The sequence below is a fragment of the Poecilia reticulata genome, chromosome 21, assembly GCF_904066995.2.
Source record: "Poecilia reticulata chromosome 21, P_reticulata-male-v2, whole genome shotgun sequence".
Lineage (NCBI taxonomy): Eukaryota > Metazoa > Chordata > Actinopteri > Cyprinodontiformes > Poeciliidae > Poecilia > Poecilia reticulata.
The window spans coordinates 25,256,218-25,544,575 of record NC_088850.1 but is presented as its reverse complement, the minus strand read 5'-3'; the positions used below and the strand labels follow the sequence as shown (position 1 = coordinate 25,544,575).

At 39.7% G+C, this 288,358-nt stretch overlaps 1 protein-coding gene and 1 long non-coding RNA gene across 10 annotated transcripts; both read right to left on the bottom strand.

Annotated features, from left to right (window-relative positions):
- Positions 1–61,387: 61,387 nt before the first annotated feature.
- epha7 (eph receptor A7) lies at positions 61,388–267,713 on the bottom strand. Of its 9 annotated transcripts, none has more exons than XM_017302237.2 (17): positions 267,448–267,710; positions 265,847–265,911; positions 264,656–265,325; positions 240,161–240,316; positions 199,045–199,380; positions 124,139–124,263; positions 121,596–121,764; positions 108,154–108,298; positions 106,293–106,348; positions 99,445–99,570; positions 98,800–98,985; positions 97,683–97,744; positions 97,259–97,468; positions 90,789–90,938; positions 72,446–72,639; positions 71,648–71,803; positions 61,388–66,552 (listed from the first exon to the last, which is right to left on the bottom strand). In XM_017302237.2, the coding sequence occupies exons 1-17, from the start codon at positions 267,593–267,595 to the stop codon at positions 66,438–66,440; spliced, it is 3,069 nt and encodes a 1,022-aa protein (XP_017157726.2). In that variant the 5' UTR covers positions 267,596–267,710; the 3' UTR covers positions 61,388–66,437. The 9 variants fall into 9 exon arrangements, with proteins under 9 accessions (XP_017157726.2, XP_017157727.2, XP_008396817.2 ...); XM_017302238.2 differs by having other exon boundaries at positions 99,445–99,558; XM_008398595.3 differs by having other exon boundaries at positions 99,445–99,558; positions 108,190–108,298.
- LOC145549697 (uncharacterized) lies at positions 131,253–136,472 on the bottom strand. The gene is made up of 2 exons (XR_014085544.1): positions 135,187–136,472; positions 131,253–135,066 (listed from the first exon to the last, which is right to left on the bottom strand). It is a non-coding gene; the product is annotated as an uncharacterized LOC145549697 (long non-coding RNA).
- Positions 267,714–288,358: the final 20,645 nt, after the last annotated feature.

Sequence of the window (288,358 nt, the reverse complement as noted above, 5' to 3'; positions counted from 1 at the left end):
TGTGCTCGTCACAGATTCTCCATCACAAACACCATGTTCAGGCATAAGGGCGCCCATATGTGCACTTGGCACCAGGACGCCCTAGGCTGCAGTTCGATGATTGACTTTGTCATCGTCTCATCGGATTTGCGGCCGTATGTCTTGGACACTCGGGTGAAGAGAGGTGCGGAGCTTTCCACTGACCACTACCTGGTGGTGAGTTGGCTCCGGTGGTGGGGGAGGAAGCCAGTCAGACCTGGCAGGCCCAAACATGTAGTGAGGGTCTGCTGGGAACGTCTGGCAGAGTCCCCTGTGAGACGGAGCTTCAACTCTCATCTCCGGCAGAACTTCGAGCATGTCCCGGGGTAGGTGGGGGACATTGAGTCTGAGTGGACCATGTTCCATACCTCCATTGCCGAGGCGGCCTATCGGAGCTGCGGCCACAAGGTTGTTGGTGGCTGTCACGGCGGCAACCCTCGAACCCGTTGGTGGACACCTTCGGTGAGGGATGCTGTCAAGCTGAAGAAGGAGTCCTATCGGGCCTTTTTGGCCTGTGGGACTCCAGAAGCAGCTGATGGGTACCGGCGGGCAAAACGGCATGCGGCTCGGGTTGTCGCTGAGGCAAAAACTCGGGCATGGGAGGAGTTTGGAGAGGCCATGGAGACAGACTTCCGTACGGCTTCGAGGCGATTCTGGTCCACCATCCGGCGTCTTAGGAGGGGGAAGCAGTGCAGCACCAACACTGTTTATAGTGGGGATCGTGCGCTGCTGACCTCAATTCGGGACGTTGTGGGCCGGTGGGCGGAATACTTCGAAGACCTCCTCAATCCCACCAACATGCCTTCTGTTGAGGAAGCTGAGCCTGGGGACTCTGGTTTGGGCTGTCCAATCTCTGGGGACGAGGTCGCCGAGGTGGTCAAAAAGCTCCTCGGTGGCAGGGCTCCGGGGGTGGATGAGATCCGCCCGGAGTTCCTTAAGGCTCTGGATGTTGCAGGGTTGTGTTGGCTCACGCGACTCTGTAATATCGCATGGACATCGGGGGCAGTTCCCCTGGATTGGCAGACTGGGGTGGTGGTCCCCCTGTTTAAAAAGGGGGACCGGAGGGTGTGCTCCAATTACAGGGAGGTCACACTCTTAAGCCTCCCTGGTAAGGTCTATTCAGGGGTCCTGGAGAGCAGGGTCCGTCGGATAGTCGAACCTCGGATTCAGGAAGAGCAGTGTGGTTTTCGTCCTGGTCGTGGAACACTGGACCAGTTCTACACCCTCAGCAGGGTCCTGGAGGGTGCATGGGAGTTCGCCCAACCAGTCTACATGTGTTTTGTGGACTTGGAGATTGCGTTCGACCGTGTCCCTCGGGAGGCCTTGTGGGGGGTACTCCGGGAGTATGGGGTACCGGGCCCTTTGATACCGGCCGTCAGGTCCCTGTATGACCGGTGTCAGAGTCTGGTCTGCATTGCCGGCAGTAAGTCGGGCTCGTTTCCGGTGAGAGTTGGACTCCGCCAAGGCTGCCCTTTGTCACCGATTCTGTTCATTACTTTTATGGACAGAATTTCTAGGTGCAGCCGAAGTGTTGAGGGGATCCGTTTTGGTGGCCTTAGGATCGCATCTCTGCTTTTTGCGGATGATGTGGTCCTGTTGGCTTCATCGGAACGTGATCTGCAGCTCTCACTGGAGCGGTTCGTGGCCGAGTGTGAAGCGGCCGGGATGAGGCTCAGTGCCTCCAAATCCGAGGCCATGGTCTTGAGCCAGAAAAGGGTTGAGTGCCTTCTCCTTTTAACATATTTCAACAAAACCCCCATCATATACTTGATCAATTTACACACAATAATTACAGTACAAGTTTAAATTCCCACTTTGGAACCACAAAGCTCATTAGAAAAGACTTCCCACTGCATAATACTGCCACATGTCTTGCTGAATCAGTGTTGGTTCATGTTCACAGTTCACCAACCAAACATTATCAAGTAAGGTCACACCAACATGAGGCACTGTTTAAAAACATGTGTAGGTTATTTAAATAAATTCAAAAATACTTTATCTCAAATATCTCTAAGTAGGGTTAGGGTTAGGGTTAGAAAGCCAAGCAGAGAGGTGTAGAAGTTGAGGATATAATCCTAACCCATTATGGTGGACCTTTCGCTCCCTAACAATGTTTTAACTTCCTTCTTCAGAAACTGAAATGAATAAATTTTTCATTGAAAAGTGGTTTATTTAAATCATGTTTTTAATGGCTGTCATTTTTAAACCTATCATTGCCATCTCATTGGCGCAAGGGAAATTTTGCATGAGTTCTTGGTTTTGCTCTTTATATCATATTTTATAGTCAAATTCACAGAGTATCTATGTCAGAGGTTACACTAGAATTTTTTGTTGTCCATCATTTTGACAGAATTTTTAAAAAAATCTGCCATGTACTATTTTTACCCATCAAATTACAATCATATTGACATGAGCTATTCATCTGCATTTTTTTATCCGGTTTAGTTCATATTCACCTAGAACTGTGAATCCAGATCCTATCACACATAAAGCAGATGAATACATCACTGACTGTGGCCCCGATAACTTAGAATAAATTAAACGAGCCCACTTAAATTACAAGCACTTCACCTGCTTAGGTCTCAATGCACAATGCCTGTAGCCCAGGGTATTCTGGGTAAGTATAACCAAAACAAACGCAGGAGTCTGGCACTAGTGGGAGAAATGATTTGTGGTCACTAAAGAGAAATCTGACAATTAAAATCTGCCACTCTATTTTTGTTTACATTTCACAAAGAAGGAAGTTGTGCTGATCTTCTTCAGAGGTTTTTATGTCATTTATTTCAGTGGTTCTTGTTGCAGCGCCACCACAGGTGAGGGGTTAAACAGGCTTCTCAAAGGGTTTGACAAAATGCAACATGTGAGCGAACCACACCAGCTGAAAATGGCACATTTGTAATTTGGTCTCCAACTGAACCAAGTCCACCAGACTATCAGGCGTGAAAACATCCTTAGTTGAGGCACTGCATTTTTCCTTGTAAATAAAGCTTATTTTACATGTTGTATAGAAAAGTTCAGTGCTGTTACAGTTGAGTCCTCTGTGGTTCTCCAGGTTTTTAGGGAGGCTCAAAGGAATATAAAAGTAGCAGGTAGTCTCTGCATACATCCAGTAACAGTCCACAGAGGTTCCTAAAGATCCAGCAGTGTAATTAGCGTGTCCTCAGCTTAGTGGGTTAATGTGGTTTTATTGCCACAGTGAAACTAATAGTGTTGTGATGACTCCACACCTGCCACAGGCAACTGTGAGGAGAAAGGAAAAAAATCCACTGTGAAGTCCCACACTGGACCCAGAGCTGTCCATGGGCAAGAGTCAAACTGACAAGATAAAGCCTCTGACCGGGACACACTGCTGTGGGTTGACAACAGAAATTACAACTATTTAAAGAAATGCTTGCTTCTACCCCTTCTTTTACCCCTGTCTTCTTGTCTTTATTCCCTTTTCAGCCCATTCCTGCTTTCAGTTGTATTTCAGTTTAGAAAATCCAGATTAGAAGAGCTCACATTACAGCTTGGTGTGTGCGTGTGTTTGTTGTGTGTGCGTGCGTGCGTGTGTGTGTCTGTGCTGATTTTCTCTCATAAACATCATTTGCAGCCCTTTCTTTCAAGGCTGACAACTTTTCCCTCAACCACCCTCCATAAATTCTCCAATTATTGATCATTTCATTACCCTAAACACTTTTCATTAGGCTTATGTCCTATTGTTTAAAATAATCCTAACTAGCAGCAGCAAAGTAATGCTAGAAATGAAGGTTAGCTTAATTTTACTCCAGGCTCTCACAGTGAGGGTTTAAAGGCTTGCTTTCGGGTTCTGTTCTTCCACATAACACTGCACACTCAATTTAGCTCATACTTTGGTAAAAAAAAATAATAAAAAAATAAACGTACTTTTACTTCTCAAAGGGCTGGGTTCTAGAAAGCATTTATTGCTAAAGCTTTATTGCATAACATTTTACCAAACTGCAGTCACACAGTTTGTTTGGTCACAAACTGTGACCAAACAAACTACAATTTAATAATTTTGCAAATCATTAAATTGCAAAATTATTGAATTTTGCAATTTAATAATTGCAAAAAAATTGCAATTTTATGCAATTGTCTCTAATTGCATAAAATAATTTGGTAACAGTTTATTTGAAGGGGTGTGCATAAGACTGATATGACTTTCATAAACATGACATAACACCTTTCATAAACATAAAGGAGTCTTTATGAATGTTTATGACAGTTGTCATGAAGTGTCATTTGGTAAATAATGACACTTTTAATGCAAAGTTGCTCTAAAAGTCCATTAAAAGTGCCAACTTTGCAAGATTTTGTAAATGACAATTAAATGCAAAGTTGGCATTTTTAATGGACTTTCAATGCAACTTTTAGAACAACTTTGCATTAAGTGTCATTATTTACCGAATGACACTTCATGACAAGTGTCATAAACATTCATAAAGACTTCTTTATGTTTATGACAGATGTTATGTCATGTTATTGACAGTGTCATGTCAGTGTTATGCACACCCCTTCAAATAAAGTGTTACCAATAATTTTGTATTCTCCAGACCTTGGAGCACAATCTGTGCAAAAACAAAAAAGCATTTGAATATTACTAAACAGCTTTCAAACTAAACAATATGCTTTACTGACATCTTGCAATTGTGCAGACATCAAGTTTGTAATAGTTCAGAGATTGTTACATAAAATATGGAGAGGGTGTTAAATAAGAGTGCTATATACACAACAGCCATGCTTTCTTTAACAAAAGTTTTCTTTAATAAATTTTGTGTTGAAGATAAAACATGGAAATAAGTGCAAGAAATGCCTTTCCATCGGTGTAGGCTACATGATAAGGTGCAAATTAATAGATTTCCCAGAAGCTAGTGTTATGCAGCCTAAAGAAGCCATCTGCAGGTCATCAAACAACGCTAGCACCAAGTAACTGTTTTTCTTCAAAGCAGTCGTGGGGTGATTTCCAGAAATAAATCTGTGATTGCATCAGTGAATCCAACTATCTCCTAAGAGCTGAACATTGATGTCTTTGGTTGCGTATGTGGGATGAGACAAATCCTAGCAGGATTAACTTTAAGCCAATGTTTTCCTTCTAGATGCACTGACATTTTCAACTTTACGCACAGGGTACAGGAAACAATTGCTGAACTTTTGTTTTTTTTAATTATTAACTTTGCTTCTTTGTATAATCATTACTAATGTAAAAAAATTGTCTTTGGTGTAAAGTACTTGAAGGCCTTCTTGCTATCACCGCAATCTTTAACACTAAAGGTCTTCTGTCAGATTTAAGGACTCTGTCTAAATTACTGCGGAACATAAATATTATGTGCACTGACAAAAAACAAGTTGGTAAAACTGAAACAAATTTTATATGTTGGTTGTTTGCATTTCAGTTGTTGTTTCCATCCTTCCATCCTCTTCCACTTCCCCACCTAATGCTTCCACTCACCAACAATATTCACAATCTTCCTTTGGTGTCAATCTAACTCCTCTGGTCCTTCTCCTGTACTTACCACCACCCCCAATTACTTGACTAGCACATTCTGAGAAATTGTGTAAAAAAAGTAAATTTCCTTTTCCATCCTTGCATCCTTAGTGCTATCTGTATGCATTAAAAAAACAAACCAAAACATGACACACTGACACATCTTAGCTTGACACTAAGGTGTCACACTTGTATCTCCATACCTGCCAAGTGCCTCTGTCCTTAAGCAGCTCTAGAGTGACAGTGCATCCAGTGCTTCTCCAGGAGTGCAGCACCAGAACCCATGGGAGGTCAACTATACTTGGTGGTATTGCTCAATTTCACACGACGACTTTGGTTCCTTAAGGCGTTTTTCCACTAGCCCACCTCTATCCGGTTTGGTCCTGGTCTGCCTTGACCAGATTCATTTTCCATTAGCAGATCCAGCGCGGCTCAGCCCAGCTGATCTCGGAGCCTCGTACCTACTTCAGGGGTAGAATTAGCAGTACAGAGCAGGGTACAGAATCAATTTGATTGACAGCTGACCGAATTCATTGATTGGCTCGTGATTTACGTCACTGAAAAATAAAAACAACTTTTATCATTTATCATTGAGTTTAATTAGGAGAAAGTCAAGGAGCACATGTTTTGCAGCAGAATGACCGTGAATTAGCCAAGCTGCTAGCAACTCATCTCTCTGAAATGGGACAGTATCAAAGAAGAAACGCTGCAGTTGTGGTCAACTTTCTGCTACACTGTAAAAAAAGGCAGTCAATTTACGGTAACAAACGGTAAAATCCCAACAGTTTTTGACTGTCATATCCAAAAACATTATATTACCATAGAAATTACATGGAACTACCGTAAAATGAACCTACAAAGAAAGTCAGTAAATTTACGGTAGAAAATTGTGAAACACCAACAGTTACTGACCGTAATATCCAAAACATTTTGTTACCGTATAAAATACATGGAATTATCATAACTCAATAAACATATATCCTAAGTAATCTTGGCAGTCATTAATGTAGAAAATACAGAAATATATTGTAAAAATATAAGTAATTGTAAAGTTCATAGAAAAATATTGTAATATTGTCAGCAGTTAATTACCCTAAACTTAACAGTACTAATCAGCCAAAATTACAAATTTTGCTGATATTTATATCTTCAATGTAAAACCATAAACACGACTGCAAAAGTAATTTTTACAAACAGAATGCTGGTGTGATATTTTGGTTTCTTTTTTATTAATACCTTTAATACGCCAAACTGAAATCTCAGCAGTAGACCAGGCATCGATCTGGCAACCCACCGATTGCAAAGCAAACTCCTACAGCCAACGCCACCATCATTTATGAGAATATTTGATTAAATGATGCATTTGAGATTAATTTTATGCCGACCATAGATTTCATACATTAAGAGAACTGTATGTTAGCATCTCTTGCTTGGATGAAGCTGAAGTTGGTTTGCAATTGCTGCTTCCAATTTGGGAAATGGCTAAAGGGCAATTCCACCTAATTTTTCACTACCATCAGTATCTTTAATTTACTCTAGCTAAAAAACTACAACACCTAGACTCTTCAAATCTGGACTAGATTATTCTCAACTCATATCAGAATATTTAAAACCAAGTGTGGGATTTGTGAAACCTTTATCTGATTTGTGAAATTTCAATAAAGAACAATTCTAGTGTTATCCAAAATCATAAAAGTTGTGAAGTCGCCCTTGATTGAAGTTTCATAAATCCCACACTTGGTTTTAAATATTGTGCTATTAGTAGAGAGTAGTCTAGAGAGTTTTTCATTTTGTTATGTGATAAATAGCAGGGTTTACAGTAAATGGATAATGTTATTTGTCATGTAAACAAATAATTATCTAGTTTGTATTGCTGCTTGATCCTTCAGCATCAGCAGCAAGTTTCTTTTAACTCTGTTCCTGTAGTTGAGTGTGGCTCAGGAAACTGTGGTGTCCTGAACTCAACACAGTAAAGTCACAGTGCGCTAGCTAAGGCTGCTAACTAGCAGGCGCTAGCTCAGGGTGCTGAGAGCCCAGTAGGCCTGGTCCTTGTCAGGATGCGGCTGCTGTCTTTGAAATCAAGCTTCTGCTATGTTTGCGTGTTCAGGAGGAGGAGAAGGAGAAGGAAACACATTTCTGCATCACAGGTGAGCTCCTTTCACGGTTTTAACTGAAGTTAGATAACTTTAACCAACTGATAAAGAAATGTGTCATTTCTGAGCCCTGCTGTTCATGTACATGCACTGCAGCTAGATATTTTTACTATATGGAACATTTAATTTTCTCAGATGCATCACTTCCATGAATGTTTCTGTAGGAACGACTGCATAGATTATATTTCTGGTCTACTGTAGACAGCATGTGATTAAAGTTATTGTTAATTCCAAAAGCAACTTTTTCCAAGTTTGGTTCAGTAATTCATTTGAATTACTTTGAGTGTGAAATGTTCATGCATGCAAGTTAAATCTGTGAAGATCACGTTAGCTTTTGTTTCAATACTTGGAAGTATAAAGCTTGGCATCAGACTCAGAGCTAATATTTAATATTTTCCTTTGACCTCTTGACTCTCACCTCCAAAATACTTGCATTAAGTCACTGGGTCCATGACAGTTGAAGGATTTTAAGATAAGTGAATTTAAATATTAATATTTTACAGTTTTTCTCAGTTTGGGTGCATTTCTCAGAACAGAATTGAAATTCTTAAAGCTACCTGTTCAATCTTCAAATTACTGTGTCACTTCTGCACATCAAAAAATGAGTTTCTCATTCATTTTGCAAGTTTTGCTTTTGTACCTCATGGAGCTGATTATGTGCACTTCTCTGCTTTTCCCACGTTGTAATTTGCTTTAATCGTGTTGATCAAAATATGTTAAACGTGTCTGTGTTGAATTCTCAACTTCCAAAACAGCATAAGTTCATTGTGTAAGTCTTAACATGCGTAAGTCTTAAAGTTGTCATAATGTCAATCATATTTTAATTAATTTATATTCGGTTCTTTTCTAAATCTGTCCTGAATTGGTAAATTGCTCCCAAGTGAGTCTTGAGTTTCTCTAACAGATCAATTTATGAACCATTAGCTCATCCAACGATCAACCAGTTTTCTGAAACAGATTGAAGGTGCATCTTGTGAACCATCAGTTGGCAACAATATGGTCTATATAGCCAGAACACAACACAATGTTATATTTCTGAGAACTGATGAACAAATATCTGGACAGAGTGAACAGCCAGAGAGAAGAAGAGGAGTGAGGATGAGGAGGAAACAGTTGGGAGGGAAGCAGAAGAGTCAGAAGAGGCTGAGGACATCTGCCAGTTTCCATCAGTCCAACATCAGGATATGACTGCAACCCACAACATGATGCTGATGGAGGTTCTCCCACCCTACTGTTCATTCCTTAACCCCACTGAGAAACCTTTGTCAGCATGACGATGGAAATTAAAATGTAATGTAATTTCTACAGCACTGTACAGTTTTCCATGAGGAGATTGTTCTATGGTTCCTTTTCTACTTTTCTTGTTCTCTGCATTTTTGTCTTTTTCTTTCTGAATCACCATAAATCAATAAATTACAGCAAAAGCGTAAATGTGAATTTTGTAGTCTCTTCCCATGACTAATCAATTTGGCCGTCTTATTATACATAGAGAAACTATAACTTATTATTTTGAGTCACTGATATGTTAACTGACAGAATTTTGAGAGCTGAACTAAGGATTTTTCCAGCAAACAAATGCTATTTTTGCTGTTTCTACAAATTGTTTTGAGAAATGCGCTTACCGTTTTGTAAATGTCAACAATGACTTGAGAAATGCACCAAAAGTGACTGAGAAAAACTAACATAGCATAAATGGTCTCAGGTGTATCCATTTGTTTGCCTGTATGAAAAGTGTACACATTTACAGCTTTGTTTCTGCTAGCTTGCAGGAATTGTAACTTGCATAAATGTTTGAAGACAACTTATTGGCCTTCATGAGACTCAGATAAATGGTGAGTATCTATTTCATAAATTGTCTAAAACAGCTATATTTGTTTTTGTTTGTGTATTTTGTCAGGTTGCAGAGAGGATCACACCTGTCGTCAACAAACAAACAAATAAAGGAACTACTGAATTTTCGGTCAGAAATGATCACACCGCCTGGTTGAAGTCTCCATATGCAAGTCAACAAAGGTGAAACAAACATTTAAGCGAATGGTGCATTTATATGATGTTCATGTAGTGCATCTTTCTAACTTTTGCTTTGTTTGTTTTCCAGCAGAGAGGAAACACCCGATTGACAACATGTGAGTCTCAATCTCAACCTGTGACTGGGAAGACTACAACCATCCTGAGCAAAGTCTGAACTCAGTGACTTGTGACTCTCAACTCAGAACAAGAATCCTTTTATCACCAGTTTTTTCTTCTACGATAGGTCATCTCTTATGGACACATGCTGTTTTTTTGTTTGTTTTGTTTTCCAGATCTCAGTAATATTGTGAGGAAACTGGACAGAAAATAGAATCGGTTCTATTTTTAACTGAATTTTTAAATAGAATTTGTTTCTTTAAGTGGATTACTCAGAATCTGTATTTTTGTTTAATTTGAATTTATTTTCTTTATAACTTTCTGTATAGAAATGCTGACAAGTTAGACTTCCTTGTGTGTTGTACTATAATTTTCATGGTAAAATTCTGGTAAGAACAGTGACCAGTAATTTACCATAAGGTTTTGGGGTTTTTTTACAATAAAATGTCAATATATCATACAATCTGGCCATGTTTTTCACTTATGTAGATATTATGCCTCAGGCAGTATGACTGTATTTACTATGGCAAAACCACATTTAAATTTTTTATTTAACATATTTTAGGAAATATGGTATTTTACCGTATTTGGGAAATACGGTAAAATACTGGCAGTTTTGGTTGCCAGAATTTTACTGTATTTTTAAAATACAGTAAAATACTGCATTTTAAAAATACGGTAATACTGGCAGTTTCACAAGTTTATCGTTTATTGAAGTTCAGAAACTACAGCGGCTGTAAAGCGCCACAGCAAAGGTAAACAAAGGTAAAACAATACGAACAGGTGATCAGCTCAAAACCACTCGCACCTTTTTACTGTCTATTGCTGTCTGTCATTTAAGCACACCCGTTGCCATGGCAACCACTTGCGCTCCGCAAGCCAAGCAGAGATTACTTTAAAAACATAACATTCAGTTGTTACAATATTAGGTTTTCAGGCTCTATATTTATTTTGCGATTATTAATAAGCGTTCCGCAAAGACAGCCGTGGTTGATTAGTTAATTTTAAACTCCTGCTCTGCTCGTTATTTTGATATGGAACCGAAACGCACAGAATTGCGCAACACCTTGTTGAAACAATAAATACTGAGATTATTTTTGTTGGGTCATTAATTTGAACATGTTTTATTGATTTTATTCATTTATTTGTTTTTTTTGTTCTTTAATAAAGTTACAAACTTTTTGATAATTGAGCCAGAAGAGGACGTGCTGGTCTCAGCGTCCTGGTGGCGTTCAGTTTGTCTCCTAATGCCGAGATCGACTCAAAACCTTGAGCGATCGACGTATTGCACCGCTGCTCTAGTAAAGCACGAAGAGTTCAGAAACAATATGAAATGGGGTGGAGAGGAAGCGATTTATTAACTGATTAAGTCGTGTTTTACATTGCTCTTGGAAAAACTAATCAGTCACAGTTGCACAGTGAACCCACTTATTTTTTTACAGCAGATAGCCGTTCCCCTCTCTTGCAGGTACTGTGTACCCCAGCTAAATCTTTTAGGGGTATGCAGTACCTGATCATACCTGCCTACTTTCACTCCTGTGTATAGCTATTGGTATAATTCTCTAAATCCATAAGGTTCCACATTTTAAAAAATATTACCAGAATGTAATTATATGTAGCGAAATAATCAGCTGATCTGAGCCTTTATCACTATGTTTTTGCCAGCAATGAATTTTGATAAAACAAATGAAATATCTGGGTTTATTTTGGTCCACCAGAATCAGAACCTCGAGATTCTCCATTACTCAGTATCATCTGTAAACATCAGCAGAGAGTTGACCGCAGCTGGTCACACTCACATCCTGCCCACAATATTGAGGAACAGCATGCATAAAAGAAAAGCTCACTACCTGTGGTAGAACTGAACTGCATATTAACTGGTTAGAGTGCGACGTGCCAGTGGAAAAGCCCCTGTACCAACCAGTGAGTTAGTACAGGGGCAGTGGTGGAGAAAGTACTCAAAAAATTTACTTAAGTAAAAGTACAAATACACAGACAAAAATGTACTCAAGTAAAAGTAAAACTACCACATTAACATTTGTACTTAAGTACAAGTAAAAAAGTACTGTCTTTTAAAAATACTTAAGTATTAAAAGCAGTGGTCCCCAAACTACTAAACTACAACCCGCGGGCCGGATACGGCCCGCCGCCACATTTGGTCCGGCCCCCTGAACAATACCAGAGAGCATTCAGATTTTTTTTCATATATTGTATTTTCCGGTTTATATGTGGATTTTTCTCCAACCACCAGGGGGCTCTTTAGCAGGAAGTGTGTCCTATAAACTGTGGGTGTTTTTGTTTTGCATGGCGCATTGCTGCCCTCTGTTGGAATTTTAGGAAACTGCTTGACTTTTATGTTATTTAATCAGTACGGTTGTTTGCTAGCAGTAGAGCAGATGAAAACACGTATTTGTTATGAACGCCGCATTCCAGGTTTCCCTCAATGAAGTATATACTAGTCAGTCCCAGTGACTGTTTCACTAATGGTTTTTGGCCATGTGCTTTCTGGGTAAAAATCAATCGAGAAACCCCCCGAACAGTTTCAACCTTCAAACCCCCCGCCCCCATCAACAATTTCCGGCAGCGCAGGTGATAAACGTGTAACACTTATTCTGTTACAAACTGACTCCGGCCTCCACTAGAGAAGGGAAAAGTTATGTGACCCTCACAGTAAAAAGTTTGGGGACCACTGATTAAAAGCAAAAGTACTTGCTGAATGCATTACCTAATCCCTAATACAATATCATTAAGTGAACCGATTGTATTTAATTTTAATACATTAGAAATGTGCCATTTTATTAAACAATGTCACAGATAAAGCATGTTTTTATTGCATTTACTCTGTAACATAGTTTAGACTTAGATATGTGATTCTATGCATCATAATTTCAGGGATGGAAACATCTGGTCTCCTGTCCTAAAATAGCATGAACTTCACTTTTTTTGCCACTAGTGGCATTTATTTTTAAAGAAATCCAACAGAAAGGGGATGGAAAGAAGGTGGGTGGGGGAGGACATGCAACTGAGGAGCCACGTAGCAGAGTTGTAGTCAAGACCACCTACACAAGACCAGCAACGTGACACAAAAAAATTAAGTTTTACCTATCAAAATTGCTTCTCAAATTGATCTGAAAGATCCACATTCCCATAAAACACCTAGATATTAAATACTTAGAGCTGAAATAAATTGAATCAGTAAAGATCCGTCCAAAAGAATCAGATCGTTCCTGAATGTCATTTCAATGCAGACTTTGGTCACAGCGTTGTCCCATATTTGCGACACCTCAGTCAAAACCTCCACACAATAATTCAGCGCATGAGTGACAACTTTTTTTCATCGCGGATGCAACGTGTGTCTTAGTCAGTACAGCTAGCTTAGCTAGCATCACGTCCACAGATCTTACCTTTCTTTAAGCTTTCCTTCGAAGTGATGCTAAAAGTTGGACGAAGTCCCACCGTCTGTGAAAGCGAAGCGCTGCTTATTTTACATGTCGCCATATCTTATGATTTATGCAGCGCTATTATATTACTGACGATTAGATGGACATCTCCTCCCGCTCAGAGGAAACCACTGCGCATGTCTGGAACTCCGTGTGCGAGTAAAGGGGGAGGTGATGGGTGACAACAGACACTAAGTCACGTTATTGCTCTAATTTTACGGCGCCACCTTAAGACCCTGAACTTCACACTTTAACGGACAAAAAGCGCAACGCGACTTGGATGTAACGAGTAACGCGACACTTTTGTAGAAAGGTAGAGAAGTAGAAAGTACAGATACTGTAAAATGTATTGGAGTAAAAGTAGAAAATACCCTTTGTAGTAGACTTAATAGTCTACTACACGAAAATTGTACTTAAGTACAGTAACGAACGTTACTTCCCACCACTGTACAGGGTTTAGTTGGATAATCCAAGTTCCAAAAGACAGATTAGTCTCTGGAAATCAACATATCCAAGTCCCGGCATTTCGGTTCACACTGCGATAAATGAAACCCAACCAACTTACTTGGAAAAATGACAAATAGCTGACAGTTGCTTACACACAATATTTTTTGATTGAGTCCAGTTGACAAACGTAGGGTGTGGCTCAGGAAGAAGAACAGTTTTCCAACAGCAGAATAAGGGTTTGGTCACCTCTTTCCCTACCAAGAATTAAAGTGTCCTGGATGAGGTACTGAATAACTGAACACCATTTTACCTCTTATCCATTGTTCATTAGTCCTGCCTTGTAATATAAAAGTTCTATAAAAGGTGGCAGAATTATGTTTTCCATGCCACTTTGTAGCACAATCAAGTAAATATGTTAGCTTCATTTGTTATAAAAAAAATACTATGTAAAACAAATACGACTAACTGATTTAAATTGGGCCTCTGTTGCTTTAAAATTTTCTGCTCTTTCTGAGCTCTTTCTGATGACTTCCACCTTCAGGAAGTCATCACAACATTCCTCCTCTATTAATCCTTTAACAATGTTTCTTACCAAAGTTTCACTGAGATTTAGATCATAAAATGAGCTCTGCAGATGTGCAGTTCCAGCAGGTGTTTGCCAATTGCTGTTGGCTAGTCTGAAGGAGTTGAGTGGGAGCGCCGCAGTGGAGGGCTGTTCAGTGAGGCTGAAGCTCGGACGCTTGGAAACTGCGGTTCTGAGGTGGAGCTGTGTCTGTCCACCACAAGTATTCTGCACAGCTGAATGGTTGCCATGGGAGATTCAAGGTATGTTTTTGAGCATTACATCATTATAACATGATGTAAAGTTCAAAAATAGTGATTTTATGTAACACTGCCCTTTTAAATCTGTTATTTAAAGAAATTAGCAGAGCTTTAAACAAAAATACCTGAACTTAAGGAACAGTGAAAAAAGTCAGACACTGGTTTGGTTTAATGTAGTTTTCCTTGAATTCCATCCATTTAAGTTAGTTGTCAGATTACTTTTAAACCCATTTTAGTCAGTCTAAATAAGCGTTGTCTGACCAATTGCTCACCAGCTGCATGATAGTTAGTTCGACACAGCTCCAAAGCAACAGGACTTTTCAGCACAAAAAGTTTGTCTTGCCAAAATGTAATCAGTTTGGAATTTATTTAATCCCTTGATTCATATGGTGAATAGTAATATATCTCTTCCTTAATCATAGTGTTTCCAGCAGAGTTTAATAGCAACCTATTCCTGCCCCCCCCCAACATCTCTGCCTGTGTGCACAGAAAAGCCTTTCATTCCCTGTCACATCACTCTGACAACAGTGTAAAATGCATGGCACATCTAAGCACAGCCCAACAGTCCCACACAGTGTTAGTTCAGCCCCAACAATAATCCACCTCAGATCCTCCTAATTCTGTTAAAACAACAGATCAGGGCAGCCACGTCTGACGGGAAGATTTCAGCAGCTTATCCTCCACCTTTCCAGCCATAGATGAAATGCACACAATATATGCCTTTTTGGGAGAACGGGTCTGTCAAGTTTGCAATTCTTCACACATTCTGATTGTCTTAAGTCTCAATGTGGTAATTCTTATGTCCTTTCACATCATATTCAGTAAATCTGATTCAAATATACATAAAGAATATTCACATAGCACAGCTGTATAGCTTTTGGTGTCAGTTCCATTTGTGAAAGTCTTAATTTGGCATCCAGCGCCTATCATGAAACATTGTTCACAATTATGTGGTTTATGTGGACGGACTATGTTAGCTCTTCTGACATATAAAAAAAGAGTTAAATAAATTCACACTAATGTGAATAATTTATGGTATGTATTTGATATGTATTGATGACTTTGATGGTGGTACTCCTCAAAATGTTGTTACTGGTTTGTTCCCTGTCTCAGAGGAGGAGCCTGGCCCCACAAGTTCACCACACCAGTTCTGAGGATGACTCTCCACAACGTCTTCATGGTGTAATAAATGCTGTTTTTCTTTAAGAACAGCAAAAACCACGAAGTGCTTAATCAACATGTCTTGATATGAAAATAATTGGACAGATTGTATTCCTTTTGTTAATCTGCCACCTCTTTTCATACATTTTATTACTGTTAGCTTTTGAAGGCCTTGCCATGGACTGGTGACCTGTCCAACATAAACCCCACCTCTCACCCGATGACTGCTGGGAATGGGCACCAGCCCCCCTCACCACCCTGCAAGTATGATCGATGGTTGGATGGATGGAAAGTAGTTTGTTCCCCTTCAGTCTCTCACTGGTAAACCACACTTCATAATTAATGCCAGCATCAACTAATTAACTATAGAGCGTATAAGTGAAGCATATAATGTACAAAGAAGAATAGCAGAGTGGTAAAGAACATTGATGAGTAGCTAACAAGTTTACAGCATCAGTTTACTTATGAGTCTGGATTCAAATATGCTAAATTATGCTAAGATTTAATATGCTTACTATATTTATTTTGGTTGGTTTGGTTAAGTGCTAAGTGTGTGTTTTCTTTCATGCATAAATAAATAAAAGCATTTCTTGAAAAAATGCACAAGCTATTTTTTTATACATTCCGATTGTAGTAATTAGTCATTTATTTCACTAATTTATTTCAGTGAAGTCATTTATCTTACTGTACTTATATAATGCGTCATGATGTAGGTTTTGGTGATGGAGGACCCAATAGCAGTGAGGCAGAAATGGCGAGAAGTATTGAAGATTTAATGAAAAAGATATTAGCAAAAAAGCTCACAAAAATCACAAGGAGCAAGAGCAGAACAAAAAATACAGGAATTCAGGAGTAGGGAAGTGATGGGTAAATAACCAACCAGGACTGAAAGCAGGAGATGTGTTTAAATACTGTCAGCAATGAAGCAATGAACCGGGACTGATTAGCTAACTGGCTACAGGTGTGAGGGGAGAGTGCAGAAGTCTGAAGAGAGAGAGAACTAGGAAAGAAGGAGCATAAAAAAGTTTGAATAACTTAAGACAGGACTGAACTAAGGTAAAACAAAAGGCTGATCTATCAAAATAAGAAACTAAGGGAAACAATAATAATGGAAGTAGAATCAAACAATCAAAGCACCAAACTATGGAGGACCAAAACTGACATAATAATAAATAAAAGAATAAATATATATCGGACATAAATGAATAAAATAATAAATATATAAATAAAAGAATAAATATATATCCAACATAATAATAAATAAAAGAATCAATATAAAAATAAAAGTAGAAATATATAAATAAAAGAATAAATATGTATCCAACATAATAATAAATTAAAGAATAAATATATAAATAAAAGAATAAATATATATTTCCATTTGCTGTATTTATTTCAGTATTGTTTTCTGTATTTATTTCTGTATTTATTTCTCTATTTCTGTATTATTTCCTCGCTGTATTTCTGCTTCGTCGATATGCTAATGAGGTGGGCTGGCTTCTACGTCCAGCTCTTCTACTATTGGTCAATAAACAGGAAAGAGAACGATCCGTGTGCAGATCGATTGTGAATGCCTGCGCTGTGATCCTCTTCGGAGAGCCTTATAGACCCTTTTCACAAGACGTCAAACATCTGTTTAACATCCTAACATCCACTATCTATACATAATCTAAACTGGACAAATTCCTCGCTGACTGATACCAGTTTGACTACGAAGTTACGTGTTTTGGTTTTTTTTCTAGCTGTTAGTTGATATGCTAGGATAGCAATAGTAATTTGTTAGCTGGCTAACATTACGTAGCCTTTCTGTTTTGGAAATAAAACGTATTTAGGCGCTAATCTTAATCACATATTTATAGTATAGACTGGGGTTACCACCCCTCATGTAAAATGCATGATCGCATTAAACACTCCTCATTTACACTAGTTTCACCACCCGCTCAGTAGCGACATTACCTGCAGCCACAAGTCCAAAACTTAACAGTTATGCCAAACACCCGCTACTCCACCACGTCCTGAGAAGTTAAACTCCTGCTACGATCAAGACATGAGGAGGAAGACGCTGTTTTAGATATAGATAGATAGATAGATAGATAGATAGATAGATAGATAGATAGATAGATAGATAGATAGATAGATAGATAGATAGATAGATAGATAGATAGATAGATAGATATTAACATTTCATTGGAGAAATTTGATTATCTCTCTCTCATAGACTTGGCAATAGAAAATTGATAACATAGGAATAATAACTTTATATCCCTTTTAACAGGTTACACTTGATTCTGCTGTGGTGCCTGTGGAAACGAAGTTTGTGCTCAGGTGGGAAAACCCTGTGGATAGTATATTATTGTCTCTGTCATCCACCAGTTCACTGCAGACTGGCATCCGCCAAGGACCCAACATGGATGTCTTCGTAAGTTGTAAACCCTGAGTACATACTGTAGAAATAACATGTATGTCTTTTGTAAATACATTTTCTCTATCAATGACTTAAATTATTAACTGTGGTAATTATGTCTGCTCTTCCTGAATCCGAGGTTCGACTATCCAACGGACCCTCCTCTCCAGGACCCCTGAATAGACCTTACCAGGGAGGCTTAAGAGTGTGACCCCCCTGTAATTGGAGCACACCCTCCGGTCCCCCTTTTTAAACAGGGGGACCACCACCCCAGTCTGCCAATCCAGGGGAACTACCCCCGATATCCATGCGATATTGCAGAGTCGTGTAAGCCAACACAACCCTGCAACATCCAGAGCCTTAAGGAACTCCGGGCGGATCTCATCCACCCCGGGGGCCCTGCCACCGAAGGGCTTTTTGACCACCTCGGCGACCTCGTCCCTAGAGATTGGAGAGCCCAACCCAGAGTCCCCAGGCTCAGCTTCCTCAACAGAAGGCATGTTGGTGGGATTGAGGAGGTCTTCAAAGTATTCCGCCCACCGGCCCACAACGTCCCGAGTTGAGATCAGCAGACTCAATCTCGCCTGGAACGTGTCCAAAGTTCTGCCGGAGATGAGAGTTGAAGCTCCATCTCACAGGGGACTCCGCCAGACGTTCCCAGCAGACCCTCACTACACGTTTGGGCCTGCCAGGTCTGACCGGCTTCCTCCCCAACCACCGGAGCCAACTCGTCACCAGGTAGTGGTCAGTGGACAGCTCCGCACCTCTCTTCACCCGAGTGTCCAAGACATACGGCCGCAAATCCGATGAGACGATGACAAAGTAAATCATCGAACTGTGGCCTAGGGCGTCCTGGTGCCAAGTGCACATATGAACGCCCTTATGCCTGAACATGGTGTTCGTGATGGAAAATCCGTGACGAGCACAGAAGTCCAACAACAGAACACCAGACGGGGGGGCTGTTCCTCCCAACCACGCCTCTCTAGGTCTCACTGTCATTGCCCACGTGATCGTTGAAGTCCCCCAGTAGAACAAGGGAATCCCCAGGAGGGGCACTCTCCAGTACCCCCTCTAAGGACTCCAAGAAGGGTGGGTAATCGGAACTGCCGTTTGGCCCGTAAGCACAGACAACAGTCAGAACCTGTCCCCAGACCCGTAGGCGGAGGGAGGCTACCCTCTCGTTCACCGGGGTGAACCCCAACGTACAGGCGCCCAGATGGGGGGCAAAGCCCCAGACAGCATAGCTCCTAGGATCATTGGGACACTCAAACCCCTCCACCACAATAAGGTGACAGCCCAATCAGTTGAAAATTAATAGATGACAGTGAATAGAAGAGTAGTAAACCTCATAAGTAGGCTGTAGCCAATCTGCTGTCTGCTTGAAGGTCATTTTTACTTTCCATGCTTCTTTTCTTAATGTATGTATCTGCAGTCTTTACAGTCATTAACTCCATTCCTCTCTCTGCTTTTCTTTTCTGTAGAACGTGTACCTAGTGTCGGTGTTTCAGTGTTTTCAGACTCTGTTCTGTACTCTCAACTTCCAGCTATTCAATGCAGATGGCTATTAATCCTAAAGTCATAGCTTTCCTTCCATTAAGACAGTCATTCCTTCCCTCTGTCATCCATTTTTCTTTTCCAGGATTAAGGACAACATCAAAGGTTTGGTGCAATCTGATTGTTTCAGTGGAATCTCCAGACAGCCACAAACCTTATGTCTTTGTTCCACAATAGCAGCTTTAATTTTAGGATTTCCTCTCCTCCACATACTTTGTTGCCAGATGTTTAAAATTTACAAAAAGAAGCAATTTAAATGTAAAAGTTGCACATATGTAGATTACTCAAGAGAAGCTATTTACAATAGTTTTTTTTTTACAGAACTCTACACAACATCAATTCATTTATTTATAGATACATTTAGGTATTAATTACAGAATAGATACACAAAGATTTCATTTCTAACAGCTGCTAGCAGTAGTGAGTGTTCATCCAAGAAGTGTGACTTGCAGGAGCAGGGAGGCTCTGTACTGGTTTGTCCTTTTAAATCAAGAGGCCCATGATACTTTGACTAGGCAGCAGATGTCCCACAGCTGATTGACTGAACCTGCCATGGACAGAGGAACAAGACCATCCCAGATATGGTAGGTTGTTAGGTCGGCTACTGTTGAGAAAGATGGACAACAAAACAAATGGAGAAATTATGAATCACATCAGAATATGTAAATTATTTGGCAGATGGTGCTTAAATCAATATTTAAAATGCTTTTCCAAACAACAGTGTTGGAAGATGTAAGTGATTTTAGTGAAACTTAACAACACATCACTGAAAGGAAGCGGTGTACGTGTATGTTTCCTAACTCTGGCTAAAGCTGCTGCTAGCTGGTTTACTCTCCGATCGGAGGCTGTTTATTTTACAGAGTTAGAGAATGGTGAATTGACAATGAGTAATAACAGCTATCTAACACTTAAATGCTGTTATTAACCTTACCTTTTATTATGTCCTTAAGAGAATGAGTATTCATGAATTTTTCAGTCAGGTTTCCCGAGGACTGTTGAGGGAAAGGCAGGCATTCACAATCGATCTGCACACGGATCATTCTCTTTCCTGTTTATTGACCAATAGTAGAAGAGCTGGACGTAGAAGCCAGCCCACCTCATTAGCATACCGACGAAGCAGAAATACAGCGAGGAAATAATACAGAAATAAATAGAGAAATAAATACAGAAAACTATACAGAAATAAATACAGCAAATGGAAATATATATTTATTCTTTTATTTATATATTTCTACTTTTATTTTTATATTGATTCTTTTATTTATTATTATGTCAGTTTTGGTCCTCCATAGTTTGGTGCTTTGATTGTTTGATTCTACTTCCATTATTATTGTTTCCCTTAGTTTCTTATTTTGATAGATCAGCCTTTTGTTTTACCTTAGTTCAGTCCTGTCTTAAGTTATTCAAACTTTTTTATGCTCCTTCTTTCCTAGTTCTCTCTCTCTTCAGACTTCTGCACTCTCCCCTCACACCTGTAGCCAGTTAGCTAATCAGTCCCGGTTCATTGCTTCATTGCTGACAGTATTTAAACACATCTCCTGCTTTCAGTCCTGGTTGGTTATTTACCCATCACTTCCCTACTCCTGAATTCCTGTATTTTTTGTTCTGCTCTTGCTCCTTGTGATTTTTGTGAGCTTTTTTGCTAATATCTTTTTCATTAAATCTTCAATACTTCTCGCCATTTCTGCCTCACTGCTATTGGGTCCTCCATCACCAAAACCTACATCATGACGCATTATATAAGTACAGTAAGATAAATGACTTCACTGAAATAAATTAGTGAAATAAATGACTAATTACTACAATCGGAATGTATAAAAAAATAGCTTGTGCATTTTTTCAAGAAATGCTTTTATTTATTTATGCATGAAAGAAAACACACACTTAGCACTTAACCAAACCAACCAAAATAAATATAGTAAGCATATTAAATCTTAGCATAATTTAGCATATTTGAATCCAGACTCAAAAGTAAACTGATGCTGTAAACTTGTTAGCTACTCATCAATGTTCTTTACCTCGTCAAACATCTGTAAATGTTCTTTACCTCATTCGTCGGTATTGGCATACCGACGAAGCAGAAATACAGCGAGAAAATAATACAGAAATAAATACAGAAATAAATACAGAAAACAATACTGAAATAAATACAGCAAATGGAAATATATATTTATTCTTTTATTTATATATTTCTACTTTTATTTTTATATTGATTCTTTAATTTATTATTATGTTGGATATATATTTATTCTTTTATTTATATATTTCTACTTTTATTTTTATATTGATTTATTTATTATTATGTTGGATATATATTTATTCTTTTATTTATATATTTATTCTTTTATTTATTTACGTCCGATATATATTTATTTATGTCAGTTTTGGTCCTCCATACCAAACAACCCAAAATCCTGACAGTGATTTTGGCTGCTTTGTGGAAGTGGCACAGATTGGAGATGTTTTTAGGGGTGAAAAGATCAGAAGTGGGCCATTGAGACTGCAGTGAAAAGTTGGATATATGGGCAAAAAAAAGTAGATTTTTGTTGCATTTGCCTGATGTGTAAACATAGCCACAGGGAAAGAAATGTAATTATAATCCACACCTTCACTAGAAACAGCTTGTCAATCATCTGAGGTAAATGTTTACTATGTCAAAACTTATTCAACAAACAAGTTTCCATCTCCCCTTTATCACATTAAAGAATTTTTTGGAAATCCTTAAAGCTACCTCAAGCGAGTGTAAACATTGTTGCAAGGAAGTTGTTTACACTCCTTGGAAGTATCTAATGTGATACTTCCAAATTTGCATAAAAAACATTGATGGAAATCTGACTTCGCTCAGCTAGAGTAAAGGTCCAACTGGATGCTATGATTTCCAACCATTCAAAAAGCACAGTGGAACATATGCCCTTTGAACCTTCAGGCCCTTTTAACACTGGTTTGAAGATGACAGGTGTGACAAGGGCCTGAAATACTCCCTTTCTCTCTCACACACATCCACGAATACGCTCTCATGCTTGTCTGAGTCACATTTAGGAAATCAGCCCTGCTTGACCTGCAGATGCCCTGTCGGTTTAACAGATTGCCTTCTTATTTTGACTCAAAGCCCATCGCATCCCGGCTCATCTCCTTTGATGGAAGCATTGTCCGCATTCAGCCAGGAATGATCCCACATCTTGAATCCTTTCCATGCCGCTTCCATCATGCAATGCCTTCATAAGCTGGAGCTTCGGAGCTTAATGGCTCCTTGTAGAACATTGTGGTCAGCCGAGGAATCGGGCAATTTATCTGGATTTGTTTGAAAATCCAGCACTTTTCAGAAGCCTTTTTTTCATCTGACAGTCAAATTAGCTCTGCCAGTGGGCCTTTCAGTCTCTAATCTCCTTTTACTTTACTATCATTTGATGTATTGGTTTATTTGTGAAGACACATTAAAAGAAAATTAGCATTTATTTTTAGAACAAACTATGTCCTGTGAAGAACATGAAGGGGAACAAATGAGTTCCTTTAACAATCTCTCCAGAAACCCTCTGGCATAGTGGCCTTCTTGTATTTGAGTTCAAGCTTTAGATGAAACAGCTTTGCCTTCTTAGTGTGACTCAAAGAAGTTGTATGTTGGAGTGCAGAAGTTCTGCATGCAGCTCCAGGCTGCAAACTGAAAAAAACTAATCAGTTGGTTTACTTGACAAACATCTGTTTTTTGCTTGTTTTCTTTCCCTGCATAGACCTCCTCCATGCAGGATGTGTGGATACATTTATACTCTGGTGAGACTATTTTACCAGATAAAAAGACATTGATTAAAAAGAGCACAATGTATTATTATCCAATCTGACATGGAAGCAACGACGTCTCCACTTGCTTACTGCAGGAACTGTCATTGGATTTAATACGCTTGAAAACTCTCCGAGTCAATATTGAGGCAAACCTACGCAGCGGAGCGAAAGGTAGAGTGCTTTAGAAAGTCGGCTTCAGACTAGACGAAAGGCAGAAATAGCAGCGAGATCAGTAACTTGCATTGCTGCATGCTGTGCTGCATGCTGATTGGGCTGCCGGTATTGTATTTTCATAAAAAATGGATTGGCCTTACACAGGCCAGCAGGCAGACTATCTCTGATAATCATCCTCCTCCCTGCCTTAACAGGCACTTTTCTGGGTTGCTGGCGTTGCCATATTCAGCTTTGTTAAACAGCTAATTTCATCAGAGCTCCCCAAGAAAACTTGGACTTTAACCTCCCTTTTAGCTGTAAATCTTTAACAGCTTAGTTCACACCACTGTGATAAAAAGCCATATTACTCAAACGATAACATTTCTTTGTTTTTCATTTTGTTAAAAGTACACAAATCTCTCCCTCTAAACGAGGGTCAGTGGCAGACAAACTCTGGAGAGTTTTTCAATACTCCACCAACAGCAAGTTAGGCTTCTGATATAGATTTATAGAGTACTCTTAGCAGTTGTGATTACGAATACATAAAAGATAAAATATTTGAATTTGTGGCTGCACGTTGATAAAAATGTTAAAAAAGTGAAAGCAATGGAGTACTTTAGCAAGCCAATGTATCTCTCAGTTAAGCAGCTGCTCAATGACCTCTCTTCACCTTGGATTATATGTCTTGTTATTACGCAATAGTCAGCCACACCCCTACCTCCTCTCAGACTGACTACTGACCAGCTCTCCACCTAACGGGTCCGAGAAGCCTCTAACTCAGTGTTTCTCAACCTTTTTTGGGCCAGCACCCCCCCAGCCTATATCCAGGTCCCTCACCCACCAAAGAATTTGTGGGCTACTTTGCACTGACCATTATTTTATCATTAATATTACTATCACTATTGTAGATGTTTTGATTTTTATGCTTGTTTCTGTATTTATCATCAAAAATAATACATATAATAATATAAAAATAATACAGGCGTCTATGAAAAATGCAATGAACATTCAAGTTAAAATCAGTAGGCCTAACAGCAGCCAATCAGAGTGGAAACAATATTCTTATTCTTTGCCATTTTCTAGTTGTTAAATATTCCACAAAATGACCAGATAAAAGATGTTCAACATGCCAGTTTAAACTTTGAACTATTTGCAAAATGACTGAGCTCTGCAACATTAAAACATGGATAGAACTGTAACTACATTAATCATAACTCTTCTTTTCTTCAGTGTTTGTCATTTTGGTGGTGCAGCTCTGTGCTGCCTTCAGGAGAATGGGACATCAGAGTATCATCCATAAAACTTCACCCACATGGCATTTATTGTACAAACCAGAGCTTTCAGTGGAAAAACTAAAGTTCCTTTTAATGCCATATAAATATGAGACAGAAACATGGATCATATCTTTATATCAACCTGTCTATTGATTATAGATTAATAGTTTTACTGGACAGAAATTACAAAGAACAAATCTGATTCTTAATCAAATCCTAATGAGTCAAATTGAAAGTGTCATGGAGTCATCAGCCTCATGACATTAACACTAACATGAAAAATAATATTGAAGAAATAAATATATCAAATATAATAAAATACATAAATAAGTGATCAGTTATTTACTGTTATGGTCTGTAAGATATATTTATTCTCAGTACTAGATGTGGTCTCAACAAACCCATGACATTTCAACAATATTATTTTACCTTTTATGTGGAAATGGTGTCTGTTTATTCTTGCCATTCTGTCCTCTGTCTTAATTATTGTTTGAAAGGTCTTGCCATACCAGTCTATTCCTCTATATTTCCTTTAGTTTCTTAGTTTATTCTTGAATTTTGTTCTTCATTCATTTCCGTTTAGTTTCCTTTGATTAGTATTATCCTCTCTTGGTTTATTGCTATGTCCACTTTAGTTTCTTTCCTGTTGCTACATTTATTTGATGTTTATTTGACGCTCACCATCAGTAATTTTTACTCATCACCTGCTGCTCCGTCTAATCGTCATGTGTTTCACATTGTGTGGATTTTTTCACTGTTCTGTTTTTATGCCATAATTCACATCTAGTTCGTTGCTCCGTTTTATGTCCCGCTTCTCCTGTTTCAGAGTTTTGCGCAATGTGCGCGTCTTTTCTTTTTTTAAGCCCCTAAGGTACAGGGCGGTCAGGAAGCGTATCGATGAGGAAAAGGCAGACTGACATAAACCTTTTAAAACAAGGGAAACAATTTCTGCATTCTAATTATTGAAAGTTTAAAGTGCTGTGTTGTTCTATCACCCCGTTTCATACCGAACCACTTACAGCACCGGTGTTAACGCTATAAAATGAACGCTCTCTATCGTGGTATCACCCATGGAGGGATTGTTTTATTTCTTTATTTAAATGGGTTCATTTTTCAGAGGGATACACAGTGAGGGTATCGTGATTTTAGCTGCCAGTAGCAGGAGAACGGAGCTGCGCCAAGAAGCTAACAGAAGCTAACAAACACTGAATAGAAGAAGAGCTGCCATCGATACAGTTGCAGCCAAGCATGATTTAATGTTACACAATACAGTTTTACCAAGTTGCTCCAAGTCTAAAATGGTATTGTTGTGCTTTTAAGGTGTAAAGTTTACCTTCAACTAAAGGCCTCCCAAAGGAATCCCAGTGCCCCCCTTTTGTAAAAATGTCAGCCAGCGCCCCCTGCCGTCCTCTGAACGCCCCCTGGGGGGCGGTACCGCCCATGTTTAGAACCGCTACTCTAGTCCCTATACTGTGTCAGCGATCTACAAGAGAGGCCTTGGGATGCAGTTCCACTTGTCCCCAGATGCTGAGTTGGTCTTGGTCGCAGAAACGTAATTATCCATGGTCAGGGATCTGTCTTGTCCTGGCAGAATCCTTTTTAGAATAAATCCAAAGTCAAACTGGTGAGTAAGGCAGGTGTCGAATCAGAACCCGGGTTGTGGGTAAACGGATCTCGTTTCAAAAGTATAGCCCCTATCTGATTCTGCATCTTTGTGTGGTCTTGACTCGAATACTGAGGAATGAAGGACGCCGCTTCTTCTCTCGCATGTATTTTTATACCCTCTGTAACTCAGTTGTGCGCCCAACTGCGGCTTACACAATTCTCTATACTTCTGCATTTCGGTTGTGGATGCACTAGCTGCTTGCACAATTTTCCTTGCACCATTTTCTTTGAAATCAAGCATCTTGGTTAACCGTTGACTTCTTCTCCACTAGAGTTCTTATCTGTACTCAACATCTGGTGCTCCGTGCGTTTCACAATACCACTTCCTGTTTCCTCCGTGCTCATTCAGCCTCTGGTTGCACCACAGTATGAGACTTTTCCATCTAACTTGAATAAGAATATTCATTATGATTTTTTCCATTTACCTCTTAAATCAAGTTCGCATAATTCATCACATTATTTAGTAGATCATTTTTAAAATAAGGATTACATCAGTTTTAATCACATCAAATCATAATACAGAATTACTTATTGCTTCTGGATTTCTGTTACCATAAAGATTATATAAGTTTCAATCAACATTAAATCATAATTCAAGATTACTTGTTGCCTGTTTGTTACTCTCCAGTAGTAAGCCCACCTACGTCTCACAACTCCTCGGACTCACTACTGCCCAGTTCTCTGTCTAACAGGTCCGGAAAATCCCCAAACTTGGGTCTTACCCTAGAGGCAGTTTATGGAGGATTATCTAGTTAAACTGGGGACGGAAAGGACTCGTCTAGCTCTAACTACCTTCAATCCAGAAGTTACGACCCTTTTCAGTTGAGGAACAATCAGCTGAGTAGCCCTCACAGCTGCATAACCCCTACAACCACTCCTGTTAACGGTAGCTCCTCTCCTAAAATAACGGCACTTGTTAACGGCTAGATTGGGTTTAGTGACTTAGATTTAAATCTCAGGGTCAGTATTCTAACACTCACCAGAGGAAAACACAAAGCCACCACATCTCTAGAATCATGTATGTTAACTTTACTATATTCAGGAGAACCAACAATAATTAAGACTGACACAATTAAACTCCATCCATCCATCCATCCATCCATCCAATTTCTTCCGCTTATCCGGGGTCGGGTCACGGGGGCAGCAGCTTCAGAAGGGAGGCCCAGACTTCCCTCTCCCCAGCCACTTCTTCCAGCTCCCCGGGGGAATCCCAAGGCATTCCCAGGCCAGCCGAGAGACATAGTCCCTCCAGCTTGTCCTGGGTCTTCCCCGAGGCCTCCTCCCGGTGGGACGTGCCCGGAACACCTCACCAGGGAGGCGTCCAGGAGGCATCCTTACCAGATGCCAGAGCCACCTCAACTAGCTCCTCTCGACATGGAGGAGCAGCGGCTCTACTCTGAGTCCGAGCTTCTCACTAGGGTGAGAAGCTCGGTCATCCGGGAGAGCCCAGCCACCCTGCGGAGGAAGCCCATTTCGGCCGCTTGTACCTGTGATCTCGTTCTTTCGGTCATGACCCAAAGCTCATGACCATAGATGAGGGTGGGAACGTAGATCGACCGGTAAATCGAGAGCGTCGCTTTTTGGCTCAGCTCCCTCTTCACCACAACGGACCGGTACAGCGCCCGCTTCCCGGCAGAGGCTGCCCCAATCCGCCTGTCAATCTCCCGCTCCCTTCTTCCCTCACTCGTGAACAAGATCCCCAGATACTTAAACTCCTCCACTTGAGGCAGGACCCGGAGAAGGCACTCTACCCTTTTCCGGCTCAAGACCATGGCCTCGGATTTGGAGGCACTGAGCCTCATCCCAGCTGCTTCACACTCGGCTGCGAACCGCTCCAGTGAGAGCTGCAGATCACGTTCCGATGAAGCCAACAGGACCACATCATCCGCAAAAAGCAGAGATGCGATCCTAAGGCCACCAAAACGGATCCCCTCAACACCTCGGCTGCGCCTAGAAATTCTGTCCATAAAAGTAATGAACAGAATCGGTGACAAAGGGCAGCCTTGGCGGAGTCCCACTCTCACCGGAAATGAGCCCGACTTACTGCCGGCAATGCGGACCAGACTCTGACACCGGTCATACAGGGACCTGACGGCCCGTATCAAAGGGCCCGGTACCCCATACTCCCGGAGTACCTCCCACAGGGCCTCCCGAGGGACACGGTCGAACGCCTTCTCCAAGTCCACAAAACACATGTTGACTGGCTGGTCCAGTGTTCCACGACCAGGACGAAAACCACACTGCTCTTCCTGAATCCGAGATTCGACTATCCAACGGACCCTCCTTTCCAGGACCCCTGAATAGACCTTACCAGGGAGGCTTAAGAGTGTGACCCCCCTGTAATTGGAGCACACCCTCCGGTCCCCCTTTTTAAACCGGGGGACCACCACTCCAGTCTGCCAATCCAGGGGAACTGCCCCCGATGTCCATGCGATATTGCAGAGTCGTGCAAGCCAACACAACCCTGCAACATCCAGAGCCTTAAGGAACTCCGGGCGGATCTCATCCACCCCCGGGGCCCTGCCACCGAGGAGCTTTTTGACCACCTCGACGACCTCGTCCCCAGAGATTGGAGAGCCCAACCCAGAGTCCCCAGGCTCAGCTTCCTCAACAGAAGGCATGTTGGTGGGATTGAGGAGGTCTTCGAAGTATTCCGCCCACCGGCCCACAACGTCCCGAATTGAGGTCAGCAGCGCACGATCCCCACTATAAACAGTGTTGGTGCTGCACTGCTTCCCCCTCCTAAGACGCCGGATGGTGGACCAGAATCGCCTCGAAGCCGTACGGAAGTCTGTCTCCATGGCCTCTCCAAATTCCTCCCGCGCCCGAGTTTTTGCCTCAGCGACAACCCGAGCCGCATGCCGTTTCGCCCGCCGGTGCCCATCAGCTGCTTCTGGAGTCCCACAGGCCAAAAAGGCCCAGTAGGACTCCTTCTTCAGCTTGACAGCATCCCTCACCGAAGGTGTCCACCAACGGGTTCGAGGGTTGCCGCCGCGACAGGCACCAAGAACCTTGTGGCCGCAGCACCGATAGGCCGCCTCGGCAATGGAGGTATGGAACATGGTCCACTCAGACTCAATGTCCCCGACCTCCCCCGGAACGTGTTCGAAGTTCTCCCGGAGATGAGAGTTGAAGCTCCGTCTCACAGGGGACTCCGCCAGACGTTCCCAGCAGACCCTCACTACACGTTTGGGCCTGCCAGGTCTGACCGGCTTCCTCCCCCACCACCGGAGCCAACTCGTCACCAGGTAGTGGTCAGTGGACAGCTCCGCACCTCTCTTCACCTGAGTGTCCAAGACATACGGCCGCAAATCCGATGAGAAAGTCAATCATCGAACTGCAGCCTAGTGCGTCCTGGTGCCAAGTGCACATATGGGCGCCCTTCTGCCTGAAATTGGTGTTCGTGATGGAGAATCTGTGACGAGCACAGAAGTCCAACAACAGAACACCACTTGGGTTCAGATCGGGGGGGCTGTTCCTCACAACCACGCCTCTCTAGGTCTCACTGTCATTGCCCACGTGAGCGTTGAAGTCCCCCAGTAGAACAAGGGAGTCCCCAGGAAGGGCACTCTCCAGTACCCCCTCTAAGGACTCCAAGAAGGGTGGGTAATCTGAACTGCCGTTTGGCCCGTAAGCACAAACAACAGTCAGAACCCGTCCCCCCACCCGTAGGCGGAGGGAGGCTACCCTCTCGTTCAGCGGGGTGAACCCCAACATACAGGTGCCCAAATGGGGGGCAACAAGTATGCCCACTCCAGCCGGCGCCTCATCGTGGGCAACTCCAGATTGGAAGTACGTCCAGCCCCTCTCAAGGAGACTGGTTCCAGAACCAGAGCCATGTGTCGAGGTGAGGCCGACTATTTGTAGCCGGAACCTCTCAGCCTCGCACACTAGCTCCGGTTCCTTCCCCACCAGAGAGGTGACGTTCCACGTCCCAAGAGCCAGCTTCTGCAGCCGAGGATCAGACCGCCAGGGTCCCCTCCCTCGGCTGCCACCAATAGCACAATTAAACTCACTGTCCACAATTCTCATTGATATTTTAGAATATAATTTTATTAAGCAAACATTAGCAGGGGCATATGACAAGCAGGTTAATTCCCCAAAGATTATGAAATAGGTAAGAATATAATAAAATCAATTTAAAATCAATCACATCCTGTCCTCATTCCTATCCCTAACCTGTGTCACCAAGTCTACTGAGCGAGGCTTTTTGGGGAATCAGGTCAACTCATACCCGATGGTTCTTGGTCTCGGCAGCTGTAATCTTTAGATTTCCTTGGTCAAAGTCTTTGTCCAGCCGGAGCAAAGTCCTCTTTCGGAAGAGAAGCGGAGCAGAACTGTTCGTTGTCCTTCTAATGTGCAGAATCTTTGTCATTAAATGACCTCCGTCTCTTCTCCAAGTCGGCTGCAGTAGAGTGGAGAGTGTTGGGTAGAGGCAGAGGAGTTGGTCGGATCAGGAACCAGGGTCGGGGGCTGGTGGAACTCGACCCTTCTTGGCGGTGTGAAGTCTTTGAGCTTCCCTTGGTCCCGGGGTGTGGTCCTCTGCTGGTCTTTAGCCTGCGTCCTCTTGTTGGCTCCTCTTCTGCGCCGCGGACGAAGAACCCCTTTCCTCCCCTGTCGTCTAGTTTTTATGCGCTCTCAACCCAGGGCGGTCTACGGGGCAGGGCTGCGTGACTTCAGAACCGTCCCACTGCGTGTGGAAAGTCCCAACCTTCCCCAACTCCCCTATAACTCACTTATGCCTCATTACAGCAACTTTCCGGTACTTCCCTTTTTTCCACTGGCCATCTGTAATCCATAATCAATTTTCCCCTGGCCATCTGTTTCTGCCGCACCCTCGTCCTGCTCAGTGTACTTATCGCAACACTGTTTATTCTGTTTCTCCATTCTTAAGTCTTTCTTTCATCACAAAACACAATCAATGTGTTACTTTATCAACGTATTACTTCAGTATGTTTCTTCCTCACTCATTATCTCTAATCTTTAATAATCAATTATCATTATACAACAATCAAGTTGTTACTGTTAACTCAAAAGTACAAACCTAAATTTCCATAATGCATTATAACATTTAACTGATCAAAAATACAGAACATATATTTTGATTATACATTACAGACATTCCTTCTTTGATATGTGTATTATTATTTTATACTTCTTACTCTTAATCATCATTAAATTAATATACAAGATTTACTGTTATTTCTCAGGCCTTTATTCCGTTTTCTGCGTGCACCTGGACAGATCTCACATTCTCATACCAGTTTTCACGACATGCCTCTGGATTTTTGTGGTCTGTTTTCTGTGTGTCCTGGAAAGATTTCAATCAGTCCCAACAAGGTTTCACGACAGTCTCCATCTGACCCTATCCTCCACTCACTGATACCCATCCGCTACATCCGGTGTGGTCTTCCTTTCTCCCTCCTTAAGGCCTGCTCCGGATTCTACACATCCATCCATCCATTTTCTTCCGCTTATCCGGGGTCGGGTCACGGGGGCAGCAAGCAGCTTCAGAAGGGAGGCCCAGACTTCCCTCCCCAGCCACTTCTTCCAGCTCCTCTGGGGGAATCCCAAGGCGTTCCCAGGCCAGCCAAGAGACATAGTCCCTCTAGCAAGTTCTGGGACCCAGCTGGGAAGTCCTACCGGGAGGCCTCCTCCCGGTGGGACGTGCCCGGAACACCTCACCAGGGAGGCGTCCAGGAGGCATCCTGACCAGATGCCCGAGTCACCTCAAATGGCTCCTCTTGACGTGGAGGAGCAGCGGCTCTACTCTGAGACCCTCCCGGATGACCGAGCTTCTCACCCTATCTCTAAGGGAGAGCCCAGCCACATTTAGAGTGAATTAACTAAAATAAACAGAATGATAATCAGACTAAAATAGTTTATTTGTTTACATGAGATCATTTTTTAGCTGTGACTGACTACCACAGAGAGAAAGTGGTGTATAGGTACACTTACTCTGTAGATATGGCATGCAGTCACTCTGGAAACTTGGTTTGATTTTATTTTCATCATGTAAGCTATGTTTTTAGAGTATAGATGTTAAATGGTAAATGTTAAATGGCCCTCAAAGTGTTTCCCAAACAATGACACACTGAAGGGGACTAGCTACTGGATAGCAGCCACAGCTGCAAGAGGAGAGGCCGCTATGCAGTCGGCCAACAATCATTGGCCGACAGCAATGATTGTTGGCCAACAATCAGCAGGTGCCTACTTCTGGTGCCTGCTTCACCAGCAGACAAGGGGCGTGAAGTATCTTGCCCAAGGACACAACGGAGGCGGATAGAGTGGGAATGGAACCAGCAACACACCAAATGAGGGACAAATCCCTACCACCGTCACCACATCATTGAATTATGTGTTTTCTAGTTGCACTTAGAAGTAGCTCCTATAATGAGCTCAGCAGATGTGCAGTTCGACCAGTTATTTGCTAATTACTGCTGGCTAGTCTAAAGGAGCTAAGTAAGGGAGTTGTGGGGGTGAGTGTTCAGTGTGGCAGAAGCTTGGAAACTGCAACTACAAGGGTTCGCAAACCCTTGGAGTTGCAAACCCAAGGATGTGCAGCTGAATGGTTGCCACAGTAGATTAACAATATGTTTCTCAAACTTTTCAGGCCGAAGGCCACTTAACCCATTTAACACTCACGGACCACCTGACTTGAAATTGTCCCCACAATAACACATCTTAATAAATACAATCTGAAATGAAACTATAAGTCTCTTCACTCACTTACAGTTGTTTTCTTTGTTCATACTACTGAGAAGAGTGATGCTGTTTTGTAAATGTGACTGGCCACAACAAAGCCATGAGAATGTCTCCTCGGGAATTTTGAGTCATTTACAGATTCAGCTTCCAATTAACATAGAACTAAAAAAACGAAGTTATTTATTCCAAGTGTTGTGTGGATTAATAACATTTAGGGCTGTTTGTAATTTAAAAGCACAGTAACAGAAAAATAGATGAGTTGCTGTAGAAGAAAGAAAAAAATCATTTTCTGCACCATCAAATATAAAAATAATCCACCCTTTTCTAGCAATTGTTTTTATTTATCGCATTTAATTAATTTAATAATTTTTAATTAAATAACAGTAACCGTTGACATGTAAGCATTATAAGCAAGTAAAGTCGTAAAAACAAAGAACAGTTCCTAAAGCTCATTGCATAGAGCCGTTCAAATGAATCGAATCGCCATTGGATGACACATCAACACTCAGCAGGTATGACTTGGCTTCCTCCAACCAAAGAAGTAGTCCTGGCGTTTGTTTTCTTTCCACTGGTATTGTCAGCTTTTCTTTTGAGTGACCCAGTTTTAAGCCACGTATCCATTAGTATTTTTATCACAATCCTTTAGTAAACTAACTGTACATGTCGCACATTGAGTTCATGTCACGGAAAAGAAATGGTTGTTAACATGCAGTCAGTGATGACATAGTTACTTTGAAAAAGTAACTTTAATCGGATTACTGACTACTCCTTGAAAAAAGGAAAGTAGTTAAATTACTGACTACTTGATTTGGAAAGTAAGTTACATTAAAAGTAACTTTTTTTAGTTACTTTCAGCAGCTGCTAACAACAACACTCTGCCACCTGTGAAAATTGCATTGAGCTTTGCTAATACTTAATTGCAAGTTATTTTATAATGGTAACATCAACGGAAGGAAGAAATAAAGGGGAGATTGTTTAATGGTTACAACAGTACAAAAAAGACGTTAATAATTTGTGTGTTTTTGTGTATTCCACTATTGTCTGGAAAACTGTAAGAAGCCCCCCACCCCTCTCCCCAGCCTCCAGTTTCTGTGTTCCGGCCCTGTGTTTACTGTAGGAGCGCAGCACACAGAGCTCCTCCTGCAGCTCCACAATTCAGATGGCTGCCGCACAGATTTGTGACACTTACCTTAATATTAATAATTATAATGGCGTTTAGTTGCACAACTTTACAAACACGTTCATTCATGGCTGTTTTCACGTTTATTACGCTGTTCATATTAGTCTCGGTGTTCGCAGTTTTCTGGAGCTCAACGCAAAGCTCCACGTTATTCACAGGTAATATATTAACTTGACATTAACAAAGACACAGTGGGACGAGTCATCCGGGAAATGATGGACCAGGAGAGCCTGACTAAAAGTACCTTAATGACAGACAAATTCTGGGATTTATTATGAGCCTCTGTTTATTTCCAAGCCCAAATGAGCAACTTCACGTTCAAAAGCAAGCCCAAAACGGCGCAACCCATGACTCATTAAATTTGCAAACAACTTTTAAAAAGAAACAAGCCCAAAGCCGCTTGTAATAATCGGACTTGGCGACAGAAACTCAAAATAGTTTGTGTTTTTCCACCAACAAAATGCGCATTTCCCTCCATTGATTTAATTTCTGTCGCTGCTGATAATGTCGCATTGAAACAGCGATCATTTGACAAGACGCATAGAGCAAATACAATTAAATTCCAAAAGAAGATAGTAACACAAAGTGATTTCGATAAGTAACTGTAGTTTGACTACTGGATTTGAAATAGCAACGCGTTAGGTTACTTGTTACAAAAAAAAATGGTCTGACGTCAGTAACGCGTTACTGACATCACTGCATGCAGTACATGCGGATCCTTAGGAGAGCATGCGGACAACAAGTGGTCTGGGACCACAGGATAATGTTAAGAAAATAAATTTAAAATAAGTTAGTTTTAGAATTTATCATGACTTGATTGAAATACCCTAATTATAGTTTTAAAATTTATAACTTATTCTGGCCTATTGACCTTTATTTTACTTGTACTTAAAGTAGATTGTTTGTCAAGATCTCTGATCTGCTCTTTGTCTGTCTGGAAACAATCACTAAGTAGGAAGTTCCAGCTTTTCACACTGATTTGTTAAAGCCATAAACCACCATGAATTCAGAGAGTCTGCTTCCACCTTATTTAACAAAAGGAGAAACTGGTGTTTGATCTTGTGACAAATCGCAGGGACTTTCTAAATTCAAAAAGGGCGACGATCGAGGAGCACGGGCCTCGGTTGGTGTCAACAGAGTTGCTGGGGCCTTAGAGGGTGGCGCCGGAACCTTTTAGGGCCAGCAGAGGGCTCAAAGGGGCCAGGAGGTGGGAACTCGGAAAAACCACTAGGAGGCGGGGACTCGGAAAGACCACTAGGAGACAACGAGGAGTAACGGGAAACACTCTGGGACAGCGAGGAGTTGACCTAAAAAAATACTCTGTCCTTAGAGATAGGAAAGAATTAAACATGCACTGTAAAGCATGCACAATTCCCAGAAAATGAAACAAATATTTTGTTTCATTGATTCATTTTTTCATATTGAGGAAATAATACTGAGTAAAACATTATCTGTCCTTGAGCATTAAATTGAGACAATAGGACAATATATTTACAATTTTTCTTCTGAATCAAATTACATAAAATATTGTAGGACAATCTGCAATCATATGAGCTTTAATGTTGTCAGTCAGCAAGAATCTTAATTTCCAATTAAAGCTGCAATACCCATACATTGCCAGCAACTCTGTGACTCTGTGACGCAGCATTGACAAAATATGTCCAAGACAGATGAAGAACAGAACTTAATTTGCTTTTTAAATGGTCAATAATTGACTTGCAATGAATAATAATTTACTAGCAATTAAATTATTCAAAACTGGCATCAATGAAAAGTGTTTAATTTCTACATAAGTCATGTAGCTCTTCAGCCTACAAAAAAGTGATGATTTTGTGCCGGAACCTTTCTTTTTGAGCTAGGTGATGTCTACTTTCAGACCTCCAAAGAATCTACGGAAACACTCGCTAGCAAGCATATGATGTAGACATTATTTGGATTTATTCTCAATAAAAAAAATCCCTGCAGAGAAGACTATCTTCTATCTATCTTAGATAGGCCACCCTGGACAAGATGTTGAAAAATAATCATAGCACTCTGACCAGCATTCATCTGCAAAACAGTGTTAGAATTCATATGTGAAGCAGCATTTGGTCAGAAAGGTCAATCAGTCATAAATTGCCCCTCACCTTGCAATAGTTATGATAATGCAAGCAATGACAGTTGTAATTGCATCCATTCTTCACCTCTTCTGAAGCACAGATCAGGACTCTTTCTTAGTCTCACATTCAATCTATTGTCCTTTACTCTTTGTGTGTTAAATTATACAACTAGAAAACTCCTGAAGAGTTTTCTAGTTGTAGAAAACTCTACAGGCCAAAGTGTGCCTGGAACCCAGCATTCTGATGCTGACAATTAGCAACAATGCTAAGGTGAACTTAAATGTAGTCAATAGCATGTGGAGAATCATTGTTGTGTTCTCTAACATGGTGTCAAAGTTCATTTTGCTAACAATAGTGTATAAACAAAAATTAGCCCAAATAAGGTTAGCTTAAATGCTGTCAGCAGCATGTGGGGCAGCACCATATTGATGTACATTGGCTGAATCCATTCAGTACAATAAACATAGCAAATAAACCAAATTTAGCTAAAATGCTTATTTTAAGTATAAAGCTTATGGTAGCATGAGGGTTATCATTACTTATTATTTGTAATAATAACCATAACTAATAGTACCGGTAACAGGATAAGTGATACTACCCCTGTATTTACTTAATATAGGATCAATACCAAAATATTCAATATAGCACACTTCTAAGATCACCTGAGAGCGGCTGATGGCTGGATTACCTGGAGTGTTTGCAAGTGCATGTTGTGTTTTTGACATGCAAAAGCCAAAAAAAACAACTTAAACAAAAATAGTAAGCTTATTTTGGGCTATGTTGCATAGACAAAATAGACCAAAGTAAATCAATTTACATTATTAACTGATATAGGGAAGTTTTTCTTTCCTATATAACAGAATGTCCTTTCTGAGTTAGAAGTCTTTGCTTCATGCATCTCCTTTGTCCTTTATCGTTTATGCAGATGTGCTCTGCAGCTGACAGCTGCATCACTTGTTAAAATAGAATAAGAAGTTGCAAATAAACACAATGAGGTTACGATTCCATTTGAATGATTGTGAAGGTTAAATCAGTAATCAGTAAATCTGCAATAATAACCACTACTGTGAATTAGGACAAAGGAAAACATTTGTCCTTGACTCAAAACCAAACAAGGCTTCCAAAGCTTTGGAAATTAAAGTATAAGTTTGTAATAGAAATAGAAAAGATTTCTTGTATATGTGGGGGACCAGTTGTTGGGGACTTTAGAACAAAGGGACCATCGCTTAAATTAAAATATGTGATTCTCTTTCCTATAAATATTTTGTTTTGTAATTAAAAGCACTGTGTTTCATTGTCCATTTTAAGCTGTGTATTCATTTGCATGGTGGTAGCTAACACTTTGGCTGAGAGTGAATGAGTTTAGAAAGGGATCAGTTCAACAGGCACTTAGGGTCCTAAGTATCTTTATGTTCTACTGAACACAGCAGCCTTCTCCAGGATTGCTCAGTAGAACATAGCAGCCATCAGTGTGATTCAGGCCGGCCTTATGAATGTTGTTTGTATTTTCAGGTAAGCTAGCTGTAACCCGTAATTAGTCAATTAGTCAGACTTTTATTTTTACGGGCCCACTTCCTGTTTTGCCCCCAAACTCTTCAACTTATTTAAAGCCCCGCCTCCAGCGCAGTTTAAAACACCACCTGTTCCACTGTGATTGTGGCTGACTGGCTGTTGGCATCTTGCTGATCATCTCTCCTTGGAAAATTCACCCAAATCTCTGAAACTGATTTGAACTATTGGTGAGTTTGCTTGTTTGATAGCAGTTTTGTTCAGCATTAAAGTTTTGCTCGATTGCTCATTGGAGCATTGTTTTATTAGAACTGTGGCAGTTGTTACCTGGGCTGTCACCAGGATTCACAGCTGATCGCAGTCTAGCATTCTCTGCTGAAAGGTAATTGCTAGTTTTGTGTAAGATTTCATTACTTTTGTAATGAAATTGATTGAAAATAGGATGTAGTTACATTTAAATTGATATTGCGCAGTATATTTATTTTCTTTTTCCTCACACTGCTTGAGTATTTTGAGTTAATTTATTTTCTCTTGATTGATATTTTGAAAGTGAACTTTGATTTCAACTTTAACCTTAAATGGATTAGTTTGAAATATGATTATTCTTTTTGTTTATTTAAATTATGGTTAAGTTAACCTGACTGAAATGTTTAGTTTAATTATTGAATTTGATATTTATTGTATTTGTGTGTTTGCACATACTTATTGTTGATAAACCGCCTAATGTTTTTTTTTTTTGGCCTTTTAGGTCGGGTTTTTTTTGATGGATCAGATTCTCAGATCATCTTCGGAGCAACGGATGGCGAGCTAAGGACAAGAACTTTGATCTTTTGAATTTATTTATTTTGAATTAATTTGACCCTCATTGTGTATTTGTAATTGGTTGTTGTTGTTTTTTTCCCCCCTATCATCAATACAAAAAACACCAAAACTAAAACAGTGATTGTCTTCATTCACACCTCAGGCTCCTTCAAGAACCATCTTCTGATGCTGCTTTTGTAGCCGCAGTTAGCTGCGTAGCCCATAACTGTTACATAGCCAAGTGAAAAAAGTATATATTTTTGTATATTTCAAACATACTCATGTTTGCATAAGTACATTTTAAGTATACTAAGTGTACTACATATAAATATATACAAAGTATACTAACAGCATGCTTGTTCCAATTTTGACATTATGACTTTAAACACACTTAAATATAATTGTACCACAATGCACTTTTAAGAAATATATGAAATTAAAGTATACATTAAGTGAACAAAATATATATTACAATATGCTTTTAAATATACCTTGTGTATATTTTAAAATATATGCTCAAATAGAATTTTTTAAAATTCACTTAAAGCTTACTTTAAAGTACAGTAAATTATTAAATATACTGAAATTTCAGTACGTTTTAAATTACATCTCAGTGTATACTTTAGGCTGATGAAGTATGTCTTTTTATGCTTTAATAATTTTTTACTATTTTGTTAAAATGGTAAATAAAAAAACATTGACTTTTTAGTGACAAAGGTTCCACGACGAAAACAATACTTGTCCTTAATACTAAATGTTGCAGGTATCTTCATTTCTCTCCAAATATGATCTGTTGTTTTCAGTTTTTTAACTAGAACACGGAAGCTGCCTTTACCTTATAGACCCTTTTCACAGTGACGTCAGACAATGGCCGCCATAACTCGAAACGGTGTATCTTTACTTTCGGTGTGATTTTGCCTCGGGAAACCTGACTGAAAAATTCACGGATACTCATTATCTTAAGGATATAATAAAAGGTAAGATTAATAATAACAGCATTAAAGTGTTAGATAACCATCATTACTCATTGTCAAGCCATCATTCTCTGTGTATAAAATAAACAGCCTCCGATCGGACAGTAAACCAGCTAGCAGCAGCTTTCAGTGCTGTAATGTTTTAACGTTACAGCACTGAAAGCTGCTGCTAGGTTCACTTTCTGTATTAACTGTAATAAAACAGTATTTACATGTTAGCCTTCATCAGTCATTGTCAATTGACCATTCTCCAACTGTATTCAAAGGAACCAGCCTCCGATCGGAGAGTAAACCAGCTAGCAGCAGCTTTAACCAGAGTTAGGAAACGTACACCGCTGCCTTTCAGTGATGTGTTGTTAAAAGTTTCACTAAAATCACTTACATCTTCCAACACTGTTGTTTGGAAAAGCATTTTAAATATTGATTTAAGCACCATCTGCCAAATAATTTACATATTCTGATGTGATTCATAATTTCTCCTTGTTTTGTTGTCCATCTTTCTCAATATAAACAAACTACATTGGCTTAAGAAAGTTATTTTATCAATGTTATTGTGATTTTTATGATCGATAGGGAAAGTCTGTTTAAGTAGCTCAAGAGTCAACAACCACACTCTTATTCATTGTGTACTATGTCTTATTTGCAAGCATTCTCCTAAAGCAGGTTTGAATGTAATCTACCCCAGCATGGTCATTAGATGAACATGTAGAATATGCATCATTGATGGTGAGTAGAAAGGCTTATTCAAATTTAGAGTGAAGCATTAAAGGGCAACCTGCTCTCCAGTCAATTCCCCACAGCTACTATTTTACTATATTTGCTCAGTTTTCAACTATAGTTCTGCTCTCACTGACCAGAAGAATTGTGCTTCACAGCAGTTGTGTCTATAATAAAGACGAGGCAAAGTGAACATTTCTGCTCCAATATCTGATTGAAGTTCAGACAGTGGGGAACACTTTTGCTTTATTTTTCTGTCAAGTTTTCCATTAGACCCACGGGGTGGACACCACACTAGGATCAATACAGGTCCAATTAAGGATCCCCATTGGGTTCAGCCACCAAGCATCGACCCAACCAATCCAGCTGGGGAAGAGAGATCCTGACAGCTGCAGAGGGCCATTCCTCTCCAATGAGCAGCGTCTTCTAAAGGGGGATCTTTCTATCATTTGTTTGGTTATTATTTGGCATTACTGGATGCTGTTTATCAGCTGTGTTTTTTAAACTCGGGCCTTCTGTGAGAGAACAGCTGTTTGTCACTGAGACCGTGCCGTCACCATCAGAGTTGTAGTAAATTGGGCCTGATTTGAGAAGCAGCAGAATCAAATCTGCAAATGTGTGCAAAGTAAATCAGCCGAGGGATAGATGTTAACTTTTGCTGTTTGTCTTTGTAATTTTTTAAATCTGCAGGTTTCACACTAGAAGTGTAGCCTGGAGATTACTTGCAAACCATTATGCAAAAAGTGTAGACGCTGCGTAAATACTCATCTGTTGTTTTGTCACTCTACTCTGACCTAACCCTTTGGGATCCTGCAACTATTCATTCTCCATGAATAATGTGGCCCATCTCGTGTCAGATGGAAAGATAATGGTGTCACATTACAAGCCTCATATCTACCGCTCAGCACAATTTACAATAGGCCATACTGTGATTTCTCCTCCACTTCAGGCCTTAAAATGCTTGCACAGAGAATAGATTTTCAAAAAGGTAAAATTTGATCTCACACATATTCACTTTTGTTTTCCTCTAAGAGAAGGAATGCTGCTGATTAATCCTGATTAGACAGATTTTGTTGACTTCTTGCAGCCCTGCTGATAATGTGCTTTACAATGAGATTTACTGGTTGTTTGACTTGAGTTTTGCTCTTGTTTGTAATTTTGCATGTTGATCAAAACTTTTGCATTCAAACTAAAGACATTAATATTCATTGTAGTACAGTGCATGCACTGCCTTTAATGCATGCACTAAATACCATAAAGAAACGTTTTTTTACGGTTTTAAAAAATGTCGGTTATTTTGAAAACCGTAATTTGTCATGATGGGTTTTACTGATTTAACCCACATGCAAGAACACCACAGGAAAATGGTGAAAAAATACAAATGTTTATTGCAAGAAACAAATTTGTCTGGGGCAATTCGGGTCCAGGGACTGAATGGCAGGATATAGCTCATTGACTTGTGTGAGTTAATGGCGTTGGATTGGTAAAGTTGGTCCAGGGGTTCCTTGGTCTCTTGGGATTCTCTTTCGGGTTGGTCTGAAGATCAGAGGGAGTGACTGAGTGGTAGACTGAGTGAGTTGGCGTGGCGGCGGACGGGTAGGCTGACACTAGAAGGCGGCAGAGCCAGTCAGAGTTCTGGGATTGGTGGCAGATGGCAACTGATTCAGGTGAGTCTGGAAACTCTGGTATCGACGGGGTAACTTCTTGTGACGTCTCGAGGGAAGGATGGGAACTAGCACCAGGTCCAAAGTCAGGTACTCCTGAGAAAAACAGAGGCAACAAAAGGCATTACTTTCAGATCACTGGGAAATAAGTCAACAAAACTCAGAGGGGCTAAGTGGTACCATCACTGGTGTTGACCATCACTGGACAACACCAGTGTACTGGCGTTCCAAGTACTGGCGTTCCACCCTTCTTAAGCAGCAGGTAACGAGGTGATTGATCTCTGGTGTGAGGATGACGTCATGAAAGTATAGCCCGCTGCCCAGCTGCCTCCAGGACTCCATCTAGCGGTGAGTAACCAAACAGCAGCCCAAAGAAAACCATAAGAACCCCCAGAACCTAACATAGGAATTTAAGTTTTTTTTGTAAAATGCTCTGAAATGTGTTGTCATTGGCACAATGTGAAAAAAACTGAATTTAATTAAAATATTTTAAATTCTTTTAATTACATTTTTATTTCTTTATGCAATCAGGTTTTTAATAATGTGTTGCTTCAAAATGCAGACATGAACATTTTAAAAGTAAGAAAACACCCCTGCCTTTGTCTCACAAGATCCTGTTTTTTCTTGTGAAGTTGTTCACCTTGTGAATTGGATAAGTTTAAACACAGGACAGGCATGTGAGAAAAAAAAATGTGAGAAAAATCGGACATATTTCAGTTATTTAAGAAATTCCAAATCTCTGGAAAATAAAATGATTTTCCAGAGCATTTGGTGGACATCCATTTGAGTCCACCAAATAAACTACCTACATTTATTAAATTTTCATCTGGTGTGGTTTTTGTTTGACACTGTACTTTCAAACACAAAAACGCCTTGAAAAACCTGTCTCAGCTATGCCTGTGGTGGAGGTGCACCAACCACCACTGAAGGAAACCACACAAAAAACCTTTGAAGACAGGATCGCAATTTTCTTCTACATGAAATGTGAACAGAAAAAGAGTGGCATCTCTTGTCTTTGACAAATGTGCCAAACACTCTTTGGCACATTGGGCCCAGCACCAGCAATTTATCCCACTATGCACAGTACTTGTGTTTGGAGTGGTCTCCAATTCATCCAACGGTCAATATTGTGGAAGTCTTGTGGTTCATTGAGATTCAACTTTGAGATGCAAAATTTTAAGTGAGGCTTCCATGTTTTTCTTTACAGAATTTATCTGGACAATAAACACATGAGAAAAAGAAAAGTAAACAAACATAAGTAAAAGTATCTAGCCTGGTAAAAACCAGTTTCTTGTCCTTGTCTATTTGCTTCCTCCATCAGGTCTGGGTTTTCGTCTGTTGGGAAATGACAGCTTCCTGAAGGCATGGACTACAATGTTGTAGTCAAGACCGCCTAACCCGAGACCAAGTCAAGGCCAAGACCAGAGTGTATCAAATCCAAGACAAGACCAAGACTTAGGGTCCGAGATCAAATCGAGACCAAGATCAGCACCCCGCACTACATGACACAATAAAATGTGAAATATGATCAAAATTGCTTCTCAAAATGTATCTGAAAGATCCACATTCTCATAAAAACAGCTAGACATGTAATGCTTAGAGCTGAAATAAATTCCAATTATCAATTCAAACTCTTCTTTGTTTTGCTGTGCCACAATTTGTAGAGGTCTCATGTCACCCCTAACAAGATAACACCGTGGGTGTTATCTTGTTACACCCAGGGTGTAACAATAGAGTTGCTATCTCTATGAGCAACTGCTCATAGAGCCATGACAATGCTCTGACAGTAAACAACGCTCAATTATGAACACTGTCCAAGGAGCAACAAGCAAGAAATAACCAAGGAGCGCACTGTGACTGTTGTCATGCTGTCTTCTGCTGCATGACAAAAATTTATTTTTCATGACGAAAATAATCAAGGAGCAATGAGCATGCGCTCTGTTATTTTACGTTCTTGTATTTTATTTATTTTGATTAAATATATATTTTTAATAAAATATAATAATAGCTACTGCAGTGTGCGCGGAGCATTACAAAAAACAAAGAACAGTTCTCAGTGAGACTCCAGTCCTATTGTTCTTAGTAAAGAGCCGTCCAGAAGACTTGGATCGTGAATGTCACAGACTTCACAGAATGTTGCAGACTTTGGTCACAGTGCCTTAACCCATGTGTGGAGTCAACACCGCCACACAATAAGCACAGTACTTCCACCAGTGACGTGCGGTCAGGGGAGGCAGGTGAGGGAGAGCCTCACCCGTCATCATGGGAAAAAAAATATCATTTATAAAGATATTTTCACCTTGTGGTTTGTACTATAAAGTACCTATTTTTCATTTAATTTAACCAAAACTGATGATTTTTTTCTTTGAAATCGCTGAATTTTCGCATTCAAATGCTTGGAAGCAAAGCAGATGAGGCAGCAGTGAGTTGTGCCTCACCTGGGATTGCGCAACCTTTCGCTAACTGCACTGGTTGCTACTCTATGAGAGCATTCTCCTCCTGTCTGTACGTCGCTAATAAAATGGTTAAAAATATTTAAGGATTTTACATAATTTAGCTTATGTATTTAATGTACTGTGTTTTTATTGTCACCAACTGTGTATGTAATGTGTTTCATGTGCTAAGGACCGATCAGAAACGGCAGAGAACAGATTCAAGGTGCCTCATCGCTGGGGGCGCTCATGAACCCAGACATTGTGACTCCACAACTACAGAGTAAGAGACAGTAACAGCGATCTAGCCATACAGTAACTGCGCTGATACAGAGAGCGAGGAAGACGTGGTTTTGAGTTGTATTTTAACAGTTTCTCCCTTTGCTGTTAAGCACAGCACCAAATTAATAATATCTACATGTCTAAGTTTGATTGAGATAATGGAACTATTCTTTGGCGGCGGCGCGGCTAAGCATCACATGTTAAAGAATAGTCTTTTTGCCCTCCAGCATTGTACACATGCGTGAAATTTCCTTATGTAAACAATAACGTGTAGGGGGTCTATATTTGTAAATCCGATTATAATTAAGTCGGTGCCTCACCAGCAATGAACCTCACCGCACGTCACTGACTTCCACATAGCTTACTTTTCTTTGAGCTTCTTTGCAAAGTGATGCTAAAAGTTGGACGTAGTTCTGACCATCTCTGAAAGTAAAGCGCTGATGAATTCACATGTGGTCATATGCTTTCTTATGATTTATGTAGGGAAATTTATTATCGAAAATTATACAGAGATCTTCTTCCGCTCCGAAACACTGCGCATGTCTTGGAATGCCGCATGCGAGTTAAAGGGGGAGGCGATGAATGACAGCAGTCACAAAAAAAATTAATTAGTAAATCGCAATATTGCTTGGATTTGAATTGATATGTTTTGCATCCTGTGAAAACAAGGATGTTGACAAATAAACTGGACAATATGCTGGCAATTTAGTGACATTTCCACAGTTGTGGTTTTGACTGGTCTTGAAATAAAATCCTGAGTCCACAATGTCCAAGACCGAGACCAAATGCAGCCATTTGCCCATGCAATGCGCCAGTACTAAAACTCTGAGGTGTGAGACGTTTAACTGAAGTCCTACAAGGGGTGCGGGTTTTAATGTTTTTATCTTTTTTAACCTTTTTTCTTTTTCTTTAAAAAAAAATATTTTTGTCTTTCTGTTTATTCACTGTCACATGCTGTTTTTATTTTAATTATGTAAAGCACTTTGAAATGCCTTGCTGCTGAAATGTGCTATATAAATAAAATTTTGATTGATTGATTGATTGATTGATTCAACCCTATCAAGATTACTGAAAATTGCCTGCACTGTAAACAGTAATTCTCCACTGTGAAGAAAGAAGTGCCGATCTGAACGAGGCAGCTGTTAATGTTCAGACCAACATGAACTGAATGGCTTCCTTCACTTCCTCCACTACCATTGATAAAACTATAGACAGACTAGTTATCGTTCACAAGTTCTCCATCTGATTGCTGATTGACTCTGTAGAAATTCTACTATAGGGAATCAAAGTGAATGGGAGAAAACCCAGACATAACTGTAAGCGAGATTTGAATTGAGTGCAATTGCACAAGAAGGCAGTGGTCAGGCTAAAAAGTATCCTGCTGATACACTGATGAAGAAACCGTTTCAGTCAATATATACTGTTGTTAAATGGAATAAAGTGATAATTTTTACAGGGCACTGCTTGGGAAGGAGCAGGAGCAATTGAATGCTTATATCTTACTGAACCCATCACATATACAACCCAGTATACACAGTCCAGAAAATTCATAAATATTTATGCCCATGGGCACCAAAGACTGGATCAGTCTGGGCCCTCACAATATCAAATTGTGGTCAATTATGTTGTTTTTAAATTAGGCCTAGAAGTGAAGAAAATACACGAGTAACAGTTATACTGCATGAAACCTTTTCTATTATTTTTCTGTCATCCCTCACCCCTTATCCCAAACACATAATGGATTGTCCACCATTATGTGTACCATTTTGACTTTGAATTCTAGTGGAGTTGAAAATATCTTGTGCTCTACAGACAGAGAGAAGAACAGAATGAATGAATGAATGAAGAACATCTTCAATCTGCCCCTCTGAATCAACTGGCCTCCATCATGGTTTTTCTTAAAGTTCTCGACCTGTCATTAGTACATGTCTGAGTCTATCACATTTTTTATGTGATGCATGTTTTTATGAAGCAGGCTTATAAAAGCTTGAAAGAGAACCTTGGTTCCCCTCAGTAAGCAGCCAGCTAACAGCAGCAGCCGCTTGGCTGCCTTTGAAGTAGCCATTGTTCTGCCAAATCCATCAACCTTTCCCACAGAGGCATTTGCCAGTCTGTGAAACTGATCATCTACCTTAGGGATTGCGGGACATATAAAGGGAGCCATATTTTACTGTCCCCTTTAATACTTAATGTGGTGAGGTGCCACAGGCCTGGTTATAAAAAGGAATCCATGAATATAAGAGCCTGGGGCCACTCTCAATCAGCCAAAAACATCTTGAGTAACTCTCAGTCCAGAGATTTGCTTTGACACATTGTTCACATAGAAAGAAACAGCTGGGTAATTTATTTTCTTTGAGAAAGGCTATTTAGTTGCATTACAAACATTTTACAAAATACTTATTTGATTTGTGACAACAAACTATAACAAACAGATTAGCTTATTTTTCTGAAAGGTTGCCTCCCCAAATAAATGTGTTCTCAAATTATTGTCCAGAACTGTGAACTTCCATAACAATCGTCCAGACTTCAAATCTGTTTTAGGAATGTGATTTGAAATATGTCTTTGGGAATTACAATGAATTGGTTTAGATTTATTGAACAGTCTTGGATACATCTGAAATACCATCTTATATTGCTGAGCAAAAGTATCCATAAGCCTTTAATTATGTTACTGGTCAGACAGATTGTGGTGAGATGAGCTAACTTTTATTTTCAAATCCTACCAAAACCTAAATAATATTCAAAGTAAAAATGTATCCAACATTGTAGTAATCAGATTTTGTCTTTGTATTTTTTGTTATTTGTTTGTTTTGCAAAACAATTTAACGTGTGAAATAAAATATTTTTAGATCTAAAAGTCTAAAAGGTTTTCTGTGCATTTGTGATCACGACTGCAGGTCTTTAATTGTTTGTCTCCTCCAGCTTTGGACATCTTAAAACTGAAAATTCTTCCCAAAATTCTCAGTTAGTCTTTTCACAGATCCTCAATGGTATTTTGGTCTAGACTCCCACTGGGCTATTGTAACCACAGGCGTGGTATAGGGGGAAAGTGATAACAATTCTAGGGGCCCTGACCAACCGGGGGCCCTCCACAATTTAATTACTTTTTGTTCATAGAAATAAAATTTAAAAAATTGGGGCCCTCTCAGTTACAAAATGAATCATTTTGTATTTTCAAAGATTGTTTTTAGAAGTAAAAATTTAATGTTCCCACTCCCAGATCAAAAAACACACATCCATATTTTCCCTGAACCCCCCTATCTGCGTTAAATGGTTCGTTCCTGCTTCAAGCGCTTCAGAGTCAGTGACGCTGTTAGCAGCAGACAGTAGGAAACAAGAACGATTGTGGCAGTTACTATGCTGCTAAGAAAAGTTATAAAATCGGGTTTTCAAAAAAAAAGAGGGAAGAGAGAAAAAGGAAAGAGTGTTAATTTATAGCCCAGTTTTTCTCCAAGAGAGGTGAGTAGACTGTGTGAGATTATCAACCATTCAGCATAGTTAGCTTAGCTACAGACTACTGTTTGCCTCCATTTCACTAGCATTTAATGAATTAAGGAAAGAAATTACCAACATATTCATATATTGAATTTGTCCCTTGTACCTTTTACTACTTAACAGGTGAGTCAGTCAGCAGTAGCTCTAACCCACGTCCCTCCTGACCCGTCCTCTCCTGAGTGAAATTAAAGCTGCAGTATGTCACTTTTATATAACAGTGATTCTTGAGAATAGGGACAAAACAGGTCCCATGGATAAAGCACAAAATTTTAATAAAATATGCACAAAATATTATTTTTTCAAATATCTGACTAAACTAACCTGGGTCATGTGAGCACAACAATGTATATTTTCCAGGTATTTGCTGAATATTTTTTCATTTTATACATTGTAATCGGTGGATGATGCCTGTAAAAGCCCTTGTCCAGGAGCAGAACTCAATACATTATAATAGCTTAAAACAATTAAATAAATACTAAAATTATATATTATGACAATTAAGTATAAGTAGTCATCTAAATAATTATGAAAGTATCAATAAATTGAATTAAAAATATTTTTTATATATTTTCCAACTCCATTGAAATTTGTCCCTAGTTTTTGTCAACACAGTCAGAAATGAAAAGAATGTTAAAAAAATCGGGCATTATTGGGGGGCACCAGAACTTCTGAGGACCCCATGACCACTTCCTTTCTCTTCCTTTGCTAAGAGGGCTAGTTAGTTCTGGTTAGCATATCTTATTCTTTAGTTTTTTCTTCTTTTTATTGCTAAGTTTTTTGTCACAACCATGATGTGTCAACACCATAACTGACAATTTACAAAACTTTTATGAAATTTTGTGAAATAAAAGCTTAATTTTGGTATAATGTAAAAATTTCATGGACCTGATGATAGTTCATCAGATCCATGAAATTTTTACATGGCCTTCAGAATTGCATCATATAAATTGAGATAGTTTGGCTTTTTGTCAACTCCGTCAGATGTCAACTCCATCAGTTTTTGTGACTCTTTCAGTGAAATTGATGTCAAATCTCACTTAAATGTGCAATGAATTCATTTTAATGTAATTTTACATAAATTGCATTACTTCACATGTATCAAGTTTTTCTTTTTACTTACTAGTTTGTCACCACCTTCAGTTCTGTGTCAACTCCGTCATGCAGTGTCAACTCTGTCAGATGGACCTTTTGTAGTTTTTTGTTTTAAATATTTATTTCGTTTTTTTGAGAAGCATCTGTCTGCAAAATGAGTAAAACTATCACCAATAGGGTCATTAAAAATTAATTTTTATTTATTTTTGTCAGATGGTGATGACAGCGTTCTAGGTCGGGTCAATTAAAAATTTAATTTTTTGAAAAAAATTTGCAACTGGGAGCCTGTATCTTAGCATCTTTCCATTTTCAAAACAGTATTTGTCATATTTGTATTTTTGTATTCAGGAGGCCCAAGATTCCTGGCGGCGCCCCTGATTGTAACTAAACCAGGAATGTCCAAAGTCAGAACGCAAGGGTCTGCATGCTTTAGATGTGGTCCTGGTTGGACATTCTAGATGTTTTAATCATTACCAGGATTCTGCAGAACATGATGACCTCCGGAAGAGGTCAACTACCATGAGAGTCAGCTGGTGAGAAGCGGGAAAACATCGTAAACATGCAGGAATTTCAGGGAATTGAGCTGTCGGATTCTGCCACTGTAACAACATTTGCTGGACGATAAAATGTCCCAGAAATAATTGTAATAAACTGATATTGTTTTTTTGAGACCATTGTTGACTAATAAATCACTAATAATACTATTATAAATGCAAGTACACACTCTCAAAGATAAAAAGAATAAATTATAAAAAACATTTTACACTGGATATTTTAAATATCCAACGTATGTAAATGAAACAATGACTAAAATTGATTATGAAATCTCTGAAATCAAAATTGCATTTTATAAAAATCGTTCAATTTAGACCAAGATCTGTCATAAACCCTGTATACTTTTCCTCTCTTTTCAGAATTTTCTACTACTTTTTTGTCCTGTTATTTAGTAGGCCATTGAAAAACATAGAAGTTTCAGATTGTACACCAGCAAAATGCGAAAAACACACACAATAAAAGTCAGCCCTTTATTGTGTGAAGGTTTGCACAGTGTGTGACAAAATGTAAATTGTGCATTAAGTCAGTAACTTAAAAAAAACCCTCAACTTAGCATCTTAAGTTTTTATTTTCCACAGATGTCAGGGTTTTTTGGGGGAAAAAAACGGTAACACTTTATTTGAAGGGGTGTGCATAAGACTGATATGACACTGTCAGAAACACGACATAACACCTGTCATGAACATAATGAAGTCTTTATGAATGTTTATGACAGTTGTGAAGTGTCAGCCGGTAAATATGACACTTTTAATGCAAAGTTGCTCAAAAAGTTGCATTAAAATTCCATTAAAAATACCAACTTTGCATTAAATTGTCATAATTTACAAAATGATGCAAAGTTGGCGCTTTTAATGAAATTTATGACAACTGTCATAAATCTTATGCACACCCCTTTAAATAAAGTGTTACTAAAATAACTAACAAAAAAGTTTTCCAAACTGTGAATAAAGTAAGACTGAAGCAGAATTACCAGAACATTTAGTGAAAGGTCACCCAGTGTACCAGATGTAATTATATGTGAATACTTTTACAAGGTTCCTTAGATTGTTTTAAACAAACAAAAAAATCACTTGTGAAATGAGGCTATAAATTAAATGAAAGAGCAAAAGGTCTCGTAGGATTATGGACATGCGACTACATGTCCTTAATTCTTTACTGGCTCATTAATCACTATTCATCTCTCTAAAAATATATTTGCTATTAATGTGATATACTATTTGAAGTGGAAATAGAGCGTTGTGTGAAAAGCATATTCTGTTATTATAGTAATAAAATAACTATTAAGAATTGAACCTGTTTGTTACAGAACCCCGTGTGTTCTGTCAGTATAATGTGCTCTATTATGTACGTATCATGTACGTTTCCAACAGCTGTTGAAATGAGAACATTTCACCCAATTCAGTGATGATGAATGAGCTCTGTGATGAACTGATTATTGCTTATTTCCTGATGGAGGATGAAGAGGATCCATCCTCCATGAGCTGTAGCTCATTATTCTCTGAGATGTTTTCAAAGTGTTGCTCTTCAGATGCCATTGGAACTGTCACTGAGGATTCTTAATCACCTCTGCTAAAAACCATTTATCCTGATTTGTCAATAAGTTGCACTTCAGACAGGTGCAAGTCCTCTATGCTAAAAATATGGTGTTTACACCTCTAATGTAGGAGAAACAATACTTGATACAGATCATGTAGCTCAAATCTGATACTTGGAGCTTGTTTTGCTTTCTATTCAATCAGCATTTAAAAAAGCTAAACTTTTTTTGCTGGTTGAACAACAGTACACAAACATGACTTACATCATGTACCTGAACTAAGATGTTTGTTTTTTTTCTGACACCTGACCCTTTGTATACTGCTGAAAGAGTGGCAAGAAGAAAGCCATTTCTCTAAGATATCCATAAAAAGTCTTGTTTAAAGTTTGCCACACGCCACCTGGGAGACACACCAAACATGTGGAAGAAGGTGCTGTGGTCAGACGAAACAAAAATCTAACTTTTTGGATGCAAAACGATATATTTGGTGTAAAAGCAACACAGATCATCATCCTGAACACACCATCCCCACCGGCAAACAGCATCATGGTTTGGTCCTGCTTTTCTTCAGCAGGAACAGGGAAGATGGTTAAAATTGATGGGAAGATGGACGGAGCCAAATACATCACCATTCTGGAAGAAAACCTGTTGGAGTCTGCATAAGACCTGAGACTGGGACGGAGATTTATCTTCCAACAAGACAATGATAAAGTAAAATCTACAATGGAATTGTTCACAAATAAACATATCGAGGTGTTAGAATGGCCAAGTCAAAGTCCAGACCTGAATCCAATCGAGAATCTGTGGAAAGAGCTGAAAACTGCTGTTCACAAGCGCTCTCCATCCAACCTCACTGAGCTCCAGCTGTTTTGCAAGGAAGAATGGGCAAGAATTTCAGCCTCTCCATGTGCAAAACTGATAGAGACAAAACCAAGTGACTTGCAGCTGTAATCGCAGCAAAAGGTGGCGCTACAAAGTGTTAACGCAAGGGGGCCAAATAATATTGTACGCCCCACTTTGCAGTTTTTATTTGTTCTCGACGTGGAGGAGCAGCGGCTCTACTCGGATCCCTACCGGATGACCGAGCTTCTCACCCTATCTCTAAGGCCACTCTGCGGAGGAAACCCATTTCGGCCATTTGTATCCGCGATCTCATGACCATAGATGAGGGTGGGAACGTAGATCGACCGGTAAATCAAGAGCTTCGCTTTATGACTCAGCTCTCTCTTCACCACGACGGACCGGTACAGCACCCGTTTCACGGCGGACGCTGCCCCAATCCACCAGTTGACCTCCTGCTCCCTTCTTCCCTCTTTTGTGAACAAGATCTCCAGATACTTAAACTCCTCCACTTGAGGCAGGACGTCTCACTGTCTGTGGAAAGTCCCAACCTTCCCCAACTGTCCTATGACTCATTCATACCTCATTGCCACATCCCCGGTACTTTCCGTGTTTTCCGTTGACCATCTGTTTCTGATTCTGCCGCGCCCTCGCTCAGGAATGACTCCTTTTTGTCTTACAAAACATAATCAATGTTTTACTTTGTCGACATTTTACTTCAGTATGTTTCTTCCTCACTCATTATTTTTAATCTTTAATAACAACCAAGTTGTTCAAACCAAACAATCAAGTTGTTCAAACCTTAATTCTATAATGTGTTATAACATTCAGCTGATTAAAAGTACAGAACATATATTTTTGATTATACATTACAGACATTTCTTCATTGGCATGTGTATTATTATTTTAAACTTGTTACAAACCATAATCATCATTAAATCATTATACAAGGTTTACTGTTATTTCTCAGGCCTTTATTCCGTTTTCTGCGTGTACCTGGACAGATCTCACATGCTTATACCAGGTTTCACGACACCATCACTGACTGTGGGTACTTGACACTGGACTTCTGGCCTTCTGGCATTTTCTTCTCCCCAGTCTTCCTCCAGATTCTGGCACCTTGATTCCGAATGACATGCAAAATTTGCTTTCATCCGAAAAAAGTACTTTGGACCACTGAGCAACAGTCCAGTGCTGCTTCTCTGTAGCCCCGGTCAGACGCTTCTGACGTTTCTGGTTCAAAAGTGGCTTGACCTTTGACCTGGGGAATGCAGCACCAATAGCCCATTTCCTGCACATGCCTGTGCACGGTGGCTCTGGATGTTTCTACTCCAGACTCAGTCCACTGCTTCCTCAGGTCCCCCAAGGTCTGGAATCAGCCCTTCTCCACCATCAATTCCTCAGGGTCCGGTCACCTCTTCTCGTTGTGCAGCGTTTTCTGCCACACTTTTTCCTTCCCACTGAGGTGCCTTGATACATACAACACTCTGGTACAGCCTGTTTGTTCAGAAGTTTCTTTCTTTGTCTCACCTCTTGCTTGAGTGTCAATGATGGCCTTCTGGACAGCAGTCAGGTCAGCAGTCTTACCCATGATTGTGATTTTGAACCAGGCTGGGAGTTTTTAAAAGCCTCAGGAATCTTTTGCAGGTGTTTAGAACCTTTTCATGATGTGCTAATTTTTTGAGACAGGGATTTTGGGTTTTCATGAGCTGTATGCCAAAATCATCAGTATTAAAACAATAAAAGTCCTGAAATATTTCAGTTGGTGTGCAATGAATCTAAAATATACGACAGTTTAATTTTTATCATTACATTATGGAAAATAAAAAACTTTATCACAATATGCTAAATTTTTGAGAAGGACCTGTATATATATATATATATATATATATATATATATATATATATATATATATATATATATATATATTATACAGCCACGGTGGTACATCCCATGTAGGGGCTTGTCCTCCCCTGATGGTACCCCCAGCACCTCATCTTCTGTTCCCCATTGTCTGAGACATTCACTGAGCACATTGTTTGTTGAGGCGATATATATACCTACCTATCTATCTATCATGTAGATAGATAGATAAAAGACTAACCTGTGAACAATCTACCTATAGATTGTTCACAGGTTAGTCTTTTATGCGGCTGTCTGAAATCTATCATGTATGAAGTTCATCCATTATCCTTTTTTAGATAATAGATATCAATCTAACCAGCAAAGACTGATATTCTCTTCATGTGGGCTAATTTTTTTGATGAAGTACAATCTCTTTTTGTAAGATACACAACACTTTTGCAGAAACCACCTCAATTTTTCTCTAAGACAGGAGAGACAGATTTTGCATAAAGAGTCTGGTTTCTTGCATCTGTAAATATCCCCTAATATTTCCCCAAAAGATACACCTGAATGTTGAAAAACAAAGCTTTTGTTTTCTAAATGGGTCGTGATCCATTTTTCTTGTGGAGTCCAACAGGTAAGCCATTTGTCAAGTATGTGCTTTCCTTTTTTAATCAATTTGCAGTTTAAAACCATTCATCTCCAAATCCCTGTTTGACTGCTTTATTAGATGCAAAATGTCAGATAGTATAATAAATGTGAAGCAAGGCTCTTAATTATTGCAGAATCGCCAAACACAAATGATTTCTTCCCTGAAATCATTTTCAGGGAAGAAATCCCTGAATCCCTTGCCATATTCCTGTTTTTTTTTTTTTTTTTTTGCTGTAGCATCAAAATTGCAACATATTGAGGACATTTAAATGAAGAAATGTTTTCTCTGATAATGATTCAATATGTTATGCAACACAAGGCAATAAGAATAAAATCAACTGGAATCTAATTTGTTAGTGGCTGCAAATAGATTAATGCTCCTGCTTTTCTTTTTCAAATAAGACAAATTCAATTGAACAACAATAAAGGAGTGTGTCGTATTGAGAGGGCTATTTCTATTTTTGCTTCTGCATTTTCTCCATGTGTTAGCCAAGCAAAACATGGCTAAAACTGGTCAGAAAGCCAGCTGGACCTCTATTTAAATCTCATCATTATTGCAGTCAGCAAGAAATTCTCTTTCTTCAGCTCTGATTCTTGGCCTCATGCCCTTCATCTAGTGCAGATGAGAAGTGTGAAAGCATCATGGTGGAATGAGGTTATCAAAATGTCCAGGTGAAGCTTCTGAGCTGGGAATGAAAAGATTTGAGCCAAGTTGGTGCATAGCTTAGAGGCAGAGGGCATCTCATGGTGCCAGCCAACAACTGGTTCCATTCACCCCAGGCTTCCTCAAAGCCTGTTCAACCAATCATGTTCAAAAACGGTTGAGGGTCAAAATGAATGATGCTTTAGTGAGGTCATAGAAATACTTTTGGTGATTGTGGTTCAAAAAAGTTACATTTATAAGTTACCAGGCATCTGAACTAGTGGCAGATCATTAAAGTAAGGCTGGATCTGTCTATTTATCATTATCTATTTTATTCAATAAATTAAATGTGTTCCTTGTAATATCAAACCACTTAAACATGCTAGGCCAAGGCTCGTTTTCTGTGATGTAATCCTTTTTATTTTAAAAAATCTTTTTATCAAACAAGTACAGAAGAAAATAGACAGAGATGAAGTTATTAGCACAAATATTCTAGAACACATATCTAAGTAGAAAAATATGAACCAATCAGTCCAGCTCATTTATTTTAAAATGAGCTGGACTGGGATTTCAGTGTTTGGTAATGGATTGAACTGGTATTAGTAGTGATGCACTAGCATTAAGTCGAAATATATACATTAGTCATTAATGAAACTCACACATGTAAAATATCTGGGTATGATTTTGCTGCATGTCTGTTCAATAAATAAATAACTGAACAGTGTGTTTAGAACCTTTAGATTTCTGCTTTTCTTAGAAAACTTCAAGAGAAACATCAAAATCATTTCTTCAACAGGTTGCCAGATGACGCAGATAAACAAATATCAGAGCTGTTTCACATTTTATTGAGATTAGATCATAAAAGCTACAAACAGACTTGATCACATTTCATAGATCTGCCTGAAGAAAATCACCTTTAGTTGAGTTCTGAACGACTTCAATACATTCTCATGGTTTTTTTTAATATTCCTAATAATTTTGGAGGGGATGTCAGACATAAATAATAATCAGCAGTGTGAGAGAGGGGAAGTGAAGACATGGAGCTAATCCTCATCTGTCAATGATTTATATGTATTTTGCTCAGAATATTTTAAAAATATTCATGATTAATGTGATTCCATTTGAGTCTTTCTGCAGCATTCCAAGAAATCCAGGTGTTCATCTCTCAAAGGCAGCATGTAACTCAAATGGCCTTCCATGCAAAATACTCTCAACTCTCTGATGATGGGCTTAAACAAGTTTTCTTCAAAATGCCTCGAGCATAAAATCAGCCAAGTCATGTGGAATTAGGTTATACAGAAAAACAACGTTGATGCTTGCCGTCTTTACAGCTCTCAGGAAAAGCCCCGACACTCAGCAGCAGGGAAGGAAGGATTCTGAAAACATAGACATTACCACTGAGCTTCTCTATGTTATAGTTTATACTAGAATTTTTTTTCAGTTCAAGATAAGCAAAGATTACTGATGTACAGATCAGATGGAGATGTTCAGTCATGTAATATTAATTCCTTCTCTAGTGCTCATATTTATAAACAGTTTCTCAATTGATAATAGTTTAAAAGTCTCTATAGTCTACATTAATACAGGCAAATCTCAGTAAACTAGAACATAATTAAGTGAGCTGATTTCAGTCTCTTCATTCAAAAGTGAAACGTAGATTGTTCCACACCAGGAGGTATATTCCAAGTACTTATCTGTATTTATATTGATGATTATCACTAACTCATTATAGTATATTATAGTTTTATGGACTGACCTAAAAGTTGTCCAGCAGGCAGGCTGGTGCCCATTGAACAAAGAGGTGGGGTACAGCCTGGTTGGTCACCAGTGCAGGAAACACAATCATGTTCAAAAACCATGAAGACACACACACGCCCACGACGTTAAGAGCAATTAAGGATGTTTTCACACCTGATGGTCCAGTAGTCTCAGTTCAATTGGGAACCAAAATTGCAACATTTGTATCATTTTCAGCTGCTCTCGTTCTCTTTCTCACTGCACTAACAGACCAAGCCCTTTGAAAAACCAGTTCCCCTCCTTGTCTGTGGTGGCGCTGCACCACAAACCATAGAAGGAAATGACACAAAAACCTCTGTAGGAGACACTGAGTGCAACTTACTTCCTTCTTCACGGAATGTAAACTAAAATGGAGTGGCATCAAATTTTTGCAGTTGTATGATTTCTCTTTTGACTTTGGCTAAAGACGACAAGACATTCCCACTGCTACACTCTTGTGTTTGTTTTGGTTGTTTGCCCAGAATGCCTTGCACCATCATGAAGTTCCTGTTTTTGGAGCGGTCTGTGGTTTGCTTGCGTTCACATATTCATTCGAATTGCACCAGAGTTTATTTCCAACCAAACCGAAACCTACAATTTTATGCAGACCAGTGTTCATGTTTTTGGTCTGCATCAGATTTTGATTCCACATTCACACTTCCCCAAGTGAAATTGACTTTCTAGACAAATAGCCTAGAGTTTGATTAAAGTGAACTAATCAGAGCTGGTGTGGATGCACCCTTGGAGACACCAAATATCCAACAGTCGTGCTTTTGAACCTTGGGAGGAAGCAAGTACCTGGAGAGAACCCACGCCAGCCTGTATTCCTAGATACTAATGGAAAATGTATTGGAAAGAAGATACATAGCAGAAACACGTACACAAACAACAAGAAAGACAAAGCCTTGAAGGGACCTTAAAAGTAATCTGTGTACTACAAGAAGCCACAAACATATCAAGGACCTGGCCTGCAACGGTCACCTTTCCTGAAGTAAACCACTCTGGAAAAAAGGCAATATCAGAAATATCTTAGTAGGTCTAAGAAGAAGGAGGACTTGAGTCTGGTGGAAGAGTGGAGAAGCACAAAATCTTCTTTGCTTGAGGCCATTCAGTGATGATCTGTAGTGTCATGCCACCTGCTGGTGTTGGTCCACTGGGCTTTATCAAGTTTAAACTCAGCACAGACATTTATCAGGAAATGTTCATTTCATGCCTTTCTGCTGACAAGCTTTATGAAGAAAATTTCATTTTCCAGCAGGACATGGTACCTACTCACACTGCCAGAAGTCCTACTACCTGGTTTAATAGCTGTGGTAGCACTGGGCTTTCTTCACCCAAAGCCCTTAGATAAAGTGAGGGTTGTTGCCATGAGGAAGATGAGAGACACCAGAGTGAACAGTGCTGAAACCTTTCAAGCATTGTCTCCATTAAAGCTCAGCAGAACCACAGGCTGATCCCCTCCACGCCATGCCACAGTAATTTATTTAGAAAGTCCCTCCACTGGGTGCATCTACTGTAAAATAAATGGACATACTGCTCAGGAGTTGGACATTTCTATAAATAAATGTAATCATCAAAACAAACGAACATGTTGATTATGCTGTAATTTAGCTGTAGCTGTGGAGACGTCCCACTGTGTGGAAATGAGCAGCTTTTTTTCCAAACTGTCAGGATGATTTTACTCTGCTTCGGTAACCCTGAGGAGGCCACTGATGGTGCTCAACACACAGGTGGACGTTTGCTGCATTGTGTGGGGCATGAACATTATGCAGAAAAATCACATTACAAAAAAAATGCTCTCCATTCTATTCATATTTTATGTTTATAATTGAAATTTGAAGATTGGATCCATCACCTTTTTTGGATGAAGCCTCTGATCTGAACTTCAGATCAGAGGCTTCAGCGAACAATAGATCAGTCGAGGGTTCACACACTTCACTCACATCTTCTGCCAAATATTGGCTGAGATTTATTTATTTTTTCTCAAGGACATTCAGATGCTTCCCCCCTCTGCATGTTGCGTTCAGGGCTTTCAGCTGCCAAACCGCTGCAACATACCCAGCTTTCAGCTCATCGCTCTTTGGATGTCTCTTTGTAGGAGAAAAAAAATGGTATTTCATGCTGGTCAAAATCAACTTTATATTGTGCCTTTCATATAAATACACTTTAGAAATAAATGTTCTGCTTTTCAAAATGATTTTCAAAAATGGCACTCAAAGCTCAATTTTTTATGTTTTGCTGTTATGGGTACTCCCCTCTGCCTTTCTCCTTAGTATTTTAAATAACATTGATAATTTTGGAATTTTTATCAACACAAAAGCTACAGCATGATCTGTGAATAACTCCTGAAGTTTTCTAACAGAAGAAACTGTGCGAAGGAGCAAACTGGTGAAGAAAGTGAATCATGTATGAGGAAGATAGAGCTTCAATGAAATGCTAAAATTACAAATTCATCTTCAGATGAAGATATGAAGATTGAGATATTTACTATATTTACTCCATTTTAAAAAATCTTGTTACTCCTGCAAATGATCAAAACACTAAAGCTGGGGTAGATTGTGCAGTTAATGAAAAAACAAAATCTCATGAAACTTGAGCCTTGGCTTCACATAGACAGCTGAGCAGACTTGGAAGCAGCATAGAGAGCCACTAATGGACACCCCACAAAATATACTGGAACTGTGATCAAATGAAATCCTTTTAATCTCTGCTGAGGAATTGACGTTTATGGCTGATTTAAATGGAGGGAGTTTATAGGATGGCCAGAAGAGATCTTACTGTCTCATCAAGTAAGCAGGAAAAGACAACTCAACAGTTCAGTACAACCCCCCCACCCACCCCCCCTCCACCCCTCTCCCTCCCGATCCCCCAAAGTAACAGACTCTTATCGGAAAGGGGTCCACACCATCATGACGGACATCAAAACAACCAATTGGCTCCTGTAAAGTTAGAGGAAAAACAGACAGTATCCTAAAGTCACTTTTATTCAGTTGATTTCATGGTATAATTGGCCATGGGGTGCTGATCGGCAAACAATGTTTGTCATTTTTTTTTCATTAGCAAAGAAGACGATCATGGATAACAGTCGTTAATCTTAAGGGCAGGCAGCCCCCCAGGTGTGCAGCCAAGACTTTTTACAAGGTAAGAAGATTAAGGTTCATATACTGCACTTCATAATCTTTAGTAACCATGGAGAAAATGCCGCACTGTCATATATTCTTCTTCTACAACAAGAAGTTGTAGAATAGAATCACAGTAAATATCCAATAATCAAAGTGATTTTAGGCTCCGCCAATTAACGTGGGCCCAATCTCACAGACTTTACTAAATCTATTTTTAAATAATGTAAGTGATGCACATGGTTTTAGTAGGAAAGGGGGACTGGGGTCTTTATCAGATTCTGCCTATGTCCCCATATTACCATGGGACAGCCCTGCATGAAGAGCTAGACCTGCTCCACCTGCTGCGCATCTCTCTGCTGGATGTTCACCTCCAGCCCAGATCCCATCAGCAGCGGTGCAAATTCGCCTGGTAGTTTAGGTTAAAGTGAAGCAAAGAAAAGACAATGAGCAGATGATACCAGGGCTTTCAGGTGAGCCGCAGTGACTGGGAATTTAGTCCAGCACTGGGGCAGAATGATAGAATAAAGCCCAGAGTGCTAACAACATGGAGACTGAGGCACTGAGAATCAGTTCAGTCATTATTAGACTGAGGGCAGCCAGACTCATTTATTTTGCAAAGCTGTTAATTTTAGCTAAATATTCTTGTTGAGGGGCACAAGATTAAATAAGACAAAACTCAAAAAAGGGCACTTGGGGCATCAACGACAAAAGGGGCAGGAGCTCTGGCCTCTCAGCTCTCTCCCTCTGTAAGGCCTGACTGGACCCCCAGAAGGCATTCTGCTTCTCATAAAAACGGGTGAGGTTTGCTGAATGGTGGGGTACAGAATGCCCTGGGGAATCCCCAGGATCATAGAACTTCTCAAATAATTAAAATATAAGAAAAAAACATTTGATCTTAAAGTTCAATAAGAAAAATGAGACGACGAAAGAAAATAAACACAAAACCGTCTAATTACATATTTATAAATGAATCACAAAGGACACAAGGCATTTCTGTAGAGAATGTATTATATTTCCAAAAATATATGTACAGTCTATTACAAAGATTACAAAGCAAAAAGAATTGTCTATGTAACAAGAAAGTATCTAATTTAAATCATCTCACATTTCCGCTGTTAGGGAAAATACTTTTTGACCAGTGAATATTCTCAATACTTTCATCACAAAAAAATAAATATAAATCAAAATTTGCATCACTGTACAAGAAACTGAAGGCAACATGAAAACAAAGTCTAGATTAAAAATGAACATCCTATCAGCTGTCTTTGGTCCTAAATGGAAAACAAAATATGTTCAACTGAAATCTTGTGAATGACAATAATTCATCTGTGATATACAAAAATATAGTGCATTTTCCATGTAATCAGAGCTCTCTACTAAGTAAAAGCCGTAAAAAAAACCCCAATATAAATAAAATGTACACCTTTTACAGTTCAAACGTAGTCAAAGATCCCCTCAGAGCTCTGCTCTTTCTGACACAATCGACAGTGTGGCTGTCTTTGGAATTATCCACTTCCTCCCCAAAAAGGTAATGTCCAGCTGCTTGACATCTTGATTTGAAAAAATAAGTTTATACTCTGTCATTTCTGATTTCAACCACTACTCCATTACCTGTGAGTTTCAGCTGGTTTTTGTCTTTTTGTACATTATACTTAAAAAAAGTGCTGAAATAACCTTTTTCACATCAAAACCTTTTTATCCAGAGCTAAGTGACCTGAATTACTGCATGCCAATAAAATAAGCAGAAACTGGTTTGTAAAAGTTGCAGGTGATTCGTTCACTGAATCAGTTGTAACCTGGTGGTAATCTCAATTTGGCTTCAACTGCTGCCTCCCAAGCCCAGAAAAGAAGAACAAAGGCTTTCCACCAATGGGAGTGAGGCATCTTAGAGTCAGGTTAGAAAATCACACCATGAAGTAAAGAGCTGGGTGAGAGAAAGGGGCTGTCGTCTGTAAACTGGGGAGTTTTGTGCTGACTGAATGACTTCATGCTGTATTCAATTCAAAGGCCTGGCCGAAACCCAACTGCTGAGCTCTGCTGTATAGATGAAAGAAGGGAGTGTGTGACAAGGAGTTCTGGTCAGGGCTAATTCCTGGTGTCTCTTCACCAAGGGTGAAGCCCACAGTGAAAAAAACCTACTAAACCTACTATAAGTCAGCAACTGCTGTCTATCTTGAAGTAGAAAAAAAAGAATCAGATGCATATCTTATTCCATGTTCATTTTAAAAATAAACTGGGTCAGTTTATTTCAGTTAGTCAAATGTGTGTGCTTAAAAAATAACTTTCACACAAAATCAACTTTTAATACAAATGAAAACAAAGTATTGTGTTAAAAATGACAATCAGCTAATTTCAAACATCAGAAACTAATCACCTACTGAAAGCATCAGAAAGAAAGAATTTAAGGAGATTGAATCTGAATGTGTTTTGTTGCATTTACATTTGATCTATTTGTTCAATTTGCATGTAGTGGCTGATACTGCTGCGTATTACTTTTACCATTAAACCAGAGTGGGCAAAACACAAAGGGCCAGACTCCATCCTCAGTAGCAAATTCTTAGTTAGCATGTTTGGAAAGGCTGGACTGCTGCGTGATGAAGAGGACAGAACAAGGTCAATAGCAAATTTGCCTTAAGATGAAAGTGACATTGAGAGTGACAACAAAGAAAGACTGAGGAAATCTGTATGAGGATGTCACTGAAGAAGATGACTTTAGTGGCTTTAATGTACAGGAGGAAGATGAAGATAGCACTCAATGATCATATCACATGCACGTTTGGGAAAAAGCCTTTACCTGCTTGTATTACTGGTAGATAATTCAATAAAAGTAAAAAAATTAATAAAATAAAAATAAAAAATTTGATTCTTTCATGTCAATTGATCTTAAAATGCTCAATGAGAAGGATAGCACTGATCATGCTGCAAACCATTTTTTCCATTTCTTGTGTTTAGGAACTGGGTCCATCTCCCATTTTCCTGCATCAGGAAGATGTGAATGAAGCACAGAAATGCCACAGAGCTTGGACAGCTTGTAAGACTCAAGCTTCTGTTTCACTAAAAATCTAGTTTCTCTATGTCAGGGGTCCCCAAACTTTTTCCTGTGAGGGCCACATAACTTTTCCCTTCTCTGCTGGGGGCCGGAGTCAGTTTGTAACAGAAAAAGTGTGACGATTGAAGGAGTGCCTAGATGTAAAAATGTATTGTTTTCCAGAAAGCACAACCAAATAACATTCTCTGGGTTCTTCATAGAAGAAATCCAGGAAATACCACTATTTATTAAATAAATACCGTATTTTCCAGACTATAGGCCACAACCCCTTAAGTTTTTTTAAAAAAAAAAAAACAGTAAACACACATACAGTATAAGCCACAGATTTCTCTGTCGCTCCAGGTTTTCCACAGCGATGGGTTATGACCCAAAGTTTGAGTCATAACTGATCAATTGAATATCACATTTATTATGGATGAAAAAGAAAAAGTTGCCAAGTTTAGATTTAACTGAACTGATTACAGTAGTTTCCAAACAGTAACTAACAGTAAAAGTGCTGATCCTTCGTGTTGCTACTAGCATGTGCTAAATGAAAATAGGCGCCTTCTTCTTCTTCTTCTTCTTTAGATTTCAACAGCAGCTTGCATCCATTATTGTTGCACTACTGCCATCTACTGGATCCTAATATCTATACCTCAAATTCTCATAATGATCCCAGTATTATTTAAAAAAACGAAAAATCTTCTTTTTCCCCTCAATGCTATTTAACTGATCAACAACATTCTCAAATTTCAATTCCCTATTAAAACCTAATTCAGTTTTAATGGCCGCTTTCTTCTTTTATTTCCAATTTTGACTTCCAATGATTCACTTCCTGCTAAAGAGCCCCCTGGTGGTTGAAGGAAAATCCACATATAAGCCACTTGGTTCAAAGCTCAAGAGAAAAGTAGCAGCTTATAGTCCGGAAAATATGGTATATGAAAACAAATCTAAATGCTTTCAGGTATTGTTCAGGGGGCCGGACCAAGGGCCGTAGTTTGGGGACCACTACTCTATGTCCTGGAGGTGAAACATTCAGGAATACATTAATACAATATTAGGTTATGGCAGCAGTGAAATAAATTGCAATGATTGCAAACCCCATATTATGACAGCTGAATAAATACATCTTTATATCAAAGAAAATTGCATTAAGCCACATTCAGTTAACAAGATTTTTTTTTTTCGTTTTTGAAGTAGCGACAGATGGCACCAAAGAGGTTGATCAGCCTTAAAACACATCGTTCACCCCCACATGCCTCTGCTTCTGCTCTGTTTTCCACACAAAGTCACACGGAAAGAAAGAGGAGCATATTTCAATGCATGTTCCGTCACATCCACGCCTTTGAGGGAAGAGCGGCGGAGACGCATAAATAAACAAGAGGAGCTGCGCAGCTGCCTGCGGAGCCAGGACGGAAGGATTTACCAGCAAGGCCTGCGTCTGACGAAGACTTCATCCTTTGGTCCTGGGTTTTTTTCAGACACCAACCCCGAAGGATCTCTTTGATTTCTGGGTGGTGCAATGTGTCGGAGGATGATGTTAGCATGGCTAATTTGCACCTTTTCAGAGTTTCAAATGGTGCCACTTTCATCTTTACGACAACTCAGCTTCACATTTCCATGCTGTGTTAGATTTTCATCAAATGTTTACCATATATCATAAAGGCAAAACACAACATGATTATTTCATTTGATGACTTGGCATGGCACGTTTCTGAGCGCGCTCCAAAGCATTTTAGGTCATAGAGGTACATTCTTTCTCCTTTCTGGGGCGACATATTCTTTCCAAAGGGTTTGTCAGCACACAGTAGCACACTTTTCATACATAGCACCATAAAGGATCTCTGTTGAAGACTGCTTCTCCCTGGTAATTATTGCTCTTTTAGTCAATCTCTTCCTGACGGAATCTGTCATTCCTGGTAATAGTCTGAGTTTGTGCACACCAGATCTAGTCACAGATAAGAAGACATCAAACCACAAGAAATAAAAAGTGACAAAAACCCTCTAAAGGAGCCACAGATAGCATTGCCATTAAAGTACCTAAAACATTGTAAATACTAAATCTAAATATGTTTTAAGGCAGTATGACATCTCCTCTGTTCCGGGATCCAACCTTAAACACCATCCAATTTGCAGGAGAAAACTATGTGCAAGATTTTAGGCAGAATGATCGCAGAACTACAGAGTGGTTGCAAATTGAATACAATCTTTGAACTGTGCTCGCAGATTTTCATCAGTTCTAAGACTTTGTGTCCTGTTGTGAATTCTATGACAAATAGATATTGCTACTCTGATATAAAAACCATGTGACTAGAGGAAAGGTTTGCCTTTATTGTGCAAACGTCTTCAAAGGTTTGAAGATTGCGACATACCCCATTTCCTGGGCTGCAAACAAGCATGTTGGGATGCAATAAGGATGTTAAAAACAAGTTAAAGGAAAGACAAAAACTGCAACCAGCTCAGTCCTGCACGACTCAGCACAAACAGTACCTTGAAATCTGCAACGCAAAGCTCCATCGGCATCTGGATAAGAGTTACCCTGTTGTCACATCCAAGGACAAGGAGGAAAACGAGACCTGTGGATGCCACAGTACTTCCTTGTGGCAAGCACACAGAAAATAAAGACTGTAGAAAAAGGAACCAAAGCAAGTTTTTTTTTATTTGTAAAGGAAATTCACATCTATGGTGTGCCCTTAATTTCATCATAAAACTCCTTTCCGACTCACCCCTTGATATGTGGTTGAGTTCTTAAGCGTGTCTACAAATAAGAAAGAAAAACAAGTTATCTCATACAGGTAGTTGATTTTTGTCGCTGCTTTTTGCCCTTTCCTCTCTTTAGTGCCCTTTGAAGAAACAGACCTCATTCCTTCGCTGAGGAACAAAGAAATGATTTCCCTCCAGAAGCAGTAGGAGTCAGACACAGCAGATATCCGTGTACTTTGACCAGGCGCTGCTCCAGATTAGTCCTGCCTTAGTGTTTTTACCCTGACAGAGGCGTCCCGTCGCAGCGTGTCACACCTGGACTCCTGTACCATGAAGGTGCAGCATCTGGGCTCTCATAGTCTGTATGCTGCTCATGATCTTTTTTTGGTGGCCCACTAGTGTGATTCCTAAGCTCATCACATCCCTGCAAGACAACACATCCATCACTGTACAAATGGAGCCAGTTATGGACTCAAACCTCTTTTCAATGAGCAGATTTTTACATTATACACAGCTGAGAAAATAAGTTCTCAGCATGTCAACTACTGAAAATTTCCACCAGAAGCTGGAAAGAATTCATGAAAACCAAACAGTCCATACATTATGTATGATGAAGTACAATTACACACTGAGCAGGTATACATGAAGAAAATAGGCCATAGAAAGTTAAATCCATCACCATTTATAAAGTAAGCAGTGCCAGTTAAAACCAGCTAGTTTAGTTTAAATTAGTTTCTCATTGTAAAGATATATCACACCAGAAACATCTCATGATGGGTGAAAACAAAGGGCTCTATCAGGACCTTGTACTATACGGAAAATGTTGTAAAAGTTTGCTGGATGATACAAGTTGTTGCAATAAGCCGTAATATTGTTGTTTTGAGACAATTTGCAAGAAACATAATGGTTATGGCACAATAATGCAAGAACACATTCTCAAAGATCAGTAAACATTAGTTTCGAATGAACATCTAACACTGGAACTGGAAGACAATTGAAATATCCAAAATAAAAAAATAAAACAAAAACAACGAAAAAATAAATTACAAATCTCTGTAAACAAAATTGCCCTTCAAAAGGAGAAAAAGAAATAAATGATGCAAATTGATCTCATTTTAATTGATCAGGCAATTGATTTATTGCTTATTATTGACAGGCCTGTTCAATACTTTTCCCCAATCTAGGTATATGTTTTATCTGAAGGCTCATCTGATCAAACCAATGGCACAAACAAGTTCTTTTGTCTTTTGTTGGGAAAAGCAATGACATTAATGGAGTGACCTGATTTAGCTCTAAAAATAGATGTACATGGGCAATCCAGTGTTTGCATGCTTATGAAGATGGCTTTTGATAAATGATACAAGACAAAAGCGTAACGGAAGGAGTCAGGGAACTGCCTCATGTTTAGAAGGGAATTTTTGCTGTATTCTTTTAGCCCTAAAATGAGAGAAGGCTTTAGATGAATTGTTTTTAAAAGACACTAGTTCTCTGTAGCATATGAAGTTAGAGCTCATGTATAGTGTTAAACTAATAAGCAGAGCAAACTAGCAGGCAGGGCAGGAAAATAACAGCTTCTGTGGATGTATAAATCCATGCTGATAAAAGAGATGTGAATGAAGCTGTTGTTGAAAAATGAGCTCAGCTCCTCTGGGTGGAACCGAAACACGCAGAACCCTTCTTGAGCATATAAACTCTGCATTGTGAAAATGGAAAAAATAACATTAGGATGACAAAGACAAGCATGTGAAAATCTGAATAAGACCTGTTATTACAATAGCTCTGGTAAGAAAACAGACAGCATAACAGAGGCATTCTCTGCAACCTAGTTTTAGGAAGTCATTTTTATCTACTGAAATTTTTATGCTATTATGATCCATCAAATATCTTTCTTCTGTTTCCATCAAAATGTTTAGCATGATACATGATACATCTGCAGCATATCCAAAAAGCCCAACGAAAATGCCTTTGGAACAATCCTGGAACATTTGGTTGATAGACTGAATTAATGCTTTGCGGTACTGACTCACTAATAACAACTTCATCTAATGCCATTCTATGCAGATGCTTGATTTGTTCACCTAATTTAGGACTGTTGCAATAAATCAATTTTTTGCATGATAAATTAAAATGAGGTTGTGTTCCACTTGCATGCTTGTTTGTTTTTGTCAAGTTTCTCTCATTTTCTAACAAAGAGACTGGATGAAAAATATCTTCAGCTTGCAGAAAAAGCATAACGGGCTCAACACACACGGCGACGCGGTTCTGTCCGTTACCCCTGGAACTTGTGCGATGAGGCGACAATCGCTTGTGCTTTTCTTGCTATTGACTGAAGAAATTTGTTCATGAGAAATGATATGAACAAAATAAAGTTTCAAAAAATGTTTAGCTTTTGCGACAGTAGTCGCCGAACATGACAGCTGCAGACTGTGATCACTTTGAATTCAGACTGAATGGCTGTGGTGAACCACTTAAAGCGTGTAGAATTTGTTGTAAAACAATAGCAACTAAACATGTTTCTGTCTCATGTTTCAAGTGTCTAAAATGTAGTCATCTGATTTAAGTTTCAAAAATAAAATAAACAGAAACACTACAATTCCATCTGACTGACAATCCATACTCACTTGTTTACTAGACAAGCAAATTACAAAAAGGACATCACAAAATTGTGCTCACTAAAACTCCTTTTGCACTTAAGACAATTTGCTTAATTATTAAAGAGATGCTAAAATCAGCATTTCAAAAACTGTTGCAAACGTTTGACACCCAGTAAAAAGTAGTAAGTTTACACTTTTTTCACAAACGTCCTGCCTGTTTAAGTATTGCCTGTCTTTCCTGTCTGAGCCCAATGATTATATTTTGAAGGTCAGGTTTGTTTACAAAGACTTTTAATCAATTTTATTTGTTTTTGATTTATTTATTTTGAATAATTAAAATGTCTTCTAGTTCTAGTGTTAAATGATCTTTAGCACTTTGAATGGCCTTGTTGCTGAAAATGTGCTATATAAATAAAATTACCTTACCTTTAGAAATTAGTATTGATCTTTGAGAGGGCATATCTGCATTATTATGCCATTAACATTGTATTAATTAATAATATTATGTTTCATCCCAATCATTTATGGGACAATATCTCGCCCAGCAAAGTCATGGTGACATTCCTAACCTCATTATTCTAAATGCTTGAAGTATTGTTAACCACATGGCAGTCCAACATTTTCTCTGATTAATTAGGTAGTTTTTATTATAATTAGGTAGTTTTTAATTTTTTATCACTAGGGGGCACTTATTAGAGGCATGTACTTTCATGCCAATATGGTCATGAGATCATCAGGAATTAGGAAAAAGGCATCTGTCATGACAAAAAAGACTATGCTGTGACTCTGTGGCACACTAAATTTCAAACCCTCCATACCAACATTAATGCATTATTCAACATAAGGGATTGATGATGCATTATTGATAAACTAAATCATTTCTAACTATTACAACATGTTTTAACGTTTTCAGCCATGCCCATATACATGGCTGAATGTATGAGAGCAGCTTTAGATCATGATGACGTCACACTTTACATTGTGACCATTGTAAAGTGGCGGTCACTTTACAATGATAAAGTGACCATTGTAACCATTGTGAAATATGATTTCAGCTATTTGCATGTTTGTTTCTTCATTTCCATGTGTCTCTGTATTTCAATCACCCATGGTAATGACTGCTACAGGATTTTCTTTGTTCAGTGGAATAAAAAAATAAATAAATAAATAAAAAAACTCCCACCCCAATCATGAGACTTTCTAGTTTATGGCAGAATTTCTCAGTTCTTTATGTAAGATTGGAACCAGCTGACTACTAGACCAGAGAGGCCTACCCAACTCTCCAGTCGTTTCACAGTCACTGAACACTTTGACCAGGGCAATCTTAGGGGGCGTTTACACGACAACGATCCAACAAAAACGGCACTTTTGTTCCGTTTTTGTTGGATCGTTTACACGATAACGTTCTGATTACGATCTGTGTTTACACAGTAACGGTGCACATCGAAAACGTGTAATGCTCTTGCTGCGCCTAGTTGGAGCTAAGTTCTTTGAAACTTTGAAAGTGCGCATGTGTTTAAAAAAAAGTTGTACTTGAAGGCATGTGGATTTCCGTGAGAGAACACGCATTGTGTGCGTCTGATTAGGGCGCATGCAGTTGGAAAAAGTGGGATAACTTTGCCGAAAAACCTTGTTTGAGCTTTCACGGTGTCTGTAGCGGCCCGGACTGGAAGCTGTTTATTGTTTTTACCTTGGAATGGCCAACAGTCTGTTATTCCTATATCAATTTGATAAAATAGGAGTTCCCGCACGTCCCATATCCGTGTCCTCTGTTACCTTTTTCAGCAGTTAAAACAGTTTTATCCGTCGCTAACAAGTCGTAACCTGTTTTTCCGAGCCACCTTCAAACGCAACATGAACGCTGAGACGCTTGCGCTGGGTGGCAGTGAGGCAGCGAAGGAGACCTGCTGCTGCTGCTGCGCAGGTGTGTTAGAATCATGGCAGCAAACCAGCAAAACGTAAATAACTTGGCACAGTTTTTCCCCCCGAACTAACCGACTGAGTTGAGTAAAGCTGTTGGATGCAGGGGATGATAGCTAAAAGATGACTGGCTAATATCAATACAGCATGTTAAGCTTGTTAACAAGTAGCCTGTAGGCTGCTGGTGTTGTTGTCTATGTTCAGCTACGTAGACTCATTTTGCCCCCCAAAATAAGTCGGTGCCCCTCCTGTTAAACTCGTCTGGAGCCGGGCTGGTCCTGGTCCGTAGTTCTCTAGATAAGAGCGCTGAACAAGCAGCCTGTATTTTGCCACCTGGGCGGTGCGGCGGTGAAGAGACGCTGACGGAACCGTATCTGATGGGGAAACAGTAACACCAGCATTGTGAGTAGTTTCTTCTTCTTCTGTGGATTGTAGGAAGCAGCTATGTTTTGCGTCATACTATGCATGAGCTGGTCTGGAACCCGTTTTCAATCTGTGCCGTTGTTAGAGAAAACATTCGGTGGTTTCGTGTAAATGCACACTACAAACGCAACAAAACTCTTCCGTTTTCCCCCAAAATCGTTGTCGTGTAAACGGGGCCTTAGTACTCTGGTAACCATGGAAACCAGACTGGTTATAGTTAGGCAGATATTTAACTGTTGAAACAGCTTTTTCAATATGTTTTTCTGATGAATGGGAGGTTGGACATCAGCCTGTAATTCTGATGTAGTGATGTGTCCAGATTGTTCTTTTTTGTCAGTGGTTTGAACACCTGAGTTTACAATATGAATCAGATCAGACACAATGACAGACAGGACTTTCTTCAGGAAAGTTGTGGGAATCATATCAAGACAGCAGAAACTTGAGCTTAATTGATTTATAATTTCTTCTAGGCTTTTATACTTAAGTAGTTAAGTAGTTGAATTGAAATTCTCACTATATATATGGAGATGAAAAATAGTGAAGTGTTTTAATGCCTTTTCACGATGCTTCATATCTACTTACTCTATTGACATCCTGGCTACAGACTCCAAGGAACTGTAGCCGGCTGCAGTGAAGTTGTCTCTGTATCGCTCCATCTTGATGGCTTCCAGCCACTCTCCTACTGAGCGAAAAGTGGTGAAGTCTGGTGTGCTCTGATCTAAGAGGGGGCTAATTGGTCTGCAAGATGAGCACAGAGAGACGTTTATGTCTAATGTGGAAAGGAAGTGTTCCGCTGACATCATAATCAAGCAGGAGGTGAAACAAAGCAGCAACCAACGGCATCCAGCAGGGCAGTAAATTGGGAAAAGCAGGGAAAAAATGTGTTGCATGGAGGCTTCGATCCAAATAAAACTCATAAGTAGATGAACAATGTCAGCTTCTACTTTAAAAAAAGATTTTTATCATTATCTTTTCAATTTAAATAGACTGGGGAATACATCTCCTGCAGTATCCATATAATAAAAGGCTTTTTAACCAGTTGTAACCTCTAATTTCACCTTAGCAGTCTGATTGCAAATAGAATTCATCTGACCAGGAATTATTTTCTGTTAGAGTGAGGGCTGGCACTCCCACTGCTCTCCAAAGTACTAGGAACTCATTATAGAGATTGATTTAAAAGCCCTCTTATTGACCATAAAGCCATATAGAGGCTGCTATTCCAATCGATTCTCCAGGAATTATTTTCTGTCTTTGAACAAGAGAGGCTAAATCATCCATGGGACACTTTAGATCATCTATTAGTGCACTGAAATAAAAGTAGAAATTCTTTATTGCAGGGGATCACCTTTAAAAGGAGTTATTTAAGGTTCTATTCCTTACCTTGTACATGTGCCCACTGGGGTTTTCAAGGTGTTAGGGTTGCGGATCATTTTATCCAAGATGCCAACAATCTGATCAAACTTTGGACGCTCGGCTCTGTCTTTCTGCCAGCAGTCCAGCATTAGCTGGTGCAAGCCTGGAGGGCAGTCCATGGGCGCTGGGAGTCGGTAGCCTTCATCTATTGCCTTTATGACCTTAGGAGCAAACAAAACAGGACTGTGAGCATTTCATGTCTATACTAACCCTGGAATATATATATGTGATTTTCACATGAAAGTCAGGAAAACCTCAGGGAATTATTCTGATATGGAATTTTTATCATCACTGTACAAATCCTCCAAACCCATTAAACACACAAGATTAGCATCAACACATACTGTACATACGTTGTAATTTAACTCATGACCCTTCCAATCACAGCTTAATAAATGCAGTGCCTATAATTAATATGTGTCAGGAGATAAATACCAGTTTAATAGATTCACAGTAGAATTTCTGTTAAAACAAACACAAAGCAGGGCATATCTATGAATTCTCAGAGCAATGTCCCAAGGTTTTCAAAATGTTTTAGAACTAAGAATCCAAAAACTGTAAGTACAAATTTATATTCACCCCCATAATTTGGATATGCCTAATATAAATTGGTCATAGAAATAAAACTAGGTTAACCAATTGCCTGAAGGCTAACTAGAAAACTAGAATTTTTCTGTGTGTAAATAAGGTGCAGTCACACCAGGCCTGTTTAGTCTGTTTTACATGAACTCTAGTTCCTTTTCCTAGAAAGTCTGGTTTGTTTGGGAAGGTGTGAATGTGCAATCAACCTCTGATGAGGTTAAAAAGACAACTTAGCTCTCAGTTTAATTTAAATGAACTCTGGTGTGGTTAGAATACATGTGAATGCCAAGTAGAACAGAGACCACTCCAAAAACAGGAAGAGGACTACAGTATAGGCATTCTAGGTAAATACAGAAAAACAAACATGTGAGTCCAATGCTAGCAGGAGAAATGACTTGTGGCTTTTTGCCAAAGACTAAAGAAAAATTCTACAACCGCTAAAATCTTACACCACTCCATTTTTGTTTACATTTCATGAAGAAGGAAGTTGTGCTCACAGTGTCTTCTTCAGAGGTTTCTGCATCGTTTATTTCAGTGGTTCTTGATGCAGCACCACCACAGGTGAGAGGGGGAACAGGTGGCTCAAAGATTTTAGTCCATTTGATACAGTGCAATGAACACAGTGCACCCACACCAGCTGAAAAATGTTGCAGTTTTGGTCTCTAAAATTGCAGTAGCCAGTAATAATAGTAAATAGTATTAATGGTCCTACACAAAGAAGCAAAAGGAAAACAAGAAAAGGCCCAGTCCAAGACAAAAAAATAAATCAAACTTTATCACCATATTTAGTCTATTTATCAGTGAAGGCCATTTTGTCTACTATATTCCAATGTAAATTAATAAAGCCCAGTTAAGTAATACCCTTTAATATTTTAAAAAGGTACAGTCCGATTCAGTACATTTAGTTTTTTTTTTTAGTTTTTCTTATACAGCTCCAATTACCAGCACAAGATAAATGACATATATATATATATATATATTTTTTTTTTTTTTTTCGAGAGGGACCTGGTCAGAAGTCTGCAATACACAGCAACCTGGTTACAAAATAAAACTAATATAATGAATCTATGTATAATATGAACTTTATTTTGCAAATTAATTAGTTGAAAATTAGTCTGATGACTTTGTAGCTATTCAGATTAAACACAATGTTTTTCCATCTTGTTGTTGCCTGTCCAGCAGTGGAGGCAACAGAATATTGAACAAGGACACTGAAAATTTACACACCAAAGGATTAAACTCTGGGGGCTCCGACGACTATCTCTTGCCCAAACCACCATCAGAACCATGGTCAGGGAAAATGATCAGGGGTTAGTCTGTGATACGGTCACATGACTGTCCCCATCATTTAAGATGGTGCTGTACCAAGATACACTGTCAGGTGGAGCATGAAATGAGGCAGAAAGGGCTTCCTGTAGTGGGCAAAGCTTTTGGTTAATCTAAGACACCCTGAAATACTGCTGCCTTGTTTCAGGGTGTAAACATGTGTGGTATGTTGGTACGGATTCACCTTTAAGATGAGTGGTGGGCGGCACCAACGTAGCCTTTAAAGCCAGGGGTGTGGGGTGTGCGCTCACATACAATTGTTTTGAGCAATGGAGACGGCGTTGTGGGAGCTTCTGTGATCCTGTCCTTCCTCAAGCATCAAATAATGGTCTTCAGGATTGTGGTTGACAATTCAGCTTCCCTTAGAAGCTGAATTGTCCTGGGGCCAAGATCTCAGGTGGCATTGCTGGTTGAAATATTTAAAATGTAATAGTAGACCGTGTGGCTATTGCCACACATGCATGCTTCTTATCTTAGAATGATGGAGTTAATCTATCATGTTTAATAAACACATACATTTTCTGTGTGTGCAGTATTTAAGAACATTTGGAATGGGACACATCAAGAAAAGAATAAGTCCTGAAGCAAGAGGCAAAGAGCATTTCATTACATATTCCAAACCTCATAAAGCACTTGGAAATTTTTCCTTTGTTAATGTAATTATGCTTGTACTGTCACCTCGCAGTTTCTGCACCTCATTATTATTCAGTCAAGGAAATGAGCAACACCATATAATGAATAAAAAAACTTTGATTTTATGGTTAAGACAGCTTATAAAAAATATTCTACTCAGGCATTTTTCCAACATCAGAAATGTTCCTTTTCCCGCAACTGACCCTGAAAATGTTACGGAGTCCATGCTTTTATTCTCAAAGTCTCCTCTGACAGAGCACAGTTGGAAAACAGTTTATTGAGCAGAAAACAGCAACAAGGCTCCAAAGCAACTCTTAGGGAGGTGGAATCATGTTACAAAAATCCCTGTTGTTCTTTACTGACTCACTAAGAGCTTCAGACACTTTGGAGTATTCTGCCACCGCACAAGTAAACAGATGGGTTTTGTGATCTGAAGATAGTTTGGTGTGAAATATTCTAATCCACCCTAGAACTAAAGCAAAAAACCTGGTAAAGATTCTGGACGGTAAGAGTGTCGTCATACACGGTTTCATGTACCAACGACTGAGACGCCACGCAGAGAGGAAGCCTAAAAGCAACATACAATGCCAGATTACAATTTGTAAATTTACTCAGAGACAAAGACCTTCTTTCAGAATAACGCCTGTGATTTGATAGAAGTAAACTTGAAGTGTTTGAACAATGACTATTGAGGAAAATATCATGCTATAGAAATGTTTATGAACTTCTGAATTTGAGGAAAGTTTTAATATTTTGGTATTTATCAAATAGAAATAATTTTTATAATTCTGTTTTTTTGTTTGTTTTATTGGCTTTAGTGGCCTGTGGGTAATGAGAGAAAGGGAAGACATGCAGCAAGGGTCACTAGTCTGGGAATAGAACCTGCGACAGCCACGTCAAGGGCTAAGGCCTCCAAATGTAGATTGTGCTTAACCCCTGCACCACCACAGCACACCCTAATTTTTGTAATTCTAAGTCCTGACCTGACAGAAAACATTTATTCTGACCAGTCCTATCTGTCTCAAACTCTATGTATTTCTTACATCATCTATTGAAATATAAATATATAAAATAGAGTTTAAGTTTGTGAATTCGATTACTGAAATAAACCTTTTGCAAATGTATCCCAACTTATTTAGAGACATGTATTTTATGCTGTTAGCACAGTGTATGTAGCAGACACTAGCTGTTATATGGCAGAGGCTTTTGACATGTTTGTGCATCTATTCATCAGATATTCTCATCAGAACCGTTTTCAGGGAGAATGAAGGAAAAAGGTGCCAATGAGCAGAAAGCATAGAGGGAGTATCCAAACAATGTTGTTCTTGAATCCCCACAGGATGTTTGCCGACATCTTTGTAAAGCACAAAAAAACAAATTCTGACATTGATGCCTGTCAAATAGTAGAGCCATCTTGTTTAGCATTTCTAACAACCGAATCAGCAGTCTCCTGCTGGGGAATGCTGGAGAATCTTAATCATGCTCAGCTATGGTGCTGTGGGTGCTAAACACTGGAAGCTGTACAGGAAAGGCCAGACTCACTTTCGCTCCACAATCAATCAAAATGTGTCAAGTGTCCGAGAGTGAAGAACAGCTTCAAGTGGTCTGGAGCGGTTGGACTCTCTCGGCAGGAGTTGGCAGGGAAGAAGGCAACAGCACTCACAGAGCTGCTGGTGAGTCAATCATTATGGCAATTTGTGACTTCTGCAGAAGGAAGTTTTGTTCTGAAGGAAGTAAATGTGCTCTACAGTAGGAAAAGAATGATAAAAAAGAAAATAATAAATCATGATATTCTGTCTTTTAAATTAAGTTGTGTTGTTTTACATCCCTGCATGGAGCCCTGAAGCCTCACAGTATTGAGTTTTACCGGGTCAGCAGAAAGACGGGAGACGGTTCTGGCAACTTTACAGTCTGTACTGAATGCATTCCTAAGCCTTTTACTTATTTGGATTTCTTGCAGTACTGGGAGCAGGGAAGTGAAGTCTTTTCTTTTACTCAATTGTGGTTTTGGTTTTCTTTTAACTTGTTTTAAAACCACAGTAATAATTTTGTGTTTTATTACTTTTGGGGATGCAGCGACAATCTGATGTTGCTGACACAAGTTCAGGGTTTGTTCATGTGAAGTATTTGGTGAAGCCTTTTTTGTCTCACATCCATCCATCCATCCATCCATCCATCCATCCATCCATCCATCCATCCATCCATCCATCCATCCATCCATCCATCCATCCATCCATCCATCCATCCATCCATCCATCCATCCATCCATCCATCCATCCATCCATCCATCCATCCATCCATCCATCCATCCATCCATCCATCCATCCATCCATCCATCCATCCATCCATCCATCACCTTACACTCTTCAGGAGGGGTGCTGGTGCCTTTCTCCAGCGAGACATTTCGGGCGAGAGGGAGGCGGGGTCGCACTGAACAGGTCGCCAGTTCATTGCAGGGCAACACGTCTCAAATACATAAAAATGCAATATAGCTAATAACCCTTAACAAGTTTTGAGAAACATAGAAAGAAATGATTTTGGAAACATTTCACCAAATTTAGTTTTATTTTTCTTGCTGTGGCAGGAGTTTAGAAAGTAACTCAAATATTGTTCAGATTTTCTGCTAATGTTTCTAGTCTTCATGTGAAATGCGAAGATTATTTTATTTTAAAGAACTTAAACAGCTTAGAAAAGTTTACTTCTTTAGCTTCTAAAAATTATTTAATAACTTTATTCTAGTATGGTTATTTCATAATCACAGGTGAAGGTGAAATTCCTCTTATGTGTATCTGCCTTCTGTTTCTATAAGCCATGGTCAATAGAAATATCACAACACAATGTTTATTTTTGTTCCTGTGGGATAAATTATGTTGGAAAGGTGTTTTGCTTTGGTAGCTAATTGTAACCAGTTGCATTTTTCAAGTTTCTGATTTCCAGTTTCAATTAACATTCCATTCATCTCCAAGGTGTCCAGCCATAGCTGTTGAACTGTTTGCATCCAATCAGATGTAGCTTACCTGGTGGTTATGTAGCTGCCTTAACCCCTTGCTTGTTGCGTTACTTATAAGTTATTAGCAATAAATACAACATTATTTGTGTTTCTGCTGCAAAACTGATTCTTAAATCAGACTATTCTATCTTTCATAATGGCACAGTAGTTTGTGTGTTATGTTGTAAATGTGCCCTTATTGGACAGTTTCTTAATAGATTATTCAGATTTATTAGGCTGTTGTGTCCTGAATGCATTAAGGAGCGTTGTCATAGACCAGCAGCAATAATAGAGTTATTTTGCTGGAAGAATACATTATTAGAATACGTTATATAAGCTGCACACAGACTACTTTTCATTGTGTCAAAGTGTCACTCTGTCAGTGTTGTCCCATGAAAAGATATACTTAAATATCTGCAGAAATGTGAGGAGGTGTACTCACTTTTGTGATACACTGTACATTTAATCACTGAGGGACAGCAGAGGATATTTCTTCTCTTCTATTCCCATTCAGGGTTAATTGAGCAAAACTCCAACTGTGTATGGTGAGAAAGTGGTTCCAGTATAATCCTGGGTATGCGTAGAATATGAATTAGCAGGCTAAAACTGTACACACATGACACCTGAGTTGATCAAGCATGGTTTTTGCTTTAAGTGATGATGAGTAATGTAGTTATGCTTAATGACCATTAATAACTCAATAATAGAACACAACCTGTCTTCCCACTTAACTCAAGTATAAACTTACTGAGCTCACTTACTATTTAAAACGCAGCTCAAGGTTAAATTAAATTACATTTAATTAACTTACATTTTTTTAGCAAAACAAGTTGGACATGATCAGAGGCCTTCACTTCAGAGCATCTTCCCAGTATTTAAAAAATGAAGATTAATTAAAAGTGGAGCAGTTGATATTCTCACCTGTGTTAATGTGCATTTGTACTTTTAGAGAACCTTTTCATTTGTTGAATTGAGAATTGTTATTTAATTACATAACAATGCAGGCCCAGAAGTCATGGACACTTTTCACACAAAGCATTATGGGTCATATGAACAAGGCACATGCTAATAATTTGCAAGTGCTCCTGATGATAAACTTACTTTATCTCTCATGTAAACTGGCGTGGTTTATATGAGAGATACATTTGATTTATAAAATTTTATTATTATTATTAATAATAATAATAATAATAATAATAATAATAATAATAATAATAAGTGTGTGAAGCGGCCGGGATGAGGCTCAGTGCCTCCAAATCCGAGGCCATGGTCTTGAGCCGGAAAAGGGTAGAGTGCCTTCTCCGGGTCAGGGGGGTCGTCCTGCTTCAAGTGGAGGAGTTTAAGTATCTGGGGATCTTGTTCACGAATGAGGAAAGAAGGGAGCGGGAGATCGACAGATGGATTGGGGCAGCGTCTGCCGTGAAGCGGGCGCTGTACCGGTCCGTCATGGTGAAGAGAGAGCTGAGCCAAAAAGCGAAGCTCTCAATTTACCAGTCGATCTACGTTCCCACCCTCATCTATGGTCATGAGCTTTGGGTCATGACCGAAAGAACGAGATCACGGGTACAAGCGGCCGAAATGGCTTTCCTGCGCAGGGTGCCTGGACTCTCCTTTAGAGATAGGGTGAGAAGCTCGGTCATCCGGGAGGGACTCAGAGTAGAGCCGCTGCTCCTCCACGTCGAGAGGAGCCAGTTGAGGCTCGGGCATCTGGTCAGGATGCCTCCTGGACACCTCCCTGGTGAGGTGTTCCGGGCACGTCCCACCGGGAGGAGGCCTCGGGGAAGACCCAGGACATGCTGGAGGGACTATGTCTCTCGGCTGGCCTGGGAACGCCTTGGGATTCCCCCGGAGGAGCTGGAAGAAGTGGCTGGGGAGAGGGAAGTCTGGGCCTCCCTTCTGAAGCTGCTGCCCCCGCGACCCGACCCCGGATAAGCGGAAGAAAATGGATGGATGGATTAATGCCACACTATAAAGTTGCTTTGTCTGGATTATTGAAGATTTACTATCCTTGTAAACCAAATGCTCAAAGTAGCTGACATAGTTATGAAATATGATGTAAACGGTTCGGCAGTAGCACAGTCCTCAACTTTCCAACACACAGAGGTAATCAGACATTACACAACATGACTGTTTCAAAGTGTAGACCCAACACATATATATATATATATATATATATATATATATATATATATATATATATATATATATATATATATATATGGTTTACCCCAGTGTATTAGAAGCCTGGCGGTCCGCTATGCTTTACTAGCCCCACCGCCAGGCTAAGCGGCCTGGTGGTGGGCCAGGCCGCCGCCAGGGGCCTTTTAAAGATTTTAAAAATCTTTAAAATCTTGTTAAAGATTTTTTTTTAATTTTAAAAATAAAGATTTTTTAAAAAAATAAAGATTTAAAAAAAAAATCTTTATTTTTTTAAAATGCAGTGGTAAGGTTGTTTCTTTTGCTCTTAGCATTTCACTAGCAGAGCAGATTTATTCCTAAAGGATAGGTTTATAATATAGGTTTATAGTTTTTGCATTTAAACCCGACAGCGTGCGGACTAATCACACAGCTAACGCTTCTGCGCTTTGCCTCGCGCGCTGCCGCTGCTTTACCTCAGCGGGATCGCGCGCGTGCCTCCTTTCACTCAAACTGGACACAAGCTGACCTGTATGGATATTTACATAAACCTTCTGTGAGGAATTATGATCCTTTGGGGAACTCTAGGTAAGAGTTTAAAACTCGCAGCGTGAGCCCTGGTTGAACAGCAGGAATAAGTTGTAGCAAATTCAGAGGTACCGTTGTGGAGTGGTGAGAATGATTTATCTTTTTGAACGAACAATTATATGCGGCTTTTACATCTCAACACCACCGTGTGGCTCTGTGTCTGTCTTCCCTGTAAAGTTTATGTCTGTGGTCCCGGTTGACCGGACCGTCTGTGGATAACGAGCAGCGCTAACCTCATCATGCAGGTTCAGCTCGGTGAGGAGCTTCCACGCTCTTCGGAGTCAAGCATCACGCTGATTTTATATTATTGTATTATTATTTTTAGCATTATTTTTCCGGTTACACAATGCATCAAACCATATTAAATGCGTCGTCTACTTGGAGTTAATACGGGCGGCCGCACAGAGATCATGAACAAACTCGTCCCATAAACTCGACCAACCAGAACAGTCTCTGTGACGATTAAAAACTCAACAGACATGAAATGGAAGAGCTACTAAAGCCACATTAGCAGCATTGAATTAAATCTCCTGTTTGTTGCGCATCTCTGCGTAGAGCAGCAGATTTACAGGGCCTGTCCAAGGCTGCATGAGGCCTGGAGCAGAATTTGATTTAGGGGCCCCTCTTGCTGCTAAAAATATCAGCACCTCTAACAGCTTCTGTGTTAGAGTAGTTTAATTGGCCAGCCTAAAAAGCAATAAGTTATAATCGCAGTTTACTAATTTGTATTTGTAAATTCAAAGATTAAACTTGTTGGGTACCAGGCTGGTGGGTCTGCTGGTTTCTATTCCAGATCATCCACCAGAGGGCGCTGGATGACAGCAGGGTCCTGGAGGGCGTGCCAACAGGTCCTAACCAGACGCACCTGTTGGGTATTGTCATCTTCTGGTGGAGTATATGAGCAACTGGCTACCTGCACATCTTTGCCAGAGTGTTTTGCCTGAACTGGTACACTGAGCCACCTAGAAACCGCATTGTGCACTCTTGTTGATCTTGAACAGATTGTTATCTCTGAACTCACCTGTGTGATCCTTCCTTCCAGGACGCTTGACTAAACCTCCGGAAGATCCCGAGTCTTCCCCCCCTTCTTTCGGAGGAATCCTCTCGAGGCTCCTTGGTAGCCAGCACTCCTGCTCCTCCTTGCCGACTAGGAACACCTGTCCGCCCGCCGAAACGCCGTCTCTCTGCCCAGCATCACCCTCGAACAACTCACCGCCTGGTTTTTCCCCCCTTCTCGGGTCTAGTCCCGACCTCCACAAGTAAGAGCTTCCGTTCCCGTTCTATTGGGTTTATTCTCCCCTCCTCGTCTCGAACTCACCTCATCTCTCTCCTTCAGTGAGCGGTTGCTCCCGGACCCCCCCCCTCGTGAAGAAGACCCGCTCTGATTGCCAGTGGAACTGCGTTTGTTTGATTAACAATAAACCCTTTGTTCTTTACACCAGTCTCTCCCTGTGAGCGTTTCTGCATGTGGGCTAAGAATATTAAACCCGACATGACAGAACACTCTGGCCAAACGGATGTCCCAGCAGAAACAATCCGGAGAGCTCTACATGACCAAAAACCGCTAATTCAGAACCGTGAGGCTGCACTTCAGGAGCTGGGTAATCGGCAGACAGAGACTAATAACCGCTTGGCTGAGCTAACCAGTTTTCTCCGCAGTCACTTTCCCCAGACCTTCACTTCAGAATCCGCACCAAGACCCTCGCAGTCTCCAGATCCAGCCTCCGGGGTCCAAGTCCAAATCCAGTCCACGTCTTCCGACTGTCAGCTGCCAAATCCATCCAGGTTTGACGGAGACCCTCGAAAATGCAGAGGGTTTTTGATGCAATGTAATATTCAATTCAATCACTCACCTCATAGATTCGTCCTAGATTCTGCCAAAATATCTTATATTATTGCACATCTATCTGACCGCGCCCTAGACTGGGCTGAAGCCAAGTTTTCTTCCTCCCCCGAGTACGGCTGCTCATTTGCTGAATTCTTAACCGAGTTTAAACAGGCTTTCAATCAAGAGACCGATAAGTCCCTGAGTTCCCGAGCGCTGTTGAAGATGAAACAAGGGCAGAGATCTGTAGTTGATTTTTCAATTGATTTCCGCATCCAAGCCGCTGCCTCGGGTTGGAACACCCCAGCGCTAAAGAGTGCATATTTGGATGCTTTAAATGATTCCCTAAAGGACAAACTGGCTACTTTAGACGAGCCCGGTTCCCTCGAGGACTTAATTAAACTGTCCATAAGAATTGATAACCGTATTCGTGCTCGGGCTAAAGAAAGAAGCAGTCGAAGCGCAGTACCCCGATCACTTCCCGTTCCCTGCTATTCAGTGCCAGCAGAGAGAGAGCAAGGTCCTTCTGATCCAGAACCCATGCAGATTGGCCAAGCTAGATTGACTCCTGAGGAGAGACAGCGGAGAATGCGGGCCAAGCTCTGTCTATACTGCGGAGAAGCAGGGCACTTTGTGGCCGACTGCCCCATACTGTTAAAAGCCAGGGTCCGCCAGTAACTACGAGGGAACTGGCGGACCATCAAAGTAGATCGGACTCACCTCGTTTATTGTTGCCCGCAACCATTCAGTTTCAAGACCACACTATGACTCTGTCGGCGCTGTTAGATTCCGGCTGTGAACGGAATTTACTGGATATTAATCTTGTTCAGCAAATGGCAATAGAAACGGTTCCCCTACGCACTCCTCTTCGTGTTTCCGCCCTCGACGGGAAAGCTCTGCCTCAGATAACCCACCAGACAAGACCCCTCCAGTTAACAGTTTCTGGCAATCATTCTGAATCCATTTCCTTTTACGTTTTTCCCGCGGCGAGCTCACCTTTAGTTTTAGGGTTCGAATGGTTACAACAACATACTCCAAATATAAACTGGTCCGACAGACACATCGATTCCTGGTCAGTTCTGTGCCATTCTACTTGTCTCCGCTCAGCCGTTCCTCCAGGTCCTTCCCCTGCAAACGGCGATGAGGCGGATCCTCCTGATATTTCCGGAGTTCCTGCTGATTATCACGATCTGGCGCAGGTCTTCAGTAAGTCCAAAGCCGCGTCCCTACCTCCTCACAGACCATACGACTGTGATATTGATCTCCTGCCTGGGGCTCCGTTGCCCAATAGTCGACTTTATAGTATTTCTAGACCTGAGCGGGAAACTATGGAGAGGTACATAAAGGAATCCTCAGCAGCGGGCATAATCCGACCTTCATCTTCGCCTCTGGGTGCCGGTTTTTTCTTTGTCAGTAAAAAAGATGGTTCTCTGAGACCCTGTATAGACTACAGGGGATTAAACCAGATAACCATTAAAAATAAGTATCCCTTACCTTTACTCTCCTCTGTTTTTGAACCCCTCCATGGGGCTACCATCTTCACCAAGTTGGACCTAAGGAACGCCTATCATTTGCTCCGAATTAGAAAGGGCGATGAATGGAAGACGGCATTCAAAACCCCCTTAGGCCATTTTGAGTATTTGGTAATGCCTTTTGGCTTGAGTAACGCCCCAGCCTTTTTCCAGGCCCTAGTAAATGGTGTCCTGAGAGATTACCTAAATGTCTTTGTGTTTGTCTACTTAGATGACATCCTGATCTACTCCAAGAACTTGCCGGAGCACAAGAATCATGTCCGCCAGGTTCTCCAACGCCTTTTGGAGAACAAACTGTTTGTTAAAGCGGAGAAGTGCGAGTTCCACCAACAATCAGTCACCTTTCTGGGCTATGTCCTCGAGGGCGGACAGGTGAGGCCATCTGATGAGAAGATCAGAGCAGTCCTGGAATGGCCCACCCCTGAGAACCGTCAGCAATTACAAAGGTTTCTCTGCTTTGCCAATTTCTACCGGCGGTTTATTCGAAACTACAGCCAAACCGCTCAACCGTTAACTGCCCTGACCTCCACCAAGGCTCTGTTTAGCTAGTCCCCGGAAGCAGAGGCAGCCTTCACACAGTTAAAGACCCTGTTCGCTAATGCCCCCATTCTCATACAACCAGATCCCACCAAGCAGTTCATCCTTGAGGTAGATGCCTCTGAGTTGGGGGTGGGAGTGGTTTTATCACAGTTCACAGTGACCGATCACAAGACCCATCCTCGTGCATTTTTCTCCCGTAGACTTTCCCCTGCTGAGAAAAATTATGATGTTGGGGATAGGGAGTTACTAGCCATTAAACTAGCATTGGAAGAATGGAGACACTGGTTGGAGGGCGCTGAACATCCCATCTTGGTTTGGACTGATCATAAGAATTTATCCTACCTCAAGTCAGCTAAGAGACTTAATCCTCGTCAGTCCCGATGGTCGCTGTTCTTCTCTCGTTTTAACCTGTGTATTTCCTATCGTCCAGGATCCAGAAATATTAAGCCCGACGCACTCTCCAGGTTGTACTCGCCAGCCGATTCAGAGAAACAGCCAGCCCCCATTCTGCCGTCTACCTGCTCTGTGGCCGTGGTTACCTGGGAGATCGAGGATTTAGTGAAGCAAGCCCAGCAAACGGAACCTGACCCAGGCACTGGCCCAGACAACAGGATATACGTTCCCACCTCTATTCGAGCATGCTTGATCACCTGGATACACACCTCTACATTTTCTGGCCATCCAGGTATCAGCAGGACCGTAGCCCTGATTAATCGACGTTTCTGGTGGCCGTCCATTCAGAAAGATGTCAGGGAGTACGTGCTAGCCTGTCCAACCTGCGCTAGAAATAAAGCATCCCATCAGCCCCCATCAGGTCTCCTGCAACCACTACCCACACCCACACGCCCCTGGTCCCATATCGCCATCGACTTTGTGACAGGCTTGCCAGTCTCTAAAGGTATGACCACTATATTAACCATAATCGACCGTTTTTCTAAAGCCTGCCACCTGATTCCTCTGAGAAGACTTCCTTCAGCCTTTCAGACAGCACAGTTACTTGTGAAACACGTTTTCAGACTACATGGGATTCCACAGGAGATCCTCTCGGATCGAGGACCACAGTTTTCCTCACAGGTCTGGAGGCATTTTTGCTCGGCCCTTGGGGCCAAGAGTTCCCTAACCTCAGGTTATCATCCTCAGTCTAACGGCCAGGTTGAACGTATGAATCAAGAGTTGGAGGCCACTCTTAGATGTCTCACGTCATCCAGCCCGACTAATTGGGGCCCCTACTTACCTTGGGTTGAATACGCGCACAACTCTCACCTCTCTTCTGCTACAGGTCTGTCTCCATTTGAAGCATCGTTGGGCTACCAGCCTCCACTGTTCCCAGCTGATGAGAGGGAGATTGCCGTCCCCTCCGTGCGACACCATATCCGCCGTTGTAAGACCTTCTGGGACAGAACGGTTTCCGCCCTCGACCGGACAGCTGAATTGAATCGTCGCTGGGCCGACCGCAAGAGGCGACCTGCCCCCTCTTTTGTTCCAGGCCAAAAGGTGTGGCTATCGACTAAAGACATCTCATTAAAGTCTGTGCCTAGAAAACTGTCTCCCCGTTACATTGGTCCCTATGAGATTGAGAAGCTGGTCGGTCCATCTGCCGTCCGTCTGCGTCTCCCCCCCCTTTTCCGTGTCCACCCCACCTTTCATGTTTCCCAAGTCAAACCGGTCCACTCTAGTCCCTTGTGCCCCCCCGCTGATCCTCCCCCTCCTCGTGTTATTGGGGGCCACCCTGCCTACACGGTCCGCCGGATTGTGGATTCCCGCCGGCGAGGGCGAGGTTGGCAGTACCTAGTGGACTGGGAGGGGTATGGCCCTGAGGACCGCATGTGGGTGCCTGGCTCTTTTATTTTGGATCCTTCCCTCATTAAGGACTTCCGCTCCTCCCCACCTTCTACATCTTCTGGACCGCCGGGTGGCGGTCGTTGAGGGGGGGGTACTGTTGGGTACCAGGCTGGTGGGTCTGCTGGTTTCTATTCCAGATCATCCACCAGAGGGCGCTGGATGACAGCAGGGTCGTGGAGGGCGTGCCAACAGGTCCTAACTAGACGCACCTGTTGGGTATTGTCATCTTCTGGTGGAGTATATGAGCAACTGGCTACCTGCACATCTTCGCCAGAGTGTTTTGCCTGAACTGGTACACTGAGCCACCTAGAAACCGCATTGTGCACTCTTGTTGATCTTGAACAGATTGTTATCTGTGATGAGGCAAGAGAACTGCCTACCTCACCTCGAATCTGTTCTCTGCCGTTTCTGATCGGTCCTCCGCACACAAAACCCGTCACACACACAGTTGGTGACAATAAAAACACAGTACATTAAATACATAAGCTAAATTATGGAAAATCAGTTCATACATTAAATGTTTTTAACCATTTTATTGGCGACGTACAGACAGGAGGAGCATGCTCTCATAGAATGGCAACCGGTGCAGTTAGCGAGAGGTTGATCAATCCCAGGTGAGGCTCACTGCTGCCTCACCGGCTTCGCTTCTAACCATTTGAATGGGAAAATGCGAAAATTCAGCGATTTTGAAGAAAAATAACATCCGATTTGGTTAAATTAAATGAAAAATAGGTAATTTATAGTAAAAACCACAGGGTGAAAATATCTTTATAAATGATTTTATTATTATATTTTATTATTATATATTATCTTTCCATGAGCCTCACCTGCCTCCCCTGACCGCACGTCACTGATATATATATGGGGGTTGTAGTGATACAATAACTTCACGATACAATACAATATACAACATTCTGGTCACAATACGGTATGTATCATGATATTTGTTGAGCGATACAATTCACTACGATTTTCTGAACGATTTTAGAAGGACAGAGTGATTTTAGTGACATTTTGTGTTCCATAGACTTGAATTTAGTTAACAAAAAACTGATTTTCAGTTAACTAACTACACCAACTACACAATACCCGACTGATTGGACAGTCTAACAGTCTGCAGCTGGACAAAATTAATCAAAGATGCAGTGAGAGAATTGGTTTTTGTCATTTAAGTCATGTGGATTTGACATAAAACTCAAAAGTTTAAACGGTAATCCAGGAGCAGAGTGGGGAGATTATCAGCCTCTGTAGACTCTCAATATGCTAATGATTGCACTTATGTTTTTTCTTTTGGAGTCGATCACCACGGGGTGAGGCGGAGCCACGACTTTAGCAGTTAGAAGAAAGCAGCTTACAGCCACAGCTAACTCCGGGAGCCAAGGTAAGAAAAGCCTTTTCCCCCATAGTCCAAAAGACTGCATTTGTGGCTGCATTTTGCAGCCACAAATGGCTGCAAAATGTAAAATGTAAAAATGCAGCCACAAATGCAGTCTTTTGGACTATGGGGGAAAAGGCCTTTCTACCTTGGCTCCCGGAGTTAGCCGTGGCTGTAAGCTGTTTACTACTAGCTGCTAAAGTAGTGGCTCCGCCTCACCCCGTAATGATCGACTCTCTGCAGCTACGCAGCGCCGCTATTCCCCTGCTTGGATCTCTGAGTAGCTGCCTCTCAGACTGCCAGGATCTCATCGTACTCTCAGTCTCTGATACTCTTTGTCTGTTGCTAATAAGAATGATCGATCAGCCATTGTTACCATGGAAATCCTCACTGCGCCGCGGATTCCGGCTGCGGGTTTTTCCTCTTCGTCTTCCTGCTCAAATCACAGAGCCGCTGCTGCTGCGCGCCCGCTTCGGATGTTATCATGTTCATTCTTCAGGTAATCCTTTATATACAGAACAGAAAACGCTAAGCTAAAAACCAATTATGAAGTGAATGCTACCAGTCGAAATTTGCATTAATTTCGTGATGTCACTCCTTTCAGCTGCTCCGTTCCACTTCTCTTTTCACTGTTACTTGCGCAACTTTACTTCGTTTCTCAGCAACAAAATATAGTCCATCGTTATTTATTGAAGATTTTACATTTCGTTTTGTACGTTTGGAAGCTGATTCCTTCTTACATAATCGGAAAAGCCGGGGAATGGCGGCGCTTTTGACATTTCTCTGACATTCGGAAAAATATGGTTTATTTATTTTAGCATAACTCCGGTTATACTTGGGCTATTAACACAATTTAAAAACTGGTGTGTAGTTTATAATGTGCACTTTAAGATCAAGTTGAAAGTGAGACTAAGGGAGGCGGAGTCTTGCTGCTACGCCGTAACAAACTAGACATTAAAAAGACCTATAAGTCTATGGACCCCTATGGTTTAACGGTTTGATACTCGTGGATGAAAAATCAATACTTTCCGAGGGCGGAAAATATCGATATATATCGCCAAATCGATTTATTTATACAGCCCTTATATATATATATATATATATATATATATATATATATATATATATATAATACACACATTTCTACATTGAGCTCCTAAAATCACATCCTCAATTTTCTGTCCATGAAATAAAACAGCATTCACAGCATTCATGGTAGCTGCTTCATTCTGGTAGTATTTATAGTCCTTCACAGACATTTAAATCAAAAGCATGCTGCATGACAAGTGTTTTCCACCTTTGTTATTTATATTAATAACGCAGCCAAATTCATGTTCTCATTTTAATAGATGCTTCCCTTCAGGCAAGCGTGATTGCAGCGAGACTTCTTGAACTAATTAAGCCCAAGGTTACCGTCCCTGCCGAGCAGCTCCCACGAGGGCCTTGTTAGACAGCTTTAAAAGCGCTCAACAAACCGGATTTTTCTCTGTGATTCTCCACGTTAATGGGAGGACTTCATTATGAATAATTATGCATAGATCTGAGGGAGTTCCACATTCTTCCATTCCTGGCACATTTCAATCTTAGACTTCTCAGCTGGGCCTATGAATGCTTGTATCAACATTGGTTTGTGATTAATTTTACTTTCTGTTTTCTGTATTTTATTTGACAAGAGAACACAAACTGGAGCCTAATTTTAAAGAGCAAGGAAAAGAGAACATGATTTATAAAAGTTTTAAAAGTGTTCACAGATTAAACTCTGAAAAGTGAGGCACGCATTAGCATTCAGCTGCTCCGAGTCAATACAGCAGTATCAGCTGCAGGTCTTTTGAAGTATGCCTCTACCAGCTTTGCATATCTACAGCCTGAAGTTTTTGCCAATTTTCCTTTGCAAAATAAGTCAAGCTCAGACAGAGTGGCTGCAGAGGATCTGTCAGTGTCACGCTTTAAGCAGATTCTCAAATAAAGGACTTTGGGAAATAGTGACATATCTGTATGTTTGCTGGAAAACTGTTCAGCAGTCTTTTTTACATTCTCTTCCAGGGCTGTCCTGTATGTCGCTCCAAGACGTCCAATTTTCACAAAGTCCCCTGTTGGAAATGCACTTCCACAGTATGATGCTGCCACCACTGTGTGATCATGTGGACGGTGTGCTCTGTCTGGAGGGATGAGCCAAGCAGCTCTGTGTAGGAACTTGTTTCATTCACTTATGTTTGCAATGTCATTGTTTTCTAGAAAGGGTTGGAGTCTATGTGGGTGGGTGAACTGAGAGCCTGGCAGGACCCCGTATTATAACATTACTACCTAACCATACGTTGTTCTAGAACTGCAACCCAATATAACAGAACTTCTTTCCCTGGGGGAAGAAACTCTCATTCATCAGACTTTTGTTTTTCTGTTTTTGTCTTTGTTGGCTCTATGTGCTCTCATCTAACCTTTCAACCAGAGTTCAGGCAGTTTTACTGGACTTCCTGTGGACGAGGCCTGGCTTACATTGCTATGCACACAATGTGAACGAACTGGAAAGAATTCTGGTGTTTCACCTTTTGGTTTAAAGTAATCAGGTGTTCCTTTTATGTCTGATCACAATAAAGCAAAATATATAATCAAGGATCTAATGCTCAGGCTAAAATTTACATTTTGAAATCTAAAAAAAATAAAAACCTGAAAATTGATTCAGTTCTGTAATTAAAATCAGTCTCCATTTGGTCAAAATTTTCATTTAGAACCTTTTTCCTCTGTAAAAAATGTAAAAGATAAAATGAGCTACTGACATCTTATTTATAGTTCAAAACAAGTGTCTCCACGTCTAAAATAAATCCTAACAGCACTTTGAGAGTTTTAAAATTCTTATGCCCTTTTGTTATGAGGTGATCCATAAACAGAATATGATGTTTACAGCCAGTAAACATGTTAGCTGTTTACTGGCTGTAGTTACTCACATCTTGATTGGACATGTCCCAGTACGGCCGCTCCCCGTAGGACATGACCTCCCACATGACGATGCCGTAACTCCACGCGTCGCTCGCAGAGGTAAATTTACGATACTGGATGGCTTCTGGTGCTGTCCACCGGACGGGAATCTTACCTCCCTGTTCGGTAAAACACATGCAATCAGCTGAGGTAGAAATTAAACTCATGACATCCTACAGTTTCCCCTAAAGCATCAATTAAAGAAAGAGTTTATATATATATATATATATATATATATATATATATATATATATATATAGTTTATATAGAATTATAGAATTATACATTGAGCCAGAACAAATCTGTACAAACTTTAAGTCAGAGAAAGGTACAAGCATATATTCCTTAAAAAGGCTTCATGGATTGTAAAAGCTACATAAGCTACATTTCATGCATATATTGGGGAAAACCCCCCAGGTTAATGTTGCTGTTTAGTCATTAAAAGCCTTAACAACATATTTCCCACTATGTTTGACCAGTTATATGACATAATTAGCTACTTAAAAATCCAGCTGTATTTAGTAATGCTTTAATCATTGCATAATTATTGCAGAATTTTTTCCTCTTATGTTAGATGTTAACCCTATTACACATCTCTGACAGAGATGTTAATGAACATCTCTCATTACAGCTCAAGGTCTCATTCATAAAAAAAGGACCAGAAAGATGTTTGTCTTTCTCCAGGGAAATAACATTTATCAACCAAGACCTTTAAATGCAGCATCTTATCTCCAGAAATGTTGTGAATTATTAATATTCTTCTCACCATTTAATCAAAAAATGCTTTGTTTTACTGAATTTGCTCACAAATAAAACAACTACTATTTAACAGCAAGTCGTCTTTAGTAATGTCAGTACGCCCGTTGGTGGTGGGGAGAGACGCAGGCAGACCCAGGATGTAGATGAAATGATGGTTTTAATGAATAATAAACAGCTCAGGAGACAGTCCAAGACAGGCAGCACGGCAGGAGACAAGTGCACAACTTAAATGCCGGTAGCAACTGACTAACAGGACTACATGCGAGCGAACTCAAACCAGAACTTGGCAGTTCCACTGGAGAGTCTAGACAACAAGCAACTGACGTAGACAGCAATGAACATTAGACAAATGTAAGACAAGGACCCGACAAAGAACACTGACAACAGGTGAGACTAAATACACACGGGGTAATCAAGGGAACGAGACACACCTGGGAGACAATCAACGGGGAAGACACGGAGACACAGGAAGCAAACTGAAAACTAAAAACTCCAAAAATAAACACACAGGAACACGATCATGACAAGTAATGTCAGAGGACTGAGGACACATTGAAAAATAACAGAAAGCCTAGAAAAAAGGTTGAACAAGCGGAGATAGGTAATTCATATTTTATTATGCTCTATTACTATAATAAGTAAAGCAATGACAGAAAACAAATTCATGAAGATAATCTACTCAAATAAATTCTGAAGGGATTTTACATTCAGTACAGGAAGTCATAAGTATTTACAGCAGCGTGTTATAATTTTTTACTGGCAGTTCTACAATTTCTTTCATTCTCAGGAAAAGGTAAAGTTTTTTATCCTGCAGTAAAAAAAACTGAAGTCAAATTTTTACTTTTAGGATAATTGATCAATCATGATTAATATATAAATAAATAAACATATTAGCGCACATTAGCACATAACTGTTATCAGCAACTAATAAATAAAGTCCATCATTGTGGAATTTAATTAATCTGAGACATGAAGACCAACAGAATATTAGAGAACAACCAGGCAAGGAGCATAAATCCCATCTCATTATTGGGGAGGACCATAAACGGGGAAATATTTTGAGAGCAATTTTGGGAGGGTCGGCAAAGTTACAGTAAAATGTAACATAAAATGTGGTTTAATTTTTTTTTGTGTGTTCAAGCTGCACCATCAAAAATAACTAGTAAGTAGCGAATGACAAAAGTGTTTTTCTCAGCAAACAACCTGTTGAGACCCATAGAAGTCAAACTAAAGGCCCCAACATACTCGGGCGCACTGCAGAGGTCCGCTCGAATTCAAAGCAGATGTCCGCTGGACATGTCCGTGCAAGAATAGATTTTTATGACAGCGTACACGTACTCGGTGTCGCACATTAAACTACCTGGTGGAAACAGTGTTCACATCAAACTAGTTTTCATGTGACACCAGTCTGATAAGGTTGAGAATAAGCGTTATATGAGTTCATATTGTTTTAAAGCTGACGCCAACATGACATGAGTCAACATAAAGTTGTCAGAGGGACGTGATAGACATGTAAGCAAAAATGCTTAACAGCAACAGGCTTTATATAGTCACGCAAATATTGTCATAGTGAATTATGCAGAATTATAAGAACAAAAAAGAAGACATCATCCCAGACTTCATCAGCAGCGGAGCAGAGAGGTGATCCAATAAGTTCAGTGTGACTTTTTTTTTTTTTTTCGAACAACCGCAAGGATAAGATGATCGGGTATGTGCTCATTTTCGATTGCAGCACAAATTAATATACTGTACAAAGCTCATTGAATGGATCCCTGATTACTAAAGGCAGCGCAGCCTCCTGCTGCTCCTCTGGCAGCAGTAGGATACAGCGCTGCTCCGGGCAGCAGTTCACTGTCTTTGCCGGATGAACCGACATGTGATTGCCATTCTCTGTCCCACACTGAGGTGAGTTAAGGCTTCCCAGATGGAGAAGAAACAGAGCTAGGTGCCCAAATAGTTCATCAAACTTGCTAGTTCCCATTAGGACAGTGTAAAGTAAAGGAATTTTTCACAAGAGAATTTTAAATAATCAGTACACTCGAGTATGAAGACCCAACCGACCGCGGACAGTACACGCAGTTCATGGAATGCCCACAGTACACCCGAGTATGTAGGGGCAGATTCAAATGTTGCTTAGATATGAATTTGGTTCAGTGTCAAAGATCTAATCTCTGCTACACACAAGCCTCCATGGGACCCTAAGCGAAATTTGGTTTTGGGGCCCTCTAGTTCTAACAATGTGGACTGGCTGCAATCAACAGTCCGATCATTAGATCATTCACACTCCTGCTATAAACTTATTGCATCTCTGGCAGTGCTGTTTACATTATATACATGTATAATAGGATACATTTTTTTCTCCAACCGATTTATCAAAAATAAATCAGTTTATTTTCGATAAAATAAATATTGAAAATAAATGGTCGCCGATTTCCTTAATTTTGGGGGATGGTCATTGGCCAATACTTACAGGTGAAGCTCATCTTATCTCCTGATCTTATCTCCATCAGCAAAGGTTTATAAATCAGCCTCTGTCCTCTTCAGCTCTGCAGTGAGAGGTTTGACTGACAGACCAACCAGGTCATGTGTGCATGTTTGCAGTTAACAATATTCACCCCACTGTTGCCAACTCACCGTCTTTCTTGTTATATTTAACAACATTTCAGACAAAAAAAAATGATATCAGCCAAAATCAAAATGGGCAGGTCAGGCTTTTTAAAGATCGGTAACCAGGTATCGGCCAGAAAACTGCAATCGGTGCAGCCCTACACACATATTCATGACATTCTTTGATTAAATAAATTTCTCTTACTCGTAACTCATAGAATAGATCATCGATGTAGCAGCTATGTAGCCTGACGTCAAAACATTTTGCTAGACAATATCAAACATTGAGAAGTTTTAATTATTGTTGTTATCAAACACGGCATTTTGAAGCCAAAAATACCTCAGAAATATGCAAACCCAACCATGAGAATCAACTCATTTAGAGTTAAAACTGAGCTTCACACAAACACCAAGACCCAACCATAAATGTTTGGCTGTTGAACTGGACCGTTCAAGGTCGCTATCAAGCTAATTTTCTATTAGCAGCTCCACTAATCTTTCTGATAAACATTACATTACCAAGCCACATTAAAACAAACCTTTATCTTGGCTTTTTTCTATTCTTCCTCTTTTTTCTCCCTCCCTGAAGAAAAAGTTCTTTTTTGAAACATTGATTTGCTAACTTAACTTCTGACGGGAGCTTTGGGCGTTTGGATGCTCTGCATGGCAACTCATATTACCGGCGAAGCGTGCAGTACCTACCGCGGCCGACCGGGGGCCCCAAAGAGCTATTTTTATTTTCTTTTTATCAATAAAATAATCATTTCTACATACATTATCAAATATATATTATTGTAAAAACAAATCACTTCATAGTGAAATTATGTGTTTTTGATATTATAATGACAAAAATGATTACAAAAAAGAAAAAATCAGCTCTACTGGCCCCAGGGCCTCTAAGCGGCTGCTTAGTTTGCTTCGCCTTGGGCCGGCCCTGGCTACACCTTTACAAAAACTTAAGGCTCTAAATAAAAACAAGTTTTAATAAGTAACTCCACTTAATAAAATTCCTCATAAATATTAATTTATTGCAGTGAGAGAATTATATGGACACCCTTCTGTCAAATTTTAATTGGAGTTTGATGGATTAAAGGATATTAAACCCCCCACCCTCACATCCGGTAACCGGAAATTCTCCCCATCTAGTGACTGGATGCCCCCCTCTTTGAATTAGCCAATAGAAACAGAATCATTTACTTGTAAGTGAATAAATAAATATACTATATTCTAAACCATGTTGAATTAGATTATCAATATTTTAACTACCTCTAGTTTTAAACAGAATATCTTACTGATGCACAGCGTTCAGCAGAGTGACCCCTGCCCACCAGAGAAAACATTTGTGCTTGTGTGTCTGTCCTCAAGGATAAGAAACCCACAGGATACGTCTGACATTCCTTCAGACAATACTTCTTGAGGATGCTGAAAAGCTTACGGTGCATTATTTGGTGTTAGGCAATAGAATAAGTGCTGAATCATGATCTTTAACAGGACATGAGAAAACCTATAGCAAGGAAGCAGGACTGACCTCTGCCCTGCACAGCAAAGCATTTGTGGGTGTGTCCCTGCGTAAGAGCGGGTAAATGCTCACCCACACGTTGCCAGTGCAGATCATTTTTGTTCGAGTTGAAAAATAATTTGAGTGGATATTTATATTTTTTCCTCCAAAAGCCAATCAGCCATCAATATCGATGGCCACTGAAAGCCTGAGCCTGAGTCTCAAGCTTTCAACATTCAAATTCATTTTTGTTTGTAAAATAACAAGCACATTAAAGTTTAATCGTGGAGTTTTTCATTTTGTTTTCAATGCAAAAATATTGTCAGCTGTCTGGCTGGTTATCTGTCTCACTCACAAATCTCTTTCCTGCACAATTTGTGGAACAAGCAGCAAATATAATCTGCACCTTTTGGCTTCAGACCCACAGCATCCAGAGAGCGCAGCTGCGCCGTAACGTCATGATGCGCTGGAACCATTGGGTTGTCCTGCTTCTCTGAATTGGCATTGCTGGAGGATATTTGACATCTATTTTTTTTTTTTTTAATGTTCCAAATATTTGACTAGTCGTGATTTTGTCATATCTATCCATCCTCTGCATAATTGTTTCGTGTGTAGTTAGCTGAGCACAAGGGCGCCCGCAGTTGTACGGCAGTAGGCACGTAAAAAAAGAAAACAATAATTTTTGGATTACTTTATCATCCAACTCTCTTGACTATTAACAATATTGAGGAGAAAAAAAGATCTTTTGTGTCAAACATAGCGGACCTCTGTGTGAGTTTGTGGGGGTGGGCACGCATAAGCCTAAATGTTATCGGCCAATTTACTTATGTTATTTGGCGGCTTGATGCTTTTTCTGTAAGCTAAAAATGAATGAGTGGAGTTTGATCCTTCCCATAGATCTTGGCAGGTCGCCGATTTATGTTTTTTTTTTTGGTTTGGCGAACTGAAGACCTGACGGGTCACCCGCTTGGATAACCCCCTAATGGTGCGTTCGCACTAAACGCGTTACGCGCTTTAAAAAACCCTCTGACGAGGCAATTTCCGGTAATCTTCATGCAGTGGAGTTTGGCCATTACACATATTAAGGTCAAGCATTAGTGATTGGTTAAAACGAAATCCAATCTTCATCCAAACTTCCACAAAGTCCACACCTCCAGCAAGCAATTGTTTCTCAATAACCGAGGGTCCAGGCCCTTTGTAGGAAGCACATTGTAGAACAAGATGATGGTTTTTACCGGGCAAAACTGCAAATGTACTTTAAATTTAAATAACTTTAATTTTATTTTTGATCACTGTGTTTTAGTATTCCATTCATCTAAACATTCACTCTCATTGAATATATGAAGAAACAACATTCTGATTTAAAAGTTCCTGACCATACATTATAAGTGAATAAATACACTTCTGATTAACGTCTTTTTGAACAGTTTATAAAGTGAAGTTGGCTTTACAGAGCCAGAGTCTACCTGGACATGCTCATCTTACTCTGCTCTATTTTCATGCACCAGCAGCAACTTGATTAGAGAATTCAGACAAGGCGCTTGGTAGGGAGAGCGAGCACTTTAATTGACTCACAGTTGTTGTGTAGACAGCCTCGGGATCGTCCTCTATCACCCTTGACAGGCCAAAGTCTGAGACTTTACATACGAGATTGCTGTTGACGAGGATGTTCCGCGCAGCCAGGTCTCGATGGACATAGCCCATATCAGCCAGATATCTCATTCCCGCTGCTATGCCCCGCAGCATTCCCACCAATTGGATGACTGTGAACTGACCGTCGTGCTTCTGTGACGCATAGAGAAACACAAGCAGGTCAGCCATCTTCACTGACCAGAGGGGAGAATTTAGGTTGCAAGGCTGCAGAAGCTTTAGTACAAGATTTATGATATTTATGCAGAGCCCCGATCCCACAGCAGACTCCCTGCTCTCTGGGACACTTTGGTAAAGTGCAGAAAAAAGTTGGGAAAGATGGTGCGCTGACTTCGGAGGTGATACTCACCCTGAGGAAAGCATCTAATGAGCCATTCTCCATGTACTCGATGATGATCATGACCGGTTTTCCTGAAAAAAAAGATGGGAAAAAAACAAACAGGAAGAGCAGATGATTAATGAATACCTAATTTCTATTTTGCTTTCATAATACTTCACAAAACAATGGTTGAGCCAAAACTGATTCCCAGTTATTTATAGCTGTGTTTCATTTGCTTTTAATTAAAAGTTACCATCTGCTCCCGTTATTAGAGTCTTTAAATGAGAAAATGTTACAGAGGATGTGCAGCTAATTTAGCCAGCTGGTCAAAATCTTAGAGTCAACAGCTTATTGAAAACTGCATCAGACTTTTCATCCCATGATCAAAGGACCTAGAGAGCAGAACTGCAAGAGTTAAAAAGTAGTGAGTAGGCCCACTGTTCATGTTGATCCATTCACAAATATGCAGCTTAATTCTTTAAGCTTAATTGTGAGAACTCCCATGAGGTTGATGTAAGTATTGCTGGACTTCTTCATAAAAGAAGTCCAGGTTTTTAAGACTCTCCTGCCAGCCATCCATAAATATCTTTGGTGTGATTTATGCTGCATACCATTTACCTTTGAAGTTTGACGTCACACCTGAGGTAACAGTGGTCCAATTAACATACCTAGACACTGTAATAAACATCTTTTTTAAGCTTTGCTTAAAACACCACTTGTAAGGACATGTAGCATGACTACCAGTTTGTGCTGCACTCTCAAGTGTGCGGTGGCTGCCCTGATGAAGAAGAAACAGGACTGGGCACCCAAATCACTCAAACTAGCCTGTTTCCATTTGGATTGAGGAAAACTAAGGAATTTGTCACAATAAATATTAACAGACCTCCCGTTGGGTCTTCGGATAGGCAAATGGCATTCCCAGGGGTCAACCATATTTACATTTTGTCCCAACTCTCCTTGATCCCCTCTAGTTATAAATTGTTAACATTTGGGTGGTCAACCTCAGCAGTGACTTACTTACAAAACTATTTGTGCTGTTCCTTTGCTTTGTTTATTCCTTTTTTTAATTTAAGCTCAATTTACAACCTGGTTATGATCCAAAAGCATCAAATGTGAATACTTCTCCAAATCAGTGACATATTCCCACCTCTTGTCACCACTCCCTCCAGATGGACCACATTGGGATGGTCAAACTGCCCCATAATGCTGGCCTCACACAGGAAGTCCCGCCTCTGCTTTTCTGTGTAGCCCACTTTCAGTGTTTTGATGGCGACCGACACGTCCCGCTTTCCAGGCAGCTTCAGTCGACCACTGCACACCTCCCCGAACTCTCCTGCGAGGGTTGAAATCAGTCATGAGTGAAGGGGCCCAGTAGGTAGAAAAAGGAGAGAAAAACCTCACACACTTCACAATGACAAATTTATTAGTGTATTTTGAGATAAAGCAGCTGTGCAGTGCCAGAATACAAATTGCAGTACAACACCTTGTTATACTCGGGGGAGTGTAACCAAGACCTATAATAAGACATGCTAGAGATGCATAGATACTGTCATTGACCGCCTCGGTAAAACCCATGTGGCAGCAATTTCTCACCTGCAGTTATCTTTGCGACTGCCTCTGCCAGACGCAGACCACACATTAATTGCAATGAACTTTTTTCCCTCCTTGCAATTGCTCTATCAATATAAGATGCATGAAGCTGTGTCCCCATTCAAGGTGTAAATATTTGCCTGTCAGCATGATGTATGAGAGCACGTAGGAAGTAAACGGGAAGAGCTGAGGATGGGCTCACCTGCTCCAATAACTCGTTCGATTTTTATGCAGGAGGCATCCAACTCCTTGGCAAACTGATGGACAGCTCTGTTCGGGTCCTCGTAGGTTTCAGGGTCAATGTAGGTTTTGGTGCCTGGAAATTTAACTGTAGAAAGGTAAGAGGATTACTGTTATGATTAAAAATGCACACTGCGCGCCAGCAGGCACTTGAGAGGCAAACGATTACAGAGGCCAGGGATCCAGAGGGAGCAGCTGAACCGTTAGATGCTGGTGTCAAAATGCCTGAGAACCCTGCACAGAGTGGGAAGCTAAGATTTTTGGAACCTGTGCTTGGTGCCTTTTATCAGATTGTCGGTTGCCTTTCACCTAAAGCAGCTGAGAGAGCCTCACAGTTTCTAACAGATATGTTGTAAAATATGTTATTGTTCAATGAGATGAGTCGGTAAAAAGTTTTTTTTATATATATATAACACCAATGCTTTTGAATATTTTAGGATCTCTCAAATTCTTATGCTTTAAAACTGTTCTTATTTTGACTTGTATTGGTTGATTTTCCTTCCTCTAAATGTTTTACAGACCAACCCCTGTATTTCTACTGTTCCCTAAAGAGAAGCAACCTTCTGGCTTCAGATCTTTGGGTCTTTTTATGTGAAATTTATAGGCATGTGCCATGTAAGTTATTTTTGTACTTCTGTCAGAACACTGTGTGGTGAAAAGGTATTTGCCCCCCTAAAAATTTCTCCAGTTTTTTGCTTTTTAGTCACATTTAAATATATCAGATCATCAGACCAAATTTAGTAGATAAAGACAACCTGAGTTAATAAAAAAATAAGTTTTGAAGTGATTATTGTAATTCTTAACAAGAAAAAAACTGCTTGTGAATTGCCAGTAAGCCATAACTAATGATTAGTCTTTTACTACCTTTTTTCCTGTTTTAGCTGCATTGGAGGGTTTTTCAGCATCTTTGGTGTCATGTCACTTCATCTCTATCTGATCATCATTCCAAACGTTTCATTTTAAGCCACTCAGAGAGAAACGCAAGCTGAGCTTAACATCACAAGCTGATGGCTGAACATTCATTGTTCCATCAATTGCGACAAGTCATCCAGGATTAGGCAACAGGAAACAGGTACAACTGATAGATGGTGAAAAGCTAGTTGCGCTAACCCCGAAGCACTAATCATAAATGTTGCATTAGTTCCACCAATAAGGTAGCAGATGCTAGTAAGGCGCAAACTTCAATCCAAATTATATCTGGATTATGGATTCCAAATTATATCTTGAAAAAGTACAACCATCGAGCACCAGTTTTATTCATGTAATTTACATGTTCTATGATGCCCTAACATACTATATTTATGTTTCTATCTTGTTCTCTACAGCCTGTCTTATTGTCCACCTAAATGTTTCTTGTTTGAAATAAAGTTTTTTATATTGCATACTATATTGCAATATAAATATACTATGCCAATATTAATGTCATTCTTATGACATTAATATTGCAGTCTTGATCCCATTTTTTTTTATGTTTTGGAAAAAATTACTATGGGTCCATCTTTCTATACTTTGACTTACAGATGACATAAACAATTACACACTGTAAAAAAAATGATGAGTGAGATTTTAAATGTGTATAAAGCTAGAAGAGGCCACATTGTTTTATTTTATTTGAATGATTTCTAAGGCAGGGGATTTATGATTTTCCAAGAAAAGACGACAAAAAAGGAGAAAAACCCCTATAGGAAAAAGTCATGAATATCCATGGAAGTGTGTTGGACAATGAGGGAAAGGTCATACCAATGGGGGATTATTTTACATAGTGGTGCAATTAAAAATTAAATTACCTTTTAATGGATTAAAAAGTCTCATTAGATTTTATGTACTTTAAAACTGGCATGTAAAATGAAAGCCAATAAATCCAATATAAAAGCTTTACTATAAAATACAGAACTGAGCAGAAAAAAACATTGCAGCAGAACTCAACAGAACAGCTGGAGAGACAGAGTGGATAGTGGTAAGATATCTTGGTCAATTCACTCGTGTAAATACAACAAATCCATTGTGCTCTGGGGAGAGGACGCTGTGGCAGCTGAGATTTCCCTCCACTTGCTACCATAATTGCTTCGTCCATCCAAGATGTCAGTGGATCTGATAGTACATGTCTTATCACAAGTTCCTCACTTGTACACGGCAGACAAATTGGGTCTTCATGTTGGATCTGGCTTCTGTCACCCTGACAGCCTCTCGTCATTCAGCACTGCACGACAGATGCTTCCATTAAACTCTACCCAGATAGCACACAATGATAAATCAACGTTGAAAAATAGTTCGAATCGTTGATTTTTGGTCGAAGTCGACAAATGACGGTGAATCAACCATCAAACAATCATCCAATCAAACCGTTGAAACTGTCATTGAATCAATGTTGTTTTGTGGTTGAAATCTGATGACTAAAATGCCCAGGTCTGATTAATAGTTGATTTTTAGTTGAAGTCGACAAAGGATGGTGGATCAACTATAAAACACACTCTAAAAAGAAAATATTTGAACCAACTTAATTGAATTGCTTCTGTAGGTAACAAGCAATTCAATTAAGTTTATCCAACTGAATTTATAAAATGTATCCAACTTAAGTTTAACCAATTCAATATATTATAATCATCCAACTCAATTTGTCCCTCACAGGAGGGAGCTGGAATTGAACCGTCAACCTATCACAAGATAGCTGCTCTACCCACAGAGCCACGGTGGCTTAGTAGGGAACCTGTCCCTAGTTAGCTTGAGTCATGGTGTCAGACGAGGGAACTTTATTTCAAGTAAAGTCAAAGGGAATCTAGTGTGTTTCAGCACTGGTCCTCCAAGCCCTGCAAGTTTTAGGCATTTCCCTAATTCGGCACACATGATTTTAATTGATGTCTGATTAACAGGGTTTTGCTGAAATGAAAACATGCAGGTCAGTTTGCCTTGAGGACAAGGTTTGGGGAAGAACTCGTGATCTAAATGTTCAATCAATGTAAGCTGTTTTTCACACCCCTCTACGCACACACCCCTTTCCCCCCACCACTCACCCCTCACCAAGCCCATCTACCCCTCAATCTCCTCCCCTCCTCCTTGGACTCCGGGTGAAACAATTTTAATTTTAGGTGAGGGTTTTAAATGTTCACATTTTATTTTGTTAAAGATTTCTTTGGCTCTAGGGGCTGCACAGTGGCGCAGTTGGTAGAGCTGTTGCCTTGCAGCAAGAAGGTTCTGGGTTCGATTCCTGGTCCCGGTCTTTCTGCATGGAGTTTCCATGTTCTCCCTGTGCACGCATGGGTTTTCTCTGGGTACTCTGGTTTCCTCCCACAGTCCAAAAACATGACTGTCAGGTTAATTGGCCTCTCCAAATTGCCCCTAGGTGTGAGTGTGTGCATGCATGGTTGTGTGTCTCTGTGTTGCCTGGCAACTTGTCCAGGGTGTACCCCGCCTCTCGCCCGGCACACTAGCTGGAGATAGGCACCAGCAACCCTCTTGACCCCACCAAGGGACAAGGGTGCAAGAAAATGGATGGATGGATTTCTTTGGCTCTAGTGGCCTTTATTTGATAGTTAATTGACAAGAAAGGGGGTAATGAGAAAGGGGGGAAGACATGCAGCAAGGGTTGCCAAGGAATCGAACCTGCAACAGCTGCGTCAGGGACTGGGGCATGGGTGGGCAACTCCAGGCCTCGAGGGCCGGTCTCCTGCAACTTTTAGATGTTTCTCTACTTCAACACACCTGAGTCAAATAATAAGGTCATTAGCAGAACTCTGGAGAACCTGACTGCACTGAGGAGGTAATTCAGCTATTGGATCCAGGTGTGTTCTACCAGGGAGACATCTAAGAGTTGCAGGACACCGGCCCTCGAGGACCAGGATTGCCCACCCCTGGACTAAGGCCTCCATGTGTGCAATCTGTGCAGTTTGTTGCACCCCTCATCACCTTCTCATCTCCCCCTACTCCCTCCCAAAACTCCCCCCACCCACCTGCTCCCCCCAACCTTCCCCTCTTTACCCCCTCTCATCCCTTCTTCCCTCCCCCCATCCTTGAGCTCTGGGTCAGAATATTTTATTACTAAGTGGGGGTTAATCATGTTTCAAATAACGCACTACATGTTGAGAACATTTGGTTGTGATTCCTTTATGTACATTTTCTTACTTGTCTGTAAATATTATTACTGACTGTGCACAATGTGTTGACATAAAAACATCTACAAGTCTCTACTAGGAGTTGTACAGTCTGACTCCCCCTTTTTACACTAGTGGTTTGTCCCAACCAAACAGCCATTTTGCTCCTGGTTTGTTTGCAACCAGCTTCTGAATTGAATTCTCCTCTGAGCAGTTTTATGGTAAGTTTTTCAATATTACTTTGATCTTAAATGTGTTTATTAAAAAATAAGGGCATTGTTTTGTGCCTATACTAATCCTGGTTATTTTGGGACAAAACAGATATTTTTAATAATTGAGGTCATGTCTAATTTTGTATTATTTTCATCCTGCCCACCACTCCAGGCCTAAGTATGAAATCCTGCGAGATTTTGTGAGATTTGAGTTTTTAAAATAGGGCGGGGCCTATTGTTTGATCTGGGAGAGCATGTGGTGGACAAAGAAGTGAAAGGCTGGCTGCTCCAGGTGAGCTCTAAATTGTTGTGATAGTACATCACTTGTTTTTCATTTTTTTATTATGATGTGCTTAGGGACGTGCTTAGATGTGCCTCTGTTCCAGAACAACTGAGTTAGATGATTGCATGACCGTCTGCAGCCATCAAGAAGTGCAGAAGGTTGTTAATCATCCACAGATTAAATCCAGGTGAGGCAGGAAGGAAACACTTAAAACATGTAAGGCAGGTGAAACACTGAACTAAACCTGCTAATGACTGATTCAGTCTGTTGATTCTTGGATTGGTAACTGGTTAAATTGAACTGGACTATTATTACTTGTGTGGGATCTTTATCAGCATATGGACATTTTTGAATGAATTTAATAAACTTATTTCAAAATATTTGTAGTTTATTGAAGATTAAACCAGCTATTTGATGGAAGTTTATTCTGTATAAATTATAAATAATTTTTCCAACTACAGTATAAATCACCTTTTGCTCTATTCATCTGTCTCTGGTGTGTTAAATAAACCCTGATCCTCCCTGAGTTTTATCTTTAGGTTTTCTGATAAAAGCCTTTATTTTAAATATTGATTCCCTCATTTTAACATGAGTGCAGCATCATAAATCCTACACTAGACTGCAGCTTGATAGGTAAATGTAGTTGTATACGTAAACATTAAGATGAATATTAATGAACATTTAAGATAAATATTAACAGTGACTATACATGGGGAACTATATGGTTTGTATTTGTCCTCAGACCTGTAACCAGTACACTGTCTAATCTTTCAATGTCTTTCAGAACTTTTCAAATGTTTATCATATTTCTAACCGGCACCTTCCTCACTTTTATTTTTGTGTTTTTCAGCTGTTGCTCCGCAGTTTGACCAAAAGCTGACTCTTGAGGACTGCAGTAAAACTGTCAAGAAGTGACTTCATTACACACCAGAATGAGAGGAAGACATCACAAGGAATCAAAGTGACGCCAACCAGAGTCAAACTGGGGTTACCACAACTTGTACTGTTTCCCTGGTTCATACAGTACAAAGCTTAACCTCATGGACTCTGTTCTTCTGTAGACAATAGACTGTTATTCTGACAGTCAAAAAGGAGTCAAATATGTTTAAGATCTGTCCCTCTTTTCTTAAATAAAATGTTATATCAAACCTATGTTGTCATTTTTAAACTTTTGTACACAGTTTACCCATGATCTGCCAATAATATAGTGTTTAACACCAGTGAAGAAACTTTTAGTGGCATGTTATGATGTAGACCTATCAGACCTAAAAATATACATAAATCTTTAGCTTTCATTCAATATGAAATCAACCCAAATCTGCATGTAGATCCTCATTCAGATGAATGTTGAATCAACATTGATTCCTGACTGATTCAATGTAGAATCAACACAAATATGCATGTAAATTGACATACAAATGATGGTTGGATCAACATTGATATCATGTCAGATATGGTTGAAACCCTAACGTTGATTCAACATTCAAGTCACCGACCACTTTCACTGTTGTTTCAATGTCAGCGTTCAACGTTGATTCAATGTTTCTGGCTGACATTGATTTAATGTTGTTTCAATCATTCTGTGCTATCTGGGTATCCACTTCAACTTTGTGTTTTCTCACAGATTTTTATTTTTATTTTTTTATAGCAGGTGGGACTTTGCAGAAACCGAGCTGCGTTTGTCATATATTTAACAGCGGCTAGCCTGGGCTCAGCGGCATGGGCTTTACGCTTTGTGACACTCCTGACCCTCTGTTTCTAAATCAGCAGCTAGCCAATAGCGCGGATCATTATGGCTCCACTCGGAGAAGCTGTCTGCAACTGCATCTCTGGGGGCATCATTAGGGGTGGCGCATCAGTTAAAAACCTACCACGGCAAAGTATGCGCAGATGAGAAACTCTGTCACCCGTAAAACCACCAGACACATCTTGAAGAACTTCCCGTTACATCCTGGTCCACCTTTTCCTCCCTCAGCGGCAGCTGTCACAGTCTTGCGTCTGTGGTGTTCTGACTTCTTCATCTCCAGCATGGATTTAAGCCAATCAGTAGCAGAGGCTGGCTTGATAGATCCCAGCAGTGCCTCAAATCAAATGAGCTGGGATAATGGTCATGATGGGGGGTGCTAATGAGTTTTAATGTGTTCTTCCTGCTTAGTCTTGAGCAGCGTGTGTCTGTACAAACTAAACATACATTGTGTATTTTGGGCAGATGAATACAAGCACTTACACTGAAAGTAGAGCTCCTCATCCCCCTCCTGATCGGCTTTGCTGTACCCACAGTGCCTGTGGGAGGGAAGGGTGGAGAAAAAGAGAATGGTGGAATCAACATGGAGAAATTAATATCCTAAATTGCAAAAATTTTAATGCGTCAACTAATGCTTTGTAAGACAAATCTGTGAAGATACCCAGTTGAGCAGTAGGAACTGCAAAGCCAACTGCATGGATTAGGGAAAGTAGCTCAGCTACATAATCACACTGGACATGCAGTTTAAAACCAGTTTAACATGTAGTGTGTTGTTATTCTATAATCTGAAAGAACTGAAAGTCCCCCCAGCATGTGACATACAAATTTAAGAAAGCACAGTCAAACAAACCATGAGCAATAAACTTTTTCCAAATGAACAGCTTTACCCACATGTGTGCAGGGTGACATTACTGTCTCCATGGCATGATAACATACAGGAAACCAGGGCTGAGTTCTTTAAATGATTTTAGGATGAATAAAAACAAAATAGAAAACAATGCAAACTAATATCGTCACGTCGTCGCTGTAGATTGATAGCCTATGCTAAAGTTGTTTCACCATAATAGGACCTGCTGTGAATGCTAAAGCTAGTTAGCAAGGTCACCAATAAATGGTAGATTTTCCTGGAACGTTAAGTTGTTTTTTTTGCCATTAGCCCATTTATCAGCATTAGCATCTTGCTACAATGAGGTTGACTGACAGTGCAAAGAAGACCCTCCTCCTGCCTCTGGTTGTTTTTGACAAGGAGTGGTGCATTTCTTCAGACAACAATAGAAGCTCAGGGCGGAGGTGAAGAGCTCAATCTGTCTCATACTATACTGTCACGACATGGTGAAAGTTTCAGTAAATATGTAATAGACATCTTTTGTACATGCTGCAGCTTTAATGCATAGTGAAAATTTTAGTTATTGTGAACAAATATCTTCAGCTTGACTTGCACAGGCAAGTCAAGCTGAAGATATTATTCTATAATCTGAAAGAACTGAAAGTCCCCCCAGCATGTAACGTCTGTCACACACAGGTGTGTGACAGAATATGGGTATGCGATTTTTCAGATTAAATTACTAACATGTCAGTTTTTCAGTTTCTGTCAATCTCAGGATGTACTGTACCATCTGGAGAATTTGCTGCCATATTTTTGGAGTCTGCACTTCACAAAAAGTGAAATGCAGACTCCATTCACACAGCAACTTTGGTAGGTTATTTTGATCTAATGTCCTACATGCATATTTGTGTTGATTCTACATTGAATCAGTCAGGAATCAACGTTGATTCAACCATCATCTGAACGTGGATCTGGACACATATTTCTGTTTATTTTACACTGAATCAGTTACGAGCACTTTTAAACCTGAAAATAAAGAGTGATGCATTTTTGTTTTACTTTACTCCGAATCATTTATTGAACTTCATCTGAAGGTTTAGATCCAAATAGAGTCAAGAATTGCTAAAATACATCAAGGAGAAAATTCTGATGACTTCATTATGACAAGCAAGTTTGGCTGGCATTCTGTTCATGCAAGGGGGATAATGACAGTGGGCTGAGTGGTTTGTGATGATGGAAAAAAATCAGCACCGTACTTCATCATGACCTCTCCATGTCACATACTCTCACACAGGAATGCAGGGCCAAAGCTCTCTCTGTGGAGTGCTTGTCTTATAATGGCTCCACAAAAACAGCTTAAAAATTTGGTTGGTGGATGGGGAGGGGAAAATGATGCATCACAAGCCATTAGCGCAGCATGCCACAAGATGATGCGTGCACATGTGTGCATGTGTGAAGACTCCACCGTGGTGGAGGCCTGTGAGTGACTGAAAGGCTAATTGACAAGCGCAGACTCACAGGAGCGGAGAGTCAATGGGGCCCGCGAGAGCGTACCTTCTCCCGATGATGAAGCCGAACACCATGAACACCAGGATGATGGTCCCCGCCACGGCCACCACTGCTATGATGATGACGGGGTTCTGCTCGCTGGAGACAATCGCAGCTGATGAGAGGCATACACAAACAGACAGAGATGCTCAGTATGAACTTCACAATACTGAAAACTGCAATCTGCACAACAGACAGTAATTAAGTCCCAGTGAACAGCATGGAGATTGATAACCATCCCACCCCCCACTCCAACTTTCTCCCCCCTGAGAGAGAACTGGAATAAGGGCTTTTCTATTTCAGTCGTCCTCATACACACGGCTCTACTGTTTCAGAAAGTGGGCTTAATAGTCCCAGGCGGCGACGGCAATGTCCTTCATCTCAAACAAAGGCACATTCAGGTTGAATTGATTCCTATTCAGAGCTCTCATAGGTCTCTGACTGTTTGCACCGACAAACTGCTGATAACTCCAAAAAACAGCTTGAAGTAGCTTCATATAAGTCAACGCAACTTGTGTAAGAGGGGAAGCTCAGGCATTTTAAATCAAATGTATCTGAAGGAAAAATAGTGGTGGAAAAGATGTAGAGTTATGCCAGTATTTCATCAGCTGTTATATTTGGGACGGGAAGGAGAGGGGGTTCTCTACTGTTGAATTACACACCTGAGGGTTTCTATCTTCAGACTGTCACACGGAAGTCTTTAGAGCAGTGGTTCTTAACCTGGGTTCGATCGAACCCCAGGGGTTCGATGAGTCGGTCTCAGGGGTTCGGCGGAGCCTCTGCCGCGGACTTGTGTAAAGTCGTGATGACGCCCCGCTTTGCCATCGCTTGCTGCAGAGGATCACGTTACATTGCTTAGCCAATCAGAGGATCACGTTACATTGCTTAGCCAATCAGTGCTGCGGAGGAGCCCTGATTGAAGGAGCTCCACTCAGCATGGATTTGAACTTTTGTCTTTTAATTACTTCAGCAAAGTTCACAGTTTTTACCAAATTCTATAGTCTAAATCTGCTCCGTAGTCGCATCTTTTCGGGGTTGGTACTGCCTCTAGTGGTGTGGGGGTGGTAACACAGCTAATATAATTACATTACTAAATCAGAATACCGGGGGAAGGGGGTAGGGGGTTGGAATAAGAAGGGTTCGGTGAATGCGTATATGCAACTGGGGGGTTCGGTACCTCAAAAATGGTTAAGAACCACTGCTTTAGAGGCTTTGTGAGCTGGTCGCTTTCACTGGACTGCAAGTTACCTGTGCATCTGTTATATAGTGAACATTGATTTTTTAAAATCTGCACAGTCAGCATACATGAAATAAAATAACTTAATTATGAAATGATTATGTTTTTACTCAACCAGCAGCTGGCATAAAAGCACAGTTATTGCAAACACAAAGTGCCGGAATTAACTGAGATGTTTTTCCACTATATTCAACGCAAAACGCATCAAAAAATGTTATTTCTGGAAAGAATTACACAAAGATGCCTGACTTAAATATGCACAATCAATCAATCAATCAATCAATCAATCAATCAATCAATCAATCAATCAATCAATCAAGTTAATTTGCATAGTACATTTCAGCAACAACAGTTGAACAACAGTTCAGAGTGCTTTCCATCATAAAAACATAAAAATGCAGCACGGTCAACAATTGAAATATTACATTTTGGCCAAGCCATCATTATACATCAAAATATTGGTTAGTGTTTCATTTATTATGGTTCCAAAGAAACTCTAAATCATTACTAATTTCCTTAATTTTGGAGATTGGTGATTCTTCTTAAGCTGCTTTCCCCGCGACCCGATCCCGGATGAAGCAGAAGAAAATGGATGGATGGATGGATGGATGGATGGATGGATGGATGGATGGATGGTGATCAGCTGGTACTTACATGAAAAACTGATCTTATCTACTTCTGCAAAGAGATGAAAATCAGCAACTGTCCCCCTTTTGTTCTGTAGTGAAACAGCAGACTGACAGACCCATCCACCAGATCACGTTTGCAAGTGTGTAGTTACTAATAGTCATCCTACTTTTGCCAACTTACTGACTTTGTCGGTATATTAGGTGACTTTTCAGATAAAATAAATGTTGTATTGCCTAAAATCAAAATTGACATGCCAGACTTTTAAAAGATCATTTATCATCCAGAAAACTGAAATCGGTACACCCCTGCATTGAAGTCATCATTATATTACATAACATTGATTTATTTATTTTTTGCTTGAAATAGCATTCTGTAGCTTCAGTTTTTATATATGTTGAAAAGTTTGCTTTGATTCAATTACAAAGTTTTCACTAAGTTTTCTGGCATTTCGCACAGGGAAATTATTTTTTATAATTCTAACTTACGTAAAACTAGTGAGGTTTTAGTTAAGTTCAGGCTGTGTATGTCAACATCTCGTTTCATCTGTATTACCAGATGTCAATGCACTGTTACTTAGGAAAATAAATCATCTGGTGCCAAAGCGGTATGATAATTTGGTAACACTTTATTTGTGAGGGTGTGAATAAGACTGACATGGCACTGTCATAAACATGACATAACACCTGTCATGAACATAAAGAAGTCTTTATGAATGTTTATGACAGTTGTCATGAAGTGTCATTCGGTAAATAGTGACACTTATAATGCAAAGTTGCTCTAAAAGTTGCATTGAAAGTCCATTAAAAATGCCACTTTTGCATTAAATTATCATAATTTACAAAATTATGCAAAGTTGGCATTTTAAATAGACTTTTAATGTAACTTTTAGAGCAACTTTGCATTAAAAGTGTCATTATTTACCAAATGACACTTCATGACAACAGTCATAAACATTCATAAAGAGTCCTTTATGTTCATGAAAGGTGTTATGTCATGTTTATGACAGTGTCATGTCAGTCTTATTCACACCCTCACAAATAAAGTGTTACCAACATGAATATCTCTGAATATTTATGACTGTTGTCATAAAGTGTCATTTGGTAAATAATGACACTTTTAATGCAAAGTTGACATTATTCAAAATGTCTGTTATGACAAATTGACATTAACCAAGAATCATCATCTGTCATAAATATCATAAAAGTTAATTATCAAAATTGAAAATATTATGTATATTTGTGTATTATTACATTATTATGTCATTTGTTATAAATTTCTTAATTTAATTGATCCTAAGGTTTTACAGCAAGATGTCTACAAAGCACTTATGAACGTACCACATGTAAGTGGAGAAGGGAGAACAGGAATCAACATCCACCAGCTGAGTTAATAAGTTATGTGTTAGGCAACTATTGTTGTCAAATGTAAAACTGGTATTTAATCTATTTATTTATTAATAAACTTCTTGCAAACATCCACAAGCCAGAGTGTCTGGTTGTGTCATGATGGGTTTGATTCTTTTAACCCACATAAGCAGAACACAACTCTGGGGACAAGTGTAAGTTAAAGGATTTATTACAATACAAAGGACAACAGAATGTTCAGGAGTCTGGATCAGGAACTCATGAACAGGATTGCTGGATCTTTACAGGTGGGTAAACTGGACCGGGGGGAAGGTGACTCTGGTTCCGGGCTGGTGGTGTGGAGAGGGCAGAGGCTGCGTAGGAGGGTGGACAGGTGAGTGGAGGAACTTGTTCTTCTTGGATCCAGGAGGGAGCTGCCCACCGGGAGGTTTGATGAAGGTTTGTTACAGCGAGGAGGTTCTGGAAACACGGGCCGCCAATGGGTAATCTCCACGGGGTCTCGAGAGTAACAGATCAGGCTGCCAATAGTGCTGGCAGTTCAAGTAGAACAAGGCTTCACAGAGGTATAACCTGAGGAGAGGCAACACAGAGAGAATTACGCAAGGATCAGGTCGGTCAGCGGTGAGCACACTAATGATAACTACCATTACTGGCTAAAACTCTGGCACTGGGGTGGTGGCTGCTCCCTCCAGATATACTCCTCCAAACGAAGGTAAGTGGCGGAAGGTGTGCAGGTAGGGAGCCGCAGGTCACGCCCTCCAGGAACAGCCCCAGGATGCCCTCTGGTGGAGAAACTGGGAAACAACACCAACCAGCCTTCCCCAGATCCCAACAGGTTGAAGACAACCTTGAATGCTCATTAAGATACACTCATGTGCCTAAAAATATACATTAAATGATGCATTCTGAATAACAACAGTGGCAGGCTGTATGAACTTCTGCCAAAACAAATATTTGATCAGGATAATTTTGTTCAGCTCTAGTCATTATGCTACTGTGTTTCCCCGAAAGTAAGACAGTGTCTTACTTTCTTTTTATCCCCAAACCCCCACTATGTCTTACTTTCGGGGTATGTCTTATATTGTAAAGTTTTTTTCGAATTTTATGTTTTAACCATAAAATTAACATTTATTAACAAGCTGAACAGTATTGTATTACCGTATTTTAAGCAGGAGGCGGCAGTGACAAGTGCAGGGGACGGCGCAGTGACGTATGGAGAGGGGGACAGTGCGGATGTGGGCAGGAGGCGGCGCGCAGCTAGATGAGAGGGAGGCGGCAATACCCCCGTGTTTCCCCGAAAGTAAGACCTTTCGGGGTACGGCTTATTTTAGCCGACCCCCCTGAAACCCCCGATACGTCTTACAATCGGGGGTGTCTTACTATTGGGGAAACACGGTACTTGTATTAAGAAATACAATTTTAGTTTTTCAATCAGTATTTCAGAGTAACAACATACTGACCAGAACTTAAACCCTCTGTTTGAAGGACTAGTAATATTTTGTTTTATTCCAATGTACAAAGGGTTTGTTCTATAGCTATGATGGTAGTTATAAATAGTCCAGTGTGTTTCACTTCACTTGAGGTAAGACTTAGTATTAATGACTCTGTTAGTATAGCAATTGACACTGTAATAACACTTAATGACATATTCATAACTGTTGCTACTTGCTTCACTTTACTTGAGGTAAGAGTTAATATTAATGACACTGTAATGACACTCAACTGCCGGTTTCTAATATGGGTGACATGGACAACCACCCAGGGTGGCATATTATGGGGGCCATTATGAGTGCCCTCTCCCCACGACCCCAGTTGTAAAATTCCCTCCATCCCCAGCTCTTACAACGAGATTATCTGACTGTCAACAGTACCAAATTACACCCAAAATAATTGTGTGGTCACTTTTCTTTAGTGTAGCAAAATTGTGGTAATTTTCTTTCATTTATGATAGCTTGGAGGAAATAATTGATAAAGACTCCACTCACATCAGATGCAAACTGGATGACAAACTCTACACATTGTGTTAATTGCCACTGCATTTTCCTCTATTTCTCTGTAGAAATATGATACAAAATGATAAGTCTGTACTTATCATTTTGTACATGATGAGTCTGTATTTATCCTTTTGTAACCGTGGTACCAATCCTGGAAGCCGTAACATAAAACATTATCACACCAAAACCCACAACCAGAAAGGACCCCCCCTATCCTATCTCAAAAACTTCACAACAGTAGCTGGGTCCTAACTAGGACCGCCTCTGTTTATATAGAACAGTCATGGTAACAGCTGTGAAGCAGCTGACTGCAGATAGCCTACACTCTTAGAAATGGCTGTAAATTTACAGCGAAATTCCAGCAGTAACATACTTTTATTCCAAAATACGGTAGGATATTGTCAATTTGATGTCTTCTTCTGTTGTAACAATAAAGGCTGACGACTGGCAGTAAACTACCGCAAAGTAATTGTACAATACAGTTTTTTTCCTAGGCAAGACATTTTACTTGTATTTGCATCTTAGAGAACCAGCATTTAAAGACAATATTAAACGGAAAGAAAAAATACTTTCCATAATAAATCTTTTAGGGAATGAATCAAAATTTACAGAGCATAATGAAAAGTGTTGGTGTTTGTTAAAATACAATGTTAATTAAACACTTGTTTAGTCAAATTCAAAGATAGGTTTGTCAGTTTCCCTAAAGAGATGGTGTTTGATAAAGAGTTGCTCCCACAATCGCAATGTATCTGTGACGTTACGTGTTTGCCCGGGAGTCAGCAGTATGTCGTCTTGCCTGGAGCTTATCATAACAAGGTAAGTTCCCCAAAGCTATTAAAACATGCTCTTTATGTTCTCTCTTTAATGTATTTATGTAATGTTATGGTGATGTATTGTCTCAATGTTTGTAACCCCCTGACGGACATTATACCACAATGTATGCTGCGTTTATACTGTTGTGTAATCTGTATCTCAATAAAGATCTATTTAAAAAAACAACAACAAAAAAACAAGGTAAATTCCATGTTAAGATCATCATGTTTTTGATTATTTTTTATGAATGCATTAACTTTCTGTTAATGCAAGAGTATAAACTTATGCTTAACGTAAGTTTATTTGTTTGGATATCACGGTACAACTGTTCAGTACAGAGGTACTCAAGTCCAGTCCTTGAGAGCTGCCATCCTGCAACTTTCAGATGCTGGTTAGCAGGTCTGTTCAGAGCTGATCCTGGTCTGTCGGATAAAAGATGCATCGAAAAGTTGCAGGACGGTAGCTCTCGAGGACTGGACTTGAGCACTCTTGGTCTATTATTTTTGTTAGCAGCTAAAGCTAGCCAAGCTGGTGTAGCACGAGGTGTCGGGTGGTTAACTGAACATTAAAACTGTCAGAAAGGCAGTTTGAGTTAACATTATTTAGCTGCGGTTGGAGTCGTTTTCTTTAAGTTTTCGGCTATAGACGGCATACTGGGGAGAGTGGCTGTGCTAGACCGGTGGTTTGCTCTATATGATCTATAAATAATAATGATAATACATGACATATTGGCTGCCTCTTTTTTCTTCATTAGTACGTCATGTTGGTGATTGAAGCCTATTATGATGACTTCAACACATTTCTTCTGACAGGTTGGTAGAAGAAATGCTCTCCAAAATGTTTCTATAAGCTGACTAATTTCTATAATGCCTAATGTCTGATTATGTTCAAGGTAATTATTTCTGACATTTTTATGCTTTATGTTGTAGGTGGTGAAAATTGCTTTCCAGGGTAAACCGGGTGGACAAAGTATTTTGAGTGACTGTGATGGTGACACACAGACAGGTGGGTATGGTTAGTTTTGCTCACTTCTCTTTAAAATGTTTATTATCCTAATGTGTCTGCTATTCATCCTGTTGTTCCTCCAGGCTGGGAAAACCAGACATTCTTCTGTTGGTTCATGTGCTTCGTCCTACAGTGTTCGTCCTACATCCAAAGGCCACAAGAAGAATCCAAAACAGCTCAGGCCAAACTGTGTTGTCAGATATGTGCAGGTATGTGGTTATTCTAATGATCCTACTTGAGTCAATGAGAAGCACTTTCTCATTGGCTTTGTTTGCTATCTGAATGTAGGTGTGCTGCTAAATATATCTAAGAATTTTTATTATTCATCATCTTATCATTATGTCAAAGATGCAAACCAGTGTTGAAGCCTTCCTCATTGTCGTGCAACCAGGACAGCCCTTCCTCCTTGCATGTTGGTGAAAACAAGAGCAGCACCAAAGACACTTCACCATCACTGATCACAAGATCATCCAAAGTAGCTTTTGATGAACTTTGAAAGCACACTTCACCGTCAGGGCAAAGTACCATGAATTCCTCTACAACTTCTGTACATTAATCCAGCCTACAGTTTTCAACATTGATGTGACTTGCATGACAATTGAGGAGTTTAAAATCCTTGTTTTTACTTTACCTGGCAGAGTGGACATTCTTTGTTATGATGATCATTTAAATGCATATTGTATCAATAAGGGGATTTGTTTTATGTTCTTCCAGTTAAGGACTTGGTTTATTACAGTCCCTGAGGCAAGCAGTTTTCTGCATGGTCAGCATTGAAGGCCATATTGCCTTTGAGAGGGTCCAGCCAACATTCCAGTCAGGACAGTGTTGTCTATCTTCTACACCTTCAACACCCAATATCAAAACGAGGCAGCCAAGACTTTGGAGTTCATTCAACGGTAAAACCATTCCTATAATTTTTTTACAATGAGCAAAATACAATATGGTTTTAAAGGTTTAAAGCAAGTTATGATTAACATTTGGCAAAGGTGGTGATGTTTTCTCTTTACGTAATTAAAAACGGCTTTAAATATGGGCATATATATATATATATATATATATATATATATATATATATATATATATATATATATATATATATATATAGTACCGGCTGTCTTCAGAATGCCATATTATTTATATTCTCAGGAATTGATTTTGTTTTTTAGTCGCTTCATTGGGATTAACCCAGAAAGGGGCACAAAAGCCGGTCATGGGAAGATAGTATCCAAAAAGACAGGAAAGATCATTCAAAAGAAAAAGTGACATTTAATGTTCAGGTTTCCACCCTCATCAAAAACCTGATGGACTTTGAGTGGCATCTCATTCAGGTTAGTTGTTGTCCTTTTCTTTTCTTTGAAATATTTCTGTTTCCATATCATTTAGGATCTAAAGTGAATGCAGTAGTAAAACTAAATTTACAGTAAAAATACTGGAACCTACAGACACCAGTATTTGAAGGTATATTTACTTTCACCACTGTATTTTACGGTGGCCGACAGGTACAAACATCCAGCAAACACGAGAAAAATACATGCAACAAAAAAGAGATGCAAACAAAAAATGCTGAAAACAGAAGTGATCCAGACCACTAGGGGGAATCGAACAAAGAAGAGCTGTGTCCGAAATCAAGTTTGCATCCTTGGGTCCTCGACGACCGGAAGAGAGAAGCAGTAGCTTTCAGCTAGCTGCTTAGCCTCTACTTTGGTGTTATGTTGCTTAGCAACCGTAACAACGTGAATCACAGAGCCGTGAAGGACAAATACAGTTTTCTCAAACTATTGTGTTTTTAGGCTTAACTTTAATCAGTCAAACCGATTTGTTCAGGAATAAATGAAATATTTTAGTGAACTAAAATATTACAACTAGTTGTTACCTGACTTAATATCTGTGTTTCACTAACTGTCATTTACGAAAACCCAAATGAGTCAGGTGTTCTCCAGTGGAATACTAAACCTGGACCAGCTGGCAGCAGGCATGTTAATGCAGTGGGAGCAGACATCTCCAAAAACGTCGGAGAAATATTGATGAACCGATCTGAAATGTGATACATCTACATTCTCGCCTACAAACATTGCATAAATCATGTTGTGTCTTAAATTTGCTAAGCAACATAATGCCGAGGTGGAGGCTAGGCAGCTAGCTGAAGGCTGCAGCTTCTCTGCAATGCTCTCTGCCTTCGCAGGACCCCTCTTCCGTAGACCGGGTCGTTTCTCAAGCCCATGAAAGAATAAGCTTAAAAGGATGCAGACCCTGAACTCGGACACAAAGCTCTAGTGGTCTGGAACACTTATTTTCATATATATTTTTTGCATCTCTTTTTTGTTTGCGTCTTTGTTGTATTTGTTTTTCTCGTGTTTGCTGCACGTTTGCACCTGTCGACCACCGTAGTATTTTAACGATTCTATATTTTATTTCTGCTGGGATCAATATGGTTATGTGTATTTGTTATAAGTTGCATTGTGATCACTGTTATGTGTAGAGTGTTATGGGCTTCCCCTGTCTGACTCTGCTGACTCACATGTGACAGACCTGTCATGTGGGCAGGGAATCAGGGGAGCGGGAGGACCAGGACCGATGCTGATCTGACAGAACACCGGGGAGAGTTCAGTGTATGTTGGCAGTGAAGCTATTCAGCTGAGTGTAATGGTTTGTTAGAGGCGTGAGCCTCAGGAATAGCAGCTCGCTCTTATTTCTAATAAACCCTGTTGGCGGTACTAAATCTGTGGTGTGTTGGTGTCATTACAGTATTTACTTACAGTAAACCACTTAAAAAGGTAATTACAGGATTGAAAAGGTAAATGTCCAGTAAAATACTGGCATCTACAGACAGCAGGTTTTTTTTTGTCTTTTTTTTTTTACCGTTCTTTCAGAAAGAACGGTAAAAAAAAACTGCCGTCTGTAGATACTAGTATGTTTTTTATCGTTCTTTCAGAAAAACGGTAGATTACCGTTCTTTCAAAAAATGGTAAACTACTGGCAGCTAGAGACGGCAGAAGTTTACCGTTCTTTCACAGTATCTATACCGTACTTGCATTGACAGTAATCTACTGTCAGGATTAATTACGGTACAGCTACTCTGCATTTACAGTACACTTCTGGTGTCTATAGCTGCCAGTATTTGACTGTAAATTTACAGGATTATTTCTTAGAGTGCAGCTAATTAGCCAGCTATCAGCTTATCAGCTTGTTATGAGGATGTCAAAAAGGGATGATATTCTTAAAAAGCATTTGAAAACTATATGTTTATTCTCTATTTCAGCTGAACTTTATTTCAAAATTAAATACAAATAAGTAAATGGTGGATTGTTATAACATTATAACAATAAATATAGGATGCTATTTGAATATTATTTCTGAGGTAACTGAAATAATATTGTTTTAAATAAAAGCTATAAGATCATCAAGTTGTAAAATAAACAATACAGTTTGTAGAGATAAACGACCAGAAACTGTGGATTACTCCAGAGGTCAGTTATTGAACCAATTTTTAAAAATTATTTTATATATCAGTGATCTAGCTAACGTATCTATCTTCAAAGTATTCTCTTTGCAGATGACACTACTTTTTTTAATCTGGTAAAACTTTGACAAACGTGTTGGATGTGATTAAAAATAATTTGAGCAATATTAAAACATGATAGAATGTTAATAAACTATCAATGAATTTTGGAAAAGCAAATTGAGTCATATATTTTGGAATAGAGAGGTTCCTACAGAAGTACTGACTGATGCTGATGGAGTTGTGACTAAGCATGTGAGAGAGGTCAAATTCCTGGGTGTTACTCTTGATCATAATATAAACTGGAAACCACACATCAACACTTTCACTGAATGATGCATTGTTGATATTATTTTTTTCTTGAAACTACTCCATTGAATTCAAATATTTTGTTTATGTTAACATAAGGTATTTTAAATAGTAAATAAATGAAATAAATACATAAATTCGTGTTTTTTGTTTGTTTTAAATGATGCTGTGAAATAAATGCTATATCATGAGAATCCCAAAGTTTAACAACCTCGAAAATATCGATAATACAAAAGAGTTATTCATCTCAGAGCAGTTCATCTCAGACAAAGACTTTGTTAATGGAAGCAGACAAGCTGGTGGAAGATTTCATAGAACCAACCTCATTTGTATTGTTTTTTAATTATAGATCTCATAATCTGAGACATTTTGATCCTCAACATAAAAACCTCTGACGATCTCCCAAAAACACAAAGGGCACAACTAATGTAACTAATTAGATTTAAATGATTGTATTCTCCTGACACTACAGGAGCCTGTCCTTGCGCTTAGTGATTTTCCTGCAACTTGATGTCAGCATAAAGTCAAAGCAATTTGTGTTTGCTTGGCTTCAAAGTAAATTATTTCCCTAGGCTATTACTGCCAAAGCTGGAAACACACAACAAGTTGTGTGCATAGTTGAGACAGAAACACTACACTCCAGAATTATTCGCTAATATAATGTTCACATGCAGAACCAACCCTTCATCAGCTTTCAAAGAAAATAAGTTCATTAGATGTTTCCAGCAGGAAATTGGTGACACAAAATGAAAACAAATTTTAGTATGTAATAATGATAGAAAATAATTCGGAGTGGGACTTTAATTAATTTTGATTAAATAATTACATACTGTATTTTCCGCACTATAAGGCACACCGGATTATAAGGCGCACCTTCAATGAATGGCCTACTTTAAAACTTTTTTCATATATAAGGCGCACCGCATTATAAGGCACTTCAGTTTTGCAGCCAATTTGTTCCGTACTCTATTATTACACATCCACATTTGGAAAGAATTGGTCCCCGAGTACTTTATACAGTAGGCTGCCCCAGTCATTGTTTCACTCACGGTGTTGGTGCTGCGATATTGTGCCCAACTGCTTTCAGGGTAACACAGACCAACCGACACGCTGCCACCGCAGTCTCTGTCTCTCTTCCCCCGCCCCCTGGCTTTAAATGTATTATCAAACTTTATTAACAAACCAGCGTTCTGACAACTATCCCAGCATGCACCGCGCACTTCTTCTTCTACAGGGGAAAATAAAGTCGGCGGCTGCTTACCGTAGTTGCTAGACCTGTTGTGGCTCAATATTGGTCCATATGTATAACCATACATATATGTACAACCATACTTATAACCATAAGGCGCACTGTCGGCTTTTGAGGAAATTGAAGGTTTTTAGGTGCGCCTTATACGGCAGAAAATATGCTACACTTTAAAATGTTAAAAGTTTTAACACAGTAAAAAGCTTTTCTTTTACATACAAAAGTCCGGAGCTGGAACTTTTGTTGCAAGTAGGGATGAAAATTTATAAGAATCTATTGATACCAATTCCATTATTAATCTCGCTTATCGATTCCCTTATCAATTTGCATTGATAAACTCTTTTATTCAAAATATGCACCATGATGTATTTGATTTAAAACAAAATAAAGCTGACTTAAAAAATAAGAATCTCTGTTTCAAATGAGCATTTTAAACACATTACACATGCTACTGCCCCATAACCTAAATTTAACAGCTTTTATTTATTTTAATGATGATGACTTCTTGATTAAAGCTAATGAAAACATTATATTTAAGATTAGAATATTATATAGAGCCACATTTTTGCATTCGTAATGCAAAAATGTGGCTCTAATGAAAAATGTGCTCTTGGTCTAACAAACGAGCCTTATCTGAAACTATATTTAAATTTATTGAATATGACTGTAAATGTTAATATTAGATGAAAATTATTTATACAATATGACGCTAAGATTAATACAATAACAAGGACACGCAGGAGATGCTGTGCTGGAAGATCTGTGCCCTGGAGAGTCACCGCCGTTGCTAAGCAACGTATGAAATACTTTACATCTGTTCAAATCAGCTCCATGCTGTGTGGTCAACTGTTTGAGAATGTTGGAGGTATTTACTCCTTTTATTGTTTATTGTTCCAAACATGTTGCAACTGGCCCTAGAATCGTCTTTTTTGTGACATATGGGGATATTTTGGAAAGCTTCTGATGTGATGCCATCTTGGATATTTTCTAAATGTAGAATCAATCACTCAAACATTTCACACATTACAGAAATCGACAAGTGGAATTGTTAAGCAGGCAGCTTAACAATTTTAAGGAATTGACCTACTGAGAACCAGTTCTCCATCCCCATGCTGATGGTTAAATTACCTAAATAACAGATTTAAAAACAATTTAGCAGCAAAAAGGATTTCTGAATTATGCATGTTTATTTTGTTTCTATGTAGTTTTAGAATAAAATGCAATTAATTTTGATTAAATAATTACTGACTGGGCAATTAATTTGATGAAAAATTTTAATTGAGTCTCACCATTAAAAATAACACATAACACATACCACTGGCTTCTTCTTTTGTTGTTATCTCCAATCTGGGTCCAAAGGTTCCATATCCTGCCTCTGTGAAAGCCCTGATCTGGAACACATAAGCTGTGCTTGGCTTCAGGTTGTTCACTGTAGCAGAGGTGTATCTAGACCTCACTGTGGAGTAGATCCGGTCCTTCTGGTCCTGCACAAGATAAATATGGATATATTAGCAGTTACTGTTCTCAAGGTATGCCTATGTTTTTGAAAAGTTAGTTAGAGATCTTTGCTTTGAACGAGCATAGATAAATGGAGGTGATAAATGTAATTATCTGTTCCTGGTAAATATTTGAGATGACAACATTCTGAATTCTCAGATTAACATTCAAATGAGGCTTTTTGTTGGGACAGACAATTATATTGGAAGATTTAGTGTAATGCATATTTCCACAGCATTAATTCCATCAGAGACACGCCATTTTATCTGCTTGACTACTCAGTCTTTTTTTAAAAGCAATTAAAACTTTTTGTTTTTCCATTGCAGTTCCTTTGACTTTTCCTGTAGGTTCATTCCTTTTCTCCTCCTGCTTAGAAATAGCTCATTAGTTTTGTTGCAGTTACCAAAACCTTAATGCTTTCACAGTCCACTTTCACAGAAGCTCACAGGATTTAAGTTCTACTATAAAAATGATAAACTTAATGAAACAACATACCCTGTGGCATGTTTTACAAAAGCTGAAAAATACAGCTGAGTTAATGAATGGAGTGACTCAGCACATGCTCAGTATCACTCTCTTTGCTTATTCCAGAACCAGAAAGAATGTTACTTTACCTTACTATTATTATTTCATAATTAAATAAGGTTTTTAGGTACATAAACTAAGCTAGGCCCTAAAGGACGCTCCCTGCTGAAGTCAGTTCCATAGCGTATGTGTTCAGTGCTGGATATCAGCTATTGATTTTTCTTCTTGTGGAAAGTATCGAGTGCATGTGAGAAACAACAACTTTCAGATAAAAACTGGAACCTTCTGTTATAACTGCCAGATGCAGACAACTTCTGGTCTAATCAACACATTTTAACACATTGTATCAGTAAAAAGCAGTCCGATTAAAATAATAAAAACATTAGAAAATTAAAAGCTTAAACATATAAACACAAACCTGTAACAGTATTAATGAACTTTCAGTGTGTGAGCACATCCACCCAGGCTGATAAACCGATGGGACAGTAAGGCAATATAAAAATATACAGTGTTAAAAAACTTTGTTGCAAAACAAATACCATTTTGCAACAAAGAGTTTTTGGGTCTGCATGCTCAGAACATTCTATTTTGTATAAAATCTCCCTGATCATTCTGTAAAAATATCAATTTAAATATTTTCATGCAAATATTCTATTCAATTATTATTGTGTTTCATAAGTCTATGAAATAGTGTTTGTACGAACTGAAGTTTTCCAGATTTACCTTGCTAAAAGTTTAATTTGTTCTTAGCCGTATTTTAACAATCATTAATTTCAGTCTTTTGTGTTTATATAAAAGTAGAGGCGAACAATAAATTGAATCACAGTTGATATTGAAATGTTCATTTATGTAACAACATAGTCATAACAGAATGTTTGCGGTGCAAAACTTACTTACTGTACTATCTTTTGAAGATGTGATTTATTTTTTATGAATAATTTTAGATCAATAAAAAGCAATCCACATGAACAATAGATTTAAAGTGAAATTATTCCAATTTTTTGAGCAACAGCAGATCAGTTAAATGAAAATACTCTCTTTTATTATTTATGAACACCACAGAGCATCATTATTCGACCAAAATTCTTCTCTACAAGAACCAGTCCTCCTCATATAGACATAAATAAGTTTGATCAAATGTCTCTGTCAAAGCTGCATGGATTGTGTACTTTGTTGTTGAGTTCTGAGCATTTTGCCCTGCAAAAGCCCAAATGGAATGCCATGGTCTGTTAGGGGTGTTGTCGTTGTTTCCAATTTTCCACTTTTACAGTTGGGCAGAGCTCAACCACAGTACGTGACACGGGAGACTGATTCGTCAGAGAGTGTGAGAGTCTGTAGCCAGCAGGACTGGCATCACGGCTCTGCTTCTCTGCCTTTGATTTGCTGGGTGAAATTCGCTCCATTAAACCTGGTTGTAAAAAGCTGATGTGTTCAGACTTGAAACACACGGAGGGAGAGCTGAGATCTATGTGGAAGGTAAAGTGAGATAACAGTAGTAGACTGCTAATTCTAGCGCTGCTGCAGCCTAAGACAACATGTCTGTGTGCAGGGGTGTGCATGCAGGTACATGTGTGTGTGCGTGTGCGTGTGTGTGTGTGTGTGTGTATTAACACATGTGGGGGTGGTTGCGAAGGACCACAGTCTGATTAAAATCTTGAGTATCAGTCATTATTGCATTTATAAAACAAAAGATTCTTGCAGAACGTCACTCAGGGCAGCTTGCAGAGGGAATCTAAACTGATAGAGTGTAGAAATGTTGATGTAAAATGAGATATGGAGGAAAAAGTCTTTTCAAAAAGAGACAAACACACCTACATGTACTGTGCACTCACTCACTTTTTCATAGTATTTGATTTCATATTCGGTGATGACGCCGTTGGGTTGCTGCGGCTCCTGCCAGGACAGCTGGATGCTGCGCTGCTGCACATTCTCCTTGATGACCTCACTGACCTGAGAGGGAGCTGTTTGGAAAGGAACATGTCAATAAGTGGCTGGCAAACCCCCTCAGCACACACACACACACACACACACAAATTAGCCCCACAGAAGCCTTTTTATCAACTCTCGGCCCCCATGAGCCAATGAATATTCATGGAAACACCTCGAAAATGTTTACACCCTTAGGTCGAAATTTCAATTACAGAGCAAATGTTATCCCAGCCAGCGGAAAAGTCCAACATGTAAATCATAAATGACAATTCACTTAATTAATTCCAATGAAACAAGCAGACCCTTCTTCTTCTTGACGACGCAGCTCGTCAGAAAGGTCTGTACCTGGAACGTCCTGACACCAGTCTCATGTACACCAATTACCTCAGGCTCTTTGCATGACTCATTTTAAGTGTCTATCTGTCTGGATTAAGTACTATATTTAGGTTTGCTAAACTGGCACTGGGCAGTTATTTTGCTTGAAGAAATCATATGAAGTTAAAAACTGTGTTCAAGGCTAAAAACTACATTTCTGCCATGTGTATCTTCTTTAACTACCTCTGAGGATGCTGCAGTATCAACCGCTAGCTCTCCTGTAATTACTGCTCTGTTGGTGTTTTCTTTGGACACGGTCCTACAGGACCGTCTTACTGATACATGGTTCTTCTGGTGCTCTTTGGGCAACAGCAGCTAGTTTTTAACCGGTCTCCAGAACTTAAAAATTTGGGGCACAGTTTTTATTTTAAACTTTTGTCAGAGACTCTACCAAACTTTTTCTCTAGTCAGCACACATTGTCCTGTAGAAAATGAAAAGGTATTTCAGCCTCAGGAGATTTTCTTCCCTAAGCTATAAAAGTCACCTGTTGTGTAGTTGGGAGGTTCATAAATCACACAAATCTTCCTCCACCATTCCAGAACATCATTAATTATTGTTATCCTGGTTATAATCACCGTCAAGTTACAGCACTTGGCTTAAATATCCTAGAGTGGAGAAAAACATCACGCAGCATCACCCCAAGGAGAAAAAACATGTTTACCACAAATCTTTAAATAGCACAGAATTTTTTTATTTTTTTTTTACAAACAGTGTGAAATCTTGATGACTCAAGCTGCTCTTGGGGCAAAACACAAGCAGGGCTACAACACAGGACATCTTAGAAAATTTGAAAAGTGCTTTTGTGGATGGCAATAATGTTCAATAAAAAGGTCTTTCTGCACAAGGAGAAAAAAAGCCAAAGAACAGGGATGTGATGATACATTTAGGCCCGCCACGATAGAAAATTTAGTTGGATGACTAAGTGTCCTAGAGGTTATTGCAGAAAATGATAATGTTATTTAGAGACAATATTCAAGTAATGTAATTGTAATGGCATAATAATGCAAGAACACATTCTCACATATCAATAAACTTTAAATTGTAATCAACATTTAACACTGGACCTGCAAGATACTTTGAATAACCAAAATAAATAAACAAAACAACAATAAAATGAATTATGGAGTTACTATAAACAAAACAGTCTTAAAAAAAAGTCTGGTTGAGACCAAAACACCAAACTGACTTTTGTCATCCAGTTTTTTGTAGAAAGAGAGACAAAAAGAGAAAAACCATCCATCATGGAAATGAGCTTGTTTTAATTAATCATGTGATTAATTGATTTGTTGTGAGAGGCCTAGATACAGCCAGGTCACACCGAGCCATAATACATATGTTCGGCTTGTGAGTGAGTGAGTGAGTGAGTGAGTGGGTGAGTGAGATGGCTGATGGCTCTACAGATGGCTGTAGAGCCACAGGAGGCCGGATAGTGTTAAGAAAATACATTTAAAATAAGTTAGTTTTAGAATTTATCATGACTTGATTGAAATACCATAATTATAGTTTTAAAATTTATAATATATTCTGACCTATTGATCTTTATTTTACTGTAGTTAAAGCAGATTGTTTGCCAAGATCTCTGATCTGCCCTTTGTCTGTCTGGAAACAATCAGTAGGAAGTTCTAGCTTTTCACACTGATCTGTGAAAGCCATAAACCACCATGAATTCAGAGAGTCTGCTTCTACCTTATTTAACAAAAGGTGTTTGATCTTGTGAACAGATTGCAGGGACTTTTTCTAAATTTAAAAGGGCCAGAGATGCCTTCCAGTTGGTCAAGTAGAGATACGCCTTATTTGAATACATTAAAGAGGTAAACACACCTAAAGGTATAAAAGTTTGTGCACAAGGGAAACAATTCAGAAAAAGCTGATTTTAGTTTTACTTCTGCACCAGCTCTTTCTCCAAGGACGTCCTTGATATTTCTCTGTCTTCTTGTCTCAGGTAACAATGTTTGTATCTTTGTTTCTCCAGTTTCATGTTCCATCTTATACTTTCTTCTGATTGGATTAAATTCTGTTATTCTGTGACGTCAACACGCATTGTTGTGTTTTTGTCCCCACACGTGGCCATGCGAGAGAACCCGGGATCAAAAGGAAGAATCAGAGCCAAATTTTTTTGCTAAATTCAATTGTATAAAACTTCTTCCTTAACAGTAGCCAATCAGAAAGCGTGGATTCTCCTCAGTGCTTTCTGAGGGGAAATTACGGAGGGGAATCCCAAACAGCTGATACGACGCAACACGAAGTCCAGCGGACATTGGTGATGATATGTGGAAACAACATTAATGTTTATTCAACATTTTGTGCAAAGAATATAGAAGTGACAAGGGGAGGAGTTGGAACCAAATTGCTACCTCAGTTGATGAACCCGGTAACTTTTCAGCTGTTCTTCGTTAACGTGACATAAATAGGTTATAATTTTCATTCAGTCAGGACTTTACGCTGACACTAGCCACATGCATCACAGGTAGATTCTAGTAAAGCACTGATTAATGCCTGGTTTTAAAATTAGTTAACTGGACTTGTAGCCATTATTTTGTACCCATGTGGCTGGAGACCACACGGCACGACAAACCCGATCGAACCGTTATACCTGGGATTTCTCTCCGCTAATGTGTGTCTCAGGTTTTGAAAATGGGCCGACAACTCGTGTAGTGTGCCTGGACATTACACTAAGGAAATGAGGAAGGGAGGGTCAGTGGAGAGCGCCGGAGGTGGGCCTTTTTCATTCAATGTCATCAACAGAAAGAATGAAAGGCAGGGAGAGACGATAAAGCCGATAATTAAAATGAGGTTGATAGGTTTAATTTATCGCGACAGGCCTACATGTACTTGAATATAAATGTTATGAAACTTTCACAGGGTTACAGTTTTGCAAGAAAACTTTATTTTTGAAAAGCTGATGAAAGCACATCTACACTGTTGACCTTGTTAGCAAAAAAAAGAACAAATCCAGCTTAGCAGCTGATGCAGTATCAAATCATAAACTGAACAGTTAGACTGGAGGTTGGCAGTGTGTCTATATGGAGTAAACTATCAATTCTACACCATAAATCCGGAGATGTTTAAGCATGTTTACTGTGCTTTACTGAGCTCACTTCTTTGCATGATATATTCTTTGTTTAAACGTTGCACTGAGCCAGCTGCTCAGTTGTTTATTAAAGTGAGGACACAGTCTCGACCGCTGTGGTGCAGTTCATTGCGGCGCACACCTCCAGCTTATTCTTCTTCAGTCAGCAGACTGTGAATCAAAACTAGGCTACTATGAAGGACCAAAACTGATTTAAGAAATAAAACCATAAATACGTATTTAGTTTTCCCTTGTCCTTACACATGAGTTTCCGTCATGGTAGAACAATTTGACACTGATTTTGACTCAATAGGTCACATGACCTAGAAGCTATTGAAGAGAAATGCATTTAAACTAAAACAAAATAGGTAACGAAAATAAAAATTCTGTTAAAATAGAATAAAAATGCATGTGCCTCATATAGTTTAGTACAATTACACACTTTCTAGTCAATGTGGCACACAATATGGAAGCTATTGAGAAAAACATTACATTATTTAATATTTAAATTATTTAAAACATTGAATATGACTTGACATTTTAATACAGTGTCTCATGTAAAAGCATGAATTACCACTTTTTTGTATCAGTTGGTCACAAGACAAGGCATTTATTAACATTTGTTTGACAGGAGTGTTTGGTTCAGAAATGTGTTTACCGACTGCAGTGACGTTAGTTTCGAGTTGAATATTGGATATCCCAATATCCGCAGAGCAAGCAGCATTTAGCTCAAGGTTGATCCGATTTATGAACGCTAATTTCGGCCAGCCATTCTCAGCTCCCTCCTCATCACTCAGAGGTTATAATTTTTTTTTTTTTTTTTAGAATTTTATAGAATTTATTCATTTCATTTAAAACAAAACAGATGCTATACATACAAAAAAGAATATACAAAACACAAATAAAATGAAAGGTAGCAGAAGAAGAAGAAAATTCTTATTAATATCTGCCCCTTTTTTCCAAAATAAACAAATTCAAACAATGATAGTTTTCAATTAATAAAACATAACAAAAAAGAAAAAAAAAAACATCAACTCCTTCTTGTACAAAAATTGTTATGATTGCACATTATACAATTGTATATGTCTTCAACAACTTAACTTTTATCATTCTCTTAAATATATGTATCGAGCCAGCATTTTTATAATCACTTTCCAGATTATTCCACAATCTTATACCTTGTACTGATGTACATCGGTCCTTCAAATTTCTTCGAATCTTGGGCTTTACAAACATTTCTATACCCTTAAGATTGTAATTACTTACTCTCTTAACAAAGTATAATTGCATATTAAGAGGTAATAAGCTTTTATGAGCTTTATACATAACCTGCAAAATATTGTAATCAACCAACTCATAAAATTTCAATAATTTCAACTGACAAAATAAAGCATTTGATGGGTGATTATAATGTTTTCTGGTGATACATCTTATTGCTCGTTTCTGTAAAATATAAATGGGATTTGTAATTGTTTTACATGCTTTCCCCCAGACTTCAATACAGTAAGTCTGGTGTGGAGCAATTATAGCATTATATAACATAAATAAAGCTTTGTCATGAAATAAATCCCTTACTTTGTACAATACTGCCATGGATTTGGCTATTTTTGTTTTTAAGTAATTTACATGGGGTTTCCATGTCAGCTTTTCATCAATGATAACACCCAAGAACTTAACCTCATTGACCCTACAGAGCTCAACATCATCGACTTCAAAAGGAAGATCGATAGCTTTATTTCTTTTACTAAATATCATATAATTCGTCTTATTCAAATTTAATGATAATTTATTTAATTTAAACCAAGTTTGTATCTTAATAAATTCTGTTTGTATCATCTCCATCATTTGTTCTATGTCTTTTCCTAAACAGAAAAAGGTAGTATCATCTGCAAATAACACACATTTAAGAAGCCCTGACACATTTACTAAATCATTCAGATATAAAAGAAACAACTTTGGCCCAAGTACAGAACCCTGAGGAACCCCACATGTAATGTTGCAGAGTTCAGATCTTGCATCATTCACCTGCACAAACTGCTTCCTATTATCCAGATAACTAGATACCCACTGTAAAGCTGTACCTCTTATGCCATATCTATTTAACTTTTCCAGAAGAATGGTGTGGTTAATGGTATCAAAGGCCTTCTGCAAATCAACAAAAACACTAACACAATACTGGTTTTGATCAACAGCTTCTGTTATTTGTTCAATCAAGTCCATGATAGCCATTGATGTAGAATTTCCAGACTTAAACCCATATTGACTGCTACTTAATATATTGTGTTTATCGATAAATAAATTTAATCTATTTACAAATAATTTTTCCAAAATCTTTGAGAACTGTGGTAACAAAGAAATTGGCCGATAATTTGCAAACAAATTTTTTTCTCCATTTTTGTAGATAGGGATTACCTTGGCTATCTTCATGCCGTCTGGAAATACACCATTTTGAAATGATAAATTACAAATATACGTAAATGGCTCAATAACATAATCCATTATATCCTTTACAACCCTCATATCCATGTTCACCCAGTCTTTTGATCTTTTGCTTGCAAGTTTGTTTACAATATTCTTTATTTCTTTTTTGTCAGTTCCATCAAGAAAAATACTGTTGGTACAACCCGTGATTGTATGACTCAAATTTGTATCTATTTTTGGTATTTTAGCTGCAAGACTAGGACCAACATTCACAAAATAATGATTAAATTCATTTACAATTTCGTTCAGATCATGTATTTCATTGTCTTCCTTTACAAAGTGCTGTGGAATGCCTGCATATCTTTTATGATTTTTCAGAACACCATTCATTATTTTCCATGTTGCCCTCATATCACCATTACTTCTATTTAATAAATCACTATAATATTTCTTTTTATGCTGTCTTATGATAAGAACTAACTTGTTTTTATACTTCTTATATTTGTCCTCCGATTCTTTTGTTCTTAATTTCAAGAAACATGAATATAAGTCATTCTTTTTTTTACAAGCATTTTTTAAGCCTTGTGTCATCCATGGTTTGTTGACAGTATTGTTTTTTGTATAATTGTTTTTTACACAATTTTTTCCATACAAATCTTCTACAATATTCATAAACACATCATATGCTTTGTTCACATCATCAACATATACGTTCTTCCAGTTCTGTTTTTTTAAATCGTCTTTTAATTTATCCAAAGCTTTTGTTGATGTGTCTGTTTTTCCTTGATTATAATGTCTTTTGAACTACTTTGAACATCTTTATAAATTGTAAAAATTGGTAAGTGATCACTTACATCAGTAATCAAAATACCACCCATTATCTCTCTGTTTGTTATATTTGTAAAAATATCAATTACTGTAGCATTGTGGGATGTGATTCTTGTGGGTCTTGATATCATTGGATAAAGATTTAAACTGTGCATTAAGTTTATAAATGTAACAATATGTTTTGAGTCAGTTTTATTGGCCAGGTCAATGTTAAAGTCCCCACACAAAACAATTTTTTTATTACAACTCCCCTCAAAGACGTTTATAATTTTATCTGTAAAAAAATCTGTTTGATTCAGGTGATCGATATACACAACTTTTAATAATGTTTTTAGAAATCTTATTTATTATTTCAATTGTTATTATTTCCATAATATTATCTATAGTCCATGACATTTTATTAATGATTTTACATTTTATTTCTTTATTAACTAATAGAGCAACTCCTCCTCCCCTTTTATTGCTCCTGTTCTTATAATATAACTCATACCCATCAAAATAAATATTATCTATGTTTGAATCATTAAGCCATGTCTCTGAAAGTGCTATTATTGAGAAGGTTCTGTTTAACTGTTGTAAATAATCTGTTATTTTAGATACATTTGCATTCACACTTCTACAATTGAAGTGGATAATAGAAAGACCATATGTTGTATTAATATTCTGGAATTGCTCTACATCGTAATATTCAGAGTCTTTAACAACAGGAAAGAACACAATATGGAAGCTATTGAGAAAAACATTACATTATTTAATATTTAAATTATTTAAAACATTGAATATAACTTGACATTTTAATACAGTGTCTCATGTAAAAGCATGAATTACCACTTTTTTGTATCAGTTGGTCACAAGACAAGGCATTTATTAACATTTGTTTGACAGGAGTGTTTGGTTCAGAAATGTGTTTACCGACTGCAGTGACGTTAGTTTCGAGTTGAATATTGGATATCCCAATATCCGCAGAGCAAGCAGCATTTAGCTCAAGGTTGATCCGATTTATGAACGCTAATTTCGGCCAGCCATTCTCAGCTCCCTCCTCATCACTCAGAGGTTCACTTCACTTAGGGACTCACAACAAAACCACTGGGATAAAGTTTGTTTTGGATTGTGGCTTGTAAAGATGGTACTGAGCGACTGCGCGAGACGTAAACGCCCCACAACGTCTGACGCAGTCATGTTGGTTCCAAAGCTCTATTGGCCAATAGTAGAGCAGCTGGACATATAAGGCAGCTCTCCTCATTAACATAATGATGCAGGAGGCAATGACAAACGGAGGGCTTGTATAATGAAAAGACAAAACAAAACTTTTACTTTTCTTGACAAAAACGCATGTTTAGAGGAAATGACAAAGAAAATATATACATTTCTTGACGGAAACTCATGTAAGGACAAGGAAAAATTAAGTATATATTTATGCTTTTATTTCTTATTATGTCAGTTTTGGTCCTCCATAGGTTACAACATTTAAAAATGTGAACGATTCTAGAAGAATCAAAATGTTAGTCCTGATCCAATTGATTCTCAAGACTCGATGCCCAAACATATTGAGGATTTCAGAAGTATTTCTAGGAAGACTAAAATTCCTTCTATTTTCGCATGTAAAAAATCCTACAAATCATACTGTGTTAATTTGTCAGAAATCAGTGTCTGATATTCCCCTCAGATTTGACAAGACCACAAGGAGCAGTTTGTTATAATCTATGCTCATCCTGATGCCAAAACAAAACATAACAAAAAAAACCCTTCTGATTATGGTTCTTCAGTCTTTTCACAAACAGAATCACTGGTTTTGAAATCTCAGTCTATGTTTGACATATTATGCACTCTGTAGAATTATGTTGTTTGAATTTGATAGTTTAGTTTTTTAGGTTTAAATGTAATCCCACACTAATCCCTCAGTGATCCTTTGTATATTGTCTGTCAGTGTTTCATTATTTTCTGAAATGTTACCAAAATCCTTCCACAGTACCAACTTTAAAGTTCTTGGGTCATCTTCCATGTTTATGCAGCCAAGAGTTTTCAGGTAAGCCAATGTGCAGCCCTTATTTGTGAACTTTTATTAGTTATTTGTATGGAATTTTAATTGTATAGCTACTTGTAATTGTATAACCTTTGCTGTCTCTTGGCCAGGACGCCTTTAAAATAGAGGTTCTTAATCTCAGTAGGCCTTTCCTGGTTGAATTAAGGTAAGAAAAAAGAAAGAAACAAATAATTCTAGCACAACAAATCAGCAACTTCAGAACTTCCTTTCTAGTATATGAGGGAGTGCTAAGATTAGCCTAACACTTTTTTCACCAGACCAAGTCATTCTGGCAGCAACTACTTTACAACAAGACAGACTTCACTTTGCAGAGGAAATAGATACATGTGTATTGTTCTTCATAAATCTAGGACCAACAAGAGAAACTGTCTTTTCCTAAACAAGCAAATGTGCTGAAGAGCCGGTGGAGTGTTCAGTGACCCAGTGGGAGCAGACCTCTGGAGCCTTAATGCAGCCTGACCTTAGATTGTTTTAAGATGACCTGCTACCAATGACTCCAACTGGATTAAAACCTCATTAGGCCTCATCGGCATTCTGGACAGTAATGGCTGCGACAGTGAGAACCCAAGACCTTGGAAAAAAAGACTTCTGTTGTGACATATCTCCTCATAATCCACCCAAAACACAATCAGCACAGTCAGCCGGTCACAAGGACGATTAAGCTTTCACTCCCCAGACACAACAAGCCTTTAGTAGAGCTTGACTTCGTGAAATTTGACTGCATTGACTGCCACCACTCAAACATGTCCTCTGAACTGTTTACCAGTCTTACCCTGTTGTAGTTTTAAAGGTGCTAAATTAAACCTGGCTCATTTTCCTCACCAGCAGATGTCTTTGTCCAATAAATACATACAGAAAAAACACAGCTGTGGACTAAAATACATAAAGTTTTTCAAGAACATAATCCTGTCTTTGCTGCGTTATTTTTGCTCCTATCAGATAACTATTCTAGAACTTGGGGAAACTCCATGTACATATGAGATATATATTATGAACACAGAATGATTATTTCTCAATTCACCTTCAGATTCATCAGTTTCCTGATGTGATTAGGATTTGACAACTTGAAGAACAAGATGTTACAATATGCTTCTTTAGCTGTGCATCAGTTTTCACACTGAGTCCCGTAGACTGGATTCAGTTTGGGACCAAACTGCAACACTCACATCTCTCCAAACAAGCAATTTTCTTGGCAAATAAACTAGAGTTCCATTAAAGCAGATTAAACGGGGCTGGTGTGAATGAACCCTAAATTAAACCCTAACCTTTGGAGATGGTTGTGCAAAGAAGGATTCTTCAGAGGATCAAGAACATGATGGACAACCCTGACCATCCTCTTCATGATGCACAGCAAATTTGCTGCAAGAGTGGATTGATTTGCTGCACAATCAATCCACTCTTGATTGTGTTAAAAAGACTTTTGAAAGTGTTATAGAGTTGAATCAACAATTTCAGTAGTTGAAATTAAAACACATCGGTGTTAATTTACCTATCACTAGTGTAGAGTGTCAAAAGTTAACACGAAGAATGAATCAATTTAAAACAGAATAGTGTTAAATATAGGTCAACATAGAAATCTAAGTTTTCAAATACTACTGGTAGGGTGTCCGGTGATGACACAGGGGTTAAGCACAACCCCCATATCTAGGTCTTAGTAACTGACGCGGCCATTGCAGGTTTGCTTCCCAGCATTTGCTGCATGATTTCCCCCCTTCTCTTATTATCCACTCTTCTGTCAATTCACTATCAAATAAAGGCCATAAGGGCCAATAAAAACACCAACACAAGTTGCAGGATATAATCTACTTTTATTTCAAAACAATATCAAACAGCACTGACAGCAATATACAACAAAGGTCATACATTCTTGGTACTTTGCACTGAAGGTGAAGTGTGCTTTGAAAGTTCATCGAAAGCGGCCATGGATGGTCTTGTGTGCCATGGATGGACAGGGATGATATTGTGATCACTGATGGTTAAGTGTCTTTGGTGCTGCTCTTGTTTTGAAATGTAGGAGGAAGAGCTGTCCTGTCCTGAGTCCTGACTCCACACCTACGAGGAAGGCTTTAACACTGGCTCCCATCTTTGACAACATGCTAAGACAACAAATAATAAAAATTATTAACAATATATAGAACAACTACATTCAAATAGCAAAATAAGCCAATAAGAAAGTGCTTCTGCAAAGAAGTAGGATCATTACAATAACCACATACCTGCACATATCCAACAACATGGTCCACAGTTTGACATTAGCTGTTTTGGATTCTTCTTGTGGTCTTTGGACGTAGAAAGAAGCAAGTGAACCAACAGAAGAGTGCCTGGAGGAAAAACAAGAAAAATAGCATTAGGATAATAAATAAATATTTTAAAGAGAAGTGTGAGCGAAACTAATCAGACCCACCTGTGTGTGTCACCATCATATATTCTGCCCCCAGAAATAATTACCATAAACACAACTCAGACAATTAAGTATCATTAGGTATAAAAATTAGTCAGCTTACAGACATTCTGGACAGCATTGAAAGTCGTGCCAACCTTTCTGAAGAAATGTGTTGAAGTCATTGTAACAGGCTTCAGTCACCAACATGACGTACTAATGAAGAAAAAACATTTTGGCAGTTTTTAGATATGCCACAGGTACAAAACATCGGAGTCAAATGGCTCAATTGCCTCTTCATTGTGTAGATACATTCACCAAAGTCCTGCTAATCACCTAATTATTCTATTCAGGTGTGGTGCAGCAGCGGCACATCTAAAAGTTGCAAAACAGTGGCCCTCCAGGACTGGAGTTTGACACCTGTGGCTTAGATCAAGCCAATGGTCCAGTACAGCCACTCCCCCATTATGTAGTCTACAGCCAAAAACTTAAAGAAAACGACCCCACAGCTAAATAATGTTAACTCAAATGGCCTTCAGATTTTTCTGACAGTTTCATGTTCGGTTAACCACCCAACACCTCGTGCTACCTGCTTGGCTAGCTTTAGCTGCTAACAAAAATAATAAACAGTCGTATTTACTGTGATATCCAAATAAATAAACGTACGTTAAGTGAACTATGCATATGAATCGATACTCTTGCGCAAACTGAAAATGAATGCATCCATAAAAAAATAATCATAAACATGATAATTTTAACATGGAACTTACCTTGTTATGATAAGCTCCAGACAAGATTCCATATTGCTGCCTCCGCCCCTCGGGCAAACACGTGACGTCACAAATACGTTACAATTGTTACAAACAAAAAACGTAGTATTCAATCAAAAAAAATAAATAAATCAGGAGTTAGATTTGTTTCACAATTATTCAATCAAAAAATAAAATCACGTCAAACAAAAAAAGTAGTATTCAACCAAAAAAAATAAAAATCATGTCAAACAAAAACATAGAGTTGTGATCAAAACTTTTGGATTTTCAAAAAAATGTTTCAAACAAAATAAAATATTTCAATCAAATTGTAAGAATTATTTTTTAAACAAAAAATGTGCTTTAAAAACTTTTTTTTAAATTGAAATCACAAATTTTTGTTTGAAACTTATTTTTGCATATCAGAATTTTTTGGTTGACAGCCTAAATTTTTGGTTGAGATTTAAAGTTTTTTTTTGATCTCAATGTGTTTTGCTTGTGGATCTCACATGAACATCCTGGGCGGGGCTTATGGACGAGCAATGTAAGATGTCTTCCGATTGGTTAGCGCTGACTAAAGCGGATGACTCCCTGAGAGCTCAGAACTGTGTCCCGAACTGCAGGGCTTCGGTGACGGGACACAGAATGTGAAGGTAAGTAATCTTCACAAAATTACACCGTTTAGCAGCTACTAAAGTGTCCACCCTGTTTCAAAGAAGAAATCTTACACAACTTATGACGACAGTCACATATTTTGTCTGCCGCGATCCCCGGTAGCATATTGTGCTAGCTAATGTTAGCACTGGGTAAAGTTCATGAACTAGGCTTGTGTAATATTCGCCTGTGTTTATGTTGAATTTGTTAACCAGCGAACCTCTGTCGAGTGGGATTAAGCATGGAAAATACCAAACGTATCAGGAAGAAACGTGTTAAAAACTGTTGTGTGTTGTCACACACACACACACACACGCACACACACACACGGAGGATTACACAATAGTTTTGGTTTGGTTGAATACTACTTTTTTTTTGTTTGACGTGATTTTTTTGACTGAATAACTGTGAAACAAAGCTAACTCCATAGTTAGTGTTAATTTAGAAATGAACAGACAGAATTGCTTTTATTTAACTCTTTGGAATAACACCAACTCTTTAGGGAAACTAACACTCATGTTTTTGAATTAGACTAAACAGAGTTGAATTAACACTGTATTTTTAACATACAACACCAACATTGAAAATCTAACTCTTTAGATTTTGCTGTGTGTCTTGTAAAGGCAGATCATCTTCAGTAAGAGGCTTCTTCAGTTTCTGTGAAGCACAGACCGCTACAAAAGATCTTTCCTGCCAAAAGCCATCACTATCTTCAATAACCATGTGAAGAATCTAAAATAATAAGTTACAACAACATTTAATTTCCCTTTGGGATTAATAAAGTATTTTTGAATTTGAAATTGAAATTTTTACAATGTCCTTGATTTCATTAGGCGCAGAGCAGGACATCCCATAAAACGAGCTAACATAAACATCAAAAGTTTAAGGGACATAGATCAATAAAACAAGTCTTTTTGGAAATGTATTGTTGTGTGTCATGAGTCATATTTTTGTAGATCATCTCTCAATAGACAGAGCAGTGATAGACAAGCATTTTGCCTATCACTGCTTATAGTCAAGGGGGGAATGCAATCATTTATTTTACCACTTCAAAACAAAGAATCTGCTTTGATACCACCAATGCAGCTGACCACAAGTTCCAGTCACAACTCTGGGAAGAAAAAGCAGGATTCAAAGCAGACAGTCAATACATTCAAGCTAGAATGTTTCTATATAGAGATATATTTTAAATTTATTTATTTAACTTTGACTTAACCAGGTGATTACCATTGAGATTAAGCTGCTGCCTGTCATTGCCAGGTTTCTCTTAAAAGTAGATTTTTTTTAAGGGAGACCTGCTAATAATAGGCAGCAGCATAAAACAACAGCTGCAAACATTACATACGAATAACATCCACAAGAACCAGTTAAAATAAACATTTTAAAACACATTTAAATACATTCCAGTTAATTATATGATTTTTTTTTTATTGTAAGCTTTACACAAAAACCATACTGTGAAATATATCATTACAGCCACTCATCACAATAGATATAAATTTTATGTCATATTGCAAAGCCCTACCTAACAGTCATATTTTATGACATTGGGAGGAACCCAAAGTAGCTGAAGAGAATCTACACATGTATGAGTAGAACATGCAAATTCCAGGCAGAAGACCCCAGGCTAGGATTCAAACACAGGGCCTTCCTGCTGTAAGGCATTAGTAATAACCACCAGGCATATTTAATAAATCAGTGACTTAGCAAATGAATTTTCCTCAAGTGGTCTAAAAACCCACCTTTATAACGAATGTTATGTCATTTCAGGCCACTGATAAAACTTTCTGAATCAACAAAGTATTAGAAAAGTGCAACGAAAAGCCCCTTTATGCTATTCCATAGGGAACAGAGGGCAGACCCCTCTGCTACAGGTTATGGGTGACAATAGACAGAGGGGCGACTGGCTCATCTTGTGATCAGAAGGTTGTAAGTTTTAGCTTCCTCCTATCACGTCGATGTGCCGCTGGACAAGGTTCAATGCCCACTTTTTTTCCCCATTTATGCTGATCTACGTATCAGTGTATAAACGTGTGCGAGTGGGTGAATATGACTCTAGTGTAAAGTGTTTTGAGTGGTCAAAATGACTGGAAAAGTGCAACATAAGTTCATTTATCATTAATTGTATGTGCTTCAAAAGATGGCAAAATATGTTTCAGGATGTAAGCAGGTTCTACACCATTACTGTGTCAACGTCCTGTACTGAAAGGTCCAGTAAACCATGTGATGACAACAGACAGAACATTTTATGGTGTCTTCCATATCTAGTGAAACATAAGACAAAAACAGAAAAGCCTTGAGCTAAATTCACTCACTATGCCTTTACTGTTTGTGAACTGTAACATTGCACCATGGGGGGAGTGGATCTGACCAATATTCAATATCTTTTCTGGTTTCTAAGTACATGTAATTTTCTTTCTTTAGCTACAGAAAAAAATAGTACATTATATTATTTTCTTGGAAATGTTGTACAGTGCTTGATTCTGCATGTTGCATTAAAACATAAAACAATCAAGTTAAGAAAATATTTGTTTTTATTAGAATCTTTGTTAGAATCACCAGTGGGAACATTTTCGGCTCCCCTTTCAGTGCATTCTACAAATGCAATATAAAACCATGTTTTAAATTATCTTCAAAGCCTTTGATTTGAGTTTGATCACTTTCATTTTTCCACACTGAATAAATGTAGATGTTCACATATTTTCATGGCAAGATCATTCTGCTGAACTAAAAGATTCACATATTGCTTTTTTCCACATCTTTTTCACATTAATAATTGCCAGAGTAGAAGCTTTTACAGTACAGCAGAGCTGCAATGGAAGTGGGCAGCATGATGAAACTTTCTACTTTCAGAGCTGAAGCCCTTGTAACTACAGCAGCAGTTGTAATGACTTAGCCCATTACCACTTCCTTCTCAGAGCTCAGCTGGAAGCAGAGAACAGAGCCCAGGTGTTTCCGTCCAGGTCATGAGATCAGGGTCCGCACCAGTGGTGGAGAAAGTACTCAAAACATTTACTTAAGTAAAAGTACAAATACACAGTCAAAAATGTACTTAAGTAAAAGTCAAAGTACCACATTAACATTTTACTTAAGTAAAAGTAAAAAAGTCCTGGCTTTTAAAAATACTTAAGTATTAAAAGTAAAAGTACTTGCTGAATGCATTACCTAATCGCTAATATCATTAAGTGTGCCGATCGTATTTAATTTTAATACATCAGAAATGTGCCATTTTAATGAACACTACCACAGATTAAACATGTTCTTATTGTGTTTATTCTCTGTAACAGTTTAGACTTAGATATGTGATTCTATGAATCATAATGTCAGGGATGGAAACATCTTGTCTCCTGTCCTAACATAGCATGAACTTCATTAGTCACATTTATTTAGAAAGAAATCCAACTGAAAGGGGATGTAAAGAAGGTGTGGGTGGGGTGGAGGACATGCAACCAAGGAGCCATGTAGCAGAGTTGTAGTCAAGACAACCGAACCCAAGACCAGCGCCCCGCGCTAAATGACACAATAACATTAAGTTTACCTATCAAAATTGGTTTTCAGATTGATCTGAAAGATCCACATTCCCATAAAAACACCTAGATATTAAATACTTAAGAGCTAAAATGAATTTAACCAGTATCAATTAAAACTCACTTCATTCTGTTTTGCTTTCATCGCTGTGCTACAATCCGCAGATGTCTCCTGCCATCCCTAGAAAAATAACGCCCTGGGCGGTTGCCCATATTGCCCATGTCAGAAACCACAACTGAAACATGCAATTAACGGTAAATAATGTTCAACTATGAACACTGTCCAACGGCGCAACAAGTAACCAAGCAGAAGGAGCATCATGACTGTTCTCATCCTCCCTCCCACTGCGATGCTTACCACCATGACAGGAGACGAAATCAATCAATGATCAATGAGCATGCTCTGTGTTCATACGTTCAACTTTTACTTATTCGGCGATTATATATATTGTATAGCTACCGCAGTGTACACAAGAACAAAGAACGTCTCTCAGTGAGGCTTCAGTCCTTAGGACTTAGTAAAGATCCGTCCAGAAGAATCGGATAGTTCCTGAATGTCATATCACTATATTGCAGACTTTGGTCACAGCGTTGTCCCATATATGCGACACCTCAGTCAAAACCTCCACACAATAATTCAGCGCATGAGTGACAACTTTTTTTCATCAGATGCAACATGTGTCTCAGTACAGCTAGCTTTGCTAGCATCACGTCCACAGATCTTACCTTTCTTTAAGCTTTCCTTCCAAGTGACGCTAAAAGTTGGACGAAGTCCCACCGTCTGTGAAAGCGAAGCGCTGCTGATTTTACATGTCGCCATTTCAATTTATGCAGCGCTATTATATTATAGACAAACATCTCCTCCCGCTCAGAGGAAACCACTGCGCATGTCTGGAGCTCCGCATGCGAGTAAAGGTGGAGCCGATGGGTGACAACAGACACTAAGTCACGTTATTGCTTGGATTTTACGGCGCCACCTTAAATCCCTGAACTTCACATTTTAACGGAAGAAAAGAGCAACGAGACTTGGATGTAACGAGTAACGCGACACTTTTGTAGAAATGTAGTGAAGTAGAAAGTACAGATACTTACTGTAAAATGTAGTGGAGTAAAAGTAGAAAGTCCCCATTATTAAATCTACTTAAGTAAAGTACAGATACACAAAAACTGTACTTAAGTACAGTAACGAAGTCCTTGTACTTCGTTACTTCCCACCACTGGTCCGCACAAACGGTTTTCAACAAAAACTGAAAAGCAGTCTTTTTCCTTTTAGGCTTTAAAATGACGGTCACAGCTGTGGTTTTTCTATTTTTAAAGGAACACTCCTTGAGTTCTGTTCGATGCAAATAGTGAATCACTCAGGCTGGACTATGTGACAGCATTTAATGACTGACTTGATATCATGGAGACCAGTCAGCCAGCCACTCTAACACTTTTCAGCCTACCTGTGGGGCTTAGCGCAGCGGAAAATTGTATAATTGTTATGCTGATTTTAAAGAGACTGTTTGAGAAGGCATTTGTGCATTCATTTTTGCAAGATTAGAAAACGTGTTAGTGACCTCAAACACCTTCCCCTGTAAAGCTAACTGATCCAGAAGTCAATTCTCACCGTGCTCTGCATGTGAATATCTTGTGAATATATTAGACAGTGCATTTATTAATATTCCCTGCTTTTACTCAGCTTGGCTGATTTTAACTCTGAGGAAACAGGCAGAACGGTTATAGTCCATGACTGTCTGTCTGCCGCTGTCCTCGCCTCATGAGCCATACATCAATACAAACTCATATATTCATTCACGGATGTTTTCACAATACGCTTGTAGATCGTTAATACCTGAGATCCCTCCTATTTTGAAGCTCAGTAAATTGTTGGCATTTAGGGGCATTTTTCCTCATGCATTTTAATTTGAACATATAGGTTCCTCTAGAGAACATAATCAAAATATGTTGTCTTAAAAACAGGCAGTACACATCTAATTTACTGAGGGATAATGGATTACACATGGAGAAATGATTTTTCATCATGTTACACTCATAAAGATGTTCTTTTTTCTATAACTGTGTGTTAACATAGTTAGGTTCCAGATTCTCCAGCTGGCTTTGCCTATCAAATATTTCACACACTTAGAGCTATTGTTGCATTTACAGCACAAGTATATTCCCTTCCACTGCAGACAAACATGTATTTACTGTTGAAGGGAGCCTAGTTATGAGACTGAATGCTTTTAAAATATAATCTGTAGATGCCAAGGAACAAAGGACTAGTGACAGTTTGGTTCCTGGCTGGGCTGACGCTAACAAAATATGACAGAATGGAGATTACCTCTGCTTTGTGTGGTGACTCCCACTACAGAGCAGAAAGCGACTGCTGTTAAATGTCAGCAGCTGAATGGAAAGGGGCATTTTAGCAGTTCTCCTTGTGGAATTTCCCTCAAAAACTAGATTTTTGCTGTTGATGATGATAATTCTTTTTGAGAGGAAAGTATTCCTCTCAAAAAGAATGAGACTTCCAAACTTCCTTCTAGTAAGAAGGAAGTTTGTCACTGTTACTGCAGTTTGCCTTGACATACTGAAATAAGAGCTTCGTCAGATTAGGTTGTAATCATCAGGAGCTAAGAAATTCATCTTGAGAAAAGATTGTTTTTTGTTTTGTTTTTTTGTGTGTTTTTTTATTTATCTGGAAAAAAAAAGACCTAAATCTAAAACACCCTTGAAAAAAATAAAAGGCTATAAATGTAACTGATTAATAGATTTAGCAAAGATATGTTTTCATTCACATACTTTCATCCATATCACATTTGCAGCTTCATATAAGATGGATAATTAAAGTAAATGAACTGCTTGTTTTTATTAGCTAAATGTACCACTTGCTAGTCTGATTCTACCTTCTCTTTTTTAAGGACTCCAACTGTAAAAATAGAAGTTTGTCCTTTCAATTTTAATATGAGCCAAGCATTTTGCTGAATTCCACATAACGGCTCATATTTGCAGCCAACTGTGAGCATGAAGAGCATATGTGGACCGGGGGACTTGATCTGCCTAAAACTGCTTCTCATCTGTATTGTATGGCTTTGGGAGTCAGCCAGTCTGAAAGCACCTTGTTCCTTGGTTCTAACAAAGCTTCACTCACTCAGTGGGCAACACGCCTTCCACATGCTAACTCCCTTTAAAGGGAGTTAGCATTTTTAGAAACACATTTTTAGAAACACATATTTTTGTGGTTCTAAAATATGGCTAAACTGGAGATGGCAATCATTTCAAATGGTATTCTGATGTACTATATTGCCAAAAATATTCGCTCACCTGCCTTGACTCACATATGAGCTTAAATGACATCCCATTCATTTCAGTGACATTGGTCCACCCTTTGCACCTAGAACAGCTTCAACTCTTCTGAAGAAGGCTGGCCACAAGGTTTCAGAGTGTGTTTATGGGGATTTTTGACCATTCTTCCAGAAGCACATTTGTGAGGTCACATACTGATGTTGGACGAGAAGGCCTGGCTCTCAGGCTCTGTTCTAATTCATTCCAATGGTGGTCTTTCGGGTTGAGGTCAGGACTAGGTGCAAGCCAGTCAAGTTCATCCACACAGGATGAACTTGAGCTAAACTTGAGCTAAGTCATAGATGACATACACTGTCATCTATGACTTTATGGACGTTGCTTTGTGCTCTGGTGCACAGTCATGTTGGAAGAGGAAGGGGCCAGATCCAAACTGTTCCCATAAAGTTAGGAGCATGTCTAACTGGGTCTATATTAATAATTGTATATTCACACAAAATGTGTTCTTTCATGTATTTGTCCACTTATACTTGACTGTTCTTGTGTTCCTCTGGGTCTACTATAAGGGGTTTGGTCCTCCAGCTCCGCCTTACTTTTCTTCTTCTTTAAATTCGCTCTTTCAGGCTGAATACAGAAGTGATTCCATGGAAATAACTCAGGGAGGCTCTTTTATTTACCATCCGTATCCCCGGTATTTTTAGGCTGATCCAGAGTGAAGTGAAAGCTGCAAACTTTGTGTTGTGCAGCGTTAGCTTTAACTAGCGGCAAATATTTACAAGCCACCATCTTAATTCAGGATCGCTTGGAAATTAATTAAAACTTAAAAGCCCATTATATTAGGAAGACAACAATGTTCATAGTATTCTTTTTTTGCATCTGAAATATGACTTAGTTTTTTCTACACTGTAAAAAAAGTCAGTCAATTTACGATAAAAAACGGTAAAAGACCAACAGTTTTTGACCGTCATATCCAAAAACATTTCATTACCGTAGAAATTACATGGAACTACCGTAAGTCAAAACTGCAAAAAAAGTGGTTAAATTTACGGTAGAAAATTGTGAAACACCAACAGTTACTGACTGTAATATCCAAAACATTTTGTTATCCTAGAAAATACATGGAATTACCGTAAGTCAACACTGCAAAAAAAAAAAACCTCCGTAAATCTATGGTAAAAAATGGTAAAATACCAACAGTTACTGACCGTAATATTCAAAGCATTATATTACCGTAGAAAATACATGGAATTATCATAACTCAATAAACATATATCCTAAGTAATTTTGACAGTCATGAATGTAGAAAATACACAAATATATTGTAAAAATATAAGTAATTGTAAAGTTCATAGAAAAATATTGTAATATTGTCAGCAGTTAATTACCCTAAACTTAACAGTACTAATCAGCCAAAATTACAAATGTTGCTGATATTTATATCTTCAATGTAAAACCGTAAACAAGACTGCAAAAGTAATTTTTACAAACAGAATGCTGGTGTGATATTTTGGTTTCTTTTTTATTAATGCCTTTAATACGCCAAACTGAAATCTCAGCAGTGGACCAGGCATCGATCTGGTGACCCACCGATTGCAAAGAAACTCCTACAGCCAACGCCACCATCATTTATGAGAATATTTGATTAAATGATGCATTTGAGATTAATTTTATGCCGACCATAGATTTCATACATTAAGAGAACTGTATGTTAGCATCTTTTGCTTGGATGAAGCTGAAGTTGGTTTGCAATTGCTGCTTCCAATTTGGGAAATGGCTAAAGGGCAATTCCACCTAATTTTTCACTACCATCAGTATCTTTAATTTACTCTAGCTAAAAAACTACAACACCTAGACTCTTCAAATCTGGACTAGATTATTCTCAACTCATATCAGAATATTTAAAACCAAGTGTGGGATTTGTGAAACCTTTATCTGATTTGTGAAATTTCAATAAAGAACAATTCTAGTGTTATCCAAAATCATAAAAGTTGTGAAGTCGCCCTTGATTGAAGTTTCATAAATCCCACACTTGGTTTTAAATATTGTGCTATTAGTAGAGAGTAGTCTAGAGAGTTTTTCATTTTGTTATGTGATAAATAGCAGGGTTTACAGTAAATGGAGACTGTTATTTGTCATGTAAACAAATAATTATCTAGTTTGTATTGCTGCTTGATCCTTCAGCATCAGCAGCAAGTTTCTTTTAACTCTGTTCCTGTAGTTGAGTGTGGCTCAGGAAACTGTGGTGTCCTGAACTCAACACAGTAAAGTCACAGTGCGCTAGCTAAGGCTGCTAACTAGCAGGTGCTAGCTCAGGGTGCTGAGAGCCCAGTAGGCCTGGTCCTTGTCAGGATGCGGCTGCTGTCTTTGAAATCAAGCTTCTGCTATGTTTGCGTGTTCAGGAGGAGAAGGAGAAGGAAACACAATTCTGCATCACAGGTGAGCTCCTTTCACGGTTTTAACTGAAGTTAGATAACTTTAACCAACTGATAAAGAAATGTGTCATTTCTGAGCCCTGCTGTTCATGTACATGCACTGCAGCTAGATATTTTTACTATATGGAACATTTAATTTTCTCAGATGCATCACTTCCATGAATGTTTCTGTAGGAACGACTGCATAGATTATATTTCTGGTCTACTGTAGACAGCATGTGATTAAAGTTATTGTTAATTCCAAAAGCAACTTTTTCCAAGTTTGGTTCAGTAATTAATTTGAATTACTTTGAGTGTGAAATGTTCATGCATGCAAGTTAAATCTGTGAAGATCACGTTAGCTTTTGTTTCAATACTTGGAAGTATAAAGCTTGGCATCAGACTCAGAGCTAATATTTAATATTTTCCTTTGACTTCTTGACTCTCACCTCCAAAATACTTGCATTAAGTCACTGGGTCCATGACAGTTGAAGGATTTTAAGATAAGTGAATTTAAATATTAATATTTTACAGTTTTTCTCAGTTTGGGTGCATTTCTCAGAACAGAATTGAAATTCTTAAAGCTACCTGTTCAATCTTCAAATTACTGTGTCACTTCTGCACATCAAAAAATGAGTTTCTCATTCATTTTGCAAGTTTTGCTTTTGTACCTCATGGAGCTGATTATGTGCACTTCTCTGCTTTTCCCACGTTGTAATTTGCTTTAATCGTGTTGATCAAAATATGTTAAACGTGTCTGTGTTGAATTCTCAACTTCCAAAACAGCATAAGTTCATTGTGTAAGTCTTAACATGCGTAAGTCTTAAAGTTGTCATAATGTCAATCATATTTTAATTAATTTATATTCGGTTCTTTTCTAAATCTGTCCTGAATTGGTAAATTGCTCCCAAGTGAGTCTTGAGTTTCTCTAACAGATCAATTTATGAACCATTAGCTCATCCAACGATCAACCAGTTTTCTGAAACAGATTGAAGGTGCATCTTGTGAACCATCAGTTGGCAACAATATGGTCTATATAGCCAGAACACAACACAATGTTACATTTCTGAGAACTGATGAACAAATATCTGGACAGAGTGAACAGCCAGAGAGAAGAAGAGGAGTGAGGATGAGGAGGAAACAGTTGGGAGGGAAGCAGAAGAGTCAGAAGAGGCTGAGGACATCTGCCAGTTTCCATCAGTCCAACATCAGGATGACTGCAACCCACAACATGATGCTGATGGAGGTTCTCCCACCCTACTGTTCATTCCTTAACCCACTGAGGAACCTTTGTCAGCATGACGATGGAAATTAAAATGTAATGTAATTTCTACAGCACTGTACAGTTTTCCATGAGGAGATTGTCCTGTGGTTCCTTTTCTACTTTTCTTGTTCTCTGCATTTTTGTCTTTTTCTTTCTAAATCACCATAAATCAATAAATTACAGCAAAAGCGTAAATGTGAATTTTGTAGTCTCTTCCCATGACTAATCAATTTGGCCGTCTTATCATACATAGAGAAACTATAACTTATTATTTTGAGTCACTGATATGTTAACTGACAGAATTTTGAGAGCTGAACTAAGGATTTTTCCAGCAAACAAATGCTATTTTTGCTGTTTCTACAAATTGTTTTGAGAAATGCGCTTACCGTTTTGTAAATGTCAACAATGACTTGAGAAATGCACCAAAAGTGACTGAGAAAAACTAACATAGCATAAATGGTCTCAGGTGTATCCATTTGTTTGCCTGTATGAAAAGTGTACACATTTACAGCTTTGTTTCTGCTAGCTTGCAGGAATTGTAACTTGCATAAATGTTTGAAGACAACTTATTGGCCTTCATGAGACTCAGATAAATGGTGAGTATCTATTTCATAAATTGTCTAAAACAGCTATATTTGTTTTTGTTTGTGTATTTTGTCAGGTTGCAGAGAGGATCACACCTGTCGTCAACAAACAAACAAATAAAGGAACTACTGAATTTTCGGTCAGAAATGATCACACCGCCTGGTTGAAGTCTCCATATGCAAGTCAACAAAGGTGAAACAAACATTTAAGCGAATGGTGCATTTATATGATGTTCATGTAGTGCATCTTAAAAATACGGTAAAATACTGGCAGTTTTGGTTGCCAGAATTTTACTGTATAAAGACGGTAAAATTCTGGCAACCACAGCTGCCAGTTTTTTACCGTAAATTGAGGCCGTTTGTTTGTACAGTGTGGGACAGTGCATTAGTGGGACCGTATTTCAGTAGCAGCATGTAGTTTTTTTTTTTTGCAGTGCCATAATGCTTCAAACTGCGGCAGAACAAATCCCTTCTCTACTTACAGTCAGGCAGAGTTTATGCGTGGGGCCACGTGGAGATCAGGAAAACTTGTTCCTTAAAACCAAACAGACTCTGTGGCGGTTATTAAAAAGTAGACAGTCAGGAAAATGGGATAGCTTACTGTCTAGTAGTGGCTCATAAAATAAATCTCTCAATTTGTCTCTTTGTATCCAGCAGAGATATGCCTAGTGCAGTGGATTTAGCTCATCATGCAGGGCCGGTCCAATGTTGTATGTTGCCTTGAGCAGAATTTGTATCAGGAGCCCCTCTCACTGCTAAGAATATCAGCACTAACAATTCAATATGGATTTAATGGAATATGGGAAACAGGCCAACCTTAAAAGCAATCAGTGATAATTGTAAATTGCTGGGAAAAGAAATAAATATATAAATATTTTATATCTGTGAACAAACAGCTCATACTCAAAAAGTAAATTGTAGCTATGGTAACAAAACAATCTTACTATCAATATTGTTCTTTGCACTTTTACAAAGTAAACTTGCCAGCTCCTTAAAATCTTAAATTTAAATGTTAAACAATTTAAAAGCTCCAATGCCTAAAGCTCACTAAGAAAATCTTCATATTTAGCAAAGGGTTTTGTCATATAATCCTTTCTATATTCTTTTACATATTGAGTGATTTCTTTAAGTTTCCAGGTCAGAGTGTGGTATACTGTGCATAACAACAGACCTGAGTGCTGATGGTTATGATCTTTAGAAAGCACTCAGCCTCTGCATGCACTTCACCTCACCGCACCTCTTCTTTTAAACAATAATTCAGTTATTTCCATTATTTGGTAAAATATCTTGAAAATCCAACATTTTCCAGGGTTCCCTTATTTTATAGGGCAAAGTCCTTCACTGAAATGTGAGTGACAAGACATCAGTGAAAAGGCAGCATGTTTACCCACCAGTGGCTAACTGGATGTTATCTGGGGAATTTTTCAACCCCAGTGAATCCTATTCACCATGAACACTTCAGGCAGAAGAGTACAAACTACCCTTGAAATGCCTGCGTTTGAAAATAGTTTTAAAGAGTCCGGTAGAGGACAGAGTATCCGGTGCATAACAATGCCGGTCGAGGCGGAGACACCGTTTGTGACCATGCAGGGGAGGTCAAAGGCCACTCCGTTTGAAAGCAATTAGCCAGGACTGATTTGAAGGAGGACTAGTCCGGGTCTTTCATGTTCTATAGAGCTGACAGCTCCAGAGGTGATGGGATGATTATTAATACATGTCTGATGCCTTCAGTGCTGACAGCTCAACACAGCCATCATATTCCCTTCATTATTCCTCATTTCAAGGACTCAACACATCAGGTCTGTGGATCAACTGGTCAATGGCAAATAAAATTCTCTAGACTTCAAAGTTGGTAGTCATAAAATGCAGATACATTCTGGCAGGAACGTGTCTATCATGTAATGTTATGATTTGATTAGGCCAGAGATGAACCAAGAAATCTGGTCTTACTGGAACTCTCCGGTCTTTCAGCTGGACAGACTCTGCCCAGTGGCCAGTGCCACAGTGGATCCTGCTACAGGGTGACCATGACACAACGGTATTGTCAGTATTCTGGTTTAAAATGAAGCACAACGTATAAGGTGCCTTTAAGAGTAAGCAGTAGTTTCTATGAGGCATGCTCATTCAGCCTCTGAGAAACTTAGAGAGAGTGGAAGACTGAGAGCAGAAAACATGAAGGTTAACTAGAGTGCAGACAAGTTGATCACAAAGCAGCTATGGAATACGCTGGATTGAGAGATGTCATCATCCTTTGAGTTTTAGGATCTATAGAGGAACTGAAAGCTCTCCCAATCTTTACCCAAAGTATTGAAACCTCTACCGTTCAAATGAATTATGGGAGGGCCTGAGGGTGGTAATAATTCTACCAGATGCTAAAGACAGATTAAAATGTGAACTTTTTTTCATTTAGTCTCTTAAAATATAAAAATAAATAACAAATAAATAAGTAAAACAAATTTATAAAGGGGTGTTGTGGTGTCGGAGGGGCAAAGCACGACCCACATATTGAGGCCCTAGTCCTTGTGGTGGTGGTCACAGGTTTGATTCCTGACCTGGCGACATTTGCTGCATGTCTCTCCCTGTTTCCTGCCAAACTTCTTTCAAATAAAGGCCACTAGAGCCAATAAAACCTTAAACAACAAGAAAATTAAGTCGATAAAAAAATCAGCCACACAATTTAGAGTAGTGAATCTCTTCTTCAAGCACAAAGCAACTTGGAAGTTAGGAAGTATTTCTCAGTTTAGCACAATTGCTTCATAAAACTCTTTGTACTCAAATAAGTGTGTTTTTTTCATTTTCCTTTATTGTTTGTTGTTTGAGTCATTGAGTGCATCACCCACACCTAACAGCTTAAGTATACCCTTGTACAACACCGTGAAGCCAGAAATCAGAAACGCAGTGGAAGGTCAGTGGGGGAAATTGCATTCATGCTACACTGACGTCCACACAAGGCACACTGTGCATGATTGCCCGTCCAATGCTGCCTGACAGGAGTTCATTTTAACCCTCGGTGGTATTCCCATCCACTCGCTGCCTTGTAAATATCAAAATGCCATTCAGCAGAGAAACATATGCAGAAATCACCGGTCAGCTGTGCTACGTAATTGTCAAACCGGCGGGGACACCGTTTTCTGAAGAAGCACTCAGCTTTCCTGTGTCAGTGTCCAAATTAGGGAGCAAGTCAGGCAGCCTGTCATCAGCACCTCTTAGCACACGCCCTGATTTCCCAAGTCAGCTAGAATTGGGTCTGCAATAGCCATATTTCGTTTCTCTCATGTTGAGCAAGAAGAGAGTCATTTTGACGATACTAGATTTACATAACTGTACCTGTAATTCTGTAGTGATGGCAACGCTCACCCTGCAGCTGCTGAAAGCATAGTCTGACCAAGATATACGGTCACACAGCTCAAGTTTTCTTTGGCTTCACTGCCGAGAGGAAATGCACCTCTACTATTTTCAGCTTCTGTCATAACTAACTCTTGAATAAGCAGTGGAGCAAACATAATCTGAAGCAATCAGTTGAGGTGTATTTTAATAATGCCAGCTGTGAATCACATCCTCCCCGTCTGGAAGAAATCAGGTCATGCGGTGGAAGGCCACGGTAATTATCTGCAAAGAGACGGAGAGAAGAGCGACAGGATGGCTGCAGCAGGCCTGTGAAAACCTCACATATTTAACGCATTCACTGGGAATCTTCAGGTCGTGTTTTAAGGTGTAAACAAAACAACCACAGGGATCGGTGGTTTGTAGCGGAGCCGGGCCCTAACAAGAACGTTTGTTGACTTGTTTCTGCAATCAGAATTATCACAACAGCTATATGTTTGTGCAAAACAAGCTTCACGTTAACAGAGTCGGATCCAGAGAATGCCATGAGGAGGAATCTCAGCTGGTTAAATTCTTTCATTTTGTTCATGAATGGCTTTTCCATCTGAACTCACTTAATCAGAGAAAATCCCCTGAAAGAGCCGTCTGTATGACGAACAGCCTGATACTCTCATTCCTAATTGCTGAATTTCCTCAGATCTGCTGAAAGCTTTCGGCAGTCAGCCTGATTAAGTCATAAAGATATGCCAAGTCCTTTCTTTGCTCTCTTTTTTTAACTGGAGAGCTGGGTTGTAACGATGCTATCTAACCCCAGCTCGTGCACGGAGAGTCGGGGAAAATATGCAGCGAAACAAACAAGCAGAGGCCAGATGAGGAATGAAAGCGCTGGCACTTGTTAGAGTCTACACGCTCGGCTTGTCCGCTGCTGCAAGGCTGGCCTTTTCCAGTCCCTGAGCAGGCTAAGCGGAGCCACGCGTGTGCACCGTCCATGGCTTTTAATCGTTTATCTAAATAAAACAGATAGCAGAGCGAAATGACACAGAGCAGATTACACCAAGAGCAGTGACTGTGGATATTTACAGGAGCTGCTAAGCAGCCAAACGCCCTTCCACCTCTTTGGCTCCCTTAAATGTCAAAGCGCAGCCTGAGGGGCCCTGCACTTCAATCTGCACCCTGATTGGACATCTGAGCTCCAAGTATGGGGCTGCAGAGGTGGGGACTTGGGGGGGAAGGGTTGATTGACAAGTTAGATAATTTCACAAAATGCACGTTGTTCCAGACGGATGGCGCTCACCAGGTCAAAATCCTAAGGCACCGTTATTATTCTGAGCTTGCAATCCCTGCAGTCGCACTTATCTGCGTTTCCCCGCAGAGGCAGCTGCTCTCACTTCCTTATCGGTTCAAATAAAGTCGGCGTTTGGTTTTAAGACGGATGAAATTTCAACGCTGGTTTTGCATCATGTGGAGGACACACAGCTGGTATCATAAACATCCATTTATTATAGAAACCAGTCCATCATCAGGAGGATGATCACATTAATCAGAGCTCATGCTCTTTAATCACAGCCCTGGCTGGGCCCAATCCAGGGCCCCATCCATCCAGGGCCCCTCCAGCCGTCGTCTGGTCCAACACACTGCAGACTGCCAGTTCTCCCAGACACCATACAGTCCAGTCAGATCAGAGTCCAGCATGAGTCAGAGACAGACCGAGAAGGAGCCGTCTGACGCTGCAGCAAACAGCAGTGAAAGAAGCAGAGCACGCGCTCCCTGACCCGGGTGAATTTACAGCAAACACTGTCAACGTTTGATTATTGCAGAGCCGGGCTGCTGTTTGGAAATCTTATTTTGCAGTAAGACAGAAAAAAACCAATCCTCTTCACAGCAAGTGGGACAGAGCAGGAATGGTGCAAAATGCAGCCTCATTCTGGGAGATCAGCTTCATCTCAGAAAAAGTGAAAATAAAGCGAGGCAGAATCGGCAGCAGTAAAACCAGGCGACCATCAGCCTCACGCTCCAGCTGAGCTGCTTCAAGACTGTCTGGAACGGGAAAGTTAGAGATGTTTCCCACCAGGGATGGGAAATCTGTTTTAAATAAGGAACATAAATATTCAAAATCAAAATATTTTAAAGTGATTCAATTATTTAAATTAAAAATTATACACTGATATAATCAATTATATCAAGTAAATATTTTTCTGTTTGTATACATTACGTTGTGCTATTTTAAATAAATGTAGTTATTTTTTAAAAAGCCCAACTAGGGACAAGTGCTGCACATTAGCTGTTGCTATTGCACCATGATGCAAACATGGGACTGCTGTTTGTTTGTCTGTCGATGTGTGTCTGTCCCTATCAAATAAACTTTATAATATAATAATACATTAAACGTTTTAATGCAATCAATTACTTCTATTTTGTTTTTACATACAAAAGTCCAGAGTGTGAACCTTTGTTGGGTGTTTCTAATAAAGCCGTAAATAAGATGCAGAAGCAGCGATGGATGACGGAGCTGCTCCTCTCAGCCCACTGGGGGTTTGTTTCTGCAGGAAAAGAATTTTACTGACTAGTAACGTGGACTTTAACACATTCAGGATTTCCCTCAGTGTAATATAAACCTGGCAGGCCAAAAGGCTTTACTTCACACTCTTATTCTCCGGCTAAGTGTTGCATGTTTTTAAAAAAAGACAAATTAAATATTTAAAATAGCTTTTTAAATACACCCTTAACTGCAGACTGCATGCGTTTTTGATGCGTTCAGCATTTCACTGGCAGAGCAGAATAATTCCTGAAAGGTTTACAGATGCTGCAGTGAACAGGGCACAAAGCTGAGTTCTCCAGTCACACTTTTACAAAGAAACTTGCCAGCCCCTTAAAATTTGAAATTTAAATCTTGATAAATTCCAAATAATATTTAAAATTTCCCAAAACTGTTCGCACTGTCAGGATTGATAGTTTTACTGTTTTCTCCACTGATCTATAAAAGTATCAATAAATACAAACAAATTGAAAATCAAGCTACCGTGGGCTGAACATAATAAACTGAACCCAGCTAAAATAAACCATTTCAAACTAAATTAATCAGTAATTTCTGCTCAGCTAAAAGCACGTGATACCATTAACTGTTTTCTATTCAAGATTTTTTTGTTTTATTTAAATAAAGTAAAATGGAGAATTGAGAAAAAACAAAGATTATTAATCCGTCATCACTTACAAATTAATCTTCAGCCAAAATGTCTCTTGTTGTTAAATGAAACCAATACAATTTTGGTTATAAAATTGTATTTTATATTGTATTAAATTGTATTTCTAGTAGAAATATCTTTATGCACTTCAAACAAGACAAAAAAATAACTCACAAGTAACTTTTGGTAAGATATAGGAGCTTGTTTTAAATCAATAATTCCATAATGTTAATGAACAAGTACTAGTTAACAAGCTCCTATAAATTACTAAAAGTTACTGTAAGTTAGTTTTGTCTTACTTCAAGTGTGCTAAGATATTTACATACTTGGTAAGCTTTTGTGTTTTTGCGTTGATTACGGTTCACCCATGGTGTGAGTGAAACAAGTGAATCTCTGGAAGAGCAGCAGGTAAGAAGTCAAGCCCTGTAATGAGAGGAAAGGCCTGATGCTGCAGAACTGGACTCGAACGCACCACAGGCATTTGTACTGGGGGCGGCGTTTACAGAAACCAGAGTTTCACAAAGAAACAGAGTGACTGACCTCCAGAGCCGCAGCTTTTCTTCTTCTTCTTCCACTTGTTTTAGATGTGGAAGTGGCTAATAATGATTAATGATGACCGAGCAAAGAGAGAGAGACGAGTGACTGTGGGAATGCCGTGAAAAAATAACACAATCTCAAGCGTTGGTTTGTCACAACTCACTGAGCGGAACAATGTGTTTAGATTAAATTCATTACTATGATTTATTACGGAGTGTCATGTAAACGCTGTTTGCAGCACTAAGAAGCTGCTGAGTTTAACAAGAGCTGATTATTCCCAGACTGGGTTGGACCGGACTGCCACGTGGCCTGGTCAGCTGCTGGCCCAGACAAAGTCGACTCTCAGGTTGCTAAGCGGAACTCCTCCTGCTCCTCCTCCTGCCCCACAAAGACGAGGCCACTTTCCTCTTTCTTGCCCGCGGCCCCTGCAGACCCTCACAGGGCTCCTCGTGCCCCGGAGGGTGCACAGGCCCTGGGTTAGTTTTCAGCACTTGATTAATTGCAAAGCATGTGGTGAACAATGTGTGTAGCTGCACTGGCCTGTTTATGGTAAGAAAGTTCAGTTTGCAGGCTGGAGCCACATTTTGGTAGGAATGTTAGAGATAAATTCTCCCCCCAGAATCATCAATCACGGAAAACATACTTTAAAAAATTTAAGTCAGTTTTTTTTTTATTGTTTTTTTGTTGTTGTTTGTTTTCTTTTGTTTGCAAGTTTGTCTTCACTTTTAATAGTTGTTTTAAAAACTCATGCAAAGACCAAATATTTAGTGACGGACTGATAGCTTCCAACATGACAGGTCCAGCACTCTGGCTGAGGGGAAAGAAAGAAAGTTTCAGAGGTTTTGGAGTCCATAAAAACATTTGTGATTTGTGAGGCTCGACTATACAAGCAAAATATATTTTACTTTAAACTTTTTGACAATTTTCTTTCATAAAATATAAAAATATACATTTCACAACTAAACTTTTTACAATTCTGTATTGTGCTAAACTCCTGCAACATATTTTAAATGTAATTTCCGTAGATTCTATTAAAAACAAAAATTCTGTTTTTGAACAAAGCTCCAGGTTTTGTCTTTAAACACTTTTAATTGTTGAGAGGTAATGTCTGGAAGATGAATCCTGGAAATGTGCTTCCTGCTTCCTGTTCTGCCACTAAGATCAGCTGTCTTACAAAGATGAACATCATAATATTCAGGCTCGTCTGTTGTTGGGGTGGGGGGTTCTGTCCAGTGGGAGGTCTGTGGGGGCCAGGGTGGGGGGTGCTCTAATGAGGTTTTGGAGCTCATCAGCGAGGCTGAACTGCAGCGCAAAGAGGCTCCTAAAACCTTGGCGACTGCGTCTGCCTCGTGACGCCGGCTGGTTTTTCTAACAACTGTAAAATGTTTGCAATGTTTTCTCAGTTTGACCGTTCGGTGGCTTTGTGGTGAAGTTTATGGTGAGCTGCTCATAATGGTGGGAGCAGCAACGGTCACATAAAACTGCAGGCTGAGCAAACAAATTGCTTTTCCTACTGGGTAACAAGAAGCCATGGAAAAGTACTCCAGCTCCTTGAAGTTCAGGGGTCTGATTACAGTTTAAAGATCGGTCGGCTAAAAGGAAGAAAAAAAAGATCAACCTGTTCTTGACTGTTCTTTTATTTTGCTGTATTTCTGCTTTGGTAGGAGAGTGAAAAGAAGCAGGTTAAGTCAAAGAGAAGCTGTCACAGTGCTTCAACACAGAAGAAATATAGAAAGTTATTTCTCAAATAGCAAATAATGAATGAAAATAAATGAAAATAATCAGCAGTCAGTTCCTCTGACACATCAGAGTGACGGGACTAAAACCACATCCACAAAGGGACAATTAAAAAGAGTCCCTTTTTAGGGACCGGTCCGTCGGTAATCCTTCACCATTATGCAACAATAGTTTCTAGGAGAACTCAAACCTTTGTGGATTCTGAGCAGCTGGAAAGGGGGGGAGGGGGGAGGGGGGGTTCTGTTTGTGATGTAGATTCACCGGAGACACACACACACACACACACACACGCAGTATTTGAGCCTCACATAGGTGCTGTGAGGGACTGGAGCCCACTTCAGCAAAACAAAGGAAGAAATTAATTAGCCTGAAACTTCAAAGTTCTGAGGTCCAACCGTCCAGAGCGGTTCTACGTTAGGGTTAATGCTCTGATTCAGTTTTCACACAGGGTTAAATTAAAACTTTGTGCAAACAAGTTACATACAAACCCAGCGGGCGGGGAATGGGCGTTTGGGGGAGGGGCCTATATGGATGCATGAAACTTTAAAGCTTTGCTTTCCCTCTGAGACTCAGAGTCAAGGTAAGTTTGGTGAATAACTTCAAAGTTTCTGCAGAAACTAACCTCCACTGCCTTGAACAGATGCAGTCCATGGACATGATGTCCATACATCCAAACTAAATCATATCAGAAGGAAACCAGACAGTAAAAATGAGTCAAAAATGAGCTGAAAATAAAACTGATATAACATTTGAAACTAGCACAAAGTATTGCAAACAGTAACACAAAGGGCAGAAAAAAAGTAATAAGGCCGCTGACATGCTGTTAATCATTTCATTAAATTAAAGAATAGCTACAGTAGGGATTTCAATGTCGTCATTAAAACTTTGTTTCCTTTGTGATATTTTTTTATTTGAGCTAAGATAAAAATATGACATGCAGTACCAAGCAAAAAAGTTAGAAAAATATTGTAACTTTCTCAAATGGAGGATGAAGTGGAGCTGTTAGAGATTTTTTGGTATTATCATTTTGTTATTACTTTAGTTCATATTCAGTCTAATGTTAATCAATAGATAATCAACATTCAGTCTATAAAGTGTTCTCTTCCTTCTGTGTGTATAAACTGACCTGGAGGCCCCATCATGTGAAACAGTTAACTGTGTGTTTCCCAGACCTTCTTATCAACCAGAATACTCTCTACCTTAGAAACTGCCTGTGTGCAGTAAAATTTTGTCTCTGCTGTTTTCCTTGCCTATCCTCCCTCTTTTTGCTTGATAATGAAAGACGAGCTGTAACCAAAGGTCTTTAAAACGCTCTGTAGACGACTCGGAGGAGCAGTTTGCTGAGTCTTCTCCTTTTGCAAAAGCTTGGTCATAAAATTCATATACTGGTTCTGTCTGTACTGTCTGTGGTTCTTTTATGAAGGTTTGAGAAAAATACCTATCATTTTTCCGTGCCGAAACCCGGGATCTCTCATACCGACTGCCGTCAGGCAGAGGAAGACGGGCCGAATCCGTGCACGGCCAGAGTCAACAGAACCTGGAAAGAAAGACCCAGGAAGTAAAATTCTTCGCTGGGCCGGCGGCATAGGTCCGACTTTGTCTGCCAACGGCGGAGTGACGAGATCCGACTGGACAAACTACAGAAACATAAGTGAATTTAAAATTGATAAAGTTATAAAGGTTAGAGTCCTTGTTAAACAGAGTTTTAACTAAAGGTTAAAGGGTTAGAGTTCCAGTTGACAGAGTTTCAACTAATGGCAAAAGGTAAGGTTCTTATTTTCTTATTTTCGAGGAGACCCCTTAAGGGCAAGTCCTCATGCAGATAGGAAGCTTGTTATTACTGTGCTGATATTGCTGGTTTGCTACTGCTGCTTTGTTGGTGTGTGTGTGTGAAGGAGTGAATGGTGCTTCTCTCTCTGTCTCGGAATTAGAATCCAAAGTGAAGAACCGCTTGGAAGCTAGGCCCCAAGTAGAAGCCTGTTCTTCAGAAGGCACTGAGCGCTGACCTACAGCACTTTCTCTGAGAGAGCACATAATACAAAAATTCCAAAGCTAAAATTGTAAGTGTTTTAAATAATGAGAAACACAAATTCTTGTAATTCCTCACACGCTGAGGGCCCAGACGGGGATGAAAAGTACATGTTGTCCAGATTTTCTGGTAGCACTGTACACATGAAAAAAATGGAGAAAGATAAAATAGATGGAAAGCTAAAAATTGATCAATGGCAAACAATTGTGAGAATTTTGGAGAGTAGTGTAGCAAGAAAAACGGGGATAAAAAAGGCTAAAAAGGAAGATGAGCTGAGGTGTGCTAAATTATGGATAAAAGCTGCCACAGACCGGAAAGAACAAATTAAAAAGGTTAAAGACAAAAAATTCATAGAAGCAAAAAACTTATTTGTAGAGACGGAAGATATTAAAGTCATTCCAAGCACACCGAGTGCTGTAGTGGTGCGGGGAGCGCAAGCTCCTGCAGCCACCCCTCCCCCCGCCGCTGCAGCAGCTCCGTCTGCCCCAGTCTCAGCCGCAGCTGTTCCAGCAACACGACTGTACCCCTCACTAGAGGAAGGTGCACAAAATTTATATGTTTTTAGACCCTGGACCTTAGAAGAGGTCAGGAAGGCTATGAAAGTATCAGATGTTTTTCACCTGGATGAATTTGGAGGTTTAGATACCTCTGCTTTTTCCAACGGCCGCGGAAGAAGCAGAGGCAGAGGAGGTCACAATAGGCGACGACCCCAAAATAACATCCTACAAAATCCACGCCATTTAAAAGGCTGCTGGATTTGTGGCAATACTGGCCACTGGGCAAGAAACTGCCCTTCAAAGAATGCTGCACGGGGCGACAAGAGGGGGGTGGAGTGAGGAGACCACAAATAGGAGAAATCCTCAGCATGATCAGACTCTACCACACCCCAAAACGACAAACCACCAGACCAAATTGATGAACTGGTAGAGACATGTGCATGTAGTTTGGGACACGTTAAGTAAAACCATAAAAGAAATTGAATTCCTGTACAAAATCAGTGCATGCAAAAATTAGGTTTAAACCTCACAAGTGAGAAAAAAAAATCATTTTAAGAAATACTGGTGTTTGTTTTGTTTTGTTTTTCTTTTTGAGCATTCCTACACTTTTAAAGAAAAACCAGTAGAGAGAGGTCTCACTGAAATAAAAAAAAACATGGTAACAACTTCTTTTTATGCTAAAAGTGGAATTATGACTTTCCTGAAGGAGAAGCTGAAAGATAAAACTAAATAATAAAATGATCCTCAGAGAACAATGTTTAATGTATAGTGTCGTAATCAGATTATAACACCAACTTGGTGAAATGATCCTTTGGCTGTCTATCTGGAGGGGTCAGCGGTCAGAGTAAGGTACCGACCTGGACATTATCCAGCCTCATGTCTCTCTTAGGCCTTGAGAGGAGGGCTGACCGCTGACTTCACAGTCTGCAGCACTGAGATCAACAAGTTTAGAGAAATCCATTGTTCTCTGGTGAGACGTGACTCAGACGAAGTTAACATAAACTTACATTTTATATTTTAAAGGATAAAAGTGACTACAGCTTTTAACATGTTTCATGTTTATAAGTGTTTGAATAAGGAAATGATTTATGACGGGTAATAAGCAGCTAAAAAACTATACGATGAAAAGAAAGAGAAGTTATATGGAAAATGTTTGTGTAAAAAGAAAAAAACACACAGAAAGACGAACAAACCCTAATTGACTCTTAATTGCTTCTTTCCTTTTCCTGTCTGAGCCTCGCTGCAGTGCGTCTGACCTCTGACCTCAGCTCAGACCTGTCCTGCCGATCAGATGACGTCCCTGTTTCATCACCAGCCAATGACAGTTGAAAAAGAAGCGAAAAAGGACAGGACGATTTCTACCAACTGGGCACTAAAATGTCCGCTGATCCTAATTCCAGGACATCTGGGAACTGCCATGCAGCAGAACTACAGTATGGAGTCCTGCTGGACGTTTGGACTGGAACTGTACCTCCGTGTTTGGCTGCAACTGAACTTTTACAACCCTCGCTGGTTGAAACCAGCGAGGGTTGTAAAAGTTCAGTAGAGAACGAAAATAATGTGTTTTAAAGAAAAAGAATGCAAAATGAACTGTTGCCGCTTGTTTCATTGGTGGACAACCTGGACAACTTATAAAAATCCAACACCAGAGCCAGTTGGACTGACAGGGAGCTGGAGGAGAGACGGAGGGAAGACCAGCTGCAGCGACGCCAGCAGCAGGAGGGGGAAGCATTACAGAAAGGAGAAATGCGAGATAAGTTATACACACACCGCTGTGATAGAGAATGTGCTCACTAATCCTGTTTGCATATAGGAATTATATATCTAGAAAAGAGCATTTTGAAGGTTTTTAGGTACAATGTTAGATAAAATCGTTCATTTTGTACCCGTTAACTCAGTCCTTAACAGAAGGACCAGTGATTCTTTTAGGGCCCAGGAGCCATAGATTGGGAAACTGTGAAGGAAAAAACTGTAATGGCTAAAAGTTAAAAAAAAACAACAAAAAAACTGATAGCGTGTTACGGCTAAATTACACCAACTAAAAATCATTACAGATTCTAAACTAATAATGATTTGCAAATGTTTTAATTTTTTTTAAAAATTAAATGCTAGTTTGGAACTAAATTAAACATCTTTAAGTGTTGAAAATAATTGATATTGCAGTGTTGAAATATTATGAAATATTTCTTTGCATCTAACTGAAACATTTAACTTAGAGTTTAATTCTATAAAGAATCTACAAATTGATTGAAATTGTGTTTGTGCATTTTATATTGGGATGAATGAAAACTATTATGAGTAGAGATAAATTTTACTACAAAATTGAGTAACGGATGAAATTATTGACCATTTAATTTAAAATATAAAAAACTTATGTTGTTAACTTGTCTGACATGCAAGGTTAAGTGAAAGTCAGACTTTAAGCAACCTAGGAGACGAGCCAGGAGACTGGATCTACATTAAAGTCATCAAACGAAAGAACTGGGCGAGTCCACGGTGGGACGGACCTTCCAGGTGCTGATGACCACACCAACAGCTGTAAAGATTGCTGAAAGACCCAGCTGGATACATCTCAGACACTGCAAGCTGCAGAGAGTGTTGGACCACTAATCCTGAGTCGCGGGGAAGTTCTGGCTACACAGGGGTTCCTGACCAATAGGGCGGTTTGTCTCAACGCCCGTGAAGAAACTCGACGCATCCTCACTCTTTAGTTTGAGGGTTTTGACATCTCTGTGCGCTGAGCAGCAATGGAGACTCCATGTGCCAGATGGATCTTCTACTGTGCTGTGACTGCAGCATGTCTGATGTTTGGAGGAGGAAGTGACCTCACTTTCCACCCACATGACTACAGCACCAACCTGTGGTGGCAGCTGATGAACAAGACTGCTCACGAGGAGAACGAGGTGAACTGCTGTGTGTGTGCGCAGCTGCCAATTGCCACACACAATTGGCAGCTGCGCACCAATTGTGTGCGTCCAGGGAGCATCACTGATGACAAACAGATGTGTCTCTATGGCCTGAGCACACAACCACGACTCAGCGTCCCCATGCGTCATTATCAAGCAAAAAGAGGGAGGATAGGCAAGGAAAACAGCAGAGACAAAATACTACTGCACACAGGCAGTTTCTAAGGTAGAGAGTATTCTGGTTGATAAGAAGGTCTGGGAAACACACAGTTAACTGTTTCACATGATGGGGCCTCCAGGTCAGTTTATACACACAGAAGGAAGAGAACACTTTATAGACCGAATGTTGATTATGTATTGATTAACATTAGACTGAATATGAACTAAAGTAATAACAAAATGATAATACCAAAAAATCTCTAACTGGAACTTTTCTTACAATATATGAGCAAAATACAGATAATTACCCTAGATTTTATTTACATAAATTAGTCTATAAAAAGCTGAACAGAATGTTTTCAGTCAGATGCTTCTTCAAATTATCTGTAATACAGACTGCTACAGCAACCTTCAGCAGCTATAAGAAGTCTGAAGAATCTTCAATGAATATGAGTTATGACAACATTGGAGTTCCCTTTGGGACTGACTGCATGTTTTTCAAATATATTGAGTTTTAAATTGATGGCTCGGATTTCTTCCACTCTACTGCACACCTTGTAATACATATTGTTTATTGTAATACGGGCACATTAATTTACCATAAGGCTCTTCCACTTTTCCAAAACTACAAATAATTTTCTTCCACTTCACACCTCTAAACTACAGAGCCCTCCAGGGGACATGAGGAAGCTTTTTTCTTTTGCGTTCTCTAGCAAAACTTTTGCGTTTACTCGCAATAATCTGCTGATCAGTTCATGGCCGCCATACTTTCTGTTTAATACAAGCTTATAAGGTTTTTCCATGGACTACTGAGTTATTATCTCGGGGTAATCAGTCATCTGATTGTGTCTCTGTTGTTCGTCTGAATGGTTTAAAGAGCTGCTTTCAGTGCCGTTCCATCTGAGCCTGAACAGACATAACCATGCAGTAAATAAATTGATTTTCAATCAGTTTTTTGCACCAAAACGTTAATAATAATAAGTTTTATTATTATAAAACACAGCAAACTAATGGTGGTAGAGGGCCGCACTGGGTTAACTCGGGGAATCTAATCTGTCCATGTATCAATCAACTTCTAACCTCTTCTTTGTTCTGTCACAATTATCGATTTATTTGATTTTTATTATCATGCTCCAAACTTTGCGAGGACTGACCACCCCGTTCACCGCTTCCTCATACACACAGAGCCAGCAGCCAGTAACCTTCCCATTCATACTTGATGACGTCTCGCCCACATCGACACGCCCACCACCAGGTTTTGACACCAGGTGTCAAAACCGCTGGTCCTGTCATATCAATAATTACTTATTTCATTCATATAGCTCTTACAGAGCCTCAGTGAAAACGTGTTTATTATTATTAACTCTTTGGTGCAAAAACTGATTGAAAATCGATTCATTTACTGCATGTTTATGTCTGTTAAGGCTCAGATGGACTGAAAGCAGCTCTTTAAACCATTCAGACGAACTCAACAGAGACACAATCAGATGACTGATTACCCCACGATAATAACTCAATAATCCATGGAAAAACCTTATAACCTTGTATTAAAGCAGAAAGTACGGCGGTCATCGTAAAAAAGGCTTACAGTATTGAATTATGCCGCATGAACTGATCAGTAGATTATTGCGAGGGAACGCAAAAGAAAAAAAATCCCTCATGTCCCCTGGAGGGCTCTGCACTAAACTGTGTAAGTGTTGCTCTTCTATTTCTAATAGGAAGCAGTGGAGGATAGAACTAAAGCGGTGATCATAGGAATAAAATAAGTCAGTCCCACTTAATAGAAAATCTGATTTTATAGCTGGAAAAAAATCCCTGTTAGGCAGTTTCTCTCCTTTGGAACTAACAATGAAGTAATATTACCATGTTGTATTTGGCTAAAGCGGCTTAAAAGTTCCGTACCAAAGCCAGTGACAATCGGCTCTTGCAAATTGAGAGACGAAGCCCAACATCCTGATTAAGGCTGGCAAGGTGTCACATCATTGTCAGCCTTTGTCTATTGGCTGTAGGATTTGCCATTACTGTAATTGGTGATTTGTGTCTGATAGGCCGCGAGGGACACAAGGCTTAAGCCTGGTAGGGAAATCAGCTTTTCTCTCCAGACCGCTCCCCAATTACCTCTGGGACAATGACAGACAGCAGCTTTTGCCTCTTTGTGTCAGGCACCCAGCATGTTTACTCTGTGGATCTCCAATCCACTTTACCAATATGTAATTGGAGAGTCATTGACTTATTCTTATGTAAATGCATGACATGCTCACACAAATTAAAAGCAGCTACCGTCAGTTAGCTTAAGGTGATAAACTAACGTTTCTGTGTTGGGTCGGTGGGGGTGGGAGTGTTGCTACCTTATCATCACACTTCCTTAAAGTACAATAAGTAGTGGATGAGAGGTGTGGAATCTACAGTATTCCATGTCTCTGATGTGAAAGTACTTCCCAACCAGATCCGTCCTGTAGCATCAACCGATTTAATTCCAGGTGCCAGAGGAGGATGTTATCTGTAAGGTGTCACTTTAACGAGCTTATCCAGCCGATACATGAAGTCACTCAGTCTCACAGGCTGGATGAAATTTATTATTACCCAGGAGACAAAATCAAATAACATTGTGATTGTGATCATTGTGATCAATGATTATCTTGCTAGCTGTACAGAAGTGTGTCTTCCCAAAACTGGCCTTTATTTTCATCCCTCATCTGTGTCTGGTGCCAGAGTAAACTGGTCTTAACACATTGTGACACGCTTTTTGGCAGCACTGGAAGACGAGTCGCCAGCCTGATGGGGAGATGATTTGGGAGAAATTTACAAATTTAATTAGCTGAGTCTCCAAGGACGTTGGCTCTTCCAACTTTCATTTAGATGTAATCTTTCTTCTGAGAATACGTCTCGCAGTTCTTGCAGAACAAGCGTTTCTCTCTGTTTCAATTCCTGACGCCATCAAACCATTTTCCCAAAAGTGGACCAGCAGTATAAATAATGAAAGCAGACAGCAAAGGAGAGATTTGACATATGTGCCAGAACAGCGACTTAATGACAAGTTATTGATAATGCAATTCATTACCCACTTATTTTCTGTTGATTGACTAATCAGTTCAATAACCAATTGTTGTTACCCTGACACAAGTGCAAACACATCGAACTAATTAAGGTGTATTGGACTAACTTACTAGTAATTATTTGCTTCAAAGAACATAGCAAGCAGACAATGTCTAAGAGCCACAGAGTTCAGTACAGGAAAAAATAGTGACATTCACCAGTTTCTACTTTTAGATGTTTTTAATCTGCTAATTTTCTCCTAAAGATAAAACAACTTTATATTCATACAATAGAAATATTTCTATTATATTCTATTATTTCTATTTCTATTTATATAAATATCACTTTATTCGACGGGGTGTGCATAAGACTGACATGACACTGTCATAAACATAAAGAAGTCTTTATGAATGTTTATGGCAGTCGTCATGAAGTGTCATTCGGTAAATAATGACACTTTTAATGCAAAGTTGCCTTTAAAAGTTGCCTTTAAAAGTGCCAACTTTGCATTAAAAATGTCATTATTTACCTGACACTTCATGACGACTGCCATAAACATTCATAAAGACTTCTTTATGTTCATGACAGTGTCATGTCAGTCTTATGCACACCCCGTCAAATAAACTGTTACCAATATTTCACTATTTCCAATAAGCTAAATACTACTCATAAACCAGAGTGAATTTTTTTCCCCTAAATATCACAGAAGCAACTGCGGTGTTTACTCTATAAGTTTTAAAGTCACTATAATTTATTTCTGATGGGAAAAAAAATTCTTTGAAAACTGAATTTTGTGTTCCGTTTATTATTAATTATAATTATTATATGAGATATAATAAATGCTATATTATTCAAATTTGCCTGAAGATTTGAAGACTGAGCAAACTGGAATTACAGAAAGCAATTTTTTTTATGGAAATGTGGCAATTTAGAAAAAACACATTTTTTGATGAAAGGTTTTTGTGCTAGCACAGTGTTTCTGAACCTTTTTCGGGCCAACGCCCCCCTAGCCTATATCCAGGTCCCTCACCGCCCCCACCAAATAATTTGTAGGCTACTTTGCACTGACTATTATTTTATTATTAATATTACTGTCACTATTGTAGATGTTTTGATTTTATGCTTGTTTTATGGATTTGTCATCAAAATTAATTTCCCAGAGAACAAAAGAGCCATGTGAATAGAAATTATTTTCACAGGCGTCTATGAAAAATGCAATGAACATTCAAGTTAAAATCAGTAGGCCTAACAGCAGCCAATCAGAGTGGAAAAAATATATTATTCTTTTGCCATTTTCTAGTTGTTAAATATTCCACAAAATGACCAGATAAAAGATGTTCAACATGCCAGTTTAAACTTTTAACTATTTGCAAAACGACTGAGCTGCAACATTAAAACATGGATAGAACTGTAACTACATTAATCATAACTCTTCTTCTCTTCAGTGTTTCTGTCTGTTTCTGGTGGTGCAGCTCTGTGCTGCCTTCAGGAGAACTGGACATCAGAGCATCTTCCATAAAATGTTACCCACATGTAGGCCTGTCGCGATAAACGATAAATCAATTAATCGCACGATAAATTAAACCTATCAACCTCATTTCAATTATCGGCTTATCGTCTCTTCCTGCCTTTTTTTCTTTCTATTGATGACACTGAATGAATTGAGGCCCACCTCCGGTGCTCTCCACTGACCCTCCCTTCCTCATTTCTTTAGTCTAATGTCCAGCACTCACTACACGAGTTGTCGGCCCATTTTCTAAACCCTGAGAGACACATTAGCCAACAGAAATAACGGTTCGATCGGGTTCGTCGTGCCATGTGGTGTCCAGCCACATGGTCACAATGGCTACAAGTCCAGTTAACTAATTTTAAAATCAGGCATTAATCAATGCTTTACTACAATCTACCTGAAATGCATGTGACTAGAATCAGCATAAAGTCCTGACTGAATGAAAATCATTATAACCTATTTATGTCACTTAACGAAGAACAGCTGAAAAGTTGTTCTTGTTGATAAACCGGGTTCATCAACTGAGGTAGCAATTTGGTTCCAACTCCTCCCCTTGTCATTTCTATATTCTTTGCACAAAATGTTGAATAAACATTAATGTTGTTTTCACGAATCCGCTGGACTTCGGGTTGCGCCATGTCAGCTGTTTGGGATTCCCCTCCGTAATTTCCCTTCAGAAAGCACGGAGGAGAATCCGCGCTTTCTAATTGGCTCCTGTAGCATTCAGCGTTAAGCTCCCAGTCGGGGAAAACCACTGATTTAGATCGGAGCGGCCACGACGATCTACCGTAACACACCACACACTGCAGGATGATCGGTTACGAAATCACCAGCGACAATCTTAGATCGATCTAAAATTTTCGTAAAGGGAAAATAGGGGCAAAAAATCGTGTAGTGTGAACTACTGCATTAGGTAGTGGGATGTGCCCATCTTCTCTATTTAAATCTAGTGATTACTGAAGGGCAATATACTTGAATGCAGTATTTATTTCCACTTTGGCTTTATGTTGTTTAGTTTTTATTCACGTACGTTTTTGTTAATGGAGTCTGAGAATCATTTTATTTTTGTTTTTGGTTGTTTTGGTTGTTTAGTTTATCAGCAGTGTTATGTGTTCTTTTGAAAATAAAGTGTATCTATCTATGGCAGGAAATCACATGCATTATTACGTCATTTCCATTAAATCAGTGTCAAAAGGTCTTGAAACAACATCGTTTATTGCAATAATTTTTTAGACAATTAATCGTCCAGGAAAATTTGTTACTGTGACAGGCCTACCCACATGGCATTTATTGTGGAAACCAGAGCTTTCAGTGGAAAAACAAAAGTTCCAGATCCTTTTAATGCCATATAAATATGAGACAGAAACATGGATTATATCTTTATATAGACCTGTCTATTGATTTATAGATTAATAGTTTTACTGGACAGAAATTACAAAGAACAAATCTGGTTCTTAATCAAATCCTAATGAGTCAAATTGAAAGTGTCAAGGAGTCATCAGCCTCATGACATTAACACTAACATGAAAAATAATATTGAAGAAATAAATATATCAAATCTAATTAAAAACATAAATAAGTGATTAGTTCTTTACTGTTATGGTCTGTAAGATATATATATTCTCAGTAATAGATATGGTCTCAATGACACTTCAACAATATTATTTTACCTTTTATCTGGAAATAGTGTCTGTTTATTCTTGCCATACAGTCCTCTGTATTAATTATTGCTAGAAAGGTCTTGCCATACCAGTTTATTCCTCTGTATTTACTTTGGTTTCTTAGTTTATTCGTTCATTTTGTTCTTCATTCATTTCCGTTTAGTTTCCTTTGATTAGTATTATCCTCTCTTGGTTTATTGCTATGTCCACTTTAGTTTCTTTCCTGTTGCTACATTTATTTGATCATTTATTGACCATCAGTAATCTTCACTCATCACCTGATGCGCTGCCTAATCGTCATGTTTCACATCATGTGTTAATTTTTCACTGTTCAGCATCGGATTCTGTTTTTATGCCATAATTCACATCTAGTTCGTCGCTCCTGTTTCAGAGTTTTTGCGCAATGTGCGCGTCGTTTTTTAAAAAATTATTATTATTTTTACCCCCTAAGGTGCGCAGCGGTCGGGAAGCGTATCGATGGGGAAAAGGCAGGCTGACATAAATCTTTTAAAACAACTAAAACAATTTCTGCATTCTGATTATTGAAATTTAAAAGTGCTGTGTTGTTCTATCACCCCCGTTTCATACCGGACCACTTGCAGCACCGTGTTAACGCTATAAAATGAACGCTCTCTATCGTGGTATCACTCATGGAGGGATTTATTTATTTAAATGGGTTCATTTTCAGACGGATACAAAGTGAAGGTATCGTGATTTTAATAATTACATGTTTATAAGAGCGATTTTCTGTTGTCCTTCCATGGAAGCATGCAGCTCTCAAATGGAAATACTTTTAATATAAATTGCTGCTTTGTCATGATCACAGAATTGCCAAAACATCCATCCAGCCATCTTCTTACACCCTTGTCCCCCAGTGGGGTCGGGAGGGTTGCTGGTGCCTCTCCAGCTGGCGTGCCGGGCGAGAGGCGGGGTCACCCTGGATAGGTTGCCAGTCTGTCGCAGGGCAACACAGAGACACACAGGACACACAACCATGCATACACACACTCACACCGAGGGGCAATTTGGAGAGGCCACTTAACCTGACAGTCATGTTTTTGGACTGTGGGAGGAAACCGGAGTACCCGGAGAAAACCCACCATGCACAGGGAGAACATGCAAACTCCATGCAGAAAGACCGGGGCCGGGAATCGAACCCAGAACCTTCTTGCTGCAAGGCAACAGTGCTACCAACTGCGCCACTGTGCAGTCCATTTGCCAAAACATATGTACAGAAATACCAGACAAAGTGAATCACAGCAACGTCACTTCTGGAACTGATGTGGTGAGCTACCAGTAACAGCAGAGGAGCTGCGCCAAGAAGCTAACAGAAGCTAACAAGCACTGAATAGAAGAAGAGCTGCCATCGATACAGTTGCAGCCAAGCATGATTTAATGTTACACAATACAGTTTTACCAAGTTGCTCAAAGTCTAAACTGGTATTGTTGTGGATTTAAGGTGTAAAGTTTACCTTCGACCAAACGCCCCCCAAAGGAATCCCACCGCCCCCCTTTTGTAAAAATGTCCGCCAGCGCCCCCTGCCGTCCTCTGAACGCCCCCCGGGGGGCGGTACCACCCACGTTGAGAACCGCTATGCTAGGATGAGGTGGTCTGTCAGCCATATAGAATTTATTTCACATCATGTGAATCACATGTGATATACGCTTGTTTTCAGGAACAGCTTAAATGGATAATGTGCAGCTGGCACCACCAGAGCTCTCACAGCATCACACAGTTCGTCAAAAGTTGAGTTTGTCATTGACAAGTGTTGGATCCATCCAATTATTTTATAAAATTGTTGACTGCTGTTTCCAAAAGCATGGCATATGCAGTCACTCTCAAATATAAGGGTTCCGATTCCTGAACAAGACGCCGACGTCTCCTGTGATGGCTGACTGATGAGCCCTAGAGCCGTGGATGAAATATATAACTGTTTCTCATGTTTTCACATCCATCCTCGTCAGAGTTTTCATTGATTTATTGGGTGAACAGACTCATTCACATTTGCATTACTTATTCACATGTGCATTTCTTATGTAAAAGAAACTCAGCAATTGCAAAATTTTGTTTTTTCAATGTGAGCATAATATCAATTTTGTGCACATTTGTAATTGAAAGCAGCTACTGATTCAAAATAAAAAGGCAAAAATTGAAGGACGTTTTCCTGTACAATACACAGGACAACAACTGGGCTGTCGTTTCATCATCAGAATCCCCTTTTGCATGTGAAGCATGATCAGTTGACCAAAGGGGCTCACTTACATTTTGTCAATAATTTCCAAAACCACAAAGGTCAAATGGCCAATTATTCTTTCCCAGCATGGCTCAGGGTGCTTCAATCAGACGCAAACACTTTCCACGAAGATGGCGCCCCAGCTGCTCAAAGTCACCCTAGAAAGAGCAAAGAGGGCAGATGGGTTAACAGAGGCGCTCCGAGGTGGGGTACAGCTGGGTTACGTTGTCACAGCGTTCCCCTTGCCCTGTCTAGCTTCCTCAACAGCCCAGATGTGAGGACCATCTGTTCTGCTGCCAGTACCAGTGTCCTTCTCTGAGCCGCGGCTGCTTTAATCTTTTTACTGTTGTTTTATATCAAATAATTAAACGCAGCCTACCAGATGGTTGCGAATGCTCCCTCTGCTTTGAAAACAAAAAGGTTTGGTGGTGCTCCAGTTTAAGGAGGTAGAAGTACAGAAGTGCAGGTGTGCAGGACTAAGCTATGTTTTGGTTGGGAACTGAAAGAATTTGGGGTTGACAGCTTTTCAGGGTCTGGAGGTCACCCATAATTGCCAGCGGTTCGTTTGAGGGAACGGATTTTTCAGAATTTACCCTCCTCCACTCGTCCCCCCTCCCTTCCTTCTAAGCCAAAGAGGTCTGCCACAAACTCATTATGATTTCCAAGTGTGATGATTTGTATATAAAGGGTGGGGGGTGAAGCAGTGGGTTGAAGACATAATTAGTTTTCCTCACTGCAGGAGACAGTATGCTGATGAGACAATGAAAGACAGAAAAAAAGCCCAGCTGTCAATCTTCCAAAAGTTTTTTTCATCTCACAATAGCACCAGTGAGTAATACTCACAGGCCCCCGAAAAATCCCTCCACGCCCTTCAACTGCAGAGCACGACAAAGTACGACAACATCATGCTCTGCCAAGTCTGCCCCCATAAACCATTTCATAAACCCACAGACGGACGGAAAATGAAAGCCTTTGAAAGCTCCGGCAAACACGACCAAGGTTTTGTTTAGAGTTAAAAGGCACAGAATAATAAAAAAAAAAACTTTAAAAAAGTTTGACGAGGTTAAAATAAACTTAGTCGTCTTTCTGTCTGGTTTGCTTCATGAATATATTGTACACTTTTTCAATAAACATCTTAGAATCAAAATTGAATGTTTGGAAGAAAAGATGTTCTATCTGTTACACACTGAAATGGGCCAAAAAAAACAGCATAGGAAAAAAAAATAAAAAAGGTCTTGAAGGATCAAACTTATACGTTTGTTTTGGATTACTGATTTTTAAAAAGGGTCACATCAATAAAATGCAGAGAGACTTTGAGTTCATCCCACAAAATCAGAGTCGCTGCCCAGAGTCAGCAGAGCATCTTGCTGTGCATCGGGGCAAAGGAGCATCTGCACTGAATTTAACTGTAATCAAACAGGATTCACTCATAATAAGCTTAGTTTATTATGCTCCAAAAGTTCAATTGTGGTCAATGCAATAATTTGAGTCCTACATGTGCAGCTATCCAAAATGAGCATATACCCGATCATCAGTGCCTGCAGTTATTAAAAAGTCAGACTCAACTTATTAAACCACCTCCACCTCTCTGCTCTGCTGCTGATGAAGAAGTCCGGAATAATGTTCTGTTCTGTTTTGTGTTCTTTTAATTCTGCACAATAGATTTTGTCAATATTTATATGAATATAGCTAATAAAGCTGTAATTAGTTGTGAATAATTTTTGCTGATGTTTCTATGATGTCACTGCAACTAGTCGCTGTCGACTTTTATCAACTTGATGTCAACTTTTAAAAAATATGTAGTCGTGGAAACCCCACTCTCAACCTTATTGATGTCACATGAAAAGCAGTTCGATGTGAGCACCATTTCCAAGAGGCAGTTGGTACAGATGTCATAAAAATTGATCTTGACATGTCCAGTGACGTCTGCTTCGAGTCCGCCTCACATGTGTACAGCTGAAGTATGCTCGAGTACGTGGGGGCCTTAAATTAGCTCACAGTCACTCTGTAGGCAGGAAGCATTTCCTGCTCACAAGAAAAAGTGCCTGCAGCAATCAAAGTTTAAAAATTGACATCAGATTGTGAGGTGTGTGTCCTTCGTGTGTTTCACGTTTTTATCCAGCGGGAGGGATTCTCTGTTTCTTCAGGCAGCTAAAGACATGCAGCCCTACTTGGCTTTTATTACCCTTGAAAGTCCTTTTAACTCTTCCGGCAGGAAATGAAACACTCGAATGACTCTGTTGCAAAGTGCCGGAGCCATTTGCAGCTGGGGCCGTGACATTCCTGAGCATGTGTTCCATATAGAAGGAGGCTCTGGGAGTCACAAGTGCACGCTGCCCGGGCGTGTGCAACATGTGCATCCATGTTCACATAAATTAATGTGAAAAAACAGATGGATGGTAAGTAGGCAGGAAGATAAAGAAGTGGCACAAGGAAAAGGTTCACTGAGGCCTCACAGTCATTCATGATTGGTTAATGGTCAAAACACCAGAAAGGAGAATTTAACTGTGGAAGCTGAAAAGCATTTAAAGCTGAGAGTAATTGGTATTTTTCTGAGCAGTTTTTAAAATATTTACTTTTATATTTTATCATTCCTCATTCAGACCAACTTGACTGTTGTTTTATTGTGCTCTTCACTGTGGCATACTAATCATGTGCATCACCTTCAGGACTTATGTTGACATTTCCTTTTGGAATTAAATTGGTGTCAGTAATATTCTCCCAATAGTATTTTACGTCAAAGGAAGGTATCAGGTTTAAGGTAATCATGTGGTAACGTCACACTCCTATGATGTTCTAGCATTCAGTATTAGTCTACCAGCTCAGTCAGGCTGCCAATGGTCAGATGAACCTCTCCAAAATCTGTGTCATATCTATGCTGCACATAATGCTGCTGACATTATGGTGATGTAATCTTTTCTTAAGCTTTGCAGGTGCAAAAGGTAAAGATTTACTCCTCTGCATAGATAATGCTGGACCTGACAGCAGACTGACCTACTTATGTGATGAATTCAGCTAACATTTCTTCAGGGGAATTCATTTGGCAGTGACCTTTCATCCCAAGATGGTCAGTTGGTTCTTGAATGTGTGCAAAAATAAAATACAACATTTCCTTCAGGATTTTGTTATTGCTTTTGTGATTTTTGTATGCATAACTGCAAACATATTGTTTAGCTCATTGTTTTTGATCATATGGACACAAATCTGTTACCATTTTAAGCGTGGGTCGTGATTCCTAAGTGCTTTGGAGATGAGCACAAGAACATGTTCGGCTCTGGTTTGATTGGACGAAAGAATGAGGCTATTTTATTGCTGCCAAGTTTTCATCCACACACACTGAGGGAAGAATGGGCCCCCTTCCTCTCATAACTGGTGTGTTAATCTTTTTAAATCAGGAAACAGCATTGATAAACCATTTCCCTTTTCGTCTTTTCTTTAATGAACTTCCACAGCACTGGCATCCCAACATTGTTATTATCTGATGGTATTCCAGTAAATGGGGATTGTCTCAAAGAAAAAAAATCAGGATATTAAGAGATGGGGAATAATTGAATGTGTTGCTCTGCCAAAACGAGCTCTTTGTTGCTCAGCACAGTGTGCACTGAGGGCGTCATGGCTCTGCTAAATATGTACGTTCTCAATGCACTTCTTTTGTTCTCAAGTCACACCATTATTTGTCCCCAACTATGCATGCCACACCAGACTGGCTAGCTTAATTAGTGGCACTCGCAGACATTAATAAGTGTCCAGCAAACCTGGGATGGAATATATTAGATTTCCATTTTTGTCTAGAGTGACATTTCTCATCAGCCGCCCCTCAGGTCTGTAATTTCACCGAGCGTTATATTCTCTGCTCAGAAATCTGTCATCCTGTGGTGAACTCGCGGAGAGAGCTCAGCCAGGTGCTGGAAGCTTCTGACTGAAACATGTACCCAGTATATGATGCTTCTATAGCAACTGAAGGTTATGCACCAGGGATCGGCAACTTTTAGTTTTCAAAGTTCCAAAATGACTGCATTAACAGGATGTTTGGTTAAAACAGGGTAATGTAGTCTTTAATTCAGTGACACTATTGTGACCCTGTTGTGAAGAATATTTGCTCCTGTGTGTAATATTCAACAAATCAATTTAGCCAAAATAAATGTTTTAAAAAAAATTTGTTTAGTTACATCTCTAACTAGAGGTTATTAATATTAGCCTAAACCAATGTTATTGCAATACATCATGCATCCTCAGTTACAAAAGCATTCCCTTATTTTCAGATCATAAGGATGTGGCTGAACTTTATTGGTGACCGATATTCTAGGTATCGCTGCCCAACAGACAATTTTAGAACAGGCAACTTTATATGTATTTGCCGATGTTTTTTTGTGGTTTTGGCACTGCGTCCATACTGACTCATTGTTTTTGAAACCTGGTCTCAGAGGGGATCAATTCCAAAACGCTGGTTTCATGTTTCCCCGTGGTCGTGTTTTAAACGATGACATTCTAGCTCAATCTCTCTCTATCCCACATGCACCTCACTATCAAAAATAATAAGCATGGTGCTTTTCTGTGTTTTTTTTTTTTGTTCTCTAGCAGAGTTGCAGCGCCCCTGGTTGGCCCGGCAGACCTACTACTGCATTTTGTAGGTCATTTACAAAAATGTACCAGTTTCATCTCCGTGTGTAAAAGGCCTTAAAGAGACAAAAGCCATCGAGATGGATTAGAAGTACTTGCCAGCAATCGACGGGGTCATCCAAAACATGTTCTTTTAATTTTCATCCCTAACTTTATGAGGTATTGAAAAAGAGCTATCTGCCACAGGTCACCAGTGTTCACATCCTCGGTGAAAGAGCAAACTGACCAGAAGCTGATTTCAGTAAAAAAGAGAAGCCTAAAGCATTAAAGCAGTCGGTCCTGGAGGGCCGGCATCCTGCATGTTTTGATTCTCTCCCTGGTGGTAGTACCAACCTTTTCAGCATGTCAATGTTCTTCTTAGGCCTCTAATGAGCCATTATTTGATCCAGGTGCGCTAAACTGTAACTACAGCTTAACAAATTCTTTAGATTGAATAGGAGAAGTGAAGCTTAAAATTATACTCAATAGTAAACAGAAGTCTTCAACTTAATAAGAAAATGGAGGGGATGTACTTATTCCCTATGTCCATCCATGCTATTCATGTTAATAATTGATATAAAAATCTAGATGAAGTTCCGACTGGAAGTCTATTTTTCTTAGATTTAAAAAACATAAGAGGTAACATTTTTTTCAAAGGGGTGTGAATAAGACTGACATGACACTGTCATGAGCATCAGTAAGTCTTCATGAATATTTATGACTGTTGTCATAAAGTGTCATTCGGTAAATTATGACACTTTTAATACAAAATGTCTTCGTTAAAACAACTTGACATTAACCAAGAATCATATGTCGTAAATATGTCATAATAGTAGTCATAATGATTTAATTACACTATCAAAAGCTTTAACAGAACAGCGATTAATTTTCCCACTACCTGAAATAAAGTGAAACAAGTAGGACCAACAATAAAGATTTCATTAAGCTTCATGTCAAATGATTTAATAACAGTCAATAATTTATTTTACATCAAGTAAAGTGGAACAAGTAGCACCAGTTATGAATGTCATTAAGTGTTATTACAGTGTCATTAAGTAAAGTGAAACAAGTAACAGTTATGAAGATGTCATTAAGTGTCACTACAGTGTCATTAATATTAACTTTTACGTCAAGTAAAGTGAAACTAGTAGCAACAATTATAAAGATGTCCTTTAGTGTTATTACAGTGTCAAATGCTATGCTAACAGAGTCACTGATATTAAGTGATTATTGATTTCACTTATTTGATTATTTCTGCTACTGAATTAAGCTGTACTGACCCTTGCAAAATTTCCTTACTAATAAAATAATTAGCATTAAGAAAATCTAAAAGATGTTGTGGACATTCAATTAATGAGTCACCTTAAAGTTCTTTGATGGTTGTGAAATAGCTATGAAATTTGATTCTGGGAGGAGAAAGTGGAAAATGTTTTATAGGTTGCTTTTAGCCAAAACTAAAACAACACCCTTGGGACTCGCACAAGTCACTAAAACCAACCTGGTTCAGTAACAAGTGCAAGTTGTAATAAAGAGAAAGAGCGACCGTTAACAGGTGACCTCTGTGAAGCTAGTTGATTGCAGGCTGCTCAATCTGGCTAATTCACAGGGTGAAGAAGGTGGGACATCTGGATGGAGGTCGTTAGAAACCAGGCTAGTCTTTCTCGATGCCAGCTTAAACAGAGTTTACTCAGTTCTGAACAGGGTAAAATCCCAGCAGATTTAGGAAACTCAAATTACCCGTTAGATGGAGAGCTGGCTGCACATCTCCCTCCTCTGAGAAGGGGAAGTAAAGAGAGAGAGAGAAGGAGAGAGAGAGAGAGAGAGCGGGGGGGGGGGGGGTTGCGCAACAACAGTACATACATAAATGTATGTACATATACGTTAGGAGATAGGCACCCACACCTCCCGACACGACTAAGGGACAAGGGTGTAAAGAAAATGGATGGATGGATGGATATATATTAATTCCCTTCTCACCCTCCTTGGGTGGTCTGTTTCATTAAATGAGCTCGGGTCCTCTACCAGAGGCCTGGGAGCTTGAGGGTTCTCCTCCAGTATCTTGGCTGTGAACTGCACATTCCAGAACTGCACATTTCTGGACTGAGATGTCTGATGTTGTTCCTGGGATCTGTTTGAGCCACTGCTCCTGTTTAGGGGGTGACCGCCCCAAGGGCCCGATGACCACAGGCACCACTGTGGTCTTCACCTTCCAGGTCTTTTCCAGTTCCTCTCTGAGCCCCTGGTATTTCTCCAATTTCTTGTGCTCCTTTTTCCTGATGCTGTAATCACTTGTAATCACTACATCCACCACAACGGTTTTCCTGTTTATCCACCACTACAATGTCCGGTTGGTTCTCCATTACCATTTTGTAATGGTAATGGAAAAATTACCATTTTGCCAAGAATTGAATTGGCTAAAGAATTGCATCTTTAAATTTCTGCTGCTCTGCTGTTGAACGAACAGAAGAAAAAAAGCATTTATTTGGAGTCCTGAACATAAATTAGAATTAATTTAAGTTTTTCTGGTTATTCCGAGACATTTTCTTTGTTTTTTAAAAGAACTATAATAGAGTTTCATTTATATTAACTTCTAGATAAATTGTTGCCACTTTCTTAGATTTATTTTAATATTGTTTATTTCTTTTTAACTCTTCTTCTAGTTCCTTTTTAAAGTCTGTTTGGCTGTGAACACGACAGTTTGACCTCAGTCACATAAAATAAGTCTAGATTTTGCTATAATTGTTTTTTTTTTCTTCAGAACTATATATATATATATATATATATATATATATATATATATATATATATATATATATATATATATATATATATATATATATAAAAGAGTGTTGTGTACTCCAGTTAATGATTATTCAATATTCAATTATTAAATTAGAGGATGATTCTTTCATTAATTTCATTCTTAACAATTAATTGTTTCAGCCCTACACTAGTCCCAAAACTAGTAATTGTTTTTTTATTTACTTATTTCAAACATGATAGCAGAATAAAATAATAAACAAGAAATACAAGAGACATAGTTTTGTGCCACAATTATCATGACATAAATCAATCCTCCAGCTGCAGCTGATCCAGATGCTGCTGCTCGTGTTCTCACTAAAACCAGGAACAGCTAAAACATGCAGGAAAGGGGGGCAGTGAGGACCAGGGTTGAGAAACACTGGTCTAGACCCTTCAGATCTTCTGGTTCTGGTCTGCTCTGCATCCCCAGAACCAAATGAGGAGAAGCAGCATTCAGTTTCTATGCACCACAAATTTGGAACAAACTTCCAGAAAACTGTAAAACAGCTGAAACACTGAGTGCCTTTAAATCTCAACTTAAAACCCACCTGTTTAGAGCTGCTTATGGCTAAATTAGGGTTAGAGTGTGGGTTTTGATGTAAACAAGAAATACAAGAGACATAGTTTTGTGCCACAATTATCATGACACGTTCGAAAAGGAGTAGGAAGAAGTAGAATGACAACAGAACATATCCAGAATGAGTGAGAGTTGCTCAAAGCCTTAAAAAGGAATCCCACAGAGAGAAATGCTCCTGTGTTTTTACCTCAGGATCAAGTAACACAGTCCAGACCATAATTTGGAAGGGAAATAAAACAGACTGAGCATGCTCAGTTTTAGCATTTCCAATGAAGCCTGTGGTTTTTAGTATGGAGATACTGAAGGAGTATTGTCTGCAGAGAAACACATCACCTCTCATCTCAGTATTCACTGAAAACTATTGTAACATACATCCACAAACACTGATAAGTGTAATTTTCATCAAATCTTGGTTGATAAATGAGAATTAAAAAAATTATCAAAATCAGACATATTCCTTTAAAGTGAAGGTTTGAGTGAATCAGTAAGCTTTCACAAGGAAGGTAAACACCAGATTGAGTGCTCAAATAAAGCAAAGAAAGAAACATTGCATCAATGTCTTTTTGCTGCCTTGCAGAGGTTTGAATAATTGAAGCCGTGTCTGAGTCTGTTCTTACGGAACACAACCCATAGGATGAGGCTGAACGTGAATCACTGCTCTCTGTTTCAGGTTCCACATAAACATCTGAATGTTGCATCATCTCAGACCAGATAGTTTTAAAACAAAATATCATATCCGTCCCTGCAAACATTACATATTAATAGCTCTTCATTTTGATACACATCTGGAGAAGCAGCTCTGTAAGTAAACCAAACAAAACTATAGCACATAGAGAAGGTAGCCATTGTTACCAGAATAATCAATGAAAAATTAAATAAAAGTTAAAATATTCCAAGTTTCAGATCTGAAACAAATCATTAAATAACATGAAATTACTGTGTAACTTCAGTCTTAGGTGTAGTTAGCTATGCGCATGCTTAAAGTTAGGGAGGACTAAATAAAAACCAACTCATTCAGGGTTTTCATTACTGCAACTCTGTCGTAAACTATTGCAACAAATTTTAACTACCTCTCAATTTAGTGCACTATGGTTTAAAAACACAGACAAAATTAAGCTTTGCTTTTCGACACTTGGTGATGAACGCTATTTTGCTAAGACTGAAAAATAGCGGGGTCTTGTGAAGGACTGGTACCCCGGCAGACAAATGCACCATTTCTAAAAGGCTCTTATTGTGAGTATCAGGGGCAGAATTATTCCACATCACACATGAAATGTTATAGAACCAGATCTGATGGAATTCAGGATTGGTCTGTTTGAACTCCACATCTTCAATCTTTTTTGAATATTATGATGATGTGTTTGGTTTTCGGTTTTTCGTCTGGTTTGCTGGAATAGTTGCTTTCAAGCTGGAGGCATTTCTCCATTGGTTTTAGAAAAGAATGTTTCAGTTCTTTGCTGTGACTTTATGCACCATTTGGTTTGCAGACATGACTACATTTGTGCTGCATGCTTCAGGGATATTTATCAGTCAGCTTTGTCTTCAATCAAATGTACCTTACATAAAAACATTTATTGAACAAGAGAGCAAAAACAGCTTTATCTAACTCAGTGTTCTCAGCAAAAGACAAAAATGTACACAGATCAAGGGTATGGCTGGAAAATGGAAGACAATATGGCTGATTGCTTAAAGGAGCATCTTTGTAGTCATTATTATTTGCAAAATGTATATTTCAGGGACAGAAGCAACATTAAACACTGAACACATGGTGTCAACCTTTTCCATTGAAAAATTATATTGGAATATATCCAATCACTGCCACCTATTGGATTTGAGGCCAAAACTGTTGTCCAATCAAAATTAACCAAATGTCACCAGGAAGAAAAAATGAAGGTCTGCTACAATTATCTAAACTTAATTGTATAAGTTTAGATTTGGTGGTAAGTTAAACATATTGAGCAAAGGGCTGAAGTCTGGACCATATATTTCTGAACTATATCACATGCTATTGATATAGTCCTGATATAAGAAAACATATCAGGACAAAATATCTGAAGCTTCTATATCAGCCCACTAAACCCACACTGGCTGAGGTCTATTCTTGTCTGCTACCCTGCATGAATGTCTTTGCCTGAGTTCGTTCCAAGGCGCTGAAACAGCCGGTTGCTCTGACAGGCTTCCTGCACCAAAAGAAAGGGGTATCCAACGTCTGCAACAGGGAGCGAATGAAAAGGAACGATGCAATGCCAGCTTTTGTGAGGGAGGACTCATTCAAGCACAGCAGATTCAGGGGGATTTAGCGAGCTCGTCTGCCAGCAATAAAAGGTTGAAACAGGATACTTGGTGAGATTAATTACCTAGATAGGCCATGATAATGCCATTTAAATGGGAAAGTAATTAAAGTGCACCTTCCATGAAAATTATTCATTGCTGACGGATTGGGTGACAGACAAATCAGGAGCCATTTACAGAAAAGCTACAGGTTAAGTGCTCCGAGCTGCTGCTCTGAGACCACCACAGTTTTATTGCAGCTGTTGGTTCTTACTGCTTTGCCCAGCTCTCATCAAATTACTGTGAGTGATCGTGGCCAGGCAGGGTGGGGGGAGAAGGGAGTAGGGAGAGGTGAAGAGAATGGACTCCCAAGTAACGTAAAACCGGGGACAAATGCTACAAAGAAGGATCCGCTTAACTAGAAAATTACACTGGCTGGCACAGGTCTGTGGGGACTCCTCAGAATCAATCAATCCTCCTGTTTAGGGCCACCATGGAAGATTAGAACACAAACAGGAATAAATCAATGCTGTTATTGTTCCCCAAGTGTTACTTTCACAAATGCACAGAACAATATCCATTAAGTGATGATTAAGTGTCAATAAAGTGGACATATAGGTTACCAGCAAAGAGCCAAGTATCACTTCTGTTCTTCTTAAAGATCATTGCTCTCAACTATCAAACCAGGGAGAAAACTCGGCTGGTTTTCTCTCTGAACTGCAGACGCTGAACTGCTGGAGGAAATGAGTCAGGCAGAGACGGCCAAGCTAAATGGGAATATTTGCTTCTCATGGAACGCACAGGCATAGAAGCTCTTCAGATCAAAGACGAATGCTCAGCTTACATTCTGCTGCTCCATTGTGATTTTTTCCCTTTTCTCATCCTGCACAGAGAGATTGCACCAAAGGGAAATAAGTCTGTTGTTCTCTTTGAATGTTAAAGTAGGTTTATACTTGAGAGGGACATCATCCAACACTCGCATAATAATACACAAGCAAATGAAACCAAAAAATGGTAACATCTAAACTAAATGAAGTTGTCTGGATGAAAAACAAAGATTGGAAGTTTTATCTTTAGAAATGTAGATTAACAAATAGGACTACACTGGTTTAGACGTTTGATATGACAGATTGTCAAACAGTGTTCCAGGCAAACATCTGTACATGCAGAATATTCTAATTTTGCTTAAATGTTGAAGTAACAATCTGCTGGTATTATCATACTTCATATTCACTCAAATAAAAGCGTGTGCTAATGCTTAAGAGATGAGACATTACTTTGTCTCATTCTAAGTTGTGTTATTGATAGAGTTAGTTGATGGGCATAGAATAGACGCTACAGTAGAGGCTGGAGTTACGTTATGTATCCACTAGATCAGGGGTGTCAAACTCCAGTCCTGAAGGGCCGCTGTCCTGCAGTTTTTAGATGTGCCACAGGTACAAAACACCTGAATCAAATGGCTTAATTACCTCCTCAGTTCTCCAGAGCCTTGCTAGTGACCTAATTATTCTATTCAGGTGTGGTGCAGCAGAGGCACTTCTAAAAGTTGCAGGACACCGGCCCTCGAGGACTGGAGTTTGACACCCCTGCACTAGATGGAGCTGCACTAAACGGAATGTCAACAAAACAGTCCGACACCGGTCGGCGAGGAGAGCCTTCTGCGACGTGGCCGGACGATGGTCACCCTTCTCCGTTCGCCCACAGCATGTTGGTGGAGAACGTGGTGCTAAATGACCTGCAGACGACCTGATTATCAGGTCGGTAGGTAGATAGGTCAGTCAAACTTTACTAACAAGCGTTCTGACAACTATGTACCGCGCGCTTCTTCTTCTACGGGGGAAAATTAAGTCAGCAGCTGCTGACTATAGTTGCTAGACCTGTTGTGGCTCAATATTGGTCCATATAAGGCGCACCGGATTATAAGGTGCACTGTCTGCTTTTGAGGAAATTGAAGGTTTTTAGGTGCTCCTTAAAGTGCGGAAAATACGGTACATTGAATCCATAAAACTCAATGTTCCCCAGGAGTTACTTTCATAAATGTGCAGAACAATATCCATTAAATGATGATCAAGTATAAATTCAGTGAACACACAGGTTGGGGTTTTTCAATGTTTTCTGGAATCAAAACATTCCAAAAAACAAGAATGTATTTCTTTATCAATAGAACTTCTTTATCAGTTCTATTGATAGAGAAATGCATTTTCTTTATCAATATAAATAATTAAAATGTTGAAAAAAACTGAATATAAGATTCTCTTTAAAGTGAAACTAACCTCCAAATCAACTTTCTGTGCTGAGAAACTGTCTGGATAGATTATTTAGGATTCTATCTTTATGTTTCAGCACAAATTTTGACACGTTTTTGCAATTTATTTAGTTTGACATTGCCTAAAACCGTCTCACTACTGACCTATTCGGTCGAATGATTTCTAGGCAGTTGAATTGGTTGCTTGGTACTACTTCGTCACAAACCAGTGTAAAAGCACAGTGCTTCCTCCGTTCTCTCCCCACCCAGCGGGGAGTTGAGTCGGAGTAGCATCTCTGCCATGACGACTGGCGAGCTTTGATAGATAGCTTTACTCAGCTTTACAAATGTGTCATTTATTTGCGATGAGGACAGAGTGAAATGGGCAGTGGTGGAGAAAGTACTCAAAAAATTTACTTAAGTAAAAGTACAAATACACAGACAAAAATGTACTCAAGTAAAAGTCAAACTACCACATTAACATTTTACTTAAGTAAAAGTAAAAAAGTACTGGTTTTTAAAAATACTTAAGTATTAAAAGTAAAAGTACTTGCTGAATGCATTGCCTAATCACTAATATCATTAAGTGTACCGATCATATGCTACAGATAAAGCATGATTTTATTGCGTTTACTCTGTAACATAGTTTAGATGTAACCTGGTTGTAATTCTCTTATTATAATTACACAAAATGTCTTCTTTTGGTTATTTGTCTTGTTCCTTATCTTACTGAAACACCTCTGTCATTGTTTTAACCGTGTTACTTTAAGATCGGAAGCCCCTCCCTTTTATTTCTTCTTCTGTGGTATTGTCTTTAAATTGTTTGCGCCCCTTAGCCCCTCCCCTTTTGACATGTTGTCCTGCGGGAGAGGACTTGGAGCGGGCAGCCTATAACACGGTTGTTTTGTCTGTATTTTCGTCAGAAATAAACCGAGAATCATCCGCTTGAAAGAAACTGTGTCACGGTCCATTCACTCAAAAACCAGCACAACGCAGAAAAGGATCCGGTTACATTTGAATCTCCGCTGCTGAAGCTGCTGCTCCGCTGCTGCTCCGCTGCGCCTTTCCCGCCTTTGAGGTCTTGGCTCCGCCTTCGCTGCACCGCGCGCCTTTGCCCTGCGCTTTGACTGGCAGGCGTTGGTTTGCTGTATCCTGGCAACAAAGTCAAATTTCTGTTGCTTTGTTTTGTGTACCCTGTTTCATAAAAGGGAAATACGTGAAAACCAACGTTTTTAATTTTGTGAATTATTTTTTATTGTTTTGGGAAAATAAAACTAATTTTAAAACACTACATAATCATACAAAAAAAAAACATTTTTGAAGACGAGAAACCAGTCTGTTTATTACCCTTTGCCTGTAGATAAGTTGTGTTTTTTTGCTGACTGATGCATTGTTCTTTTTCATGGTGTTTATCTGTTACTGTTCGATAAAATGTCTGACACTGAGGTACCTTCTAAGGGTGATGAAATGAACGGGAGGGTTACTTTTAGTCTGGGGAGGGGCCAACACTACATGTCATTTGGAAGGGGTAGGCCTATGCCTTCTAGAGCATATGAATGTTCTGTTGATAAGTCTGAGCTGAACCCCCCACCTGTCCCTGTAGCTGCTTCTACACCCGTTGGCAATGCAAGGTCTGACCTTAGCCAACTTGCTTCTACTGAGGCTCTCAGTGGGAGGATTGCTGATCTGGCTAGGCAGATTGGGGATGCCATTACAACAAACCTGAGTGGGCTAAACAAACAAAGTCAATCACAGTCTCAGGTTGCTGACAGCCAACCCAGCGACCCGACCGATCAGTCACAAATGAGGTTTGTGGTTCAGTCTGATAGCAGAGCACCACCATATTTCAAAGGTGACCACACTGACACTTTCTCAATCCAGGAATGGGAGGGTTTGATGAGATCTGTCAAGAATAAGATGTGTGAACCCTGTAGAAATGTGTGAGATCAACACATCCAGACTTATTGGGAAAGCTAGAGATGTGGTTCAGGTGTCGCTCCGCTGCCAGCCTCAGTCATGTAGTGGCAAGTTGGTTTCTACTGTTTTTGATATTCTGAAACGCAACTTTGGTGAGCTGATCTTCTCCAGTTTACCAATGAGAGACTTCTATAACATCCTGCCTGCTGATGGGGAGACAGCCATGGACTACTGGATTCGACTGAACAAGTCTATTGAAGCAGCTGATGAGTGTTTGCGTAGAAGAGGGAAGCAGGTGGAGGATCCAGGAGCTGAAGTTGTTACAATGTTCATCAACCACTGTCCTGATCCTGGTCTAGCTCTTTCCTTCCAGCTGAAACCTGTTGAGGAGTGGACTACTGCTGAGGTCCAGAGCTGCCTTGATAACCATGTTGTGAGTCTTAGGAGGCCAATGGTTACTACGAACAGGCCCTGTACATCTACAGGCCCTGTTCTCTCCTGTCTTCCTCAGCTTGGTGCTCAGTCACCCAGTGCTGCGTTGCCAGCCGATGCGGCAGCATTTGCTGTCCGTTTTCCCCAAGCTGCTTTAGCATCTGATCGTTCTTCAGCTTCAGGGCCCTTGTATCAGCAGCAACAGCAGCATGTTGCTCCACGACCGACTCCCTTTCAGAATGCAGATCCACCCAAGCCAACTTTTTCCTCCAGTTCAGGAGTCGGACCACCTCATCAGATGACAGAGATGTTTGATAAAGTTCTGTCTCTGTGTTCAGCTTCTCTGCTACAAAACAACGTGGTCAACATATGGGGAGTTACACAAGTTACACACGTAGTTCTAAACATCCTCAGCATGCTCCATGCAGGGTTTGTTGCTCAGAGGAGCATACAACACATTCACACTGCAGACTGTTCAGACTGTGTCTCAACTGTTTCGGCTCAGGACACATTAAAAGGGATTGTCCTCAGCCTGATCATCAAACACCGCAGCCATCCCCCCACTACCCTAGTTTAAACTAGAGAGCCTGTGTGATGAGAGGGGCACTGTGGATAATACCCTCACTAATGCACTAGATGCACACTCTATTTATACTGAGTGTTGTAACGCTTCACCTGAGAACAGTGAAGTGGTTTTCTTGGGGTCACAGAGAGTTCAGAGGGCTAGTGATTTGTTTTATGCCTCAGTTTCAGTGAGTGACCGATCTACACTGAGGGGTATGTTAGACTCTGGGAGTATGTCATGCACATTGAGAGTGGAGGCAGAGAGCAAACTAAGAGCCGCGGGTGTTGATTTGATCACTCTTGCAGTCCCAGAGAATGTGGTGCTCGTCGGGTGTGGTGGCCTTCTCACGCAGCCTCGATGCATCTATGAGTTGAACATTGAGATCTATGGCTTCAAATTTACGGTACCAACATTTTTGATACCTGGCCAACATGATAAATTCATCATTGGTAGCAATGTGCTCCGGCCCCTTATTCAAAGAATGAAAACTGATTCGAGATACTGGGAACTCATTACATCAGGCACTGCAAACCCAGAGTGTGAGGAGTTTTTGCAGCTGCTGAGTTGTGTTTCTCGGTGGTCAAACTCTACTTTACCTGACAAGATTGGAACGGTCAGGCTCAGACAGGCTGTCACCCTCCTTCCTCGTCAGGAGTATGTGGTTTGGGGGAAGCTTCCGTCCACTGCTCCACTGTCATTAGGGCGCACTGTGGTCGTCGAGCCGTCATCTGCTCGTCCCACTCCAAAAAACATTTTGGTGGGTCGTGTAGTAACACCCATGTGGGGGGATCGTTGGGTCCCTATGAAGGTTCTCAACCCAACAGACTAAAATTGCTGATGTCTTCCCATGTGTTGCTGTGGAGGACTTTGCGTTTAGTCAGGGGAGATCTGAAGTGTACTGCAACCATTCTGCTGTTTCAGCAAGCTCATCACATCACAGTTCTGATCCAGTGCAGATGCTGAGAGACTGTGGTCTACATGACATCGACATAGAGAGCTGTGAGGTGTCAGGTGAGTCTAAAAGACGACTGGCTGAACTCGTGGTTTCTTACCAGGATGTGTTCTCCAGGAGGAAACTGGACTGTGGTGAGGCTAGGGATTTTGTCCATCGCATTCACTTGACTGATGACCAGCCATTTCGCTTGCCTTATCGACGCATCCCACCAGCACATTATCAGCAGTTGAGAGAGGTCTTGTCTGAGATGGAGATGAAGGGTATCATAAGGAAGTCTATTAGTGAATATGCCTCCCGGCTTGTTATGGTGTGGAAAAAGTCTGGGGACATGAGGATAGGCACTGACTTCCGCTGGCTTAATGCTAAGACCGTTAAGGATGCTCATCCATTGCCCCATCAGTCTGACTGCCTCGCTGCTCTTGGTGGGAATGCTCTTTTCAGCACCATGGACTTGACCTCTGGTTTCTACAACATCCCTCTCCATGAGTCTGATAAACATTATACAGCTTTTACCACGCCGCTCGGACTCTATGAGTACAACCGTCTCCCACAAGGGTTATGCAACAGCCCAGCTTCCTTCATGAGGATGATGCTCAACGTTTTTGGTGACTTGAATTTTTCCAGCCTCCTCTGTTATCTAGACGACCTGTTGGTGTTTGCACCTTCTGAGGATGACTCGTTAAAGAGGCTGGAGATTGTTTTCTGTCGCCTGAGAGCTAACAACTTGAAGCTGGCCCAGAAAAAGTGTCACTTTCTCAGGAGGTCTGTGAGGTTCTTGGGCCATGTTGTGGAGGCTGGTGGTGTTTCTGTCGATCAGGAGAAGGTCAGGGTCATCTCTGGGTTTGACAAAAAGGACCTCATGAAGGAGGATAGCTGCACTCCGTGCCAGAAGAAGGTCAGGTCATTCCTGGGCATGGTGCTATTCTATCAGCACTTTATTCCAGCTTGTTCCCGCATCGCAAAGCCACTTTACGCCCTCACCGCAGGTCAGAAACGTAAAGTGAAGGGCAAAGGGCATGGGAAAGCTGGAACATTTCGTGTTCTAACTCCCCAGGACTGGACTCCAGCTTGTGAGAAAGCGTTTGGAGACCTTAAAGCTGCACTCCTCAACTGTGTGGTGCTGGCACATCCTGATTTTGAGAGGCCATTTATTCTCTCAACTGATGCTTCATTGGATGGGCTCGGTGCTGTTTTGTCGCAGGTCCCGGCTGATGGAGAGATTGCTAGACCTGTTGCTTTTGCCAGCAAGTCTCTCAGCCGCAGTCAGTCCAACTATCCTGCGCACAGGCTCGAGTTCCTAGCCTTAAAGTGGGTTGTGTGTGATAAGTTCAGCCACTGGCTGAAGGGTCATCGGTTTACTGTGTGGACGGATAATAATCCTCTCACATATATCCTGACCAAACCCAAACTGGATGCCTGTGAACAGCGCTGGGTCTCTAAGCTTGCTCCATACACCTTTGAGATCAGGTATGTTCCAGGGAGACAGAATGTGGTGGCAGATGCCCTGAGCAGAGCCCCTTTGGTGAAGCCCTTGGCTGATCGCCTTCTGTCAGAGCCTTGTCAGGAACTTTTGGAGCATGTCTGTGAGGTTCCTGATCACGCTGTGCAGGATGTTTTCCGTTTGACCTGTCAGCCCCAATCAGTGGACAGCTCTCCTCTCTTTTGACATCTGTCTGCAGTGGAGATGCTGGTCAGGCTCAGCATGCAGTATCTTTAGCTGACCATCTGGACATGATAATCCCACACACCACAGGTCCATCAACAGCTCTTTGTCTAACTGACCTTGTCTCTCACCAGAAAAACGACCCTGTTGTTTCCAGAGTTGTCCTCTATGTTGAGCGGGGACGCCGTCCATCGAGGCGGGAACGCTTTGGTAAAAACCAACTGGCTTTAAAAATTCTGAAGCAGTGGGACAAACTAACATTGCTGAATGGTGTTCTTTACCGTGTCATAAAAGATCCTCTGACAAAAGGTAAACGATTCCAGTTTGTGGTCCCTGATGCTTTGAAGTCTGTGGTTTTGACTGGTGTCCATGATAATGCGGGTCATCAGGGTCAGCCACGAACACTCTCCTTGGCTCGTCATCGCTTCTTTTGGCATGACATGGAGAGAGATGTGCGAGATTATGTGAGAAAATGTCCCAGGTGTGTCCTCAGTAAAACCCCAGAGCCTGCGGTGAGAGCCCCTCTGGAGAACATCAAGACCAGTGCTCCAATGGAGCTGGTGTGCATTGATTTCTGGTCGGCTGAGGACAGCAACAACAAGTCTGTGGATGTTTTGGTGATCACTGATCACTTCACAAAGTTAGCACATGCTTTCCCTTGTCAGGATCAAACTGCTAAAAGAGTTGCAAAGAAGCTATGGGATGGGTTTTTCTGTGTTTATGGCTTTCCTCAGCGCATTCACTCGGATCAGGGCGTGAATTTTGAGAGTGAGCTGCTGGCTGAGCTTTTGGAGCCGAGTGGTGTCAGTAAATCACACACCTCGCCCTACCACCCAATGGGTAACGGGACTGCAGAGAGATTCAATCGCACCCTGGGCAACATGTTGAGATCTCTTCCTCCACGTTCGAAGCACAAATGGCCTCAGATGATCCAGTCTCTGACCTTTGTTTACAATTGCACAGTTCATGAGACCACTGGCTTTGCACCATTCTATCTGATGTTTGGGAGGATTCCCAGGCTGCCTGTTGACCTTGTTTTTCGGAACGTTCTTCATGACGATGCCATTTGAGACTACCACTCTTACGTCAAATCACTGATTGAAGATCTGCGTGCTGCTATGCTAATGGCTGAGAAGAGCACCAGTGCAGAGCAGAAACACCAATGTGACCAGTACAACCAGAGAGCCAAGGGTCACCCTCTGTCAGTTGGAGATCAGGTCCTGGTGGCGAACAAGGGAGCCAGAGGAAAGCGGAAGCTTTCTGATAAATGGGAGCCTGTGATGTACACGTCCAAATCTGCTCTCCACATTTATCGAATCAGAGACCGTCATGGCAATGAGCGTGTGATGCATCGCAATCTCCTGCTTGATGTGAACTTTTTACCTGTGGGACTGACCATGGATGGCGATGTGAACCGCCATGCTGACAGTGTGGGTAGAGTCCCCTCGGTTTCTGATCTACATGGAACATAATGTTTTAGTGAGGCTCCTAGTGCTGTTCCTGCTGAGCCTACCCTACCTGACTCCCTGTCCTGCAGTGATGGGGAGGACCGCACTGCTTCATGGGTTCAGGATGTGTCCTCAGCTCCATCAGTTGGAAATAGTGACCTGCCTCATGACTCTGAGAACTCCTCTATGGACACTGGAGTGCTGGCGACTGCTGGTTCCTTACCTCATCTTCCTGATGATGCTGGCTCTGTTCATTCTCCAGACAGTGTGGGAGGGGATGTTGTTCGCCGCCTAACTTCACGCTTTGGGAGGGTTATTAGACCAGTTTGTCGCCTGATAGAGTCCATGGCTGTCATTGAGGCATTTTATGATAAAGATAATGTTATTGATGTGTGAGTCTCCAAGTTCTTGTTGTATAATTTCTGCCATTGTCTAGGATTGTCTTTTTCTTTGTTTGCCTAAGCTTCAGTACCATCTATATGTTTATTCTGTATAGGGGGGTGGGGGGGTGTAAAAGGCACCTCTTGTTGTCCATGGGATACCATGAGATTTCGCTAGTTGTTGAGCGATCTCTAGTCTCCTGACCTTATTTTAGGGTAGCTATTATGCTGATGTGTTACACTGTTGCAGGAAAGAAAACTATTTTGCACTGGTACTGAGTGTCTTTTAACTGTTTTTCATTTTGTGTAATTCTAGGGGGGTGAATGTAACCTGGTTGTAATTCTCTTTTATTATAATTACACAAAATGTCTTTTTTTGGTTATTTGTCTTGTTCCTTATCTTACTGAAACACCTCTGTCATTGTTTTAACCGTGTTACTTTAAGATCGGAAGCCCCTCCCTTTTATTTCTTCTTCTGTGGTATTGTCTTTAAATTGTTTGCGTCCCTTAGCCCCTCCCCTTTTGACATGCTGTCCTGCGGGAGAGGACTTGGAGCGGGCAGCCTATAACACGGTTGTTTTGTCTGTATTTTCGTCAGAAATAAACCGAGAATCATCCGCTTGAAAGAAACTGTGGCACGGTCCATTCACTCAAAAACCAGCACAACGCAGAAAAGGATCCGGTTACATAGACTTAGATATGTGATTCTATGCATCATAATTTCAGGGATGGAAACATCTTGTCTCCTGTCCTAACATAACATGAACTTCACTTTTTTTGCCACACATTTATTTTGAAAGAAATCCAACTGGCAGAGGAGGACATGGAACCAAGGAGCCTCGTAGCAGAGTTGTAGTCTAGACCACCAAACCCAAGACCAAATCAAAACCAGCACCCCATGCTACATGACAATAAAATGAAGTGCACCTATCAAAACTGCTTCTCAAATTGATCTGAAAGATTCACTTTCCCACCTAGATATTAAATACTTAGAGCTGAAATAAATTTAACCAGTATCAGTGTATTGTGGCACAGAGGCAGGAGACCTCTGTGCCACAATACACAGAGGTCTCCTGCCATCCCTAAAAAAATAACGCCCTGTGCGGTTGCCCATATTGCCAATGTCAGAAATTGCACCATTAAACATAGCAATTAACAGCACTCAACTATGAACACTGCCCAAGGCCCAATAAGCAAGAAGTAACCAAGCAGGAGGAGGTGACTGTTCTCATCCTCCCTCCTGCTGCAACGTCTGCCACCATGACAGGTGACGAAAACAAAGAGCAATGAGCATGCTCTGTGTTGCTACGTTCCTGTTTTATTTATTCACCAATTAAATATAAAGATATTTTAATGAAATAAAATAGCTACTGCAGTGTACGCAGAGCATTACAAGGACAAAGAACGGCTCTCAGTGAGGCTTCAGCACTATAGGACTTGGTCAAGATCCGTCCAGAAGAATCGGATCGTCCATGAATGTCATATTACTATATTGCACTTTGGTCAGCGTTGTCCCATATCTGTGACATGTCAGTCATCGCAGATGCAACATGTGTTTCAGTAAATACAGCTAGCTTTGCTAGCATCACGTCCACGGAGCTTACCTTTCTTTAAGCTTTCCTTCCAAGTGACGTTAAAAATTGGACGAAGTCCCACCGTCTGTGAAAGCGAAGTGCTGCTGATTTTACATGTCGCCATATCTTATGATTTATGCAGCGCTATTATATTACTGACGCTCAGAGGAAACCACTGCGCATGTCTGGAGCTCCGCGTGCGAGTAAAGGTGGAGGCAATGTGACAACAGACACTACGTCACGTTATTACTCGGATTTTACGGCGCCACGTTAAGTACCTTCACTTACTTCACATTTTCACGAAAAAAAAAAAACGCAATGCTTCTTGGATGTAACGAGTAACGCAACAGTTTTGTAGAAATGTAGTGAAGTAGAAAGTACAGATACTTACTGTAAAATGCAGTGGAGTAAAAGTAGAAAGTATCCATTATTAAATCTACTTAAGTAAAGTACAGATACACGAAAATTGTACTCAAGTACAATTTTAAGTACTTAAGTTCCCACCACTGGAAATGGGTCTCCTCTGTTCTGACTGTTAGCTAAGGTGTTAAACTGATAACTGTGTCAGACCTTCAGCAGTGCTCAGGAAGCTGGAGGGCTGATGGCTGCTCTCTCAAAACAGACAGGCTGCAGCCGAGTTGCAAAGTGTTGTCACCATAAAAGTCTCCACAACACAGAAAAAGAGTCACTTGATTTATCACTAGTTCTTTTGAAAAACGCTATAGAGGAGTCTGAAAATGTGATAAATATAGCAATAAAGTTGAGAAGTTGACAACAGTGCTTTTCCTGATTTCCCATCTCACCTGTTTGTCATCCATTAAAGTGAGAATAATAAATATACAACTCAAAATTCACAAATAAACATTTCTGACATTTAAAAGAAATAAATCAGTGACCAATATAGCCACCCTTCTTTTCAATAACAGTTATAAGCCTTCCATTCATGGAGTCTGTCAGTTTCTTGATCTGTTGACCATCAACTTTTTGTGCAGCAGCAACCGCAGCCTCCCAGACACTGTTTTGAGTTCATCTTCAACCTGAAAAGGTCCAAGAAGCTCATCTTTAATAACACCAGCCCATACCAGCGCCCTGCCTCCATCTTGCTGGTGTCTGATGTGAAGTGGAGCTCTGTGCCCATCACTGATCCAGCCACAGGTCCATCCATCTGCCCCGTCAAGACTCATTCTCATCTCATCAGTCTGTCTGTCTGTCTTCAGATCTGTCTTGGCCCAGTGTTGATGTTTCAACTTACATATCTTCTTCAGTGGTGGTTGGGTTTCAGTCTTCCTTACCTTGGCCATGTCTCTGAACATCTTGTACTTCTGGAACTCCAGGTAGGTTGCAGTTCTGGACTACGACAGCACTGGAAGATAAAGGGTTCCTGGTAGCTTCATGTTTGATTCTTCTCAAATCTTTGGCAATTAATTTACGTCTTTCTTTCTCAACACGTTTCTTGTGACCCTGTTCAGTATTTGCAGTAAAACGTCTGATGGTTGTGTGATCACGCTCCAATATCTTAACAATTTCAAGAGTGCTGCATCCCTCTGAAAGACATTTTGCAATTTTGGACTTTTCAGAGTCATTTAAATCTCTTTTTCGGCTCATTTTGCATGATGCAAAGAAGCTGCCTAATAAATATGCACACCTTGATATAGGGTGTTGATCTCCTTAGGCCCCACCCTCCCTCATTAAACAAATACACATCAGCTGATATGTTTATATTCAATAAGCATTCAAGTTTATACAGTTTGGAGTTGGAAAATATGCATAAAAATGATGATATGGTGTAAACTAAAACATGGTTAATAATCATGCACACAGTGTGATAATGTCCCTAACTTGGATAATTGCATAAAAAACTGCCCGTTGAAGAGCAGGTAGTAAATTGTCTAGCGCTGCCATTTAAAATCAGACATCATTCAGACCACTGGATTTTGAGATGGTTCTTTTCAATCATTTTTGAAAGATCTTTTATATAAAATAAAGAAGTTCCGGGTTTTTGTCATTTTTCAGGGGACAAACAGGTACCTTGAAATGAGGGGCTCCATAAGTGGAATATGACCTCCTTTCCCCTCCTGGAGCTGCTAGTGGCTGGTTTGAAACAGCGACGAAGAGCAGGATGGGAGGAGTCTCCGCTCCGCCTTCTATACAGGTGGAGCGGAGACTCGTGCAGATAGAGGGAACACAGCGGGCTGATGTAGCTCATGCTAAGTGTATCTTTATGGCATGTGTGTGACTAAGTTGCCAAATTCAGACACAAAAGCTATTAATGACTGGGCAAAGTGAGAGTTATGAATTAAATTGACTAAATATGAATACATAAACTAAAGACTTTAGTATGGACATTATTCATATATTGTGTATTTGTTAGCCTGCTGCTTTATTATTAGATTGAATATAATTTCTGATTTTTGTATCACTTTTGTCCAAGCTAACGTAATAAGTGAGCTACTATTATTACTAGGATAATTTTCTAAAGTACAGAAATGTAATTGTTAGGTGTGCACGAACATGAAAATATGAATTGATATTGCTATACAATATCAATTCTGCTCTTATGTAGTATTCATCAATATTTTTGCCTTTATCAAATATGTTATTCAGTTACTTGATTAATCATCAGAATAATCAATATATTATTTGAAGTCTAATATAATTGTTTACAGCAGCTTTACATAACATCTAATGAGTGATTTAGAGCAAACAATTAATCTAACATGCCTTTATCTGGACCTGGATAAAAGCATTACGGGAGAACATTATGCATGTTTAGAGTGTGATTGCTGCAAACAGAAAGAAACTTAGGGCCATCTTACCTTAAGGCAGTGGTGGTGGTATTTCAGCATTAACATTTTTTTATGGACAGTTTAATTATGTTTGACGTTCAATGAGACATTTAAACTCAACCAGTATCACCATTCTGCGCTAAACATGAACAAATGAGTGCACTTGGAACTTGTAAACAAATACAGGTCCTGGAGTTCTTCCCATAAAACATTTCCCTCCTATTTTTGCATTGTGATGTTTTGGTCTCAGACCTCAATCTTTCCTTGAATAAATATTAATGGAGAGCAATGCCTACTGACAACTCTGCAGGAAGAACAAAAGAACTTGTTTACAAGTGTGCTTGTGGAGAGCTGAGGCAGCAGGAACAACAAGGGTCTTTGAGGTTGGCTCTGCAGCTCTGCCGACTCACAATGGAGCACTGATTGAAACATGCACTTAACTTCCAGCACGGGGCGATGGCAGAGATGGCAACATCTCCTTCACACTGGGAATTACCATTCAACTGCTGAAAAGACAGAGCTGGAGAAATCAAGCTTACAAATGTGCAGCCTCTACTTAAAGCCATTTAAAACAGCACAGAGAGGTAATCAGGTTTCTGGGGACAATAAGCACACGGCACCTTATGTAGCTCTAACATCACTCACATGTTTCCCTTGCTAAATTTTACAGAGGTGTGAATTTCTCATCAGATGCATTAGCATCTTTATTCATTCACTGCCTTTTGACACTCTGCTATGTTTACACTGATGATCATTCAGCAGGTAGGGACGGAAGGGATAGAAGAGAGTCTTCTTCCCTCGTCAGATTCTTTCAGTGCTAAGGGCCCCAAGCACCTCATCGTGCAAAAGTTAATCAATTCTGAATGACGAGGCATAAAATGTTTTAATAATGCAGTCTTTCTGTAATGAATGGTCCAGAATACTTACTTTAAAGGAGCAATCTTTGTGAGAAGCTCCAATGCTCTGATTATAAGGCAACAAATAATTTTCAATAATCCAAGACAGATCTTTAAGGGTGACTGTGCAACCTCAGTGACAAAAGTCTCATATCATATGGGACTTTCCTTTTGTTAACTATAAGATAAAAGCAGAACTTAACATCACGAGTAACAGCTGTCCAATAAAAACTGGTTAACTGTATGCTGTTGGTAAGATGAACAGATACATCAACAGTTTAACACAAGGTCAATAGTTTATACATTTAAATAAAAAAGTCAGTGGCCTGTTCATCTACTCACCATAACCAAGAAACTAACAGAATGAATCATCCCTGATCCACAGAATCATCATCCAGAGGCTGCAGTTGCGTAATTCAGCTAGAATTTAAAAAGCCTGACATTCACCAACTAACAGGCAACGAACAGAAGCTCAAATAAAGACTATAAAAAAATGATTTCTTCCAAAGTTACATAGAAAAACAGACCAAACCAAAGAATACTTATTCAAAATTCCCTACATGGTAGCCTGGATGAACAGTCATCCTGGCTACCATCACAACTCATCACTATTTTAAGACATATTTAACTGCTTAGATTCAAGAAAAGCACATGAAAGAATATGGCTATTTTCAATCTTAATATATTATTTTCAGTAGTCTTCTGTTATTCCAACTTTTGGTATAAAGCCAGCATTCATTTTTGTTGCTCAATATTCCCACATGTAATCTGGGTAAAAATGTGCTACGAGTGTGCAAAGAAATGGATTCACATAAGAATCACAATTCTTTTTTAATATGATTCCGAATCAATATAAAATGTCCCAAAATTGATTTTAAGAAATAAAACAATAAGACAAATCACTTGCTGTCAGGCTCCACTTTGTAACGACATGGGACGTCCTGACATCACCACACAGCTGGCACTGGAATGTACACATGTGTGGGAAGCACCAAAATAAAGGAAACTACAAAACTGAAAACAAGATTCAACTGACCCGTCTGTATTGAAGGCAAACATGGTGGAATATAAATATTTCACTTCAACTATCCAGTTTTTGTACCCTCAGGCAATATGAATACATTAAAGTAGTATTTATTCAATGCAGTGAGGGATTAAATACATTTGCACTAAATAACAACAAAAGTGTGGATGGAAATTTTAACTGTTGTTACGGAGGAGACTGTCTGCAGAAAGGTGGCGCTCTCTCTGTGACTGTTAAAGAAAAATAGAAGATTCAAGGATTGTAGTGATTCAATTTAAGCCTGGATTAATGTTTAAAACCCTAAAAATGTAAGAATAAGTGGACTGTACTCTCACCATTCCTTTTCACTCTGTACACTTCAAACTTCCAGCGTAAGTCTTATTTCTGTCATGTACAGAAATACTCAGAAGACTCTGCAGGTTTTGGGTGTATCAGAGATGGACGAGAGGCTGGCTGCAGAAATCTTGTGGACCGCTTTGTGTCATGGTGTGGAAAGAATTATATCATCTTCACAACAAATTCAATGATTGTGGATTTCAGCGGAAACAGGGTTCCATCATGGAAGAGGAAGTGGAGATGGTTTAGGAATATAAATATCTGGACAGCATATATGAAGCGATATGAAGATATGAAGAAGTGTCATCAATCAAAATCAAATCAAATTTTATTTGTATAGCATATTTCAGCAGCAAGGCATTTCAAAGTGCTTTACATCATTAAACACAAAAACACAGAGTCATGCAACATTGACCCTGTTGATGCAATGAACAGAGTCAAACCTTTCAAGGTTTGTAGCAAATTGCTTCAAACTTATTCTTCTATAAATTTGGTCTGGGGATGACTGCAACCTCTGAGATACTGAAGGATGGGTTCTTCATAAAATAAAGAAAATTATGGAAAATTTTTCCTTTCATGAAAAGAGGGAAAGCAGAGTGTTTTCAGTCAGAGGCTTCTTCCGCTTCGCTGTAATGCAGACCGCTACAGGAGATCTTTCCTGCCAACAGCATTAACTATCTACAATGACTATTTAAAGAATCTGAATGAGAGAGTTACAACATTTAATTTCCCTTTGGTAAAAAAATCTTCTTAACATTTCCATTTGTCACTCTGCCTCGAAAGCAGAGTGGATCATGAGGATCCTTTTCAAATCTGAAAAATGTGGCAGAAATTATTCGAACTAGTGATTTCTGTTTTGAATCGATTAGGAATTGCCCAAAAAAATCAGAACCAAATCTAGTTGTGACATAGAAAACGATTCCCAGCCGTAATGTGTGCTGTCTCTATGCCAGTTGTAGTGATCATGGACCCTGAGAGAACACCTTTTAATCATCAGTTTATCCTCCAGTCTACATTGTTCTGCCCGTTGCCACACGGTCCCAGCTCCACATGCCAGCATGTATGTGGTTGTCATGACGTAAACCACTCCAAATACATCATCTCCACCATCAGAGCTCAAGCTTTTGCTGAGCTGTATTGGTCCCTAATGTCTTCATCAAATGGATCCAGGTTAATATCCTTCTTTCTGGTCAAAAACATAAAACGGTAAATGATAAAACAATGCGGACATATGATGAACTGTAGATTGTTCTTGACAGGAATAGTTATCCAGGTGTAGAAATTGCATTGTCAGCAGGAGACCCAATACTCTATTTGCAGCTATCTTCTAATCTAATCTAATCTAATCTAATCTAATCTAATCTGGTCTGAAAGTGGCCTTTTGGGCCAACTGTGTTTCATGGACGCTTGAGCATGAAAGAGGAATCTTGTTGAGTGGATCTATAGAAATAATGAATGAAAAAAAGCTTTAGAGTGTGTCACCACAAAACACACCATTTTAATTACAGCGCATTCCCACGAGACTGAGCTGCACATACACTCTCAGCTCTTTAGGTACCACTCTGAGCTTGCATCATTGCTAAGCTAATAATGTTTGCCGCTGCAGCGCTGACACACACATTAAATTAATCTGGGTAATATTCATAGCGGAAATATTATGGATCATATCAGTCTATACCCATTAATGTTAATTGGAAATCATTTCCAGGACTTGTGTATGAGAGGTTTTCAAAATTAAACTGTCAATCGTCAGGGTGCAAATGTCTGATGCTCTCTCAGCTGGAGATAAGTGCAGGCTTCTCACTGGCACACAACAAACTGTGCAAAGACTCATGGGAAGCATTTTAAAATTTCTGGGTTTTCATACAGAAAAACAACAAAAGAGGAAAAAAAACAAAGAAACTTTCAAGATGAAGTAGCATTATCAACAAACTGCCTTACCTGCTTGACCTGTAGCAATGCTGACCGCTGCAAACAGCCTCTGAGTCCTGCTCAGATCCGACACGCCGTTGACAGCTTCCACCTCTAAGGTGTAGTTGGCATGAGCGAGCAGGTCTGTGATGCTAACGTAAGTGTCCACTAATCCAGACTGTGCGGGGGAGTATCCCACATTTGGACCACACGATACACATTCCTCAGGCTCCCAGCTGCAGCGGCGGCAGATCACCCTGTAGGTGACGTCGTTCCGCCCGCCAGTGTCGGCTGGTGGGCTCCACTCCAGATTAACGGTGGTCTGGTTGATGTTGTAGACCAGGTTCTGTGGCGCAGAGGGAGGTCCTGTCAAAGGTGGACACACAGAGGAAGACAGATTTAGATAAATGAGTGCCAAGAGAAGTGACAGCCAAGTGTGTGCATGAACTGGATCTGTGCTTTAACTGTTCTCTGAGAAAAAGAAAAAAGCTGTAGGACATGCCAGCTCCAGACCCAGAGCCAAACACTGACACTCAATTATAATAAGAGTCAGAGCCAGAAAAAAAGCTCTGCAGGTACGCTGACAGAAAGGGAGCCGAGGCAGGTACCAAGGTCAGTGGTAGAACGCAGAGAAATCAAGCAGTGTAGACTGAATACATTTTATAGTCAGAGTTCAGGCAACATTGTTTATATCGCTTATTATTAATTCAGAGAAAGTGAAACATTAAGGGTCCCCTTCTATTTATTCCTATAATGGAAAATCTCAAAGTTAAATCAGTTATTAAAGGAGACACCAGAAGACTTATTGTGAAGATCTTTTGGTCCATTATTTTACATTACAAAGAATATACAGAAATGTGTTTTAAATATGCTTATTTTTTGTGGCCTAATGTTTGAATTTATTCCAGGTTTTATACAAATAACAAAAAAAATCAGTTTATATAAAACATTCTACAACATTATGCTCAGAAATGAAGTTTTACAAATAGACTTGTGTTGATCTTTGACAACACATTACCTTGAACAAAACCTGAATGAGAATTAATCAGCCACCAAGGTCTGAAAAATGTTGAGTTAAACATTCAACCATATCTTTAAAGGTGTGATGTGAGAGTACAATCACACCAGTCCTTTAGCAACACAGAACTGCTGTTCTGTGAGCTGAATGATTTCTCAGCACATCAAAATGCTTTAGGAGTGACGTTAATGTGACTGATTCATGTCTGAAACAAAGCAGATAAACAGTTTAACAGTGCAGCTTTCACTGTTTCTACCTGACAACAGACATGCAGATGAACAGGTTTTCATTGCTGAGAAACCACTCACTTTCCACATCAGAATCCCAGCTTCACAGGTTGCCCTGTTCCAGTTGATCTATCTGACTTGAGATTTGGAAATAAATTCTTAAAAGTTCAAACTCAATTCGCTATTATATACTATTATGCCTCAAGTAAGCATCTTCTGCGCAATGAACCATGTCCAAGTACGTGGGGGCTCTCTAATACCAAAGCAAGGGGAACTGCTTTAGAAATTAATGGATTTTTTGCTCAGCAACCTCTTTCAAACACCGAGTGGAAGAGGTGGATGGATAATAAGTGAATGGTAACCAGCAGCTGTAATGTCTGCTAGAAGGGCCCACCACCTCTGCTAGCACTTCACAATTTACATATATCAGTGAAAATTGTGCACCGACTAATAAACTATTTATCCATGTATTTATTACTTAAGTTAAGGTAGAGCAAGTATAATTTAAAAGATTTGTTCATATTTGAACATAATATTTATTCATTTCGAACATGATAGAAGTATAAATTCACATTTGATGTAACAAAATAATCTTAAAATGCTTGAAAAGGAGTAGGAAGAAGAAACTTAAACTCATTCCATGTTTTCAGATGGACACTCATTATTAAATCAAATAAAAATAAATATATGCACCCGTACATCCATACCCACACTTTCATATGCGTTAGCCTCAATTTAAATAAATGCACATTTGTGCCAATTCTCACCCATATTTCCATATCTTGTGAAAATGACCTCCTTATATTTCCCTTTAAATTGTATTAAATTTTGCTGTTGTTTTAACTCCTTATTTAAATTGTTCCATGCTAAAAAAAATAAAGTCAAGTAAACCCTAGTGGGGAAAAAAAGTACTTTAGTATATTTCAAATATACTTACATTTCTGTAAGTACATTTTAAATATACTAAGTATTAAGTGTACTACCTATAAATATATACGAAGTATAATAAAAGTATGCTTGTACCAATTTTGACATAACTTTAAACATACTTAAATATAATAGTACCAAAATACACTTTTAAGAAATATATATATAAAGTATACTTTAAGTGAACAAAATATGTATTTGCCCAAGTGCAAATATACACTTGTTCAAGTGTACATTTAAAATAGATTTTAAAGATATTTTGTGTATATCTTAAAATATATGTTCAAAATAGAATTTTTTAAAATTCACTTAACGCTTATTAATTTCAGTATGTTTTAAATTACATCTCAGTGTATTCTTTAGGCCAGTGGTCCCCAACTCCCGGGCAGCAGACCAGTACCGGTCTGTGGACCAATTGGCACCGGGCCGCGCAAGAAATAATGAAATATTTCAGATTTATGCATTATTTGAGTCTGGAGGATCTTTTATTTTGAAAATCCTTTAAGCAGATACTCTTGGTTACGTGCGCGCCAACACTGAGCCCACAAGCAGCAAAATGAGTAAGAAACGGATCAGATGTCTTTGGAAAGTTTCTTTGGAAAGGGGAATGGGTCCAGAGAAGAGACAGGAGAATGGATTTATCCCGGACCCATAGATGAGTCTCACATTACAAGCCGCTCTGCGTAACATGCAGCGACCAGCAATGAAGCCTTCAAACTGCTTCGCCATGTAGAGACCAAGCAAGCTGTGCATATAAGCAACACTTCAGTTGTCATTGTTTCCCATCGTCTCGTTGCAGAGAAACAAGCTCAGGGCTCCCGTTAGTCATTATAATGAGTTAAAATTTTCACGAAAGTAAAATGTTCGTTTTTGTGGCGCATCTGTATCTTATTTTGAAGGGATATGTAAACGTCACCATAGCAACCAGAGTCAGAGAGCGTTTGGGCAGTGGTCGAGTGGAGATGAGTAGAGCTTGTGAGTCTTAAGTCTGGTTTAGACAGCAAGATTTAAGAATTGTCGGCCGATTTTCCAAACCTCTGTGACCACAGAGCTGATGAAAGTACAACAAGTTTGATCGGTTCATGTTCAGCTCCGGTTCATGTGTTGCTCCTGCCTTGTGGCAGGAGCAACACACCACATAAAAACCGATTCCAGTCACGAACATCCCGATTCCAGAGGATAATCCAGTAAAACCCCCAACATAGCATAAGGGAATTTAGAATAACCAAACACGGATGACGATGTAGAAGCAATAGTGACAGTTTGTGGACTCAGTTTAACGTGTGCTAACGTGTTGCTAGCTGGTAGCAAGTTTGCTTTAAAATGCTAATTATCTTCGTTTACTTATGAACAGTGCAGTAAAGATATTAGCAAACTTACATTGGTTTTAGAAATAATTATTTTATCAATTTTATTGATAAAATAAAATTCATGTTATTGTAACCCAGCTGTATTTCATTTGTTTTTTCTGTTTCATTTGTTTATTCTGTGTTATTTGCTTTTCTTTATTGTTTTTATTTTATGAGTAGTGTCCCTTTGAGAGCAAAGTACGACATTACTTTACGGCACCGTTCCATTTACTAAGGGAACTCCCGGGCTTTGGAGTTTCAGAGCTGCTGCGGAGCAGAGACATGTTAGTCTCTGGCTACCTTCTGCATATTGCCTGACTTCTATATGATGTTTTCCTGCTAGGTGAGCATTACTGGAGATTTATAATGTATGTATTCTGATTTTATGTACTAAGTCGTCGCTAATTCCGTAATGTTTTAGAAGCCAAACTCCTGTTTTACCGTGGGTATTGTGAGTTAAAATGGCTGTCAAATTAGCCATGTTAAGTGAAATATTTCATTTTCATCGATGTTCTTGAGGGGCTTATTATTTTATGAAGTTATATTCTTGATAAAAGATCTTAACTGCTATTTTAAAATGAACCTCACTGTAGTTGCTAGGAGAACTCCTGGGCTTCGGAGTTTCAGAGCTGCTGCAGAGCAAAGACATGCTAGTCTCTGCCTACCTTCTGCATATCGCCTGACTTCTTTATACCTGATATATGATGTTTCCTGCTCGTGCATTATTGTGGCCGATATTGGGGAACGGAACATTGGGAAGGTACTCCTGTGCCTGCGGAGGAAGAGAAAGAGGCTGCAGAGTTTTCCGTTTCGGATGCCGGCTGCCATCGTCTTTCTGGGTCGCCATCCCAGTCAGGTCAACCTCTTTCATCGATCTTTTTTGTACGCATCAGAGACACACACAAATATAGAGCTCTATATGAAAAATATTTTCTTTGCTGGCCAGCATCTTTTAATTTCTTTTTTCTACCAAAGACCCTGAAAGAATTCTTCGTCATCTAAATTTTATTTTATTTTCACATTGAGGGGACTCGCTACTAAGTAAGACAAATATAATTTGTCCCACACAGTTCATAAGCGTGCTTAAGTGAAATGAGCACAATGAATATATTCCGCTCGTGTTTGGAGTGAATGTTTTTCTTTGTTGGTTTTCCAGGAAAACTGTATGACCAAGTTGAGACGTAGTTGGATGTGTTTCAGTCCTGTAACTTGTAATAAACGTAACTGGTTGATGGTAAACTGCTATCTGAACCCGAGTAAATTCTATTCTTTGGTTACATTATAACTGCATAAAGGCTCTGTTTGTTGCAACTTAATAGTTTTCTTCATAAACTCAACCTGGTTTTAATTTAGCTCAGTATGCTAAATAGACTTTGATATTGTGAGGCTGTTGTTATTACTCATTCATCAATGTTTTTATCGTCAACATATTTTTGCAGTCTAAGCAAATAAATATGAAAGAGGAAGCCAGGGATCGGGTATTAGAAAACCTAAAGACATTCCTGTCTCAGAAGAAGCTGTGACTCCACCAGATCAACAACCAGCTCTGAGGATGAACCTCCACATCGTCTTCATGGTGTAAGTTTTTTGTTTGTTTGTTTTGTTTTTTATTGAGCAGCTGGCCACAGTTTTAACAGAAAAACAGTGTTGGTAAAACGCCAGTTAACAAACATGATTTGATTTAAAAATGATTGAAGAGAATTTATTCCCCTTGTTTAATCTACCATTTCTCTTTCATATGTTTTATTTGTTGTTGGCTTTCAGGGCCCTGTGATGGACTGGTGACCTGTCCAGGGTGAACCCTGCCTCTCATCTGATGGCTGCTAGAGATGGGCACCACCAGCCCCCCTCACTACCCTGCAAGGATCAGTATGTTCAGATCATGGATGGAAAGTTTTTAAGGTAGTTTGTCTCCTTACGTTCACACTTAAAAAGAGCTTCACAGTTAATGCCAACATCAACTGACTCTGTGAAATTGCTTCTAACATAAAGAGGCAAAGAAGACTCTCAGAAATGTTTTTAAACCCCAGGCATCCGGTCCCAATCATCATCAGTTTTGATGATGTCACATACATGGCGAGTCCACAACATTCTAAAATTGTAAGTCTCACTTTTTTCTTTGCCATTTTTCTGTACTCTTTTTAATACAAGTGCTTTCTCTTTTTAATTGCTCTATTGTTCTCTTTTGTAGGTTTCTGTAAAGTGCAGTGGTGCAGTGAATGGGAATGTTCTGTCGTTGATCCTCACTGTTCTTAGGAAGGAGAAATGTCAGTTTATCTGGAATACTGTGACATTGTATTAAAACAATACTCTTGTCATTGCTGAAATATTTTTCACATTTCCTCTAAAGTTGTACCTATTGTTTTATTGTACTAATTTTCATAAGCATGTTGTCTGTAAACTTTGAATGTATTGACAATTTGTACAATTCTTTTATAGTATATTAGCAATGTACTCTCGAAAAATGTGGGCAACATTTTATTTGATGGGGTGTGCATAAAACTTGACATGATACTGTCATAAACACCTGTTATGAACATATTAAAAGGTATCATGAAGTGTCATTTAGTAAATAGTGACACTTTTAATGAAAAGTTGCTTTAAAAGTTGGATTAGAAGTCTGTTAAAAGTGCCAACTCTATATAATTTTGTAAATAATGACACTAATGCAACGTTGGCACTTTTAATGGACTTTTAATCCAACCTTTAAAGTAACTTTGCATTACAAATGTCATCATTTACCGAATTACATTTCATGACAACAGTCAGACATTCATAAAGGCTTCATCATGTTTAGGACAGTGTCATGTCAGTCTTATACACACCCCATTAAATAAAGTGTTACCAAAATGGTAATATGTTGAAAACACAATGTAATTTGTTTCACCTGGAAAGTGTGTTGTAATTTATCCTTCTTTGTTCTGTAACCTGATGTGTTTGCAGAAGGGGCACTGAATAGGGGAGAAAAGTGATGACAATTCTAGGGGCCCTGACCAACAGGGGGCCGTCCACAATTTATTTATTGTTCATAGAAATACAAAATAAAAAAATGTGGCCCTGTCAATTACAAAATTAATCATATTGTATTTTCGAAAATTGTTTTTAGCAGTAAAAATTTTATGTTCCCACTCTCAGATCAAAAAACACATCCATATTTACCCTGAACCCCTCTTGATCTGCATGAAATGGTTAGTTCCTGCTTGGATCGCTTGAGAGTGACGCTGTTCAGAAGCAGACAGTAGGAAACTAGAACGACTGTGGCAGTTACTATGCTTCTAAGAAATGTTAGAAAATCAGGCTTTCAAAAAAAAATAGAGAGGAAGAGAGAGAAAAAGGCTAGAGTGTCAATTTATAACCCAGTTTTTCTCCAAGAGGTGGGTAGACTGTGAGATTATCAACCATCTAGCATAGTTAGCTTAGCTACAGACTACTGTTTGCCTCCATTTCACTAGCATTTAATGAATTAAGGAAAAAAATTACCAACATATTCATATATTGAACTTGTCCCTTGTACCACTTAACAGATGAGTCAGTCAGTAGCAGCTCTACCCACGTCCCTCCTGACCTGTTCTCTCCTAAGTGAAATTAAAGCTGTAGTATGTAAGTTTTATAAAAATATTTTTTTCACATATTTGTTAAAACTGTAAGTATGTTGTGACAGTATGGCATGAGAGGTAATCTGTGAAAAATCTGATTCCTCTGCCCAGTGCTAGAAACAACCAATCAGTGGCAGGAGAGTTTTAATGTCAATCACAATCTCATATGGCTCATCCTTCCTCCCCCTTGCTCTGTGCTATGCTGCAGGTAGCATAGCCTGTTGTAAATGCTTAGTCTAGTAAGCATAGCTAAAAGTGATGGCAGATAAAATATTTTCCTGTAACAATAAGTTGTTTCTCCACCATTAGCACATTTAGCAGTGAGTGAATGAAGTTGATTGACAACACTAGAGCGTCCAACTGGTTCTGATTGGTTGATTTGGTCAGAACGGTGCATTACTTTAACCAGTAATAGTAATTCAGGAAGGAGATGGAGGAGATTGATTGTTTTCACAGATTATCTGCCTCATAACAAACTGCTATGACATGGTGACAGCTTTAACAGATATGGAGAAAACATTATTTTTTATTAAAGTTACATACTGCAGCTTGAATAAAATGCAACTCCATATCATTTTTGAGAAGTCTGGATTGCTTCATGTATATTTTGCATGTTGCTTATGACTGTTGCTCATGGCGAGACAGTAATAGAAAACTAATAGAAAAAATTTAAGCAACCTACTTGCATACTGTATGCAGACTGAATTTTATTCTTGCATGTAAAATTCATGAGCAGTAAATATTATACTAGTTATCAGTATTGGACCAAAGAAAGCAAGGCAGTTGCAAGCCCTTTGAAATTGAGACGCTTTTGTTGGGTCAGACAGACTCAGGAAATTGTAACAGCAGCTGCGTGAGGGACACCTGTGTCCAGACAGAGGTGTAATCAGTAGCCTAGCATCATGATCTGTTTGTTCTGACGATTTCGCAGCTTCCACTTTGTCTTCCTAATGTGGTTCCTCCTCACCCTGAATCTCATACTGACAGGAGGAACCACAGAGCTCTGTTAGGTTAAAAGCACATCTTCTGAAGTTGTGATATTTTTCCTGTAAAAGGTTCCAGAGGAATCACCTGAAACCAGATGTTGGACTGGATTTTATTTCAATGTCAATTGTGAATGTTAGAGTCTCTCAACCAAGAGCAAGAATCCTTTTATAGGCGATTTTTCTTCTACAATACGTTATCTCTTATATGGACGCATGCTGTTTTGTTTGTTTGTTTTGTTTTCCAGATCTCAGTAATACCGCGAGGAAACTGGACAGAAAATAGAATCGGTTGTTTTTTTATACAGCTGTGAATCTCACGGAGCAGCTTGGAGGAGACGCTTTAATGACATGACTCCAGAACACATTAGGGCCCGATTGATGAAAATGCACATCCGCTGATCTAAAAACAGGTTTTGTTCTTCCATTTCAATGTAGAGTATTTAACTATGCTGTATAATAATTGTAAAAACTAAAGGTAACTACTTTGCAGATTATTTTCGGAACGCAACCCCTGCAAAAAACGAGTTATCACTGTATACTTAAAATACGTTCTGAGTATATTTTAAATGTAACCCAATCACAATAGTTGTTCCAAAATGTCACACTTTAAGTTAACTAATTCATAGTATACTTGAAGTATACTCATGATTAGTCTTACTTAAAGTGTGCTCAAGTATGCTAAAATTTAACATACTTAGTACATTAATTTTTCACCAGGGAAATCTTATGTGTTTCAGTTATTGTCGTGAAACTGTGGAAAGTTTTTATAATTCTACATGTTAAGGCTCTTTTATAGCTCACAAATAAAGCACATAATTTGAGGCCATAACCCTAACCCTAACCCTAACCCGGTTACATGTGGGAAAAGGATCCATGAATTCACCTTAATTTAGACAAAAACTTGTTTTTAATAACTTTTTCCAAGAAGAAAACTAAACAAACAGGCATTCTGCAAATTGTACTGCTATCGGTAATACTATCTTTAACAGACTGACAACATATGGAGGCTCTGAAGAGGCTAAATAATGCAAAGAGCCAAAATAAAACCTCTCAACAGTGCCAAAAAAATTCAAGTATAAAACTTAACATTCAAAGGCAAATACAGGTTCCATTACAATAAACAATCCAGAGTTACTGAATGAAAACTTCCTGATAGCATGGCGGCTAGCTGATTACTGCTAGTTCTGAGTGGCTGTTTCTGACTGAGCGGAGTAATTATGCAGAGCAGGGAGGAGATCGATCATTTTTTTTAGAGATTATCTGTCTCATGTTAGGACAGCGAAAGTTTTAATACGTATGTAAAATGTATTTTTTAGGTTAGATGCTGCAGCTTTAAACAGAGGTTCGGTGTGAGAGTCACTACCAGGTGGAGCAGAAGCGGCGCTCCATCTGTGAAATATTACTACCTGTAGCGTAGCAGCGGTTCAACAGCGAGAGCAGAACCAGCATCTTACATGGCACCTCGAAGACTTAAATAATTTTGCGGGTTATTTGTTTAGCTTTCTGACCGTCATGCTAACCCGGGTGAGTGTTTGTAGCTGTGCGCTGCTTTACCTGCTATCTGATCCTCCATATGTCTTTTTTACTGCAGTGAGCCTCGATGTAGCCAAACTCCGTCAAGTATGGCACTGTTTTTATGTCGTATTAGCTTCGTTGTGTTGATGCATTTTGACGTGCCGCAACACGCAAACGTCCCCATTCACTCAGCGCGTCATAGTTCCACATTGCTTAGGATTGGTTGCTGCGTGTTTGCGCAGTGTGAAGAAAAGAGGAGACCAGCTGCACAGGCAGGCTGCGAAATGAGATGCAGGTTATCGGTATCGGCAACAAGAGCCAATGATCGTTGATCACCGATCATGCACTTTTTCACAAAAATCGGTCGATTATGATTGGTGACCGATCGATCGGCACACCTCTAGTAATTATGTCTGTACCAGCTATAGGTGTTTGAATTGCTATGTTTCCTAAGAATGGAAATCCTTACATCTTTTGAAAAAAGGACACAAAATCTGCCACCCCGTCAGCTTTTATGAGCTTGATTATCACCAGCCAGATACACCAGTATGCCTCTATAACCACTTCTGCCACATGAAAAGAGCAAAAGACCGAAACACAATTTGCTCAAAAATGTTCTCATAATGACAGAGATAAGCTCATCTGATAAAACTATGAAAAACAAATTGCTGCTTTTATCTTTCATGTTCCCCGCTGTAAGATTTTACAACCCAGATGTTCATATAAATAAACTCTCCCAAATGTAGTTAATGTTATATGACTAGTGCTATGTGTTTATGAATATTTTAAGGATATTTTTATTTTCCTCTCTGGGAACTTGAAAGATCTCTAAAGGAAATTAAAAGGGAGGGGCCTCGCAGCTCATTTGTCACATTACCAAAACAAACTGTAATAACAATACACTGACTTATTAAGGCAGCACTGAGTTGATTTCATTTTTTAAAACCAAGGGGAACACAGAAGAATCCATATTCATGGTCACTGGGTGAAAGAAGAGGCAGGCTGAGGACAGGGAAGATGAAAGAGCCACCTGTGGCAGGCGAAGTGGAGCGGCTGCCAATAGCACCACTCGACTCCAACACTTAGGATGCACTCTCAGTTCTCTTTGTGTCCAACGTGACAGTATGACTCAACACAGATGAATTTAAAAACACTTGCACATGTTCACACATACTTTCCAATATGCCTCAACATAAACAGGTGGGAACATCAATATGTCTGTCATTACTGGCAATCCATTAACAAATGATGATACCTTATGTTGAAAAGATTTCAACATAAGGAATTAAAGTAGACCTAAAACAGTGACAATAGGTTATCTTTACAATAAATTACTTCATTGCACCATATTACTTAGCTACTACACTATGCTAATTTAAAATATCAGCTTGGCCTAGACAAAATTTGTCCTGAGAAATTGAGCTCAATGAGATCCCAGACAGAGCAATGATATTAGATGAGAATTCATCAGAAATGTCCAGTGTAGATCTTTCCACTTTTCAAGCCACAATTCTCTGACGTTCAGCACAGATTCAGTTGATGTTTCTAATTTTCTAATTTGTCACAAAATGAGTTTACCAGGACTCAGGATCAGTCACCATCATTTATCTTGATTAATTTTGAACTGTTTCATACATGAATCGTATAAATGATTATGTGGAGACCTTTGAAACAGTTACCATCTAATTCTATATATATTCATATAGGATCAAGCTATATATATATATATATATATATAGAGAGAGAGAGAGAGAGAGATACTGTTACAGTTTCTTGAGTCTATCTCCAAATTTGTTAAAGTTGTCACAATGTCGTAGCAGTTTGTTATGAGACAGATAATCTGAAAAAAATCAATCTCCTCTACCTCCTCCATGAACTACTATTGCCGGCTAAAGTAATGCGTTGTTCTGACCAAAAACAACCAATCAGAACCAGGAGGACTGTCTTAGTGCTGTTAATCAACCTCATTCACTCACTGCTAAATGTAAATGTGCTAATGGTGGAGAAACAACTTATTGTTACAGGAAAACTGTTTATCTGCTGTCATTAGTAGCTATGCTAACTAAACTGAGCATTCACAGTTTGAATTTGCACAGCTTTGTGCTATGCTAGCTGCAACACAGCACAGAGCGAGGGGGAGGGTGGATGAGCAGCACCATGAGATTGTGACAGCACTAAAACCCACCACCTGCCTCTGATTGGTTGTTTCTAATAGCACTGGGAAAAGGCAGAGGAATTAATTTTTTTCACAAATTATCTCTCATGCCACACTGTCATAACACAATGACAGTTTCAACAAATATGTAAAAAAAGACTTTTTTATAAAAGTTACTTACTGAAGCTTTAATTTCACTTAGAAGAGGGTTTATGCTGGAATGGTGGTTAAAGCTGCTGCTGACTGACTCATCTGTTGTTAAGTGTGGTAAGAGGTACAGGGACAAGTTAAATATATAAATATCTTGGTATTTCTTTTCCTTAATTCATTAAATGCTATAGAGGCAAACAGTAGTCTGTAGCTATGCTAACTATGCTGAATGGTTGATAATCTCACACAGGAGAAAAACTGCATTACAAATTCACACTCTTGTCTTTTTCTCTCTTCCTCTCTATTTTTTTTAAAAACTTGACTATTTTTGAACTAAAGGGCGTGGTGATTTGTATCAGAAAAAACTACAAGCATCTGTTCAAAGATGTGGTGTCTTTTTATTATCGCTCAATTTAAAATTCTTGATGCAAACTAAACTAAACGATCATTCAACATCACACTTATAATTCCTCTTTGATTATACAGTTGCAAAGCTGTTGAACTGCTGCAAACTACTACAGAAAAAAAGTTCTAGAAAGTTTCAACACATCAATCAGTCAATCAAATTGTATTAGTATAGCACATTTCAGCAGCAAGGCATTTCAAAGTGCTTTACATAATTAAAATAAAAACAGCATGTGACATTGAATAAACAGTGAGAAAGAGAGATTTAAAAAAAAGATAAAAACATTAAAACCCCTTTAGGACTTCAGTTAAACGTCGTTTAACTGGGATTCTAACCCTCAGGAACTTTAGTCAAAAACACCGTTTGGCAAGGACTCCAACCTCTAGGTTTTTAGTTGAACGAAGTCAACTGGGACTCTAAACCCCGTAGAACTTTAGTTAAACGTTGTTTAACTGGGACGTTTTCCGGGGTGCTTTACATCATTAAAACGTAGAAAATAAATAAAAAGATATTAAAAACATTCTTCCTATACGCACGAGGAGTTACCCTTAAGGGGTCTCCTCAAACCTGACCTTTTGCCCTTAGTTGAAACTCTGTCAACTGGGACTCTAACCTTTATAGCCTTTAGTTAAATCTCTGTTTAACAAGGACTCTAACCTTTATAAAAACATGGAAAACATCAAAACCCGTAGTCTAACCCTAATTTAGCCATAAGCAACTCTAAACAGGTGGGTTTTAAGTTGAGATTTAAAGTGTGTTTCAGCTGTTTTACAGTTTTCTGGAAGATTGTTCCAAATTTGTGGTGCATAGAAGCTGAATGATGCTTCTTCTCGTTTGGTTCTGGTTCTGGGGATGCAGAGTAGACCAGAACCAGAAGATCTGAGGGGTCTAGACGGTTGGTACATCAATAACAGATCTTTAATGTATTGTGGTGCTAAACCGTTCAGTGATTTATAAACTAACATCAGTATTTTAAAGTCTGTTCTCTGAGCTACAGGGAGCCAGTTTAGGGACTTTAAAACTGGTGTTATGTGCTCTATCTTCCTGGTTTTAGTGGCAAGCAGCAGCATTCTGGATCAGCTGCAGCTGTTTGATTGATTTATTAGTCAGACCTGTGAAGACGCTGTTGCAGTGATCAATGCGGCTAAAGATGGATGAGTTTCTCTAGATCGTGCTGAGACATCAGTCCTCTAACCTGGAGATGTTCTTCAGGTGATAGAAGGCCGACTTTGTGACTGTCTTAATGTGGCTCTGAAGGTTCAGGTCAGAGTCCATCACTACTCCCAGGTTTCGGGCTGATCGCTGGTTTTCAGTTGTAACAACTGAAGCTGTGCATTGACTCTGGTTCGCTCCTCTTTAGGTCCAAAGATAATTTCAGTTTTGTTTATGTGCAGCTGGAGAAAGTTTTGGCACATCCACACATTGATCTGTTCTAAGCATCTATTCAGTGATTGGATGGGTTCAGAGTCACCTGGTGACATTGTGATGTAGAGCTGTGTATCATCCGCATAATTGTGGTAGTTAATCCTAGGTCCTGTTATAACCTGAGCCAGTGGGAGCATATAAATATTGAAAAGAAGGGGTCCTAGGATTAAACCTTGGGGTACCCCACATGTGACCTTTCACCTCTGATGAGAAGTTTCCGATTGAACACAGAAATCTCTGTTCTTTATGTAGGATTCAAACCAGTGGGGCACTGGTCCGGAGAGTCGGACCCAACTCTCTAGTCGGTTCAGTAAAATGTCGTGGTCAACAGTGTCGAAAGCTGCACTGAGGTCCAACAGAACCAGCACTGTGGTTCTCCCAGTCTGTATTCATATGGATGTCATTGAACACTTTGACTAGGCCGTCTCTGTGCTGTGGTAAGCACGAAAACCAGACTGAAAAGAGTCAAAGCGATAAATAACTTCCTAACAATAATGTAATTGTTTAAAAACTGCTTTTTCAATAACTTTGCTGATGAATGGGAGGTTGGAGAGCGGCCTGTAATTCTGCAGTAGTGATTTGTCCAGATTGTTCTTTTTTATCAGTGGTTTGATAACTGCTGTTTTCAAAGCCTGGGGGAAAAAAACACCTGAAGAGAGCGATGAGTTACTATTTGGATCAGATCATTAGCAATGACATGCAGGACTTTCTTAAAGAAATGTGTGGGTAGGACATCCAGACAGCAGGAACCAGAGCTTAATTGACTTATAATTTCTTCTAGGGTTTTATAATTTAGTAGTTGAAATTGGGTAATTTTTCCTGCATTTGTTTTGTTTGGGCACAGCATTGGTTCTGTCTTTGGAGTGGATGTGCAGATTAATCATCTGATCTTTTGAATTTTCTCTAAAAAGAAACTTGAAAACTTGTTGCAGGCATTAGATTGAAGTTCAGGTGGCAACGTCATCTGAGGATTTGTGAGCCTGTCAACAGTAGCAAATAAAGCTCGAGCGTTGTTAGTGTTTTTGTTTATAACATCTGCAAAGAAAGCCTCTCTGGCATGTTTTAGTGCTGTGTGATAGTTACTTAGTCTTTCTTTGTAGATGTCATAATAAACGTGCAGTTGAGTTTTACGCCATTTCTGTTCGGCCCTACGGCAGAGTTGTCTTGCAGATTGAACTATTTGTGCATTTCTCCATGGAGATTTCTTCCTACCAGTCACAACCTTCACTTTAGTGGGGGCAATGTAATCAATGATATCTGAAAGTTTGCACTGAAAATCATCCATCAACTTATCTACGTCACTATAACTTAAGAGTGAGGAAGAAGAGTAGATTTGATTAAATGTTTCTGCTGTGTTTTCTGTGAAAGTACGTTTTGTGATGGTAGCTTTTTGTCCACATGGGTTAACGGATAAAGAACTGTCAAAGATAACAGCAAAATGATCCGACAGGGTGACATCAGTTACAGAGAAATATTCACACCCTTACTGATAACCAGGTCCAGTGTGTGTCCCTGAGTGTGTGTTGCTTGTTTGACATGTTGCGTTAGACCGAAACTCTCTAATATATTACAGAGCTTTTTAGCCCCTCGGTCCTGGGATGCTGTTAACATGAATGTTGAAATCACTGACAATTATTAAACAATCGTAATCAATACATATGAGAGATAGAAGCTCATTGAAGTCCGCAAAGAAATTTTCCACATATGTTGGTGTTTTGTATAGAGTTAGTGTCAAAGTTTGTTTGTGGCCTTTAACCTCGATTCCAAGATATTCAAAAGACATAAAATTACCCAAAGAGATTTTACTACAGTTTATGGTATTCTTAAATATTGAAGCCACTCCTCCTCCTTTTTTGTGTTTTCTATTCTCACTTAAAAAGTTGTACGTAGGAGGCTTTGATTCAATTAGTACGATTGCTTCATTACTGTCATTCAGCCATGTTTCTGTCAGAAATAAAACATCAATATTATGCTCAGTGATGAAATCATTAATTAATAGAGCTTTAGCACAGAGAGATCTGGTATTTAAAAGAGCCAGTTTAAGTGACTTGGAGGATGAAAGCTCTTCTGTCTGAGGTTCCTTTAGGCAGGGAATCAGTCTGAGGTTTGAATTAAGACCGCTGCTTTTTGTATTTCTGTTTTTTGTAACTTCTCTTGTAGTGATCCGGACAGGTATTGTCTTGCTATGCAATGTCGTGGGGCCAGACACATTCTGGAGGAAGACGGGTGTAAGATAATATCTGGACCCGGTCTCAGACCTCAGAAACGGAGTGCTGGATCTCAGGAGGTCAGAGGCAGGTGGCTTAGATGAAGTGAGAGTTGTGCCAAGGCGAACCTGTTGATCCATACTATCCAGCTGGGAGGAGAAAGAGTCCGTCCGTCTTTCTCTCTGACCTGAATTCTCCACCAGCATTTTCAGGCGGCTCAGGTGCAGCCCGACTCTCTTTAGTGATTCACTTTCTGAGAAACTCTGATCTTGTGAGTGGGTGTAGGAGCAGAGAGGGAGGGGAACCAGTCATTCTGTCGACAGCCGATGTTTTATCAGTTTGTATTGGAATAGTTTGTTCTTGATATGCGGAGGGCTTCATCCTAGTCAGACATCCTTGAGCCTGTTCTTCTGAAGCGATGGTCACATTGTTCTTGTTGATAAAATGAAAAATATTTGCAGTGAGCAGCCTTATTCCGTATTTGTTAAGATTGCATCCGCCTCTTCCAAAGAGGTGAAAGTGCTGCCAGTTGATACCGAGGTTATTGATGAAGGTCACTGAGCTGGCAGAGCAGGTTTTAATCAGCCATTTGTTTATCATACAGCCTGGAATGTTTTTTGTCTCCCCATTGAGGCGATGGAATTGGACCACTGAGAAATAACTTCGTTTTTAATTTTCCCATAGTGTCCAGAAGAATATTAAAGTCCTTTTTCAGAATCTCGGATTTTTGCTTTGCCAGATCGTTGGCTCCAACATGCACAACTAAAGTCTCCATGTTTGGCTGATCAGTGGTTAGAGAGAGCACTTTGCGAGTCAAATCAGATACAGTGTCACCAAGAAAAGAAACCACTCTCGTTTTCTTGGGATTGCAAACATGACTGATTCCATTTACTGCCTCATCTCCAACAATAAGCACTCTTGGCATACCTTTCGTTTTCCTGGTGGTCACTTTGTCCTTCGGAGCTTTGTGCGGTGGATGCGTTGGTTTAGCCTCATTGCTGATGTTTGAAGGTGGGTTTTCACTCAGAGGCTCGTGCTGGAGTGCAGAAAATCTGTTTTTCAGTGGGATTCCCACGGAGTCGGAATGTTTTGAGGCTTGGGCTGGTCGCTTTGTCCTTGGGAGCGGGTTCGGTGAAGCCATTTTGGTTCCAGCTGCTTGTTTGCTATTCTTTGGCGGAGCAGGTGTTGAGGTTGAAGGTGGGTTTCGGCTCAGAGCCGGCCACGCTGATTCATCCAGGTGAGGGGTTCTCCCTGTTAGTCGTCTCATGGGATCTGCAGTGTGAGACTTTTGTTTCGGCTTGGCTCCCTGAGCGACCCAGGGTGAGCTGCTTGGTGCGGGGTGTACGACCTCTACGCTGATTTGAGGAAGAGTTGTTTCATATCCACAGGTAGCGTTGATCTCAAAGTTCACCTCCAGAGGTTGAATCTTTGTTCCTAAAAACTGAAGTCGTCGTAGAATACTGCTAATGTCCTTGGGGTCGGACGGGGGCATTTTGCCCTAGTTCAACTTGGAGGTGAAGAAAAGTGAGGTAAAAATAAAAGTGAGAAAATCTCCCGGTCTTTAGGTTTGAAGTGATCCAGTTATGATGTCGATAATGTGAATAAAACCATAAAAATTGTGACTTTAAAAATAATTCACAAGCAAAGTTATCAGTAAGGAGGGGAGAGAGCAGGATAAGCTGGATAAGCACATTAAGGCTCTGATAGGTTGTTGTCAACAATGGACTGAAAGGCTGACCAGCCAATCACAGTCCAGACAGGCCTACAAGGCACTGTACAGTGAACTTGTGGCGTTTTCTAAAATTTTTCTAGGCGGCATAGTGACTGCCACGGTCGTTCTTATCTTGTACTGTCTGCTGCTGAAAACGTCACCGTCAAGTGCGCCAAGCAGGAATGAACCATTTCATGCAGATACATGGGTGTTCAGTGTAAATATAGATGTGTGTTTTTTGGTCTGGGAGGGGTAATATTTAATTTTTACTGCTAAACGCAGTTTTAAAAAACACATTAACAGTAATCGAGAGGGCCCGATTATTATTTTTTCATCATTTCTGTAATTTTTTTTTTTTTTTTTGTGGAGCAACCCCTGTCGTTAAGGGCCCTTAGAATTGTCTAACTTTTCCCCCTATACCGCGCCCCTGTCTGTGTGCGTGACAATCTCAGATCGGCCAACGATCTAAGATTGTCGTAAAGGGAAAGCAAAAAATCGTGTAGTATGAACTACTGCTTAGGTAGTCGGATGTGCTCATCTTCTCTATATAAATCTAGTGATTACTGAAGGGCAATATAGTATACAGACTTTATAATCTGCACTCTTTTGGTTGAACGCAGTATTTATTTCCACTTTGGTTTTATGTTGTTTAGTTTTTATTCAAGTACGTTTTTTGTTAATGGAGACTGAGAATCCATTTTATTTTTGGCTGTTTTGTTTATTTAGTTTATCAGTTTATCAGTGTTACGTGTTCTTTTGAAAATAAAGTGTATCTATCTATGGCAGGAAATCGCATGCATTATTATGTCATTTCCATTAAATCAGTGTCAAAAGGTCTTGAAACAATATTATCATTTATCGCAATAATTTTTTAGACAATTAATTGCTCAGCAAAATTTGTTATCGTGACAGGCATAGTGCTCACTCAAGGTAGATATGCTTCTTTTGACGTGGTTAGATGACACATGACATGACCCAGTTTGTTTGAAGCATACTGAAAATCTTAGCGCATTTTCTTCTTCCTCCACCTTAGCGTCTCTTTGTTCCTCTGAATAGGCTGTGTCTGGCCTTTGGAATAAAACACTTTTGCTCCGACTTCACCTGCAGCACAGATTTGCACCTGTACCCCACTGTCTGTCTGTTCATCCTTCTAGCTCAAGGGTTTGTCTCTTTCCTGCTTCTCTTTACTTTTTCTTCTGTCTCTCACTCCCCCGCACTGTCTTATCTTTCCATGTTCTCGCCTCTCACCCGTTCTCCCATTTGAGTTTCATTTCACGGATTAGCCTGCCAGAGACCCCACAGCCTGAAATGTCTCAATCACTTGCTAGCTTCCCTGCAACTCTGCCAGTGTGACAAAGCATGCGTATGTGCATGTGTGCATATGTGCTGTGTTCTGCATGCATATAGATTTTATGAATTCACAGTTTCATCCTGGCATTGCCCATATTTTTGAGTGAGTTCAAATATTTTTGTAGAAAAAAAGCAGGTATGAGCAGTAAGGTTAAGATAATCTATGAAGTGCAACTAGCATAGGGAGCATAGCAGTAGATCGTTTTTAGGTCATGTTTCGAAGCTCAACTCTGCTCTTTGTCGAGTTGTAAGACCTGGATAAATCCAGGCTTAGGAGGGAGGAATCTGCTGCTTATCAGTCTTGAGAGGTGCTTGGGGCTAACTTAACCCTCCACAGCCTGTTAGCTGGCTGTGTCTCTAATTGGGAAGCAGTGGGGAGAGGGGCAACAGGGGTGAGTGGTATTCAAATCGTCTATGAGGTAATCCTCACTCTACAAATGTGTGCTGTGACCCCGTGACCTTGCCTCTAATGATGTGGCTGCAGCAGAACCAAAAAAGGAAGACATGCAATAAGAATTAAAGAGCTTGAAGGTGCTTCAGACTGCTCTTACCATAATACCAAACTTTCAATGCTGCTTATTGAATTCAGTATTGGGTTTACTACTCTTTCACATTGTGGGCTGCAAGTTGAAATCTATTTTAGCCACATCCTCTGGAGCAGTGGTTCCCAACCTTTTTATTACCGCGGACTGGTCAAGACTTGGAAATTTTACTTCGGCCCCGGGGCTTGGGGGAGGGAGTGAACCATCAGAAAAGCCTTCTGCATGTTGTTGTTCCCGCTAAAGCCTGAATATGCCCAATTTGGGTTGTCTTGACCCTTTTATCGCAGCCTGTGAGGTTTTCTCTGACTGGGAACGAGAATCCAATCTGTTGAATGTGACAGGTAGCCAATCAGAAAGCGCGGTGACATAAGAACAGAGGGGAATCCTAAACAGCTGACATATCGTGCAACTGAGAGTCTGGTGGATATCGGAGATGATATGTGGAAATGTTTAAGATAAGAGATAAGATAAGACATCCCTTTATTAATCCCGCAGTGGGGAAATTTACATTGTTACAGCACTATAAAAGACGACAGAGCAGAAGCAATATAAAAAAATCTATATATACACAGTAAAACCAAGTGAATATAAAAATACTGAAACAGTATTGTTTGAAATATAAATAAATAAATTCCAGGTTTATTGCCTGTAGTAGAGAGTAGTGGACTACTGGGAGCAGCGGGTGTTGTACAGTCTAACGGCGGCTGGAAGGAAAGATTAAGGGTGTGATTATTATTATTAGGAAATTATTAGGAAAGATTATTATTATTATTATATGTAAAGGTCATTAATATGTTTATTGAGTTAAAAATGTTAACTATGAAAAAACAGTCACCTCCAAATCATAGTGCAGCAAATAGAGCGGCTGCTCCCGTCGTCTTTTATCCACCGCCTTTTCTTTTTGTTACGTCTTTTATCTCTTAAAATTACTCCACAAACTATCACTATTGCTTCTACATTGCCATCTATGATTGGTTATTCTAAATTCCCGTATGCTATGTTGGAGGTTTTACTGGATTATCCTCTGAAAATGGGATGTTCGTGAGTGGTATCGGATCATGTGGCTGGAAACACAAACCGATTGAACCTGTTGGACTTTTATCAGCTCTGTGGTCACAGAGGTTTGTAGAAGTGGCCGACAATTCTCAAATATTGCTGTCTATACCAGACTTAAGACTCACAAGCTCTACTCATCTCCTCTCGACCACTGCCCAAACGCTCTCTGACTCTGGTTGCTATGGTAACGATTACATATCCCTCCAAAATAAGATACAGATGTGCCACAAAAACGAACATTTCACTCTCGTGAAAATTTTAACTCACGATAATGACTAACGGAGTCCTGAGCTTGTTTCTCTGCAACAAGACGGTCCCATCTGGGACTATTGGGAGACAATAACACCCGAAGTGTTGCTAATATCCACAGCCTGCTTGGTCTCTACGTGACGAAGCAGTTTGAAGTTTCATTGCCTCATTAGCAGCCGGTCGCCGCATGTTACCCAGAGCGGCTTGTAATGTGGGACTCACCTACCGGTCCGGGATAAATCCATTCTCCTGTCTCTTCTCTGGGCCTTTTCCTCTTTGCAAAGAAACTTTCCAAAGACATCTGATCTGTTTCTTACTAATTTTGCTGCTTGTGGGTTCAGTGTTGGCGCGCAAGTAACTGAGAGAATCCGGTTAACAGATTTTCAAAATAAAAGAGCCTCCAGACTCAAATAATACATAAAACGGAAATATTTAATTTTTTCTTGCGCAGCCCGGTGCCAATTGGTCCACGGACCGGTACTTGGGGATTGGGGACCACTGCTCTGAAGGATGTGTGAGATAAGAGGGAGTATTAAAAATGCAAAGCCCTTCTTAGAGTATGTAAACAAAGACAATGGATGCATTTTTGGATTTCTCAGCTCCAGGACAGGCTAGAAGACTTCACCCCCACTAAAGTGTGGACATGTATGAGGAAAGAATAAGCAGAGATTAAACTTTGATGCCAGGAGACAGCTGATGGAAGCTTTGTGCAACCCTCTCCCTCTAGAAGTGAAGAGGTCTCTCCATGTGGTGATGTTTGTAAATCTTGTTTGAGTGAAGGGAACAATTTTGCATTTCCTCATCTGATTACATGCTGAATTCAAAACCATGCAATGATTTACATTGACTTTACATAAGCATTAGACATGTAAAGTCAATTTCAAATATGCTCGGTTATTATATCCACATTCTAGTGTCTGTAAATATCAGTGGTGGAGAAAGTACTCAAAACATTTACTTAAGTAAAAGTACAAATACACAGTCAAAAATGTACTTAAGTAAAAGTCAAAGTACCACATTAACATTTTACTTAAGTAAAAAAGTCCTGGCTTTTAAAAATACTTAAGTATTAAAAGTAAAAGTACTTGCTGAATGCATTACCTAATCGCTAATATCATTAAGTGTGCCGATCGTATTTAATTTTAATACATCAGAAATGTGCCATTTTAATGAACACTACCACAGATTAAACATGTTCTTATTGTGTTTATTCTCTGTAACAGTTTAGACTTAGATATGTGATTCTATGAATCATAATGTCAGGGATGGAAACATTTTGTCTCCTGTCCTAACATAGCATGAACTTCATTAGTCACATTTATTTAGAAAGAAATCCAACTGAAAGGGGATGTAAAGAAGGTGTGGGTGGGGTGGAGGACATGCAACCAAGGAGCCATGTAGCAGAGTTGTAGTCAAGACAACCGAACCCAAGACCAGCGCCCCGCGCTAAATGACACAATAACATTAAGTTTACCTATCAAAATTGGTTTTCAGATGATCTGAAAGATCCACATTCCCATAAAAACACCTAGATATTAAATACTTAAGAGCTAAATGAATTTAACCAGTATCAATTAAAACTCACTTCATTCTGTTTTGCTTTCATCGCTGTGCTACAATCCGCAGAGGTCTCCTGCTATTCCTAGAAAATAACGCCCTGGGCGGTTGCCCATATTGCCCATGTCAGAAACCACAACTGAAACATGCAATTAACGGTAAATAATGTTCAACTATGAACACTGTCCAACGGCGCAACAAGTAACCAAGCAGAAGGAGCATCATGACTGTTCTCATCCTCCCTCCCACTGCGATGCTTACCACCATGACAGGAGACGAAATCAATCAATGATCAATGAGCATGCTCTGTGTTCATACGTTCAACTTTTACTTATTCGGCGATTATATATATTGTATAGCTACCGCAGTGTACACAAGAACAAAGAACGTCTCTCAGTGAGGCTTCAGTCCTTAGGACTTAGTAAAGATCCGTCCAGAAGAATCGGATAGTTCCTGAATGTCATATCACTATATTGCAGACTTTGGTCACAGCGTTGTCCCATATATGCGACACCTCAGTCAAAACCTCCACACAATAATTCAGCGCATGAGTGACAACTTTTTTTCATCAGATGCAACATGTGTCTCAGTACAGCTAGCTTTGCTAGCATCACGTCCACAGATCTTACCTTTCTTTAAGCTTTCCTTCCAAGTGACGCTAAAAGTTGGACGAAGTCCCACCGTCTGTGAAAGCGAAGCGCTGCTTATTTTACATGTCGCCATTTCAATTTATGCAGCGCTATTATATTATAGACAAACATCTCCTCCCGCTCAGAGGAAACCACTGCGCATGTCTGGAGCTCCGCGTGCGAGTAAAGGTGGAGCCGATGGGTGACAACAGACACTACGTCACGTTATTGATTGGATTTTACGGCGCCACCTTAAATCCCTGAACTTCACATTTTAACGGAAGAAAAGAGCAACGCGACTTGGATGTAACGAGTAACGCGACACTTTTGTAGAAATGTAGTGAAGTAGAAAGTACAGATACTTACTGTAAAATGTAGTGGAGTAAAAGTAGAAAGTCCCCATTATTAAATCTACTTAAGTAAAGTACAGATACACAAAAACTGTACTTAAGTACAGTAACGAAGTCCTTGTACTTCGTTACTTCCCACCACTGGTAAATATACTGTATACTGCAGGATTTTAAAAGCAAACAGTAACACAAAGACAACAAGATTCTTCAGCTCTGCAGAACTGTAGATTACTTTCACAAAACTCATTTTCAGATATTTCTGTAATTCCCTAATTTGTTATGGCTAGATTCTCATCAGATGGGAAAATGAAAGATAATCATCTTTGATTGCTACCGTAGGTAGGCATTTATGTTCATATAATGTATTTGTCATTTTTACCTTTCCTAACCTATGTCTGATTTATTTCTCAAGACTAAGGTCTGGAAATGATGCTGTTTGAAAGTAAACAAAACTGGTAAAATTTTCCACGTCTTTTCTTACCTTCTGATCATAAATATGCTTCACAAATATAAGCTGATAATGAGGCACAGGCCAGTTATTAGTACCAATTTATACCACGGTTTTAAAATGTGACATTTCTTGTATAACTTCCATTGTTTCTCTCTGTAGTTTAAAGCTAGTTGAAAGAGAAACCAGAGAAATTGCCAGATCAGAGATCTGATCATCAAAATAACATTATCATAGCAAAAATAATCAGTTTGTTCTATAATTTTCAAAGTAATAGCAGTTACTTCTGCTGCTGTCTTAAACAAAAGAAAGAAGTGTAATCAATTGTGAGCTTATGATTGCAGCTAGGTAAAAATTAAATATGAAATAATTCTTTAAATTTTTCTTGCTCATGGAAACAGAGTAAAGACATAATGGAAAGAATCCACTCAAAAGCTGTTCATCACGCACTATCAATAGACCAATAATTTATAAGCAAATAGTCTCATGAAGGGAGTAAAGGTTTTCAATTTTTAGTGGACAGTTGTGCTTCACTGGTAACGAAAATGTGAAAAGTATTTTGAGGTGGTAAACCATTATTTATTTAGTTAAGATTTTTATAATCTACAAGAAAGTTAAAACATTATGTCAAACATTATCTACGACACTCTAGTAGGTAATACCTATTCGTACTTGCATTACATTTGTGTGCTTTACTTAAGTTTCAATATACTGCTGATTCAAATCAAGCAATGTGAGTAAAATACATATTTAGCCTGAGAGAAGACCAAGACTAAGTTCTAATTTGTAAAATGGACTTTGATATTTTTGTTCCTGTAGTGAATGCTTGAGTGCAGCAGTGCACATGCATAGTAATAGCCAGTGGTGGGAAGTAACGAAGTACAAGGACTTCGTTACTGTACTTAAGTACAGTTTTTGTGTATCTGTACTTTACTTAAGTAGATTTAATAATGGGGACTTTCTACTTTTACTCCACTACATTTTACAGTAAGTATCTGTACTTTCTACTTCACTACATTTCTACAAAAGTGTCGCGTTACTCGTTACATCCAAGTCTCGTTGCTCTTTTCTTCCGTTAAAATGTGAAGTTCAGGGATTTAAGGTGGCGCCGTAAAATCCGAGCAATAACGTGACTTAGTGTCTGTTGTCACCCATCGGCTCCACCTTTACTCGCACTCGGAGCTCCAGACATGCGCAGTGGTTTCCTCTGAGCGGGAGGAGATGTTTGTCTATAATATAATAGCGCTGCATAAATTGATATGGCGACATGTAAAATCAGCAGCGCTTCGCTTTCACAGACGGTGGGACTTCGTCCAACTTTTAGCGTCACTTGGAAGGAAAGCTTAAAGAAAGGTAAGATCTGTGGACGTGATGCTAGCAAAGCTAGCTGTACTGAGACACATGTTGCATCTGATGAAAAAAGTTGTCACTCATGCGCTGAATTATTGTGTGGAGGTTTTGACTGAGGTGTCGCATATATGGGACAACGCTGTGACCAAAGTCTGCAATATAGTGATATGACATTCAGGAACGATCCGATTCTTCTGGACGGATCTTTACTAAGTCCTAAGGACTGAAGCCTCACTTAGAGCCGTTCTTTGTTCTTGTGTACACTGCGGTACCTATACAATATATATAATCGCCGAATAAGTAAAGTTGAACGTATGAACACAGAGCATGCTCATTGATCATTGATTGATTTCGTCTCCTGTCATGGTGGTAAGCATCGCAGTGGGAGGGAGGATGAGAACAGTCATGATGCTCCTTCTGCTTGGTTACTTGTTGCGCCGTTGGACAGTGTTCATAGTTGAACATTATTTACCGTTAATTGCATGTTTCAGTTGTGGTTTCTGACATGGGCAATATGGGCAACCGCCCAGGACGTTATTTTTCTAGGGATGGCAGGAGACCTCTGCGGATTGTAGCACAGCGATGAAAGCAAACAGAATGAAGTGAGTTTTAATTGATACTGGTTAAATTCATTTTAGCTCTTAAGTATTTAATATCTAGGTGTTTTTATGGGAATGTGGATCTTTCAGATCAATCTGAAAACCAATTTTGATAGGTAAACTTAATGTTATTGTGTCATTTAGCGCGGGGCGCTGGTCTTGGGTTCGGTTGTCTTGACTACAACTCTGCTACATGGCTCCTTGGTTGCATGTCCTCCACCCCACCCACACCTTCTTTACATCCCCTTTCAGTTGGATTTCTTTCTAAATAAATGTGACTAATGAAGTTCATGCTATGTTAGGACAGGAGACAAGATGTTTCCATCCCTGACATTATGATTCATAGAATCACATATCTAAGTCTAAACTGTTACAGAGAATAAACACAATAAGAACATGTTTAATCTGTGGTAGTGTTCATTAAAATGGCACATTTCTGATGTATTAAAATTAAATACGATCGGCACACTTAATGATATTAGCGATTAGGTAATGCATTCAGCAAGTACTTTTACTTTTAATACTTAAGTATTTTTAAAAGCCAGGACTTTTTTACTTTTACTTAAGTAAAATGTTAATGTGGTACTTTGACTTTTACTTAAGTACATTTTTGACTGTGTATTTGTACTTTTACTTAAGTAAATGTTTTGAGTACTTTCTCCACCACTGGTAATAGCTGTAGCTGTACAGTAAAAAAAAAAAACCCACAAAAAACCCCCATAAAAATACAGGGTTTGAATGACTAGTTGTGGTTAGAGCGTCTTAGATTTGTAGTTTTTTAGCTACAGACACTCAAGATTGAGTAAAATTGAGTGGACTCCATTTAGCTCTTTACCGAATCGGAAGCTGCAAACAGAAGGTAACTTTAGCTTCAAATACAAATCAAAGTCTGGGTTTAAGGCTTTGTGTGTGAATCTATCATGATCAAATTAATTATACGCTGTTTGGGTAAGTGTACTTAAGCTGGTCTATACACTGTGTGGTAGGACTCCCAAATCGACGGAAATCAGTGCACCCCTACCGAGAACCTGAGATTTTGGAACAGGATTTGAATTGGAGTATGTTCAATTTATGACATTTTTCTTATATAAACCCACCTGGATTTAAATTGTGAACATTTGCTTTTAGGTATAGAGTTTCAACAACATTTTATTATAAATTGGCAGAATACAGATAAATAGAACTAAAGTGGATCTACATATCCAACTGCTATGTGAGATGCTAACTGTAAGTATGACCAAACTGTTCTGGACAGAACTTGAAGTTATGAGGTTGGACTGCTTTTAGTGTGAAATGAACCAGGACCAAAATTTAAATTTGCGGGTAATAAAACTAAAGGTGAATTTCATACATGGTAGCAAAAACAAACAAAAAAAAAACACTGCCACTTTACAATGTCCCCAAACGATTGCCAGCAGGATCCAACCTCTGTTGAGCATCAATTTGTTGAGGTGGCACATTTGTAAAGGGTGCAGCAGAGGGCTGGGTGGAGCAGTTGACTGCTCACAACTGCCCTGTCAAAGCACAGCTGTTGCACAGTTGATGCCCAACTCCTCAACCTGTCAGTGACTTTTCTTCTCCACTTAAGAAAATAACTCCCAAAGGCCATCCACATAGATGACCTCCTCACAGCTTTGCATGAGAATGGCATGAGTATTCAGAAGAAAAAAAGTAAATAAGGCTTTACTTTTTCCAGCTCCAACTCACACATACCACATGAGAAACAACGTCTTTCGAGCTGTATTTTTAGAATGTCTCCCCTCATCTTTGTTCAGCATTGGAATTTGTCAGCATATTCAGCATTTTCTTGTCCCCACTTCACATCTTCATCTCATCCCCTTCTCAGTTCCACAGACACAACCTTAATCTTTAAGCGCCAGGGATCAATCTCACCGTCTTGCTAAAGCCTACTGCTAGCTTTTCACAATAAAAAGAAAAGAAATATGTCAATCAAGCTATTTATTCAGCCAATGCAAATTCATTTTTAAGTGCTATTCACTCCTTGGTTGAAGAAAGACATAAACAAGGAAAATCACAGTGACTGTTGGCCACACTAAAACAATCCTGCTATAGTGTTGGATGACTGATGTGGACCCCGGCGCTTTCCATGCAAGTTAAAAATACATATTTACATATAATGGTGTGGGGTCATAAAGTGTAGACCCAAAGTAATGAAAATGAATAATGGAAAGTGTACATTAGGTAACTTCAGTAATTACGGCGCTACTTGGCCAAGGTGATTACCCAGGAGGGAACAGCCAGAGGACACCGCAAGAGTGGAAACTTTCTGCTGTTCTTACCAAGGCATGTGTGGACCGCTCTTGATCAGCGGGGGTTATTAGAGTGAGGCGTTAACATCTGATTAGGATGGTTGGAGAGGTGAGTAATGGACCTGTCTTTTACAGCAAGTTCTGTATGGTTGTCTCAGCACAGCACTAAAAGATTGGTGGTTTGTTGTCACTTGCCAACTTCAAATTTCCTCAGTTTGAGTTATGTCCTTGTCTCAGTCAAATATTGGTGGGGAGTGAGTAAAACAGATAAATAGGGCTGAGGAAGCCAACTTTTAACATGCTAAATCAGAGGTTACTGAATTTCTCTACTGAAACAAAATGATCTAAGAACTTAAAACTGATTAGAGACTAGTTAACGTCCTGCTTGTAATTACTATACTATTAGGTAAAGCCCATTTCCCCAACTAGTTAAATCAACCAGATAATTAGCAACACATTTCAAAAGTCACTCCAGTTCAACAGTACTTCAAAAGTCTCTCATTCTGCAAAACCAATAAAGTTCCTGAATGTGGAATATTTCATGTTTTGCCTCTATGTGCTCTGATTGAAGAACAAGACCATACCATATCAACTTTATTTATAAAGCACTTTAAAACAACCACAGCTGCTTTATCAGCAGTTTTAATGCTGTACATTAAAACACAACATAACAATAAAAAAAATAAAAATAAAAACTCTTACAGTTTAAAACAAACAAACACAATTTAAAACTAGATCCCGCTGGAGTTAAAAGCCAAGTAAAATAAATGGGTTTTAAGACGAGCTTTAAAAGTGGACAGTGAAGGGGCCTCTCTGACCTGCAAAGGCAAGTCGTTCCATAACTTAGGACCTATGACAGAGAAGCCCTGTCCCCTCTGAGCTTCCTCCTGGATCTCGGTACCTCCAAGAGTAGCTGATCTGCTGACCTGAGAGACCGATAGGGTATGTAGGGGTGAAGAAGCTCAGAGAGGTAAGCCGGGGCAAGATTATGCAGTGATTTAAAAACAAACATAAGAATTTTCAAATGAATCCTAAAATATACAGGCAGCCAGTGAAGTGAAGCCAGGACAGGGGTCACATGCTCCCTCTTCCGAGTTCCTGTTAAAAGTCCTGCAGCAGCATCTGAACCAGCTGCAGACGTGAGAGCAGCGACTGACTGACTCCCAGATAAAGTGCGTTACAGTAATCCAACTGAGTTGAAATAAAAGCGTGGATCACTGTTTCAAAATGTTGCCTGGAAAGAAAAGATTTCACTGACGCCAATCGCCTTAAATGATAAAAGCTGGACTTAACCACGGCTCTGATTTGGCTGTCCAGTTTAAAATCACTGTCCACCTTAAAACCAAGATCCGTAATAACATGTTTAAAATAAACCTCCAAGGGTCCCAGGTCAACAGAGGAGGACTCAGAGGAGCCACTGGGTCCAAACACCATCACCTCTGTTTTCATTAAAATTTAAAAAGTTCAAAGCCAACCAAGCTTTAATATCACCTAGACATGCCAGGAGATGTTTGATGGAATGGACATCCTTCTGCTTCAGGGGCAAATTAATCTGACAATCATCAGTGTAACAATGAAATGAAATCCCATGTTACCTGAGGATAGAACCCAGAGGCAGTAAATACAGAGAGAAAAGCAGTGGGCCCAGAATTAAGCCCTGCGAGACACCATAAGGCAGGGGTCCCCAAACTACGGCCCGCGGGCCGGATCCGGCCCACCTCCACATTTGGTCCGGCCCCCGGAACAATACCAGAGAGCATTCTGATTTTTTTTTTTTCATTTACCTTATTTTCCTGACTATGAGCCGTTTATATGTGGATTTTCCTTCAACCACCAGGGGGCTGGAGTCATTTTAAGAGATAAAAGACGTAACAAAAAGAAAAGGCGGTGGATAAAAGAGCAGCCACTCTATTTGCTGCACTATTGATTTGGAGGTGAATATGTTTTTTCTTAGTTAACATTTTTAACTGAATAAACATAATAATGACCTTTAGATTTAATAATAAACATTTCCACATATCATCTCCGATATCCACCAGACTCTCAGTTGCGCGATATGTCAGCTGTTTGGGATTCCTGTCTGTTCTGACGTCAACGCGCTTTCTGATTGGCTACCTGTCACATTCAGCAGGTTTTATTCTTGTTCCAAGTCAGGAAAAACCCCACAGGCTGCGATAAAAGGGCCAAGACAACCCAAATTGGGCATATTCAGGATTTAGTGGGAACACCAACATGCAGAAGCCTTATCTGACTGTTCATCCCCCTCCCACTCTCCCGGGCCGCAACAAAATTTCCCAGTCTTGACTGGTCCACGGTAATAAAAAGGTGAGCCACTGATTTAGCACATACTAGTAGCAACACGAAGGATCAGCACTTTTACTGTTACAGTTACTGTTCAGAAACTACCGTAATCAGTTCTGTTAAATCTAAACTTGGCAACTTTTTTTTTTCAACCGTAATAAATGTGATATTCAATTGACCTGTTATGACTAAAATTTTGGGTGTCCGCCCCCCTCTGCTGCATCGCTGTGGAAAACCTGGAGCAGCAGAGATATCTGCGGCTTATATGTGTATGTTTACTGGTTAAAAAAAATAAATAAATAAATAAAAACTTTGGGGTTGTGGCTCATAGTCCAGTGCGGCTCATAGTTGGGAAAATATGGACTATAATCCTTCCTGGATTTTTTCTGTGAAGAACCCAGAGAGGGTTATTTGGTTATTATTTATGTCATTAATAGTATTATTTATTTCCTGACTAATTCTATGAAGAACCCAGAGAATGTTATTTGGTTGTGCTTTCTGGAAAACAATACACTTTTACATTTAGGCACTCCTTCAATCGTCACACTTTTTCTGTTACAAACTGACTCCGGCCCCCAGCAGAGAAGGGAAAAGTTATGTGGCCCTCACAGGAAAAGGTTTGGGGACCCCTGCCTTAAGGCATTGAAGCAGCAGATGATTCAGAGTCACTAATATTCACTGAAATTGTTCTCTCCTCCATGTAAGACCGGAACCATTTAAGAACAGTGTCACCAATACCTACAATGCAGTGTAATCGCAATATTAAAATGTCATGGTCTAGGCAGCAGTTAGGTAAAGTAAAATCAGAACAACATTGTTACCAGAATCACATGCAAGAAGGATGTCATTAAAAACTCTTTTAAAGTAGATTCTGTGCTATGAAGAGTTTTAAAACCTGACTGAAAAACCTCCAGAATGCCATTGTCATCTAAAAACTGTCAGCTGACAGTACACAATTTTTTCTAAAACTTTAGAAAGAAAAGGCAGCTTTGAAATGGGCCAGGTTTTTTAAGCAGTGGCTGCACTACTGCATGTTTAAAACTAGCAGGGACCACACCTGAGGATTATAATTGCAAGAACAGGCTACCCTATGCTAGATAAAATATCTTTAAAAAATCATGGAGGGACAAGATCACGGGGGGAACCTGATGGCTTAATGTGGTCACAAGCTCAAACTGAGTGAAAGCAGCAAAGCAAGGGACCAAAACAGAGGGGTCAGAGTCAGGAGCTGTGATAAGAGCTCTGGTACCAGGCTGATTTGAAGGCATAATGAATAATGTTGAAACATTTGAGATATTTGATGTAATACGGAAAGTCTCAAGGTGTGTCATCTTACATACTGTGTGCTGTAAAAAATTGTTTTTGGAATGAACATAGGGAGGGTTGAGTCAGTGCTCTGTACTTGAGGTGGCGCATCACTTTGGTTTTCCTCTCAAGGATTTTTCAACAAGATAAGCCAAACTAGCTAAGCCTCAGAGCAATAACGACTCAGATCTTAAAAGTTTATAGCAGTTTGGGACAAGATTGAAACAGTTTTTTACAATGTACTTTTACATGAAATAAATAAACCAGCTGTTTGTAACATAATATGTTGTTGGATGAATATTTTACAGTTTGAACAGCTGTGACATGAAATGTGGCAGTGCAAAAACTGTCACAGTATTCCACTCTTTCATGCAATGAAATGTTTGCCGACTGGGTTGTTGTGGATGGTAACACCTCTCCTGCAAACTAGTCGTAGCCATTGGACAGATTCACACATCTTTCAGAAATTGTTCTGCACAGAAGAGAATGAACCCGGGTGATAACAATGAGCTCAAGATATGCATGAAAGGATAAAACAAACACTACTCAAGAAAAAAATCATGCACAAATGTCCTTCTGAGAAACACATTTGCTTTCTGCCTCAAGTCTTAACTATTTATATTGATTTATATTGGGGATGCTACATGGCATACAATTAATATGACAATGCATATTGTAATGGGTGGTGGTAACTAAATATATATATATTATTATTATTTTTTTTTTCGTATATAATATATATTTTATATGCATTTATATGTATTTTCCAGACTATAAGCCGCTACTCTTTTCCTAAGCTTTGAACCATGCGGCTTGTAGCCTGTTGCGGCTTTTCTGTGGATTTTTCTTCAACCACCAGGGGGCTCTTCAGCAGGAAGTGAATCATGTGAAGTCAAAATTTTAAATCAAAGAAGAAGAATGCGCTAATTTTCATTTAGAACAAGCCCATGCTAGCAGCAGGCATGACAGAGAAATGTTTTCAAACTCATATGATGCAGCTTTTAAGTTGAAGGCTGTCGATATGGCAGTACAGGAGGGAAAAAGAGCCGCTGCACATAAGCTTGGCGTGAACGAAACCATGGTTCAGCCTTGGAGACGGAGGGCTGCGTTCTTAATATATCCAGCAGATTTATTAGGACGCAGTCCTCTACTGCCCTCTGCTGGGTCCTTATGGAAACCTTATTAGAAATCAACATCAGACAGTTCCTCCCACAATTGTAACATATTTGTGACATCGCTTCAGGGAAGGAGCTACAGGTAGGGTGAGAGTTGTAGCAGAAGGGACCTAGAGGGAACCCACATGGGAGGCAGAACATGCCTTTAGGGATCCAATTTTTTTATCACATCTGACAAGAACTGGAAAGGAGAGCCCTCTCCTGTTGAAAACTGTGTACCATACCCCAGTAGATTATATAGTAGCGCGCCCCGTTGTTGACTCATGGTTGCTAAAAACCTTACCAGACTGACTGATTTTAGTGACATAGTGGGTGTAAAATATTGAATAAAATGTTGTGTTACATGACTGGCTTTATTTTCACTCTTATATTTAACTTTATGACACACAAAACTACAAATGAATCGTCCTTATTGTCTCCAGGTGCATTCTGGGTAAAGCTTGTCACCAATGTCAACATCAGTCACTTGGCAAACTAGCTAGAGCATTTCTAGGGATTACGTTAACATGTTTTGAATTTGAATTGTTTCATCAATTAGTGACCAGTAGCCTGATGCTTCTGTTCTTCTCTTGGTTTGTTGTAATTCATGTCAGATGGACTTCAAAATGACATAGTCGCTCTCTCTCTTGATGAAACTTGTTAGCTCTGCTGTTGCGGGCATGTCTATGTTTTAAAGTTAAATTATCATGAGCTTTATTATTGGGCCCGCTCATTGCCATCAGTATTTCAAAACTCAGATTTCTATGTCAATATATACTTCACTGTTCTGTGTTAGATTAACACATTCATGGTGTTAACTTTTGACAAAATACACTAGTGTTGAGTAAGTCAACACTGATGTGTTTAATTTCAACTACTGTGAGTGTTGATTCAACTATATCACAAATAACCCTTTCAAAAGTGGAATTTCTAACCCATCCAGAATGGACCAATATAGACACTTTCAAAATGTTGAATTTAACTGTAGGAGTTTATGGAACACTTCCACATTTGCTGTGTATGTTTCCAGTTTTTTTTTTTCTATTTGAAGGTGCGGCTTAAAGTATGGTGCACTCTCTCTCTCTCTCTCTCTCTCTATATATATATATATATATATATATATATATATATCACAATATGATTCTTATAAAACTTACAATAGAAATGAAAAAAAAAATCACACAATATGTATTTTCTGGACTGTAAGCCCCACCCCCAAAATTTAAAAAGAAACCCAGTAAACATACACGTACAAGCCGCACCGGACTATAAGCCGCAGATATCTCTGCCGCTCCAGGTTGTCCACAACGATGCAGCAGCAGCAGAGGGGGCAGACACCCAAAATTTGAGTCATAACAGGTCAAATGAATATCACATTTATTATGGTTGTAAAAGAAAAAGTTGCCACGTATAGATTTAACTTTACTGATTATGAGGGTGCATGGGTTTGAAGAGAAAAATCTCCTTACTGTCTGTTACTAGCATGTGCTAAATGAAAATGGGCACTTTCTTCTTCTTCTTTAGATTTCAACGGCAGTTTTCATCCATTATTTCCATTATTGTTGCACTACTGCCATCTATTGGATCCTAATATCTATACCTCAAATTCTCATAATCATCCCAGTATTATTTAAAAAACAAAAAATCATTTTCCCCTCAATGCTATTTAACTGATCAACAACATTCTCAAATTTCAATTCCCTATTAAAACCTAGTTCCGTTTTTATGGACAATTTCTTCTTTTATTTCCAATTTTGACTTCCAATGATTCACTTCCTACTAAAGAGCCCCCTGGTGGTTGAAGAAAAATCCACATATAAGCTGCACTGGACTATAAGCCGCATGGTTTGAAGCTTAAGAAAAAAGTAGCGGCTTACAGTCCTGAAAATACAGTAATTGAAATGTATCCATTTGTATTTGTTAAAACCCATTTAACACTCGTTTTTGTCCACGTTATTTGTGCGTAATGTTTAACTGGTTTTATATGTTGCTGCCTGTTATTGGTAATGATGGGCAGCAGCTCAAGCTCAATGGTGGCCACATGCTTAAATCAAACTTAAATAAAGAAATAAAAAATATATCTCTATATAGAAACACAACAACTTTAATGTAATGGAGGTCTGCATCAAATCCTGCCTTTTCTTCCCAATGTTGTGATTGGAACTTGTAGTCCACTGCATTGCTGGTATTCAAGCATGTGCTTCATTTCAAGGTGGTAAAACAATTTGCTTGTATTTCCTCTCTTTCCTGCACTTTGCAGATTACATTTTTCTTCCCCTGGTCTGACTGTTTAACCCTCCATCCATCTTGAAAACTAATCAGTCACGGCTGCACAGTGAACCCATTCATGTTTTACAGCTGACAGCCGCTTCTCTCTCTTGCAGGTACTGCGTACCCCGCTAAATCTTTTAGGAGTACGTAGTACCCTGCCGTACCCCCTTACTTTCACCCCTGCATTTCTCAGAGTGATAGAATTAGACTACAAAGCATAAGATTAGACTGATTTATTGATTTATAGATTTATATTGCGCTTAACAACAACCACCAGTGACCAAGGCACTTTACACACTTTTACATTAAAAATACAGCAGAAGAAAAAGAAAACATAAAATAACAATAAAATAAGGGAAAATGCCAATACGCTACATTGTGTTATAAGCCTGTGTGAAGAGATGAGTCTTGAGTTTGAATTTAAAGATAAGTCTAAAATAAGTCTAAGTTTGTAAGTGTAAAGATGCCTGGATCAGAGGGAGAGTGAAGGTCTAGAGGGAGATTGTTCCAGAATGGGGATGCTGCCACTGAAAATGCCCGGTCACCTTGGGCTTTTTACTGAGTTGATGACCTCAGGGATCTCAGGAACAGGAAGACTTAAAGTTCAGATAAATAATGTGGGGTAAGACCCCACATCTCAAGGAGACATCTCAAGGTGTCAACATTGAGATGCCAATGTTGACACCTTGGCATCTCAAGGTGTCAACATTGCAGCCACTGGGCTGAAGGAAATACAGCTTTTTTTAAGCAATTCAAGAGCTACCAGCTTTTATTGCTTCGCAAAAAAATTAATCAGCACAGAAACTCCAAAGCACACAAAGAAGCAATTTTTTATTTATTTTTTTGTCATAGTACCCCCAAGAATTTAAAAATACTTTCACTCATGGAGATACGTCATGTTAAATTATGTACTTTACATTATATTTAGAATTCCTAATTGCACTTTCTGAACCATTTGAAAGAAGGTCTGTTGCAGTTTATGTTTACATGTTTCACCATGTAAACATAAACTGCAACAGTTTTGTCAGTTTGAGTTTATTTATTTTAAATTGACTGTCCATCCATCCATCCATCCATCCATCCATTTTCTGCCGCTTATCCGGGGTCGGGTCGCGGGGGCAGCAGCTTCAGAAGGGAGGCCCAGACTTCCCTCTCCCCAGCCACTTCTTCCAGCTCCTCCGGAGGAATCCCAAGGCGTTCCCAGGCCAGCCGAGAGACATAGTCCCTCCAGCGTGTCCTGGGTCTTCCCCGGGGCCTCCTCCTCGTGGGACGTGCCCGGAAAACCTCACCAGGGAGGCGTTCAGGAGGCATCCTTACCACATGCCAGAGCCACCTCAACTGGCTCCTCTCGACGTGGAGGAGCAGCGGCTCTACTCTGGCGGAGTCAAAATCTCACTGGAAACGAACCCGACTTAGTGGCGGCAATGCGGACCAGACTCTGACACCGGTCATACAGGGACCTGACAGCCTGTATCAAAGGGCCTGGTACCCCATACTCCCGGAGAACCCCTTACAAGGCCCCCCTAGGGACACGGTCGAACGCCTTCTCCAAGTCCACAAAACACATGTAGACTGGTTAGGCGAACTCCAATGCACCCTCCAGGACCTGCTGAGGGTGTAGAGCTGGTCCAGTGTTCCACGACCAGGACAAAAACCACACTGCTCTTCCTGTATCCGAGATTCGACTATCCGACAAACCCTCCTCTCCAGGACCCCTGAATAGACCTTACCAGGGAGGCTTAAGAGTGTGACCTCCCTGTAATTGGAGCACACCCTCCAGTCCCCCTTTTTTAAACAGGTGGTCCACCATCCCAGTCTGCCAATCCAGGGGAACTGCCCCCGATGTCCATGCGATATTGCAGAGTCGCGTGAGCTAGTACAACTCTATAACATCCAGCCAGAGCCTTAAGGAACTACAAGCGGATCTCATCCACCCCCGGGTCCCTGCCACCAAGGAGCTTTTTGACCACCTCGGCGACCTCGTCCCCAGAGACTGGAGAGCTCAACCCAGAGTCCCCAGGCTCAGCTTCCTCAACAGAAGGCATGTTGGTGGGATTGAGGAGGTCTTCGAAGTATTCCGCCCACCGGCCCACAACGTCCCGAGTTGAGGTCAGCAGCACACCAGCCCCACAATAAACAGTGTTGGTGCTGCACTGCTTCCCCCTCCTGAGACGCCGGATGGTGGACCAGAATCGCCTAGAAGCCGTGCAGAAGTCTGTCTCCATGGCCTCTCCAAACTCCTCCCACGCCCGAGTTTTTGCCTCAGCGACCACCTGAGCCGCATGCCGCTTCACCCGCCGGTACCCATCAGCTGCTTCTGGAGTCCCACAGGCCAAAAAGGCCCGGTAGGACTCCTTCTTCAGCTTGACAGCATCCCTCACAGAAGTTGTCCACCAACGGAATCGAGGGTTGCTGCCACGACAGCCACCAACAACCATGCGGCCGCAGCTCCGATAAGCCACCTCGGCAATGGAGGTGCGGAACATGGTCCACTCAGACTCAATGTCCCCCACGTCCCCCGGAACGTGTTCGAAGTTCTGCCGGAGATGGGAGTTAAAGCTCCGTCTCACAGGGGACTCCGCCAGACGTTCCCAGCAGATCCTCACTACACGTTTGGGCCTGCCAGGTCTGACCGGCTTCCTCCCCCACCACCGGAGCCAACTCACCACCAGGTAGTGGTCAGTGGACAGCTCCGCACCTCTCTTCACCCGAGTGTCCAAGACATACGGCCGCAGATCCGAGGAAACAATGACAAAATCGATTATCGAACTGTGGCCTAGGGTGTCCTGGTGCCAAGTGCACATATGGACTCCCTTATGCTTGAACATGGTGTTCGTGATGGACAATCTGTGATGAGCACAGAAGTCCAACAACAGAACACCACTCAAGTTCAGATCGGGGGGGCCGTTCCTCCCAATCACGCCCCTCCAGGTCTCACTGTCATTGCCCACGTGAGCGTTGAAGTCCCCCAGTAGAACAAGGCAGTCCCCAGGAGGGGCACTCTTCAGTACCCCCTCTAAGGACTCCAAGAAGGGTGGGTAATCTGAACTGCCGTTTGGCCCGTAAGCACAGACAACAGTCAGGACCCGTCCCCCCACCCGTAGGCGGAGGGAGCCTACCCACTCGTTCACCGGGGTAAACCACAACGTACAGGCGCCAAGATGTTTGGCAACAAGTATGCCCACTCCTGCCCGGCGCCTCTCACCGTGGGCAACTCCAGAGTGGAAGTACGTCCAGCCCCTCTCAAGGAGACTAGTTCCAGAACCAGAGCCATGTGTCGAGGTGAGGCCGACTATTTCTAGCCGGAACCTCTCAGCCTCGCACACTAGCTCCGGTTCCTTCCCCACCAGAGAGGTGACGTTGCACGTCCCAAGAGCCAGCTTCTGCAGCCGAGGATCAGACCGCCAGGGTCGCCTCCCTCGGCTGCCGCCTGTAACACAACGCACCCGACCCCTTTGGCCCCTCCGACAGGTGGTGAGCCCATTGGAAGGGGGACCCATGTCTCCTCTTCGGGCTGAGCCCGGCCGGGCTCCGTGGGTAAAAGCCCGGCCACCAGGCGCTCGCCATCGTGCCCCACCTCCAGGCCTGGCTCCAGAGTGGGGCCCCGGTGACCCGCGTCCGGGCAAGGAAATGCCAGATCCAAAGTTCGTCTCCATCATAAGGGGTCTTCGGGTTGCGCTTTGTCTGGTTCCTCACCTAGGACCTGTCTGCCTTGGGTGACCCTACCAGGGGCATAAAGCCCCAGACAGCATAGCTCCTAGGATCATTGGGACACTCAAACTCCTCCACCACGATAAGGTGGCAGCCCAAGGAGGGCTAAATTGACTGTTATAATCCTAATTATGCTGACTCAACAAGTTAAAGTTGTGAGGCTATTGGCGTATTTTTGTTTTAAAAACAAACTTAAATCAAGTCAGCTCTTTTTCTCTGTCAGCAGATTCTAAGTTTCATATACCTGTATCTGTATAGGTATCAAAAGTGAAAAAAGTGGATTGGTTCATCCTTAGTTAAAACCAACGACAACGTCTCTCTGCTCGTCTCTATCCATGTGGCCAGACAGAGACTTAAAGAGGAGCAGCAAAAGCAAAGGATGTGAATTAGCAGATATTGCCAAAACTCATGGTGTCACTCAGGACATGTCCCTAAATATTGATCTGTTTGCATGTCATGAAGTCGTACTTCTTCAGATTTTCTATAAGACTGACTTCTACTGGAAATCCCTGCTGTCGAGAGAATCAGCATTAATGGCTGAATTACTTAAGTTATGACAAATTCAACTTCCAAACAGAATTTCAAAATTTCTGTTTGGAATAAAGTATTTTTGAAATTGAATTAAATTCTCCAATCAAATTGATCAAAAATAAATGTTTTACTACCTTGACACATCATAGCAGTAATGCTATGGGTCAACTTGACCTAATGACCCATCATTGTCCAAGTTGCTTCTGTGTTTCAGTCTTGTAGTCTAATTAAGCCCTGCCATTAAAACCATGGTTGTATTGTGCATGTCAGTACATTTTAAGAATTTCTAATTGACCACAGCACACAATCAGATCTGCTTTGAGCTGAATAACAGTGTATCCTAACATTCCATTTCCCAGTTCTCTAACTGTCAGTCAGGAATTCAGCTCAAGTTTGAGCGCTAGCCTTGCTGAACATTTGGACAAAAAGGAAATGCCTGCCTCTCTGGGGGAGCCGTCTGAGACACACCCAAATGCTCTGAGTCCAAATTCCTAAGGTGCACCAGCAGGAAACGGCGAGCTAAAGCGCCAAGACAGAGCTTGGAGATTTTAAACGTAATGTTTGTGGGAATTGCTGCTCTAAGGAAAAAAAATCACCTTAATTTATTCCAATTATCCTTTTTCTCCTGTAAGCAATTAGCCATCATATAAATGTATCCCTTTCTGTTGGTATATTTTATCTTACACAACACAGACGAGAGTGAGCAGGGTTAAAGAATCCAACATAGCTGAAGCCCCTCCATAGTGAAACACACCTGGATGTAACAATTTGACTGAAACAGGTTTTTGGGCAGGCAGAGACAGACAGACATGTTGCTCAGTGAGTTTTTGCAACCAAGATCGAGAAGCAACCCCAAACTCCAATCCACTGAATCCTCTCCTCCGATTCTCTGATTCACTGAACAGACAAGCCAGTGCAACGCTCCACACTGCTACTCTTTGCGTCAGATTTCTTTTCTGCAGCCTCTCTCTGTCACATTAAAAATTCTGACTTGCCCTAGTTTGTGTGAACTGGGAAAAAGCAGCGCTGCTCAGCAGAGCAGACCAGGCATGTGTACTGACAGCACATGCACAGCTGTTTCAGCTGTTTGGAATCAACAGATGCATGTGCAAAATAAACATAATGAATGCCAGAGAAGTATGTGAAGTCTCAAGGCGCCTGCAGGCCAATCCATGGGTCCTGTGATACTTTATCAGCAGAGAGAAGGCACACAGACAAAGGCGCAAAGATTTCATTTAGGGGTCCTGTTTACCCACAGAGATAAAGCAGAGTGCTAACACGTCCTGCTGGTGAGCGCCACTCCCCAGTGCACAGTAGCTGACGGCGAAGTAGCTAAAAAAAAATCACTTTGAAATAAATATGTTTGAGAATGTGAGCTGGAAGCAAATGAACTCCACCAATTCAACCTGAATCCCCCATCCTGTGTAAATAAGCCATCACTGGCTGTCACAAACCCGCTCCCCCAGCCAGGACAAAGGACGGCTGCTGCGTGGGCCGCCGCAGCTGACTGTAATTGCAGTCTTTCAGACGGGAAATGGCAAATTGCTCTTCTCATCATTAACAACGAGCTAAGACAGAAAACAGACACCCAAGCCTGCAAACATAATTATGATGACATGCTGGGATGCAGAGGAGCTGCTAGAGAACACATCTGGAGCTTTCATGAGACCACAACACACTGACTCAACAGGTCTGGATCAGGGCTCTGGACTATGTTGGTCCCCCAGCCTCCCACATCCCCCAACATGTGGCTTCTTAAAGCGTTCTTTTTTTAACCTTAGCAACAGCCTGGGAGACTCACTTGTGCAGGCCACAGATGGCGGGTCAGAGAGCGCTCGGTAGTAGCCGTCTTCACAGTCGCAGCGCCACGAGCCCTCGCGGTCATTGAAGCTGTGCGCCGGACAGCGAGAGCACTGGAGGTCCTGAGAGGAAGACTTGTAGAAACCACGACCACACGCTGGGGACAGACAACGAACAGGACATTACACAGGCTGCTTTGCTTTTCAGTAGGAACTGTATGACTTAAGCAACTTCTGTTTGGTTTCATTTGTAGATTAGTAGCAAAACCTTAGAGTGTTTATTCATCACACAGGTGAAGAAATGCAAGTTCACACACAGGGAGCTGGAAGCTATGAGATTCTACTTTTAGAAACATCTAATCCAGATAACTCTCACTTTACATAGCTTGAATTTGCTTGAAAATATTTTAGATGAAGTCTAACCAGGGACCTGAGCTCATTTGGAAAAAAAAAATCGTTTTTTTTTTTCAGTTTCATTACTGAGCATTACTAAAAATACAACCCTTTTCCTCTCAACTAATGCAACAGGTCAGCTATGTATGAGTGAAGAAGACTCAAAATGATCAATATTCAGCAGCAGTGAGGTGTTCTGAACTAAGTTAAAAGAGGACAAATACGTGACAAATGTGTATGTATATATTTTCTATGACATCTGAGCAAGAGAGCAAGTTTTGTAGCAAATAGCAAGAAGGCTAGAAAGTGTACCACAAACTTGTTCTATTTAGTCTTTTAAAAGTTTGAAAATCTGCTCCAGTCATGGATCATGCTGGATTTGAAAATGGTTCTGAGAAAATGGTTCTCAGATCTCAGTCAAGGTTAGCATCTACATTCCCTAGGAAATACAAGCAAACCGTGCTAATTGCTAATTTAAGATACTTAACACAGTTTAAAATAACGTTTAATCATTTTGTCTCCTCTATAAATTATTAGTAAATGTCTGTTTTCTCATTCACACAGTGTGACATCACCTGTCTGTGCACCAAATATAAAAGGACACTCGCAACAGCAAAGTTATAATTATATCCAATGTTGTTCACATAATTCTTATAGAAAAATCAACAATTTGTGTCAACAGTTTTTTAATAAAACATAATCAGTTTAGAGTTACAATAGAAGTTTGTATGTTCAGATCAACAGTCCTGAGGTTTGTGACCAGCGTTACTTCTCTAAAATGGAAGTCAAGACTACTTACTCAAAAGTCCAAAACCAATATTGAAACAAAAATCATTTCTAATTTAAAATTCAACAAATGCCTGGAATGTTGCCAGTACTTTTATCTGTAATAATCCAGCCGAGCCAGCTTCAAACAGGATCCCATTCAATAATGATCTCAGCAGTTCTTATAAATCACTAAATGTCTTGAGGTGATATTAGTCCTGTGCAAACAAAGTCCCAGCAAAACACCAGGGTTCCCATCGTGAAGCAGACAAGACAGAACAAACCTCTGCTGTCAAGTGTTGATGATCTAGTCAGTTCTCTAAGGCAGGCTGAGCCATAAAGTCAGCCATCCCAGATCTCACACTGATGCACAAGTCCAGGGATAAAGAGGAGCTGGGAGGGAATAAAACTGAAGGATTTCTGTTCTCATAAACGCTCAGGTCAGCAGAGGGCTCCGACTTGTTTAGAACAGGAGCTATCAGTGAGATATAATAGATATTATACAAGCACAGATTTGCATAAAGAACAATTAATGGTCAATCTTTGGCTTTTTAAGAAGCAACAGCAGGAGTCTTTCACCTTTTATCACATAGTAGAAAGAGATTAGGCCTGGAATGACAACCATCATGCTGATTTGAGGGTTAGTTGAGTGTTTTAAATAGTTTCTGTGATAACAATTGATTTAAAGGGGTGTGCATGAGGCTGACATGCCACTGTCATACATAACATAAGACCTGTCATGAACATGAAGAAGTCTTCATGAATATTTATGACCTTTGTCATTAAATATTATTCTGTAAATAATGACAGTCTTAATACAATACAGTTTCTTGAGAAAGTCAGAGCAGCCAATGCCAACTGGTGTGTGAGGAATAGTAAAAAGAACTGCAACTTAGGCCACATGATTTCAATGTTCCAGCTGACAGCAAAAGTTAGCTCAAAAAAGAAAAAGTAAGTAAATCGTTCTGATTCCAAAACAATCTTCAAGAAGTCTATACTTCAGTGAATAGATCTGTATACAAACTATGAAATTACACTAAAATGTATTTTTCATGAGCTACTGGGGTAAAAGGGCTATGATTATCCTTCTTACTCCCCCTAGATTTCAGATTTCCTCTTTTGTTCAGCTTATTTTCTTTTCCTTCAGCCACCAGCCCTCCTGACAGCTCTGGCAGAAGAAGGACGGAGTTTTCCGCTTTACCACTTTCAGGGACGAAAAAGACGCCAAAGCTGAAGCTGAAGCTGAAGCTGAGGGGATCCTGTCTTGGGCGACATGAATGCGCTGTCATTCTCTATTTATTGCTCTGCTGCAGCCTTGTGAAACAAGGCCTTTAAAAAAAAAAGAAGTAATGACATGATTTTTATCTTTAATCTTTCTTTACCTTTGTGAGCCGGTAATTGAAAACAGATCCAGGAGGAGGTTGAAAAGCCTGAATGCTGACTTCACAAAACCTCTTCACAAAGCTCTCCAGTGCTTACTCATCATATTTATTTATTTTTATACCATTTTTAAAGTTCTGACGAGAGATAATATTTAGTAAACAGCAACGTAAGCCGCGTGTAGTTGTAGTGTCTAATATGCAGTGTAAACAGTGGCACATAATGACACTGGAGGGATTTCTGCAGCTGGTTAAAATTGGCTGGATCCTACAGCTTTCAGCCTGAATGCCAGCCATTTTACCATTCTGATAAGGCGGTGAGCCTGTTTGCCTTTGGGTTTTTAAGAGCTCATCTGCTGGGTGGCCAGCCTGCCGAGGGGGAGAACCCAGCTGGGACTGGAGCTAACTCCCACAGTGACAGCAGACAGGAGGATCTGCAGCCCACAGTAGAGCGAGTGGGAGGCTTTCGGAGAAGAGTTAAGTGCACTAAGCCTATAACTAGGTATAACTATGAGCTACAAGCTACCACTTGTAGTATGCTTGTCCTCCATTCTTTAAAAATGATGTAGCCTCTTCAGGTGGGCGTTTTCTTTAAATGCTTCCAGTGATTTAAAGACAGAACTTTATTTTATATAGATGTTTTAGTTTTACTCAGAGGCACAAGGTAAAAGCCAATTAATATGGGCCAAAAAGTATGTTAAAAAATCTATCATTTCTGCATAATATGGTTACATTAGTGACCATATAATACACATTAGCTCATTTCTTAGCTGCACCTTGCTTATGCCAATTTTTTTTCCCCATTTTGCTGTGATTGAATGTACAACATTACACAATAAGTAACAGTGCATCGATTGCACTTCTTATGCTGATCACAAATCGTTTAAAAATCTGGCCTGCCGATTCCAATTTTGGTTGCTACCTAAGGGGACAGTGGCAGATTTTCAGACAGCAAATCACTGATTAGCTGTGAGTATCAGCCAGTTGGTGCACCTCAGTAAACAAGGTGATGGACTTGGAAAGTGACTTCTCTGCAAGTTTTAAAAAAGTAGTTATTTTCAATTCCTGTGAGCACCATAAACTAAATATTTTTTTAGGATTAGAAAAAGAAAATATGAAAATCTGTTTTTCCTTACAATGGGGTCAACTTTATTCCACAACTCCAGTCCTGCTTGGACATCTTTTACTAATCCTACCTGAAAGAGTCAGCCTCGCATTGTGTTCCTCTCACCAGTAGGAACGTTGTACCACATTTCTTAATAAAAACCTGGTTACTGTTGACTTTTCTGATGGTGTTCATGCCTAGAGACATCTGCTTAGTCTGACGAGTTCAAACTCAAACCGTTTGGCAAATCTGTCCTCCTTTGCCTTCGCTTTTGCCATGTTTCCAGTTACATCACAAATAAATATTTATGACTCAAAACATATATGCTGGGAAATCTGGTTTTTAATTACTCACATTTGCTGTTTCTGCTTCTTTCCACTGACAGTATATGTGTTTATCAGTGCACCCAGCTGAGTTTAGCAGCCGGAAATGTTTACAGAGCCAACAAGGCATCAAATGAGGTCTCAGAAATCGAACGGCTGTATGACACGGGCAACTAAGTGTTTCTGCAGCTCTCACCACAACTGGCAGTGCATTGAGTGACACGTACAAACATAGCCGTCCCAGCCCAGCATTCCAGTCTTTCGAGGAGTTCTCCTTTCCCTGCCTCTCCACGCTGCAGGAACGCTCTCAGTCAAAGCCAGTTGATAGAGACTGAGAGCTTTCTTTGTTGACTGTCCCTGCAGCAACACTTTCTATTTGACGAGAAATAACTGCAAAGCAATTACTTTGGCTCTGTTCACCCGGTAGCCTTCCCATCTGACAAAATGACTGACACCTTACGAGCAAACAATGACACAAACATGTTAAAACGCTGCACAAAAGGCCTGACTCTAATACTTGCAATGACTATGACAGGAGGACTTACAGTCCATCATGTAATTACATGTATAAGGACGAAGTATTTCAGAATGATTTGTTTGGAAACTGGCTTTTAAGCCAGTCTGGTCTTCTTCTTGAGAAGATAAAAGGTGTCAGCAGGCTTGCACTTGTTGACAAGAGGTCAGTTATAAAAAGCTCAGCACTCAATCCAACAACGGGCTTATTTACAACACAGACAAACAAGTCAGTCCCTTGAGAAGCAGGCTGAGGTTTAGTAGAGCCTGCTACATTTGAGCCAGTTCCTCAGCAGGCTAAAGAGAAAGCAATCTGTAATTTCCCTTCCACTGGTCGAGCATTTTCATTCATTCATTCATTCATTCATGTTAGGCAGACACCCCAGTGGGCAATTTTACAAAGAGAGAGGACAAAGACCCTGGGAAAGGACAGGTCCTCAGACTAGTGGGACACAGATAATCAAACACTCCTGTGGCTACAGTGTCTCTATCAGAGTCTGGAGAGCAGGACCATGTTTTTTTATCTTGCACTGATACATATGCACAAAATCGGGAAGAGGGGATTTCAGTATTTTCCGAAGACCGGATTTGTTTCCTTTGTCCTCCGAACTGAGCATCTTAAAATTCATGAATTGCATCCAATTTTTCTCAGTTTGGCAGTGTCATAACTCTCTGGGTGAAGGACAGCAAAGGAGGAGAAAGTGCAGAATCAACTCCTTATTTACCAAGTCCAACTTGCTCCTCCTCGTTCAGACTGAAAATAATGGTAACACTTTATTTGAAGGGGTGTGCATAACCCTATGATAAACTATAAATTATCATAGTTTACAAAATCATGCAAAGTTGGTATTTTTAATGGACTTTTAATGCAACTTTTAGAGCAACTTTGCATTAAAAGTGTCATTATTTACCGAATGACACTTCATGACAACTATCATAAACATTCATAAAGACTTCTTTATGTTCATGACAGATGTTATGTCATGTTGATGACAGTGTCATGTCAGTCTTATGCACACCCCTTCAAATCAAGTGTTACAAAAATAATTAGTGGCCTTCTCTGGAAGTGACACAATGGCACTTAGGTTTATTTTCTTGTCTTGCTTTTGCTGAGAAGTTGTGTTCTAAATCCAACCATTCAGGAGGAATATGTCTCCAGCAACAAGAATTAAACACTAGTAAAAACTAGACAATAGTTTTTAGATACGTGTTACCATTCAAATGATGGGTTTTATATGATGTGAATGTATAGATGGATACATGAAAACACAAGTTCCTTACAAAGCTGTGGACTGATGGGATTTGGACGTTAAGCTGCTGTAAGCACTGTCACCTTGACATCAACTTCTAACTCTGACCCTCAGCATCCTGGGGTCAGTTAGGTCTTCATCAATATGGACTGAGCGTCATGACACTGCCAAAGTCCCCTTCTTCACAAGTCATCCAGTGAAGAAGGGAATGAGTCCAATGTGTAAATCAAGAACACATTGAACTCATCCCCTTCTTCACTGCAGGTCTTGCTTATTACTGCAAACAAACCTGTAGCGGAGAACAAGACATACTCAAAAATCTCTGACTTAGTGGAGAAATTTGTATCATGGCCACTTACAAACAAGATGGCCAAATCCAATCCACAGTAGAAGTACCAAGGATGAGGACACAGTACTGATTACTTAGCTCTTAGCATAATGACTCAATGTCAGTGTGTTTGCACAGATTTATATATATTTGCATAGGAACCCCACATTCCTATTGCAACAAGCTCATTTGTAAGCTTGTTGATGGGTCATAAAAAGAAAAAAGTTCATATTCAGAGCTCCAAATAATTAAGTGTAATTTAAAATACAAAAGAAATAACCACTGAGGAAGGAAATCTCAGATATACCAGTTCCAGGATAAAAATTAAAAAAACGTGGACTAAAAGCCATCTCTTGGAGGACCTGAAAACTAACCTCCCTTATTTGCTTTCAAGGCACAACTCCAATCAAGGTTAAATTGTTTATTGGTGTTGAGCACAAATGAAAGGAACTGGTCAAAGCACGGAAACTGGGATATTGAATTTCCTCTCATCGGTCTCAATATTGCTGTGGACAGGGCTAAAAGTGAATTCAAGTGTGAGACTGTGGGAGATTCCGTTTGTTGTTTGGAGACTGCTGGAACCAAAGTGAGAATGACTAGTGTGGGCTCTTCTTTCTCCCTGGTCTACACATGATGAGTGCCGTCAGGGCCGGGGCCTCCCCCCTTTCTTCTCTGGCCGCCCTCCTGTCTGGCCTGATTATTTGTTAAATCCGCTCAGGCATATGTGGAAGGAATGTGTGCAGAAGGGATCCAGCTACGGCTGTGGAGACCCGGGCAGAGCAGGATGGGGGATAGCACCCCATTAGAGTGATAAAAGAGGCAGAGGGAGGAGAGCAGCTGACAGGACCAACACACTGGCCCCGCCGCTGATGAATGCCAGGTGGAGCGGTCAAGCACGATAAAGGAAACGCTTTATTTTCTTTTTTTCAAAAAACACTAGCTTTCTGTAAAATGATAACGAAGGCTGGCCTCTGAGGTCGTTATAAGCATCAACTCTAAACACAGCTTTGGTTTAATATGCATCCTGTCACCTGCGGCTTCACAATCTCTGTAGTTATATTTCCTTTGTAGGACTGATCTTAATATTCACATCTGAGTGCTCATGCAGAACCATGTGGTTTGTAATGGTTCTGCTTTCCGCATGCCATTTTTCTCCATACCTTATTTTATTATTGAATACATTTTTCTGCCAAAGTAATTTGGCCTCAGTGCTAAGTAGTTAAATTTACTGTAGATTATTTTGTCACTGATACTTTATTTTCAGAAGGTGACAGGTTTCAGCTGTTAAATTATGTAATTGTAAAAAAAAAAAAAAAAAGTCTGCTTTAAAAAATATGGCAAGAAAATGACTGAGGAATTATGTGACTCACTGAGTTTTAATTATTTGTACAAAAAGTCCTAGAGCTCCCCCAATGCCCCAATGCCTGAATATATAGCAAAGTGCCACAACCGAAACAAGTGACCCCAAAATAAAAGTAACAGCAAAAAACATGTTTCACAAATGATAAAAAAGTTTGGCTTGTTGTGGAAAATGAGAAACAAAATCAACGTGTACCAAAGGTGTTCAATGTGCCAAACATAAAGGACACCTTACCAACAAGCTCCCATCTTAGTGCGAGGCCAAGGATCAGAGTCCCAGCATGTCCCTTAATGTAAGAAATCATCCCTTATTTTATCATTACATTCTGATAACATCTCACCTTTCAAGTTTGTGTTCAATATGTCTGCTTGTTGTTTTTTCACATCTTTTATTCTTCTGCATGTAGATTTTGTAAAGGGGTTTAATAAGGTAAAAAAATATATTTATAAAGTAGCACCACAAAATCAGTAATTTGATTTTAAACAAAATTATATTTCTTTCATTTATGACCTGGTCTCCTGGACTACAACACCATGTGACGTGTATATTAACATTAGATAATGTGCATTCATTTAGCACATTAGTGAAATGGCTGCCCCATGTGAAGAACATACACAAATATGGTCAAATATATTAAATTCATTTGTTATTTCAGCAATTGAACAGAAGCTTAGAATTGTGACTTTAATGCTTTAGAATTTTTCTACATGTCCAAAGTATTTGTTGCAGCCTAGCTTAGCTAAGCTGGAGACAAGGAAGGAAATTCCATTTCATTGTCGGGGTGGGGGGACAGTAAACAGGGAGATTTCTAAGAGCAATTTAGTGGAGTTGGCAAACGTATAGTGAAATTTAACATAAAATGTGTAGTTAGAACCTTATCAGCACTGTATGGAGTGTACTGAGTAATTGGTAATTATTGTGGGTTGAAATTGCATGGCTAATATGTACTTAGTACATATTATTAAGTACATATTAGTAATATGTACTTACTAATAGTACATATTACTAATATGTACTATTAGTAATATGTACTATTAGTAATAGTACATATTACTAATATGTAAAATTAGTAATAATATTAATATATTAATATTAAACATTAATATTAATGTTTAATATTAATATTAAACATTAATATATTAATGTTAATTAATATAGTAATGTTTAATGTTAATTAAACATTACTATATTAATGGTCACATTACTATAATTATTACAATAATGTTAAAATAATGCCCATTATTAGGCCCATATCTCTTATATAAAAGGTTTTTAATGTACACCAATAATAATAATATCTCTGTTGCATCTTTACAAAAATGTAAGGCTCTAAATAAAAACAAGGTTTGTTTCATTGGTTTTATTGTTCTGTCCCTCAGTACAAGTTATGCATTATTCAAATTTGTTATGTTGCTTTATTTTAAAAACTTTTTTGGTTTTTCCATGTCCTGGATGATTGAAAACCTACAATAGGTAGAACTAATGAATATTTGGGAAGTATCATAGCTTAAATTTAGGTTCAAACCACCAGCTTTTTCTACAAAAAAAAAAATTCTGATTTTATGTCATGCTTTAAAAAGCTGTACATTGAAGAGGTTAATAAATGAAGGCATACTTTATTTTTTCAATTTATTGTGAGCTGCTCTGCTTTCTCTCTCCTCTGCTCTCGGCTCCCACACACTGAGCTGTCAGCCACTCAAAATGCTCAGCCCCTCCCTCTCATTTCAGACTCTTCTCATTAATGTAAGAGTTAGAGAGCTAAATATAATTGAAATATTTGCTACCTTCGACAAAAAGAAACATCAAGTCTCTCAAAGCAATAGCTACGTTTGCTGATCATGATTCAGCTAAAGTAATGGAATAACAAACTGCAGTCTGATTTTCATTGTCAATGTGTTTCTTAGCAGTGAAAGAAAATAAAATGTTACATGTTTTTTGCTGTAAGTATTTCATTACAGGAAGTTTTTTATTTTTGTTTGCATTGTAGAGCCACAGAGCTCCTCAGCTCAGAGCTCTAACTCAGCCTGCGGTCCTATTGTTGCTGTTCTAACTGTGGTGGGGACGACCTAAAAGTTCACCATTATTTTTTTCTTAGATGAATGGCAGATTTACTTCATTCTTTGTTTCTTATACTTTTCATATTAATATTGTTTACATACAAAAGTTTATTTTATTATTTATTTGGGAAGGATAGGGGAGAGGGGGATTCTACACTTTTTCAAGATTTGGAGGGGCTGAGCCTCCCAACACCCAAATCTCATGGGATCTCCAACTATGACAGGAGATAAAATTGTGTCAAGTGAAGAGGATATTTAGAAGTTTGTCTACATAAATATAAGGTACAATATAGTGTTGAGCAGTCATGTTTGTAGAAATGCAAACATGTGCCAAGAAAATGGAATGTAAGAGTTTGCATCTCCGCTTCTCTAAGAGAAGCATCTTGTTTTAAGTAGTCACTTTACCCTTGAGCCCAAAATGTATTCCAGCTTGGGACTACCTGACACATCGCTAGGTGAGTGAGAGTAAACGGGGTTAGTGAAGGTCTGGCAGCTCAATTCTTCTCACCTTGGCAGGCTCATCTGTTGTCTAAACACAAACAGTTGCGTAAGATAAGCTGGTGTGAGAGCAAATTAAATCATTCACTCCTTGCAAAAAAAAAGCCAATTCACCTTTAAACTCATCTGATGGCTTCTATCACAGTGGGATCCACTGCTAAGACTGTCATAAGCATTCTCTGTCATCTGTTTCAAAAAGCCCCACGTCTAGCTGGATGCTCTGACAAGCATGAAATGCCTTTTAAAAGCCCAGCTCCTATTTTATGTTTTTCAGCTTCACTTTCAAGGCGTGCGATTAGGACCATGACCGGGTGTTCTGACTATACGGAGGGATGTCAATATCTCACACAGAGCCTATTTCTTATGCATTAATGTTGCCCTGGGTCTGCTTGCATTGCTCTGATTAAATGTGACTTATGTTCTTTGCCTCAATAAATAGTAGGCCTCAGTGTGTACATTCATCAGGCTCTGTTTACTGGCCTTTTATGCATGCTGAACTATGGCTGCATCACTTTTATGGACTAAAGCCTGTGGTGTTTTCCCCTCTGATGTAAGAGCCTCTACATCTTGTGAGTAATTTAGAGAAATGCAGACCTGTGAGGAATCCTGGCTGGGTGTATTTCTCCTTCTAAGTCAATGACACACTCAACTCATGTCACTGAACGGCCAGTATTAAAACTTTTAAAACAGTTTAAGTGTGCCTTGAAGGATGAATATTTATTAAACAGAATGCATTTACTAGCATTTTCACCAACATGGTGATGCTAAAATATTTGTTTGCTAGTCTTTTTTGCTGTTGTTGTTAAAATACAAATATACATGAAATAAACAAAAAAATCAATATCACAAATGTGCTTCAATTGAAAATCGTTGTACATTGGACAGCTAGTACTGCTTGTCTACCTATCATTAAGACAATAAAACCCTTTCTGTATTTGCTAAGCTGCTTTTTGATATTTTGACAGTTTATCTCTGGTGATTAGCTGTAAGTCTTGAGATTGGAAATCCTTCCATTAGTTTAGATCAGGGCTAAAAATCTAATCTGACCACATAGAAGACAAAAGCAGCACATTTGTTGCACTGCATGAAACCAACACGTCTCTTTGACATCAACTACCCAGCGACGTGCGGTGAGGTTCATAGCTGGTGAGGCACTGACTTCATCATAATCAAATATATAAATATAGATCCCCTGCATGTTATTGTTTACATACAGAAATTTTGTACAAGCGGACAATGCTGGAGAGCAAAAGGACAATTCTTTAACCTCATCCATGGCCGTGGTGCCGCAGTACAGTAATTCCATTAACTCAATGAAACATGGAAATGTAGATATTGTTTTAGTGCTATGCTCCACAACAAAGGGGAAAAACTGTTGAAGTACAACTCAAAGCCAGTGTGGTTTTAGGCTTAATGGTTATTTTACGTTTATTAATAAGTGATCGCTGTTGTAGATTATAGCAACTGCTGCTATTAGCTAAGCTAGTAGCAGTTTGCAGGTCATTTCTTTTCTGAATTATTTAAACTGTAGCCCACAACATGCACATTTCATTAAAAAACTGAATGACAAAATGTTATTACCATCTTACCTTTACTATAAATGAAGCATGCGTCACTCATTCTGCACAAAAATGTCCCTTCATTCAAAGTCCATCCTCGACATCCCAAATGGCTTTAGTGCGACCTGGCTTTGAATAGGAGTGGTTGACCGGTCAGGTTTGGTGAGACTTCTTGGCAAATTATTTAAGTCACAAAGTCCCATCTGAGTCCACACAGTACCACACGTTGAGAAAAAATGTCCTGCTAGAAAAGGCAGTTTCTAGCAGGACATTCACAAAACCAGTCTTGTGTACTCCTTCATTTGAAAAGAGCGCTGGTGTTCTTTAGTATCATTTCCTGCTTCGATTGAAAATCCACTTTAGAAAACTGTATAAATGCAGAAATGTAGTCATCCATGTTGACGTCGGAAGAGAGAAGAAAACAATAAATGTATCACTGCATTTGACTTATCTACTGTATCCTAGTTAACTGTCTCTTACTCTACAGTCATGGAGTCACCAGACCCATGTCTGGGATCATGAGCGCCCCCTGCCATAAGGCAAGAAAACTGCCTGCCTCACCTCGAATCTGTTCTCTGCTATTTATGATCGCTCCTCAGCAAACTGATCACTTTACACAGACACAGTTGGTGACAAAAAACACTGTACATTATATACACAAGTTTAATTATGGAAAATCAGTTCATATATTTTATTGGCGATGTACAGACAGGAGGAAGACTCTCCCATCGAATGGCAGCCAGCGCAGCTAGTGAGAGGTTGTGCAATTCAAGGTGAGGCTCGCTGCTGCCTCACCAGCTGTGTTGCCGAGCATTTGAATGGGAAAAAGCGAAATGTCAGCGATTTTTGAAGAAAAAATAATAAAAATTTGTTAAGTTAAATGAATACTTTATAGTACAAACCACGTGGAGAAAATAGCTATATAAATTATCTTATCATTATATATTATTTTTCTTTGATGACAGGCCTCACATCCCTCCCCTGACCACATGTCACTGCAACTACTAGTTTAAGATACTTCCAGACTTCTGAATTTGCACTCTGTTGGCTTACCTGTGCAACTTCTCCCATTTTTAGAGTTTGCTCAACATACTCCAGCTCCATTTTATGTCTTATTGTAATTGCAGTGTGAATCAAGTGCAAATAGTCTGAAATGTGTGACTGAGAGGAGCGGAGCAGGACAGGGCCACATGCGCATTAGTTGTGCAGTTCGCTGCACTTGTTACAGTCTGATTATTTTCTGCACCTTCATTTCTTTCCTTCCTCAACAGACTAGACTAAGCAGATTAGCGCAACTTTATATCGTACAGTCTTGTTTAGTCTTTTCTGTGCTACATGTATTGTAAACTGACCTGACCCAACCCAACCCAAACAGCAGGCATTAACTGTGACCTGACTGGGCCTGACTTTCGGCTGGGATTCGGGTCAGGTTATAGATTTAAACTCAAATTTTTGTCGCCCTAATCTAGAGCCGCCTCTACAGTTTCTCTATCAGAATCAAATCAGGACCCTTACTAGGACGCGCCACAATATGAATTCTTAGTCAGAAAGACTAATCAGAAGATTACTTTTAACCAAAATCTCATCAAATCTAGGCCTATTCACATTTTTAGATTTCACTGGGCTGGCTACTTTAGTTAAAGAATCAGCCTGGTCTCTTCATGCCAAAGATATTTTAGCCATTTGGATGGACTAACCAAATAAAGATGAAAGTGGCCAAAATGCTAAAATATATGAAAAATAATGAGATTGACATGACAGAAGAGACAAATGAAGAGTGAAGTTTGATGAATAACAATTAACATGGTTAGTATTAAACAATCTTACATAATATGTAATGCTTTCCTAATTATGTCCAAACTTAATTTGCACTTTGAATCCGAATGCACTATACGTGCTGTGGAAGCCATCAGCAGGCCTTTGGCATACTGGTTTGGCTCAGTGGTCACTCAGAGTGGTTGAAAACTGTAGGTTCAGTTCCACCTTCCTCCCTGACCACATGTAGTTGTTCCCTTGGGAATAGCACCAAGCTGCCAACTAACCTGTGTTCATGAGTGACCCAGACTCATGGTCCAAAGGCACTTTGAGAGGTTTTTACAAGCAAAAAAAATACACAAGAAGTTCAGTCCATCTACCACTTAGTTTGGGGTAAAAATAAATCAAATGTTTCTGAAGGCAAAATGACAATCTGTAATTTAATTTAAAAACTTGCTGATATTTTAACCCGATTTTAATAGTCTGACTTACTTTTTTACCTGATCTTAGTGGGTAAATGTCTTTTTGGGGACTGAATTCTATGAACCATTAGTTATAATCCTTGGCCTACTAGTATCTTCACACCAAAGATGTAAGAAGCATTTCAGGCTCACAAAACACATCAAAACACAAAAAGCTCAGAGTCTTTGCTAATTTATTGCCCATGATATTTCCCATCATGGGCAAAATTTTCTCTTCAACAACTCCCCCCCCCGTTTGGAGGAACAGGAGAAGCAAGGTCACAGTGTCCATGAAACCATAAGCAGAATAAAAAGGAAGCCTTGAAACTTGTAAGAAACGGCTTAAGACTGATTTGGCATTATGCTGGATCCTCTCCCCAACCCTACACATACTGGGAAAGGCTCTGTCTGTCTGCCGAGTTCCACACGTCCACACAACCAGGCCATTCATCCGAGGTACCTGTGCTTAGCAGGAGATAAGTAGCTTTCTGTGAGAAACAATGAGAAGATTAGCATTCCCTTACACCGTGTTGGAGGGCACCAAGCTTTGCCCTCTAAGAAGGGAAAACCCAAAGGAAGCACCGGCTCCGATGTACACAGCAAAGATCAAAGCCACACTATGATTAAGTTCTACTGAAAATTAAACAAATTCTTCTGTGGTTTGAGTAAAACTAATACAACAGCCAGTTCTTACATGTGGAAAAGTTTGACTAGCTTTCCAAAGAAAACATACTTACGCTTGTTTCAAATTTTGTGACAGTTCAATTTAGCATCATGACCCTAAATTGACTCCAGGATGTCAGATTATTCATAGTATTTGTATACATACGTCACCTAGAAAGGATCAGATTATTGACACCAACTAATTACGGATATGATAAACTAATTTAATTTTTACTCTTAAAAGATGCAGCTGTAAATATGTTGATCTTATTTTCTGTTGTTTGGAGCAGCAGACAGTTTTTCCTACTGATACTGAGTCTTTAAAAATGCCTCCTTACAGTCCTCTGAGAAACTGCAGGTGATACTTGCTCACTTTCATTTTATCTGGCAGGAGGTAATTATCTCAGAACAGACATGCAGAAAGGTACTTTTTAATCTTAACTTAAAATAAGTGGAAGACCATGAAGTGAACGCTGTTAAAGAAACATATCTGCTGTGGTTAAAAAGGAGATATAAAAGAAGGAGTATAAACTCAAAAAACATGATTGCTTCAACTCCATTAGTCGCTGCGTACATCAATACAAAAGACCAAACTTAAACACCTGTCCTCTCTCCTTCAATTCCTGCTGATTTACAGCTTGGATTTGGATGTAGAAAATGAAGATCATTCCAAAATGATATGCAGTAAAATGATGGCCTTTCTCTCTGGCTCTGCTCTGTCATGAATCTACACACTGTTTTCCTAAAGAGTACCTTGCTTTTTTGAGCTGCTATGTGCTTTTTCAAATGGCTTCTCAGTGACATGGAAAATACCCCTGCCTAATCGTCTTTTGTTTAGTTCATTTAACTCACATGACAACAGGAGAGTGGGCCCTTAAAGGTAACCGGGCAGATACCTTTTATGGATGACATGGCTTAAAAAAGAAGTTGTACTGACAGACACTGGAAGACAGAAGTGAAATCTCCATTATGGGGATGAAAACACAGGATCCACAAGTGTGACAAACCCAAAGCACCCTGCAGCCCAAGCAAAACTGCTGCTAAAATGTCCCCAGTCAGCAACTGGGCATTATCTCTAGATTGTTCCTGTGCCTACCAGCCCTCCTGACCTTGATGCAGCCTGTGTTAGTCCGGCCACTCCAACACAGATGCAACAAAAAGAGTTAGAACAATGTCAAGCTAGCTCATCCCTGCAAAACAAAGGCATCGCCTGGACTCAGATGACCACTAAAGCTTGTGCAGGTCTGGACTGATTTCTGACTTTCCTTTTACTTGTTTTTTTAATTCAAAGAATGAAAAATCTTTTGGACCTTCCATCCATTTTCTGCAGGTCAACGCAGGGCTGTTGGGTCAGGAAAGTTGGAATACCCAACTTTCCAACCATACATGTATGGTTGGAACATGCAAACCGCGCACAATGACTCCCAGACTGAGAATCAAATGTAAGACCTTCTTGCTAAATGGCAACAGTGCAAACAAACTACAACTTAATGCATCTTAGAGCAAACCACAGGACTGTGCGACAAAACAATAACAACAGCTAATGATTGCAATAGACAAGTGATAAATATCAAAAGAAATTTCATCCAATATAATGTCGATAATTTCACTGCTCTGGAACCTCAAAGCATTATGGGGGATGTAGGGATGGCAAGGCTTTAGCCACTCAACCCCTCATAGCCCAACTAAACAAGGTTGGTGGCTCTTTGGTTACCTAGCAATAAACTGTTGTGTAAATGCCCAACATTAGCGCACTCTTCACTCGAGTCCGATTAAATCCGTCGGACACTCCCCCACAGAAAGAAGTTTTTGTGACCACAGATGCGTAGTTTGTGATGAACTGACTTATACAGAAAACTGCAATCACATCGAACTGTATTGTGAGCAACACCAAACTGATTATGTCGAGAGTCAGTGGAACCAGTCGCAAGGACATGTACTGTGACTGCTGCTCTCGGTGCAGCACTGACGGTTGTGCGGTGGCGCGCCTGCTGGAGAAGAAACGGGGCTAGGCACTCAACAAACTCATCAGACTTGCTTGCATCAATTACAATTGTGGGAAATGAAGGAATTTGTCAAGAGAAGCTTTGGCAATTCATAAACTCAACTATTAATTCTCAAGTATTGCCGGACAGCAGCACAGTCAGTGAGGTTCATGGAATACACCCAGTATGTGTGAGAAGTTTCATTTGTCTATTTTTTTTAGCTAATTATGTTCCATAACTGCCTAAAAATAATATTAAAAATAGGATGGAGTAAAGGGAGAAAATAAGTACAACAGCTCAAGGGGAAATTGTAAATAAAGAAACAAAAGGTACCAGTTTGGCAGCAAAACAAAAAACTAATCATTAAAAATTTATATTGACTGATATGAAATACTTTTTATGTTTTTCTGCCATATTGCCCAGCCCTACTTTGCATGACTGATTAATTATTCCCATGCTTGGTTATTATTAAACAGTAGAACTGGTGTTTGAAAAAAAACTTTAAAGTTCTGACAGAAGCAGCTGCATTTTCTGCAACAAAGCCACCTTGACACTTTTTAAGTTCTGCTTCCACCTCTCTGAATGTTGGTGGAGAAGAAACTGTGCAGTTATGTAATAAGTTATTGATTTTCCTCTTAAAGAAAAATTGAAGCACATAGCCAGGGGTCTGAGGTTTCCTGAAGGAGCAGCTCCACTGACAACCCAGCGCTCCCTGCTGCTTCCTGAGGTAGCGGGACCCCAGAGCCCCCTCACATATCACTTTCACCTTCATGCCACAGGGACACAACACAGAACACCAAAGCCATTGTCTTCTGACATGGAGTTCGCCTGTCTGATCACATCCCTCTCAAGAAGCCAGCAGGCAACCAATTACAAAAAAGACATCTGTGCCACGGTTTGGATAGCTAAAAAGGGCAAAAGCTTAGAACGGCAAGAGGTTTGAAAGCAGGGATCGATGGAGATGTCTGAACCTGTTAGTGCAAGTGGAGATGAGAGCTCTGCACTGCAGGGAGGGCTCCTTTGTCATGTAGGGGGGAGGGGCACAAAGAGGTGACTCCTCTGGTGATCAGGGGTCAACTGCTGCGATCATCCATCTTCTTCTTGACAGTGTCCTGTCAGCCAGGGCGCTCACGTTACTAAACACAACCGGCAGGCCTCCATTGTGTTCCTGCGCCGATCTGCAGCCATGTGTAAATGAAGGTACCGACCTCATGCATGGTCTAATGTGAACCTTGGCATCACCTTGGAAATAACATTAGCTGACATAAAGTCACAAAGGTCTCCTACACTGGGGCTTACAAAGTACAACTGACCATCTGGCTTTGTTTGTGTGGGAATGTTTTCTTGGAATCTCTCCCTTCACGTGATGCGGCGTAGGGTCTCCAATTAGGCCTGGCAGGTCAGATTCCAAGAACTCAATCCCAATAATCTGTCACTTTTTTTACTCTTGTTAAATTTAAAATAGTCATGTCCAATTCACATTTGAAAATAAGTCTTAGACTGGAATGCATAAACACCAACAAAACATCCATGCCCCATCACAAAGAAAATGATCTTTGACTTTCATAAAAGATCAGAAATCTGATGACTGCCTTAATTTTAGATTGTCTCTCCAAATGTGCTTCATTAAAAAGAGTAATGTCTCTAAGTTTATTTCTAATGTTTAGGCCTGCAATGTTGCTCAGTTCTGCAAATGAGTCTGGTGAATGAAGAAGTCTAAGGAGCCTTCAGCCATACAGTTATCCATCATGTAAATGTACTCAACAGGAAAAAAACTAATTGAAACCATAGTACAGCTCAACAGGAATTAACTAAAATGTGTTAGAATCAAAAATCACAGAAAAATCCCAGAAAGTACAAACTGATACTAAAAGCCAGCTCTTCATCTATGACTGGTCCCAACAGCCTTGCATAAAAACTATTTTCACCTCATCGGTTACGAGATTCTGATTATAATATCAATGTGTTAGATAAATGTTCCTTATTTGAAGAATAAAAAACGGAGAGAATGTTGGTGTATAAGAAGACATGTCTGCATGTCTGTACTGTACTGTCTGTACTGCATGTCTCCTGTACTGACAAAATGAAAGTCAGAAGGTCAGAAGTTAGAAACAAAATCCTCATTGCTCAAAATAAATCAGGATTTTCCCATCAAAACTGCTGTAAATTTCTTATCTTCAGTCCTGTGACATGCTTACAGTAAACTTCTCTTAATCACACTTTGGTTCATAAAACAGATGATGCAGCATTGATGAAGCACCTCAAGGAAATGTTGGGCAATGCTGCTTTATCTGTAAGATACTCACAATAATTAGATATGATTCATGAGGCCTGAGCACAACAGACAGAATTATGCCCATAAAGAGAGACTTCAAACATCTGCATGTCAACATCTAATAAATGTTGAAACTTGGTTGAGACATTTACTCATCTTTTTCACAAAACAAATAACCTCCCCATTTTCAGCCTAGACATGTTTTATCCATAACCTCAACCAGATCCATCCTCAATGGATTTAAGCCACTGCTATTAATGTCCTTTATCGGCGCAATTATTTACTTGTTTTACTCATTTATTTGTACATTTGTAAAACTTTAGCTTAATTTATAGCATCATTTTATTCCATGTGGTCACCTTAATAATATTTTGTCCTGTCATTTTTTTCCAAGAGTGTTAGGCACAATATCTTTGAAAATATATTGTGGCAAAACAATATCTTTTTGCCTAAAATATCAAAATATCTTTGAGAAAAAAAGAGATGGTGAGATTTTTTTTGTTGCCAAAATCATTTTTTTTGGCAAATAAAATCATTTGATCTAAAAATGTTGCCCTGAGAATCATCAGACAAAAATTTTGATAATGATTTGTTGCAACATTTTCACAACCCAAGAAAGATGAACAGGATTCATGTTCCATTAGGTAAACAGTTTTTGCATTTGAGTAACAGCCCCAACATGCTAGACCTGAATATTAATGTATTATGTGCTTTATGATGCAGCCTTCTCAGTGTATTTGCCAGCCCATTGTGTTTAATTTGATGTGTTGACAGCGCTGCTAAATTCCACAGAAAGCACAGCTGGCACGGACCAAACCGTGTGTATGTCCACCCTTTGCTGCTCCTCATTCACAAGTGTATATTTGAAAGGGGAGAGGGTGAGGGCCTGGATGTGAAAGTAAAATAAATAGTTTTCCTCTCTGCTTGCCAAACCCCATTTTCTAACTTTCTTCTTGTCCTTTCCTAAGAGGAAGTACCAGTGGTTTTGTCTACTAATGAGAAGACATTAGAGCAAAAGACCGACAAAGAAATATGGTAATGCAGTTAGGATTGTATATAGGAATCATAATCTGAAACTAAATGTGATCTTTTATTTTTTTTTCACATTCTACAAAAATAATTTTTGTCCCTCTCCCAGTAGAGAAACTGAGATAAAGACAACTAACTGTTGGGGTAACTCTTAACCACATCAAGCATCAGAAATAAGGTTCTAGCTTTTCACACACATACAAAAAGTTATATGATAACATAATTCCTCTGTGACCTTAGACAATTCTTTATATGACCAGTCACCTAATCACCTGAGAAAAATCCAAAATATTTTCTGAAAAGTCCGTGTTTTAAAATGTTGCTTTTATCCGTCAGTGGGTTTTCACAAATCGAACAATAAATAAATAAAACATTGCAATATGTTTTTGTTCCTCTAACAAACAGATAAAACCTTTCTACTCTCTCTGACCAACAATTCAGATTGAGAGTTCCATCTGTCAACTGGGCCAAAGGCTAAATCTTCACATTTCAGAGGAAGGAGCCAGCACATTATTGGCATTTTACACGATCAATGACTTAGGTTCCCTTTTCATTACTCAGGTCAGTTCAGTTCCTTTTGGTTTCACTTAAATATCTTGGGACTCTGCCCCTAAGCAATCAATATTATAACATTGTCAACTCTATTGGAAGCAGGATCCTGAGTAAAGAATGCTCCATCTGTGTGTTTGACTGCTACCTGCCAGGTCAGGACAACAAACAGGAAAAGCCATGGGAAGCTCTTCATAGCAAGCACACGGTTGTGACAAGATCCCATCCATCACCAATTTATTCCAATTCCGAGTGATTTAGGTCCATTTGGGTCTCCTGTGGGTTCAGCACACACCTGTCATTTGCATAATTAAGCCCTGGGGGAGCAGTGGAAGGCAGTCATTTGCTGCATTAAATCCTCACCTTATCAATCAGGGGAACATAAAGACACATGAGGACCCATGACACTTGGCTTCCTGCCTTCATTTGAAATGCTAAACAAAACTTTATTTCCATGCCTGAAGCTGGGCCTGGTATGCATGTTAGCTGTCTCAGGGAGATGAAGCTCTGCCCCTTCCCTCGGGGGGCTCGATCATCAATCAGTCTCCAACTAACTTCTGTCTAAGTCCTAGACAGTCAAGACGGATGGTGCCAGCATCTACAGGATGCTGCAGTATCCCATTAATTCTCCTGTTAGCATGCACTAAGAGAAATAGCAGCAAGATGTGAAGCATTTTATCTGTTCTCTAGCCGTCACAGTCGGCTCCCTTGTTTGGCCGAGGGTCACTAGTTAATCATTTCACAGGCGCTGGTAGTGATGTGTCAAAATCAGACACCATCCATTCTCGGCATTGAGTCAAACAAAGACACAAGTGTCCCCCAACAAGAGCCCGTTCTGTCTGAACGACTCGTTGGCTCCGCCACAACCAGCAGACAGTCCTGAACAGAACCAGGGGATGAATGGATGCTATTTTCACAACGCACGCTCCTTCGCAAAATGAAACCCTGGCAGGCTGCTGGGACACTTCAACGGGCCTTTTTCAACACTCCCTCCACGAAGGCCACCAAACGGACGCAGCAAGCGCAGAGACTGACCGACATTTACTGCAATACAAAGAGTTAAAGACACACTGGGAAGAGGGGAGGGGGTGGACATAAGTGAAAGACAAGCGGTCCCTCTTTGCAGAGAGTGATGAATGAGTGGATCACAGGAAGTTTTGGAAAAAGTCTTTCACTCCACACAGGGGGGTTCTCAAATGGAATGACTGACAGCTAAACGCACCAACTCCACCTGCACCAACATGTCGGCTGGATACTTTACTCACTGCTCATGTTATTATCACAGAATCCTATAATAGGCTTGTCTTAGGAGAATAACTGCTTTATTGGTGCTCATCTGAAATTAGGACATGTCCATCAAATTAAATGGATGTAAAAAAAAATAGAAACAGCTACCTTGCCAATTAAATCTATGGCACCGAGTCCTAAAATCCTCCAAAAGACAAAGACTGATTTTTTTTCTGGTTCTATAATTTAGCAAGGTCATTTTATGTGTGTGTGTGTGTGTGTGTGTGTGTGTATGTGCGAGTCAGACATTGAGCATCTAACTCATCCCACTGCAGCAGTGTCGACTGACTGACAGAGTCTACCAGGCTGCTAATACTAGATTAAATCACGATTTTCAGCAAGAAAACTTTAACTAACAATTCTGTCATAACAACTAAGCTACATCAATTCTAGTTACTTCAAACTCCCCTAAAAAGTGTTGTCAGAACAAATTCAAAGGGATTTTACCAAAGCAGTTCCAGGTCCCAGGTTTCAGGTTGAGCCAAGAGAAAAGCGATGATAGATCAGTTCGGGATAAAAATCTCAAGCTGTACCCCTAAACCTCATAGTGTTTATGCAGTGGATTTGTATTTTAATCCCTTTGGGACAAGCATTCACAGATATTTAACAAATTGAGCCTGAGAAACATCCCAAAAAAAGAATGTGCCACACATCAACAGCACTTTTTCTTAAAAATCTGTTAACTAACCAAAGGGTTTTTGTTTGTATTTATTTGTCCCTCACATAATAAACATTTCAATATCCTTGAGGAGGATTCTCATTGGAGATATTCAACCCTTCTCCCCAGTCGGCTACAAACAGATGCTGAAGTTTAAATTCTTATTAAATGACAGTTAACAGAAAGCACGAGCCATTTTCAACCATCCATCCATTTTCTTTACACCCTTGTCCCTCAGTGGGGTTGCTGGTGCCTCTCCAGCTGGCGTTCCGAGCGAGAGGCGGGGTCACCCTGGACAGGTCACCAGTCTGTTGCAGGGCAACACAGAGACAGACAGGACAAACAATCGTACACACACACACGTGCACACACACACACACACACACACACACCCCTAGGGACAATTTAGAGAGGCCAATTAACCTGACAGTCATGTTTTTGGACTGTGGGAGGAAACCAGAGTACCCGGAGGAAACCTACGCATGCACAGGGAGAACATGGAGACTCCATGCAGAAAGACCGGGGCCGGGAATCAAACCCAGAACCTTCTTGCTGCAAGGTAACAGCTCTACCACTGTGCAGCCCCCATTTTCAACCAATATAACTGAAAAGTAATGTCTGGCACCCTCTCTCCACAAAGCTCAAAATTTGTGGGGAAACAAAAAGTGACTCTCTAATTCAGGGCACTTTTCCTGCCATGGTAATTAGTTTTTAACCTGGTTAATACAGTGGAAAAGCAAGAAGGCAATAAAATCCAAGGGACACTACTCTGTTTCTTACAGTGAGAAAATAACCCTTATATATTGATTTCACCATTCAGATCATCTATTTTGGATCTGCTTCGTGAAATTTGCCTCATATTGTTTTTACAGTCACAGACAGTTGGACTAACTGCTCTGTTGTTCAGCTGATGGAAATACTTTGAATTGTTTCTGTTCTTCAGGAAACTACTGAATGGACAATTTGGTGTCAATGGAGCCACTGCAAGAAGTGCTGATGGTGCAACATGATTCTCATTTTATTTAGATTAAGCACCCCTTAATACAGAAGTGTCTCATGGCTCAGCAGAGATAAAGCTAATAAAGGTGCAGCGTCAAAGCTGGAGTTTGATTCACATGGATTTAAACAATGCGGGGATAAACTCAGCGTGCGGCTGCCTTACCTAGAGGTACTTCCTTAAGTTGCTCCTCAAACAGATTAATTAATAGAGACGGGCTTCCGTTGTGGGGACTTTGCAGTGAGACACAATAAGAAAAGGTGGTTGGAGCGATTAGTTTTGAGGTGCAGCGTTCTCTCTGTGGAGAGAAGTTCTGAGCTTTTCTTCAAACCTGAGGGCACAACTGGATCTTATGCATATTAAAACAACAAGAACAATAAGAAGTCACTCCATGGGGCTGAATCAGTGATAGCCTGCTAACATTAGAGACATAACACAACTTGAGGCAGGCTGTGTTGCTCTAAATTACATGGCCTAATATATTTCATTAGCACACCTCCCTCAGAGGGGTCCCTAATGGATGACAGCGTGGCAGAAAGCTCATCTGCCAGGGATGCTAATTTGTTCTAAAGCACATTCCGTTCACTTATTACTGGCTGCTGCTCCTTATAAGTGGTTTAGATTGAGGTTGTCCACTTTGGAAAAAAAAGGTCTTGGCTGATGATGCACGCCACTTTAGTTCTATGACCTAAGATGGCCGGGTTTAATCTAGTGGATCTATTCTAAGGATTTTTATCATTCAAGCCGGGTAGCCACCAAAAAACAATCCTGCGAATATTTCAGGAGAAAAAAGGCAAATTATCTTCGACTGTAATGTCATTAGATTAGAGCCTGAGAGCCGTTAGAGCCTCACAAAAACAATTGAACCCTTCCTCTTGTACTGCTACAGAAGAAGCTGCCGTACCTGTTATCCGTTGTGTCAGGACTGTTTGGGGCAACAGGATAGCACAGCTTCCTCTGAACCAGTGGACTCTGCTGCTGACCGAGTCAGCTTTGGATCACTTGAAGAGAAAAGCGTTTGCGCTGAAGAGCTCAACTCACTTACTGATTAATCCCCAAGTCAACAGACTCAGGGTGATAAAATGAAGAGCTTTACAATCAATTAGAATAGAATCTAATGATTCAGCTGCATGAATCCTTTTACCAACACAAACATTCCGCCGTTCATGTCCATATTGTTAATATGTTTTCTATTGGTTGTTATTTAAGCAAATTACAAGTTTGCAAACTACACATTTCTTCTTTTCAAACTACTGCTGTGGTATGACACCTCTAGCCACACAGGTTAAATGAAGTTCAACTACTTACGCTCACAAGCATCTCCTTTCTGATGAAATCCAGCTTTGCATATACATTTCCCAATGGGCACGAGCCATTCCCCTTCAGCGCTGCAGTGCATCTTGGGGGAGTTATCAGCCTCCTCCTCAGCATCATTCACACACATGCCTTCCACCTCCACCAGCGAGGAGAACTCCGATCCTGTCACCGTGTCTGGGAAGGTGGCCAGATTCTCAATGATCGACCAGCACTTCTTGTAGTAGACTTTGACAGAGACCAGGGCGATGCATGCCCCGACGTCCTGGAAGGCGAGGTAGAACCCCCGCCTGGACAGTGGACCGATGATGCGCACCTCCGTATTCAGCTTCATCTTCCTCTCGCCCAGGTCTCCCTGGGTGAAGCTCTCGTCTGCCGCGATTGTATCAATTTTCACATACTGATTCTCCCTCAAGCCCCGGCCAACCTCGGAATCTGTTTCCTGGTAATACAGGTTGAACGTCTCCTTGCAGGCACCCACCACACCAGGCAGGCTGTTACAATCCCTCAAGGTGAACTTCAGCTCGACAAAAATTCTCTGGGCATCGCCCTTCTCTATCCAGTTAGTCCGAAGCCAGTTGTTCTGATTGGGCTCCATGACTTTACAGACCTGGTAGGTACGAATGGGTGTGTAGTTTTCATCCAAGCCACTGATCTCTTCCCACTAAAAGGAAATAAGATGCATTAAAAATGAATCTATCCATAAGAAAATGCATTTCAATATTGCTGTGAGGTGCAGGCGGAAACTTAAATTGGAGCTGATCAAACTAACTGATCAAAGATGAATGAAATCTAGAGACAATGACCTGCAGAGGGAGGAAGAAGATTGGATGTTCTATCTTACACACACATCTTTAAACAGTGATTGTGTTTTGTTTATCAGATTGTCCTTGCAATTTTTATTTTAAAAGTTTGTCACTGCAAGCTTTAATCAGACTTGTGCAAGTGGTTCACTTAAGGCCTTTGTGCTCTGAATGTTAAAAGCCGGCTGCATTCGGAGGCACAAACCAGCCTCGCGAACTCGTCCCTCTCCTGCTCCTTTTGTAAGAGGAGTAAGAAACCAGAGTGATTAAACCATTATTATCCCCTATTACACAGCAGAGAAAGCACCGAGTGAAAAAACATCGAGGTGCGGAGGGCATCCACTGGAATGCATGTGAGCATGCAGGGATTCTGCAGACTTACCCCATTGGGAGGATAGGAGATCCACTCCAGCTCTGTCTGCTGCGCCTTCGAGTCCAGTAGAATCACTAGCGACAGGAAACCAAGAGGCAGGTGGTTAAAACTCACTCCAGGGGCAGGGAGCCGTGTGTGTGTGTGTGTGTGTGTGTGTGTGTGTGTGTGTGTGTGTGTGTGTGTGTGTGTGTGTGTGTGTGTGTCTGTCTATCTGTCTACAACGCATAGCTACCTGTGACCTCATTCCTGCAAGCACCAGCTCTAAGGCTGAAACATGCAACAAAAGGCGCTGCAGCAGCAGCAGCAGGAGCTGCAGCAGCAGCAGCAGCAGCAGGAGCTGCAGCAGCAGCAGCAGGAGCTGCAGCAGCAGCAGCAGCAGCAGGAGCTGCAGCAGCAGCAGCAGCAGCAGCAGCAGCAGCAGCAGCAGCAGCAGCAGCAGCAGCAGCAGCAGCAGCTGCAGCAGCAGCAGCAGCAGCAGGAGCTGCAGCAGCAGCAGCAGCAGCAGCAGCAGCAGCAGCAGCAGCAGCAGCAGCAGCAGCTGCAGCAGCAGCAGCAGCAGCAGGAGCTGCAGCAGCAGGTTCTGGTCTGCTGGGAAACTTTTCATTAAACACGGGAAACATCCAGAGGTCGGTCACGCAATTTGCAATTATTGGTTGCTCACTTCAGCTACTTCTAACTGTTTCATTATGATATCAAGATAAGAACATGTATGATTCTTGATCATTTTAAATCATAATAACCATAAGACCGTTGAATCTTGTAAAACTAGCGGCTTATTTTGGACGCGTTTCCTGGCAGCGCATGGCGGACTCTTCTGGAAATCAACTTCTTTAAAGAGGTTTTATTATTAGCAGTCAGATCGATTCTCTCAGGCATGGACGGAAAAACAGCCCGACTGCGCAGACGACCCGCTGTGCGCTTTGTGAATTCGGAAAAATTCCGAAGATAGACATTTAAAATTCACCAGATCAGCAAAACGCTCGATTAGTGCTGATCGACAGGATAGTTTTTTATATTATTATCGTCGTTAAAAATCTAATTTATCCTTTGGTTTCATTTTAGAATGTCCTCCATTTAATATATCTGATCCGATTTGCAAAGCGCGTCCAGCTGTATCCTCCTTTATCTCATTTTGTTTCTCGCAGCCTGGTTTAAGTTGAGCTCCGTGGCGGACTGTCAGAGCCGAGGCCACTTTGGAGGAAATAACCGTCCAAGCTGCGTCCTGATGGACGGCGCACTCACTCCGACCAAGGCCAGCCTTTTCATCGATCCGCTCATATTACCCAGTTAGTGGAGACGGATCGCAGCTTTAGCGCTGAACAAACAAGCTGTTAATACCTGGAAAAAAACAAGATAATCTGCAAATAATCCACGTTTCAGGATTGGATCACCGCGCGTTACCCGCCGCTCTGCTGTTGCTGTCGGGATGTTATCGCCGCACAGGCTTCACTTCTAATAATAATAACAAAAGTTAAAATAATTGATAAATAACAAAACCAGGGATGTCGCGACTTTTTTTCATTTTTTTCCACAAGGATGTCGGTTTTTTCCGTACAACGACTTGCTGCTCCGTGGGACAGGCGAAAACAATCCAAACTTTGGGAACTCACCTTCTTTGGCGTTCTGCGCCCGACCGCCGCCCGCATGGCAGCACAGGAGAAGGAACGGCGTAATCCAAAGCCACGGGCTGGACCTGGACCTGGAGCTGGAGCTGGACCTGGACCTGGACCTGGACCTGGACCTGGAGCTGGGGAGCATAGTGCCGCTGCGGGTTCAGTCTGGACCGTAACTCTCGCTGCTGCCACCGTCTCTCGCGCTTCCCATTGACGACACTGAAGCGGTTCTCTATAACGATTCGACGGTCTCAGCTCAAATAGTGTTTGCTGCCGCGGGGAGGAGACAGACGCTGCACGGCTATCAGTCACCGAGATGGGCGGGGAGGATGACCAATGGGCGCGCGCCAAAAGAAACGTCACGAAGTCAGAGAGCAAATAGGGAGGAAATGCTGGTTTACTTTGTGTGTGTATGTGTGTGTGCGTGCGTGCGTGTGTGTGGGTGTGTGCGTGTGTGTGTGTGTGTGTGTGTGTGTGTGTGTGTGTGGGTCTGCCTGCGTGTGTGTGTGTGTGTGTGCGTGTGTGTGTGTGCGTGTGTGTGTGTGTGTGTGTGGGTCTGCCTGCGTGTGTGCCCGCGCGCGCGCGCTTTTTTTTTTTGTTTGTTTTTTTTAAGTAGACGTAGGAGGAAACTCTGGAGATAGATACAATATTTTAAGTTTTCCAGGGAAGGAAAGGAACCTCGACTTCACCTGGGACGTTAGTGACTGACCACCTCACTGAGGGAAACGAATATTCTAATATCGAAGCAGATTTCTTACTCTGTTTTGGAAATATCTTGTTTGGTATCGCAGATGTCAAGATGAAAGACTCCTCTGCCATTTTTCTTATCAATATCATCTTGTTTCTTCCAAAGTTTCAGTTTAATAAAAAAAAAAAGCAATGTACAGGAAACCGTTTTGTAAAAGATTTAAAACTGAATATTGATGCAGTTTTGCACTCAAACAACAAAAATGCTACACAATTTAACTTTTTAACTGGCATTTCTTTATTTTCTTGTCATTTGTTTTGGCTGTTTTATGTCTTTTTTTGTATCAACAAGCATATTATCCATCTTTCTTGATAGACATTCAAGATGAGCTTAGATTAAACACCTAACAGGGTTGAGTGTCTCTGCTGAAGGTGTTTTCCTTCTCATCTGTCCTGTGTGATGAATAGAAGCAAGAAATATTAAAACATTACAACTTAAATTTGAATTGTCATACTAATATCATTTTTCATAATACATTCTTTTATAGTGCCAATTCCTGCATTGCTCTAAGTTTGATTGTCATCTTCAGTAACATTACTAACTAAAATCTATCTTCAACCAATTTATTTATTAAACAGCAGTAAAATGAATGTAAAAAATCAATAATTGCATATTTTTATTTCTAACATATATAATAAGTTACAATGTTTATAAAGAAACACAAAGTCAAACAAATATCAATATGTTTTTTTCTTTAGTCTGGTCACTGAGCACACCAGTAAATAAATACCACTGTTTCTTTTTTTCATATTTTCAATATTATGTTTGATGAATTAATATAGTTAACATTAATTAAATTTGAGCAAAATCAAATAGTTTCTAGCTGCTAAAGAACTGGATCCGTCTGGGAAGTATGTTGAGATGGCCTACTGGATGTTATCCTAATTTTTCGACATATAGTTTGAAAGATTTAACAAAGGCTTTTAAAGCTTCAAAGATACAGATGATGTAGACCATTGAGCAATTTCCTATTAGAGAAAAGACTTTCAATCCCCCCCTGGCTCCTCTGTCTTTAATGTTTTTGCCAAATATAGCATTTGATGGAGGGACATTAAATGGTGTTTTTATCTGCAGAAGGTCACCTTAAGTAGCGGAAAGTCCCACTGAGACGAAGCGTTCACACAACAGGAACTGATTCACTGCTGCTCTGCTGCTTCTCAGACATTCAGCAGAAGGATGTCTTTAAAGCTAAGAAAAAAATAATAATCATCATAATTGTGAAAAACAATTAAAAATTTGAAAGTTAATTTCCCATTTCTCAGATGACTTGGCATATCACTTAAAAAAAGAAAGCGTAAAAGCTAGGCTCATTAATGCTTTATACATACAGCTGTTTTTCAGGTCACTAATTAATCTCCATTACTCCCCAACAGGAAAAGCAGCTGTAATTATTGTCCACAAATGTTGATTGTGTTTGTAAATATGGTCAGGGCTCGACAAGGACTCTCATCAAGGTTTATGTACTTTTGCTTTTATTGGTTTTTATTTGGTCTGTTTGGCCTATTTATTATGCAAATTACTGCTAATCCTTTCTGACTTTAATGAACACTGGAATCCTGCATGGATGTGTTTAACTAATGATTGTTGAAATGAATCTGGATTAATGTTACTGCTTTTTTATTATTAATTGCTTGCATTTGAGCAGAGCCACAGCAGTAAACAGCATGAGAGAGGGATAGGAGCTTTAAGAGAGTCGTTTCATGCATGCCGAAAAAAGTTTCATTTTTACCAGGGTTCTATTTGCCTAGCTTGTTCTGCCTACCAGTGTCAGACATGGCTTTTGTAGGAATGATATGCATACAGAGACTTGCAAAAGTATTCATAGCCCCTAAGAACATGTTATAATCACATTTTATTCCAAGTTATTAAGATGTCATGTGATGTGACAAACCGCCTGTAATGAGTGTGTAAATGCAAAGAGAAAAGAAAATAATAATAGTTTACAATATGTTCTCAGAAGAGCATGTAGTCTATATGTATTTTTCCCCCATACTAAGTGTTGTGTGATTGGTCAGAAGTTTGTTGTGTTTTTTGCAGAAATACATTCAGCCAGCAAAATTGACATTTATTTTCAACTAGTCTGTTTCCACTACCAAGTTTTTGTAACTGCATAAAAACTGCAACATGAATAATTTGAGGTAGTCTTCCTCAAAATATGTTTTATCCTTGACATTATTAGGAATTATTTATGTTTGTATGATTCTTCACTAAATGATTACTATAATACTAAAACTGTCAAATTACTAAAAATTCCTAGATAGAGATTACATTTTTGTTCACTGAGGAGGCTGCCTGCAGAAAGCTGAGGTTCTCTCTTTGTGACTGTTTCATAAAAGCAAAAGAGAGTGTGCAGGGAGGGAGGGACTACCTGGGTAGAGAAGGGTGTGACGTATCCTGAAGTGGGAGGAATGTCCCCAAGGTGCTCTGTGCTGTTGTATGAAAAGTGTGTGGGAAAAATGTTACAAATGCTTCTAACGCCCCTAGCGATGGTACAACTGGAAACCTACCAAGACATGGCACGGTACCCAAACTGACAGGTCAGGCAAGGGGAGCAATAGTCAGAGAAGCAGCCAGGAGGCATGGTGGCATGGTATGGAGGAGCTGCAGAGAGCCACAGCTCAGGTTGAACAGAATAGATATTATTCATACACTCCATAAATCTGGCCTCAAAGGAAGGATGAGAAGGAAAAGCAGCTGTTTGCACCAAGTTTCTCAGATGAGACCAAATTCAATCTTTTTGTCCCACAAGCAAAACATTATGTGTGGCAGAAAAATAACACTTCACATAACAGCCGTAGCACTCCATCCATGGGTGAAATCTCTCCTCCTGAATACTGGCTTTGTTCCTCACTTGTCCGCGGCCTCTCTCTCCACTTGGCATACAGTTTCAGGGTGATGGAGTGTGAGTGAATATGAGTAGCTTCTTTGTTTTATCATTCATTTCATTTTTTCTTCTCAGTAAATAATTTTCTAATATCTCTTATGACATAAAATTCACACCAGATGTTAACATCAACCTAATTCCCCACACATCAGAAGATCAAAGTAAATGAGTCCAGACATGAATTCATGGTGAAAAAGAACTAAGTGAACTGGAATTTAAGCAGCAACTGTTCAAACAGATCATTTCTGTATGGAGAAATGAAACACATGCATTGCTCAGGTTTTATTTAGACACAAACTCTCATACCCTTAGCACCTTTAAATGTTGGATTTTTAATATGTAGTTATATCAATAGATTTTTCATTGCAGGCAGGTAGGCAGATGTATTCATAGATCAATTTCATAGATAGATCAATTTCATAAATGTAACAAAATCAAAAGATCACAAAACAGGTAAAAACATTGCTTTGAGTACATTTGTGTTTGTAAGTTTTCCTGACCACTGGCTATATTTTACTTCAGCTCTATAGGAAACATAACATTTCATCAACCCTGCTGCCTGTACTAACACTGTAAAACCATGCATGTTTTCTACTTAATTTGAAACTGTAACATTGCTCTGTCATTGCTGTTTGTATGATCATGCTTTGATCTATTGTGGATTCCTTCTCATTGTTCACATGTTGTATTGCAGCTCATTTTAACCAGTGCTTTGTTACCAAACACCTGGCCTCTGCTGCTTGCTACTGGCAGAACCAGTTATTGGGCTTTCTATGGTCACCTCATTGTTTGTCTACCTGACTCCTCTGGTCAGAAAGTCACATAATATATTTAGTGTTTATGAGTTTAAATGAGGGAAGAGTGACTTTTTTAAATTAGTTTTTTACTCTTTCTACCTTCATAGCACACTTCCAGATCTGCTCTGCTCCCTTTCTGTGTAACAACAGTATAATTACTCTCCTACATTCAGGAAAGTCATCTAGTTTTGGTTTGCTGCTCTTAGAATATCAGAAATTCCCATCTGGTCATCCCTTAGAAAACCTTCTGGAGGTAGAACATTCCTCTTTATTGAGTAAAATCATGTAGCTGGCCAAAAAGGCTGTCCTTTGTATAAAAGTTAGTACTGTAAGAGCATATAACATTGATCTACTTTCCAGCCAGAACACGGAGGTCATCCTACGTCCTACCTACTAACCCTACACTGCTAGGTGAGGTGATAAAAAGTATGATACTAATAAGGTAAAGTACTTGAGTAAAACACTGTCATTACTTGGTAGTGATTTTACCAAGAATTTAACTGGAACTTGGTATGGGTAAACACAGTCTTACATACATATAACTGAAATAATAAAAACAGAAGTTGCTTCTGTTTTTATTATTATACTTTAGAAATTCTCCAGCTGGTCATCTGAGCTGATCTGAGCCGTGCAGGACAAACTCTGAAATTATCCTAAACATGTTAGAGTTTAAAATAAAAGTGTAACATGCTGCATATGTTTTGTCAACATAAAAGCAGAGGAAAAAACAGATATGTATATTTGAAATTCTTGTGAAATTAAAAAATTATAGATGAATCTAATTTAAAGCAGAGTGTCAAAATCATTTTCATTTTGGGCCATTTTACCCAAAAAGTATTATAGCTTTCGCTGCTGTTGATTTACTATTCATCTTAATATTAAATCATATTTAACATCTTTTTACACTGATGTAATTTGGCCCTATAAAAATAAAAACTGAATTGAGTTATGGTGGGCCAGATGTGGCACCATACATAAATGAGAATTTAAATGTTTAAACTATTGAACATGTAAATTCTCATCTCTAGATATTCATATTTACAATGAATATTGTTACAATTAAAGAAATCTGATTGTTCAAAGTTTAAGACGTCAGCTGCCCCAGTGATCTCCCTTCTATGTTCTGTGGGTCACTCTGCTCTACAGGGCTGCTAACTGCGCACTTCCAAAGATTTGACGATGCTCTAAACAGACCTTTAATTTGGGGGAAGGTGTGTTTTCCCTTCCACGGGAATCTGTTAAACATTCATCCAGTGTCTTCATCAGCAGGCACCACTTAACTCCTGTGCCAGTGTTTCCTCCCTACAGGCTCAAATTACATGTTTGCTACGGCGCCTACAGACTGCTGAGGTGTGTGTAAGGAAGTTGAAAATGTTTCTGTACACAACCGCACCTTGTACCCATCCACCTTCCAGACTATGTTGGTAAGTCCCTCAGCCAGCCGCAGGCTGGTCCAGGCACCCAGCAGCCCGGCTGGGGTCAGTCTGAAGCCTGCCTGTCAGGGCTCTGGAGGACAGCACCACCACGAGCTTTAACAGCGACCATAGGAAGCAGCCCAGAGGCCCTGTCGAATGGCAGTTTGGTTTCACAAACGGGCAATTTGGTTCTTTTTATAGATGGGTAATACGGAAAGGCCGTCCCATAGAAAATCTCTATTGTTGGAAATCTAACTGATACTGTTGTGGGGCAGCTCCAATTCATTTCCACTCGACAATGTTTTGTTGATATAATCACATTCTTGCTCTACATTGTGAGAATTTACAGTAACTTACTGGCAGCAGGGTTGCCAGCCAGTTAGTGTAATTTTTACGGTAAAGAAATTACAGTAACCTTACTGTAATTCTATTACAGTTTTACTGTGATTTTATTGCAGTTTTACTGAGTTTTATGACTATCTTCCTGTAATTTGATTAGTGTTAGTGTACACTAATCAAATAGTTCAGTAATTATACAACATGGTTACTGTGATTCCATCACATTTCTATCATAATAAAATTCCTGTAGTCCTGTAGTAGAATTACAGTAAGTTGCCATTTTACAGTAGTTCATGAAACTGCATAATAAAAAAAATATATACAAATATGTTTTGAAATCGCTTTATTTTATTGTCAATTTAAGTCTGACAAACTGAAGAGAAACAAAATAGTGTTTTGCAACAGCAATATTTGCTTGTTACATAGAAGTCAAAGTATTGCAACCAAAGTGAAAAAACTCTGATCTAAAAACAACAGAGTTTTAAGATCTGATGCATTTACCCTCATGGTACCATTACATTGAATACAAAGAATTAAATAATCTTTACTAAAACAAAAGTTCCCAAACATCAAAGTTTCCAAGCAAACTGCATGTCAGTCATAAAAACAATGTTTTACCAGCTTTTCATGTAAAACTTGCAGTCAAAATTCTAAATGTCTGTCGTTTTATTCCTTTGAAGGAAGGAAGGTATCCAGCAGTGTCAAATGTTAAAGTTACATATTTTTCACAACTTTATTGGAACCCCAACAGTACATCTTAAACATTTGGACAAGTTTAAGACTTAGTGAACAGCCAAACAAAACCAACATGGATGAGTTCTGAGTTGGTCTCAGTCCTGAACTTCTCCAGAAATCAAAGGGTTGCTAGAAGACAAAGAAAGAAAAACATGTTTTAATTCATGAGATAAACAGACCATTAAGCTGCAAATATGCCAGTTAAAGACAGACAAGATGAAAAGGAAAGATTTAGTGGACAGACACTCTCTGACCTTCCTTCATTGTAGCTGTCCTCCTGTCTGTCTATGAGAAGTGGACAGGACAGATACAAAGAGACAGGCAGAGAAAAAGAGACAGGGAGAAAGATGGAGTAAGAGAACTGATTATGTGTAAATGTGTAATTTTACCATTTTAAAAGTTCCACTGGTAGTCCATGAAGGAGAATGAAAACACATGGGTTCACTGCTGTCCTTTTGCATAAGATGTCCTGTTGGTTTTGATGTCACTTTTCCTTTTGCAGCTTTTGTTCCGCTTTCTGGGTTGAGGCCCTATGAATCACCTAGAAACAGATGGGAGACTTTTCAAAACAACCCTTTTTTAAAGTACATATTACATTTTTAGACTAGAATCCTTTGAACTACCAAATATGTTTTGTAAAGGCATTACTGAAATAGTTATTTTAGTCTCTGAAAAAATAGTATTTTTTTCAGAGTTCTCACCTCTGAAAAAATACTCTAAATGGCAAAAGGTGCTGCTGGACCCGCTTGTGCCCTTGATGCAGTTTCCTGAAAAATAACAATGTTCAGTGATATTAGTTCTGGTCTGGTCCGCATTGTCGGCAGCAAGTCGGGCTCGTTTCCGGTGAGAGTGGGACTCCGCCAAGGCTGCCCTTTGTCACCGATTCTGTTCATTACTTTTATGGACAGAATTTCTAGGCGCAGCCGAGGTGTTGAGGGGATCCGTTTTGGTGGCCTTAGGATCACATCTCTGCTTTTTGCGGATGATGTGGTCCTGTTGGCTTCATCAGATCGTGATCTGTGGCTCTCACTGGAGCGGTTATCGGCAGAGTGTGAAGCGGCCGGGATGAGGCTCAGTGCCTCCAAATCCGAGGCCATGGTCTTGAGCCGGAAAAGGGTAGAGTGCCTTCTCTGGGTCAGGGGGGTCGTCCTGCCTCAAGTGGAGGAGTTTAAGTATCTGGGGATCTTGTTCACGAATGAGGAAAGAAGGGAGCGGGAGGTCGACAGGTGGATTGGGGCAGCGTCTGCCGTGAAGCGGGCGCTGTACCGGTCCGTCGTGGTGAAGAGAGAGCTGAGTCAAAAAGTGAAGCTCTCGATTTACCGGTCGATCTACGTTCCCACCCTCATCTATGGTCATGAGCTTTGGGTCATGACCGAAAGAACGAGATCACGGATACAAGTGGCTGAAATGGGTTTCCTCCGCAGGGTGGCTGGTCATCTGGGAGGGTCTCAGAGTAGAGCCGCTGCTCCTCCACGTCGAGAGGAGCCAGTTGAGGCTCGGGCATCTGGTCAGGATGCCTCCTGGACGCCTCCCTGGTGAGGTGTTCCGGGCACGTCCCACCGGAAGGAGGCCTCGGGGAAGACCCAGGACATGCTGGAGGGACTATGTCTCTCAGCTGGCCTGGGAACGCCTTGGGATTCCTCTGGAGGAGCTGGAAGAAGTGGCTGGGGAGAGGGAAGTCTGGGCCTCCCTTCTGAAGCTGCTGCCCCCGCGACCCGACCCCGGATAAGCGGAAGAAAATGGATGGATGGAGTGATATTAGTTTTAATTTTAACTTAATATTCAGGCGCAGAGACATTTCCATAGACAGATACATTCCTCTGTCTCTATCCATATACTATGTTTGCAGACAGAGACACCTTCTGTGCCTCTATCTGTAGACTTAAGGATGGCAGATACAGTGAGATGGCAATATCTCACTATGTCTTCTATCCATTAGTCTTTGGACAGACGGATGGAAGTCACAGTGAGATACAGATAATTGGAGTACCTGGGGTGGTGCTGTATTGTCACCCGCCACAAGATGCCGCCTTGGGCGGTCGCATATTGCAGAATCTGGCACTGGCTGATTAATCACAATTAATCACTACGCCTAGCTTTGTAAGCTTTAAATATACACACAGCTGTGAAAACTCTTCTTGCTGCACACCAACAATTTGAAATCCAAGTAATTATCTTGCATTTGTAGTCTCCCATATTCAATAGCAACTAAGAGAAATTTACTCCACTACGCATACATACAAGTGGTACCAAACTTGTTCAGGAGCCAACTGATGGATAAGATCTATTTTATTAGATCTATTTTATTTTCTAGTTCTTGGTTGCCCCACCCTTTTATGATACCGCCAAGGGCAACTGCCCATGAAGCCCATATTCTTAGTTTTACAGGTTTCGTATTCAGGAAGGTTTATAAAAAAGTCTGTTGGTATTAAACGTCGGTTTAGAAATGTTCCTCTACATTTATTTCCTGTGATGAGACGGTGCTCTATTGTCTTCTTCCAGCAGAGCAATGACCGGTGTTATTTGTGCACATGAAATTGCGGGCTAGTAAACTAGATGTGCACAACGTTGGCTAAAGACCCAACACAAGAAAGTTAAAACTGTTCAACTCTTGTTGATTTCGCGGAAAAAGTATTTCGCTATTCGTAGCTTCCCGTGTGTAACGCTGTGCTATGAACTAGATTAGTGTTTTTCAACCAATGTTCCAACCAATGTGAGTGATCGTCAGGTGTGCCATGGAAATTATTCAATTTCACCTACGGTACCGTATTTTCTGGACTATAAGCCGCTACTTTTTTCCTAAGCTTTGAACCATGCGGATTGTAGCCCGGTTCAGCTTTTCTGTGTATTTTTCTTCAACCACCAGGGGGCTCTCTAGCAGGAAGTGAATCATTGGAAGTCAAAATTGTAAATCAAAGAAGAAAGTGCTAATTTTCATTTACAACAGTGTTTCTCAACCTTTTTTGGGCCAGCGCCCCCCTAGCCTTTATCCAGGTCCCTCACCGCCCCCCACCAAAAAAATTGTAGGCTACTTTGCACTGACAATTATTTTATTATTAATGTTACTATAATTATTGTAGATGTTTTGAATCGGAGCACCGATGATGTTTTCCCGTACACTTCAGCGCCTTACGCTCCTTCACCTCGCGCACATAACGGGGTAAATGTAGCGAGTTTTGCCCTAAACGTATCGGCGTCTGGAGGAGGGGGGTTGGGGGGGGAGGCGAGCGTATGTTTCTACGCTCCTTCATGGGGGGGGGCGCCGATTTATGTTTTCGCATCCACCTGAATAATGTGTAGTTGAGCTCCTGCCCATGGCACTTCAACAATATTATTTTACCTTTTATCTGGAAATAGTGTCTGTTTTTTCTTGCCATACAGTCTCTGTATTAATTATTGCTTGAAAGGTCTTGCCATACCAGTTTATTCCTCTGTATTTACTTTAGTTTCTTAGTTTATTCTTGCATTTTGTTCTTCATTCATTTCCATTTATTTTCATTTGATTAGTATTATCCTCTCTTGGTTTATTGCTATGTTCACTTTAGTTTCTTTCCTGTTGCTAGATTTATTTTATTGTTTATTGACCATCAGTGATCTTCACTCATCACCTGCTGCACCTCCTAATCGTCATGTTTCACATTGTGTGTTGATTTTTCACTGTTCAGCGTCGGATTCTCTGTTTTTATGCCATAATTCACATCTAGTTTGTTGCTCCGTTTTGCCCGCTTCTCATGTTTCTCATGTTTGCGCAATGTGCGCGGCTTTTTTTTTTTTTTTTTTAACTCCCTAAGGTGCAGGGCGGTCGGGAAACATATCGATGGGGAAAAGGCAGACTGACATAAACCTTTTAAAACAACGGAAACCATTTCGATATTTTGATTATTGAAATTTAAAAATGCTGTGGTACCATTGTTCCATCAAACCCGTTTCATGTCGGACCACTTACAGCTCCGTGTTAACGCTATAAAATGAACGCTCTCTATCGTGGAATCACACATGGAGGGATTTCTTTATTTAAATGGGTTCATTTTTCAGAGGGATACAAAGTCGTGATTTTAGTAATTACATGTTTATAAGAGCGATTTTATGTTGTCCTTCCATGGAAGTGGGCAGCTTTCAAACGGAAATAAAACACTTTTTAATATAAATTGCTGCTTTGACATGATCACAGAACTGCCAAAACATATGTAGCTACATAAATACCAGACAAAGTGAATCACAGCAGCGTCATCAGCCGGTGTAACGCTGAACTGATGCGGAGCCATGAAGCTACAAACACTGAATAGAAGAAGAGCTGCCATCGATACAGTTGCAGCCAAGCATGATTTAATGTTACACAATACAGTTTTACCAAGTTGCTCAAAGTCTAAACTGGTATTGTTGTGGATTTAAGGTGTAAAGTTTACCTTTGACCAAACGTCCCCCAAAGGCATCCCAGCGCCCCCCTTTTGTAAAAATGTCCGCCAGCGCCCCCTGCCGTCCTCCGAACGCCCCCTGGGGGGCGGTACCGCCCACATTGAGAACCGCTAATTTAGAACAACCACATGCTAGTAGCAGGCACGACGGAGAAATGTTTTCAAACTCATATGATGCAGCTTTTAAGTTGAGGGCTGTCAATCTGGCAGTACAGGAGGGAAATAGAGCCGTTTGCACGTAAACTCAGTATGAACAAAACCATGGTTCGGTTTTGGAGATGGAGTGCTGCGTCCTTAATATATCTGCAGATTTATTAGGATGCAGCCCTCTACTGGGTCCTTATGGAAAACCAAGAGCAGCTTCCAGTTTTTTTTTTGGTTTGTTTTTTTTTTTCAAAAAAAATTTGAAGGTGCTAGTATGGTCGCTCCATAGTCCGAAAAATATGGTATGTGGTTTAAAATATTTTTTGAAAATGATTTGTCTGCAAATAATGCCATTTTCGAGTGTCTCTGCTGTAGTAGTGACTAGCGGCGTAATCATGTAATTTTCTTACCACTAGATGGCAGTAGGTACAGAGCATTTTACATTAAAACGAGAGAATTAGTGATACATGAATGTTACAGGTAGCGGTGAGAGCATCGTATCTAGAAAGACTGTGATGACAGTGATGGAAAAGACAGTGAAGCTCAGCAGTAGTTGGAAAGAACATGAGTCCATTTCTCACAACATATCTGTGTGAAGTGAGCTTCTCAAGCCTGGCTACTATAAAAACTAAAACCAGAGAGAGACAGAGTTGTTGAGGAAGAGCTTTGTCTTCAATTTCTGCCAGGGAATCAGATGTTTTCATCCAAACAAAATATACAGATATTGACATTTTGTACATGCAACTCTTCATATTGTAACAGTGAATATGAAGTGAAATCTTTTCCAAATATTATTGCTTCTTTCAGAATAAGAATTATTTTCTGTATTCTGGCTATAAGAATGCTTGTGGATTAGTTTGTAAAACACTTTGACGTTTTCTACAACTTCTTTAAATTTAACACCACAGTATTTTGGTACTGTCAGGGGGAATTTTTGAAGTGGATATGTTAAGTACAATTTGAAGTAAGGAATGTAAAATACTATAAAAATAAATGTTTGTGTTTATTTGATTCCTATTCAAGACACTTTGATAAGAATGACTATATATGTGATATAGGCGTATCTCATTTGATAATACTAATCAAATGAAAATAAATGGAAATGTATCTTTATTTACATTTTTGGTTGGTGGTGTGCCTTGTAATTTTTTCAATTAAAACAATGTACCTTGGCTCAAAAAAGGTTGAAAAACACTGAACTAGATAACCCACTGCGGGAGAGAGGCTCTGATGTCAAAATAGATGGTTTGATTGATCTGCGTTATGTAATATTAACGCAATAAAATGTTCAGGTTAATTGCGTGCACTAACGCGCTCATGTTGACAGTCCAATGTGATAGAGAAAATAAAAATAAAAAAACAGCTGAGGCATCCTACCCTCAAACAACTTCCGCAAAAAGACCAGAATATAGCCATCTGCATATTCTAGGTGAACTGAACTAAAAGGCACTTGAGTTGCACATAATGCTAGCTGAGAAATAACCGAAGTTAGCTTTAGCAAACAAGTGACAGTAGCTCAATATAACCACATAAAATATATTTTTGTACACAAACACAAAACGGCAATACAATGCTTTTTAAAAAGTACTTACCCAGTGAAAGTCATTGTTGGCCCGCCCTCAAGCCTGTGAACGTTCGCCTCCAGCCGCTAAATATCCCACAATGCAACTGTACATTAAAAATTTACAGTACAGCTGAAAATCTCCGCACGTGATCCAGCGGTCCAATCACGTCCCATACACTTTGCATACGCATTTCGGATCACAGTAAAAAGCTGTATTTTCAAAATCCAGCCACCTTACTGTATTTTTATGCTGTAGTTTTTACAGCCATTTTTTTTACAGTGTATACTGTCTGCAACCTCCATGAAGTTTTTAAAAGGCAAAGCACCAGAAAGGCAGTAATTATGCTACAACAAATTCTTCAAACCTATGCCCCTTCCTTTGTGTTTGAAGTCATGGGTACCTCAGGTTGTAATTATGAAAATTTGGTTAATCAAGAAACAAGGAAGTACACCAAAAATTCACATTTCTCTGTGATCCAATTAGGAGATTCAAAGAGAAAATGGATTTAAGCTATCCTATTCTGCATTGTAATTTCTACAGTTTTGTCGCATTATGCCATTAAAATTTATTCTTTCTTTCAATTACAGTAAGAACAACAACCAGAGGACATAATGGGAGACAGAGCTAATAGAACCTCAAATTCCTTTATTATGTAACGTTTCATAAAGCACAATTCAACCAGTTGCTGTGTGCACACTGAAGGCTGCAACATATGAACACAATCCTCTTAAGTCGACTTTGATATTTCATGCAAGTGGAACTTCATTAAACCAATAATTAATAGGCCTTTTCTCATGCACTGCTCAGCTTTCATAGTTTAATTTCAAATGATCCTGGGATCACAGCTCTTCATTTGCCGTAAATACAATGGATTTATAGAAAGTTCACAGTCAGTGAGTGAAATGTCACAAAGCTTCTCCTCTTGTTTCCTGTGCTGATTGATCAGTCAGTTTTCATAGCTGCATTGTTAAAATACAAGTCATCCAAACATCACCGCTTATGGGAACCATGTGGTCTGTCCTGCTGCACGTCTTGTAACTAGTTCCTAGTTGGATCATATATGAACTGCATTAAGATTAACACACCAGTGGACTGCATGAATGGTGCTTCATAGAGTTACCAAGGCCATTTGGCTTGAAATGGATTCTACCTCAAATGTTGACTACAAAATACTTAAATAATTCAGTAGTACTTCATAATGCTGGATTTGGGCAGGTGGGATCTTCTGTAGTAGTCTGTCCTTGTTGTGGTTCTGAAGAAGATTTTGACTCATTGTACTTGTTGTATTATAAATCTCAAGGTTGCCCATAATGTTCTTATTGCACAAGTGATTTCAGAGTCTCAAAAGCAGAGCTTAGAACATGTAGAAAACAAAGTTCCATTTTCATCTCATCCAATCGAAGCACCTTTCTCTTCATGCAATGAAGGTAGCCAAGACTTCTAATGTCTTTCTCCTAAAAGTGGCTTTCTTTTTGCTGCAATTTCAGAAGTCTCAGATTTGAAATGAGCACAACTAACAATTGAGCTGTTGATCTCTGCAGCTCTTCAAAGGTTTCCTGGAAGAAATCTTGCCTTATTGGCTCCTTTTCTAATTAATACCCTCCTTGGCTGACCTGCTAGTTTAGATGGACGGCAGTTGTGCCATTTTCTCTTAACAATGTCAGATGATGGATTGAACAGAGCACTGAGATGTTCAAATCTCCAGTCAGTAAGTGGATGAATTGTAAAAGTAATAACTGCAGTGGTATCAGAATAAATGGGTTTGGATGCTAATCCACACCATGAGATTTTAAAAAAATAGTTTACCTCTTTTCTTGTCGGGTGGGATTACCAAAGTGTCTTCTGTAATTGAAGCTCAGTTTTGGGATACAGGGTGAGGAAGTCAGTTAGGGATTCCAGTGCATGAGAGATGAAGGTGCCTCACTTTTCCTTTTGCAGCTTTTGTTCTGCTTTCAGGCTTGAGGCCCTATGAATCGCCTAGAAACAGATGGGAGACGTTTCAAAACGACCCTTTTGTTTTTTTAACATATTACATTTTTAGACTAGAAGCCTGTGAACTACCAAATATGTTTTGTAAAGGCATTACTGAAATAGTTCTCATAGTTCTCACCTATAAAAAAATACTGTAGGTGGCTAAAGGTGCTGCTGGACCCGCTTGTGCCCTTGATGCAGTTTCCTGAAAAATAACAATGTTCTGTGATATTAGTTTTAATTTTAACTTAATACTCAGGTGCAGAGAGACATTTCCATAGACAGATACATTCCGCTATCTCTGTCCAAATACTGTGTTTGCAGACAGAGACACATTCTGTCTGCAAACAGAAGGTGTTTGGTCTCTATCTGTAGACCTAAGGATGGCAGATATAGTGAGATGGCAATATCTCACTATGTCTTCCATCTATTAGTCTTTGGTCAGAAGGATAGGAGTTACAGTGAGTCACAGATAATTGGAGTATCTGGGGCGGTGACGAGGGTGAGGAGTCGGTCTTGTCACCCCCACAAGATGACGCCCTGAGCGGTTGTCCATAGAGGAATCTGGCAGTGGCAGATTAATCACTATTAATCACTATGCCTAGCTTTGTAAGCTTTAAATATAAATATGCCCAAAGCTGTGCAAACCCCTCTTGCTGCATGCCAACAATTTAAAATCCAAGCAATTATCTTGCATTTGTAGTCTCCCATACTCAATAGCAACTGTGACGGCTCCCTGTCACTTTTGTGAATGAATTCCTGTTTGTTTTCTCCTTGCAGTTGATTGGCTGGAAAGGGTTTAAAAGGATCAAGCCCCACCCTCCAGGCAAGCGAGGAAGTTTGGATGAGCACCTGCATGGTCATGTGAGTCTGAGCCTCATGCCTGCTCCTGTTTTAATTGATGCCACTTTCTGTTAGTTAACCACCTGCTTGTGTTGTTTGGTCTGGGAATCGTAGCCTAAGCTGGGTTTTCCGGTGTTTGGTTGCAGGGTGAGCGATCTCGTGAGGTAGGGTGAGGGGAGCCAAGTACACCTCGCTGCAGCAAACCGAAAGGGGCGGGGACGGACCAATGTCAGTCTCATACCTTATTCGGAAATGGGACCATTGCACTCCGGAAGTGAAGGGGGCGCCATTTCCTATATTATCCGTGGTCTCCCGTTTAAATTTTCTTTTGAAATCTGTGATGTAGCTTCATCTTTAGGAAGGAGTTTCACTCTCAGCATGTATTTCAACTTTTCTTTTTTATTTACTTCTGCGCAGCTCACAGCTTTTAACAAATTCCGTAGCTTTCTGTGTATTTCTAAATCTGCTTCTTAGTTGCATCTTTTCGGGCCTGCTACTGCCTCTAGCGGCATGGGGGTGGTAACACAACTAATATAATTATGTCACTGAACAAGAATACCACAAAATCTTATGGGACCGTCTCGTTGCAGAGAAACAAGCTCAGGGCTCCGTTAGTCATTATCGTGAGTTAAAATTTTCACGAAAGTAAAATGTTCGTTTTTGTGGTGCATCTGTATCTTATTTTGAAGGGATATGTAAACGTTACCATAGCGACCAGAGTGAGAGAGCGTTTGGGCAGTGATCGAGAGGAGATGAGTAGAGCTGGTGAGTCTCAAGTCTGGTTTAGACGGAAAGATTTAAGAATTGTCTGCCGATTCTCCAAACCTCTGTGACCACAGAGCTGATAAAAGTCCAACAGGTTCGATCAGTTCATGTGTCCAAGGCAGGAGCAACACGAACCGATTCCAGTCACAAACATCCCGATTCCAGAGGATAATTCAGTAAAACCCCCAACATAGCGGGAATTTAGAATAACCAAACATGGATGACAATATAGAAGCAATAGTGATAGTTTGTGGAGTTATTTTAAGAGATAAAAGATGTAACAAAAAGAAAAGGCGGTGGATAAAAGACGACGGGAGCAGCCGCTCTATTTGCTGCACTATGATTTGGAGGTGACTATGTTTTTTTCATAGTTGACATTTTTAACTGAATAAACATAATAAAGACCTTTACATATAATAATAAACATTTCCACATATCATCTCTGATATCCACCGGACTCTCAGTTGCGCTATATGTCAGCTGTTTGGGATTCCCCTCTGTTCTGACGTCACCGCGCTTTCTGATTGGCTCCCTGTCACATTCAGCAGGTTGTATTCTTGTTCCGAGTCAGGGAAAACCCCTCAGGCTGCGATAAAAGGGCCAAGACAACCTAAATTGGGTATATTTAGGCTTTAGCGGGAACACCAACATACAGAAGCCTTTTCTGACTGTTCACGCTGCCCCCCCACCGGGCCGCAGCAAAATTTCCACGTCTTGACCGGTAATAAAAAGGTTGGGGACCACTGTTCTAAAATACCACATTTTTCTCCAGGATGTAAATCTAATTAGGTGACATAAACAACACCTTTATACATTATAAATAATATCTATGCATCTCCATCAATTATAGGAGGAACAAAAGAAATGACATGAAAAACAACATTATCAACAACAATTAAAAATACCATATACAATGTATACATAAGAATTTTAATTGAGCAAAAGTCAATAACGAACAAATTAATTAGGTTCACAGTTTTGTTGGTAGAGTCCTGTATATAGGAAAATATCATTAAACTATTTAGTCCTCCCAGGTGGAAATTTTTCTTTGACTCTAAAACAATAAAATAACACTCATTAACAGAATCACAATATCAACAATTAGTGCATCAAGTAAACACTTAGCATGATACAGGTAAATGTTATCATTTAGTTTGGCTAAGAATAATTATTGCACTATCAATGAATGACATTGACGTCTAATAGATGTTCTATATTTACCAGAGGAACACAGTAACGCCTTCATTTTGGAGAGCCGTTTCAGCCAAAATTAAATAAATAAATGGGTGAAATAAATAAAAAATGTGTAAAATAAATAAAAAAAATGAAGAAAATGAGTGAAATAAAAAAAATTGTTAAATAAATAACAGCTTTTTCATTAACCCAATTTTTCATTTATTTATTTTTCATATTATCAATTTCTCAATTTCCCTTATTTCATTTACCCATTTCCATTAATCTATTTTTCATTTAACCATTTTTTTAATTTAGCTTTTTCATTAACCCAATTTTTCATTTATTTTTCATATTATCAATTTCTCAATTTCCCTTATTTCATTTACCCATTTTTCATTAATCTATTTTTCATTTAACCATTTTTTTAATTTAGCTTTTTCATTAACCCAATTTTTCATTTATTTTTCATATTATCAATTTCTCAATTTGCCTTATTTCATTTACCCATTTTTCATTAATCTATTTTTCATTTAACCATTTTTTTAATTTAGCTTTTTCAGTAACCCAATTTTTAATTTATTTTTCATATTATCAATTTCTCTTTTCATTTATCTATTTTTCATTTATCCCTTTATCCATTTACCCATTTTTCATTAATCTATTTTTCATTTAACCACTTTTCAATTTCCCTATTTCATTAACCCAATTTTTTCATTTATTTTTCAGATTATCAATTTCTTTTTTTCATTTTTCTATTCTTCATTTGTCCATTTTTCATTCATCCCTTTATCCATTTACCCATTTTTCATTCATCTATTTTTTAATTTAACAATTTTTCAATTTCCTTTTTCCATTAACCTGATTTTCTATTTCCCAGGTTTATTAATCAATTTCTCATATATCCCTTTCTTTATTTACCAATTTTTCTTTTATCTATTTTTCATTTAACATTTGTTTGAAAAATACTCCCGAAGGTGAAGCTCTAAGTCCATGAGAGCCGCCAACTGAAACACGTTCTGTCTGAGCGGCCACACGAGAACTAAAGTCAGGAGTAATAACACTATTTTCTAATGAAGTTAATGAGCTTCAGCTTATTGATAACCTGTTAGTAGGTCGCCATCTTTCTTGAAGCAAAGTATGGGTGTGATGCTAACCAACCAATTGGGGAAGTTGTAGCTTGATGACGTGCCTCTCCTCATTTGCATTTATTTTTTTCTAAGTTTTGCGAGGAAATAGAATGTGATCAATAAGAAAATAAGGAAATACTAAATGAATAAGGGAAATTGGAAAATGGGAAAAGTAACTATTTTCAAACAAATGTTAAATGAAAAATGGATAAAAGAAAAATTGGTAAATAAAAAAGGGATACATGAAAAATGGATTAATGAAACTGGGAAATAGAAAATCAGGTTAATGGAAAAAGGAAATTAAAAAATAGATTAATGAAAAATGGGTAAATAAAGGGACAAATGAAAAATGGACAAATGAAAAATAGATAAATGAAAAAAAGATAAATGAAAAAGAGAAATTGATAATCTGAAAAAAAATTGGGTTAATGAAATAGGGAAATTGAAAAGTGGTTAAATGAAAAATAGATTAATGAAAATGGGTAAATGGATAAAGGGATAAATGAAAAAGAGATAAAATGAAAAAGAGAAATTGATCATATGAAAAATAAATAAATGAAAAATTGGGTTAATTAAAAAGCTAAATTAAAAAATGTTTAAATGAAAAATAGATTAATGAAAAATGGGTAAATGAAAAATAGATAAATAAAAAATAGATAATGAAAAAAGGGAAATTGAGAAATTGATAATATGAAAAATAAATAAATGAAAAATTGGGTTAATGAAAAAGCTAAATTATTTAACATTTTTTATTTATTTCACTCATTTCCTTCATTTTCTGATTTATTTTACTCATTATTTATTTATTTATTTAATTTAGGCTGAAATGGCTCTTCATACTTCATGAGCTCAAACTCAAAAGAGGATGGATGCTCTAAACAGTTTAGACAAAGTTGTTTTTGGTTTCACCACTATTTACCTACTATTTTTCCTGCTCTTTCAAGTATTCTTTAAAGATTATCTGTTAGTCTGCAGCTCATGTGACCAAACCAGCCGAAGAGATGAAAAGCTAAAGAAATCAACAGTTAAAACTTGAGTTAAATTTTTAAGTTTTAACATTTTAACTCATTGTTAAAATGTTAACATTACTTAACTAGAGGTAATGTTAGCTAATGTTACCTCTAGCTAACTAGAGATTTTGGACGAGTTGCACTTGTTAGGTAACCCCAAGATCACTGGGTCTTCTTAAAAGATAGAGTGACGTTTCTTAAAAATGTAGCCAGTGTTTTCAGCAAAATTGAGCTGACTCCAGGAATGATCCAAGGTATTTAAAATTTGCCATAGTTTCAACAAGTTGGCCAACGAGTGAAACTGGAACCACTTTCAGGTAATGTTTATGTCATTTAATTAGCTCTACTTTTTTTGTGAGGGACTTTATCTTTTGCGGCTCCAGTTATGCGAGAATTACTAATAAATAATAAAGACTTTGGTATTCTGATTTAGTAATGTATTTATATTAGTTGTGCTACCACCACCACGCAACTAGAGGCAGTAGCAGGTCCGAAAAGATGCGACTAAGAAGCAGATATAGAAGAACACGAAGCTACTGAAATTGCTAAAAACTGTGAGCGGCGCTGAAGTAAATAAAAGAGAAGTTCAAATACATGCTGAGAGTGAAACTCCTTCCTAAAGATGAAGATTTATCACAGCTTTCAAAAGAAAATTAAAAGGGGAGACTGTGGATAATATAGGAAATAGCGCCCCCTTCACTTCCGGAGTGCAATGGTCGCATTTAAAATAAGGTAAGAGACTGACAGTGGTCCGTCCCCGCCCCTTTCTGTTTGCTGCAGCGAGGTCCTTCTCAGGTGAGCGGCTTGAATCCGACGACCAACTGCTGCGTGAATGCTAGCACACTTGTTTATTTTGTCAGGATTCCCAGTACCTCTGTGTCCAGACTTGCTTTGAATACAACCTCTTTGTCTATAAATTGGTCTGGACTCCTTATGTTGTGTGTACTGTGTGGACCGTAACAGCACTGAAGAGA

Bases quoted from the DNA above. Each gene is read 5' to 3' on its own strand.
- epha7 (XM_017302237.2), bottom strand. From the start codon at position 267,595: ATGCTCCCCAGCTCCAGGTCCAGGTCCAGGTCCAGGTCCAGGTCCAGC. The intron at 124,264-199,044 runs GTAAGGCAGTTT...CTTTCCAAACAG, and splicing joins CATTGCTACAGGTCAAGCAG to CTCCCTCTCAGGTCAGTGAG. The intron at 121,765-124,138 runs GTGAGTGAGTGC...TATCTTGTGCAG, and splicing joins AAATCAAATACTATGAAAAA to GACCAGAAGGACCGGATCTA.